This window comes from Ambystoma mexicanum, chromosome 4q, assembly GCF_040938575.1.
Source record: "Ambystoma mexicanum isolate Mex_15411 chromosome 4q, UKY_AmexF1_1, whole genome shotgun sequence".
NCBI classification, from domain to species: Eukaryota; Metazoa; Chordata; class Amphibia; order Caudata; family Ambystomatidae; genus Ambystoma; species Ambystoma mexicanum.
The window spans coordinates 1,147,209,325-1,147,497,682 of record NC_090928.1 but is presented as its reverse complement, the minus strand read 5'-3'; the positions used below and the strand labels follow the sequence as shown (position 1 = coordinate 1,147,497,682).

At 46.2% G+C, this 288,358-nt stretch overlaps 1 long non-coding RNA gene across 1 annotated transcript; it reads left to right on the top strand.

Moving 5' to 3' along the window:
• Nucleotides 1-85,991: 85,991 nt before the first annotated feature.
• LOC138467158 (uncharacterized) lies at nt 85,992-248,452 on the top strand. The gene is made up of 4 exons (XR_011268082.1): nt 85,992-86,113; nt 200,689-200,759; nt 239,283-239,373; nt 248,266-248,452. It is a non-coding gene; the product is annotated as an uncharacterized lncRNA (long non-coding RNA).
• Nucleotides 248,453-288,358: the final 39,906 nt, after the last annotated feature.

Here is a 288,358-nt window from a genome sequence, read left to right as displayed (position 1 = left end):
TCTTGATACCCTTTAGTTTGCTTGTCTGGAGCCCTCACCTAGGGGTAGATACCTTCCTGAAGTATACCCTTGACACTCTTCATTTTGTATTGACTGTGCGGGCTGAGCCCTCACCTTGCTTTTCTTGGTTAGTCTAAGCAGTGAAGGGTATCTTCCTGTAGTCCGGAAAAGACGGTATTCTAGTCGAGAATACCGTACCAGTAATGAAAAGAGTGAGAGCAGCGTTGTTGTAGTGGAAAACATTGCGCTACGTCTATCCTCAAGTGGGAGTAGATATCTTTGAAAAATTGACTGCCATGTGTTTTTTTGGATAAAGATGCTGTCTTTTGTGTAAGAGTGAGAAGCATAATTAAAGTAAATTGCTTAGTGTGGTTTTTGCTGTGAAAATGAGCAGGCTGAGTGATTGTGGGGGAAGACTAAGAAACCGGAAAGGGAAAAAAGGGGGGGTCTCTACAGTAGAAATTTTGGGTTACAGGTTTGGCTACTTTGTTATTTTTGGGGACATTATTTTGGGTAGATTGGGGTTTAGTATGGAGACTCCACCGAATCATGTATGTCAGGTACATCCTGGCTATAAGGTGAAGATTTTAAAGTATCATCAGGAATAGTTGTGGGAAACTAAGGGCACAATGCTCAATTTGTGGCCTACTGAGAGGACCTATGATAAGAGGATATTGGAAAACCTGCATACTTTTTTAGTTGTAAGGTACAGCGGTTCGAAGAGAGGTTAAATATCTCAGATCTATGGACGATGTATGAGAAAGGCAGGAAGTCCCATTATATTAAAGTCTCAGAGGAAGGGCCAAAAAAGGAGGGTGCATGAATTCCTTCTGCACTGCCCCCATATGGGTGCTATCCTTTGTTGCCTGCAGAAGGGTATACAGACCCTAAGTTTGAACCTGCATTTCCTCCAGTTGCCACTCCAGTGGTTGCGAAACGGACACAGGTAATGCCTGCATCAGTTACTATTCCTAGAAAATGGGATGTTGAGGAAAGTGGAAGGATAACTCCTTCAATGGTTAGGGCTGTAGAAGGGTTGAGAACAGAGAGTGGAAACGGAATAACTCCCCCAACTTGTAGGTTAAGGGACAGATTAAGGGTGGATGAATGAGAGCGAGTGAGGCCAGCAGCCAGAAGAGTAGATGAAGGTTTGAGAATGAGTGAGAAAGGGGAGATCATGCCTTTTACCGTCAGGATAGTGGATAGGCTGCGGATGGCGGTAGAGGCACAGGAGCAGAAAAAACTGGAAGACGCGATGAGGCAAGCGGAAGAAGAGGTAGTGCTATTACAACAGCAGAGAAGTGAAGAGCAGAAAGAAGTGAATAGACAGGCAGGATGTAGAGGAAGGAAGGTGGGGGCATAGACAAGTTCTTGTTAGCTTGGATGAATCAGTTATCAAAGAGGTCAATCTGGACCTGGATGACAGAAGTATTGCTACGGGAACAGGACTTGAGCAGGGAAATGGAGAATGGGGGCCTGCAGCTCACGGTAGTGCTGAATATGTTTCCATACCTGTAGAAGTATCAGAGGAAGTGATAACAGGAGTAGCAGAAGAAGGTGAATGGGAGTGGGATGTTGAGCAGGGAGAGCATGGTGTAGCAGCCCCACCTCCTGCTCGAGTAGCAGCGACAGAGAGTACTCACCATGGTACTTGCAACGCCATAGTAAGTAGTTGGAGAGATATGGGAGAAGCCCCAGTAAAGGTGGGTATAACTCAATTTCCATTGCTTTAGAAGGGACAGGGAAAGGCGTATTATGTCCCGTGGTCACACATGGACCGGAATAATTTGATGAAGACACTGCCTTCACTCACTGCAGCGGCAGGGATGTGGATTTATGAATTAGAGAAACACTCTCGCATTGAATTCCTCCGAATCAGCTTTCAGTTCCATCAAGGAAAAACCGTGGGCCCTGAAGCTCATAGCTTTTCAAAACAAGTATTTGCTCAATCTCCTAACAGCTATGTAGGGAGGGGTCCATCAGAAGACAGGGAGCACTTGCTGCACGTTAGTGACTCCTAATGATTTGAAGAATGGGATCCTGACTCAGACTGTTGCCACTTTCTACAAGCTTAGGGTGGTTATGCAGAATGAGGCACGAATCACAAATGACCCTTGGTTGGTCTCTCTTTTTTTAGATGTTGTCTTCTATGAGCCAAGCCATCAAAATGTTCATGCCTATTTTTGGCTTTTTGCTTATGATGTTTTGCTATTGTCAAAATCGCTTACGATGCTATTCTGCCCAGGTACTGAAAGCAGCTGCCATGATGACTGTGACCCTGTCTTGTGTCCCCCACCAAGTTGAGAAGATTGTGTGGAGCACCGGGTAGATTGCAGAAATGGTGGCGGGACGAGTTGAAGTTGTTCAACTGAGGAGTATGCCCATATTGGGACAAATGTGAGAGATGATTGTAGGGTTTTTCCCTGGAAGATGGGTTTAAAGAACAAGAGTTTGATTTATTAGTTAAAGTATTAACTAAAGGGGGAATGTTGGGGTGGTCAGGAAATGGCCCAATGACAAAGAGGGGGTTTGTGTTGAACACGCAATATTTGTGACTGGGGGAGCAGCAAAGTTGGAGCGATGTTGCAATTTTAAATCTAACATAGTTAATGAGAATGGGATATGTGTTGCTGTTAGTATTACTTTGTGTTTAAATTGATACATTTAAGATTTGCACGTGCACAGTAAGATAAATGTCAAAGGGCCTCATCAGGGGTTGTGCAGAGCGTAAAAAATGCAGCGGTAATGCTATTACTGCTGCAATCCCGAGTTTGGGCAGAAAGTGGGAAGTTTACCTGCAGCTTTTTACTGGAGGTAAAAACCTCCCCTTTCCGCACATTTCTGGCACTATTACCACCAGTGGAAATAGCGCAGAGAAGCCCCATAGAGTCCTATGGACTCTGAATAAATGGCCACTGCAACTTGTTATACAGCGCTAATTGCGCTGGACAGAGTCGTGGTAACGCTAATAGCATTGGCAGGTATCCCAGTGCATTTACCGCCTAGATACTGCCCAACTCGTGATGAAGCCAAAAATCACCAATGAAAAATAAATACATCTGGGTCTGGTGTGTCACAAAGCACCTTAGTATCTGGACAACCTGGAGCTTCATAATGCGGATGTGAGGAAGGAGATTTGTCACAAAGAACCCACTGTGAAGGAGACATGATAGTTATTAAACATACATTCATGGATATACATGTATGGAGAATTTACAATCTATATGCAATGTGTTCTTTTCATAAATTGGTTTAACTCTGCAGTCAGGGTTTGCGAGTGGAATTTTGAGTGGCTGGGAGAAACTGGTTTTGCAGGGTTTCGGAGACCAGAGAGGTAATGAGTAACTACGATCTTAGCAGACGGTCAGCCAACAGGCCGGCCTATTGTTTTTATGGCTTGGCAGTATCACGGAAGGAAGATGCAATCTGTTAAGTGCATGGGAGCTTGTTATTTACTGTTTAGAGGGATACAGCCATTTGCTTCTTGACCAGCAATAAACCTGGAGTGAAGACCACCTGAGGCTAGAGTTTACAAATATTCCATGTTTTTAAATGGTTTTGCCAGCATTTGACCAGAGGCCATGCGTGTTAAATTGGTAGTTGTTCAAATTAGGCTGTTCGAGATGCCAGCAAGTTGGCTATATGGCTATACCCAGTTCAAAGGGAACCTGTTTATTCATGCCCGCCTCATATTGTTTGAAGTACTTTTGCAAACCATGTGCAATTATATCCAGGGTTAAGAGGTCTCAGGCCAACTGGGATTTGTAATGACATATGTTTGTATGTGAATGTGTAACTGTATGATCATGTCATGAGCTGCCATGGTTAAATCCTAAAAAGGGTTGTATTAATCACATGAGCTCAAGATGGTGGTTTAGATAACTGCAACCAATGTGAATGAGGGAACTGGAGAAAGATTGGATTTCTTTGTATAGGTTTTAACCAATCGCATGTGGGGGCTGGTTCGTAATAAAATATATGACAGTGTTTAACTGTTGCAAAAATGTATATAATTTGTCAACGTGTGTTTCAGAGAGAGTCAGGTTAGTTTGACTCTACGGCGTCATCTAGCTCATCCTGGCTGATTGTCCAATAAACGTGCATTACTTACAAACGTGCACTCGCTTCTTAAGTGGTGGGCCTGATTTGGGTTAAGGTACTTAGAGGCCCATCTGCACACAACCAACCAGTAATGATTGGCTTAATAGCAAAATTCGACAGACGCTTTAAGTCTGACGTATCACCACTATTCCCTTCATTATTCAAAGAGGACATTGAACAACAATATATGCGGCGAGACCTTAATCTGGTGGCTGTAATTTCTAAACCAGTTAGAAACTCCACATGCTGTGCTAATTACAACCACATTTCTCTTTTCAATAAAGACATTAATATGTTTGCAAACGTTCTTGCATGCAGATTAGGGAAAGAAATCCATCCATGGTTCACAACGATCAGGAGGGATTCATTTGGGGAGATAAGCCAAAGATAATACGAGAGCTCTTCTACATGCTATTTTGAAAAGAGCATGCATGAAAACACACTATCTTTGAATTGTACTGTCATGCCAAAAAATAATTTGACAGGTAGAGTAGTTCTTATATCTTTGGGAAGATGGAAAGATTTGGTTTTGATCATGTTTTCATTTCAAAGGTTAAACTATTATACTGCACCCCGACGGCGATAATTATTAGCAATGGTTTCATTTCAGATCTGTTGCGTATTATTTCTGGTAATAGACAGGGCTGGCCTTCATCTCCTCTCATCGTCCTAATTGTGTTAGAACCATTACCTTTTAGTGATTCGACAAAACATCAATATATAGTGTTTCGACCGTGTCAGGAGAGGTTAAGGGATTATTATATGTAGATTATATTTTACTTACAGAGAAAATCAAGTGATGACCTTGGCATTTCTTAGATGGCCTAGAGCAAATCAATGTGAAACACATTTGCACATGATCATATCAAAGATGCTCCAAGCACCCCAGATGTTCTCTATGTTTAGGATTTGTGAAACAATTACAAGGAAGAAGGAGCACATGTGAGATGCACAGGATCCGTTGCTTCAGTGAAAATCTTTGTGAATCAGGACATTGTTATATGATTACAGAGAAACAATATAACCAGTAAGTATCTAATATATATTTATGGTTATGTGAAAGATTAATTCACATACTTTTAACAAAAAGAAAAAAAAGCATTGGAAAATGCGCTGCATGCTCCTGAAAATCATCAGCAAATATCGTCTGGCCTAGACCACTGCTAAACAACAGGCCCTCTAATTTGACAATTGATGAGCACTACTTAGACATCTAACATTTGATGTGAAAAAGTAATCTATGTACTTTAAAAATGAAAAAAGAAAGAAATCATTTGAAATTGTATTTCATGTACCTGAAAAACAGGAGTTTCACATACATTAGCAGGTTTTCTTTTTCTGTCAATACAATCAAATGTACCCTAAACAAGTAAGGATAATTCCGGAAGATGGACAGTTAAAAGACATCTTAATTCAGCATTAGCAGTTTTTAAAGTACAAGCTTAACTTTTTGGTGGTGAAAAAGACAATTGATTGTAATATGAAAATAAATGAGATTTGCAAAACTGTACTGTTAGGAAAGATTTCATATTAGAATGTAATTTTCTCTCCATGTGTCAACCCCCAAACTTTTTGCTGCTGTTTTACACCCTGATCTAACATTTGCCAGAGAAGCCCAGCCCTCAGCCGCACTCCTCTGGGCTTACGCTCACTTCTTATGGGGAAACATACATGCCCTTAAGACAGTCAGTACTGTGAGACTTTGTTTCCCTTCGTCCTTTCCTTATGTGCAACATGTAACAAGAGTGCAAGGTAACTTACTTTACCGCACCCTTGGGTCTCTAGTCATTTCCAAGGCCCTAGAAACTCTTGCTGGACTTTTTATGAACTGTGCAGATGTATCACGGACAGGACTGGTGGCAGCTATAGTTTTTCTTATGTTTCGAAACCTTTTTTGCCATATTATCCGCGCTTTCCGCGTTTGGCACAAATAGGTGGCCTGGCTCCAAAATGGCCATGTCACAAGGTTCTTTGTCCTGTCCTTTGGCCATCTTGCACCTTCACCTTCCCCAGGTCGAGCCGACCCGGGTCAGCCATTATTTGGTCATGCACTTTCCCGCGAAACCCAAAGCTATCGCGGGCTTCTGCATGCCTTGTGTATGTGCCTCCAGGATGTGGGCTGGGATGTCTGTTCCCAATACACATCCTGGGTGCCAGAGAGTCTGGAGTGTCCTGAATGCCTGTGACCACTGTGGTCCGTGATTGGTCCACGTATGGAGTGAGTGTTTGTGAGCAGATCTCCCACTGGGTCCTCTCCGTTTTGGCGCGAAGGAAACTTTGGATAAGAGGAGGCCGAAAACACCACTACCATGTCGATCTCCTGAGTTCACACGAACAAAGGATAAGGAAACAAGTATCCTGCAACATGAAGCCGAATCGAGGAACCACTGGTGACCCACTGGAAGGTTTGGCACCCTGAGCCTGCTGTCGTCCTGCGAGACCCCTCTGCATCTGATCATCCTAGAAGGTCTGCAAAGGCGCTTCGACCCATTTGAATAGTGGGACCAACTATTCTCTGCACCTTCATCAAACCCTGCAAGTAAGCCTCTTCGGAAGTGTCCCTGGGCCAATCAGTGGGCTGACCAGCTTACACAGGTCGTTTGCTCTGTCACCGCCGCGGTTTCGAAGAAGCCCTCGAAACTTGGTATACTGCTTGCTCTGTGTCCACAGCACCCTCACACCGAAATTCTTGGCATTCCCAGGTCTGAAGTGAGAGGAGTGCACCTGGACCGGAGTAAACACGGTTACTGTGTTGCCCTGCTGTGGCAATGACCTGTGCAAGTTCGCTGCACTTGTGACCCTCTTGACCCTGAAGCCTGCTACCGCAGAAACTACACAGTGTCGAGACGTCCTGATTGTTGCATTCGAACCTGCAGCGAAGTGAACTGAACTGGCGAAGTCTGGGTCTGCCTGCGTCGGGGACCGGTGAGTATTCCATACCCCAACCGGTGGCCCTTAGCGCAGGAGCCCATTTCTTTTCCACCGCTGTTGCGAAATAGCAACTCTATCCCGCACTCTCAACCTGCCTCTGCCCGCAAGTGGAGGTCCTGCTTGAATAGTGGGGACTTGTTCTTCATCGACCTTATCTGCCTTCCTGAGCTGCTACTGACCCTTGAAGTGACCCTATTTTGTCCAGTGGCACAAGCGTGTGCATGTACTATTGAGCATAAGGCTCCTCTCTTCATAGGGCTTGGACTGCATCTTAGTTAGGTGTATTCTTTATGTGGAACTGGGTCTACAGATTACTTGCACTGCCTGTTTTCCTCCCCATCTAGGTGGTCTACATTTTTTGTGCTTCTTAATCCGTTAGACCCCTCTGGTCTTGTATATATATCGTGTTGATTGTGATGTGTTGGTGTACTTTAGTATTGTTGTTATTCTTTGCTATGGTCTATATTACCAAGGCCTTCTAATAAATGTGTCTATATTTTTAATATAACACCTGTCTGGAGTAATTTGTGAGTGTCCTTGCTTTGTGTGCTCATTGAGGTCTTTCAGTCACCCTCACCCATCTTGAGACTTAGTCTTGACCGCCTGCCATAGCTACCCTGATTGGTCTGGCTTGTCCAGAGGTTACCCTGTTCCAAGAAAGTAGGTTGGCCTTCTGAACCTCTGCCCCTCCAGGTCAGAGTTCAGAAATCCCTCTTAACAAATCTACCTTTTCATTTATATTACTAGCTTTCTCTTGGCTTCTGCAAAGATTGGTACACACATCTTCTTTTCAGATCATCACTCTGATTTCAAAGAGAAAGATATGGACTTGTTAACGTGAATCTATCAGACAGAAAGCATTTTGAGATTTTACTATTCATGTACTTTGAATTCACAGCCCAGTACAAATGTTTTTACTGGACAAGATACCAATTATAGAATAGGGTGTGTCAAATCAAATGAATTAAAAGGAAAGATACATCTTTTACTGTCTCACGCAGAAATGTTAGAATCTGTTGCCCATAAAGTTGGGCATCTATCACAAGGGAGATATATGATATGATATGATATGATATGGCATTTATCAATATACAAACAATACATTTGACTATGTTTGGACCAAATGTATGAGGTTTTTGTAGAGGGCCTGGGGGACAATAGAAATATGCATTGTCTTCAGATTCACAGTCTACAATTCTACTAAGAGAATCAGAAGAGTTAATATGCATTTAGATCTGTTCATCATTGGCATAGGAAAGATAAGAGAGACTGAATTTCGACATGAGAGGCTAGATGTAGATATAAAAAATCAATGGAGACAATGAAGAATCCCAAGTTACCACACAAGAAACTGGGATGGGGTAAGAGAAATAAATTCCAATTTTAACCTTTTGAATATGATCAATTAGCAAGGTCCAGAACCACCACAGCCTCCTCTGCCACACCTTTGTGACTTTTTGACAGCCTGAATAACACATTTTTAAAGTTGACTGTGTCAAATGCTGCCTAGGAGAGAACAAAAAACTCCTTTATCAGTATATTTCAGTATATCGTTACAGACAGCCACGAGAACTGTTTCATTTCCTTGAGAGCAGACAAAATAAGACTGAAATGATCGAGGATTAAGAAGCTCCTCGACATGTTTTTGCAATTGCTGAGTCTCCACCATTTCCAAAATCTTAACTGCCCAAGAAAGTCCAGCAATTAGTCTATAGTTCTATAAAGCATTTTTACAGGGGTCGTAACAGTAGCAACTTTAAGGATCTTGGAGATGGTCAATCTAGAAACAGAGATTAACAAATGTTGTGATAAAGTCAGATAGAGCATGGGTCTGACCACGGGCAAGATCTGCTGGTACCAAATCGTAGTTCTGATTAGAGGTTTTCAGAGCCAGGAGTTGTAAATTAATCTAGTATGAAGATGTTAGAGAAAAATCAAAAATGGCTTTAGTGGTGGCTGGTTCTGTGTTAATAGACTTGGATTTTGGATTCAATTGTTTGATTTTCCTGGATTAGATTGATTTTATCCGCAAATAATTAGTTACATTAATTTGTCAACTCAATAGTTGACAAAAGCCTCGTTAGAACACAAGGAGGATTAAGGATATTTTTATTAGTATCGAAAAGTTATTTTGGTTTGTTAATAGCACTGTTGTTATGATTCTGAAGGTGTTATGTTTTTGCGGCACACATAGCCTTCTTAGAGGTCTGTAAATCAGTCTAATATAACAGAAAGGACAAAGCATCTCTGCTTTTATACCAAACATTTTATTTTCAGTGCTAATCTTGCTTCAAAATTCAAAGTGATGGAGAATGTCACATATTAGTTAATTTCCTAGCTTATCAGACCTTAAGAGGAGCAATAAGGTTACACGCTGGCTGTCTCTAGTCCATTCATATTGGAATAAAAATATTCTTCGCATTGGTTTTCTGGGTGGGTAGGCACTAAAGCAAAGTTACAAGCTGGCTCACTGATTTTATTTTTTTGGTTTTATGCAAGAGAGAACATTGACATGAGTCAGGGATTGGATGGGAGCATGTCTGATAGAGCTCAAAAGTAAAATGTTTACAGAAATGATCAGACCATGAAATCAGAATACTATTAAGGAACTCTCCATTAATATTCAGATAAAGACAGTGGCCTGAGTGGTGGGAAGGAGAAGAAACATGGAGAGCATATCATTTGCGTGAATTATCTGTGTTAGTTTTTCAGAGTCTGGATTATTGGGGACATCATGCCAAATGTTAAAGTCACCAAATAGAAGAAGTCAAGAGTAGCTAAGAGCTTTAGAAGCAAGGAAATCATTCAACTTATCCAGGAAGTTATGGGCAGGCCCAGGAGGACGGGCGCATAGAAAAGAACTAACTAGAGAGAGACACAGACTGAAGGTACAGCTTTGGGATGATAAATCCCAGTCCAGTGTCATCAAATTAGTTATGGACCATAAATATTTGTAAAAGACTGCAACTCACCTCCCCCACACCTGTGTTCACACCCTATACAGTCTGTACTGTGGAAGTTAATTATGAAGTGCCCTGGAGGTCCAGAAACTACAAGTGGCATGAGTGATATGTCATGTGTGAGCTGAGTTCACACTGCATTTAAAACACTGACCCAAAGCAATGTTTATTTTAAATGTGTATTATTATTACGGTATTTATTGAGCATCGACGTATATTTAGGAAGCAACTGAGCGGTTTACAAACTATATTGGCAAGGACATGGCAAGGAATGCAATTATACAACGGAGTGGGGAACTGCCAATAGGGGAAAGATTTTCAAGCAACAATCGGAGGAAAGAGTGGGGAGCAGATTTCCCAGTCCCAGGTAGGATGGGGAGTTGAGGGTGTGTGGGCCCAGGTGTTAGAAAGTAACAATTCCTTGAAGAAGAGGGTCTTGAGCGCCATCCTGAAATGTAGAAGTGAGGGGGTGAGCCTAGCGTTGACAGGGCAAAGGTTCCACAGTTTTGGGACATAGACCGAGAAGGCCTGTCTTCTACTTCTTTCCTTCTTACACTCATGGGCGTAATTTTAGGGGGGGCAAGGGTAATTGTCTCACTGAAGGATGCTATTAATGATCTCATGAATGATGATATATGTAATACCATCAGTGATGAGATCTCTAATGTCATCAGTGTGCTAATGGACTCAGCAGGGCTCAGAGTTAAAGTAGGGTAGCTTTCAAAAAGAGCCAAATGTCAGGGATTATGTTGCATTAAGCTGGAAACCTAACTGTACTTCAGCTATTGAACTCGTTTTAACATGGGGTTTTACCACAGGGAAAAATTGCATTTTTTCAGCCCACATAACCCAAAATTGTCAGCTTAAAGTTTGAGAATTATTTTGTAGAGAGCGAAATATTATGAACTAAAGCACCCACTCCTGGTGGATGATCGGCTGTATGAATACATGGAAAAAAGAATGAAAAAAACAAAGACGGAAATTCATTGATTTAACAATCTCGCCAACCTGGGTTTCATATCCCAGGTTAGCCTGCCAGTGATATCCTGTTTATTTTTTTACTTCAGCTGCCAAAAAATTAGTAAGATCACTTTTTTGGACATACGGTGGCCGCGAAAGCCGCTTCTTTCACAGGCTAATGCAGGTCACGAGTGTGAGTACCCAGAAAGTGGGCTGGAACTGTCTGATCCCAATCCACACTGCTGGTGCCAGGATGTCTGGTGTACACAAGAACATGAGAGCCCCAGTGGTCCCTGATTGGACCATTGCTGGTGTGCATGAGTGGGGCAGATCTTCTCATTGGATGACTGGGCACAAGCACCCACCAGACATTTAGATATGAGGAGTGGTCCTGAATGTAGACCAGCAGATCAGCAACAGGACCACATGTACCTGTAGATTTAGCGAATTATTCAGAAGAACCAAGCAGAACCAAGGACTATCCTGAGACCCGTGAAGAAAGTTGGCACCCTGAGCCACCTGTTGCCCCGGTATAGCTATGCTTTGCGCTCAATCTCAGGAGACCTGAGAAGGTGCTTTAAACCTTTGGAACAATGGGACTAATCACCCTCGATGGCTCCTAGTTGTCCTGGAAAATAGTCTTTTCGGAAGTGGAAGTGGACAGTCCAGCTTAAACCTTAGCCACTGTGCAAGAGTGTTGCTGTGTCGAGTTATGACGTGAAACTTGGGGGAATCCTAACTAGCACTATTTTAAGGAATAAGCACAGAGCACAAAGGGAGATACATGGATAAGCTCTGAATATTGGACATTCCTCATAGATTGAAGGATAAGAAAACATCTACGAAAGCCAACTGTTGGTCAATTAAAAGTGCACAAAGTCCTTATGAGATAGAGTGAGCAAGGATCTAGAGGTCAAGAGGAGCAAGTGCATCCAGCATAATTAAGTCAAATAGCAGAAAATAGAAATTCAAAATTGACAAATTCTTGGTCTGCGAACATATGATTTCAGAAAAGAGAACAAGGGATATTCATTAAGCCCCAGATGAAGATAGTGGGGTGTTACACTGACTTGAATGTTCCAGGCCAGTGAGCAGTCAACAAGGTCAACTACAAAAGGAAGACCTTGGCTTACGGTATACTGATAGGAGGTGATGGACTAATTGGGAAAATGGGGAGTAGTCTGACGGGAATCAAACACCTACATTTTGTTTTGCTTACATGCTGCTAAAAGAGTTGAAAGTCCTAGGTTGGAATAGTAGGCCAACCAATAAGTGTGTTTGAGGGACAATCTAACATACAATGATGCAACGACTAATGTCCTGACAGTTTGTCCATATAATCAGTACTGTTTGTCTGTAGAGGTAGTTCAAGGCATGCCCCACAGATAAGGCGTAGCCAATGATGCACTAATCCTTATATATTTTATAAGGTAGCTATGATCCCTTAACCAATCCTTCGCCTCGAAAGACATCATAGATGATGCATATAGTGGTATAAAGACCTCTGTTTAATCAAGCTGTGAGAGTATATGCATCAGTCTGATTTTAGTCAGGTCTCCCTACTTTGAATATAGTAATGTTTTGCAGTATTCTTTGAGTCTGTACGGCAATTTGGTCTGTGATCTTTATTTGTCATTCCATCTAGCACAAAAGATGCTTCAAAGTGCTAGAGAACAATAGGTCTGAATCGACCTGTAGATGAAGCCAAGTATCCGGAAGAGCCAAGCAGAACCATGGACTATCCTGAGATCAGTGAAGAAGGTTGGCACCCTGATGTTCTGGTAGAGCCCTGATTTATGCTGAATCTCAAAAGACCTGCAAAGGTGCTTCAAACCTTTGGAGTGATGGGACTAATCATTCTCAATGGCTTCTGGTTTCCCTGGAAAATAGGATGTTTGAAAGTGTTCCTGGGCCATCCAGCGGACTGTCCAGCTCAAACCGTGGCCACCATGCAGGAACAACATGTTGAGTTATGACGTGAGACTTGGGGGAATCCTAACTTGCACTGCAAAGCACCCTTACCACCAAATACCGTCATCCCAGCTGCTTTGCGCTGTAAGAGAGGAGGCTGCGTCAGGTCACGAGAGTTGGGTGCCCCTGTGTCACTGTGCGACAGTGACGGTCGCTGAAGGCATTTTCCCGTGTTCTTTCATGTGCCCTGAGACCAGCTGCATCAGTCCTTGCTTTCTTCTTCACCGAATCAAGAGTTACAGCTCCTGTTGTAAACCAGACCGTCATCTGCACCCACAGCACCTGTGCACTTTGAAGCCGATGGCAGGAAATCAAACCTCTGACGACCCTTTCCAGACCTACCAAAATGGGCCAAAACCAAAGCTAAGAGCGATGACGACTGATGTCACTTACCAGAGGCCCCTTGTTCAGCCATACGCTTTTAGGCATAGGGGATCCCTTGTGGTCCTCTCATTGGCTTGGGTTGCCTCTGCTTCCTAAAGACCGTAGAAAGTTTGGAATAGCTTTGTTCATCACATCAGATACACCCCGGACTCTTCAGAATTCTGTCCCTAACTTTTTTAGTTCTCGAAGAAGGTACTTTGGGTTTTTACGCATGGCTGAGCGCTTTTACGCATGCATCGAACATTGAGCACAAGGCTCCATTCGTCGTAGGGCTGGTCTTATAGAGTTAGGGTTTTTGCTTCTGAAGTTCGTCTATGCTTTGAATTGTATTTGCCCTTTCCTTTGCAGGTATTGGTGGAGTTATTCACTTGATCGCATTGACTGCAAGTGGTTCTTGTATATATGTTACATATTGTGCTGCTTATGTGGTACTTTGCTATTACATTTTGGTATGCTTCTGTCCAATGTTAATTCTTGGTGTTTCACTGTGGGTGCTCATCGAAGACCTCTAATCACGCTATCTCCTCCTCAGATTTAGCCTTGACTGTTCTCCAAGCTACTGTGAATTAGTCTGGCTATCTTCCCAGAAGTTTCACCTGTTTCACGGACACGGGCGGCCTCCTAAACATCTGTCCATCGGGCCAGACTTTAGAAATCCATTCTAACAATAATCTTGTTTCAAAATTGAAAGTGAGGGAGAATGCCAACCAATAGTTCATTTTCTAAGTTATCTGACCTGCAGAGGGGCAATAAGGTTACACACAGACTGAAGTCCATTTAAATTGGAAGAAGAATATTCATTGCATTGGTTTTCTGGGTGAATAGATACTAAAGCAGAGTTTGCTCAGTGATTTTAAGTTTTTGCTGTTATTCGAGAGAGAACATTGACATGAGTCAGGGATAGAATGGGAGCATGCCTGATCGAGCTCAAAAGTAAAATTCCTAGAGAAATGATCGGACCATGAAATGGGAATAATATTAAGGAATTCTCTATAAATATTCAGATAAAGACAGTGGCCTGAGTGGTGGGAAGGAGAAGAAACCACGCAGAGCATATCATATCCGTGAATTATCTGTGTTCGTTTTCCAGAGTGTGGATTATCGGGCACATCATGCCAGATGTTAAAGTCGCCAAGTAGAAGAAGTCAAGAGTAGGTAAGAGTTTTGGAGGCAAGGAGATCTTTAACTTATCTAGGTAGTTGTGGACAGGCCCAGGGAGAAGGTAGCATAGTATTATTTTAAAAGAAGAAACTGCACATAGATACAGGCTAAAGGTGCATAGCTGAGATGATAAATCCCATGCCAGTGTCACAAAATGAGTTATGGACCAAAAATACTTGTAAAAGATTGCAACTCACCTCCCCCAACCGTGTGTTCACACCCTAAACAGTCTATAATGCAGCAGTTAAGTAAGAAGTACCCTTAAGGTCTTTGGGACACCACTAAGAAAGCACAAGAGGCATGAGTGATATGTCATGTGTGAGCAGGGTTCAAACTGCACTTAAAACACTTACTTGAAAGTAATGTGGTTATAACCTATGAGGGATTGTTTCACTTGATCAAAGCTTACTGTATACAGAGCACTTGCTTCGCTGGCATACATGAGGAGTTGGACACATCCAATACAGATGTAGCACGAAGCTGTAGAAATGTCAGAATCCCGGAAAACACATTAACTTCACTGGGTATTATTGCCAGTATTTCAAGTGTTGGTAGACAGCGTAAATCCCTATTTCATGGGGTCCCATTGGACTACATGACGATTCTGACACTCCCCCATGTAGTCCAATGGGAGTCCACGAAATGGGCATTTACACCTTCTACCAACACTCGTAATCTGTGGGAATACAATTGGACCGAGTGCTGATAACGGTAATACAGTTTGCCGTTATTCAGGCGGATTTACTGCCAGAATACTGGCAAATTTATAATGAGCATAATTGAGTTGTATTCCGGTGACTGGCTCGTAGGGCCTTGCTCTGGTTTCACATTAATCTGGGTAACACCCTGGCGATAAGCTGGAGGTCATTCTGCCGCCTCACCGGCAAACTCGTGGATGGCTGGTGCGGTAACTTGGCAGTATACATTAATACTGGCACGTTATTACCGCACCGGCCGTGCTTTAATGAGGCTGAATGTCTAACTTTAACCCATGAGATAAGACTCTCAAAAGGAACAGCTAAAATTTAAGAGTAGTGTTCACATTTCCAAAGCTAAGGCAGCATCAAAAAAGTGAAGTAGCACATTTTCCAAAGACCACTGGAGTGTGGAGATTGGTTGTAACTTGCCCCATGAAAAGAAATCTCTGTGCCTGAGATTCCAGTTCGTTGAAGGGCCGGGGATGATAAAGGTGGTTGATAAAATAGTGGAGGTTAAGAAAGACCGTTTAGCTGTGAGAAGTTGCATTTTTGCATTTCAGGTTTTTGTACAGGGATGGAATTGAGCAAACGGCAAAGACATGGCTGTATTTCTCTTTTCTGAGCACTGGTTTTCATAACAGAATAGACACACATTTATATCTGCAGATGCCATATCTGCTTTAATGGTCGCTTGGAGACAGTATTCATTTTCTGGGATACTCATGGGGGCAGGTTTCAAAAACATTGCACTGGTGCATGTGTCATTTTAAATAAGATTATTATTATCATTATTGTTAGTAATATTATTAGGGTATTAGCCCTAGCGAATAAACATGCCCTTGTACAAAAACATACTCTGTGAATGCAGAGGCATTTTCCTTACTACAAATATGCAAAGTTATTACCACTAGCAGATAATTTGCTCTGATGCAAAAAAAAAGATAACGAAACATGTTTTTTGCCCTTAGAAATAATTTTGCACAGATACTGTGTAAAATTGAACTCGTGCACATTTTCGGTAATACTTTGACGGAGAAGTATATCATGTAAGAGATGATCCCAGGCAAGAATAGAATTATATAGGTAAATACGAAAGTGAATTTCCACAAGTAATGAGTGAGCCACACTCCAGGGAACAACTGTCCTGACTAGGAATGGGTTCAAATCCTGCGGGCAAAACGAAAATGGCGAAATTCTCCAACAATTACATTCCACAGACTGGGTGATTTTTTTTATTAATCCCTTTTCTGGCCAAAATTCTGTTTTTAATAGAAAAACGAAATTTTGGGCGTGAAAAGCCCCCATACTGCCATTTTTGAGTCCCCAGGAGAAATTGATTTATTGGGTGAAATGTGCCAGGAATCTAGCAATATTCCATCTGAAACGGAATTAACCATTTTCGCCCACCCATAGGCCTGAACATGTGAAAGGACTGTGGTGACGAGGTGACAGTATCCTGCAGAATTGAAGAGTCCTGAAAGGGGTCAGACGGTCAGATAAAAAGGAACGGCTAGCTGAGAAACCGGAGTGTCCCATTCCTTTCAGAGAGGAACCTGAACTGGATCTTGGGAATTTAGCCAAGTCAGAGTTACAGAGTGAGCAGAGGGGCCTATCATTACAGCCATCTGAACGATAGCCCTCAAATAACCCTCGAATAATTATTCCATTATTTGAGAACTGGCAGATCACAAGATCGTAAAGGTTGTGAGTAGGGCTGAAAACTTTGTTCAAAGAACATCGGGAGATTGGAGCTTAGGATGCAGGTGCAGCCTGCAGTTGAGAAGCCAAAAAAGAGATGCTAATATGCTACCTGCTACTTTGGGAGTAGACCGTGGGCCATAATGGAAGTGTCGTATTACAAACCCAATGTCTTGGGAGGATTGCTCAGGGGTAAGACGACGACGCAGAGCAACACAGATTCGAGGTTTGATCCCCAGATCTACACTTAGAAACCTCTGGGTATTAAGCGTGTTATAAATAGCAAATTATAATGATAAATTATAAAAAAATACTGCCCTCGTTTATTTAGTTGCAGATGCCCGGACATTCGACTTCTAAAAGGAAAACTTGGATGAGTGTAAAGCAAACAAAAGAGGTGATGCTGTAGCTCTGGGCAAATCCCCAGACCATCCTGTATCATCCTGCCAATCCATTACAGAAAGGGGGGGAATCATATGAAAATCAGGCCTGGTCCCACCCCAAAAGGGGCAGTCCAGCCTGAACTGTTTGGCAACATCTCTTCTGCACAAGACTACAAGTAGCTCCAGACACTTTTTGCCTCATTGGTCATCATAAATGAGGTGTCGCTTGGGTGGCCATGTCTAGGCCTCCCCTTCCCGTTAAGGGTGGCAGAAGCAAACACAAGAGGCAATTGCTGGAAGGTTTAGAAGTGCGTATTCACATCCTTTCTGAACAAAACCACAAGGAGCCCAGACATGTTTCATCCTCTAGGAGGAGTGTGTGACCTCAAAGTCCTATACCCAGAGTCAGAGATCCAGGCACAGAACTGGATAAGATGAAGTGAGAGGAAAGGGGCTCAAAGCATTAGGCCAAGGACCTCCAGCCATCCAGACACTGCTCCAGAACAGTACATCTGCCATCTCTAGCCAACTCTAAACTCCAAGAAAAATCCTCATTCACGTTATTTGACATTCCCTCTCAGACTAGTGCTTGCACACATTTCTGCTTTCTAAATGCACTCCCTCTTGCTCTCACAAACACACCGAGACACACACACACACACACACACACACACACACACACACACACACCGTTTCTCAATCCCATGTTATCATATGCTGGTAAAATAGTTTGGTGGGTTGAGCGCTCGCTGCGAGTCTGAATCCCAGAGGAAAGGTCTACTCAGCCGTTCATCCTTCCGAGGTTGACAAATGAGTACCATCTTTGGTCGGGTGATAATTTTATGTAAATCTGTTCAGCTTTGGTGAAAGCGATATAAATAACACATAATTTTCATAATTTGACACCATATTCCAGTGGCAACACACTTTCAAAGGATGATTCTCCCTGTTTCAAGCCCTGATTGCTGGAGCACCACCATGTTCCAGCCCTTCATGCTTTATGGAACAGCCCCACATAGTTATGTAATTGTGAAGCACAAGCCGTATCCCATTTTCCCAACTTGCATTATATTGATTGAGAGGAACCGAGGCAGCTTTGTGCTCGAGGCTCCCTGGGGAGGAAGCTTATCTGGCTGATTGCTGCATGACAATTCGTGTACTGTATATCCTTCTTTATGTCTTGTAATGAAATCCACTTGTGTGCGAGTTTCTAGTCATGTCATTCTCTTGCAGTTATTTGCGGATGCATAGCAGCGATCCTCATAGCAGTCTGCACAACATAGAATCAAGGCAAATGCTATAAACAAGATGGATTTGAACAGTAACACGTTTTCATAATGATGGTGTGCTATTAAAAAAGAATCAATATTAGGGCGCATACCGTGGCATACAGATAAGGCACTGATTATCAACAGCCTAATGAGCCGCATTTATGGGCCTGTTTAATAATGTTTATTTATGAGTTTGCTGAACGCTGGGCAACTGGGACACTGTGTTTTATGGACAATCCCTGTATTAAAACTAATTGGAGTTTGCGAACTAGAACATCATCCAATATTGAACAATCCAGCATTAAAAACACTTCATTTCTGCTATATAATTCGTATAGAAATGGAACTAATACTTTTTCAATAACTAGAAAACATGAGCATGGAAGAGTGAGTTTCCCAATTGATCAGGATTCTAAGCTAATGTTCAGCTTTTCAGCATAAACATATATTGAAGATACATTATTAAAACCTTGGTTTTGGTCCACTACAGCCCATTTCTCACCTCTTTACAACCTGTAATCCATCCACCCCATACTTCCCTGCAAATAGAGAACCAAGCATTAGAAAAGCCAACAGTTTGAATTTGATAGAGTTCCTTTAGTCTCACAGTGTCTCCCATGTTCAAGGCATACTGACCAGGAAGTTGGCCTGAATGGTGAAGGAGGAGCCTCATGTGAGAGGACGGGAGAGTAGTGTAGTTTGGTGCCATTTGGCCACTTTTGATGGCACCACTCAGAACGCTAATCCCTCTCACAACGTCTATGTTCATTATTGCGTTTCTGTCCTGTGTTAGGAACACACCCTGTGTGCAACCTTTGCGGGCTATTACGCGGCTGCTTACCATGCACCATAGAGAATTGGTCCCTATGCCAGAATCAGAGTCTGGAAGGACGGTCCCTCTAAGTTCCAGCACTCAGCATTGTATTCTGCCTCAAAGGAGATGAAGCGCAGGACGTGTCGGCTTAAGCAACATTCAGTCCTTTTCTTTAACGCATGTAGGATGATGACGTCTCAGTCACGGGCATACTGTTAAGCTCACCTGGTATCCACGGGGACGCCACCCAGCCCTGGTTGGATGATTTGCACTCTCAAACCCTCTCCCGGTCCCTTGGTAAGGCCTCTGGTTAAAGATGGGTCTGCAATATAGGAGAGTGGATTCAATACCAGATTGTCTTTATGTTTTCCCACCTCCCTTGGCCTCAACTCCTTCCACCCCCTTGGGCCCTCTCCTCACCTCAATATTTTAAAAGGTGGATTCTTCGTCCTGCTCCTCGTGGCAGGGGCGGGTGGATGTGGGGGGCGAGCAGAGACCAAGTTACTTCACTGGTGTAAGCCACCCTCCTGTGGGAATCCAGGCCTGCTGCCACTCCGTAGGTTTGCTGCTTTACAGTCTTTATATGCAGTTCTTATGTTCCTCTTAGTTCGAATAATAATGTCTTGTTTCTTTCCTTTTAGGTATGGAAAGGTATTTTGGTGTTGTCATGCAGTTTGAAGATGAGCATGGGCCGCAGTGTGCGCAATGCTGTCCGGTGAGCAATGCACGATGCACGGCGCTGTTTCGCCTTTTATATTGCTAACCTGTGTCTTTTCTCTCCTTGCAGGTTGCAATGTTCCTTGGCAAGCGCCATAATGTTCCAGCAATGGTACTGACCAGGAGATGACTACCCAGGTAAGAATTGTGTGGCTTTCTTCATTCGGGAGGAAATGTGAGTAAACGCTTACTAATGCTGTCTTTCTTTCTCCTCTTTCCAGGTTATGGTATTCCAGGATGCATGCAGTGTCGGATGATGGAGTTCGTACCTTCAGGTGAGTTGAACTGAAGTCGGCGATGGATTGAAGACAGTATACTGTTACAGGTAAATTTCTTAGTGTTCTTTCTCTCTCTGCAGGTCCTTGGTTTCAGGTAAGCTGGCCTCAAAGAACTGGACACGGTGAGCATTACGCTGCCCAAAGCAGGATAACGCAAAGCATGTTCTGCTATTTGGGTGTGGTTTAAATAGTCTCAGGTAAATTAGTCCAGGTAAAATAGTCCCCGGCCTGCCACACCCAAAGTACTCCAGGTAAAGTAGTCCCAGGCCTGCCACACCAAAAAAAGACTAGACCGCATAGCTCAGTTCCTTGTAACTGAGCTATGTGTGTGCCTCCATGTTGGCTGAACCCTCCAAGTTAAATAGTCCCAAGTAAATAGTCCCATTCCAATGTTGGTCTTCATGATGGTTATGAGCCTGGCGCCAAAGGTGCCAGGACTGACTCCAAGAGAGTCTTGGATGAGGTTTTAAGGCCTTTGACCTGGCCCTAACGGGAAGGCTGACTTGCCAGAGAGGGCCAGGGGCAAGGGTCATGACACATACAACAAAAAAGAGCATGAAGCATGAGCTCAGCATTCTCACAAATGGTTTGTCACCTGGGACTAATTAACATGTTGTCTTGTCTGAGTAGTTAGTAGTTTTAAGTTAGTAGAATGAGTGTTTAGGAATTTTGTTACAATCTTGAGGTTTTTGCTGAGCTTAGGGTGCTTTAGTAACATCCATGCAATGGATGGGTTCACAGAAAAACTCAACGGACGTTTGCTCAATTTCTCTGTGATCTTTTCACAAAAACAGGATTATATACTTAAAATACATCAGAGATGACGTTATACTATGTGACAAATAATGAAAAACCGACTAGGGATAGTTATAGGCTTAATGGGGTCATCTAAGTATAAATTACATAGGACCTAGGATTGTGATTGGCTGCCCACTGTCAGGTGGACAATATATACCTATCTCTAAAACATGACATCTTCAAAAACATTAAGTACACGGTTTCCAATTGGTCTTCAAACGATAATACACCCCTCTACAATTGGTTTGCACGCTTGTGCCATGTCTGGAACATTCGGTTCACTTAGCATCACGTAAACCCAGACCCAGGTGCAAGGTGGTGGGCCTGACTCTATCTCCCCATATAATTAGCCCAAAATCTCTCATCCCCCAAGCCTTCTGCCAGGAAGATTCTCTTTGATCTTGGCCTTGCAAACTATCCTTGTCTCTGCGAATATATGGGAGTGCGGGCACTCACTATCTTTGTTCTAGGAATCCCAAGTTCAACTCTATTTTCATCCTTGGCTCACGTGACAGGAGACCATGATTTGGTCCATTTTGCAGGTTTTAAATGATTTAAATGAATAAAACTTGGCACTCTTGGGGTTCATTCTCAGCACCTTAACAAGAGATGATTCATCCTTTGCACATTGACTCCTTTCAAGAATAGATAGCCAACCTTGGCTGCTTCAGTTTTGACTCCAAGCCAGACAGCCCCGCCATGCAGCTCCACAATTTCAGCTTATTCTTGCTGCAACAAAATTCTCCCTTACTTCTTCATGGGTCCTGGCTTACTAAAATGTATGATAACGATGTCCAGCTTCTATACAATGGCTACTCTGCCTGCATTCTATTCACTAGATATAGCCAGCTTCTGTGATGACTTAGTCTACCTTGCGTTTTAGTGTCCGTACAACTAATGAACGGTTGATTCTCTGCAGCCTTTCATGCACGTGTAATCTTCTTTTTCATATTTAAAAGTTCACTCGATCCTTTACTTCATCATTAGTTTCTATAAGATCCAATCATCATTTTCAACCAGTATCTTGGGACATCACACATACTTCTTGTGGCATCGCAAGCTTTTCTCTCTTTTCTCTTTTTCATATTCCTGCAGAGAGTTCCTCCCTCAGATTGTCGTCTCTTCGGGATACATTCGATAAGGTTGTCTCAATGAGTATCTTCTTTAGAACATACGCTGCAGTATTTGCACAACTGCTGGTGTCAAACATGACAAGATCTCAGACTTACAACATTTAAGAGGTAGGGGGAGGGATTTCCTGCAGAGGCATACAGCTGCTCCTCTATATTCCCCTCTCTGGTTGAGTCCTCCACCACCTCCTCAATTTGTTCCACATCCTGATATTTTCTCCTGAAGAAGTGTTTCTTTGGCGTCCATATCTTCAACACCCCCCTCAGGGTGCCGGCTGATTTAACATGTTCATCTACACTCCAGGTTATGTAGTTACATCGCCCCTTCAGAATTGCAATAGACCCATTGTCCCACATACTTTTTAATGATTCTTCGGATACCGAATCTTCATTCCTTCAGGTGCTATGATGCTGGCCTCTGTATATTTTCTGACAGCTTCATCAGTCAGCCCCTTGATTTTAGGTCCAGATTTGACATTGATCATGATCTTCATTCCTACCACCTTCTTTGCTGTTTTCTTGCATTGGGCAATCGCTATCCTGATTACACAGAATCCGAACATCACAATCACTAATATTACTCCAAGGATCTTGAATATATGTGCCAACCACTGTGGAATGCATGAGAACAGGGAGGCAAACCAACTGTCATCTTCAATGTTGTCTGTCTCATCTTCCATCTTGTTATGTAGGCCTGTCAACAACGTTATGGCCTCTGTCAAAGTCCCATTTTCTTCTTCATGAGAAGGTGTGAATGTGCAACATGATGGCCTGATTTTGGCACAAACTCTTCCTTCCATCGCTGAGATCGTATCAAGGACATATCTGTTCTGGAGGGTCATCAGTCATATGGCCCTCAGCTCTTCCTTGATAGCATTGTATCCTTTTATTGTAGCATTGATTGTCTGGTGAAGCTCCCATATGGTGATCTGCAGCCACTTGGCATTTGCTACTGTTTAAATCCCATGCATGAATATAGTCACAAATATTGTGGCAGTCTTACTGAACAACCTGTGTTCCTCAGGAATTGAATCATTTGCAGTTATTGATTTGGCTGAAAAATAGTTCTCTCTTCTTATCTGACAGAGAAGTTTGAGCAATCTTCTTTTTCTCAACTGGGCATCCACTTTTGGAAATTCACCAATGTTTAGGTCGCTTTGAGGAACCACTAATGCTTGAACATGGATAAGCACCAAAGAACATACTCCGCCCAATCCTTGGGCAACCTTATTTAAGACCTAGATCCACAAGCCTAATATCGGTCCATCAGAACGGCTGTCTCTTCTCCCATCCTAGGAACGTCAATTGTAGTTTGGCATTCTTTACTATATCCCATGTGATTCTTCCTGTGTATAGCAGAAGCACAGTGTTGCATTAACCAATGGGATTACAACTACTTCTACCCATGTCAGAAGTTAGGCGTGTTTAGTCCATGACTTTAAACACCCATCATTCACCCTATGCACTTCTTGTATATATTCTGTCTTCTGTAGGTGAGCTGCACAGGACATCATTCCTTCTTCCATTCCTTTCTTGGACTTCACTCATCCATAGATCAAAAATTGAGGTTGTTCGCAACATCCAGGTGATCCAGCTATTTCTGCAGCATCAGGGCAATTAATTCTCTTCATCTCTTCAATGGTGACCTCATCCTGTCCTGCAGCAGGATACACAAGCATCTTACTCTTCCATCCAGGTTCATTTTCTATTTGTAAGGTCTTGATGTAGTCATCCTGGTATGGAAACGACCATTTTGCTCTCCATTGCAAAGTTGCCCAGCCTCCTTGGAATTGTCCTCAAGTTGTACAGGTTGCAAGATGACTGAGGAACCTTGCATCATTCTCTGGAACCTCTCTGGCAATGAAAGTTTGTACTGTATTCATGGCATAGGGGATGAATGAGCAAACGTAGCAAGCTTTCTCCCCCACTCTTTCTCATGTGCTGGTACAGATGTTATTTCCCAAGTGTGCTGTGTTATCTAAATAGGTATGTATCCCTTCTCTATCTTCCTCTGTATCTCTCTTGTGTCTCCCAAAGTCTGTAAAGTCTGTATAGTAATCATGGAGTAAATCAAAAACAGTTTTCATAGTAGGGAGCACCATAGGGACTTCTTCAGCGGAAGTACTAACATGATAGAGTCTGTGAAAGATGAGGAACATAAAGACAAAGAGAACAATCATGCAAGCATATATTATGTATAAGAACATAAGCATCCACCTATCGCGCCATCCAACTACTCGTTGCACTTGTTCATTTTCTAGAACTGTGCCACTCTCTTCATTAATAATTTTTAATACAATCATCAAATCTCTATGTCTGTAACTGTAAAATCTGTTCAATTATAGCAATAAGGAGTCTTCTTATCGCTGGAACATTTTTAGGATCCTGCAAGAAAGTGTGAATATTAATGTCTCTTCTAACAAGAGCAGGGTAAGACTGAAGTATGAACACAAAGACACATAGCACAAGCTGATGAACGTCACTATGTTCAAGTGCCATATGTTTAATCACTTAAAACAAATATTCTCAACGAAATGAGTCTGGATACTGATCTTGTTTCCAATTTCTGATCAAGAACTGAATTTTAGGCATATCTACGGTGCATTACTTTCTGTTTCAATATGTATTTCTAAAAGTTCATTTCAAAATTCCTGGAATTCTCCACAAGACTTTTCACTCTCTGGTAAAATATCTATAAAGAGTGTCCATTGATTCCAGTCCAATATAAAATCTAATTAATCACTCGTTTTGTCATCCTTCTTCTTTGTCATCGATCGGGTCTGCACACGCTGAAATTCTTCTTCTTGTCTTGCTTCTGGATCGGCAATGGGGGGAGGGCAGGTCTTTCCTTTATAGATCTTCACATCGCCCATGTGTAGCCAAGCTCTTCTTTCTTGTATTCTAATCACAGAAGGGGACACTTCTTCAGTGATAAAAGAGCCATGAAAATGTGGCTCATGCCACTTTCTGGTAAACATTTTAATTAGGACTAGGTCCCCAACATATAACTTAGGTGATGGTAAAAGTTTACTTGGATTGGTTGTCGAATTATCTTCTTCTGTGTTCTTAGACCGACCCCCCCTGGTGCTTGACTTGATCTGAAATGAAAGAAATACTAGAGGTCTTACATGTCAAATAATCATGCATCTCATCACTTCTACTCCTAGACGGAGATGTAAGTGGCGTTCTCATTCCACACCCTGTAACTAGTTCATGTGGGTTGAGGTCGTGGTCTGATCCTGGCTGATTCCGAAGGGCAAATAAGGCTAGGGTTAGGCAATACAGCCATCCCATTTTCAAAGTCAATTTGATCTTGTGAATCCATTCTTTGAGGAGGCCATTAAGTCTCTCACATACTCTGTTCACTTTCGGGTGATAAGCAGAGGGAAACTTTATATTTAATAAAAGCCCTATCTGTTCAATAGTTCATTAAGAAAATGTGGCTCATTATCGGTTCTTAGCACCTTACACACCCTCCACCTCGGGAATACCTCATGCACTAAAAACTTTGCTGTGCAAGTGGCATCACGGTGTGTACACGGACTTGCTTTGATCCACCTATAAAAGGAACAAACCACCACTAATAGATACCTATATCCATTCCATACTAGCAATATATCAATGTTGTTGATATGTAAATGCTGAAACAGACCATTCGGTGAAGTTATTACTCCTCCAATTGTTCTCAGTGTCCCCAGCAGTAAAATGTTGACACACAATGCAGTTCTACATAAATAGTGCAACGTGTTCCAGTAGATTAGGAATAAACCAGTCTTCTGCAATTGTAGCAGCAAGACTTTGTCTAGTTACATGCGTGGGGTAATGCAGCTGTTCAAGTGCAAACTTCAATAAAGTTACTGGCATCACTGGTTTTCCAGTGCTATCCTGTCGCCATAATGCTTCCATGGGGGATAAAGAATACCCCCTTGATTCCGTAATTCTTGTTCTTCCTCTGGTGCGCTTCCTTGAATCTCTATTAATTGAGATATCGACAACTTATTGTTGTAACTACTTTTTCTTTAATACTCTCAGTGTCAAAACTCGACATTTCTGGGGAATATGCAACCCTTTTGGCTTCTTCATCTGCGGCTTCATTCCTGCAAGAGATCAAATCTTTTTGCTTAGTATGTGCTGTGCATTTAACGACCGCTATGACCACTGTGAGTTGTAGTGCCTTAGTGAGCCTATCCAGCCGATCCAATAAGGATGTGTGCTGCAGTGGAGTGCCACCTGCACAGAGGTAGCCCCTCCTTTTCCAATGGGTTAACCCTGCATATACGGTTGACGTCACATAGGCGGAGTCACTGTACACCATCACTTCCTGCCCTTCATGTTTCTCAAGAGCGACAATAAGCGCTACTAATGCTGCTGCTTGCGCTGAAAAATTAGACGGTAGACTTGCACTCGCTACTACTTAAAATTCTCCATTTAACCTTTGTCTTATCACTGCAGAACCTGAATGCCTTTCCCCACTAGTTTGATCAATTTTCAAAGAATCATCAATAAAGAGAATCTCCCCTTCTGCTAAGGCATTCTCTTTCAGACAGGGTATATCATCATAAAATTCAACATAATTAACACAGTCATGCTCATAATCGCCTTCTTCTACTGGCTCAGCTAAAAATGTGGCAGGGTTCACTATTTAACATTACCACATAAGCTGAAGCTATTTGGGAAATCAATGTACCCTTGGGTTTCTCTAAAATAGCAAATAGAGCATGCTCCATGAAGACGATCATAGAGCAGCCCATGACAATACTTGTAGACTTCTCAATCGTGAATGTGGCTGCTGCCAAAGATTGTTCGCAGGGGAAGTGTCCATAACTGGGTCTCAAATTCTACTATGATATGCCAAAGGTTTGTACCCCAATGTGGTTTTCTGTGTAAGCACTGCTGTCATGATTGACATAAGGGCCTGTAGTCCATAAGGCACTCGGCACCTTTTTTCCATGTCTTCCTGAAAAAATGCTGGTCTTTGCCACATTATGGCCATTCGCTCGGGGACTTCCCTTTTCTCTATTCTTATCCAGTATGTAATGCTCATGAAGAACACCACTTCATCATCTGTTTGATCCTCCCTGAACATGTTGTCATTGGTTATGTCAGTCAATCTATACCTTTCCTCATGAGCTATCAATGTTCTTCATGGTCTATCCTCATAGTCTATCCCTTCGAGCATTACCATTTTCTTTCGTAATATGGCTGCTTCCAATTGTATAGGAATAGTCTGTCCAACTTCCTAATCCATAGGTATTTTTGGTCTAAACAGAAATTCATCAGGTATTCTCACAATCTTTCCCGCCAGGCAGCCATGTCAATAAAATGCTCACTCCATATAGAAAAACCTCTGGATCTACCAGAACACCTCACAGAGCCACTTGCCCTTTGAACGCCAGTATAAACCCTCCCACATTTAAATAATGTATTCCTGGAGTGGAGCACATTATTCCTTGGTCAATAAATGAAATCATCATGTTAAGTTTCGTCATTAAATCTCTTCTCAAAATATTAGCCTGTGTCTGTTGTGAATATAACAAGGGAACAGACATGTCACATTCTTCCTATGACTGCACTTGTGGCGGATTCATTTGTACTTTTCCCTGCTGTGGTACCTATAGTACTCACAGCGCTTGTGTCTGATAATATGTGTGATCCTGGGCAAAGCCTTCTCTGGTCTGTGTACTATATGGTGGAGGATAAGCTGTCCCCCTCTTGAGAAATGTCCATGTTGCACATTCCCTTGGCTCCCACATACGCGCGCAATATGCCCTGTCATTCCATAATTCCAACATACTGGAGGAACCCTCCTATTAGTTTCTCCTTGGTTATATCCTCCCTGAGCATTCTGGTTCTCATTCTGTGTACCTTGAAACCCACCTTGATCATTTTGAAATCCGCCTCCTCTCCCTCTGTTACCCATACCTCTACCTCATTGTGTAAACCCATATGCACCTTGGTCCATCGGGTGCAGATTATTCACCTGCGATACACCCATTGCTTCCTTCATTCCCAATCCTTCTCAGCTTGTCATTACCGCCAATTCTATGGCAAATTCTGATTTTATTTTTCTGAACTAATTTGGCTTCCTCTATTTTCCTATTCTCATCTTTCCTCTTGTTTTTCTCTTGTAATAACTGACAATCGTGTATTTTTGTCAGCTGTATCTCAGCCCATGGCTTCACTTCCATCCCCACTTGTTTTTTTTCATCTGCCTCTGTACTGGCTCGGGCAAGCCCTGACATAAAATGTGGTAAAATATTGCCACTGTCTCTTCCCACGGCTCGACGGTTTCAAGCTGCCATTTTTCCTGAATATCCTCAATATAAGCAATGGGGTCTTCATCTTCCTTCATCTTACGTGTCTTAATTGCACCCATATCTGATGTGTCAGGAAACTGTACCCTGAGTGCCCTCCAAACATCTGCTCTACAATTATTAAACATTGCTCCATCATGCGCTGTGTTTTGTGCAGTCACACTTGAATATCCCGCTCTCCTCCATATGTCATCAGCCCTCTCCCCAATAATAGATGCCAGGAGACCTTTGATGTCCCGTATGGCCAGTGTATTTCCTCCTATCATTTTTTCTAATTCGTATATCCATTTCCCACCGCTGAAGTCAAGGATCTGCGTGAAATTACTGAGTTGAAAAATCCGATCACAAAAAAAAGCAAATTCTTTTTTTTTCTCCATTTTATCGCATATTTATATGTGGGGGGAGACCCGCCACAGCCCCCCACCTTACACCTATGCATTTTTATTAACTTTACCCCCCCACATATACATATGAGAATAAATGGAGGCCAGACTTTTGGTGGTAGGACTTTTCTACTTAGGTAATTTCGTCCTAACCCGAAGTGAGGGCTTTCATCTTAAGTTAACCTGGTCCATTTGTGGCAATGGAATATATTGCAGTCTTGCTCCACCTTTTTCTAACAAGGGAATTTGCGTAAACCCCTTCCCATAGTCGGATCCTACTATTAGTCCATCTATGTCAGGGATAATGATCCCTGTCCGTCTCCTTGTGGGTGATGACCTTAAGCTGCTCACATATGGTGATGACTCTCCCTTCTCACTATGTGATCGTCCTCTGGGACGCTCAGGATATGCTATGGGATCTGGTGTTCTATGTTTAGGCTGTTCCAGATCCAACCATTTCACTTCCTTATCCATTTGCAGACTTTCTTCAGGAGCACATGTGCTCCCTCATTCTGCCCCAAAACCTGACTTTCTTTCCTCGTCCAACATCTCTAGTCCCCAACTCGTGTGACTATCATCCCCTTCACCCTTATCCAGATTTGTCTGCTTAAAGACAATGCTCGATGTCCATCACTGAACAGGCTTCCCTCCTCACTTCGTGATTGAGTTTCATACTCGCTATTTCACCTTAACTGTTGATAGACCTTATCGTTCCTTTCCCCAATGCTTTCTGCATTAAATCTTTCTTCTTCTAATGCTACTCTAGATGCTGCAGGTATTACTTCCTTTATCGAAAGAATCTCTTCTGTTCTGGCCCATTGTATCTCTGGACTCAGCCCCATTTGTTCTTTACGAATGAGACTGGCGTCTAGACCTCACTGTCTCTTTTTCCATTCTAATTGTTCATCTACTTCCCCTTGTTTTCTAGTATCCCTTCCAATTCTTTCTTCCTCTTGCCTTTGTTCGTCTCCTCTCCTTACTCCTTCCCTTCTTTCCTCTTCTTCCCTTCATCTTTGTAATCTTTTGTCCCTTAATCTTTGTGCTTCTTCCTCCTCTTTCTTTCCTTTGCACCCCTTTCTTCTTTTGCTTTCTGTCTATTGTCATCCTTTCTTTGTTATTCTGCCCGTTCTTCTATTTTCTCTTGCTCCTCCTGATATATCTGCTCTCATTGCTCCCTGATTTTCCTTTTCTGCTCTTCTTATTTCTATCTCTTCTGTCATTCTTTATCTTTTCTTTCTTGTTAATCCTTATCTTCTCTTTGCCTAACTTCCTCAATACTTTTCCCATCTATCGTAAGTAGTATATGTCCACCCATCCATTCATTCGGCACGAGCGCTATCTCGTCAGCCTTATCCTTTTCCCCTTTCCATCTTTTAATCTCCTTGTCTATTTCTGTTCACAACTTTGACTGCTCACTCTTTTCTTCCTTGTCTTGTATGGTCTTATAGATTTCTTCCTTTTTCTTATTCGCCTCCAGACTATTGTCACTACTGTAGGCGTGAGGTTCATATATCAGATTACTATACCCTGTCGCTGTGTTCAGTTCCTTTAGAGGATACACTCCTCTTTCTTCTGTGGCAACACCCTTTGCTTCAGGGGGTAAGGAGAGCTGAGGGCTCAACTCCTTCCTTCTTATGCTGATTAAGCATCCACAAGTGGCAGGTCTTCTCTTTCCTCTTGATACATCTTCCAGAGCTCCAAAATTGCCAATCTTTTCTCTAATTTCTCCCCTATGTTCGCAGCATGCAAGTCTGTCGTCCCGGGAGGATAGCTCAGCAGCAACGTGCTCGCCTTGGAAGCAAGATGACACAAAGCAACAAAGGTTCGATCCCCGGGTCCGCGCTTAGAAACCTCTGGGTATTTAAGCACGTTATAAATAAGCAACTAAGACAAAAAAAACAATTGCGCAACTAAAAAAAAGATTCCTGCAACAGCGCCTCGATGCCCACGGGCTGTGTGAGCGCTTTAAAAATGCAAAATAAATAAACAAATAAATAAATGTGTTACAAAACTGCTTTTGACAATAATCCCCCTTGTGGCTTTGGCATGAACATTTTATCTGCTGTTCCTTTTACTCATTCTGCAAAGTACTGTTTGAGCTTGGGCATATGCTTTGGCAGTGTCTTGCATAGGTGCATGAGAGGAGTATCCACCATAATGACATGTCTCAATTGGCGATACTTACCAAATTGTTAAATAAACTTGATATCTTGGCTTAAATCACCACTTTTCAATGTTTTTTAAACAAAAAATATGAGCAAGCACCATCAATCACTGCTGAAGCCTCTAATTTTAGTAGCCTATCTGTTCTCTTGCTTGACGGATCTATTCTCTTGATTGGCGCCAATTATTTTGCTATGCTCAGTCTCTGTTGCTCCTCAACCTTTTCAATTTTTTTCACAATTTCTATTGCTCTTCGAAAACTTTACTTGACAAACAACATTCAGACTAGTCAAACATTACACATATGTAAGCACAGTGATCACCTTATCTCTTGCCATTACTCTATACCCAATACAGGGTTTGAGACATCATCTTATGTAATCCTGATTATGTATTTTATATCTCACCCTACCCCCACTGGAATTTGAGATGCCTCCTTTGGACTCCCTTGAGCCAGGGCTTCTAGGCACTACCTCTTTTTCACAATACTTCCTGTTACTCAAACATTATTACAATCCAATCCCCTTATTTACCATTCCTCTTAGTCTATTCACCATTTGTTAATCGACTCAAGGTCTTTGGTATTGCCTCCTCCTCCAATCCGACCACTTCGCCTTACATCCGCAGAGTGCCCGTGAAAACTGGGCAGGGATTCCATCAAAGAGGGACCTGCCCACCATCTCAGTTCTTCTTGCAAGTTTATTTCTATCGGCTGCTCTCCACAGGAAACCTGCAATCTTCCATCTAATGGTGTAGGATGCCTGATTGTCCGAAAATCTGGAGACAAACTGGTTTGGATCTTTAAACCACCTGTACCGCTACCATGTGAGCTTAGGAACCTTTAGTAATGTTCATGCAATAGATGGGTTCACATAATAACTCTGAGTCCAAATAACTGAACCAACTCAGGAAGATGGCAAAGTACTGCTTTATTATCAATTATCTAAAACAGGGAGTTACAACAGACATCAACGGACGCTCGCTCAATTTATCTCAGTGATCTTTTTACACAAACAAGAATATATACAAAAAATATATCACAGGTGACATCATACTATGTGGCAAATAATGAAAAACCTACTAGGGATTGTGATAGGCTTAAGGGAAACATCTAAGTATACATTGCATATGACCTTGGCTGCCCACTGTCAGGTTGACAATATATACCTATCTCTAAAACATGTCATCTTCAAAACCATTAAATACACAGTTTCCAATTGGTCTTAAAACTATAAGGTCATTAGTTATATGCCCCTCAACAATTGATTGGCAAGCTTGTACCATGTCTGGAACTTTCGGTTCACTTAGCAGCACGTAAGCCCAGACCCAGGTGCAAGGAGGTGGGCTTGACTCTATCTCCCCACCCAATTAGCCCAACATCTCTCATCATCCAAACCTTCTGCCATGAAGTTTGTCTTTGAACTTGGCCTTGCAAAGTATCCTTGTCTCTGGGAATACATGGGAGGACGGGCACTCACTATCGTGGCTCTAGGACTCCAAGTTCAACTCAACTTTCATCCTTGGATCACGTGACAGGAGACGATTTGGTCCGTTTTGCAGGTTTTGAATGTCTTAAATGAATACAACTTGGCACTCTTGGTGTTCTTTCTCTGCACCTTAACAAGAGATTATTCATCCTTTGCACGTTCACTCCTTTCAAGAACAGACAGCCTCGTCGTGCAGCTCCACGATTTCATCATGTTCTTGCTGCAACACAATTCTCCATTCCTTCTTCATGGGTCCTGGCTTACTAAAATTCATGATACTGATGTCCAGCGTCTATACATTGGCTGCTCGGCCTGCATTCTATTCACTACATATAGGTAGCTTCTATGATGACTTAGTCTACCTTGCGTTTCAGCGTCTGTACAGTTATTGAACGGTTGATTCTCTGCAGCTCTTCGTGCATGTGTAATCTTCTTTTTCATATTTAAAAGTTCACTCGATTCTTTACTTTTTCACTAGTTTCTATAAGATCCATACATCATTTTCAACCAGTATCTCGGGACGTCGCACATTGCTCTTGTGACATCACTAGCTTCTCTCTCTTTGCTCTTTTTCATAGTCCTTCAGGGAGTTCCTCCCCCAGATTGTCGTCTCTTTGGGGATAGATTTGATAAGGTTGTCTCAATGGATATCTTATTTCGAATATACACTACGGTAATGTCACAACTGCTGGTGTCAAACACAGCACGATCTCCGACTTCCAACATATAGGAGGTAGGTGGCGGGATTTCCTGCACATGCATGCAGCTGCTCCTCTACAATGCTGAGCATTAGGAATTATTGCTTTCATTATTGAATTCCAGTTCATCTGGGACCCTTCCAGGGAAGGGACCATCACCATGCAAGGATACTGAAAGAGAAGGTAAGACTAAGCAGAGCATTTATCCTGTCATGCCTCCCCAATTCAAGGATTCCCTGTGTCTCAATTTATTCTATGTTCCCCTTTCCCCACTACATCCCTAATATCCCATATTTGTATTTCTGTTAAGGAGGTGTGTCCAGTAGCACTTCCCCCAGGAAGAAAGGGTTCCACTGCGGTGTTACTTCAGCCAGAGGGGAATCTTTCTTCCTGGTTTCTGTAACACCATGTGTGATGCATAAAACCCTGATCCTGAAAAGATTTGCAGTTGCAACTTCATTGTGCCCTCTTTCACCCTCATGTTAGCATTGTGTTGGTCCCCTTTGTTGTGTGGGCATCTTCTGTTTCAGACTTGATTTTAAAGGAATTGTTTGTTCCTGCCCTTTCCCATCCTGCCATGGCCTTTCTGTCCCCAGGCATCATCTTGCAATCTGCCTTCCCTACTGAAAGAAATGCCATTGGCGCAGTTATGCAGTCTGACTGCATTTCTTTCATTTTTACTCTGTAAAATGATGCCAGTTTTTCTCTCTCCGCCAGGTGTCTGTTCAGTTAAGTATAAAAAATAAAGCTATGTCAGGTTTGACATAGTGGCTGGTAAGCAAATACAGTTATACTTTGCACAAAATAAATCTGATGTAATTATATTACCAACTGGTTTCCTGGTTTCAGAGCCTTTGTGTAGCATTGGCATGGCCTGAGGTTCACCCACAATGGGATGCTATTACCAACATTGAAGACTTCCTTTGTTCTTTACTGGAAAAGCTTTCCCAAAGGAGCAGAACATACATATAGGGATTAGAGTGGGAGTCAGTGATTCAATGGCAGCTTTACCACAACAATGGGGAATCACACAAGGGGGGTAATTACTGGAGTCTCTTTCTACAGACAGACATGAGAGGGGGAAATATAGCTTGGCAGAGGATCTGTCTCCAGAGAAATGGCCTCATCATCTTGGAAATGTTCCTGTGCCGCATCCTAACTTACTACAGACAAGGCACTCTGGGAGCGGACAACAAAAGGCAAAAGCTCTTCTTAAAGCAGTTGAGTAGGCCCTTAAAGAAGGCGTGAAATGTGCCAATTCACTGGGGCAAAATGTTCACATAAGAGGTTGAACCTCGACCACCTTAGTTGAACCATTGTTGGATTCAAGAAGAAGAAGGATTTCACTGGAAACTTATTGGAATATTGTAACAGATTCACATCTGGTATAGGTGTGGAAGCCCTGACCTTTTTATTTTTATTAAATAATCTCTTCATTAAATGGTGCAGGTAATTCTGTCTTGGAAAGATGGGTCTGCACGCCAGAAACCCGCTCCATAAAGCTCCAAGCCAAAAACGTATTGTACACATTTCCCCTGCTGCATCATCAGTGGCGAAGGAGAGGTCAAAGGTCACATGTGAATTCTGATGGCTGCTGGGGCACCATGCCCCTGCAGACAGAGGCTGAATTTAACATTTGCACCTCTGATCCAAAATATCGTAATTTCGGTCCTTTCAGTCTGGTGGCAGGGGTAAATGCGAACAATAAGCCATACCCGGTTAAAGTAGGGTGGCATGATTTAAAGTGCACACCATCACGAAAGCCACATCACATTGGTCTCATGCAGATGTCATCGCTGTAAAATCAGGTCAGTTTGGAAAGGCTATGTGGATTCATTGCTCACTTGCCTTGCCTGGATACTGTTTTCCTTTGATTCTCTCAGAAGATGGGTGACATCTCCACCCAAACCCAAGAGTTATCACCAGGAGATCTCCTGGGAACCCTGCTTCAATGAGGCATACACATAACAAAGGCCTGCTTCACACTACAGTGTTGCATAGCAAAGTGCCTTTAAAGCAGCAGGCTTTTAGAAGAGGGCAGAGTTAGAGTAGATATCTCTTCACTCCTTTTCCTGAAGAACTAGGCAGTCTGAGTTATTTTGCACCTTTCCTATGAACTGAGGAACTGTCGAGGACCTGCAGAGGAAGCTTGGTTTGGTCAACATTCAAAGAGGTGGAGAGGGCCCGTACCCCACTTTCTTTACTCCTGGCATACAGCCGGTACCTTCACCTGACACATTATTTTTGGAATCTTTTGAAGACGTGGCAACAGAAGAGGGAGAGATAAACTTGGGCCAGTCCTTGCAAACCAGTCCAGCATGCACCTCTCTGCACTACTGTCTCAATCATTGGATTGATCCTTTCTCTGACCCGTGCTAAATGTGGTCCTTTCCTTCTGGTTGGTTCTCTTGGGTCCCGGTGCAGTTTTGGTTTCAGAAAGAGGAGAGGAGACGGACTCGAGGCAAGTCTCCCAAGACAGTTAAGGGTGACCCTTCTTGCACCACCTTTTTTAAACTCCCACATTGTTTTACTTCTTGAGCTCTCCTACATCATATTCTGCTGTATTTCTGGGATTGATTGATTGAGCAAGTGTATTGATATGTATTAATGTATGTGCTTAATAGAACATGTTGCTCTTTTAATATTTTGAATATCCTTTTTGCACTTTGGCAATGTCAGACTTCAGACCCTTGGCATCTGGGCCAGTATCTCTACGAGACGATGGCCAAACGCAAAGCGTATAATCAGTTGGGGACTGATCCAAAGTTATGAGCAAAAAAGAAATCCAGAGTTAAAAAAAAAAGCAAACGGGTGGCAGATGGTGGCACCATTTTCTGGGGACATGGGGTGTGGTCGTTGGAGGGAAAATGGGGTTAACGGTACAAAGAAATTAGTAAATGGGTCAGGTACCCTGGAACTATTTTCAAAAAGGCTGTAAGGGTCTTGGAGGAAAAATGTATGTTGGCTAAAAATACAGGGGGTGGCAGCAGGATGTGATTGTGCCTTGACCAATTTACAAACAGCCACAAGTTCAAATGTAAATCTTACCCAATCACTTCACCTGAAGGAAACCCATTCTGAATATACCTTTGAGAGCCATCTTGCAATAATGGAAAACCATGTTCTAAATATACACGAGGTCCTATTTAGAATGGGAAATAAACTGGATACTCTTACAGGAATGCTAAATGGGCAACTAATTGGTGAAAGCTCAGATAAGTTAAATAAGTATATTAAGGGCTAACAGAACCACTGCCCTGACTCCCTGTATGTAAAAACAAATGACCAACTTGGCGCTGCTGGGGAAAATACTAAGAACATGTTTTTCGCAGATAATGGTTCATATGCCAGGGGACAAGGATCAGGAAGAAACAGCAAGTTGTGCATGGGTCATATGGGCAACAGACTCCTGGGGAGAACCTCCCGCCTTCCCAAATCCCAGAGATCATGAATGTTAACAATACAGTGACAGCCTCAGCTAGAGCTGAGCACTGGAAGAATGGGCTAAGAGGGCTCACCTCCCCAGGCTGCTCCTCTAGTGCTCACATTGACAAATATCCAGAAACTCAATCACTCATGTCTAGAAGATAATATTCCTCAAATGAATAGGGTACCCCCGTGTGTCTCAAATGTGTGGGGTGTAACCTTACACAGAGGGAGAGATCTCTTGATGGCAAAATGCTCTGCATGGGTTGGATGCAGTAAAAAGAGTATTCATGGAGGTTGTGTAACTATAACCTTAAATCACCTGACAAGGATAATACACATGCTGTGGTGGGGCTCACATGGCCCTATCAGTTTTCAGTCCCTGTGCTGAAAGTGCGGAAAGTGAGAGACAAACAGGAACTGATGAACACAGAGCTTAGGTACAGACTGGCGCTCGTGAGCTGGGAATTTGGGACCAGATCTCACCCATATCTTGCACTTTTCAACAGGTTCAACTGCCTGGGTGTTTGATTGACAAGCGGGCCATAGTAGGGAGGCTTTAATTTGCGCGGCTTTAAATGTACAAGATCTCGAAACCAAGGGCAAGGAGGGGGTTTGGAGGATGGATGGTGAATACCTGAAAGGAGAGTGCTACAAAAACATCTCCAAGGGGTTCAAGTGGGTTGCCAGGGTTGAAAGTTCTTGGTTTGAAACCTCACAAGCCTCAAAAGTAAATTGCAGGACAATTCCTGATGAGACTTCATCAAGGACCACCAGGTTGTCCTGTTTCAGGAACCCTGGGCGATTGAGCCCATCCACCTTCACGGTGCTCCCTTCTGCTCCATATGTTGGCGTAAGGGCAGGTGCGAATGGCCAATCTTCTGGGGGTCTGGCAGTTTATATTTCGGTTAACTTGGGTTGGGATATAGCTGCTGAGTCTGATGTAAATATCCTCTTGTGTTAACTGTTATAATAGTTCAATTGGAAGGGTTGGTTGATCTGCTTAACTCATTACAAACATGTATTTATGATGATTGTGAATGACACGGATGTGATTTTCCCGTTATGGCAGGCATTTCAATCTGAGACTAGGCAAAGGTGGGGACCTTCTGCCATATAATTAATGTCATACTCATTCTCATGAGGTGGTGGGGCTTGATCCATGGCTTTGAGATCCCTGGCAGGTGTGAGAGTGATCATAACCCATCCTTACTCATGTGAGCCTGGGGAGAGAGGGAGCTGATTGATTTATCTATGAATTTATTTATGTATGTTTATATTTTTAAAGCGCCTAAACCCAGGGTCATCAAGATGTTGTTGCAACCAGTTACACAGGGTAAAACAGATTAGGAAAAAACAAACACATTACATACAATTTAGGCAGTCACATTATACCATTACAGCCAGTTGGGTCAGGTGCAGCCAAGTCAAAGGTTTAGGTGAACAGCAGGGTTATGAGGGCTGTGTGGGAGGCCAAGAACAATTGCTCAGCGTATACGTTTTGATATTAGCTGCACCTATGTGCAACCTTTTCTAAAGGGTACACTTGGCAGGGTGCTGGGCCGGGGAGTCAACGTTGGGCTTGGGACACTGAACAAGGTGGAAGCTCTAAATAGAGGAGCCAGCATTAGTGCTTTTGCCTTCTTTGTTTTGCTAACTGTGGAAACAGGGCAACAAAGTGCTATGGGAGTAGCTGTTTCGCCGGAAATAAATCATGGCTATTGTCCAGCTGCAAGGCTAAAAAGAGAGCCCTTCTTGTAGCTCTCAAAGCAGCATGTCTGAATACCACCGAGAGTCGGCAGAGACATTGGGATTACAAAACCAAACTAGTCAAGAGAAGGGCATACATTGCTAGGGAGCACCAGGTTGCATTATGTGCAGCTTCTACTTCCCATGAAACTAATTCCTTTCAGAAGCTCTTAGCCAGGAATTTTAATGGCCTTGATATGGTTTTTCAGAAGTCCACGTGCCTGAGGAAGTTTGGTTCGAGCATTTCCACATTTTGCATAGTTCAAGTGGCAACATTGAGGAAGTAAGTCCTGATTTGGTGGGGATCTCTCAGTTGGATGATGGGAAATTCATTTGTTTTACAGTTAGGGAATTGGTATCTGTGATTGGGAGGCAGAAATCACTCAAAGCTCCTGGGATTGAGTGGGTACTAAATTACTTATTTTGTGTCAACATTGAAATGTGGATCCCTTTTTAGGCCTGAGTGTTTAACGCAATCATTCTCACTGACCAGATTCTAGAAAGCTGGAAAATTGTTATCATTGTACTAATCAATAAAAAGGAAACAAATCCCTAGAATTTTCCTAACGTCCAATCACTTTCTTGGATGGTACGTCCAAGCTTTTCACATGGATTCTATTGAAGAGATTGGTTGAATGAGATGGAACAAGACATCCTGTCAGACAATCAATTGGCCTTCAGGATGGGCATGGACACCATAATTAATGCTTAAATCTTTCCCTGACTTTGGCAAAATATGCCCCTCATTTAGGATCTTCTTCCTATGTGGCATTTATGGACATTCATCACGTAGAAAGGAGTGTCCTTTATATAATCCTTGATGAGATGAGAGTTCCGAAATACATGATTTGGATACGGAAGGCTTGCCATACTAACTCACAGATTCACGTCCGTTATAATAAAGGGTGTGAAATAATTGACTGCATCGAGGTGGGGAATGGGTCAGGCAGGGAGGCGTGCTTGCTTCCTTTTCAAATTCTATGTCAATTCCATCATCTTTTTGAGAATCATCAAGTGCCGATGTACCCCATTGTGGGGGAAGAGGTTTGCTTTTGTTAACCTATGAGGACAATGAGGTGCTTCTTGCTAGAACCCCAAAAATCCCTTCAGATACTGGTTGATAGTTAGGGCAGTTATTTGGCATACCGAGCACACAAGATAAAAGCAAAAAAATGTTATGTTCTCGAACACAAAATGGAGGTCCCTGCTAAAATCCCTAAATGATGACAGGCTTATGGTCTGTGAACATTTTGACTATCACAGGATCATAGCCAACCAATGACTTGGATAGAAGGACAATGTTGACAATAAAAGGATATAGATAACCCAATTCATTGGTGTCCTTTTTAGATTTGCAAAGACCATGAAACAACATTCAATGAACATATATTGAAAATCTATAAGGGTAAGGGAACGTGATGTATAGGCGCTTTTCAAATATCCAGTAAATAAATAAAAAATATAATAGCAGTAGGTACCTATGGCAGAAAGCTGTGGGGTTTTGAAAACCAAGAGACCCTACAGAGGGTGGACAATCTTTTGTCTCAGATGCCACTTAGGTGTCCCTCTCTCCACCTCAACTTATGTCACACACTTGGAAACTGGCTTAGCCTTCATTATAGATTCATTATCCCTGAAGCCGATTATACTGTGTCATGCTCTGTGGTTAAGTGGAGATGGGACACTAACCAAATTGTTAGTAAGGAACTTGCTATCCTTGGGGAAATGTCATAAAATATGATGGCTGGCATTCATTAAGAGATCATTGGGAAAATTCCCATGCCAGAATTCCCATTAGGCTGCTCAAATTGAAGTTTCTGATGCCCTGGGAAACAATAGAGAGGATGTTAATCTTCACAAAACCTCTGCTAGGCTGCATCTTCCTCTTCCCCCAGTAACGGGGCTGTCCAGATATCTCACTATGGTTACAAACATCGGATACTCCTGGCCAAGGCTCTGTTCAAAGCCTTCTCACGCGAAGCCACAACATGCAAATGGTCAGGTGATCACAAGATAGCCAATGATCGCTGTTTGTGTAGTGAGAGGGAAGCCTTGCTCCATTTGGCATTGTCCTGGCCCATGTCTAACAATGGTAGGAAATTATATTTACTGAGTTTCCTAAGGGCAAGTGGTTTACGGAGATAAAGACCTACCTAATCGCTGCTGTTGTCTCTCCCTGAAGTAAGGGTCACTTTTGCTTGCTATTTGAAAATAGCCCGACCACAAAGAACAAAACTACTGGAAATAGTTTTGCAGCATTAAGACATGTGCAATATAGGTATTTGCTTATATTGTTTTTGTAATTTTTGTTTCTATCGCTTTTTTTTGTTCTACTGATATTTTTACGACAATCCATATGAATTTACAATGTTTTTAGTTGTATAGTACATTTTATTTTGATATTTTTTTTTAATTATCTGTAATCTGAAATAAACTGAAACTGCAACACGATGCAAGAAGGCAAAGCTCAGTTGTCACAGCAACATGGATTGGACCTGTTGCAGCAGGATTGCTATGGTCCATCCTTTCAACTTTATGAAGAAGCGGTCTTCCACTCCTTCGTTGATTCATTTTGGATTTACCACAAGACAAAGGGAATTTGTTAGACCGTGTTGGTATCGTAGTGCATTGCAAATTCCTCTGCCAGAGGTGAAGACAAGTGTGTCCAAGTCAAAAGAAATATGTGTCCCTTAACCACCCCCAGGGAACGTTGGGGATGATGGCTGTTTAACAAAGGCCTGCCACTCTGCCAGTTGCACTGGAACCAGGCTCCTCAATGCAGTTGCCAGCCAAGAGCCCTGGACTCGAATTGAAGAGTGAAAAGGACTTGCCTTGTCCTAGATCCCTTGATCGGGACTCACAGCATCCTGATAAGCCAAAGCAGAAGGACTAAAGGTTTTACAGCTTTGAACCACCCTCAATTTAATTTGATCCTGTTTGAAGCCTTTGACTCGCAAAGGACCCAAGTTTGTGTCTTTGGCACTCTCAACAAACTTCGAACAACTGCTTGCGTTCTTCGAACTTGTTCGCTGCTACATTGCGCCAGCAGTACTCATCGCTGATTCGGCTTGAAGAATGGCTCGCCACTGCAAAAGCCTGTTAGCGGATTCAATTCAACACTACAGCTAAGTCAATGCCTAGTCTGGGATGCTGATGGAAACCCTTATTTATATATTTTCATGGCAAGTTATAATCTGGATGATGAACCCTTGTATAACACCCCTGAGAATCCCCCTGACCCCACTGAGCCAAGAAGTAGATTTGTTTTGCAAATTTAAAAGGTTTATTTGGTAAATTAAACAATGTATATCTATATCACACTTCTATAAATAAATTGATAATGGATAGTACACTTGTGAATATGAGCAGTAATCAGCAATAGATAATCCTACAGTAGCACAGTTCTTTACAATCAATGAGGAGTTAGTATAGGATGGATAAGGTAGCAAAAATACTTTTATGGTTTCAAGGGAAAAGCAATGAGGAATAAAATGCAGTACAGAAATACTTGATAAGATTTTAGCAAAAGATAAGATAATCACTTTTTCTCTCGCAATTCACCCCCCCTATATGCAATGCAAGGAGATGGAAGGAACACACACAGTCTTCAGGAATACAATCAAATACAGCACGGAATTCAGTTCCCCCCCCAGCAAGCTTAGACAACAGGTATGCTTTTTAAAACACAGGCCCAAAATGCTTTTAAATGTGATGGCAATGGATGGGAAAATGTGCTAACTGATTTTAATCCCCTCTAGAGATTCAGGGTGAGTGAGAGATGCTTGTTGGTATTAGTTCAGGCTCACTTTAGCAATGCTCTATGAGTTATTACCAGGTTGCAAACGGATTTTAACAAAGGAAAGAATGGAGCTGCTATTTTGACAAGTGGAGAAATTGAGCCAAAATCGCAAATCGCGGTAAATTTCGCGAGTGCGTAAATCGCGATTGCGGAAAAAGTATAGGGAGTAGGAAGTCGGTTCTAGGTTCGTTGGAAAGCCTAGCTTTAAAATGAAAGTTAACCCACGTTCCTTGGACAAACGGTTCGGAGATACAGACGATTTAATAAAGGTAGATTTTCGGATTTAAAGTAAAACTCAAAATGACAGGTGACAGTTTGCAGCTTTAGAATGACAGATGACAGCTCGCAGCTTTAGAATGACAGATGACAGGATTACTAGGAGGCAGTTCTACTTAGTTAAAATAGTTTGGATTAGATTATTTTAACTAAGAGATTGGTTCGGCACAGTTCTGCTAGGTACTCACAATATAAATTTGAAATAGGCCTCGTCACGGATCTGGTCAACACGTCCAGCGGCGGTTCTCTCTGCTTGGCGGGTCAATCAGGCACCGGTTCTGCTCACAGCGATCCGGATCTCTGGTTCTGCTCACAGTGGTCTGGGTCTGGTCTGCAGTTCTGGCAAAAGTTCTTGGCACAGAATTCAAACAGCTCGCCCGGCTGTGGAATAGTTTGCAGATGATTTTAAGAATGTTGAGGCCTGCTGAGAAGAGTTGTCAGTTTGTGGGTTTAGGCCCTTGCTTTAAGTTCTGAAGTAAAGTTCTGGTCTTTGGAGATTGATGGATGTGAAGTCTGGAGTCTCCCGGTAGAGCGTCCCGCAGAAAATGGAATTGAATCTCTCTACCTGTCCCAGCAGTCTCTTTTTATGTGTTTTAAAAAGTGGGTGGAGAGGCTAGCATCACTAAGCCTGCCCCTCTCTTGATTTGATAGGTCAATAGATTCTTTGGTCCCTGATTTGGGAAGGGATTTTGTGTCAGAGTGATGTCATTTTTATGACCTGCAGAAATGACACTCCCCTGGTCAATGTGCACACAAATCTATTCCTGATCCAAATACATATTTCCCAGGTACACAGTTGTTTGACATCACATACACACATCATATATTACTAAAGATAGTCCCTATCCTGACTCTGGCGTTTCTAGGAGCTTGCATTCAAAAATGGCAACTTATTTTCGATTTTAGTGGGTTTTGCAACATTGGTTTTTCATCAAAAATTATACAAAGGTACATTTCCCTTCCACATATATCCCAGTAACTTTCCATGTCCCTAGCTTAAATAAATTGTCTACAATATTCATAATTAGCGGGGTTTTGACCCAGAACATGGTACAAATTGGAGTTTGGACTCAAATCGTGAGAGCATTTTCCATACTAAGACTCTCACAGTTGTACATTCCTGTCATTTGATTACAATAAGTTATCACTGTTTCTAGAAATATATATTTGTTGCAATTCAACTCCCCAAAGTGTTTGGGTCCGCCTCCAGAAGTCTGGGTGGGTCAGTGATCACATGTCTCTCCTTGCTGGCAGAGGGCTGTTGACAGGAAACACTCAAAATTAACATACCCCATTCAACAGAAAGGGGCTATTGTCTCTCCCCTCCAGGCTGAAGGGGAACCCCCCTCTTTCACACTCAGAAGGGCCATGTGATATCCTGCCTCCTATGGTGAGTCTCTGGGGTATTAAGAGTTCTCAGCCTCTTGGCCTCTGGGAACAGCAGGTGGCTAAGATTTTCAATTAACCAACAGGCTTTGAAGTCCCTGCCCCTCTTGCAACTCCTAAATACAGTTTCCCTGTCAGAGTTTAGACCGCTAGCGCCGCCTTGGGGAATTTGTCGGTACTGCCTCCATTTTTGAGTTGTCTTGAATTACTGCATTTCAATAGAGTGGTCTTTTGCTTGATAGTATAGGACCCTTGCTTAACATTGTTTTGATGGCATCCTTACAGTAGAGTGGTGATGTGGAACCCCCCACAAGAAGGTTGTATCTTTGGAGTGGTCTCGTGCCAACTGCGCAGTTCTCCTATTCTGGCGTGAATGTGGGCGGCGATAGCTCAGCCCCACATCCACCCAGTCTATTGATTTAGTTTGTTCTGGGATAGAATAATGGGTGGCGACAGCTCATCCCCACACCTACCCAGTCTATTGATTCAACATGGGTCAAAACCCTTGACAAAACCCCTCCGCCCGACTACGCTTTGATTCAAGTCGAGGGGAAGTCGGGTGCAAAGGAGGTTTTGAGCCCTTGCGCTGGTATGTCCCCATTATCTTCTTCCAATTCTGTAGATGGCACAGTTCAGCATCTTTTCCTCCACCAGTTGGATCGATCGGTTCTCCTCGCCGGTCCTGATGGGAATATTGGGCGGTACCCCGGACCCCTCAGGTCTCTGCTCCTGGTCCACGGTCGTCCTCCTTAGTCAGTCTCCATGGTTTCCTCTCTCCTAGGATGATAAAGCAAAAGCGGCAATACACATTCCTAGACATTTTTCCACCACTATTAATGGTGTGGCGAACATGTACATTTTATACATCCGAATGCATTTTGCAGTCTGATTTTAAAAACAATATAAAACAGGGAACATTTACATTACGTTACTATATTTTTGATATGTGGAATATTTTAGAGTTTGAACTGACTTACTCTGGAGCGGCCCCCTCTGGTATTGCAGAGGACTCCTCCAGTTGCTGCAGCGTGTGCCTGGGGTGGCAACACTTTAGCTGATTTATATGTACCCACTTGTCTTCCCCTTCCGCCAAACTGCCTTTGGGGATGCGGATCTTGTATGCAACAAGGGAGATTTTGTCTATAATTTCAAAGGGTCCCTTCCAGGTAGGCAAAAATGTTCGCCGTTTGGCCTGGTTCCTTTGGAAATTGTATAGATAGACCCGGTCCCCCACAGTATATTCCTTCCTGGTGGTCTTCAGGTCGTAGTGGGTTTTCATGCTATCAGCTGATCTTTCTAGATTCCGCTGAGCATAGGCAAAAGCATGCTGAAGGTGTTTCCTTAAATTCTCCACATACTCGTGAGTTGTGGTGGCATATTTCAGTGTCTGCTCTTGGGTCCTGTAGAGCAGATGCTGGGGAAGCACCATCTTGCGTCCGGTCATCAACTCAAATGGTGACATTTTAGTTGCAGATGAAGGGGTAGATCTGATGGCCATTAGGACCAGAGGTAATCGGATAACCCAACTTGGCCCAGAATCCGCCACAAACTTTTTTAATATGCTCACAATGGTTCAGTTGTATCTCTCCACTGCTCCAGAAGAAGCTGGCCTGTAAGCAATGTGTAGCTTCCTTTTAACCCCCAGTATCTCCCACATCTTTGTCATTACTTCACTGGGGAAGTGGCTACCTCTGTCTGACTCAATACTTTGAGGTAGACCAAAACGAGAAAAGATGTGGTCAATCATCAGGGCAGCTGCTGTTTCTGCCTTGCAGTTTGGGGCTGGGAGACATTCCACCCACTTGGTAAACAAGCATGTAACGGTCAACATGTACTTGTTTCCTCTAGACGAGCAAATTACAGGGCCTACAAAGTTGATTTGCAAATCTGATCATGGCAGTGTCATCCCCCTCTTTTGGAGAGGCGCACGGTGTGTGAGGGATGATGGCTGAAATTGTGCACACACAAGACACCCCTTCAAGTATTGGTCGAGGTCTTGCCCCATGTGTGGCCAGTATGCAACCTCTCTTAAGATTTCCAGTGTTGTTTGAAACCCCCTATGATCGGCGGTGGCCGCATCATGGGCGTGACTTAACATCAGGCTTCGGAATGAGGTAAGAACCACCCACTGATCATGGCCAGCTTGGGATTTCCTTACCAACAAACCGTCTTGGATTCGGAACATCTTTGGACATTTCATCAACACTCTAAGGTCCTCCTTACCAATGTAATCGGTATCCGTCAGGGGAAAGTTCTCAGGGTCCTCAATGTGTTGGTAAAACTTACCAATTATTGGATCCCCCTTCTGAGCTGTAATTAAATCAGCATCAGGGGTCTCCTTACTCCATTGTGCAGTTGAAAGATCATTGTGAGCATTTGTCTGGGACCTAGTGATAGCAGTGACCTGGATTACCCCCAACAGGGACTCTATTTCTATTCGATCCCCGTGGATGGCCCCGGTTTTGTCCAGCTGATCCGCTAAGTCATTTCCAGTTTTGTCTGGTCCCTCTACTTTGGAATGACCCTTGATCTTTTTCCAGTAGATGGTCATCCCATTCGATGTGACCAGATCATCAATATTTTGGATTAACTTCCCATGTTTCAGGGGTTTGTTATTAGCACATAACATGCCTCTGGTTTTCCAGTTGACCAGGTGCTCCACGAACCCGTTCGTACATAATCCGAATCTGTGATTATGACCAGTTCGTGGAATTGATGCTGGACAGCAGTGAGGATGGCCTGATGCACAGCCATCAATTCTGCCACCTGATTACTTCGGGGACCAATTTTGTATCCAGCGGAGGGTTCTGGGGACTCATTCACCCATGCATTCCCTAAGCCGGCCACCAGTTCTTTCTCCCCGTTGTTGTCAACATGGTAAGAGCATCCATCCACATAGACAGTTGGCATTCCCTCACACTTGTCTTCTTCAAAGACTTTGTGTGGGGAATTAAAGTATGCCTCCATGTTGTCCTTGATTTTTAGACTTTCGTCCTCGAGACAGTTTTCTCTGGCACAATCATGCAAGTCAGCCAGACCTTGCGCGAGGGGACTCGTCTTGTTTTGGCCATATCTGACCTCCACAGGAAAGCCTTGCATTGACAGAATCCAGGAAGTAATTTGGGAATTACTCACATTTCCGGCCCGGATTCCGTCACTTTGGAGATATTGCAGAGGCTGGTGTGGAGTCTCCACTATGATGTGTTCCCCCTGGATAAACGGCGTTAATTCTTCAATGCCCACACCGTTGCCAGGAGTGCCTTCTCACAATCGTTGAATTTTTCCTCCACAGAGGATAAGGTTTTGCTCGCATAGGAGATGACTTTATTGACCTTGTCATGCTTTTGGTATAATACTGCCGTCAAGCACGTATTAGAGAACCCTGTCTCTAGGAAGAACTCCTTGTTTCTGACAGGGTAAGCTAGGCAAGGCGCTTGTGAGAGGGTTCTCTTGAGTTGTCTTACTGCCTCGGATTGTTCTGGACCCCATTCCCACTTGACCCCCCCCCTTCAAGAGATGAATCAGGGGTCTAGTGATCTCTGCCTAGCCTTCAATGAACTTTCTGCTGTAATTAGTCAGTCCAAGGAGGCTCCTTAGTTCCCGCAGAGTTGTGGGGTCTTTCAGTTTCTGGAGTGCTTCCACTTTCTTTTCTTGGGGACAGAGACCCTGAGGAGTAATCTCATGCCCTAAGAAATTAACACATGTTCTACACCACTGTGCTTTCTGAAAGGAAAGTTTTGCTCCGGCGGCCCTCAACTGCGTCAGAACATAACGGATCTCCGCTATGTGTTCCTCCACAGATGAACTTTTGATGAGGACATCATCTACATAAGCCAGGTTACCCCTCGCACCCAGGTCGGGCATGGCCTTATGTAAGAAAATGTTGAATTCATTGCTGGAGTTGAGGTATCCAAAGGGTGTCCGGGTCCAGGTGTACTGCTGGCCCCTGAAGGTAAAAGCCAGTTTGTATTGGTCCTCCCTACTGACAGGCACGGTCCAGTATCCATTGGTCAGGTCTATTGCAGTGAATACTTGTGACCCTTGAATCTGGGCCAGCCATTGGTTAATGTAGGGCAGAGGCCATCAGGAAGTATGGACCCGTTTGTTGAGCTCCCTAAGGTCGGCGCAGAGTCTCCACTGGCCGTTTGGCTTCAATATTCCCAGCACCACATTATTGAAAGTGCTGTGGACTGGACGGATTATTCCCCGGGACTCAAGGTTCTTAATTATTTCCGTAAGTGACTCCATGGATGCAAGAGGCAAACGATATTGCTTCACAAACACTGGAGTCATTCCAGGGTCTGTGGGAATTGTTGTGGTGTGGATGTCGGTGCGACCACAGTCACATGAGTCTACCGCAAAGAGATCTTGGAAATCCAAGAACACTTGTTTCAACTTTTGCTTCTGTTCCAGAGTCGCGCAGGCATCAGCCAGGTTGACTCTCTCTTCCACCATCTGCCTGAAGCCTGGAAAGACTTCTGGTTTTGCTATCTCAGCGGCCTCCTCCAGCTGGGTGGAGAAGTCCCTGGTCAGAGTGCTGATTTGGACTGGAGGCTTCAGGTGGGAAAGGCAGCCCTCATGGACATGGAAAATCACCCCATCCCTCCTGAAGTCAAAAGTCACATCTTCCTTACCATAAGGGCAAGAAGTGTACACCAGGAAGTTCCCCCCATGCTGGGTGAAAATCCTGTCTGGTGTTGTATTGTCATCACTGTCACTGTCAAAACAGTCCTTGGGGATCGGCCCTAACAGTTCATTTCCTAGATCAATGGAAAAATATCGGTCATCAACCGCCATTCCAATAATGGTGCCTGCGGCTAGAGTAATACTCTTTAAGTCGCTGTTATCCACCTCTATTGGAATGGTGTCATGTTCTATGTTGACTAATGGAGTTGGGTTTACCTCCAACCCTTGCTGTTGGAGAGAAGCATTTAGATGAATATAAGCATCAGGATTTTTCAATTTTTGTCCTCTTTTAACTTTCAGTTCCAGGGAGAATTGTCGGGTCCTTTCTGGGATGGTGACTTCCTCTTTAATCTGAATTTCAACTGCATAAGGTAGCAGTTGAGCTGACCTAAATGCTTTTTCTTGACCATCAAAGCCCATGGGATTATCCGCTAATCGGGACCAAGCTTTGAAGTTTATTAGGTCCAAACTAATGGCGAAGCGATTGAGAATGTCACTGCCTAAGTAAAAGGTGGCGTGACATCTCGCACGACCCAACAATTATGGACTATGCTCTTGTTGCCAATGGAGATTTTGAGCATACACCTGCTTGGCAGGAGATGTTTTGAATTGGGTGCTTCCAGGTCCATTTCCCATTTGTCTAACAGTTTGAATGTGGGAATGGCTGAATCTTTTGGGAGTTGGCGAAACATGGCTTCGCTAATGAAGCTCTTACTGTTGTTCACACACACTCGGGCGAGAACAGAGTCCTTCCCCTCATTTAACTGAACAGGGATGAACAACTGCTCTCCAATTTGCTGAATATCAGCCAGGCTCTGAGCTGATTTCACCTCTTTCTGGACTATAGGAGTGGGAGTGTCTGATTGTGGATTGGTAAAGAATTTCAGAGTGTTTCTTTCCAGTGTGGAATACCAGCTTAAACTGGAAGGAAGGTTGATTTTCAGAAATAGAGAGGACCCCCCATCACCTGTCTGTTGTCCTACTGCTATTACTGTCACGTCTGGAATTTGGTTGTTCTGGAAGTGAAATTCTACTTGGTCAGATTTTTGTTCAACCATGTGGCAGGTGCCGTTTAAACTAACATGGTTGACGCTCTGTTTTAATGTTATTGGTCGGCTAGTCTGGGTCCACAGGACCTTGTTTACGCAATCTATTAGGGGTGACAACCTTCTCAGGAGGTCATTCCCTAGTAAACAAGGGGTGCCCTCTGGAGTTACTACTATGACCGGGTGTTTCACCTTGTGTCGCCCAATTTTAATGTCCAAGTCTGCAGTCCCCTCAATGGGAATTTCCTTCCCGTCAAAGTTATGCAGTTGTCCAGGAAGAGAGGTGAGAGGAATTCGGTAATTCTCCCCCCTTCCTGCATTTAGTTCATCAAAGGCCCTTTTGGACAGAAGGGTAGCTTGGGATCCAGTGTCCACCAGTTCCAAAATTGTACCCTGCCCCTGTACTTGTACCGGGGCATAATATCTTCCCTCCTTCTCCTCAAGGGGGCACAGATAATGCACATTTTTGGACAACTGGTGGGCTAACTTTCTGGTTTGGACATTGCTAGCGAAGAGATTTGGGCAGAATTCTGTGGAGAACCTGGGGAATCTGAAAGAAAAAGTTGGCAACAGGAACTGGTTTCGGGTTCAGGGCCGCCCCCCCCTTTTTGGAGGCAGTCATCAGGATGGGTTTGACCCTTGGGATTTTGGTATTGTCGGTTCTGGGATGAGATGATGGGCGGTGGTAGCTCAGTCTCCACATCTCCCCAGTCTGAATTGGCATCCCTAGGGGAGCCATTTTTCCTTGGGAGGAGTTCCCCCATCTCTGAAGAAGAAGATCCTTTTCCCAGGATCTTCTGAGGATCCCTCTCCCTGAAATTGGAAGACCTGTACCTCCTCCACAAAGTGGGTCTGTTTGGGTCCTTTGTTTCTCCTACCCCCCCTCTGCTCCTTGGGAGGCAGGCTTCAGGGGCAGGAGATTTTGTTTCCGGTTCCTGGTCTTTACAGGGGCTGTTTACAAGTTGGGAAGGAAGCTTCCTCCAAGGCTTTACACCCCCCTTCCCCTTGTGCCTCCTCCCTGGGAACCGGTGGGTTATCGGGGTGCTGCCCCGTCATTGTTCTGGAGCACCTGGTCCAGAGTTTGGGGCATTCTGCAGTAGCATGCTCATCTGAGGGTTCTGTTGAGCCCTCAGTATGTGACCCAGATCTCGTGCCAAATTTTGGACCTGCCGCTCAAGTTGTGAAACCCGCTCAGGCTGATACGGGGCTCTATTTTCTCCCCTGGGCTGACCCCGGGAAGGGTAGCTATCCCTTCTCTGGTAATACCCCGGATTGGGAAGATTTGGGTACCCCTCCACCCTTGGCCTCCCCTCTCCCGGATTGGGTTGTCTGGGCTCAGGGAATTGGGGAAAGAAGGATGGATGATTTTGGGGCTGGAAATTGGGTGGATACCTTGGGAAAAAGTTCTGCCCCGGATTTGGTGAATTTCTGCCCTCCTGGGGGAAGTTAGGAGGGAAATTCCCTGGGTTAGGTTCTTGGCCGGATGCCCCGCCTTGGGCTTGAAGAGCCCACACATAACCCAGGATGGGTCGGTTTCCCTTGTAGCGGTGACTTACATAATCAGGGGAGCGAGGGACCACCTGTGGGACTACCTCGTTGACTCCCTGTCTTTGACTGGCCCGAGGGCCTTCTGGGCTGTGAATTATTTGGTGCAGGCAGGTTTTTAGGCCCTCCCATCTCCAAATCTAAAACGGGGGCAACCTTTACCTCCGCCACCTTGGCAGCAGCAGGGGTGCTGTTGGTTTTGGGGTTTTTCTGCGCATTACTTTTATTTTCTATGTGCTTCTGCACCTCATAGATCCGGGTAGCCTGTTCAATGACCCAGTCTAAAGATCTTTTCTCATGAAAATCTCTCACGAGCTGGGTCATTATGTATTTGAGTAAGGCATGGAAAAACGTGTTGATAAATTCTCTGCTATCCGTGCGCACCCTTCTGGTGGTCTGCGCAAAAGCACGCTTTAATTCTTGCACAAACTCTTGTGGGGCCTGATCCTCCCCACATTGCAAATTGTAGGCTGCCTTGCGAGCCTCTTGAAGATTTCTGTGCACAGAAAAATGTTTCAAGATGGCCGCCCTGTATGTGGAGCACCTTGAATGGTTTTGATCCTCCAGCCCTGCAAAGAAACTGGAGTATTCTGGTGAGAAGGTCCATTTGACGTACTGGATGCAGCTACTGCTGTCCTTCAAATTGAAGGTCTCCATCATTTGCTCATAGAGCTCCAAGTGTTCTCATACAGAATACTTGGCGTTCTTATGATAAGGCGTGATGACACTCCTTATTGTCTTTATTTGTTTCAATGGGTCCTTAAGCAAGGCCCTTTTTTGCCTTATTGGCCTTTTTGGTTCGGGTAACCCTGGTCCATTCATCCTCTGACTCAGAAGCACTGCTTCCAGAGGTGCCCGTCTGATCTTCCAGGTTTCCCGGATTCTGCGAGCCTGGGAATGGCTGGCAGAATGTGGGGATCTGGTCTCCTGTGTCCTGTAATGCTCAGAGGAGTCTTCAGATCCCTCCTTGCTGCCAGGATTTGATGGGTACCACCCCACTGACCTAACTGGGCAGAGGTTTTCAGTATGCCCTTAATGGGCCTACTCTCCTGGGGTTCCCCACTAAATTGCACTGTGCTTGGGTGCCCATACCCGGATGCCCGCCCATCCATTCCTGGGAGGTACTGGCCTATGAGCCCCATATTTCTAGCTGGATAGTAATCTGCCATCCCCGTGGCCCTGGGCTCATGTGCGCCAGGGGACATGGGGGTGGCAGAGTCCTGGGACTGGGAGAGATGAAGGCCTCTGGTACCAGGGCTCCTGAGGTTATGCTCAGGCGTTTCCCTTTCCCAGCGAACCTCGTCTCTATCAGCCCCTGCTCCCTGTTGCAATGCAAGAGCCTGCGCTTTCAGTTCCTCAGTTAAGGCCTTACTAGACTCTATCAGTCTCTCCTGCATGGCTATCTGTTGCTGGAGCCTATCATTGTGCTGACAGAGAGCCTCATTTTCTCTCTGTGCCTCCTGATTGGTCCTGGAGTACTGGGCCAGTCTCTGCTGCAGGAGGGTTACCTCCTCAGTCCCAACCCTACTAGCCTGCTCCTTTCTTGCCAGAGCCTCCTCCACCCTCCTGGTGTGATCTAGCATGCCCTGATGCTCTTTTTGGAGGTCACCCAGCCCCTGGAGGGCCAAGTGATTTTCTTCAATTTTTCTTTTTAAATGGCAGACTTCCTGGCCTAAGGAATCCCTTTCCTGACCAAGAGCCTGCATTTGTGATGCCAGGTCGTCCCTCTGCCTTTGAAAGGCCCCAGCTTTCTGGCGTTCTTCATCAAACTCTGCCTGGGTATCCAGGTCTTTCAAAATCAATTTATTGCTTTCCTCTTTCTCTCTGTCTAGTTGGATTTGCAGGGCGGCTACCTGCTCTGTGCATTCCCTGTTGAAATTGATCTGTTGCTCCAGCTTTTTCTGGCTCTACCTTTTTCAAACTGTCTTGGTGCTCCTTCTGCAAAGCCAGAATTCTGGTATCCTGGTCTGTCTTTTCCTGTTGCAGTATATCCATGTCCTCTTTTATTTTAATGATATACTGCCTACTATCATTTTCTGACTCCTGGCTCCTCTGCAGCCTCTGCTCAGAAGAGACCAGGTCAGATTGGGCCTTCTCTAACGCCATCTGTTGCCTATTTGCCAGATCTTGGCCTTCAGCACATTTATTCTGTATGGCTCCCATATATAGGTACAAATATGCCGCTATCCTGGCAATCTTATTATGTTCATCTTTGGCTATAGGGGCCATATATAGTTCACTCAGGGCCACATGTAGGGGACCCTGATCTCTCCACATATCTGACCCTGCTTCAGTGACCTGTTGCGCGATTGCCTGCAACTAGACCGTTTGGTCCTGATGAGTCCACTCACCTCTCACAAATAGCTTATGTAAGAAGTGCTCTCTGGCTATTTTGATGTCTACCAGTGTCGTCATTCTGGAATTTGAGTTCCTTCCTGACTTACAGAAGTTTGTATTTTATTTTTGCAAAACAGACCGTTTCCTTAGAGCGTTCCTTTGAGGAGTGCTTTACAGCATAACACAGCATAGTGATCCGACCAGATTTATGTCTCCTGTCAGTTAGCACACTGTATTAATCTGCAGAAGTGGTAAATCTAACCCAGAATATCCCGGCTCCGAGCCCCCACTGTGTAAGCAGATTCAATTCAACACTACAGCTAAGTCAATGCCTAGTCTGGGATGCTGATGGAAACCCTTATTTATATATTTTCATGGCAAGTCATAATCTGGATGATGAACCCTTGTATAACACCCCTCTCTGAGAATCCCCTTGACCCCACTGAGCCAAGAAGTAGATTTGTTTTGCAAATTTAAAAGGTTTATTTGGAAAATTAAACAATGTATATCTATGTCACACTTCTATAAATAAATTGATAATTTATTGTGAATATGAGCAGTAATCAGCAATAGGTAATCCTACAGTAGCACAGTTCTTTACAATCAATGAGGAGTTAGTATAGGATGGATAAGGTAGCAAAAATACTTTTATGGTTTCAAGGGAAAAGCAATGAGGAATAAAATGCAGAACAGAAATACTTGATATGATTTTAGCAAAAGATAAGATAATCACTTTTTCTCTGGCAATTCACCCCCCCCCCTATATGCAATGCAAGGAGATGGAAGGAACACACACAGTCTTCAGGAATACAATCAAATACAGCACGGAATTCAGTCCCCCCCCCCCAGCAAGCTTAGACAACAGGTATGCTTTTTAAAACACAGGCCCAAAATGCTTTTAAATGTGATGGCAACCAACGGATGGGAAAATGTGCTAACTGATTTTAATTCCCTCTAGAGATTCAGGGTGAGTGAGAGATGCTTGTTGGTATTAGTTCAGGCTCACTTTAGCAATGCTCTATGAGTTATTACCAGGTTGCAAACGGATTTTAACAAAGGAAAGAATGGAGCTGCTATTTTGACAAGTGGAGAAATTGAGCCAAAATCGCAAATCGCAGTAAATTTTGCGAGTGTGTAAATCGCGATTGCGGAAAAAGTATAGGGAGTCGGTCCTAGGTTCAGAATCACAGCTTTAAAATGAAAGTTAAACCACGTTCCTAGGACAAAAGGTTCCGGAGATACAGACGAATTAATAAAGGTAGATTTTCGGATTTAAAAGTAAAACTCAAAATGACAGGTGACATTTTGCAGCTTTAGAATGACAGATGACAGCTCGCAGCTTTAAAATGACAGATGACAGGATTACTAAGAGGCAGTTCTACTTAGGTTAAAATAGTTTGGATTAGATTATTTTAACTAAGAGATTGGTTCTGCACAGTTCTGCTAGGTACTCACAATATAAATTTGAAATAGGCCTCGTCACTGTCGGGGGGGAAATTCTGCCGGGGTCGGCCGGGCCGTCCGCAGACCTCCGGGCAGGGAGGCCCCAACTCCTCCCGTATATCCCAAAAAAGATAGAGTATGAGACACACGCAAGAAGCAAGGTGACTCTGCTGTTTATTAGACAAAACGGCAGGGATGGGTCAAGGAACGTACGCGTCCGTCCTGACACACACACAATCGTGGGGCTCGCAGGCCCTTTTTACCTTAGTATGACGCGCTACTTGCGTCATCTTACAAAGTTTAGTAAAAAACCTATTTCCACTCTGGATTGGTTATTCGAGTGGTGGGGTTAGTATAGCGCACATATAGAGAACGGTGTTAGTGGCTGAGGGTTAGTCAGGTGGTATACCTGGGCTGTCCCTTCAATTTGATACATGAAAATTGTTACATGAAGACCTCTGAGGATTGGTCAATGTTAATGGCGTCAGTGATAAGAGCCCCATGTTCTGATTGGTCTGCTCGCGAGCCTCCCAGTCTGGGACTATCGTTGTTCCCAGCTCGCGGTGCACCTGTAATTTGCAACAATGTTTTAATATGGGTAGGTGTAAACAATGTGAGGATTTATTCATATGTTGGGAGGTCGACTACTCCCACTGCTGCAGATGTCCAATGAGTCTTCTAATTGTATCTGCCTGTGTCTTCAAACGTGGGATTCAGGCATCTCCTTCCTCCTTGGCTTGGCATCTTGTCAGGTTTGGCTTTCTCACGTGAGGTGGGACCGTGTTTGAGGCAAAATTCAACATAATTAATATTGTTTTTCCTACTGTGTGCTTGGTTTATCTTGCAGGTGCGACCTTGGCGTTGGCTTGCAGCGTGCGAGATTGCAACATCGTGTCCTTGGCGGTGTGCTTTCGCCGGGCTCATTTTGCAGGGTCAGCAACCTAGTTCTTGCTCAATCAATGTTCATGGAAGCTTTCGTTTGCGGCCTACTTGGGCCTGGTGCATAGGTGGAACCGTTTGATGCAGAGCGCTTTAGGTTACGGTATCATATTGCTTTATCCTCAGTATCGTGTCCGTTATATTCTTCATTATAGTACATGGCTCTTAGAAGAAGCGCGAGCAAGCCTTTTTGGATAAGTTCATGATGCGTCTTGCGTTTCTGTATTTTGAGTGCCTATGTGGAAAATAATAAAGATGCACGTCCGTGAGTATGTCTGTCGCCTACGTCATAGCACTGAGTATATTCTTTGTGTGGATTGGTGTGGGAGTGTCCGGTGTGTATATTTGCACAGGTGTGCTGTCCGTGGCTAGGTCGTCCTGGCATCTCTAACGACATGTAAGTTTAGTCGAGTTGATCCGTGCCGCAGGTGTCGGCATGGACGGGGCGGGCTGCTGGGCAGGTAGATGGGCACATCCGTATGTTCCTGTACCAGGGTATTTGGTCGTCTGGTAGACAGGCAAACTCCTCTCGTGGCGGGTGTCTAGGCCGTGATCCTCTAGGCCAAGCGCGAGGGGGGAAGGGCGGGAGCCTGGTCTTCCATTCTCCCACTTCAGTCCCCCCTCTGGTCGACTTGTCGACCACAAACATATCCTTTTCTTTATCTCCTCTTACTCTCCATATTTTAGTTATTCCTCCCAAATGTCCATAGTGGTTAACATGGTCTTCAAATGACCAATACATATATTCACAGGTTCCTCCAGGAGTGCAGTATACCCATTTCCCTATGTAGCTCCTTGGGTTTCTTGGGTTTTCGAGCTTGACAGATGGTGGGTCCAGGTGGTTGGTGATGATCTGGTTGCGCAACTTCTCTCTCTCTTTTATGATTGTGCCTGTGTGTTGGCCGTCATCTGTTGGCATCAAGAGGTGTATACCAACCATTTCGATCATTTCGTCTGTGGTGCGTGCCTTCCGGGCTCTCCAAAATCTTATTATGATCAGTGTAGCTCCAGCCAAAATAGTACATCCAACTATAATCTTCAGTCCATCTGACAGCCAAGATGGCATCCATGACCATAATATTGAAAACCAACTCTCATCCTTTTTCACACCTTTACTTTCATCCATCATTTTTGAGTGCATCTGGGCCAATTGTGATACAGCTTCCGTGAGTGTACCATTGTCAGCATCGTTAGCAGGAATGAATGTGCAGCATGATTGTCCTATCTTTGCGCAAACTCCTCCTTCCATTGCTGTGAGGAGGTCCAGTACATATCTGTTCTGTAGTGCAACCATTCTTACTGCTCGCAATTCCTCTTTTATTGCGTTGAATCAATTCACTGTAGAGTTAATTGTCATCATTAGTTCCCACCTAGTTATCTGGAGCCATTTCGCGTTTGCGTAGGCCTGCAGTCCAGGATGTATTATTGAGGAGAAGAAAATAGCTGCTCTGCTGAATAGTCTGTGTTCCGGCGGAATTGAGGTCAGTGCTGTTTCCTACCTTCCCCTCAGGTAATTTCTTGTCAGAGGTTCTCCTTGTCTTTTCCTTCTGTTGAGGACAGTGTTGTTGCCGTTGCGTCTGTTCTCTGGCCCTTTCCGAGGCTGTGCAGATCTCTTCTTCCTTTTGTTCCCATCATCCATCTTGGGGAAATTTGCCATGTTTACATGCTTCTGGGGTACCACCAGTGATGGTACATTAACGTGTACTATAGTGCATACACCATTCCACAAAGGGGGCAGTGTTTGGTACGCCTTGTCTCCACAGGCCCAGTAATGGTCCATTACTACTGCTGTTCCTGCTCCCCCCTCAGGTAGCTCCATCACACTTCCACAGTTGGTATTGTATCCTGCATCCACCTCTCCCTTATGTTGGTAGCATACCTTAGGCGCAGTTAGCGGCAATATCGTTATTGGGTCTTCATCCTTCTCCATCCATGTGAGCATGGGTACGTACTTGATCCAAGTAATCCAACATCTATGGTTATGTCCATCAATAGTTGAAATGTTTTCTCTTGTTACCATGTTACTGCCAACCACTCCTATGTCCCATTTGATGTCCATGTACACCTTCCCTGTTATTATAATCAGTGGTCTTTCCCAACATCCGTTTTTACCAGGGACTTCAGTGGCGTACCAATCACATGGCAGGTACTGCAGTGTTACCTTCTTTGTTTCTCCTTTTTCAGGGCCACTTGTTATGTATTTGAATCCTTCAGCATGTAAACTGCTCTTGTGGTAACTCAAATAAGTCTTGAGGAAGTTGTTTTCATATGGGTATGTATCTCGTGTTTTCCACACCAGATGCACCACGGTCCCTTGAAATCTTCCTTTCGTCTGGAACAGTGCCAGGTATATTATACATCGTGCTATTTTTCCATCTATCTCCGTGGCAACAAATGTTCGAGAAGCGCTCATGGCATATGGGATCAATGAGCAAACGTAGCAGCTGTCTTCTGTTGTCTGCTTACCAATGTGGGTCATGTGTTGATACCATATGTTGTTTGAGATGTGTGCTGAATCTTCTACGTAGTTGTCAATGCCTTTATTATCTGAGTATGTGCTGCGTTTAACTCTATTTTCCTTGTGTGGGATTTTACTAGTACCACCTGACGTAACACCTGTTGCAGCTGGGGGTGGGGGTGTATTAGGTTTGGGAACAGCAATAATATTGGTAGCATAGCTGTACTGCCATACAGAGGCAGCCAAGAACCCGGTGATCATTACAATCCCTATCAATTTTATTACAAATGCTAATTTCACTGGCATTTTGCTCTTACCTTGCTGCAGTCCGGCAGCTTATTCTTGCGACGTTACAGTTGCCCGCCTGAACATTCTTAATATGCTCGTTATTTAAGGTTAGTTATTGTTATTAAGCTCTCCCTATCAAGTAGTCATTCAGTGCCCAGGCGAGGAGCTGTTCCCACGCCAATCTAAGCGATCTATCTCTCAGGGCAGGCAAGTATGGTTGGAGGTGGGGCATTGAATGTTCTATGGCCAAGAGGAATGCTGTGTAGTAGACACGTACCCTCCTTCTTTTCAGGTACGTTGGCCTTCTTACTTCATATACAAATTGGTGTGACAATTCTTCCAGGTAATTATCGTCTGAGGGTACCATCTACTCCTGGGCAGTGAATTGGTTAGTTATCTACTTTCTTAACAGTACAATAATACGCTGTACCTGCATGTGCGAGAGAAAAGAAAGAGAACATTCAGGTGTTTACATGTGTATAGGTGCAAAACAATGTCCTTCAGTTCAATTGTTACTACAGTGGGCAGGGGGTCAATGGGCAGAGGGTTTGGGGCTCAACTGGCGGAAGTCTCTTTACCCTTTGATTGTGTAACCATGGGGTGGGCGGTATGGGGATCACCCCTTTCTTTTCTAATAGTTGTCTCTGGGGGATCTGGGGGTGGCAGGGTATGGGGACACTTAGGCTGTTAGTCGTGGTAGAAGTCTCTTCCTCCGTTGGTGACGCTGTTGTTGTTCTTCCAGTGGCCCTGTCGGTGGCGCTAGGGCGGGTCTGGAGTTTGTAGATCTTTACGTCGTGTAGGTGGTTCCAAGCACGTTTGTCCTGTAGCTTTACTGCTCTCGTTGATACCTCCTCTACCAGATGGGGGCCAGTGAATCGTGGACTGTTCCACTTTCTGTTGAAATTGCGAAGTAGTACGTGGTCACCTTTAGCAACTTTACACAGTCCTTCCTTTTCTAATTCTTTATTCACGTCTTCTTGTTGATCGCTGTTAGACCCACCCCGCGTGTGCTCGAGCTGTTGAGACACAAACGCTACACTAGTAATCAAAGAAGACACATATTGGTACATTTCATCACCAAGAACACTCGCAGTACTCTCGTGGTCAGTAAATTCTCTTGATGTTGGCGTTAGGGGAAGGCGCATTTGACGTCCGGTAACCACCTCGTGAGGGTTGAGGTGGTGGTCGGACCCTGGTCTATTCCTTAGCTCAAATAGGGCTAATGGAAGGCAATATAACCAACTCTTCTTTGTTGTTTGCTGTATCTTTGCAATTGCCTCTTTTAATAGGCCATTCAGGCGTTCACATACACCGTTGGCCTGTGGGTGGTATGCACATGCAAACTTATGCTTGATGTTCAGCAAGGATGTGATGTGCTGGAACATTTCGTTTGCGAAATGTGGGCCATTGTCTGACCTCAGTACCTCGCACACTCCCCACCTGGGGAAGACCTCCCTCCCTAGGAATTTAGCTGCTCTAAATGCATCTGGGTGTGAATAGGGCCCTGCTTCAATCCACCTCGAGAATGGGCATACTACTACAAACATATACCTATTTCCTTGACATACGTTGATCATATCAACATAGTCAATATGGAGATGCCGGAAAGGTCCCTCTGGCCGGGGTATAGTACCTCTTATCACCTTCAGAGTATGACCGGCCGTAAACTGTTGACATGTGAGACAGTTGCTGATAAAATTTGACACATGAGAATTTAACTCGGGGCAGAACCAGTCTTCCCTAATTCGTGCTGCAATTACTTCCTTGCCTGTGTGGGCTGGGTAGTGCAGTTGGCTCAGGGCGGTGTTCAATAGTGCCAGTGGTATCACAATCTTTCCAGTGTCACCCTGGCGCCATAGTGCGTCGGTTGGTGACATTGCGCATCCTCTTTTTAGCCATATTTCTTTTTTGGCCATTGGTGCAGCCGCTTGTAGCTCCATGATCTGTGTGGCTGGGAGATGGGTGTACCCTTCTCTTATCAACATCTCCTTAGCCATTCCCCCCCCTCTCCCTCTCTGTGACTCTGGGGGATTCCATATCTCACCAAAGTATGCAGCATACTTCGCATGTGCATCTGCTGCTGCATTCCCTTTTGAGATGTGGTCTTCACCATTGGTGTGTGCGGTGCATTTGACCAAAGCTAATTCTTGGGGGTCATTTATTGCTTCAATTAGTTCAGCCAATAGGAGGGCATGTTGCACTGGAGTGCCATCAGCTCTCCTAAACCCTCTTCTTCTCCATTTCGACAGCCCTGAGTGGACAGTGGATGTAACATATGCGCTGTCGGAATATATGGTCACTCGTTTGTCAAAGCTTTCCTTCAACGCCAAGATCAGTGCAACTAATTCCGCTGCTTGAGCGGAGTAATGCTGTGGCAATTGTACACATTTCATGGCCACACACACCGGTACCTCCATCATTTTTACCACTGCTGCCCCAGTCCTCCTTACACCATCCCTTTGGTCGATAGTTGATGATCCATCAATGAACAAGAGCTCACCTCCCTCTAGTGCGTTTTCTTCAACCTTTCTAGTACATGAGTACATGTCAGTTATTTGCGTACAGTCGTGGGCATAATCTCCCTCCTCAAGTACTTCTGCTAGGAACCTTGCAGGGTTGACCGTGCTACGTCTAACAATTGATAGTTCAGCTCTGGATAAGATGATCTCATAACCTGATGCCCTTTGCGTGGTCAGGGTGGACTTAGGTTTATTCAATATGGCAAATAGTGCATGTTCCACAAACAGCGTAGTTGGGCACCCCATGGTGATTGCTGATGCTTTCTCTACCGCAAAAGCAGCTGCGGCGAGACCTTGTTCGCAAGGGAAATGACCTAGCATTACAGGATCTAAGTGGCCGCTGTGAAATGCTACTGGTTTGTAGCCCATGCTTGTTTTTTGGGCCAACACTGCTTTCATTACTGCTGAGTCGCAATGTGAAAATATAAAAAATTGTCGCTCATAGTCTGGGGATGCCAGTACCGGAGCAGTTGATATCGCATCTTTCAACTCATCAAAAGCCTCTTTCATTTCCATTGTCCACCCCAGCTTTTTCTCCCCTTTATTAGCTTCCTTTAACGCCTCAAGCAGGGGTCCTATGTATGAACTGTAATCAAATACCCATGCTCTACAGTAGTTGCACAGACCCAGGAACTGCTGCAGTTCCCTCACCGTTTGTGGCACTGGTGTGTTTGAAATGGCCTGTGCTCTTTGTGGTGCAATCTTTCTTCCATGTTGGGATATGAGCTGACCAATGTAAAGTACCTGTTCTTGACAGTACTGTAACTTTTCCATGTCTACCTTGTAACCCTTCTCAGCCAATATGGTCAACATCTTTAATGAGTCCTCTCTGCATGTTCGTTCGTTTGTACTGCAAATTATTATGTCATCGACATACTGCAACACTGTGCTTTCCACTTCAATGTTACCCAAATCCATCTGTATTACTCTGTTGAAAATTGAGGGTGATTCGCAATACCCTTGTGGCAATCTGGTGTGTTTCCACTTTGTGTTTCTGTAAGTGAAGCTAGTCAGATCCTGTGAGTCTGGGTGCAATGGTATTGAGAAGAATGCATTTTTAAGGTCGATCACTGTAAATCGTGATGCTTCTGCTGGAATGCCACACAATATTGTGGCCGGGTTTGCTGCTATGGGGTATTCTGCTTCTACTATGTTGTTCAAGGGCCTGAGATCCTGTATGAAGCGCCAAGAACCCCCTTTAGCCTTGCGCGCTGGGTATACAGCCGTGTTACATGGTGATTCTGAGGGGACCAATATGCCATTATTTATAAGGGCCGTTATGGTTTCATATATGCCCTCATCTGCCTCTTTTGATAGTGGGTACTGTTTCACTCTGGGGAGTATTGCACCTTTTTCAATTTTATCCTTACTCCCCCTATACTTTTTATGCACCCTACGTCATAGGGGCTTGTAGTCCACAATGATGTGGGTACCTTTGTCATATCTTCCTTAAAGAAGGGGACTGGGGTGCATGCGGGTGCCTCAAGTGCCATTGCAATTTTCTGTGCTACTTGTTTGTACGCCACTCTTAGCCATACTTCCACACTCATCATAAACACCATTTCACCTTCCTCCTTTTCTTCTGAGAACAGCTCCTCATCTGACACCTGGGTGAGTCTACATCCTTCTGCTAGTGCTATCACTGCCCTCCATGCCCTTCCTTCTCTGTCTTGGGCATGTACAGCAATGTAATCAGCTGTTGCTATAATGCTCTCAATGTCCACTGGAACCACCTTTCCTTCTGGTTCATTGACTGGTGTTTCTGGTCTGAACAGATAGGCTGCTGGGCTCCTCCATATTTTTCCCTCTATCCCTGGCATCCATGCAAATGCCATGTCTTTCCCGTACTGGAAGAGTTCGCCATCTACTGGCTCCGCCCAAATCGCTGTCTGTCCGCAGTATGCTTGCATAATCTGTCGTGCTGTGAGCATGTTAATCCCTGGGGTAGAGCAAATTATGCCGTCCTCAGTAAAGGAGATCGTCATATTCAACCTGTTCATTATGTCTCTCCCCAGTATATTTACTGGTGAGGCACTATAATATAGAAGTGGAACTGACAGGTCATAATCTCCTATAGATAAGGGAATGTTATCAGTAAAAGGATCCAACCCTTTAGCCCCAGAGAATCCTTGGGTGTTCATGGCTTCGCCTGACATCTTAAATTTATCTTCCCTTATGCAAGACCGGGTCGCCCCGGTGTCAACAAGGAATGATAATTTTTTGTCACCTATCTTTACCTCTATGCGTGGTTCCTCCGCACTATTAGGTGTTACTGACAGGATGGGACACACCAAGGCCGTCTGTGGGCTGTCCTATTGGGGTAGAACGATTGACCATTTCCTGTGTAAGGGTTGTGTCCCAGGACCGTCACCCTACCCAGTTGTGTTTGTTGTATTTGGGGTTGTTGTGTTATCGCTACCTGTTGTTGTGGCAGTGAATGTGTCTGTGGCTGTTGTTGTGTTATTAGTTGTTGCTGTCCATTTCCCTGTTGCGACGTCTGCTGTTGCTGCATGCCCTGCTGTTCCTGTGTGGGCCTTGGTTGTCCCTGTTCACTCCATGATGGTGTTCCTGGTCTTACTCTACACGTGCATGACATGTGCCCTAATAATCCACAACTCCAACACACCGGTGGTTCCCTACTCTGCCATGGAAAGCTCCCTGTGTTGTCCTGGTATGCTGGTTGCCCTGTGGGGTAGGAATTTCTAAGTCCTCCCCCCTGCTGTTGGGTATTATATCCGTATCCTCTCCCTCTCATAATTCCTCCTCTCCCCCTGTTGTAATTATAATACCCAGCTCCTGGCATTGGGTATCCTCCTCCCATGTTGGTCGTGTATGGTTGGAGTGGCGGCACCTGTTGTGTTATGGTCTGTGAAGGTGGTATTTGAGAGGGATCTTGTGCAGCCACTACTTGTGTGGGGTTTTGGGTCATTGTTGTAGGCGTAGTTATTAGTGCCCCTTCCATTGTGTATTTAGTGAGCTTTTTCTGTACTAGTTTAGCCTCTTCCATTTTCCTGTCCTCTTCCTTTTGTTTCATTTTTCCTTGCCATGTCCTGCAATGATGCACTATAGTCAGTTGTATTTCTGGCCATGCTTTTGCTTCCATTCCCACTAATTTCTTCAATTGTTTCTGAACACCTTCTGGGAGCCCTTGTAATAGTATATGATAAAATATTGCTGGTGTTTTATCCCATTGTTCTCTAGTTTCCATGCGCCACTTCTCTTGAATTTCCTGGATGTAATCAACAGGATCTTCGTTCTCACGCATCTTGCGTGAGGTAATTGCTCCTATGTCTGATGTGTCTGGGTACTGTACCCTCAGTGCCTGCCATAGTGCATGTCTGCAGTTTGCGAATGGTGCCCCATCATGCGATGTGTTTGCTATTGTTACCCCAGGGAATCCCGCTCTTTTCCAAATGTCATCTGCTGCATCCCCTAATATTGATATTAGAAGGCCCTTTACATCTCCCACTGCCAGTTTCTGTCCTGCGGTGTGTTTTTCCATTTCATATATCCATTTACCCGCACTTCCACTTAATGATGGGAGCCTGCACTTTATATTTTCTTTGTCTGTATGCTTCCAAGGGACGTACTGTGGTCTAACTCCTCCCCTCTCCAGAAGTGGCATTAAGTTATGTCTCGTTTTACCCTTTGTGTTCCATAAAATCAAGTCCTCACACCCTTCCTCTTCTTCCCTCTCTTCTACATCGTCAATTTCGGCTGTATTTCCCCTGCTCGTAACTCTTTCTTCTCCATCTTTTCCCCTTCTTCCATCATTTCCTGTATTTAATATGGGTATGTGTATTCGTCCTTCCTGCCTGCGTCTAGGGAGGTTTCTAAGCCGACATGCATAGGGTGTCAGTTCGTCTGTGAAGGGCGCACGTTTTATTGTGCATAACGAGCGTGAGGTGGTTGAGCATGTAGAGTGCGATGGGAGAGGGCGTGATGGGGACGGTGCGGCCTCATGTGTCTGTCTTTCCACTATTCCTTGCTCTTCCTCCTCACTTCTCTCCAGTTCATCCTTTCTCCTACGGATCCATGGTGAGTCTGTGTTGGTCCGGGTGATGTATAGTTTATCTAGGCTTTCCCTTTCACTGTTTCTTCCTTCCTTCCCCACTCCTTCCTCTTCTTCACTACAAAAGTCAGTCATAAACGGTAACCCCCACTCGGTCTTTTTCCCCTTGATTGTTACTGTTTTTAAGTCTATTAGGTCCAGTCCTCCTTTTTCTCCTTTATCAACCGCTCCCCCTTGCGCTGATGTTGTTGCTACCTCTGTGTCTCTATATACATCCCCCCACAGTTCACTCTCCCTTCTCCTATCTTCTCTTTCTCCTTCATTTCTCTCCTCCATCTCCCTACCATTTTCCTCCCTTTTCCTTTTTAATTCCTCCATTACTTCACTACTCACCTGTTCCAATATTCTTTCATCCTCTTTCTTCCTTTCCCATTTCACCCTTTCCCTTTCTAATATACTCTCTATCACCCTCCCTTCTTCGTATTTTTTAGTCGTTTCTGATAGTAATCTCCTCTTCCACATTGCCATTTCTTTTTCTTTCTCTTCTTCTTCCCTTTTCTTTTCTCGCAGCACTGCTCTTGATACCCTTTCTGCTGCTGCTTTTACCCGTTCAGCTTCTCTCTTTTGCTCCTCAGTTCGTTCCCCTATTTTTTCCAATTCGTTCTTACCTTCTTTTATTTTCCTCGCTCTCTCTCTTTCCTCCCTCTCGAGCTGTTTGATCAGTTCGTTCTGCTCATCCCTTAACTCTGCTAGTCGTTCCTCCAAAATCTCTTCCTTTTGCCGTAACAGCTCTTCCCCTCTCATTCCACTCTCCCTGGTATTATCCTCGTCTGTTTTCCTTACTACCTCCTTCTCTTCTCCTGTTAATGAACCTCGTAATTTTAATAATATCTGTGCAGCTACCCACTCATCATTTCCTATTTCCACAGTTTGTTCTTCTCCAGTCCTCCCCTCCCCTGCTGGCATTTTCCTATGAGCCACATATGGTGGAGGGCTGTACGTCGGATTCGAGTACCCCTCAGCCGCCCTTAACTGACCTCTTTCTATTTCTCCTAACTCCCTTAAAGGGTACAATCCCCCTCCCTCTGTTTTCACTCCCTTTGCTAGGGGTATATCGTTGCTCGGTTCCTTTTTTATCTCATTTGATTTATTATTCTTTTCTCCTCCCTCTTGTCCGTTCCCCGTGTTCTTTGGGTCTTCACTCCACTTTTTCCCATCCTCTCCTTCCTCCTTGATCTCTTTTTCTTCCGGTATTTCCCCCACAGTGAACATTCCATTTGGTCCTGTCGGGACCCCTGGAACATCCTCCATAAATTAAACACCTCCACGTGGTTTGCCAACTTCTTCCCTTTGTATGTATTATGCAGATGGTTTAGTAGTGAATGTTGGGCATATGGGTCGAAGCTACCATTAGGCGGCCACGGTGTTATCATTTTGTTGTCCGTCCCCTGGGTCCATTCTATGCTATACTTAATCAGTTTCTCCCTATGGGGTGACAGTGTGGTACATATGTGTTGTAGTGGGGTAGTGAGGGTGTTCCCCCACCCTCCCGATCCTGTCCCGTATGACATAGTAGCGCTCCACTTGTTACCCTTCCCCTATTTGGTAGCGGTTATCTCACTAGCAGTTTACAATATATAGCCTTATATCGTTACCTGGCCCCGTAAGTTTGGGGACTTGCGATAGTCCGCTAAGGAAAATTATTAAAATATAGTAATTACATTTATATATTTTCTTCTTTCTTTCATCCTTACACAACACCCTTACGGCCCCCTGCGGCCGAGGCGCACGTAGCCCCCTGCGGCTGCGTACCCCTTGTGACGTTCTTGTACAGTCGTCCTATTTTCACTTGCTCCTCCTCCTTTTTCTACACTTGCCGTGGCCGGCGTTCTTCGTGCGCCGCCACGTCCCCGTCTCGCCTTTCCTTGATTAATTCATTACCGTTTATCTCCGTTCCCACTCCTTTACCACAGTTCTCTTCCCCACCACTCTCAGAAGGAAAGATGCCTTGTGCTCGGGATATCCTATGAAAGCCCTATTGGTGACGTCACCGATCTCTTCGAGCTACTGGTAAGTTTTTCATATATTCTTTAAGTTCAAAATACACTTGCAATCTACCCCCGTTAACCTCACAGCTGTCTTCCTGTCACTCCTGGAACAAGGTAATCAATAATATAATCGGACTGCGCACGCTGCGTCGCCTCGCGTGTGATACGCCCCTCGACAGGAGGGCTTAACCAGCCAATTATCTTCCGTATTGGGCAACCGACTAGCTACCGCCTACAGGGAAACGTCATCTACCTTTCGAGTTTCTTGCTCGAACAATAGGGATCCTCATCTACTCATTGATCAATAAATGCCAAATCGTAGGAAACCACACACACACACCCTTACACGTAGTCGCGACCTAGGCCAATCGGTGTCTACGAGCGGCCGCACGTAATGTTTTCGTGCTCCGCCCCCCTCTCTCGCGTAACGTAGCCGACTGCTCTTGCATTCGTTCGGCTACCATTCATGTCTTTGCCAACACTAAATTGTCAAAACCTTCGCCGCGCACCTGTGCAACACCTCCCACCTCCCGTATTTAATTCCTCCCCCCTCCTTCACAATTTCACATTGCTTGTTGTGCGTGGCATGCTCACCAAGTTCTCTTGATGCGGGGCCGCTCGACTGTGTGCACCCCTCCAGGCGGCTCGCCACCTCCCCTCGTCTGGACCACGTCTGGACACTCGCCAACCGCGGGCGGGATACTTCTCAACCGGCTCCCGAAGGCCAATATCCGGATTGCGCTGTCCGGTCTTCTCGCAGTTCCGCGATGGTCCTGTAGTCCTCAGAAGGGGGCAACGGCGGAGGGGGCCGCGCAGCCGGGCCTCCTCGCAACAGTAGTACCTGGAAAAAAAGTAAAAATAAAAAAGCAGATCTTAAACAGATCTCAGCAGTGCCTCCAACTTGTCGGGGGGAAATTCTGCCGGGGTCGGCCGGGCCGTCCGCAGACCTCCGGGCAGGGAGGCCCCAACTCCTCCCGTATATCCCAAAAGAGATAGAGTATGAGACACACGCAAGAAGCAAGGTGACTCTGCTGTTTATTAGACAAAACTGCAGGGATGGGTCAAGGAACGTACGCGTCCGTCCTGACACACACACAATCGTGGGGCTCGCAGGCCCTTTTTACCTTAGTATGACGCGCTACTTGCGTCATCTTACAAAGTTTAGTAAAAAACCTATTTCCACTCTGGATTGGTTATTCGAGTGGTGGGGTTAGTATAGCGCACATATAGAGAACGGTGTTAGTGGCTGAGGGTTAGTCAGGTGGTATACCTGGGCTGTCCCTTCAATTTGATACATGAAAATTGTTACATGAAGACCTCTGAGGATTGGTCAATGTTAATGGCGTCAGTGATAAGAGCCCCATGTTCTGATTGGTCTGCTCGCGAGCCTCCCAGTCTGGGACTATCGTTGTTCCCAGCTCGCGGTGCACCTGTAATTTGCAACAATGTTTTAATATGGGTAGGTGTAAACAATGTGAGGATTTATTCATATGTTGGGAGGTCGACTACTCCCACTGCTGCAGATGTCCAATGAGTCTTCTAATTGTATCTGCCTGTGTCTTCAAACGTGGGATTCAGGCATCTCCTTCCTCCTTGGCATCTTGTCAGGTTTGGCTTTGTCACGTGAGGTGGGACCGTGTTTGAGGCAAAATTCAACATAATTAATATTGTTTTTCCTACTGTGTGCCTGGTTTATCTTGCAGGTGCGACCTTGGCGTTGGCTTGCAGCGTGCGAGATTGCAACATCGTGTCCTTGGCGGTGTGCTTTCGCCGGGCTCATTTTGCAGGGTCAGCAACCTAGTTCTTGCTCAATCAATGTTCATGGAAGCTTTTGTTTGCGGCCTGCTTGGGCCTGGTGCATAGGTGGAACCGTTTGATGCAGAGCGCTTTAGGTTACGGTATCATATTGCTTTATCCTCAGTATCGTGTCCGTTATATTCTTCATTACAGTACATGGCTCTTAGAAGAAGCGTGAGCAAGCCTTTTTGGATAAGTTCATGATGCGTCTTGCGTTTCTGTATTTTGAGTGCCTATGTGGAAAATAATAAAGATGCACGTCCGTGAGTATGTCTGTCGCCTACGTCATAGCACTGAGTATATTCTTGGTGTGGATTGGTGTGGGAGTGTCCGGTGTGTATATTTGCACAGGTGTGCTGACCGTGGCTAGGTCGTCCTGGCATCTCTAACGACATGTAAGTTTAGTCGAGTTGATCCGTGCCGCAGGTGTCGGCATGGACGGGGCGGGCTGCTGGGCAGGTAGATGGGCACATCCGTATGTTCCTGTACCAGGGTATTTGGTCGTCTGGTAGACAGGCAAACTCCTCTCGTGGCAGGTGTCTAGGCCATGATCCTCTAGGCCAAGCGCGAGGGGGGAAGGGCGGGAGCCTGGTCTTCCATTCTCCCACTTCATCACGGATCTGGTCAACACGTCCAGCGGCGGTTCTCTCTGCTCGGCGGGTCAATCAGGCACTGTTCTGCTCACAGCGATCCGGATCTCTGGTTCTGCTCACAGCGGTCTGGGTCTGGTCTGCGGTTCCGGCAAAAGTTCTTGGCACAGAATTCAAACAGCTCGCCCGGCTGTGGAATAGTTTGCAGATGATTTTAAGGATGCTGTGGCCTGCTGAGAAGAGTTCTCAGTTTGTGGGTTTAGGAACTTGCTTTAAGTTCTGAAGTAAAGATCTGGTCTTTGGAGATTGATGGATGTGAAGTCTGGAGTCTCCCGGCAGAGCGTCCCACAGAAAATGGAATTGAATCGCTCTACCTGTCCCAGCAGTCTCTTTTTATGTGTTTTAAAAAGTGGGTGGAGAGGCTAGCATCACTAAGCCTGCCCCTCTCTTGATTTGATAGGTCAATAGATTCTTTGGTCCCTGATTTGGGAAGGGATGGTGTGTCAGAGTGATGTCATTTTTATGACCTGCAGAAATGACACTCCCCTGGTCAATGTGCACACAAATCTATTCCTGATCCAAATACATATTTCCCAGGTACACAGTTGTTTGACATCACATACACACATCATATATTACTAAAGATAGTCCCTGTCCCGACTCTGGTGTTTCTAGGAGCTTGCATTCAATAATGGCAACTTATTTTCGATTTTAGTGGGTTTTGCAACATTGGTTTTTCATCAAAAATGATACAAAGGTACATTTCCCTTCCACATATATTCCAGTAACTTTCCATGTCTCTAGCTTAAATACATTGTCTACAATATTCATAATTAGCGGGGTTTTGCCCCAGAACATGGTACAAATTGGAGTTTGGGCTCAAATCGTGAGGGCATTTTCCATACTAAGACTCTCAAAGTTGTACATTCCTGTCATTTGGTTACAATAAGTTATCACTGTTTCTAGAAAATATATATTTGTTGCAATTCAACTCCCCAAAGTGTTTGGGTCCGCCTCCAGAAGTCTGGGTGGGTCAGTGATCACATGTCTCTCCTTGCTGGCAGAGGGCTGTTGACAAGAAACACTCAAAATTAACATACCCCATTCAACAGAAAGGGGCTATTGTCTCTCTCCTCCAGGCTGAAGGGGAAACCCCCTCCCTCTCACTCAGAAGGGCCATGTGATATCCTGCCTCCTGTGGTGCGTCTCTGGGGTGTTAAGAGTTCTCAGCCTCTTGGCCTCTGGGAACAGCAGGTGGCTAAGATTTTCAATTAACCAACAAGCTTTGAAGTCCCTGCCCCTCTTGCAACTCCTAAATACAGTTTCCCTGTCAGAGTTTAGACCGCTAGCGCCGCCTTGGGGAATTTGTCAGTACTGCATCCTTTTTTGAGTTGTCTTGAATTACTGCATTTCAATAGAGTGGTCTTTTGCTTGATAGTATAGGACCCTTGCTTAACATTGTTTTGATGGCATCCTTACAGTAGAGTGGTGATGTGGAACCCCCCACAAGAAGGTTGTATCTTTGGAGTGGTCTCGTGCCAACTGCGCAGTTCTCCTATTCTGGCGTGAATGTGGGCAGCGATAGCTCATCCCCACATCCACCCAGTCTATTGATTTAGTTTGTTCTGGGATAGAATAATGGGCGGCGACAGCTCATCCCCACACCTAACCAGTCTATTGATTCAACATGGGTCAAAACCCTTGACAAGCGTTTGAACCACCTCATATTCGAGCATTGTATCAATTCACCAGGACCATCACATTGACAGGACCCTCAACTCAAACTGCTGGAAGCATTGTGTCATGCACCGGCTCAACACAGCGGAACCCATTGTCTCGACCCAGCTTGATCATCAAATTGACCCTTGCGAACTCTTCGTACTACACCTTACTGACCTCCAATTGAAACAGGACTCAATGCCGATTCGTCATCTGGATCAATCCAATCTGCGCACTTTAACTAAGTACAACCCACAATGGCGTCAATGAGGAGCACAGTTTGATGCTGTTGACCACTGAGGAACAGAATAAAGATAGTTCATTGTCTATTGGTTTGTTTTAATTAGCGAATATATATTTCCAGAGAACTTTGGGCATTCTTTTATTTTGGTGTTTTTGCACTATTGCTATTTGCTATTTGGGTTTCTAGTGTTACCACATTTTCACACCTCTTAAGAGTATAATGTGCCCTCGGTCCATGTTGCAACAAGTGGCAAATACTGTATATCTCTTGGCTGTGCCTGTTTCACCATTATGGTTGGGCTGAATAGGCAGTTTAGCCACTATGCATTGCATCCCTGCACTTCTGCAGAGCAGTAGTTATTTTGCCACAAGTATCAGTCTGCCCAAAAGTTCCTGTCATTCGGATGAAGAAAATGATTTCCAAGCAATGAACACCCATTTCAGGGGAACATTTGGAGTGGCCTGCTGCTGGAACGCCTGTCTGCTGCTGAAACACTGGTACCCAGCACTCTGCCGATTGCGTGTGGCACGTCTTCAAGTGTTCTATGGCAAACTACCTGGTTGGGAAGGGCAGAAAAAAATGAACCTTTCCACTAAGATCCTGCACAGGGATTGCCTGCAATCTAGGATTTAAAAGAGCAGTCTTGGGCTCTATTTCCCTCTTCAATCTGCTCCCTAGCTGACTTGACTACCATCAAGCCATTTCTGAGCTGCTACAAGACCAAGACATTCTGCACTTTACGAAACACTTTGATATACGTTGAGCCATCGACCTTGCCTGCCTGTTCTCCAATGACTTTGTTCTGACCACCACAGTCAAACCGCACTGTGTTGTTGGTGCCAGTTGAACCAACGCATTCGGGAGACCCTTGAGTCATTGAGCTGTGAGGTTCTACACATCGCCAGTTTTTAAGCTTCCTTTGAGGCGCGAACCGATTGCTAATGTTTGCCATCCATAAAACCGACTCAACCAGCTCAACACTGACTCAACCCAACGGAAAGCGCCCAGAAGCTTGCTCGATGCTGTCGAGAGCCCAGAAGAAGATACGATGATATACCACAGTATATATACGGTCTCTCTGGCCGCACAGTATTTGCCACTGATCAAACTGACTCAACTGTATCGACACCGACTAGATGCCCGAATCTTTCTAATAAATATTTTTGGAATCACTGTAATTGCTACGTTTTTATTCCATCGTGTGAGCTCCTGTTCATTTCGCCTGATTTTCAATAATATCATCAGTGAGTGCCGCTGTTTAAACACTACTGTTCATAGTGATATCACTTCCTGACTGGTAAAACCCCATTTAAAATCTAAATAGATCCGTGCACCTGATGGACCTACTGAATTTTCATATGAATAGATCATGAAGAAGATATTTAACACAAACATTGGCAATAACACAAGAACACAACCCCACAGTAGTTCAGCATAAAAGTTACAATTGGCGCAGATGAAGAAGCAGCATTTCTCATACGTATTTTTTTTTAAATATGCTATATATGATGTTAATGGTTGGATGTGTCACTTTAAATGTTATCGACAAAATAGCTGCAGTTCATGTGACGATCATTTTGCATATTTTGTAATCAGCTGACTTGGTACAGGTCATGCACCTGGACCTGCTCCACACTTATGATCCTCCTCCCAACGTGTCACTCACTTCAAGTGTGAAGACTCTTTGACAGGAAAGCGTCCCCCGTTGACACACTATCACGGCAAGTTCTGGAACAGGTGCAGAGTACACTGGAGCCAAAGGCAGCGACTGCCCTATGTCCTCCTTACTAATGCGGGCAGAAGCCTCACGTTCCCCCTTCATCTGCTCAACTGTGTAACGTTCCCCCTTCATCTGCTCAACTGTGTATTCTAAAAGTATCGATTTCGCTGCGAAGCGAACCTCGCTGACCTTTAAACAACCATTGGTAGTGAAGTGGTATCGGGCAATATCAGCTCCCCTCCCCACCCAAGAGAGGTTAAAATCTTTGAAAGATGAGTGATGACTCCTGCTGAGACATACAACTGTAAAGGTAGCTGAACAAGTTATGTTACTGTTCCTTACAACATATGCGTTCAGAACACGCTGTAAATGATGTCTTCTGAAAATAGAGGTCATTATAAAAAATACATCATGTGAAAGAACTCTCCCAAGCCCTCAAGGGATCATGGGTCACGCCTCATCACTTCGCTGGATCACTTGGCCATGTTCCAAGGAGTTGTTCTTCCCCTGCTGTGGAAATTAAAGTTGACATCGATGGCCACTGGAACTGACTCTCCTCCTCCATCTAAGAGCTAAAGTGCTCCACTGCAGTGTGCAGCACTTAGTATAAACACTAGCTTAAACATGCATACATATATGTAACGTTACATTGTTTGAGCAACATTGAAGAATAAAGTGGGGCGGTGTTGAATTTTGATTTGTATTGTTTTATTTAAAAGTATGCTCCAGACTAATCAGTTTACACTTCAACCTGGTCTGTGAGAGTGTGCTAAGCAGAATACTTCCATGAAATAAATATACATATCCCACAGCTCATGGATACCCCTGCTTAGGACCTAGTGTTTGCTGTGCAGTCTCACTCTGCCCAGCATTCCTGGCTACAACACGGGTGCCGCATCTCGCTGGCACTGAATGTCATAGGCAAGAAACTGGCAGGCACCGGAGCAGGCAATGTCTGCCACACCTCTCCTTGGTACATGGTTTCTCTCTCCTCTCTGGAATTCTGGCAGGCAGGGTCCAATGTGCAGCTGCAATGTTACTCACTATACGGAGAGTAGTCAAGACAGGAGACCCGGGCTGTCGAAACTGGGAGTTTGTTTGAAGAGCTCGGGTTGGAGCCTCCACCCGAGCCTCCTGTCTACGAGGGAATGGAGCGCATTTGATGATATGTCTCTCCGCGGTGTAATGTACAGGCAGAGAGACCGATCACCCAAAAGGGCGGGGAGAATACACCGCCACGGACACAGCTGAAAGAAAAGACAAGTGGTCAGTAAGCAAAGACAACAGGGACGTTCATTAAGCATAAACAAACAAAGAAAGTACCTGAAACACTCTCCCCTGATATCAATGGAACACGCACTGGAACCTCCTGCAATTGCAGAAAGGAGATTATAGACTACCCTGACTATTAGAATAGGTCCAAAAAAGAAACAGTGTATGTCTTACCCTGGAGCAGTTTAGGGAGATTTGCTACTCCAAGATAGGACACAACGATGGTACAAAACAATAAACAGGAAGGTTAGCTGGGCCGCTAATCCTGGGCGTCACGAGGGGTGCACTAGGTAGGGGCAGATGCACTAACAGCAAGGCGTCCTTTTGTGCACTTATGGAGTTGGAGTGGAGCAGGTGGAAGTAATAGCAGCAAAGCGTTTCTTCGTAGAACCAAGAAGTGACAACGTCTAAACGGGAAAAAGTCCAATATAGAGTGCGCTAGATGGCAGTGTTGTGAGAATACCAATCAACTCAAAGTGATCAAAAAAGAGGCGTTTCAGAACACCCCAACAACAGGTATGCAGGCTTACCAAGAAGTGTACCTGAAGTGTTCAAGCTGCATATGGAGGACAGAACTCAGGCAGGCAGAAGACACAGTGAAGGCAGTCGTTTGTGAGGATATCTGGTCCGGTACACAGCAGAAGTAGAACACAATGCAAGGGAAAGAAGTCCTTTAAACAAATGAAGGTTTGGTACACGGGCGGGCGTAGAACATCAGGCAATCGGTGGCAAGGCAGTCCTTTGAACAGAAGAAGGTTTGGTACACGGGCGGGCGTGGCACACAGGTCAAGGGATGGAAAGGCAGTCCTTTAAAGAAATGTAGGTTTGGTTCACAAAAAAGCTTCAAAAGTAAAGCAGTGAAGACGGAACCTCATAGACAGCGGCTGTAACTAACAAACAGAAGCGTCTTTCCCAGGCTGCCTCAGATTATTTCAAATGAGGAGACAGAGCCGAGACTCACATGACCGTTACTGCGAAGGACTACAGACTGCGATCAAGCTTCATTGGAAATGCAGTCTGAAGCTGAACTGACAGTTGCTGCACTAGCCAGTCTCCACGGTAGTCGCCACTGTGACAGAAACGGTGCTGCATAATGCCGAAAACTACAGCGGAGCGCAATGGTCCTATCATAAGGCATTCTTGAAGGAATCCATCTGCCCTGGCGATGACACAGGATGGGTGGTGGACCAGGGTTGAGGTGTGACATGCAAAGCCAGGACAATCCCACTCCTTCGCCACCACCGATGAGCCTTAACATTTCTGGTCAAGGAGGCACTGAAGACCATATACTCAGTCAAACAACTTTATTCTGCCAGAAAAGGCCATCAAAGTACATCCTACAAATACAATTCTGAAAATAAAGATACAATTCTGATACGTAATTTCAAAAGACACAACAAAAAGGAGAAAAACAGAACAGTGCAAAACGGCCACTCCCTCTGTGGGAGTCCCTGAACAAGTCTTTGTGCCAATAGACAGGTCCCGCCAGCCCCTGGCCTCTGCCAATTCCCGTAGCGCCTCGGCCCCAAGGCCAAGCTGTTCATATGGCCTTACAACATTACTAATCCGATAAAGTATAAACCCCTTAGTTGGTACACTCATGAGTGGTGTCTAACACTTGGAATGTTCAACAGATTGTGGGAATCTATGAGAAGATTTGCCATTCATGCACTTTTCTGCCTTACACATTGCATTCTGGGACTTATAGCCTTATTTTCATATTGTGTAGGATTGCCAACTGCCATTGGGATAGAAGGATTGGCTTTTCTAATTTTTATTTAAACATAGCATGATGCAAGTAATTCTCTTTCCGAGAGGGTGGTCTGCTAAGCAGACCCCTTCTCCACACAGTCAATGCCAAAAACATGGAACACACTTGTGCCTGGCTGAATCAGTAACCAAATCTGCGGCCCCTGCTCTTCTGTGGCACAGAGCAGATTAAGGGCACAGGGGCTCTCTTAGCAGCTACAGTGACAACATACTCACTGCTGCGCAGGGGCTGCATTTAAGATATGCACCTCTCTTACAAAACCCCATAATTATGTGTGTACTGCTCTGGTGCCACAGTAAACTTTAAATTTAAGCCATACCTGAGTAGGGGCATGGTGAATGTTATTACAGCCACATCCAATTGATATAACACTTATGTTAACCCTATGAGCCCAGCTGAGCTGTGGAAAGTATATTTTTATTCCCCCCAGCCAGGTTGTCTTTGCTGCTACCAGCAAGACTATAGCCCTCCCAGTTAAATCTCTTTGTTCCTTTGTGAGAGCAGGTAACACCCTCCCCAGCCACTCCACAGGAAGATGTCTAGCGAACAGAAATAAAAGGGCACACTCATTCACAAAGGTATTAGCCTCACACAAGGATGCTGCATACCAAATGCGCATTTGATTCTATTGTGAAGGGAAGGGGGTAGAGTTGGTGTAGAGAGAGGAACCTCTTTACAATTGGAGTAAGGTTCCACCATCTTGTTTCTTTTTGCCTCTATCTTTCCTTCCAGTCTCCTCCACTTCCCGCAAAGCACTTTGGATGTGAAGTCAGAAGGCAATGTCCACTTGTTCCAAAGACAGGGATTGGGCCCTTGAAGCATGCTTGCTTCTGGCCAATCAACAGTAGACCTTTACCTTTAAAAGAACAGGACTCCCACTCCTCATATTCACTTTGGACCAAACACCTAAGTAAGAATCTATTGGGTCTCTGTTGGGAGAGTTGTCTTTCTAGACCCCTCCACAAATGTGGTGAAGATTGAGAGTCCAAGGTAGGGATGAGTTCTGTTCCCAACCCACTCCCAGGGAACATTTTGGAGTGACTCTTGCTGCTGGAACAAGACCTGCATCTCAGCCAGACCAACTGCTTCTCAGTACCTCATTGTGGTGAAGGATTTCTGACTGTGTGGTCCAGCCTCCATTGCCGGGGATCTGGGAATAAGGTCTTGTAGCATTCTGCTAGCTAAGACAGTCAGGTTCTCTGTTTTTCTTCACATTGAAATATTCATTCTAACTGCAGTCGAACTGGGTTCACTACATCTTGAACCCCAGGTCCTGCCTCAATGGAATCTTTGAACCACTGTGCTTGAAATTTCGAACCAGCCCATCACTGTTTCGGCCTGATCAACTGCTCATCGGCAGAACCAACTCGATCTGCTGGAGTGTTACTCATCGATTCAAACCAGGAGGTACTGAACAACTTACCCATATCAACCTTGAACTGCCGCTTCACCATGCCACACTACAGCGCAACAGGTTCAATAAGTTGAACCGTTGCCGACCCTCAACTTGGACCACTGGCGTGTCAAGCATTGATCCTTCCTAGCGGTTACCACGCATCTCGAACTGGCTCGCCCCCGAACAGATCCTGGTGAGCACTCTGCCTTGCAATGCCAAACACCATCCGCAAAGTCGTAGATGCCTCATTCAAAACAGCTTGACTCATCGTTTGCTGCTTGGGACAACATGATCCACCGTACCTGTACTGCGCACAATCCACTCAAAAGTTCTGCTCAGAGCCTGTTTTGTCACTGTTGAACCACCAAGAAGCTACTATGACTAACCCATAACTGCCTCAGGTCCATTTCGGGCCCTAGACAGTAATTAGGTTACATGTGCACCTTTCTCATCAAAGACATATCTTTTTAAAGGAGCCTTGTCATTATTTAATTGCCTTGCATCCCTGTATTCTGGCACAGAGTGCTACATTCTCTCTGTTCCTGCAAATTCTCTGTTCTTTCTATGGGGTGTGTTTTGTACAGTTTTTCTATTTAGTTTTCTTGCAGATGGTGTGTTTAATTGAACTATATATATTTTCATAGAACCCTGATTGGACATTTCCTTTATTTTGTACTGTTATACTTTTCTGTTTGGGTTGCTAGTGAATCACATTCACAACCCTCTTGAGAGTATAGTGTTCCCTCAGCCCAGGTACCCACAAAAGGCGAAGGCGGCATATCTCTTAACTGTGTCTGTTTTACATTTATGATTGGGATCACTGTTGGTTAATAGAAGTGTGAGGATGAGTAGGTAGATACTACTCACCCCTATATACCTGCAGAGCAGAATTCATTTCATCACACACATGTCATAGTCAGGACTGCATGCCCCAGAATGTAGTGGTTCACCATATCTTGTAGGTTTGGTAGACATGGGTTCTGTATGGTGGGCATATATAGAGCAGGTGTCCTAGATGGATCCACATCTCATATCTGAAAACACTGTTTGCCGTACACCCTGTAGTAGACACAGCTTAAACTTCCTGTGTACCAAATCATTCCAGGCCAAGAAAGGTTTAGGATTGAGGTGACGTTCCCCGCCTCGGCTGGACGATCAACGTAAGCGTATAGCCCTATTCAGTAGCCATAGTCTTTTGTTAATGTTGAAAGAAGAGAGTCATCACCCATTGCTTAACGTCACCTATCACTTAAAGTCACTCATTGGCTAAAGTTAATATCAGTTTTTCATAAAGTCATATGCACTTCTGGCATTGGTTGATATGGTACATGTTCTGTATTATAAACTCTGTACAATCTGGTGGCACTTCCAAGGCATAGTGGTTGCTAATAGGGTCACATAAAGCAAGGGGATCCCCTTCACTCCTTCCACAAGCACAGTAAGGTCCTTAGCTTAAATTTGCACTGCCACCAGTGACCGGCTGAAATGCCTCTAGAATTTACGTATTTTGGCCAGTCGTGTTTTTTCTATGGCAGAAGAAAATAAATGATGTAATGTGTATTGGTTTTTGCCAAAATGGCTTGACCCCCTTGCAGTGGCTTCCTTATGGGTATTCTTGTGTAGAGTGACCTCTCACTAACTGCAATGGCTTCAGCAGTAGGGGATAGGAAGGGATCTGCAGCTGATGCACTACCCATGGTATTAGTGGAACAATGGTGGTGGTACAGCAGCTGCAGAAGTAGTGGTGTTGTAGGTAGTAGCAGGGTTGGTGATTGCAGCATCACTGACAAATGCAGATACACCTGTTGGTAATACTTGTTCCTAACATGTATGCCATTTAGAGAGCAATCAGTCCATCCTACCGAGCCTTGAATGTTTGGTTTTCACTGCCTGTATCTGGACATCATGCCATGGTATGTGGCCACATTACATGCAGGCCAGAGTCCTGTAGCCACTTCCACTGTTTATTACCGAGGCTTTACATGTTGCAGGAGGATATAATAATAATATTAATATGGCTACGGTTTGGCAAGTCCAATGACACCTGAAGTGGGAGCCAAAGTATACGCTTCAAATGGGTTTACAACAATACTAGGATGATACTTCATCTGTGTCAGGATCTGAGGTCCACGTGGATTAGTATACCTCCATCCCCCAGTAACAGTCAGAGAAGACTTTAACCACTCACTGACCGGTAATTGGGGCCACAGGTGGCAGGAAAAGAAAACACTGGGTCCCGGATGGCTGCAAGGTACAAGTAGAAAGACTGTGTATTATAAAAAGACAAAAGACACCTACCCGTGGGGTTGACTGGTTACCAGTCTAAACCTAACTGTTCCCCCTGAAGGTGTTAAAATGTGGTAAAGAGGAGATGTGATACCTCTATGAAATCAGGGTCCACTGCGAAGTTGAAGAAACAGTGTGGTACTTGAACAAGAATTAATAAAAGTACTTGGTTCACTTGAGTCCAAAAAGATGCCAAGGCAGAAGGACATAGAAAAAACAATCCAGGTGAGCAAGTTCCAAAATTCACAGCAGTTCAGGTAAGCAGTCCAATTTTAGTCACCAAATCCAATGAGGGCAAATCCAAAGAATAATCCAGAGCCAGAAAACGAAGTCCAAGTCCAGAGATCAAGAGATAATGTATTTCAGAAAACAGGAGTCGCCAATTGCCGTATGCACAGCTGAGTAGCACCGAACAAATGAATCAGGCTACTTTTGTTCAATGGTTTCCTGGTCATGTGACCGTTATTTCCTGGTCACGTGATCGCCCTTCCCTATGGCCCTGTGTCACGTGACCAGTAGGCAAGTAGTGGGTATCACGTGAAGGGTCATGTGAGCGGCCGGGAATGGGCAGGACCTCATTGGGATCGTAACTGCCACGGTCGACTCCAATGCAATCGAGACCAAAGGCGCCAAGAGCACCACAACAAGCGGGAAGGAGCAAGTCGCCGGGCTGGGCTGGAGGCAGAAGGTAAGTGCGGTCCGCGTGCAGGTGCAGGTACAGATGACAAATGCAATCTGCGACGCTGCGGAACCGGACACCTCATGCTCAGCTGCCCCGTCGGCACATTAGGGAGTCAATGCATGACAGAGTCCCCCCCAAGGGCCCACATCCAAATGGACCTCGCTAGCAGGTTCCCAGGACCTTTCCTCCGGACCGCAACCCTTCCAATCAACCAGGTAGTAAAGGCGTCCCATGCAAACTCGTGACCCTAGGATACCACTGACCTCATATTCCATAGAGGAGCCTTTCAGCACAGGAGACAGTGGCAGTATAATTCGCATGGAGGCAGGGCAAGGCTTGAGGAGGGAGGTGTGGAACACTGGATGGATACGCCGGGCACTAGGTAGGGAGACTCAATAAATCACAGGATTGATGACTTTTGTCACCCGGTAAGAGCCAACAAAGCAAGGCAGTAGCTTCCGGCAACCCGGTACAGGTAGGTGTCTTGTGGAGAGCCATACTCTATCCCCTATGGTGTAGATGGGGGCTACTGCACGTTTTCTATCGGCCGCCTGTTGCATGGACTCCCTTAAATTGCCTAAGGTTTTTTTGTGAACAACTTTCAAGTTTCTCAAACACGTGGAGACTGCGGGTGAGTGTGTGGAGATAAGGTCTGAGAAGGGCAGGATGCAGGGGTGTTGACCATATAAAGAAAAGAAGAGGGAATGGCCTGTGGATGAATGTGGTGCGTTGTTGTAGGCAAATTCCGCTATGTGTAAGACTTGGTACCAAGAGTGTTGATACTGTAACGAAAGGCAACGTAGATATTGTTCCATAGTTTGATTGACCCGTTCGGTCTGCCCATCTGTCTCGTGGTGGTATGATGAGGAGTAGCGGGAATCTATACCTAGTAATTTTGTAAGGGATCGCCAAAAACGTGAGGTGAACTGAGAACCCCGATCAGACACCACAACGGAGGGTAGACCAAAGAGACAAAAAACATGACGGAAAAACAAGTCAGCTAAAACAGGGGCTGTAGGAATGCCGGAGCAAGGAACAAATCGTGCCAGCTTAGTAAATGAATCGACCACCACCGATATAGTATCGAACCCTCTCACCCTAGGCATGTCACTAACAAAATCCATAGTGATGGTGTGCCATGGTTTTGGTGGAAGCGGTAATGGCTGTAATAACCCCTGAGGTCGACACTTTCTGTTCTTGCATTGTGCACATACGGAACAAGAAGCCACATAAGACACAGTGTCTCTATGCATGGAGGGCCACCAGCACCAACGGCGGAGTAGAGCCACTGTTCGGGTTTGGCCGGGATGCCCGTTGATGACTGCATCATGGGACCATTCAAGAGCCAACGCTCGTGTGTCAGGTGTAGGCAGGTAGAGCTTATCCTGTATGAATGGTAGACCGTCATGCATGACTATCTCCCAATCCCGTAGTTGTTCAGGGTGCGTGGCAGCCCACTGACATATCAGGGACAATAGATCAGTGGAAGGGGTACATAAGCATATTATGTGTTTGCTCTCCAGCAGTGTTTCAGGAAATACCGGAAGGGATTCACCCCCAGGAATACGGGAAAGTGCCTCTGCTTTTCTATGTGCAATGCCTCGGCGATGCTTAATGACAAAATCATAAGCCAAAAAGAACAAGTGCTAGCGGACTAGTCTGCTGTTGCTGCACTTGAATGTAGCCAGGTCCTGGAGGTTGCAGTGATCTTTATACACAACAACCTGATGTTTGGCCCCGAGTAAGTGATGCCTCCAGACCTGGAAGGCATCTTTCACCACCATAAGTTCTTTTTCGGTTACGGTATAATGGTTCTCTGCCAAAGTGAATTTCCATGAATGGAAGGCCACCGGATGTAACAAACCAGTGGATGGGCATGCTTGAGACAACACTGCCCCTAACGTATATGACGAGGCATCTGCCTCCAGAACATAGGGGAGTTCAGGATTGGGGTGTTGTAATATTGCGGGAGTGGCAAAGGCCGTTTTAAAGGTACAAAAGCTTCCCGCTGCAGGGGTGTCCAACCAAACGGGATATGAGGACTCATGAGCTGAGTCAGTGGTGCAGCAATAGCTGAAAACCCGCAATGAATTGCCTATAAAAATTGGCGAAACAAAGAAAGGATTGTAACTCCTTGACATTTTTTGGGACAGGCCAATCGATGACGGCACGTACTTTAGTGGTGTTCATTGTTAGGCCTCCACGGGTGATGTGAAAACCTAGGGAGTCCACTTCTTGGGCATGAAACAGACATTTTTCCGGCTTGGTGTTGAGACTGTGAGAACGAAGACGATTCAAGACCTCCCTAACGTGAGTGACGTGTTCCTGTAGAGACTGTCAGAGCACCAGAATGTCATCTAAGTATACTACAACATAGGTATTGATAATTACATGAAATATCTTGTTCATGAACCTCTGAAAGGTTGCTGGCGCATTGCACAGTCCAAACGGCATTACTGTATATTCATAGAGGCCGTATCTAGTACAGAAGGCCGTTTTCCACTCGTCTCCCTTTCGAATGCGTATGAGGTTATATGCTCCCCTTAAGTCTAACTTGGTAAAGACCGTGGCATGTGTCAACCGGTCCAGTAAGGGCATGATGAGGGGAATCGGGTATCGGTTCTTGATAGTGATGTGGTTGAGCCAGCGGTAATCTATACACGGGCGGAGATTGCCTTCTTTCTTTGGTACAAAAAAGATAGGGCTGGCAGCGGGGGACTAGGATGGTCTGATGTGTCCCATCTGGAGAGAGTGTTGGAGATACTCCTTCAGGATCACCTCCTCCTGCGGGGATAGGGAGTCTATACGCCCAAATGGTATTGTGGCCCCCGGGACTAAATCGATGGGTCAATAATATGTGGCCGATGTGGGGGAAGATGTTCTGCTGAGCCCTTATCGAACACTTCCCTCATATTGTGGTATTCAGGTGGTACATAGGTAGTGACCAAACCCACCACATGTTCGGGGGTGTTAACTTCCATCTCTTGTGGTTCGTGTATGGACATTCCAGCCAGAGCCCCCAGGGCTTGGGTGGGTGTGATTGATACTTCCAGGGCTAAGAGACAATGGTCTTGGCAAAACAACAAATCAAAGACAACAGACCGCTGCACCCAATCGATAACGGGATTATGGGCATGTAACCACGGGATACCAAGGATAAGACCGTATTGGGGGGTGGTGATTAAATCGAAGGTGATGGACTCTTGGTGTTTGTCCTGTAGAAGCATGGTTAAGGGGGCTATTTGTTGTCTAAAGGGGCCAGACACTAGAGGAGACCCATCTACGGCTTGCACCGGTTCGGGGTATCTCTTGTTTTGTAAGGGTAAATTCAGGGAAGCAGCCAGGGATATGTCTACATAATTTCCGGTGGCCCCGGAGTCAACAACTAGATGTACCTGGTGTCCGTGGAAAACAAGGTTGCCTGTAGATACAAAGGTGTGGTGCGTTCAGGTAGTGAAGGGGGTACTGAAGGGTGTCCAGATAGGCTTGTGCTCGCCCCCTGTCCTAGGGACGAGCCTTCTGAAAACCTGCTGGTTTCAGTTTGAGTCTTCTGGGGCATTCCTGAACAAGGTGACCATTGATTCTGCAGTAAAAACAAGCATTGGCCTGTCTACGGCGTTCTCGCTCCGCTGATGTGATAGGACTGCGGATACCCCCAATCTGCACGGGTTCACTAGGTGATTCCATAGTTGCAGGGCCTGATGTACATAGGGGGGCTGTCTTTTTTGTCTCCATTTTTCGTTCGTTGTGTCTGGCATCGACCTGAATAGCTAGGTCTACTAAATTGGGATACTGGGTAAGCAACGCGGGAACCACCACCAGGGCATCTTTCATTTGATCTTTGAGACCTCTATAGAACACTACTGACTTCTTGTCCTTAGGCCAGGCAGTCTCTACAGAGAGCCGATTAAAGTGGGTTATATAATCAATTAACATGGTTTTCCCTGGTGTTAACTCAAGCAACTCTAAATCACAAGTTTGGGCCTTGTGACGTGTATCAAACACTCGGGTCATTTCGGCTACTAACCAATCAAAATTATACAGAACGGGACTATTGCCCTCCAACAATGGGTTTGCCCATGTGGCTGCAATGCTGCTCAAGTGGGACAGGGTGAAGGCAGCCTTTGTGGTAGAGTCAGGAAAAGCTTGTGGATGGCATAAAAAATGTAGCTTGCATTGATTAAAGAAGGTGCGGAATTTACGTGGATCTCCCGGAAATTTCTCTGGTGCTGCTAAAGGAAAAGGAGTGGGTACGTATACCGGGGCCAGAGCTAACGCTGCAGCAGGAGGATCTGGTTGAGCAGGGTCATCCCCAAACTCTTTGTCTGGGGGCAAGGCATGCCTTTCACTTTGTATGGCGTCTAAGCGTTGGTGGATTTCAGTTGTGGCGGCTGCCATGTCCGCCCTAAGGACTGTGATAGCTTGTACAAGAGCAGCCACCGGGTCCCCGGCGGAGGTATCCATAATCCAGTGGGTATGGCTTCTCAGTCTGTCAGGATCTGAGGTCCGTGTGGATTAGTATACATCTGTCCCCAAGTACCAGTCAGAGAAGATTTTAACCACTTGCTGACCGGTTATTGGGGCCACAGGTGGCAGGAACAGAAAACACTGGGTCCTGGATGGCTGCAAGGAAAACACAGGGTTAAGTATGCAAGGTACAATGACAAAGACTGTGTATTATAGAAAGACAAAAAGGCACCTACCCGTGAGGTTGACTGGTTACCACTCTAAACCTAACTGTTCCCCCTGAAGGTGTTAAGATGTGGTAAAGAGGAGATGTGATACCTCTATGAAATTAGGGTCCACCGTGAAGTTTAAGAAACAGCGTGGTACTTGAACAAGAATTAACACAAGTACTTGCTTCACTTGAGTCCAAAAAGATGCCAAGGCAGAAGGACATAGAAAAAACAATCCGGGTGAGCAAGTTCCGAAATTCACAGCAGTTCAGGTAAGCAGTCCAATTTTAGTCACCAAATCCAATGAGGGCAAATCCAAAGAATAATCCAGAGCCAGAAAATGAAGTCCAAGTCCAGAGTACAAGAGATAACGTAGTTCAGAACACAGGAGTCTCCAATCGCCGTATGCACAGCTGAGAAGCACCGAACGAATGAATAAGGCTCCTTTCATTCAATGGTTTCCTGGTCACGTGACCGTTATTTCCTGGTCACGTGATCGCCCTTCCCTACGGCCCTGTGTCACGTAACCGGTACGCAAGTATTGGGTATCACGTGAAGGGTCATGTGAGCTGCAGGGAATGAGCAAGACTTCACTGGCATCGTAACTGCCACGGTCGCCTCCAATGTAATCGAGGCCAAAGGCGCCAAGAGCGCCACAACAAGCGGGAAGGAGCAAGTCGCCGGGCAGGGCTGGAGGCAGAAGGTAAGCGCGGTCCGCGTGCAGGCACAGGTACAGATGACAAATGCAATCTGCACCGCCGCGGAACCGGACTCCCCGTGTTCAGCTGCCCCGTCAGCACATAAGGGAGTCAATGCATGACAATCTGCAAACAAAGTCGATCCTGGCAACTGAACTGACATGTGTGCTGGCTCCTGTCACTCCCCCACTCGCAGTACCAGTCTGGCCAGCCATACTGCTTGGGTGGCAGGAGGAAATTAGCAATTTACTATGAAATGGATTTTCCAAAATATCCATACAAAATCTCACACTCATCCGAATTACTGCTGCTGTAGTGGAACGGTGTCCAATTATCACCACAGCTGTTCCTATATATCAAATCCATGCTGTTAGTATTACCACCCTCATGGTGGTGAAACTGTAATCCCATGGTAATCTTCAGATTACCACTATTCATGACCAGTAATTTCCAGCAGTGGTATTTTTCCCTGAATACCATGTGAATGTGAAGGCTCGTACATAACTAACAAGAGGTGAATCAAAGAGACTACTACACTGAGCGAAGAACATACATGCCCCAAAATAAATCAAGTGTATGCAATGCCCTCACTGAGATTGTGGGACCAGGGTTTGCACATAGCAACTGCGTTGACCTCCTTCCACATGATAACCTATGGGGTAGTTGCTGCATGAGGCACTTAGTGGTACTTCATCATGCAGAAACTTGAACCATGATAGGAGGTGAAATACGTCATACATTTTACTCCATCTTTTATTTCAAGCCAAAAGTCGGAAGTAAATATTTTTAAAAAGCTGCATGAAGTAAAAAAAAAAAATGTTTTCCAAGGGGTGGGAACATAAGCACTGCCCTTCAAAACCGGAAAACATGCATTGTGCAGGGTGGCAACTAAGGGGAGTGAAGAGTGGGCATTTCTGATGGCCACCTTCTCACATCTTTGCAATAAAAAAGCAGACAAGGGTTCCAAATGATCCTTCTCTGCACTATAACACCTGCGTCTGTTACTGCTATTAAAGTTGCAAACATAGAACTATGTGGGATGCATTGCATCTCTGTAAACAGTAACAGTAATTGGACAGATGGGAGTGGCGGTACTCTCATTTAATATGTAGATGTTCTTCTGCACACGTTTTACCAGCACGCACAAACCTTTTGATTTGTTATTTGTGTAATGACAAACTAGCCCATAGGAATCAGGGTAGACAACATTAACAATAATCCAGCAACAAAGATAAACATAGATCCAAATACAATGCAACAACCAGCACAGCAACTATGAAACACATAGGATCGGCTTTAGAAATAAGAGAATGAGCTAAATAAAACAGTAGATAATAAAGAACATATCATACCATTAAAACAGGCAACCCAGATCAAGATAAGCAGGATGCTAGGTAGCAACTACAAATAACGACTACATGGAAGTAGTGTACTAATTCATAAACAGAAACACTAAACATCGACTATGAGTCTTCTTCTAGGTCAACAACAATGTTTAGGTTGGATGGCCTATTAGACAGCCTATTACATAGTGTTGTGTTCTGAGCTCGTGTACCGAGCTGGAGCCACGTTCTCTTAGGTACGTCTGGCGCATGTCAGGAGTCGTTTGGGGCAAGGCTCCTGAGCTGGGAGCATCTGCATCTTCCTTGATCTCTGCAGTCCTTTAATAAAGTACTTACCTCCAGCCCAGTGGTGGAGCTGCAGCAGAGCAGATTGTGAGCGGGGCGCAGTCCCTGTGTCGGGCGCTCCAGCTCCCGTTGCTCTTGGGCCCCTGCTGAGTTGGTTTCATTCCACAGCACCGGAGTGCTGCCTGCTCGTTGTCTGTCCGACCGGACAGCAGGAGGGGCAATGGAGCGGCCTGAATGGGTGGCTGCCGCTACTCTGCTGCTGCTTTGGAATATAGGACTCATATGCTTGCAGACATTCAGTCTCTCTTTGACTTTCTAATCAGGCTGCTGAGCCCGCAAGCATAGACAAAGCCAAGAGGATCTTGGCAAAGAGAGCAAACATTGCCAAAGCCCAGGTGATCCCATTTGGACGTGTCATTGGGTAAGCAGCCAACTCCTTATCCATTACTGTAACTGACAGGCATTGGCAAAGCAAAGGTATTTTGGCAAGGATACGTATGAACTCAGGCTTCCAGAGCAACATTTGGGGGAGGCCAGCCTCAATAACTGTAAAAGTCTTTACTGGTGGCCATGGCAGCTGCAGGAATTCCCCCTCTGCCAATTTTTCTCCTGTGAGCAACCAAGCCGCCTTGTTGCATACCTTGGCAGCAAAGGGGCGCAGTGTATATGATGGTTTGCCTGAGTTGTCGGTTGAAGGCTCGGGGGACATTGATACTTTCATGAAGACAGTAAGGATGCTCCAGGAGCATATCGACCATTTCGAGCTCAAGAAGAATGTTATCATTGAGAGGCATACGTTTTTTCAGAAACATCATGAGTCCCAGTAGCCTCTGAGACCTAGTTGGCTGTGCTGAGAACTCACAGCCACACCTGTGATGTTGGGATTCTAACTAACTTGCTCATTAGGTACCAGTAGGTACGGGGCACCAACAATCCCAAAGTGCAGGGGAAACCTTTAGCCAAAGATCTTTCTCGTGATCAAGCTGTAGAGATGACGAGAAGCATGGAACAGACGACGTACCATATGAAAAACATGTGTCAATCGGAGGCACATCTCTACTAGTTAGTTCTGTCCGGCAAGAAATGGCAACTGCATTGTGCGTGTAAGGAGGGGGCAGTGAGCATGGTGGAACCAATTTCACCACAACCTCTACAAGAGGTGAATGAAATGTACCAGTCCCAGGTGGCCAAAGGGAATGTCAGATGTGTTTGAAATCTCAGCTATTACTGGCAACAAGAAGGGGCCTGTGGATGAATTCTCTGTGAACGGGAAAGCCTTGTCGGTGAAAGTGACAGCGCCTCACTGTGGACCATTGTTTCAGGGACACCTTTGCAGGAGCTTTGGGGCGGTCCATTGTAGGTCTCTGGGCACACGACATCCAACCCTATGGTTATGGAGAAGTGGGATACAAATAAAGGAACTGCGTTTCAGAGCTTTATGCTGCTGTCAATGGGTCATCCTTGTTGGGCTTGGACAAGCAGGTGGCATTGGGTATTCGAACACAAGTGAATGCTATGGTGCCTGGGTCAATCGCTGAGGTGGCAAATAATTGGGCCACAAACTTTCTGGAGGTGTTCACGGTTGAGTGTGGAAGGCTGATGGACTTCACGCACCACATCAAAGTTAGGGTGTGTGTGACACATGTGATCCATGAGGTGAGACCAGTGCCTCATCATCTTAGAGCAAACTGGATGTGTTGTTGCAAAGAGACATCATTGAGAGAGTGGAAGGGACAGATTGGTTATCCCCCGGTAGTTGTTGTGACCAAGAGCAATGGCAACTTGAGGCTGTTGTCGACCGCAGGGAATTGAAGAAGAGCATTTTGGTTGAGCGACAGCTGTTACCTATTATTTTGGATGTGTTCCCTGTGCTGGGGGAGGCCAAGTTCTTCTCAGTTATATACCTTTCATCAGAATGCTGTTCGGCCTAGAATTAGTGGTGGTGGTGTTTCAGCGCATGATGGAGAAAGTGTTGGAGAATATGCGGAATGTGGTGGTGTCCCAGGATGATGTCTTGATTTTTGCGGACTCCGAGGGGGAGAATGAGGCTGTGTTAAGATCTGTCTTGGGAAGTCTGAGGGAAGCGGGGGTTGACTGTCCAATGAAAGAAGTGTAGTATTGGAGTGGACTGCGATGAATACTTTGGGCATCAGATTACTGCTTAAGGAATTAAACTAAGACTGATCTAATAGTGGCGATAAGTAGGGTTCCTTAACCTAAGGACATGAACCAGTTGAGGTCGTTTCTAGGGTTAGCAGAGTATTACTGCAAATTTGTTCGCAATTTTGCAGAAATCTCTGTTCCCCTAAGATCGCTGCTTAGAAAGGGTCGGAGGTATGACTGGTCGAGTCAATGTGGCAAGGCTTTTGAGAGAATCAAGAAAAATTTAGCAAGTGCTCCTACCCGTGGGAGATTTTGTTATAAGAATAGGATGTGCCTCACTGTGGATGTGAGTCTGTTGGGGCTAGGGCCGTTGTAGACACAGTATGATTCTGACAAAGAAGAGCATGTTGTGGCTTTTACTTCGAGGCCTCTAAGAGGTACAGAAGGAAATTACTCTGTGGTGGAGAGAGAGGCATTGGCCATGTTCAGGGCCATCCTTCATTTCAAGTTCTATCTTTGAGGCAGAGGTTTTGCTGTCAGGACCAATCATAAACCAATGGTGCAGATGTTGTCAGGAACAGGGTGGGGCAGCGGTTCACATAAGGTGTCAAAATGGCTCGTTGGAGTACAAGGTTATGAATTTCAGGTCAGCTATGTGCCTGGCAAGAGGAAACATAGCGGTGGGTTGTATGTCAAGGTTAGGACGGATAAGGGTGGGTACTGCTTGTATTTTAGTTGTTAGGTATTCACAGTTGTAGTGAATGAGATTATCAGAGCACTCCTTGAGACCTTGGCACGAGGTTACATTAACAAACAAAGAAAAACTAGAAATCAATCCAGTTCAAGGTGTGCTCATGTCTGGCTCTCCATTAGGCAGGAAAAATTCAGTAAAGACATATTCAGTTAAGTTATCATTCACAATCCATCAGAAATTCACACTAAAGGCCAAAACGTCCACTGTGTGGTGTTATCAATTATAATTATTTATTTGCTCATTTGTGATGTCATCTTTGATGTCCTGGGTGTTAGTTTTAGCAGTGCACAGTGGTGGTTCGAGTTATGGTTGCTTACTTATCATAACTGGCGATTATCAGGGGTTTTCCGGTTTTATTTGTAACCATAACGTCCCTTTAACAAAGGTTTTTCATTGAATTTCATAGGTTTTTATGAGTGTAACTTAACCATGACGTCCCCTTAACAACGTTTTTTCATTAATATTAATATTAGTATCATGTGTTGGACAATAAAATAGTCAACATACATATAAGTAAGGGTCAAAATCCGAAATTTGAATCCTACAGTAGAGGTTAGTCATTGCCAGAACCAATATTTGTACCCAAGTCGGAATGCTAATAAAATAAAGTTCAAAGTTACAATACATATAAATTTCAATAGCTTGACCTCAATGTTTGATTGTTTGATCTCATTTATGTCCCTTACTTATATGTCTGTTGACCGGATTCTCCCTGCCTGTTCAATTAACAAGTGCAGCATTGTGGTCAAGGTTAATGCAGAACCGTCTATATTCCCTACTTGATTGTTGCAGACTCCCCCATTAATGCCATTAAGCTAACCTGCTTAACAAGTCCTACCTTCTCCTGATCAAGGGTCATGGTTGCATTATACTTCATTGGGTCAGAGTCGGAATCAGGATCATCATCGGAGGTCACCATTCTCAAATCCACAAGTCGCTGCCTCTTCTGTGCACTCATCAGCAAAACCTCTGAAAGCCGACGCCCTCTAGAAATCGGAGGAGCAGACGGTGTGCTAGCTATAATAGGCTCAGGTATACCCTGCATAATTAACCCAGATTTATGCATTTCATAAGGAGGCTCCGCACCAGCCCTGTAATCACACACTGTAGACTTAGAAACACTTGAGGCTCAAGTACTGGGCATCCTAAAAGAAGGACTGCAGAAAGGATAGACCCCCAACTCTACAGAGGCACGCTCCAACGTTTTACAGGGCCTCTAGTCCACTTAAAAGTAAGGTGGGGCAATAAAGTCCAATTCATTATCAAAATGAATAGAGTAATAGTTAGGAAACCGCCAAACCCTTGAAGGCTAACGCAACAGGTCCAACCACAGACTGGTTTCAGCATAAACACGCCATATAGTTTGTCACATGCCACTTGTCTGAAAGCATTGCCTACATCCAGCAAGATGTTCAGTGCTCGATGTTCTCCAAGTCCGTAGCACCCAGCATGGTATTTTGATGCCAACAACAGCAGCCCAAGAAGTGAGGCCGAAGAGGGGAGCCAGTGGGCTCAAGGCCAGCCCCGTACCAGCAACTACAATGTTGAAGGAGGACCAGCCAGATCATACCACCACGAGGCACTGCCACCCAAAAGCACATCCCTCTCCCGGGACTTCTCATCAATCCCCCAACAGGGGCACAACCTCTCCCAGTACCTCTCCTCTACTCCCCCAGTGGGAACACCAAAAACAGGTAGCGGGAGGCAAACAAGACAGGTGGATGAGTAAGCAGCGAGCATGCACATGCAACATTTCCCTCAGTCACTTACTCAAACACACACAGACACGCTCTGTGTTGACTGAAATGATTATAATATAACTCTATTGTTATGCTTCTGTCATTCCATCTGTCCAGATGACGCGGGGTGTGGTCGGATTATGGAACAGTGGAATGTGTCTACTTGATGCCCCTGGGTCACTGTTGCCCTACTATATGCCCTTGAGAAGTACACTGCATTCCTGCTAAGAATGCCTTTGTTTGTTCAGAAACACACTGTGAATATAGATGGAACTGTTGTAAATCTCACGCTGGGGTCAATCCACGAGGAATGTAGCATAATAGGACAGTAGGAGTTCCTGCCAGAGCTCTGAATAAAGGTTTGGAATCCTGACCTCAATGTCCGTGGTAGTCTTTGCATGGAAGAGGGTGCGGGTGTGCTTCGGTCCGGTCCCCGAGGACAGAGTCTACCCGATCACAGACTCACTCACACATATGAACAGTCATTCCAATTCTCTTGTACACACACACTCTCGTTGCCCAACATCAAAAACACAGAACACTTGGCTTTCAATGCTGCAGTAATGATCTTGTCATGTTGAGTCTCCCTTCCAGTGCTATGGAGAAAGGATGCCAGCGGAGAGCAGCATGTCTGGAGATGAATTACCCACATTGGCATTTTGATGAAAACCGTCAATATTTGTTTTAAAACACAAACAATTGCTTTGCACCCTGTCTTTAAAATCATGGAATTGCACTTGCCAGATTCAGACCAGCATACCCTAGGCATTTATAACACGCCTATACACAGTGTTTCAAGGCACATTCTTTATCCAGGGACTAAGGAGTCCACCTTTATCTGCAGGTGAGGGTCAGAGCAGACCTAGGCTTGACTCTTCAGTCTCCAGGTGAGACCCTCAGCAGATGGTTGCCCCTGCTTGGATGAAGAGTGGTCGCTGTGTGGCTGGCTGAATCATGAACAGCAACTGCCATTGGACTCCTGCTCTGCTGCTCCTGACCATCCCACGCAACTGCCTCAATGTCCGACCTGCCGACAACCTAGGCTCTTAGCGTCCTTCTCTCTGACTCGTGGTCTGCCCATCTTTTCTCTCCAGGCCTGTAAAGCCAGCTTCATGGATATGATGGAAGGGTAGTTGTTATTCCAAATGCAGTTCCTTATGTGAATATGTACACTAAGAACATGTACCATAGTGATCTCTGAGAGGGATTTCACGCCTGTGCGCTCACCGTGCAGCTCATGAGCTTGCAGTATATTAGAGTAGCGTTTGATGAGTTCCCTCTTCAACCTTGTATATCATAGAACCTAAGCCTGCCGTGCATCACTGTATAGAAAACTTAAGAGCAAGTGAGAGGTTTAACATGAATGAAAAACTAGGTGAAATACAGGAATGGAGGGAACAATCAAGCATTCGTTCAAGAAATGAGGACAATCGATCAAGAAATGAGGACACAAAATGACCCTACTGGGGAGAGCAGCACTATTTAAAATGATGGCACTGCCTAGATTCCTGTACATACTCCAAAATGCCCCGTTACACATCCCCAGAAGGGAGTTTCACAGAATTGACAGAATCCTCCGGAAACTCCTTTGGAACAATGGACACCCGAGAATAGCGCTCCACACCCTGCAGCGTTCCAACTGACTGGGAGGCATAGGATTGCCACGTATACAGACGTACTATTGGGCGAGTCAGATGGCAGTAATAAATAACCTATTACGCGGCAATCCCTCGATACCTCACATTAAAGCCGACACCCTAGATGCAGCGAACATAACCCCACTAGAGTCCCCATACCGGAAAACTAATACCAACACTACCAAAACAATGGCTGCTCACCGGGCACTAATCTGGGCAGAGGCGCATAAACACATAAACTGGGAAGGGAAAACCACACCGGTTCAGCCACTGTGGGCAAATAAACATATCCCTGAGCTGGACAGGCTCCCGAAATTGCGGAATTGGATAGCTGCGGGAATAACAAAAGTGGGGGATGAGTTCAACCTCCCTGTCACTGACCAATACCGACATACGCAATTAAGTCATGCCCTACAGCGGCACCTGCCTGACCTGCGTGACATGGCAGACTACACCCCTATAGAGAGGAACCTGGTCCTAGATAGCATAGACACCAAAATCCCCTCGGTGATGTATAATGTTCTCACCTCATTTGCCACACAGGAGCTATCGAGTCTAAAGTCTAAGTGGGAAAGGGATGTGGGAGAGATACTGCCTGAAGACTGGATAACAATCCTAATGTACCCGAGAGAAACTGCCATTTCGGCCAGATTAAGCCTTGTCCAGCTCAAAATCCTGCATAGAATTTACTATCCAAGGGTCGCATTGTACCGGTGGGGTAAAACCGCAGACCTGAATTGCCTGCGCTGCCGCCAGGAAGAGGGCACCTTTTTCCACATCATATGGGACTGTCCTCACATCACGCTATACTGGCAATGCTGCTGCGACACACTTACTAAGGTACTGGGTCGGATCGTGCCCAGAGATCCGAAATTGATGTTGCTGGGTGTCGAGGACGAGGGTGAGATGTCTCGCACTGATAAGCTACTGTTTGCAACCACCATGGCACTGATCAAACGCAACATTGCCAAGCTGTGGGGATCGGGTGTAACCCCTGAGCATGCACAATGGATAGATGATGTAGATGCATGCATTGCGATGGAGGAAAGAGTATATGCGGCCAGAGGATGTCCTCGGAAAGCCGGGAAAATCTGGGAAAAGTGGGAGAACGCACAATAAGACTTTTGTACAACACAGGCCTGATCAAAGGGAGCGGGAGTGTCCCCCACACCCTTGTCTGTTACAATGGCATTGGGGGTTGCAGTGCTCTCCCCTGCTCAGTCAAATAAAGTAAACAAATAAACGGACCCTGCTTGCATCTGCCTAGGGCACCTTTCTTCAACTCACATCTGGGGGACTTTCAAACGACTACTCTCCAACTGGGTCCACTGGTGACTGGAATAAAGTTAGCCTGCTTTAGGAGATCAATCAATGTCCTTGAAATAAGTGGACTTTGCCTTCTAACATCACGCCCAAAGTGCTTTCTGCTAAAGGAAGTGGAGGAGATCAGGAATGTGACATGGAGGCAGAGAGAAACAAGATTGTGGGTCCTTCCTCCAGTTGGAAATAGCTCCCTCTGTCTACAATAGCCTTGCCCCTTCCCTTCTCAATAGGATCAAAGGCCTTTAGAAATGCAACATCTTGGTGTGTGGTCCATCCTTTTGTGAATGGATGCGCCCTTTGATTCCTGTTCCCAGGCCAGCTTGCTGTGGAGTGTAAGTCCCTGGGAAAGATTGTTATCGGACCTTACAAAGGAACAAAGATAGGCAATCCCCCAAGCCTCAGCCTCACACTACTACAAATCAAAAGTGATTCCAATCATAAAGGTGAAAGAGGCACAGTAAAGAGATATACTTTATTTATTGTAATTATTATTAATATGATGAGCTCATTTTCCACTTTACACATAGCAATACAAAAATAGTTCATATATACGCAATCAATTTCATCACAAGATTCACATATTGTATCTCATAAATTAGAATTTTCAAAAAGTCAATGTAAATGAGATATAATGCATCCCACCCTAAAATATATCTCACATCTTTACAATTCCTATCAACATTATCAACAAAACTTAACATGGTCCAAGTGATTATTCAGCAGTTTTATGATCTAATCGATGTTATCCGATTTTGAATCTGCATCTATATATAAGATAGTGCATTGTATAAGCTTTTATTCTGTGAATTTAGACAGTACTGCCCCCTCATATATACCATCATATTGGTTGACAAATTTCCCTAAAAATCTCATATATAATGTCCAATTTGCTTTACATTCTGTTAAAACATTCCTGGTGGTTTCCTTCATGTTAGGTAATTTGCACATCCGGCAGTATCTTTCTGCCTCCGGAATCTTCTTTTCAGGGCCTATTACTGTCAATACCAGGAGTCGTTTTATTCTTAAATTCTGCAAAAAACTGCACAGACTCTTTGCAGGTGACAGCATTAAATACCTTTGGGGGAACTTTAAATGTGTGTGTAACCGCCACAATTTCTTTATGACACTTTAATTTAAATATATGTGTATAATTGTTTGCCCAATCCCAACATTCAGACTTGTTAACAAAACTTATTTCTAAAACTTGATAGCCACGTTTCCAATCAGGCTTTCATTGTATTTCCTCAAAAAGATTCTCTACCAGAGCAATATATTTATCTTCTTTTGAGGATAGGCCCAATAATTTCAATAAGGGACATTTGGGTCTGGATTTTTATTTAATACAAAATAGTCATCTCCTCTTAGCCACCAATGCAGTTAATGATATCAGCCTCAGTTCCAATCTGAGCAACTCAATAGACACTGAGGGGTCAACTCCCAAAACCATCCTCCAAAACATTCCTTCTATGACTTTTAGCCATGTCAAATCTTGTATGGCCAAACCCTCCAATCCATATAACATTACAGTGCAAAAACACTGATTGTTCAAATAAATTATGCCTGCAATGCTATAAACAGATGTCTCCCCAGCATATTTAGCTGTCAAGCATGTTAAGACTAAAGCTTTCCGTTGCTTCATCTTAATAAACTCGTAATAGTCTCCCTTCAAAGTTCTTTCCACTGCCAAATATTTAGAATCATACACATAGGGGCTCATTACGGGGTTGCCGGTAAAACCCGCTGGTAGGTGGCGAGTTAACAGCAACCTGTAATACCCTTATCGCCACCTGATATCCACCTGCATATCACAATAGGTGGCAGTAATGGTAAGGACTCCATAGGACTCCATGGAAATGGGTTCACTTAAGCACCGGCACCGGCACTGTTGCTAACGGTGACAGCGCTTCACTGACAACCATACCGGTAGGGGCCTGAAAACCCAGAAGGTCAAGCCTGCCGGGGAATCCGTGGCCCATACCAGCAGTGTTGTAGTATGGCTGTCCGGAAAGGGTGCTGGTACGTTGCTATACTTATAATGAGGACCATAGTGTATAGTATTACCAGCAATAACAAGATTAGGCTTTTTTGTTTTCCTGCTATTGAAATGCATCATCTTGGTCTTCTCTAAGTTGATAACCAGCACATGTTTGTCTGCATACCTAAACATTTGTGAAATGCTCCTCTAAATGGCTTATTATGTGCCAACAAATATTAATAAGTCATCGGCATAGGATAGGCAGGTCACTTTCATTCCATTAAGACTCGGAGGACAATTATTAGTCCCAGTCAACATCTCAGGCAAATATGACAAATATATATATATATATATATATATATATATATATATATATATTAAATAGAAGGGGGTCTAGCATGCAACCTCCGTAACCCCCGTACTAGTGCTTATCTGTTAAGTGAAGGACCCCCTACTATCCAAACTAACTTGTATGCTAGTGTTCTCATGTGGCATCCATATTGCTCTCAGCAAACTATGTGGACATCGAAGATGTTCTACATTTTTCCATAACTGATCTCTATCCACCTTATCAAATGCAGCTTGGAAATCTACCCATACTGCATGGAGACATGGATTTACTTTCTTATTTGCACTACGTATTAGTTTGTCACAAATTATGAGTCACTCCTGATCCCAACTTAAACACTGTTTGGAAAATGTTAAGCACATTTATTGATTCCACCCATCTTTGTAATTCATCTAATACATGCCAAGATTTTACCCGTAGCATCAAGCATCGATAATAATCTAAAATTTGAGGGCTTGGTTCAGTTCTTTTCCTCTTTTATAGACAGCTACTAAGAGGGATTTCTTCCACGACTCTGATATTTCTCCCTCCTCACATACGTTTTGGTACACAATCTCCAGCAACGTTGCCCACTCTTCAGGGTTGCTTTTTAGAACTAAATGGGATAGCCCATTTGGTCCAGGTGCCCACAAATATTTTAAATTTGCCATCTTTTCCAAAATACCTTCCCTGTGCATTCTGATCTTAAAACTCTGCTTCACTTTTCTGTCCCTCCTATTTTCTGTTTTCTCATGATTAAAATGTAAACCAATGTAATCTGACCACTGCTGTAAATTCACAATGAGTTACTCTTCCATGGGTTTACAACCTCCCAATATTCTCTATATATATTTATAATTGCTGGAATTAATAACTGCCACCAGCCTCTGCAACCTTGCATTTTTATCAGATTGATGCCACCACTTGATCAATTTCCTGTGTCTATTCTTAGTTGTCCTTATTTCCCCTAGTCTATTGGGTGTCATTGGAGACACTGGGCCACATTACAAGTGAACCGGAAACAAGGGTGCTTGCAAGCTCACCGGCACCCTTGTTTCCGGACCGCGCCACTGAGTCTGCGTGCCGGGGCCGCTGTGCCCAACAGGTCTGACCCTTCCCGGCGCAGCGTCCCCAGCAGGCAGAGTCGCCATCGAAGCACCGGCACCGTCAGCAACAGTGACGGTGCTTCCATATCGCTATCCCTATGCAGCTTCAAAGACACTTTGGTGTGCAAACTCGGGCGTGAGACTAGCCTTTGTTATGCATGTGGCTCTTTGAAGTATGGTTTCCAGGAGATCTTGGGTTTGAGTGGAGGTGTTATCCTTGCTGCCAAAGTATCAAAGGAGAGCAAAGCATCCAATGTGTGCAACTTGCTAAAGTAGAGACACGAAGGCTAACCTGAATCCACAAAGCCTTCCTATAGCTGACCTTGGCTTACGAAGCTGACATCTGTATGATATCAAATATCGAGTGACTTTACTAAGAGTGGGCTCTTATCAGTCACCATGCCAAATCCAGGATTGGTTTGTTCTTAGATTTTACCCTGCCACCAAACTGATAGGCCCAAAATTATGATGTTTTAGTGCCGAGGTTCAGAAATTGAATTCAGTCCCTGTGTGCAGGGACATTGTGTCACAGCAGCTGTCAGGAAGGCACATGTGAACTCTGAACCTGCCCCATATGGTGGCCCCTCTCATATTCTCTATTCCAGTAACTGTATGGTTAGTCTTCCACAGTCAGGTATCACTGATCAACTACTCACCATAGCCATTGATCATCCTGGCAAATTAGCCGCATCCTACATGCCTGACACTCCCATTCCCCCCTCCCTGTAATTTCTGAATTCATCCTAAATTTTCAGTGGTGGCTTTTCTAAATGTGCCAAAGTTCGATAGCGTTTGTCCCTCTAATCACTAAATCCTACATGGAGGCCACATGGGAGGTAGGGGTCTCCTGCAACAACTTTAAAGCAACTCTTCCCTTCTCCAGTCTTATCACTAAGCCGTAGAACCTAGACATGAATTCAGGGTTATTTCAGTATCATAACCAGGTGCCTGGCTGAGTCTTCATACCTAAAATAACACACTGTCCCTGAAATCCATTGCACCAGAGCACTCCCATAACACATGTAGAAAAGTTGCATCAGACACTTCAAAGGCAGCCACGCCCAGGTTGTAGCTATTGTCACATCTGTATATGCATTGGGGGTGAGATATAATCTCACGGTGGACCTTCTAATGCCCTAATCAATATCTAGCATTTAACTAACCAAGCCACCTGGTTAGTTGGAGTGCATGATGTATTCGCTACTTTATTTGTTCTTGTTCCACCTCCACCTCCCATTGCTGCCAGAGTACATCAACTGACTCTAATTCACGGGGCACTATGTGCACGTAGATATTTGCGTCAACCTTACGATGGCCCACCACTGACAGCATGCATGGATGATAGGTGTATACACTGGCTCCAGTGGCGATCGTTCAAACCAGTTTCTGATTAGCTCCCTTACCTTCCCATATTTCAGTACCTCTAAGGCCATTGTCCCAGGCTCAACTAGCAGCTCACCCATCGTTTGGTATTTACCATCCATGTACAGGACCCCTACAGCTTCAATACTCTTCCATGTTGCAGATTTCTTACTCACCACTCCTGCTCTGCCCGAGATTGCTTCAAAGATACAGTACAAGCACTTAAATGGCCAAGAAAGCACCTTAAAATAATAAGAAATAAATGTTGCTTCTCGTTTCAGCTTAGGCCTGTCAGTACTACCTTTTTTTTCTAATTTCAGTGCAAGTGGGCTGACCATGTTGGAAATAGAAAAAGTACAACACTTGCCTCTCTGATCTGATTTCAGTGTGAGCGGGCTGGCCATGCTAGACATAGAAAAAGTACATAGAAAAAGTACAACACTTGCCTCTCTGATCTGATTTCAGTGTGAGCGGGCTGGCCATGCTAGACATAGAAAAAGTACAACATTTGCCTCTCTGATCTGATTTCAGTGTGAGCGGGCTGGCCATGCTAGACATAGAAAAAGTACAACACTTGCCTCTCTGATCTGATTTCAGTGTGAGCGGGCTGGCCATGCTAGACATAGAAAAAGTACAACACTTGCCTCTCTGATCTGATTTCAGTGTGAGCGGGCTGGCCATGCTAGACATAGAAAAAGTACAACACTTGCCTCTCTGATCTGCACGGGACTGCACCCAGTTAAAGGCACTGCCAGGTTTTTAAGATTCTTTTCTTCTGAAATGTCTGGGACAATTCACAGCCACTAGTTAATAAGGAGACATTTATGGTAGTATATTTAGTGAACTGCTGAATATTAGTACAGGTGTGTTGTCAACTATCTATAGGTTAACATTTATGGAAACTAACAAACAGTTTTTAAATGCATCTTTTTTTAAATCTGTTTTCAATATTCCCCTCAAATCACAAATTGCACTTTGTTGGTTTTGATTGCCAAACTGAACAGATTCTAGCGTCATTCTATATAAAACAAATGGAAAGTAGCCTGCAGCAGCGTGAGCATGAGACCACGTATCGAAGACGATGACAGTGTGATTTACGCCATCATTTTAAATTGGGCAGACTGGTAAATCAGGGCTTAAAAGTAAGACGTTACGCAGTGATGCAACCGAGATAGCGTGAGATCGTAAGACAATCTCTGCTGCGCTTACTCCTCACCTCGTCAGTGCTATTAATTTTATGACTGCATGATATTTTCATTCAAGTGTAAAACAAATGGATTCTATAGAATCCACCTCAGTTGTGCACCTGATCCAAAACCAGGGGGATTCCAGAGGAATCCATTAGTAAAACCAGCGTTTCAGCTGCTGTTTACTTGTTCACTAGACAGCGGAGAACATGAAAGAATAAACGCGAGTTTGCCACTTTTTACTTTTTCCCTTTGCCATCTGCCTCGTGAAGGATAGCAGTTATATGCAAGGGACCCAAGGGCATGCAACTGCTAACATTGCTTGTCTCCTGCATATCGTTTACTACAAAATGAGGCTGAGTGTGTTACAAGGAAAGCATGCAGACTACTCGACATAACGAGGAATTCCGTGACCTTTTACAGTAATTCAGATTGTGACTTCTTTCCTCTGTTTGGTCACTGAACACCTCAGGGACTTGCGTTAGCCTCATAACATGTCGTAGGGTTTGGTTTCTGTGATATATGATATATCTATATGTCCAACTCATACCCCTGCCTATCTGTGTGAATTAGCTGAGAGATTAAAGGAGCACTGCCAAAAGCCAGTTCCCATCCCCAGTGCTGACTGAACAATGTTTATACACCGTAAGATCATAAAAAATCATAACAAAGATGAAACTAAATAATGCACAAAGTTTGGCAGAGCTCGCGACGGAAATTATTGGCAGTTGTCGCCACCTGAAAGTGCTGAGGTGGTGTGGTGCGCTGAGAAACAGGATTATTTCCCAGACGTAATGTCCTCCATTTTATTCCTGTGTCATCATTATGGGAGCGTTGCGTCAGATCTGCATCTGCTTAGTGGCAGTCACTGGGCGCAAATAAAGCAAGCAGAGAGTAACTCTGCCCTTGTGGCGCTCGATTACAATAGAGCGCACACCAGCTGTTTATTGCGAGCAACACTGTATGCAAATTGAGGACGGAAATGGCAACTTTGCCCCTGTGACTTAACAAACTTTTCACTAAGGAAGGAGTAAGCAAGATTAGTGTAACATTGAACCAACTGTATTTAACCAATACGTGGGCTCGTATTCATGAACACACACCACTGTGTGCTTCCTGAACAAACTACAAACTGCCAAAGTTGATCCAACTGGACCTACCTCTGGGGACCTCCCTGCTGCATTGCAGGACTGAGAGCCTTGGTCTGACGGGTTCTAGGGACCTCCCTGCTGCATTGCAGGACTGAGAGCCTTAGTCTGACAGGTTCTAGGGACCTCCCTGCTACATTGCAGGACTGAGAGCCTTGGTATGACAGGTTCTAGGGACCTCCCTGCTGCATTGCAGGACTGACGGGTACTAGGGACCTCCCTGCTGCATTGCAGGACTGACGGGTACTAGGGACCTCCCTGCTGCATTGCAGGACCGAGAGCCGCGGTCAGACAGGTTCTAGGGACCTCCCTGCTGCATTGCAGGACGGAGTCCTCGGTCCGACAGGCACTAAGGACCTCCCTGCTGCATTGCAGGACTGAGAGCCTTGGTCCGACAGGTACTAGGGACCTCCCTGTTTCATTGCAGGACTGAGAGCCTTGGTATGACAGGTTCTAGGGACCTCCCTGCTGCATTGCAGGACTGACGGGTACTAGGGACCTCCCTGCTGCATTGCAGGACTGAGAGCCGCGGTCAGACAGGTTCTAGGGACCTCCCTGCTGCATTGCAGGATGGAGTCCTCGGTCCGACAGGTACTAAGGACCTCCCTGCTGCATTGCAGGACTGAGAGCCTCGGTGCGACAGGTACTAGGCACCTCCCTGCTGCATTTCAGGAACCTCCCTGCTGCATTGCATGACTGAGAGCCTCGGTCCAACAGGTACTAGGGACCTCCCTGCTGCATTGCAGGACAGAGAGCCTCGGTCCGACAGGTACTAGGACCTCCCTGCTGCATTGCAGGACAGAGAGCATCGGTCCGACAGGTACTAGGGACCTCCCTGCTGCATTGCATGACTGAGAGCCTCGGTCCAACAGGTACTAGGGACCTCCCTGCTGCATTGCAGACTGAGAGCCTCGGTCCGACAGGTACTAGGGACCTCCCTGCTGCATTGCAGGACTGAGAGCCTCGGTCCGACAGGTACTAGGGACCTCCCTGCTGCATTGCAGGACTGAGAGCCTCGGTCCGACAGGTACTTGCGATCTCCCTGCTGCATTGCAGGAACCTCCCTGCTGCATTGCATGACTGAGAGCCTCGGTCCGACGGGTACTAGGGACCTCCCTGCTGCATTGCAGACTGAGAGCCTCGGTCCGACAGGTACTAGGGACCTCCCTGCTGCATTGCAGGACTGATACCCTCGGTCTGACAGGTACTAGGGACCTCCCTGCTGCATTGCAGGACAGAGAGCCTTGGTCCGACAGGTTCAAAGTCTGACACGGTTCTGCTGCAGCCAGACAGCATTCCTGATTGTATAACTACCACAAATCTAAACGGGCCCCTATGTATTACCTTTATGTTTTTCATAATGTTTATTTTGAGCAGCACACACTGCATGCGGAGAGAACAGCCACCTGGAGCTTTTTCACAGGCATGTTTTGTAAAGTTCAAGGGCCTGATTCATGGAATTTTTAGCGTGGTGCAATCCTTTTGTACCGTGCAAAAAATTCCATGGATCAGGCCCCTAAAGCTTTGAAAACAATGTGGCATGGTTTGGCGGAGCCCTATTAGTCCCCCACACCTCTACAGCACAACAAACCGCACACACTTCACAACACCACAACAGTGAAACAAGCCATACATGGTGTGGGCCCTTGTCTACCTTCTCTCTGTGCACTTATGAGCCACCCTCAGCCTGCACTTATTTAATACTTGCACTTCTCCCCTCCCACACTGACTCTTATTGAGCTACCTGCACTTTCTCCACCCCCCCACCACCCGGCATTGCCCCCTCTGTCTCCACTGCACTTGCGCAATCTGAATGACACAAGGCCTAGTAAAATCGTTGTTTTGTCCTCCTTCTGTTTCCCCCTCCTTGTCTTGTCGCGCCTAGAAACACTTGTGTACAGGCGCGTTATAAATGACATATAATATCATATCATAACACCACATGGCGGCTATTAACCAAAAACACACCTACGCTCAGTGAAAGGTGTCATCGAACTAAAGGTGCAGCACATCACAGCTCTCTTGCTCTTTTTCCCCACTCACTCCTACTAACTTACTCGCCTCCCTCCTTGCTTTACAGATCTGTCACAGTGCCAAGAGACCAGGCAGGTGGCAACAGTGTACAATATAAGAACATTTAACATAACAACATAATATCAGGGGAGGACAGTGCTCTCCAGGACACCCGTCCACAGGCTAGTTTGCCTCAGGGATGGACATGTTTTCATCCCTGAATTAAATCTCAGGTTAGGGACAAAACGCTTGTTTTTAATCTTAATGGGTTTCTACTTGACACTGGTGTGTCTGTAATTCCAAACACAATGTTTGCTTTCAAACACATCACATAAAGGGAGGCACTGCTGGGCAGTGAGCTAACCAACACTCTGGTGGAGCATATCACCTATTTCTGCCCGGATTTTCAGGCAATATAATGCATGAGCACCCAGTACACAACTCTGACCTGATCTTTTCGCCAGGATACATCTCAATTATGAATATTTACCCGAATTACAGAGAGGCTATTTATTGTATTGCTTATAGCGCAAACCTAGATCACGCGCAGCGTATCACTTTACAACAGGAGGGTGCCAGAATTGGGCTTGACATCTTGTACAGTAGAGCAGTACTGTTGGCGAGGGAGAGAGGGATGTGTAACATCCAGCAGGTATTGCGCAAAGAGCCAAGTTTTGAGTGTTTTGTGGAACTGGCAGATGATGAGGGCATTTCAAGCCTCTGCTGGGATTGAGTTGCAGATTGTCGGGGCCTGACAGGAGAAGGACTGCTCACGAGTCTTCTCTTTTCAGGCTAGCTTTGGCGATCCAATTTGAGAACAAACACTACATCTATAGGTAATGTAAAGGAAACAGAATTTGCTTAACTTATTGAATTAAATTAACGTTTAGGAAAATAAAGGGAGAACACAAATTGGAGACATTTTGAAGGAAAAAGGTTGTTCCAAAAATGGAAAGAAAATGGTGCAAACGGGGAACCAATTAAGGAAACTACGTTCTGGGCAAACATGATGTAAATAGAGAAAGAAAAAAGTAGGAAAGAAGGAAAGGGAAACAAAACAGCAAAAAGTGAGTACTAAAAATGAAAGGTTTGTGTTAAAAAGGAAAATAGAACAAGAGAAGACTGCTTGAGGAAAAAAGGAATGATGGAAAAAGGGAGGAAAAGAAAGGAAACAAAAGAAGTAAAAAAGAATGAAAGAGAAAAAAATATACAAACAGAAAAGGGAACACAATTGTAGCTGAGAGAAAGGCAATTATAAAAAGTAACAATACGTTTCTCATACTGGGTCGGAGAGAGAGACTTCCACCAAGGAAGAAAACCATATTGTTGAGATGACGCTTACACCTATTTGGCGCTATAGGCTGTAGATAATATGCTGACAGTGAGCTAGAGCGCTGAAGACGGGCTGCCTCGCTTTAGGGGGCCAATGTATGGGAGACAAATCAGATTGGCCGCACCATTTCCCAATTGTGTGTCTCCACGTCTGAACATGTATGCATTCATGCAATGTTTAACAAAGAAAGTGGGGCGTAATCGGATGAAGAGTCTTTTTTTCACGCAATTTATCCTGAGGAGGAGACGAAAAGGAATGATTCAAGTGTCTGAGCACAAGCACATCCCGATGTTTAGTCCTAGGTGTGATAGACTTGCTCATTAATACATTATCTTGTGATCATAATGGAGGATGTTTCGTAAAGTAGTGAGCTAGAGGATACAAGGGCATCATTCCTCGCATGAAGCATACACTATTCACTCGATACCTACTTTTACACCTACCGTGCTGTGTCACCTAGTCAATCCTGTGACATTTGCAGACGAACCAGTGCAACCTGAGGACATTGTTCATTTATTTATTTATTTATAATTAACATTTATAAAGTGCACAGCAGCCCGTAGGCATCGTAGCACTGTTTCGAGACAACAAGCTTAGTTACATAGTACAATCTTGATTACACACAAGAAGTAAATTCTTAGTTACAGTATGCAAGAAACAGGAGTGATTCAGGGGGAGAGACAGGGGTGTAGAGACGAGCGGGGGAGGGGTGTTGAATGAAGTGGTTTTTAGAACTTTCCTGAACGCTGTGAGGGAGGAGACTCAGCTATAAGTGAGTTGGTGAGGGTGTTCCATAGTTTTGGAGCTTTATGTGGGAATTCCAACTGCTTTGAACATTTTGATAGAAGGGATGTGCAATTGGTTAGCATGGCAGGTTCTATTAGGGTGTGGGGAAGTGTCTCTTACAATGGTTTCGGATAGGTAGGGCGGAGCATCGAGTATTAGGCACTTGTGTGTAAGGGTAAGGGTTCATGATTGTGCCACGTACAAGGGAGAAGAGGAAGAGTGGGTGAATGTGAAAGAGGATGCCCTGGGGGGAGGTGAGGTGCTTTTTGTTGATAGGTCACTAATACATGAACCATATCTGGATAGGGAAGAGACAGAGGAGTTGGTATGTGGTCGGGTGGAGGAAGTGATAAATGCTGAGCTCATGTAAGCAGGTATATCAATCATGATTGCCAAACGGAGGGGTTTAAGGGTAACCTCAAGCAAAGCCTTTAGAGGTAAGTAACAAGGTTGATGGTTGCAGCAGAGTTAGAGAGACAAAGCTACTGATACATTGCCCCAAGAAAGGTCCTCTCATACATTTCAGGCTGGATGTTGCTTTGCTTATTGTTGGGTTTTCCAAACCCCTTATATTGGAGAGATTGCAATTTGCAATTGGACTCCAATCTAGATGGTAAATCAAAGATTGGGTTGAAAGTTACCAGACTTCATCGGAAGTTCAAAAGCCTAGTTCAGAAAAATGCCTTAAATGACACATTTATATCCTTGGGACCTAGACTTGACCTTTTGCTCACATCCCCACCATTTGCACATTGGGATTCAATACGTGTTTGTAAACTGAGACATAGTGTGTGGACTGGAGGGTGCAGATATAGATCCATTAGTGCTCTCTGATCAGCCGCCTATCTCCTTCACAATTGAAATAGGAGGGAAGAGTAAAGAGACCCTTTGACACATCTTTGAGGGCACAGATTATCCACTTAGTAAGAAGGCATAAGAGAGAGCTGGAAACAAGTCATGAGATCGCAAGGACATTACAGAATTCGAAAAGATGTACATTTTCAACGGTTAAAGAATGGTTTGGATGAGGTAATAAGATTACAATTTGACTTTAATTAGGCTCTTTCAAGGATATCACATACCGATCTAGTGTCTCTCTCTCTCTCGCTCTCTCGCTCTCTTTCTCTCTCTCTCTCGCTCGCTCTCTCTCTCTCTCTCTCTCTCTCGCTCTCTCTCTCTCTCTCCCTCTCTCTCGTTCCCTTTACCTATGGGACTTGGAATATGAGGGACGATGACGAGCAGCATTCTGAAGACACCAGAACACCACTCATGGCCATGCTCAACATGTTTGGTGTGAGGCAAGAATGTTTGCTTCATGGAAAGGTCTGCTTGAAATAGGAGGACCCAAGGCACCCATTGCACTACCTCAAACCTCACTCTAACGTGTGCAGGTGCTTTGCTCAGTGGGCAGCTGGGACTTTTGCACATCAAGGCTGCCGATGGCATTTGTCAGGGGGTGTATGATTGGTGCAGGGCCCAGAATCCCTGGTTGTTTCTTGAAGAGATCTAACAGTATCTCCCACAAGGCTGAAGCTCCTCTCATACATTACACACAGCCACAAGCATAGCATAGGTTTCCTCCCTCTCCCACCGGCCACTACACACCGGGTGTTGAGGCTCTGCCTGCCTGCATTATGCATTATACATGTATGCATTATGCAGATAGGTGGTGCATACACATGATGACCTGCAAGATTGCAATGTTATAGGCTGACCATTTCTCCCTCCATCCCACCTTTTTCTGCAGAATGAAGCACCCTTCTGGGTTAGCCACATTCTCCAGATTCTGTGGGGAGGGAGTCTGCCATCGAAGCGGGATCTGTAGCTAGCAGGCTTTTGTCCATGAACCCTCGGGACTACACAGCATCATTTTTACCTGAGGTCCTGGCATTTGTGAAGGTGATGGACTTTGTATAATGTACCAGTATCTGCATCAAAGTTACGTTAATCCCACTCCACCATGAGTGTCGAATATTTGTACAGTGCAGTTCATACCATACAATCTGAAACATCAATGGAACACATTCAGGGACATATATACTACATGCTAATTTAATCCTTCGGAAGATAGTGTACCCAAATGAAAATATGGGGCTCACAACCTCTACTACATGTCCATTTGGCACATCATGTGTACTTAGATGGTGAATTCACGCAGGGTTGGCACAATGATTGTGTGGTGTCTGGGATAAAGTGTCAGGTCATTCAAGGTCACCCTGATGCTTGGTCACCGTTGCAAGTCTGTATAAGAGCAGAACCGCTGAGGAAATATTGGGAAGAATATCTTCTCACTGGTGGCAGCCATCTTTAATAGGAATATGAAACTACAAACCCCGAGCTACCTTCACAGAATCTGAAACCTACTGGTCCATTAATGATGTATTCATTCTTGGACTATCCCTTCAAATGTGTATTTTTTATGACATGTGCATAAACGTCTGTGTTTTTCATAAATCATGAGTGTGCTCTGATAGGCAAAAAGGATAGTGGATGGCGTCCACATGCCACCATACCTGGTCAGTAGTGATGTGCACCCCCTCATCATTCTCTTTCACATTAATGCATAATATTGTGCACGAGACATTACATGAATCCAGTTGCTCTGTCTCTGCGTTCCAAACAGCAGCTATTACAGCCTGATCCTCTGCTGTGAGCTTTTAAGAAGTGAGGTGAGCTGCTTCCAGCTGTTGCTGCCTGCTCTCAGTAATGGAGGCCACCCTTCACTTTGCTCACTTCCCCAAGTAGTAGGTATGCATTTCCAAGCCATTTATTTCCAAGCATTTTCTCAATGCTAGACTCCAAATATGCAACTTGGATAATTTCATTATTTGAAACAATGTAGTGCTTATACTAGAAGAACTGTAAATAAGGTCATATTGGTGGCAGTGGTTGCTACATACATTTGGTGGTCCAGAAGAAAAAACATGGGAGTCAAATGAGCAGCACTGGGGAGGTTAGATGTATGTCAATTACAAACTCTATAGTACATTTGAGCGTTACGAGAGTTGGGACGTTCTCAATTTGTTTATGTTGTGGATGCTAGTGGTAGGGAACCAGTGGAGTGAAGGAATAAAAGCAGAAGACAATTGGGAATGGCCATGGGGACAGCAAGACTGTCTATCCCCTTCACAATTGAAATAGGAATGAAGAGCGAAGAGACCCTTTGAGACATCTTTGGGGACACAGATTATCAGCTTTGTAAGAAGGCATAAAAGGAGAGCTTGAAAAAAGTCATGAGATTGCAAAGGAATTATAGAATTGGACAAGTTGTACATTTTCAATGGTTAAAGAATGGTTTGGTTGAGGTAATAAGATTACAAGTTGACTTCAATTAAGCACTTGCTCTGTCAAGCAAATCAGATTCTGATCTGGTGTCTCTCTCTCTATTTCTCTCTCGCTCTCTCTCTCTCTTTCTCTTCTCTCTCTCTATCCACCCCTCTCTCTCGCTCTATCCCTCTCTCTCATTCCTTTTACCTCTGGGACCTGGAATAAGAGGGAAGATTAGACAAGGGGTATTCCAGAGACAACAAAACACCACTCATGGACATGTTCAACATGTTAAGTGGGAGGCAAGAACGTTTTCTTCACAGAAAGGTCTGTTTGAAATAGGAGGACCCAAGGCACCCAGTTCACTACCTCAAACCTCACTCTAACTTGTTCAGGTGCTGTGCTTAGATGGCAGCTGGGACCTTTGCCCATCAAGGCTGCAGATGGTGTTTGTAGGGGTGGTATCAGGTGATTGGTGCAGGGGCCAGAATCCCTGGTTGTTTCTGGAAGAGATCTACTACAGCGACTCGCACAAGTCTGAAACTCCTCTCATACATTACACACCAGGTGTTGAGGCAGCTCCTCATGCCCGCATTATGCAGGTAGGTGGTGCATACACATGATGGTGGTATTCTCAGACACAATACCTATTCTGTGTAGTCTCGTTCTATATTGCTGTGCATGCGCAGACCCATTGAAAACCTGCAAGATTGCAATGTTATATACTGACCATTTCTTCCTCCATCCCACCTTTTTTCTGCAGAATCAAGCACCCTTCAGGGTTTGCCACATTCTCCAGATTTTCGGGGGAGGGTGGCTGCCATAGAAGCTGTAGCTGGCAGGCTTTTGTGCTTGAACCCTCGGGACTACACAGCATCGACCCTGGTTGGCACAACATTAAGAAGTGTTTGACGCTCTCAAACTGCCAAGAACTGAGAAAGCTAATATTGCAAGGCCCCAACCCCCTTTGTCTAATTTTGGCACCCTAGAGACTGCTAGGCAACTCCTTTGAACGTTTTCCCAACAAAGGCATATACGTTTAATATGCAAATGATGTTTTGTTGGCTAGGATACCAAAATCCCTACAGTTGAACAAATATAACGCATATATGTCGCTCCGTGGCCTTAGATTCAATGTATCGAAATGCCACATTATGCCCAGTAAAAATAAGAGTTTATGGATATCTCAATGGCAGGAAAAGGGTTGTTTGTAATACACTAACAGAACATAGGCTGATAGTAGTGAGGCATAGGAATCAGAGTGTGATATGTACACACATTTGTGATCCTTGAGAAATTATTGCAACATTACTCACCCATGACGTTTCTACTTGTGTTGTTTTAACATATTGTATGTGTTTTATGTACTATGATCATTTTTATGATTGTTTTATGAAATGTATTGATTCTTAAATAATAACATTTGTGATAATTTATTCCACTTGATGTGGGAAGAGTGTTAGGTGACACCGAATAGAATATAGGACTTTCTTCTTGTATATAGAAATGATATGCTCACAGAGCAAGAAGTCTGTTTGATCCCTCCCTGTGATTTAGAACCGTTTTGAGAATAGAGAGGAAAAGGGTTAAGAACATATGATCGCTTTTATTACCTGGGGATAAGATTTAATGAGTGTCTAACATGGAAGGACACAATTGGGAAAAAAGGATTAAAGATGGGGCAGGTTATAGTCGGTCTCTTCAGCTTTGCAAGACACATGCAGCTATACTCGGTCAACCATATGCTGGCAATTTATAACAGCAAGGGAATTGCTGTTGCTGCTTATGGGAGCATGTTGTGGGTTTCTGGAATTCTGAAAAAACTACAAGGAGTTGAAAATAATTGTCTTGCTTAACTCCTTAGTGTCCACTAATCCACGTCATCCTATGTTATGCATTTGTAGACAGGCTCTATGTATCTCACTGACTCCCTATAGCCTATTTTGTTTTGCTACACTTTATGGTCTAGGGAGACTGGGGAATTGACCAACATATTAGTCATGAATCCATTATCAGATAATGATAATAGTCTGGCTATGGCAAATTAAGAAGACTTTGCAGAAAGTGTGTCAGGTGGCCTGCTTTGAGATGCCTGAAAATATTGCAAAAGTCACAATGGATGGCCGTAACTGAAATTCAGGACTGTATGGGTCCATACCAGAGAAGAAGCCGACCTGTCAAAGATTTCTGTTAGGACCTATTTACCTGTTTCAGCTTCGGTGGGAGTGGCAGACTAGTCACTAATTTGGTGCACCGGATTTTGCTAACCAAAGCATGATTCAAAGTTCTTCTACATGGAACCATAGTGAACTGGAAACTACATCACAGCAGATGTGATCTGATTTTGTGGTGAGGAGGAAACATTGTCTCTCTTTGTATTATTTTGTCTTGTATATAGAGATATAAACAGAAACTGTATTCGCCAAGTTTTTTGAGGGAAAGTCCTCTGCGGAGTCCAGTTCTCTTTTTGTTACTGTCTTTCTTAGACACTAAGGTTGCCTACGGTTTTGTTAGTTATTTCAGGGAGCCTAGAAAAGAAGATGCACCTTGTTAGAATTTGTCCTAATGCATAAAACAGATGTTTCAGATGGTCCAGACACTCTTTTAACCAGTTATAATAAAAACATATTGACTATGTTAGATAGACTTTCCCCCTTGAAAGCAAGAAATATCAGAGATGCCCCTAACCACAAGAAATGGTTCTCTCCTGCACTAGCGCAATTAAAAGCCAGTAAGAGGCAGACAGAACATGCTTGTTTGAAACATAAAACTCTCAGTAACAAGGCAGCATGGAAACTCAAAGAAAAATAGTATAAGGACAAGATCATTGAAGCAAAACATAGTTATTACAATGATCATATACATTAGGCAGGGAACCAACAAAAGAACTCTTTTAACTCTTCAGATCTTGGGAAAAACCTAGAGTTCTAAACCACACTATTAAAACCCACAAAGGATGACTGCACACATGTACAAAAAGCCTTTTCTGACAGACTTCTGTGTGTCCAAAATAGGATTAGGGATGAGTGGTTAGGCAGGAATCACTCTCAATAACCGTTAAATCTGGCGTCGAGCGAGAAAGTCAGGAGGGGGATTGCGCGATGACTAATGTGGGAAACCAGAGCCAGGGTTTATCCCCCGTTGGTTTTGGTTTCTCTATGATGTCCATTGTAGAAATTCATAACGTACTTAAAGTTATGCACCCGACAATCATGTTCAGGAGACCTCCTTCCATCAAAGATAATCTTGGAACACAAGGACATTTTTGTGCCACATTTGTGTAGATTTGTTAACACTTCTTTTAAATCTTGTATTATCCCGCAAGCAAATTTACGACCTATTACAAGTACATTTTTCTTTTTGAAACTGGTCAATAAGGTAGCAACTATACAACTACAATTTCACATATATCAGCGGTTGTCATTTTGCATAAAAAGCAGTCCGGCTTCCGATGCTTTCATGGCACCGAAAGCGCCTTATTGGATCTTCGGACCCAGCTGCTGTCCATGCTGGAGAAGAGTTGATTGGGGCTGATGGTTGTATTAGATTTATCGGAAACCTTTCATCTACTTGATCACAAGATCCTGCTCCGAGGAGGCGGTCAGATGGCTAAAATCATCATTTTTGGAGGACTGTAGATTCAGGGTCTATTTGCGGTGATACTGAATCTGAAGTAGAAATCCCTATATGTGGAGTCCCTCAGAGGGCATGTTTATTCCCCTTGCTTTTAAAGATATACATCATCCCTCTGTGTATGGAACTGGAAAAAGTAGGGCTCTTTTTCACCAATTACGCAGAAGACTTTGAGCTGTCCATGGAGATTAGCGGGAACTATACAGTGGACCAGGGAAAGTTAAACTATGTCTATCAGATCATAGAAAACTGGATGTCGAGCAACTGGTTATGCTTAAATGCAGCCAAGACAGAGCTAATGTTATATGGGTCACAACACGCTAGTAATAGGTTGCACCAGACCTTTTATAGCTTTGTGGTTGAGGGCAGTCGGATAGCAGTTACTCTGAAAGTGAAAACCCTTGGCATTCACATGGAGGCCAACCTGAACGCTGGTGCTCCTGTGGAAGCGATTGTAAAGAGCACCAATTATCACCTAAAAGTGCTAAGACAGGTCGCCCCCATGATCTCAAAAGATAACTGGGCTAAGTTAGCCAGGGCAGTGATACTGTCACGTTTGGACTATTGCACTGCCCTCCTGAGTGGTGCTAATAAAGAAGATATTCATACATTACAGAAGTTACAAAAAGCTGCAGTATGTATTTTGCAACAGATGGGTCGAAAAGAACCAACATCCACAGCCCGGAGGGAGCTGCATTGGCTACCTGCCTCTGCAAGGATTTTATTTAAACTGTTGACAGTATGTCACACATTTTTTGGGGGATCTGCACCTCAGTACCTTAAAGAAAGTGTGACCATCTATCACCCTTAAAGGGACCTCCGATCCACCAAGGCCTGCTACCTTAAAGTAGACTGTATAATAAGAGCTCGGGGAAATGGCTGTGCATTCCCAGTCCTGGCGGCACGGCCTGGAATGAGCTGCCGGAGGCACACCATAAGGAGGAGAACCATCTGGTCTTTAGGAAACTGCTGAAGACCAGACTGTTCAAGTAAAACATTTTGTGACACAGGTTGGCCCGCCAGTGGATCCCATTGTATGTGACATGGCCTAAACGCCCTAGGGCTTTGGCGCTATAGAAATATATTAACATAACATAACAATGTAATATTGTGAGAGCGCAATGGGGATTAATCAGTCATTGTCTTAATTATCTGTACAAGATATAGTGTTATAATATTAGATCTGCTTGTATTGTCGTATGCTTCACATGTTGCAATGTACCATGGTGCGATTTGCCTATTTTGTGTATTGTTGTCCATTATTTTTGCAAGGTTTATGGAGTTTGTTTAATCCAAAATAAACTGATTGGTAGATTATTATACTTTTAATAACAGTGTTGTAATTTATTTGCCTTACACCCCTGCTACATTACCCGGATTGTTTGCATAATCTTCATGTTGCCTATTCTGTGATTTTTCCATGGGTGGGGTTTTGTATCTTTGTTATGTAACATTGATTGAACATTCCTTTATTTCAGACTGTTGTACTTTTTGGGTTTTTATTGTTATCACATGCGCAACTCGTCCCACGTTACCACAAAGGGCGAAGAAGACGTATCTCTTATCTGTGCATGTTTCATCTTTATGATTGGGATCACTGTTGGTTTGTAGTAGTGCAAGGGCTGAGTAGAGAGTTTAGCCACTTCGAATCCTTCATTTCACCTTAAAACCTGTTCATAACTCATCTCAACCCTCTTCCTGTTCTTCCTCTCACAACCAGAACCCTGCTAATCTTGTTTATCTCATTATATTTACTTTCTCTCTACTTTCAGTATCCATTGGGTTATGAAACACTCTTTCCATCTATAGTAAATCACATGCTATTCTTGGCCATTTTTTCTGAATTTCTGAATTAATATCCACTTTCTTTGCATTATGGATACCTGGATCACATCCTCCAATACCTCCACTATTGCTTACTTTGTTCCTCTGTTGCTAACTTTCCTCATACCTCTCGCCAAGCATTTTGCTCCCATTTCTAAACCTCTACGCGGCCTTTCCTTATTATAATTTTTCTTTTATAATGCGCTTAATGCCCGGGAAGGTTTCTAAGCGCGAGCCAGAAATTCGAACCTGTGTTGCTATGGGTTTGTCTTGCTTCCAAGACAAACGCGTTGCCCCTGAGCTATCCTCCTAGCCTTCTTACTCATTATAGACCTCCTGTTCCTCTTTTCTACAAGGGTCTAAACTCACTTCGCTCTTTGCTGTTACCTAGCCCTCCCCTTCTTCTTGGTGATTTCAATCTTCATTTTAAATCCATTGACTTTTCTTCCCTGCTGCTCTCTCTTCTTCACAATTTTCAGCTGAGTCAAATATCTTCTCCCCTTCTCGTATCTCTCCTTCTCTTGAATTGATATTTTCATCGTTCTCATTCAATACTGTGGTTACTGCTTAACCTTTCTATTTATGTGATCACTTCCTACTTTCTTTGTTCCCAGTTCTACTTATTTCTCAGTCTTTCTTCATCCACTTTTTCTCTGCATAATCTGTGCTTCTTCAATTCCTCTCACTATCTCTCGGCCGGCATCATTACATTTAATACTCTCACACCTGATCATCAATACATTTAGTACTCTCAGACCTGATCATTTTGCATCAATCCTCCATAGGTACCTTTAATCCACTCTTGATTCACAGAATATTTTCTCCATTACGCATTCCTTCATAGTCTTCCTCACTTCTCACTCTTAGATCCTCACTTAATAAGGCTGAGCGTCACTGGATGAAATCTGTAGTATCTTGATCCCAGTTAATCTGTTGGGTACTTCCACTGGTTCATTTGTTTGCAGGGGACCAAACTCAAGTGTGGAAGGGTCTGTACATATATCTGTTTGAAGGAGAATGGTTACCCCTCCCTTAGTATAGGAGCAAGAGTAGATTGTTCACACCGTCTAAATTACACCACTGTATGCTGTTTCTAGTGCATCCAGCTAGAGAGAGAGTGACGACCCCAGGAGTCTTATGTCACTCATTTATTTGGGAAAATTCATATCAAGTGTACAAAACCAGTTGTAAAGATCGGCTAAAACCCAACCATAAAATAATCAACATTGAAAATATTTCAAAGACAAAAAATCATCCCACATCACTACTTAAAATTGAAATTGACACAGAAATGTGTGACTGGTGGTAAGTATACTGTGATTTGTGAATACTACTTCTTGGCATAGAGAGCACAGTACTCGAATGTGCAAAAACCTCTATTTGATGCAAGTCTATGTTGTGATTCTGTTTTTCAAGATATGTCTCTTAGGCACTGATTTCATAATGCTGCAATTCATAAAATACTGTGCTATTACTCAGTGTCTTTCCTTAATTCATAAGAGCACAAAGCAGAAGACCATAAAATTAGGCTTTCTTTTTCAAGTCGACACGTGTTTTGGCTCTTTGTTCGTGATACACTGTACCTGCTTGTTGACGGTGTTGATTTACAGAGCCATCTTCAGGACATATAGTTGCTTCTTATACAGGATTAGTCAGATGACAAACCCACCTTTAACATGACCTTGTAACTAGAGCAGTTAACATAGGGCTTTTTTGTGCGCTTGTTTCCACGTGTCCTCTGATTACAACACAACATCAGATACCTATGAGTACAGAAGATTTGAAAACTGTGCCTTGGCAGAACCATTGTAATTTTCCTAGCCCGCCAGAGAAATCTGTTTGGGAAATAAAAATTTAGTCGGAAGCAAGCTGTGGCTCTTACCAGATGAAATCGGGCCTATCCAAGCACTTTGACTGGGCACAAGCCTGACTGATGGTTCTGCCGAATGTAATTTCTAAATCCTAGGAGCCATCTATCGTGGATGATTTAAATTTTAGACAATATACCACATTGAGTGTATGATTCAATAGATGCAGAAGCTCTTAAATAACTCACTATGATAGTATTGTTCTCTAACTTCAAAAGCTTTTCATAGTCCAGCTCCCTTTTTGATATATTGGCAGGATATGACTAGCGCTCCAAGATTAAGGCACGATCCCAGTGTTTCCAATCTCCACACAAAGGAGGTGTAGTGCTGAGGTCCAAAGAGGTGCTGCTTTTTTGCTTAGGCTGTTACATGTACCATCCGGGCCTGTTGACCGAGAGGCATTTAATTTACCAATTATCTGTCATGATACCTGCCCCTCATGTCCCCAGCCCTCCAAGATGTCAGGCTGGAGCTAGGCCATGATCCCCTACATGGCCCTCAAGGGCCTCTCCATCCCTCCAAAGACCCACTTGGAGTCAGACTTGGAGCTTGTGGCACCAGACTCACTCACTCCCATAGGATAACATTGGGGATTGGACTTGTAGTGCATTGATGGGGACAAGATGGATGCCCTACATATTTCGGTTCCCAGAACTTCATGTGCAATCTAGTCTTTTGGGTGTGGTTCAGCCCAAGAGACACCTGGGATACCCAGAGACTATTTAAGCCACGCCCACGCTGAGAAACATGCTTTGTGTTTTCTGCACCTGCAGGGTGACACTCGCCATGTTCGGATCGGTCTCCAGTAGGCCTGCATCTTTCTTCTGCGCTCAGCTCCTACAAGAACAAGAACACCATTAGGAACAGCCTTACCTAGAGGCGCTTCTGCCCATCATTCATCGCTTCTTCTGTTCAGCGGGCATCTTCGGCGGTGTCATTCCCATCCCGGCACGCCGCTTCCTAAGGAAAAGGGAAAAGAACAGAAAAAAGGCATTAGTAAGCATTCAGCAAATCTTTGCTTATTTTTAAAGACTGTACGAGCTTCAAACGCTTACCTGAATCCCAGCCGCTCTGAGGGAACTCTGTCTCCGGAACTTCTCATCCATCTGCAAGAAGGAAAAGACACTCCAGGTTAGCGTGGAAACATCTAGAGGCGGCGCATACTGCGCGAACTCACCGCATTTCTTCTTCATAACCGGCATCCACGCTGAAAACGTTGCTGCACCTAAAAGACACAGTAAAAGAACTCAGTTCAATACAAATACGAAAGGATCACATCACGCATCGCGCTCTCACTCACCTTCAGCGCTACTCATCTCAGCAGCACGTCGCCATCCCCGGACGCCGGCCATCGTTTAAGGAAGAAAAGGAACGAATTTAGAGAACTGTTCAAAGGACTCATTATATTTACTTGTCAGACTCTTGCCAGTGAAGTAACTAGGCAGCAACGAGCCTGCATCAATCAAAGCGCCCCTGCGCTGAAAGCAGGATGGAGAGCACACTTTCCAAGAAAACACTGTGATCTGTGGATCAAAGGGAAGGGTTGGACCCTGGGGAAGAAGGGGTTCAAGCACACAGAGACAATAGGGAGTTAAACTCTACCAATCCTGTGTTTCAGGCCCAGTGTCCAGTCGAGTAGACTCCAGGGAAGGGTTCGAGGTTGTAAGAGGTCAGAACAGGCGGAGTGATGTCCCCGTGGATACCAGGTGAGCGTTACATTATCAGTGTAGTATCTTCGAATGAGACAGTACATTCCCATGCACATGTTGGAAATTCAATTGTCGCATCAGGAGGGGTCTGGCTATTGAGAGTAGTCTCAATGTGTTTTGCCCATACATTCTATGCTACATTTTGTTGGGGTAAGTCACGATTTGCAGCCCCTCTAATAACTGACCATATAACATTTGTGTTTCCATTGAGTGTTTGGTTTGCTAGTTGTTGCCATCTGACTCTTTTGCAAGTTATGCAGTAAGCTTTTAGCTATCTCTTGTATGACTCTTTTGCTTGTTTTATTAACTTGCTAATTTCACAATCCCTATTTGGATTAGTTGGGAGTTGTAGTTTATTAGCAATTCAGTCCCTAATTAATTTTTTGCCCTTTGTATGTTTTTATCAAAGCGTACCTTTTTAATGCCAGACAGTATCCAGCGCTCATGAGGACTTTTGACCACTCTACGTTGTCTTCTTGTTTCCTTTATCTCATTTATAAGTGTGGTAAAGTCTTCTATAACCCTTAACGTCGCATTTGGTTCATTCGTTTTTTGTTGGTTAATACATTTTGGCAATAGCAGCTTCCCCAGTGCTTCAGCTTTATGTATGTTTTTTTCAGGTTCCACTGTATGCAGTTCTGGTTTTTATTGGGGAAAATATCACCATTTTCATCATAGTTATTACTATAGATTCCAGATTGTTCTATGACCACGGCGACACACAGGGGCATGTGATCACTTTCTTCGTGTGGTATTGTGTCCATATCCACTAGAATTGACAAAGCATTTGTGCTTACAAATACATAATCGATCGTGGATGCACTTTTACCACTAATTCGCGTGAAAGCTCTGGTTGAGTCACTGCGACCAAATTGATATACACTCTGTACTTTTGCATAAGGGTATCAATAGGGGGCATAAAACCTATAAAGAAATGGGAACGAACACCAGTAACATGGATAATGAAGAGGAGACAGGAACTAAAAATGAGACTGTAAAAGCAGTAGAAATAATTAGTGAGATATCTCTTAAAACGAGTAGCAAGAAATCCACTAAATGTCGGAAGAAGAAACAACTAGCTCAAGCATTCATGTACAGTAATAAAAGGAAGATGCCTACGAATGTATGTGTAATGCCTGAGAGTAATGCAACCAAATAATGGGTAATGAAGAGCCTGTAATAGAGAATGCTTATTCAAAGATGACTGCAGGGGTGAAAAAACAGCAAATGCTATGCTTTACTGATGCCAATAACAAAATTGACAATCGGTTAAATAGTAAATGTCAATGCCCTAGCGTAGATAGTCCACTTGACGACATTGAATGTCTGTTTGTGAATGAACATGCTGAGATATTAAATGATAAGAATAGAGAAACCTCTGATAAAAATAACACCTTGAAATCTCCCCGTGACCGGCAAAATACATCTAAAGACATTCCCATCACTGATACTGAGAAAAAGGACAGAGAGACTTTTGAAGCCTTAGAACTGTAGCCTGTGTCCAATAAAGAGTACTCCCCCCGCGGATCCAGCGCTCATGAGGACTTTTGACCACTCTACGTTCACATTTTGATGAATTACATTGTTACCTGTCAAGGGGAAGGAGCGGGGGAGAAGGCACTGTTGAGTCAGTCGCAGCTGGTAGGTCAGACTGATCCATCGTGACACTGAAAGTGAGGCAGTATCGCCGTATCTCACTGAGTCCTGTTCATAGAGGGATGTGTTTTATGCCGGACGAGTCAGATTCACCAGGAGAGACGGGTGGGAGAAGCACTGCGCTGGAAATCACTGACTTCGGTGCACAATGCGACTCGCAGGCAGGGCGGGGGGATATGGAGAGGTAAGGATAGGGTGGGGGTAACATGGCTAACTGCTTATTGCTGAGACTATGTGTGGTAGCACACAACGGAATACAATAGAGACCGGGGCAGACTAAGAGTTGGAAGACTGTCTGGAGAAGTGAAGGAGCGAGGGACTAGACATTAGGTGTTTTACTTTTAATTTCGGGCACAACACACCGCAAAGCCGCCAACGTCGCTCAATGCTGCACTCGCTTTATCCACGCACGCGGATGCACGTGGCCAGTGATTTTCTAGTTTCTGTGTTGGGGGGCATGGCTTTGCTCACTGAGAGAGTAAAAAGGACAAATATAAGCACTAGTTAAGGGATATGTTCTATCACAATTATATTAGAGGCAATACTATGAATTGAGGTTCAAAGTCAGTAGTTGTCCATACCAATAGTCCAAAGGTAGCTTGTCAAAGAGTCTAGGGAGTTTGAAGTCCAATTCATCAGAAGCAGACAGCAACAGACATCGAACACGCCTCAATGGGGCACTCGCCATTTGAGTTGTGTAGAGGGAGAAAACCAAACTACAAATTGAGTCCTCCGTGGATGGGGCGAGCAAGATGGATGTGGGGGACAATCTGCATTGTCCACAAGGCCTTCTGGGGCCTGAGACCTTTATACCTGCAACTCTCTCTTCATGAATACCTTCCTACTCCAGCTCTTCACTCCTCCACCTCCAACTCCCTCAGGGTCAGTCGCTTCTCCAAGCAACGAGTTGGCAGTAGATCCCTTTCGTCGGGTGGGGCCTCCCTCTGGAACAGCTTCCCTGCCACTCTGAAACTTGAGGCGAACCATCTCCGGTTCTGGAAGCACCTCAAGGCATTCCTCTTTGCTTCCGCCTGCTCTCTTCCTCTACCCTGCTGATCTCTGTCTGTTCCTGCATTGAGCATCTGGCTACCTTCTGATTTCAGCCCAGATCCCTTGCCCTCCCTGCAGCGTACCCACACTGCCTCTGGGAATCCTTGCTTTTGGGCCTGTATCTGCAACACTACAGTCCTCTCACCTGTACTTATTTGACACCTGTTGTCTGCTCTTAAGTTATACACTTGCCACCTGATGGCAGCACTACCTTTTGTTGTTTTGATCCTGTGTTGTGCACTTTCCAGTGCTCCCCTGCCCCTTGCACTTTCCCCTTCCCTCTCCCCTGCACTTGTGCATTCTCAATGTCACTGGGCCTAGTAAGCTCATTGTTTTTGTCTTCTCTTGTACCCCCTCCCGCGTCTTGTCGCACCTTGAAACTCTTGTGTATGGGTGCAATGTATATAAAATATCATAGCATAGAGTGAGCTGCAGGTGACGCAGAGAGAGAAAAGCAAATGCAGAACAAAAGGAGGTGCGATGATAGGAAGTCGGTAAAAGACAATGAGAAAAAAGAAGGAGACTATGCCAGGATTAAACGGCCTGGTCCATTGAGGCAAGGTCCTATGAAGTGGTCCTCACCATGTGAGGTAGTAAAAGTTCTGCATAATTCAGTGAGAACAGATGATGGTAGATTTTGGAACATGAACAGAGTTGTGAAAAAAGTGACAAAAAAGAGGATGGTAACTGTGAATGAGCAAGTGGATGAGGAAAAGGATTTCACAAGTAACAATGGTCTGAGATGTGGTACAAATAGACCTCACATGTCGATTAGGAGGCCTGAGAGATTCAAACATTTTGTGTTGTATTAATGTTGTGTTAATAGGAGGGAGGTGTGTAGTATCGTTATCCCAGCCAGCACAGTGCCTATGATGTAATGTAGGGAATGTTGAGTAGTGAGGGATCTAGATTGGAAGGATGATGGATAGATAGAGAGCCTACTGAAATAAGGGACGCTGTGCTGCTGGTGGGACTTCAGATGATACTTGAAGAATAAACTAAAGTTTGTGAAGCCTGTCTGGCTCTTGTATACTTCAAAATCTCATTCGCTCTGTTTACTGTTTGGGTTGCTACTTTTATCACATTCACACCCCCCATAAACGCTACTTCTCTGCCATCACTGTCTCTCTTTCTCAACACCCCTGTTGTATTTTCCGGATACTTGGAAATTCAATTGTCGCATCAGGAGGGGTCTGGCTATTGAGAGTAGTCTGTATGTGTTTTGCCCATACATTTTATGCTACATTTTGTTGGGATAAACCACAATTTGCTGCCCCTGTAATAACTGCCCCTGTAAAAACTGCCATCATCTGCCCCAATATATGGTGCCTCTGACGTGATGCGACACAAAAATGGGCATTGGGTGAGATGCAGCATTACGTGTGCCTTTCTTTGCGGTTGTTTGTGCTGCAATTTGCGTCCCTTACTCCAGGCACATGTTTCTGTATCTCTTTGTGAACTGGTGGGAGCAATGAGATGTGCAGTGGCACCCACACATCTTTGCCCTATTGCACATCTCATTGCAATGCACCTTTTTTGGAGAATTTGCCCCACTGTTTAGTAAGGACCAGGAGTATTTTAGGAAAGTACTTCTGAATTTCACATCTTTCCATATAACATGTAAATGTAGGTTAGGAAAAGAGAAGCCAAAACCTCATTGCGAGTACACGTCATAACGTACTACTCTGAACCCTAGCACGCCATCACACAAGTAGGATGGAAATGAATGTGAACGACGGGACAGTCGTAAAGTACAACCGGTCGTAGGGGTACAGTATGACTGTTATACTTTACGCGCATAAATGCCTGGTTTTGTAACTGCGCACCACATCCTTTTTTGGGGAAAGGATATGCATCAAGTTGTAGTCCAGAAACATGGGTATTGTCTTGGATGAAAAACACATCTCTTCTGGGGTAATAGGTCATTGTAATCTTGCAACCATCACTAACCTCTGACACGGGACTAGCTGCACGCCTCAGGTTTGCTTCTTCCCAGGACATTAATTTGAGTGTCATTCATGCAGGCAATAATTGCAGATTTTACTAGGGTGCTTAGAAGCTAGGGGAATCCAGTTTGAAGTATGATATGAAAATATATAATAAAAGATTACATCTCCGCAGCCAGAAAACAAGTTCACTGGCTCCCAATCAGGGAAAGGATCATCTTTAAAACGATTGCCATCACGCACAAATGCCCGACTCACACTGCTGTGCAGTACCTGCACCAGAAAATACTCAATCAACAAGGCCTACAAGATCACACCACGCCTTCAAAAGCACCACTCCACGAGAAAAGAGAGCCAAAGGGGACTGAGTTTCACAACAATCGCCGCACACCACTGGAAAGCCCTCCCCGTAGGCCTCCGAGCACAAGAATCCTACGCAGCCTTTCAAAAAGACATAAAACCTGGCTCTTTAACGGAACTCATCTCCCCCACATATATCCCCCTAATCACTGAATGCAATTGGTCTGCAACAGCGCCCCGATGCCCTTGGGCTTAGGCGCTTTGCAAAAGTAATAAATAAATAAATAAATGAGTGTTATTAATATCATCCTCAATGCCCAAATCGATACAGTAGTGACATCAGTTTTCTGTCAGATGAAACAAATTGTCCAGCCTTGCATTCCCCATCTCAAACTACTCTTGGGGGTGTTCCTTGGTACATGGCAGGCGTTGTTTACTTCATTTGCACATCCGTGTACGTCGCCTTTTCACCCGGCCCTTTTGCGGTCTGCTGTGTAAATAGGGCCAATTTGGCGGCAGTAACTTGTGTACGTGACAGTGCACACATAACGGGTCCCGCCGCCAAATTACCCGCACTCGAAAAATAGCTCCTATGCAATCTGCAACAATGTAACCCCTCAATGTATTGTGTTGTAGTGCCAAGCAACTTTCTTGTTTGCAATATGTGCTACAAAAACACTTAAACGTAAGCCAAATTTGGAGGTTATTGCAGACTATTTTCCGACACAATAAATATGTTTAACACAGTGTACAGCAAAGGTTGAAATATTGTTTTTCGCTTTTTTCATGTCTTTGCTGTTTTTTTGTTGGTGAAAATCCAGGCATCAGATTCGATTCGATGCATCTTCGTTGTACGTCGTGATGTCAGGGGTGTCGTGCAACCTTTAAACACGAGACACTAACCTTTAGGGGAAGCGCCAAGCTCTGGCGTTTCATTTATTTCATTACACTTCCCGGCTCCCTCTGGCACCAGCCTCACAAGGTACTACATTCGCTCCATCACTAAGTCACGCCCAGGTTCCTTCAGAGAAACATTCTCAGTAGAAATCCTCTCTCATATTCCAGGACTGGCTATCGCCTAATAGGAAAACAAGCTAACATGATTGCACTTGGAATGAGTCCTGACTGACAACGTGAGGGGAATACGATGCCATGGGCTGCATTGGTACAGACAGAACTGGCTCATCCAGTTACCAGAAGCTTGGCGCCTTCCCTGGCCTTTCGAGCGTCAGGGATTGATTACTAGGGAGAGGCACAAGCAAACAAACACCCCTGTCTTTATTTTGGCACAAGCCGACATTAAACTCGTCTTGACGATGCGAGACACAAATCAACGGTGAACTTTCATTTTTTGGAGAAATGATATTGGACATGAATCTGAGCGAAGCCTTCTCTGCGTGGGTTCTGTTACGACGCAGATTGTTTCGAAAATGGCGGCATGACAATAAATGATAGGTTATTTATAATGCGCTTAATACCCAGAGGTTTCTAAACACGGACGCAGGGATCGAACCTGTGTTGCTGCGTGTTGTCTTGCTTCCGAGGCGAGCACGTTGCCACTGAGCTACCCTCCCAAGGCATGTGCTTTCCTGGAGGAAAGAGAGTGCTTTGGAATGAGCCTGACACAGCATATACATAGTGGTGATGATAAGCTTATTAAAGTAATAATAACACATTTAACATGATGTCATTCTATGCTAAGTTCCGCATAGTGCATAGCTATCACCACGCTGTGCTCATCGCCATATAGTACGGAGGGATGACCATAGGCCCTATGGCATAGGGCGTGCTCATAGTGGCACTAAGAAGTTCTCAAGCGCCTAGCATCCTGTCTGAAAAACGGTGGCGAAGCAGGACGTTTTTGAGATGCTTTCTAAAAATACCTTTTGGGTCTTGAGATTGTGTGAGATGCAAGGATGAGTTGTTTCATGTCTTTGCCTGGCTGGTCTTTCATACATGTTGGTAGAATGGTGGTGTCTGTGAGTGAATGGCGGCTCAGGAAAAGGTATCATTGATGATGCATGCATCAGTTGGGTCTTAGCTGTGTATGGCCGACGATGATCCCTGTGAGTTTGCTTTCTACAATGCAAGTAACTGGAGCGTGTAAGTATGTACACAGAAGATGCAGTTTCTAAACACACCCAGAACTGGATCACCTGTGCCTGGGTCTCCTTTCTACCTATATCTTACAGGTTACACAGGCAAGGAATTAACAGTCAATGCATATGAGAAGTGGATAAGGCACATACATACATGGTGTGCAGGCAGAAATGTACAGTTTACACAAACAGAAAAGCAAAACAGGGGTTTGCAGAAGGCCATGGGTATGTTGCACAAAGTGCAGAAGGATATACACAGGTGCAGATGCAAAATGCAGAAGGCTATATACAGGAGCAATGCGTAGTGGAAGTAGTGAACGGTCAGTTTTAGGTGGAAGACTTGTTATATTCAGGCAAAGGAGTCTATGTTGGTGCAAAAGTTTGGGGACAAATAGGGAGAGACTGAAGGCTGATTTGATTCCTCACCAGGGTATTGCATCCTTTTGCCAACACCAATTTTTCCGACGTGTGTTTTGCTGATGGAGTTTTGTCGAACCTTTCCATCAAAATTCCAGTAGGGTTCGGGGGGGGGTAAATAAAGGGTTGGGGTTAGGGAAATAAAAATAAAAAAATTAGGAGGTTGTGGGGGGGGGGCAACCCCCTAAAAAAAAATTGGAAATAAATGTTGATTGAAAACTCGCACGGCAAAACACCCATCGGAAAAAGGAGGGTCGGCAAAATAACATGGAACCCTAACCAGTAGGCAGTGCTGTGATCTCCAAGTGAATTACCTGAAATCCGTGGCCATAGGAGAAATCTTGAACCTCCCAGGAAGGTCATTGGCTTATAGAGCACCAAGGTTGGAATTCTAAAAGAGAGGCAACTGGATTGCTTTTTAGAGGAGGCAACAGCTGGCCTTGAGAAACTAAATTTAAGACCAATGAAAAATGTAAAGAGCATGCAACTGCCACCTTACCTCCACATTTTTGTATGTATGAATGTATATATGGCAGTTGAATGAATAGACCTAAATGGTAGGCAATGGAGCAATATCCACGGGGGATATGCCCAGGCAGTTACAAGCAAGGGTGCCGGAGTAGCAGAGCAGCTGCATTGGATAGAGGAGCAGAGGAGGATGGAGATCCAGAGGGGGGAAATTAGGTTTGAGGAGAGTGATCAATGATGGCTGAGATGTTCTTTGATGAGCAGGGTCTTCAGCGATTTACTGAAGAATGTGTGGGGGGGGGCTTGACTTTTCTGCTTTGAAATGACAGTGTGTGTAACCGGAAATTGTCTGTTTCCTTGATTTTTCCATCTTGTCATTTTCTCAAGCCTGGTGATGCTGTGGTTTATGTTGGCACAGTGGCCTCTACATATGGTGAATTTCTCAGCCTGGTAGAGTGTGATTTTGGCAATGACTGTCTTGAACCTGATGCTTGCTTTAAGGTGATGCAGGCTGTCTTGAAGGTGATGCAGGCTGTCTTGAAGGTGATGCAGGCTGTCTTGAACCTGATGCTTGCTTGAACTGCCTCTTTTTTGAGGTTACACAAGAAAGGGGAACGGATCAGTCTGGACCTCAGCAACAAAATGATTCTGGAAAAACACAAGCCTATGGAATCTCAAGCATGACATCTTGTGTCTACGCAGCCTGAAGCTGGAGGAGAACATGTAACATGGCACGCCTCTCGGCAAATATAATAAGCACCTGAGAAAAGGATTCCTTCTCCCAAGACTCAGAGAGGAAGGTGCTTGGGACACCAAGGAATGCATGCTATTATTTCTAAAGGATTGATTTTCAGACATTTAAGCAGCAGGAAGATTTTCGATATTCTTCTTGATGGAAAAGAGCCCAATAGCCAGAAAAACGTTGATGTCTGTGCAATAAATAGCCATTGTATCATGCCCCTTCTTCATCATTAACAGATAGTAGGGAAAATCAAGACAGGAAAAAAAAAGGTGCAAATCAGAGCCCACCACTGCATGGTCTCATGGTATCTTACCATGATGCACCTCTCTGTTTATTCTTTGGAGATGCAAAACATTTTGTTTTAATTTTAGTGGAGTCTACAACCTCATATCTCATCTACCACACTTCTATTTTTATTTACTCTAACAGAAAAAATGTGCTGTTATGTATGATATATGATATGACATGTCATTTATGACACGCCTGTACAAAAGTGTTTCTAGGCTTGACAAGACAAGGAAGGGAGGAGAGAAGGAGGACAAAACAAACAATCTTACTAGGACTTGTGTCATTCAGATCGTGCAAGTGTGGGGCAGGGGAGAAGTGCCAGGGAGCTGGGGAGAGGAGTGCAAAGGAACTCGTAAGTGCTGCCAGGGAGGTGGCACATAAGTGCAGAGAGTCAGAGGACTGTAGTGTTTCAGATACAGTCCCTAAGTGGTTTGGAGGTCTGGAGGAAGTGCAAGGGCAACTGATTGTGCAGGAGTCTGATCCCGTAAGTTCAGTGGGTGGCCAGGTAACAAGGATGCGCAGCAGGCAGAGACATCAGCATGAGAGAGAATGCAGAAGCAAAAAGAAAGGTCTTGAGTTTCTTCTGGAACCTTAGGTAGTCCGGCTCAAGTTTGAGAGAGGCAGGGAGGCCGTTCCAGAGGGAGGCCCCAGCCGAAGACAGAGATCTAACCCCCTCTGTCTGCCTGGAGAGGCGTCTGACCCTCAGAGAGTTGGAGGTGGATGAGCAGAGGGCTTGAGAAGGAAGATGCTTAGGAAGAAAAACTTGAATGTAGCCTGTTCCCCAGCCCAAGAAAGTCTTGTGGAAGATGCAGAGGGTGTTGAACTTGATCCTTGAAGCCACAGGGAGCATGTGGAGAGATTTCAAGGCTGGAGAGGTACAATCCCTATGAGCCCTGGGCTTGAGGCCAAGGACAAGTCTGGCAGTCCTGTTTTGGATTAGTTGGTTGATTCGGATCAACAGTAGGGACAGGAAGATTTTGAAAGAAGCTGTTGCAGTAGTCCAGCCTAGAGAGGACAGGGGCTCTGGAGAAAGAGAGCTTCTGGGGGAAAGTGAGAAAAAGAAGAATACCTCTGAGGAGGTGCAGCTGATAGTGTGACTTCTACATCAGAGATGTGAGGAGAGAAGGAGAGGGTGGAGTCGAAGATGACACCAACGTTCTTAGCCTCACTGGAAGGTGCAGGTAGAGGACCCAGGATGGGTGGCCACAGTGAGAGAGGGAAGGCAGGAGCAGGTTTCCCAATGATGCGGATCTCAGCCTTACTGGCATTAAGGCAGAGATTGTGGGAGGCACACCATTCCTGAATTGCAGACAGTCAGGTATGAGAGAAGGAGCAGAAGACGCTGAGGGGAGCCTGAAGGACAGCTGGGTGTCATCAGCATAACACTGAAAGTTAGAACAGAAATTAGAGATGCGGTGGGCCATAGGTGTCAGGTAGTGGTTAAAGAGCCAGGAAGATAAGTTAGACCTCTGGGGAACACCACAAGTAGAGAGAGAGATAGCGGAGAGGAAAGACCCAAGTTCGACCTGGCAGGGTCGATCTGTAAGAAAAGAGGTCAACCAGCTAGGGCCTGACCAGAGATACCCTGGTTACCATTTTGAAAGCAGAAGAAAGATCAAGGATAATGAGGACAGAAGGAATGTTAGAGTCTTGTTTAGAGAGCAAGTTTTCACAGGTGTTCAGGAGAGCAGTTTCCGTGCTTCTGGCTGCTCTGAAGCCAGACTGGTGGTCATGGAGACAATCAACAGATTCAGTGTGTAGATTAAGCTGGGAGATAGCCAGTTCTACCAGGAGTTTGCACAGGAAGAGAGTGATGGAGATTGGGCAATAGTTTGCCAGAGAGGAAGGATCGGCAGTGGCCTTCTTAAGGAGGGGGTGCTAAAAGGAGTGCTTAAGGGGGAGGGAAAGGTTCCTGTGGCAAAAGAGTGATTGCAGAAATCGGCCAAGGCTGGAGCAGGGGGGTCCTTAATGGTTCTGGAGGAGCAGGGGAGCACCTGCTTTGATGAGAGTTTCATAGTTCTGACTTGTCTAGAAACCTCGTTGGGAGTGAACAGGGAGAAGGAGGAGAAAGGAAGAGGAGAAACGGCCTGAGAGGGGCCTGGAATTACAGAGGAAGAGGAGGTAGAGGAAGAGGAGAGAGTGGACAGGATGTCCTGGTTTTGGTGGTGCAATGAGATGCTAGAGCAGTGCAAAGGTCCTGGGAGGGAACAGGAGAGGTGGAGAATGCAGCAGGATTGGCCAGCTCCTTGGAGATTTTGAAAATTGCGGGCGAGTTGTGAGAGCCCGCCGAGAAGTAGGCTTGGATTTAGGCTCTCTTCTTAGAAAGGAAAGAGAGTCTGTATTGCCTTTGGAGCAGGCGACAGACCGTTTTTTCAGAGGATGAGCCTGATACCCTCCACTTCCTCTAAGCCACCCTACACTTGCGCTTAAGGGTGGCGACGATGGAATCATACCAAGAGTGGCACTTGGATGCAGACATCAAACTGATCCTCATGACAGGGGCAAGGACATCCAGAGTGTTAGAGATTGAGAGATGGAGATTAGAAAGGACTGTGTCAGAGTATGAATCAGCCAGAGGTGTAGGAGAGAAAGTAGCAGCAAAAGCCTCCACTGACACACGCTTCATAGGCTGGATGACTGAGAAGGTGGGTGGCAGTGCTGGGGTCGGCTTAACCTGAGGGGCAAAGTGCGACATATGAGAGGAGAGAAGAAAGTGGTCAGTCCAAGAGAGAGGAGTGGTGAGAGGGTTGGAGAGGGGGAGGTCTGATGAGATCAGAACATCCAGGTGTGCCCTGCAGAGTGAATCAGGCCAGAGAAAAGAAAAGAAAGCGAGGGAAGGTTGCAGAGGTTGCGAAAGAGCCCCTAGGAAGGGCTAGAAGAATCCAAGTGGATTTTGAGGTCCCTGAGGAGAAGAAATTGAGGGGTAGAGGCAAGGAGGGAGGAGGAGAGGTCAGCCCACTTGGAGAGGAAGAGGGCGACCTGGCCAGGTGGCCTGTAGATGGTGGCCACAGTGAGAGAGATGCGAGGAGAGATAGAGAGCCTGTAGACCAGGCATTCAAAGGAGGATAAGGCCTGCATAGGAATTTCAGAAGCAAGGATCCATTTGACGAAGATCAGGGCTACTCCCCCCCCCAGGACAGTTGGTTCTTGGTTCAGAGAGGATACTGTAGCCACCAAGGAGGAGGGCGTAAATGAACCAAGTCTCGGTGAGACCAAGTACATCCAAATCATGCTCTTTGAGGAGGCAGCAAATGTCCGAGGAGTGTTTGACAGCAGAGCAAGAGTTAAGAGTAGCGGCATGGAGCAGATTGCCACCTTTGCAAGGCTTCCGTGGAGGAGTACAGGCATGGGATATTCCCTGCAGAAGTGTTAGAGGTGTCTGAGAATGGGCAGAGGAGGAAGGAGGAGATGGCAGAGTAGCCCAAGAGGAAGAAGAGGGTTCCAGAAAGGTGGTGGAGGAAGGAGAAGGCAGAGTGTCCAGAGAAGCACCCGAGGGTCTCAGAGAGGTGGAGGAGGAAGGAGGCAGTGGAGCAGCAAAAGAAGCAGCGTAGGGTGCCAGAGAGTGGGCGGAGGAAGGAGGTGGCAGAGTGGCCTAAGAAGCAGAGGAGGGTGCCGGAGAGGTGGCAGAGGAAGGAGGTGGCAGAGGAGTCAAAAAGGGGTAGGTAGGAGTAGCAGGAGAAGGAAGGAAGTTGATAAGATGCGGGAAACGTCTATTGAAAAGGGGGAGATTGCCCTGAGGGCCATGATATCCAAGACAGTGCCATTTAAGTACACATTAATGATGGTCTTGGAGGAGTAGAGGAGGCCAGGAGGTCCTCCATCATGTGCCACCATTAATGGGAGAGGAGAAAATGGAGAGAGAACGGAGACCATATGAGGGGGGTCCATTGGCCTGGAGAGGGAACGACAAAGAGGATGTCGGTGAGGGATTGTTTGGAGGTATCAACAATAGGGAGGCCTGGGCTGGAGATCAGGATGTCCCTTTTGAGCTCCTTCCTACCAGACTTAGTGAGAGGGATAGGATAGTTGATAGAATAGCAGTTAGAGAAGATAGGGGAGACAGAGAGCACCATAGATGGTGCAGGGCGGAGACTAAGGGGAGGGGGGAAATTCCAAAATGGTTTTCTTTGTGAGAAATGCGACATCTATGAGTGCTAAATAAAATATAACCAAACCAAAGATGATTAGATGTCATCTGGTGTCTGGGGTGGAGAAGGATTCAAACCACTGCGATCTGTATTCTTTGTGGATGTAATATTTGATATGGTCGAAAACAAGGTTAGATTCTGTTAGCATCATCAAGGTGGATTAAGATCAGTGTGATGATAGCATGAACCTAAAGTGTGAATGTTAATATGATAATATCATATGTTTATAAAGCATATCTCGTCAGATTCTTCCCATTTCAACACCCTGTAATGTTGCTATCATGAGCTAATTTCATAGGACTCAATTTACTGACCATGGAAGGATGAAGGGCTTGGTTAGATCTGTCAGCATGCTAGAACTGGTCAGAGGGGCAAAAGGGCAACACTCAATAGGCAAGCCTCCCTCGCCGGTGTGGACCACGTTTTGGGAAAAATGGGGACCACATTCCTGAGCTGATATGGGCACTTTAAAGACTGAGTGTCTCGTACAGATAGTTGTTTCAATCAGTGGCAGACACAGTGTGCATTATGAATTTATAATTCACCATTTCACACACTTTTCCCCAAAACTATGCACTGTGTTACTATTTTAATAATTTGTTGCTAAACATCTTTTCCGTATGGTCTGTTGGCCAGTTTTTTCTTTGCGCCCTATTGTTTGTCCCCCTCCTGCCCTTTATTTGGATTTATTTTATTTTTAAAAATTCAAAGACACCTACTTGGCCCACAGGCATCAGAGCACTGTACAATTAATACAAGTATACAAATATGATTTAACACAATATACAGAGAATAGACATACACATAATTCCTACTCTAAAACAACTTCCTAATCTTGCTTAAAAATGTAGATCACAACCTAAGAAGTAGTTTTACAGTAAAACACAAAAACTGTTTTTAAAATTCAGATAAAAGGCTATTTTCATCACCTCTAGACCCCTACAAATTCCTGTTCCATAACTAGGCATTAACAAATTTTCTAAATTTGAAAATGTCTTTGGTTAAACTTAATTCTTTGGCGAGGCATTCCATAGTTTATCCGCACCCTCTCAGAATGACCGGTTCATGAAAAATAACGTTGTTGAACCCTGTGTGCCAGGTTTTAAAATCCTGATTGCAGAACACAGATGTTTGAGGGAACTGGCTATATTTCTGAGGAATTGGAAAAATCATTTTAGTGCCTTGAGGTTGAGAACTGAACACAACCTTTGATGGGATTAACAAACTAGTTCTAATGAAATAGATATCCTAGACATTCTTAGTGGTTTTCTGAGAAAGCTGGAAGCCTTATCTTCTGATACAAGATCCACATGAACATGGAAGGGCAGCCACTGGCAGTACTCCTACTCATGCAGATTGAAGACTTAAGCATCTCTGCATAATTTTAACCTTTGTGTGGCAGCTCATACAAAGCGCCTATTGAATTGAATATAGTTTTCCATAAATCAGACTTGGCTCATTTGATTGTCATCTTGTCAAGCCATATGAAATATGAACCCGCTACATTTCACCTCCATTGGCTTTCAATGTTCCTTTAGTTAATTAATAGATTCATTTTTTCAGACGAATCACATGGAAATCAGGGTGCATTAGGAAGGGTGATAAAATTTGAATTTGTTGTATATTTGAAAATCGGCCCACCACCAATATCTGACTGCTCTACTCAATCATTCTATGCATCTGCCCCAGATGAGCCCCTGTCTCTTCTGTCCCCCTACTCAGTCCAGCATTCTATTCTACCCATGTACCCCATGTACCCTACCTTTACCCCCTTGTTTGTGCCCCCTAGGAACGGTGCTCTGTTGTTTCCCAGCTACATAAGTATGCCCTTTAATATTCCCATACAGATGTACATGCAAATGAGCAAATAATTGCATTGATGAATCATCTTTGATTTTAAACTTACTTGACATTAGTTCAGGTTGATTTAAGAAACATGAAGGTGGACTCCACTGGATCTAATATGAAATGTGTTGGCTTGTTCATGGAACCAATCATTATTTCTTGCAGCTTAGAGATTTAATCTTTGAACTATGGGTCTGAAATATGGCTCACCTTTAATAGACTGGAACAAGGTGAATGTGTAGATCTCTGATGTCCACTCCAAAAAATAAAGAGAATAAAGCAAGGAGATTGTTTTGCAAGGATAACAAAGTTGTATATAATATAAATGTCAGAAAAGAACTCTGCTACCCGAGAGCGCTCTGCCAAAAGATTACATGGGAAGCACATTAAAAAGGGCAAACGCATCATCAGTGACAACATTACATAGGGTAAAAAGTGACATTGTTGGTTGGTGGGATTATATGGCTCAGCCTGCTCCATAGGGGATCATAGGGGATGCCAGGCGCTAATTAGCTGCTGCTTCCCCGCCGATCTTGGTGCATGTGGGTCAGCTGGGCTCATCCTCACGGTGAAGATCGAGTGACACATTAGAAACATTGGATCTAATCTAAGCTAAACAACAGGAACAAGTAAGTCATTAGAAATGGCAAGCCCCTGAACATCATATGAAAGGGATGCTAAACAGAAAAGGACATAATATATAGGTATATTGACCCTCGCATTTAGGACTTTGTTAATACCGCAGTTCCCGCACTCAAGGTTCTCCTCTGGGTCTTGATCTACAGTCTACCTTCCCTGGTGCCTCATGATACGAAAAGACATGTGTTGCTATTAAAGAGATATACAACCATGCAGGCTGTAGATCTGTGGTGGGTAATCTGGAATGGTCAGGGTCAGAGGCCCGGAGACTCATTGATATGTGAAGAGATAGGGGGTCAGGGCGAAGGAGTGTGGGGGGCATCGGTCTGGTGGGGTCAGGAGTACACTAGCAGTTTAGTGGAGACAGATGGACACTGTTCTGGGGCCTGGTACTGTCTCACGCTCTTCTCAGTTCGCATTCTTAGAAACGATACTAGATATTTGCAACATTGAAAGGACAGGGAAAGGATGGACTTCCATGGGAACAAGGTCCTAATCCAAAGAGTGTTAGAGTGTCATCTAATTCTATGCACTATAGGGATCTTACACACCCCTGAAGGTGTGGGCTGCTCCTCCCTTAGCTTAAGATGGGTTTCATTTGCTCAGGGTGCAATGAGTTGGTGGGATAGGACCATTCCCTTCCCAACATTCCCCCCTTTCGTTACTTCTACAGTAACAAATATCCCCCCTGCATTTCTTCGCTCGTTAGCCCTTCTTTCAGCTTCCTCCCACGCAGGGTTTATAGGCATCCATGCTCAGCACACGCTTCTCAAACTTTCCCCACGGTGTGCATATTGTTCAGGGGAATATGTCATATATATGTACATCTCCCATCACCCGCCTGTTCTACCCATGCGTCTCTATTATTCTCTGGGTCTGGTGGGGTGCAATAGTTGTGTGCCATTAGGTATCCACCTCATCCCCAGGGTGGTGTATAGCGACCATACGATATTTGGGACCATCACTTTTTCATGTCTGTACTTCAGTATCATGATGTACCGTGTTATCATTTCTTTTTCCAATAGTCATAATCATCATTGCACTACTAGGTACTGCTTTTACACAGCATTGGAGACCCAACTGGCACACACAAAAAATCAGCAGGATGAATATGATAGGGATCAGCATCGGTATAGTTGTTCCAAGCCATGACGGCAACCAGACAAATGCCATGTTGACCCAGTCGTCTTCCAGTATTCCCGCTTCCTTTTTCATTTTGACTCCGAGCCCGTGTACTGCTGATCTCACGTGCGATAATGGCCCATTTTCAGCATCTGCAGAAGGTACAAACGTGCAACATGACCTGCTGATCTTTCTGCAAACCCCGCCCTCCATGGCCATGAGGAGGTCGAGGACATATCTGTTCTGCATTGTCATCAGACTGAGGGCTCTCAATTCCACCTTCATGACGTTAAACACTTCTTAGCATTCGCTCTTGTCTGGTCGCTGGGCACAAAGGATGCAAAAAATGTCTCTGGTGAGTTAAAAAGTATATATTAATTTGGTATCTGTGCAAGTAGATCAGATGATTCTTGGGACAGGTAGTTTGGGGATCGTTTTTTCCTGAACAGGTGACTGTTCCGCTCTTCTTCTGAGAGTATTTGGAGGATGGGGCGTGGTGCTGTGGGTAGTGTCTCTGTTGGTTTTGGTGCTGCTTGTCCATCTGCAGGCACGGCTCCCCCCATTATGTGCTCCTCGGGTACGACCAACAGTGCTGAGTGTAATGTTGCAAGCAAACAATTACCCCTCCATGATGACGGGAGGTGCAAGTACGCCTTTTTGCCACAGACCCAATAGTAGTCCATCAGCACTGCAGCTCCTATTCGAAAGTCTGGAATTATGATTGTTCTGTTGCAGTGTTTGTTGGAGCCCATAGGTACTTTTCCCTTGCCATAGAAGCACAGTTCATAATTTTCCTCTTGCTGTACCTTTACTGGTTTTTTGAGAGCGGTGACCCACATTAGCTTTGTGATATGCTCTGTCCATATTTGGTAGATGTTGTATTTGTGGTGTGGAACACGCAGGGTAGAATCACATATAAGAGTTTGAATAGAATGGCTAAGCCTGAAGATGCTTGCCTACTGTTTGATAAACACCAGAACACAAAAGTATGACAAAAAGGTTCAAAAGAACAAGTAGGATAAAAAACAAAGGAATAAAAAACAAATTTGAAACATGGCCCACAATATTCTATCACAGAAGAACACTTTGTATTTACTCACATACACAAGCCAAGGGAAGAAAGAATGAATCACAGAGCAGACACAAAGTAGACTATGAATTCAGACAATGTCATGGTCCTTTTAGATTGCAGAATTTTGAAATGCAATGTAGAATCATGATCCTAGCAGTTCACATGTTTCCATAAAGGAGAGTACAGAGCTACAGGAATACATTGATTAACCCGATATAACATTAATGAAATCAAAACAGACATCTCTGCAAACAGAATGAAGGGAACATTTCCATGCCTCTTACGCTCAGCATTCCAATGTCCACTAGGTAGAAATTGATAGCTGTAAAAGGTATTAGCAATTACACACATATGTGTGAAACACAATGTACATAATGAAATGCTCAAGAGGCAAAGTGCATGTGTGGGAAGATAGTTGAGCCCTTGTTAAAGGGAAAATAGGACCAGGATCCACAGAAATTAGAAAAAATGACCATTAGACAGGCACATATTGACACACAGGCATTCCTTGTGAGTTTTGCTGTAGCAGTAAAAACAGGTAGTATTGCTCTTGAGTGACCCCTAGAGGAAGCCTATGTGTTGCCAAGGAGTTTTCATGGCAGCGCTGATGCCAACACCAGTGTGAAACCTGCCGTCACTGTTTCTGGTACCAGCTTTGGCTGCCTGATCAATTCTTGCACTACACACCCAGCGTCAACCACCCTGCTGCTTTCCCAACTACACAGTTGCTAACCTACTCTAGCAGGCAGCTGTGGCATGCAGGCTGACATGTTTGAAGCAGCATGTGGGTATGGTCAGAGTGAGCAATGCCCGTTGTCTTACATCACCTAGATAAAGCTCAATTCATTCATGCAGCTGATGAGCAGAGCCTGCACCACTAACACCACAGTGTTAACCACATTCACCAGTTGCATGAAAAACCATGAGGCAGGATGGACTTTCAATAACAGCCGCAGGCTTTTCTCCCTCTCACAAACTCTGTGACATGGTGATTGTGAGAATTAAAGAATCAATTGCCAGTGACAATAAACAATGAAACATAACACCACACAATGAAACTGAAAAACATAAGTTGGGGTACTGGAAATAAGTTCTGAGGCTCAACCTCGGCAAGCACTGGCACAAGTTAAGCAATGAACATTGATATATGGATTTTTTTAAATCAGACTTTAAACCAGGCTACCAGATAGGCCCAGATTACATGAATAGAGCTGGTTCAATTCTATTGTTTTTGTTTACTTTTCATTTGTATTGGTATTTATTTCAGAAAACACATAAATATGTGTTTTGAACAAAAACACACTACATAGCACATAGAATGTCAGTATCAATCTATTTCTGGGTACTTTTCAATTCAGAGAAAAGAGCGGGTATGTAGGAACACAAACACCAACAGGTTTTAGTGTACATATTATAACAATCACGAACTAGAAACGGATAGCTGAGGGGAGAGAGGCACTGATTAATAGCTAGGGGAGGAACGAAGGTGAGCCCCCAATGCCATCCGGGGGTAGATGGTGTGGGACCCAGAGCAAAGCAGGAAGGCAGGAGGAGGGAGACTAGGTTTGGAAGGCCTGAAAACCAGCCTGGGGAGGAGTGTGGAGTGAAGGGTGTTGGAACTTAGTACCAATTAGGAGAGGTTGGTGGAGGAGATGTTGGTGCACCCACAACACTCCTGTGGTGGGATAAAGAAGAGGGCCAATCAGAACCAGCCACTAGAGGGAGTTAGGAACAAGGCAGTTTTTGTGTAGACCCCAGCCCAACTGATGCCGCAAGAGGGAGCAGCACTGTATCCTCTTGTCAGGGTTCCTGGAGTAGGATGAGGTGAGGGTGAGCCTAGGGAACAAGTCTACAGTCCTACTTCCTTAAATAGGCTGCCTGAATTGATATTGATATTTTATTTCTATCGCGCTCGTACACAAATGTTTCAGAGCGTGACAAGGCAAGGGAGTGGAACAGGGAAGAACAAAACAATGATCTTACTAGGCCCAGTGACATTGAGAACGTGCAGTGCATGGGAGAGGGATAAGAGAAAATTGCATGGAAGGAGGGAGAAGTGGAAAGTGCGGAGCAAAGGAGAAAGAGATAAATAATAATCAATAAATAAATAATAAAGGCAACAAACAGTGGTAGTGCAGCCAGCAATTAGCAAGTGCTGGGTTTAAGGCAGCATATGGGTTAAGTCTGATAAGTGCAGGAATAAAAAGGGGGGACTCTATGGGCACAGATACAGACCACAGTGCAAGGGGTGGCCCGGAGGCAGTGCGGGAGGGTGGCATGGTGAGTAGGTACCTGGACTCTATGGGATGTATTAACCCATTTATGCTCTGCCCTGCGGCATCACTGTGGCCGCAAAACCGCTATACACGCCAAAACCTATGGAAATCGCGCTTTGCAACACGAAAAATGGCTGCCAAATATACCATGGATGTTGTCAGGGGTGGAACGGAGACCTCACTGCTGAAACATGTCACTGGGCTTCACAACAAGTAAAAATAGAGACTGCATGAAAAGCAGTGGTTTGCTGAAAGGAATCCAGAATCGTGTTTACAAATCTTTTCCTTGGTTGCTGAAAATACAGAATGCCGGACCAAAACACCATCTAACATCCAATATTCTTTCTGGGTGTTACTAGTCACTTCATTCAAGAAATCATTATGAACATACAATATCATGAAAAGCGGAATTTGTCATCAAAACATAAACAGCAAATGTGCCTGCCTGTGAAATCTGTCAAAATCTGGGCGCAGTACCAGCGGCCGCCTGTGGACAGCTGTCAGTAGCTTGCATCAGAAGATATGGGGGCCGATTCATGGAACAAACGTGCGCCGAAAATCTACGCGCAAGCAGGCGCAAGCAGGCGCAAGCGGAAAAAAAGAGGCGCACGCGCACGCGTGCGAATCATGGAAGTCCCTGCGCGTGTGTTCCTCGGGATGTGCGCCAAACCCGTGCATGGCGCACACATCACAGCAACATCGCGAAAGGCGTGCGCGACGCGCACAGTGAAAGCGCACAACCGCAGCGCACATACCAGAAAGTGGGCGGGACATGGGGCGTAACGCGCGGAATGGGGAACAACACGCGAAAATAAGGGCGTAACTGGGGATGTACTGCAGGGAAGCAGACGGAACGCCCACACGCACTCGAACCACACGTATTCATGGAATCGAATAGGGCAAAGCCACGCACAGCCAAAGACACGCACAAGCTGAAACACGGCCGCCACACGAAGGCAGGCGGTAGAGTCCCAGCGCATCCAAAAAGTGGCGCGCGGGAAGTTAAATACGCGATTGAGCGGGTACGTGGATTTCAGGGGTGCGCGAGAAATTCTACACGCGATTGGCCTGGGTACGTGGATTTCAGGGGTGCACGAGAAATGCTACACGCGATCGGCCTGGGTACGTGTATTACAGGGGTGCGCGAGAAAACCTACACGCGATTGGCCTGGGTACGTGGATTTCAGGGGTGCGCGAGAAAATCTACATGCGATTGGCCTGGGTACGTGTATTACAGGGGTGCACGAGAAATGCTACACGCGATTGGCCTGGGTGCGTGTATTACAGGGGTGCGCGAGAAAATCTACACGCGATTGGCCTGGGTACGTGGATTTCAGGGGTGCGCGAGAAATTCTACACGCGATTGGCCTGGGTACGTGGATTTCAGGGGTGCACGAGAAATGCTACACGCGATTGGCCTGGGTACGTGTATTACAGGGGTGCGCGAGAAAATCTACACGCGATTGGCCTGGGTACGTGGATTTCAGGGGTGCGCGAGAAAATCTACACGCGATTGGCCTGGGTACGTGTATTACAGGGGTGCACGAGAAATGCTACACGCGATTGGCCTGGGTGCGTGTATTACAGGGGTGCGCGAGAAAATCTACACGCAATTGGCCTGGGTACGTGGATTTCAGGGGTGCGCGAGAAATTCTACACGCGATTGGCCTGGGTACGTGGATTTCAGGGGTGCACGAGAAATGCTACACGCGATTCGCCTGGGTACGTGTATTACAGGGGTGCGCGAGAAAATCTACACGCGATTGGCCTGGGTACGTGGATTTCAGGGGTGCGCGAGAAAATCTACACGCGATTGGCCTGGGTACGTGTATTACAGGGGTGCACGAGAAATGCTACACGCGATTGGCCTGGGTGCGTGTATTACAGGGGTGCGCGAGAAAATCTACACGCAATTGGCCTGGGTACGTGGATTTCAGGGGTGCGCGAGAAATGCTACACGCGATTGGCCTGGGTACGTGGATTTCAGGGGTGCACGAGAAATGCTACACGCGATTGGGCCTGTGCGAGTGGGGCAGTGTATTACGTGGGTGTGCGGGAAGTTGAAGAGGTGAATTGCCAGTGTGGGTCCTCCCAGGTCCCCCCTCTACCCCCTCCACGACCTCTGCAGGCAGCCCACACCACAGGGGACTACCCTGCACCCCTGGTCATGTCCCGCAGACAGCCCATCCACCATGGGCATGCCCCCCAGCCAAGCCACATGTCCCCTTGCACCCCCACCCCCCAGCACCGTGGGGCACCTGCCACCAGGCCCCCAACCATGTCCCACTCATGTCCCCTTGCACCCCCACCCCCCAGCAGGCCCCCACTCATGTCCCCTTGCAACCCCACCCCCCAGCACTGTGGGGCACCTGCCACCAGGCCCCCAACCATGTCCCACTCATGTCCCCTTGCACCCCCACCCCCCAGCAGGCCCCCACTCATGTCCCCTTGCACCCCCACCCCCCAGCAGGCCCCCACCCATGTCTCCCACCACCCCCACCACCCAGTCACCAGGGGCAGCCTCCACCAGGCCCCCACCCATGTCTCACACCACCCCCACCCCCCAGTCACCAGGGGCAGCCTCCACAATGCCCCCACCCATGTCTTACACCACCCCACCCCTCCAGTCACCAGGGGCAGCCTCCACAAGGCCCCCACCCATGTCTCCCACCACCCCCACCCCTCCAGTCACCAGGGGCAGCCTCCACAAGGCCCCCACCCATGTCTCACACCACCCCCACCCCCCAGTCACCAGGGGCAGCCTCCACAAGGCCCCCAACCATGTCTCACACCACCCCCACCCCCCAGTCACCAGGGGCAGCCTCCACAAGGCCCCCACTCATGTCCCCTTGCACCCCCACCCCCCAGCACCGTGGGGCACCTGCCAGCAGGCCCCCAACCATGTCCCACTCATGTCCCCTTGCCCCCCCAGTCACCAGGGGCAGCCTCCACCAGGCCCCCACCCATGTCTCCCACCACCCCCACCCCTCCAGTCACCAGGGGCAGCCTCCACAAGGCCCCCACCCATGTCTCCCACCACCCCCACCCCTCCAGTCACCAGGGGCAGCCTCCACCAGGCCCCAAACCATGTCCCACTCATGTCCCCTTGCACCCCCACCCCCCAGCAGGCCCCCACCCATGTCTCCCACCACCCCCACCACCCAGTCACCAGGGGCAGCCTCCACCAGGCCCCCACCCATGTCTCACACCACCCCCACCCCCCAGTCACCAGGGGCAGCCTCCACAAGGCCCCCACCCATGTCTCACACCACCCCACCCCTCCAGTCACCAGGGGCAGCCTCCACAAGGCCCCCACCCATGTCTCCCACCACCCCCACCCCTCCAGTCACCAGGGGCAGCCTCCACAAGGCCCCCACCCATGTCTCACACCACCCCCACCCCCCAGTCACCAGGGGCAGCCTCCACAAGGCCCCCACTCATGTCCCCTTGCACCCCCACCCCCCAGCACTGTGGGGCACCTGCCACCAGGCCCCCAACAATGTCCCACTCATGTCCCCTTGCACCCCCACCCCCCAGCACTGTGGGGCACCTGCCACCAGGCCCCCAACCATGTCCCCTTGCACCCCCACCCCCCAGCAGGCCCCCACTCATGTCCCCTTGCACCCCCACCCCCCAGCACTGTGGGGCACCTGCCACCAGGCCCCCAACCATGTCCCACTCATGTCCCCTTGCACCCCCACCCCCCAGCAGCCCCCCACTCATGTCCCCTTGCACCCCCACCCCCCAGCACTGTGGGGCACCTGCCACCAGGCCCCCAACCATGTCCCACTCATGTCCCCTTGCACCCCCACCCCCCAGCAGGCCCCCACTCATGTCCCCTTGCACCCCCACCCCCCAGCACAGTGGGGCACCTGCCACCAGGCCCCCAACCATGTCCCACTCATGTCCCCTTGCACCCCCACCCCCCAGCACTGTGGGGCACCTGCCAGCAGGCCCCCAACCATGTCCCACTCATGTCCCCTTGCACCCCCACCCCCCAGCAGGCCCCCATTCATGTCCCCCTGCCCCCGGGTCCTGACGAAACGCAATCATGGCAGTAATGGGCAGCATACCCAGCACAAACACCCAGGCAAGGATTGCATCCACCCACATAGTAGATGCAATTACATGATACAACCCCAATGGCAAGTATGTAAATGAACACATGTCCCTCACACACACATACACAATGGGTGCAAGTGAATGTCAAAACCCATATCATGACATGCATGAAACCAATGAGAAAATACCACAAATGTAAGTAATAAATATATGTATTAAAGATGAAAATGAAGTAAAGAAATAAAACACACAACAATGGGGATGACAAAACAAATGGTCCATGTCCGAGAATAAATAGAAAAAATAAAAAAAAAAAGGAATCCAAAAAATAATGTAGTCCAAAGCAAAATCATGGGGGGAAAAATAAGGAAAAACCATTGCCTCATGGTGAACACAAATATAAATCCAACAAATGTTTTCCAAACATCAAACTATGTACAAGAATATCCCAGGGTCCATGAGCCCAACACCATAAATTAAACCTACTACTACTAACTAATAATAAAAATATATACAGAAAAGTGGCCATTGTCCGAGCGGTCCAAAAAAAAACTTAAAAAATAAAGGAAACCTAACACTAACTAACTAAAGAACTATATACAATGGCAGCGGGCAAGTCCTGCGGCTCACTCTGTGATGTTGCCGGCCAGGGCATCCTCGAACTCCATGTCGATGTCCCGGAGGCGGGACTCTGTCCTGGCCCCGAGGTCTCGCAGGGACAACCCCGTGTCCACCACAAACTCCCTGCGAGCTTCCTCGAGGCACTCAGCCCGCCTCAACGCCCGACGCATGGAGAACTCCGCCCTGACCATGGTGAGCCGCTCCTCTTCCGCCCGCTGCCGCTCCGCACCTATCCGCTGGACCAACTGTTCCCACACGGAAGACACTGCCATCCCAGGGTTCCCCTGCCCTCCGGCCGATGCCTGCCCCTCTGATCTTGATGGCCCCGAACCATGATGCCTCCCACGTCGAGCCTGCTGCTGCCTCCGACGCCACTGCCTCTGCCAGCACGACGGCATCCAGGCTGATGGAATCCACCGATGCCGTCGTGCACGTGCCCTGCCAGATGATGCCGGCACATCCTCCATCTGCAGGGGGACAGTTGCTGGTGTGTCCACCCCTGCTGGACCTTCGACTCCCGACTGTGGCAGGGATGGGGTCCCCACCGAGCTGGCTGCGTTGGTCGGGGCAGGTCCACAGGGGGCCCTGGTGGCATCTGGGTCGGAAGACGGCATGGAGCACGACTGGCGCATAGCCTCCACAGAGGAGGAGAGGGTCGCCAGAAGGCCACACACATGTAGGAAACCCCCGACCATGGCGGCTCCCAAATGGTTCACGTACGCACGGTGCTCTTCGTGATGATGTGCATGCTCCTCCCGGGAAGCATGCACCTCATCACGAATGCCAGCCGTGCGCAATGCGACACCAATCAGGACCCTCTCCACACGGCCAGGGGTCCCCTCGTCCGCAGGTAGAGGAGTGTCAGATGACATGGACATCTCCCCTACCTGCGGACGGGCCTGGGATGGGACATCCCTGCTGGTGCATGGTGGTGCAGTCACAGTGTCAGGGACAGTGACATGCCCAGGCACCTCCACGGCGACCTGTGCTGCCTCCTGCCCCTGGCCCTGGACTGCACCACTTGCACCAGCGGGGATGCCCCCACCAGGCCCCATGTGTGGCTCAGTAGCGGCCTCCTCCCCCTCTGTGGAAACCACCAACCTGGATGTCTCCACGCCGTCTTCCGCCGGTGCAAGCCCCTGTGGGGGCTCACCCACCTCTTCCGCTGCAGCCGTGGCGGCATCCCCGCCGCTCTGCTCCACAGCGCCTTCTCCGCCCTCTTCTTCACTTGCCACTGTGTAGAGGGAGACATAGAACACAAGCATCAGGGTACTGTACAATGGTCCCCTAGACAGGAAGCAACAGCAGATGAGTGGCACTGTCATACATCACTTCCATCATGTCCCGCCACAACACATGGGTCAGTGCAGCCAAAACACATACAGTAACAGGCATGGCGCATGCCATGGACATTGGCATACATGACCAAGGGACTCATGATTCATACAATGTTGGTTTCAAACTCACATGCATCATGGATCTTGCCATCACATGCACACACCTCACCGTAGTTCCATCCATCTGGCCTCGTACACCACAGACGCAGTGGATACAAGGATGACTAGGCTGCATCAGTGAATCTGAACATTGTCACAGACATGTGTCATGCATCCATGGCAGTTACAAGTCACAGACACGTAGTTCAGACACACACACATAGGCACCATACGTGTACATGGGACCAGCACCCATCCCTCACCCCCACCCATGTCCAGGGACAGAGACTGCCATGCTTCCATGTGTCCATTCCGCACAGAGCCCCCCATGTTGCAATAGAACACATGCACCAACCATGTGGTTCACACATCACTGTACTGACATGCCTGACCATGATGTCCCTGCACACACACATACGTACATGGCCTATGTCACACATACAGGCAGGTATCAGACAACCAGCACACTGCAACATGCCCTGTCTCACACAGTAATGCTTGGCCACTTACCGGCCAACTCCAGATGGATCTGCCTCCGAAGGATCTGGGCGTGGAGCGCTGGGTCTACGCGTTCCAGGACCCTCATCTCGATGTCACTCAGGCGTGCCCGGCCCCCCTCCGCGAGGCGCCGGGCCTTATTGAGGGTCCTGGACCTCAAGTCCTCCCAGCGCCTCTTGATGTGCTTGATGTCACGGGTTGCCACCCCCTCCGCGTTGATGGCAACCACTACATCGTCCCAGATCCTCTCCCGTCCTTCCTTGTTGGCGCGTGGTCTTCCGAAGAGGGCATCATAATGCCCCAGGACATGCTCCACCAGGACACCAACTTCCTTCTCACTTAAGCTGGTGGCCCTCTGCCTCTCTGGCTGGGGGTCGCCACTGGTCTCAGATGGTGCTTGCCCCGACATGGCGACCCCCGAGGCAGGCGTGGGTGGGCAACTGGGTCCTGGGGCTGGGCTGTGGAGCGATGGTATCCCAGTCAGGAGTCTACTGTTCCAGCAGGGGTCGACACAGCAACTGGACCCCTGCAGATGGCTGATGTGCAGGCACCAAATGGCAGGGCACGGTGGCAGCAGGCAGGCAGGCAGCAGCAGATGGCACGTGGGAGGCTGCTCGGGGCACTGGGGGGCAGTGAATCGGCCTACTGGGCAGGAGCGTGGTCTTCCGTGTGTATTCGTGGCCAGCTTGATACGGAGTGATTTGGCACGTGAAAAATCTGCACGTCAGCGTGTAATTCGAGGAAATGCCCGTAGCGCGTAAGCGCGTCTGCACGCATACGCATTTTCATTGGACCAAAGGCCCTCAGCGCGTGAGCGCGTCTGTGACGTGTCGTGCGAGGGTGTATCCCTCATTGCACGTGATGACAGAACACACGTGGATTACAATCAATCGCGTGTGAAAGTTCACGCCACCCCGGAACACACGTACCCAGGCTAATCGCGTGTGGAAAACTGCACGTCCGCGTGTAATGCGCGTAATCGCGCGTGAAAAACTGCACGTCCGCGTGTAATGCGCGTAATCGCGCATGAAAAACTGCACGTCCGCATGTGACGTGACGCGCGCGTGCGTTTCCCTCAGCACGGGTTAAAGGTGAGCGGGCCCAGCAGTTCGCTGTACGTGCCTTCCGTGGAGACCGACGTGTGTTGCTGCTTCCAGTTGTTCCGCGCGCCATCTACTTCACAGCTCTCAAGGACGTATCTCTTCTTTTGGCGGGGGTATTGGCTACGCGTGTTTTTCTGCATCGCGCTAGTCAGACGGTGAGTCGCAAACGCTCCTTTTCCCACTGCGGGTGCCCCTGTGTATTGCACCCATTTTCGATGTCATCGTAGCCTGCGTGTCCCACGCGTACGCGTTATTCGTGTTACTGGGTGCCACCGCGTACTGCGGGAGGTCAAATCCACGCACGTAGGCTGCAGGGTTGCGTGCACGGTTTTACTGCAGTTTTGGGGTGCCTGAGCGTTGCGTGACCCGTCACCACATCACCGGGGTCACATACAGCCTTGCAGGTGCAGGGGGGCTGTTAACATCTTGCTTCCCACCCCCTTCATCCCAATTGCCCAGGACAATTGTGGTGTACACCTCCCATTGGCACCACTCCATCTGTGCCAGCACTATTACATCTGTGCCATGGTTGGGAGGCCACCAAAGGTGAGGGGCGCCTCAGCTGGGCGTACTCCTCGTGGCGGGCGTGGTCGGGGATGTGGCTGTGGTGACCAGGGAGTAGGGGGACTCCAGGGTGTCCAGGGCAGCCACAGAGGGGGAAGAGGCAGGGGTGCGCCACTTGAGCACAATGTTGTGCCATGTGTCGGTGCAGCCATGCCACCACCCCCTGTGGTTCCGGGGGATGCAGCTCCTGCATCTGGCACTGGCACCCGTATGACCCAGCAGTCCGTTCCATCGACTGCCACGGGCCCAAGGGTAGCGGTAGCTGCAGGTGCAGCTGTGGACACCGCCACCCAGGCTCAGGGTCTGCCAGCGCAGGCTGCGTTGGCACTTGAAGAGCCCTTGGTAGATCTCCAACAGGCCAGGGGGGAAACCATAGGGGCACGCCGGGCTGCTCAGACCAAGACACGTGTCCCTGGGGCAGTCATGTCATCTGCTGCCCCGAACAGCCGGGTGTTGGCAAGTGCAGGGGCAGATGCACCCAACAGCACCCCGGTTGTGAGTCTGCCAACCAGGACCGTTGCGGTCAATGACCCTGCCACAGCTGATGTTGCTGCGCAGGGTCCATTAGTGGGCACCCAGCTGCCACTGACACAAGTCAGGCCTTTGGTCATCCCTCCACCTGCCACTCCCTCGGCTCAATCCACCGAACCCAATGGCCATACTGGTCAGGGCGGCATTAGCCAGCCAGGGTCTGCGCCACAGTCCAAGAGGAGGAAGGTTGCACCTGCAGCACAGGCTGGGACCCCACACACAGCCACGACCTCCTGCACGTCGAGGAAGAAGCCTTTCTGTAAGCAGGAACTGGACTTCCTCGTGGACTACGTGCGGGGACACAGCCGTGACATGCTAGTGGGCGCCAATAGTCAGACTACGGCTGCCCAACGTGACACCCACTGGAAGCATGTTGCGGAACATGTCAGTTCATTCGGCCATGAGGTGCGCACAGCGCAGGAGTGCAAAAAGCGCTGGAATGACATCAAGCGCAGCACTAAGGCTAAGCGTGCCTCAAATTACAACTTGACTCTGGTGACTGGCGGTGGGCCTGCACCAGAGGAGGAAGAACTCACTCCGCATGAGGCTCTCGTTGCGGAGTTCATACCACCAGAATTGGTCGAAGGTGTGGGAGAGATGCTGGACTTTGATGCCCAGTCCAGTGAGTGTTGAAGCCTAGTTGTTGAGGACGTGTGTGTTTCACTTGTGGGATGTGTTGTGCATGATTGCTGCTACATGTGACGTGTACATGGTTCTGAGGTGTAAGTAATGCAATGCTACCGTCATGCATGTCTCCTCTGCCTGCATGCGGGACTCCATGTGGGCATGCTCCCTTGCCCCTCCTCCGCCACTCTGCACCCCAGTTCCACCTTTGCACTGGTCTGCTACATTCTTGCCAATGTGTAGTTTCTTGTTCATGTGTCCTGTGTAGATGCTAACTTCCAGCTTAGAAACTGCCAGACATATGCCGTGTGGTACAGCCTTAGTACTCGATGCAGGGTATCCCACTTGTACTGTGCATGGGTCAGATGTCCCGCAGGGACATGAGTGCCCATTCATGCTCCATGTGCATTGCACGCATGCCCCTATGTGTCCTTGACTGGATGAGCACTGTAATATGAGTCCTTGGTTACATACATTGCCTGCCATATTATCGGCCTCCCCATGTCAACTGTGGCTCAGTCCTGCGTTGCACACATGTTTAGGCAATGACAATCTGTGTGGCTCACAGGCCTCAGCCTGTTCAATGGCCAATGACTCTGTCCAACTCTTGTCGTGTCTTCTTCACACGTGGCTGGCCTCCGGATCTCCCATCATGTGTCCTGCCCACTGTCCCAGCATCATTAGCAGTGTTGTAATTTGATTCACATTAAGCTGTTGATGCCAGTCAACACTGCTTGTCAATACACAGGTGTATGGGCAGCCTTTTGATACCATGCTAGGCATCCCTGCTTTGGTACTGGGTTGGAGGGGTGCTTGGCTGCTAGACATGGTACACATTGAATACACAATGCACGTGATGTCTGAATTTGACATTGCACTGCCTTCACATTTCCTGGCACACACCATGGAGTGCTTGTACATGTAGGTAGTGAGTGGCGTACACATTTTCAGCACTGCATAGACCCACTTCCATGCAAACTGCCACCTTTCAACAGGTCTGATCACAGTGGCTATTCTAAGTAGACCCAGCATGCACGCCTGGTCATATGTTGTGTGTCACATGTCTGCCGGATGCCTTTGCTGTCGGTGTGTGTGTGTGTTGTGTGCTTCTGACATGTGTAGTGACCTTTTCCTCTCTATTTTTCAGGTGATGACGCAATGGATGCAGAGGATGGTGTTGTCACGCCAGACACAGGGTTGGTAAGACCACATCAACCCGGCACTAGTGGGGGTCGTGGGGTGGTAGGCCACGAAAACCCCCAAGTGCTGCAGTCCATCCTGTCTCTGGCTGCCTATGAGTCCAGCCTTGATGACGACTCTGACGTCCATGTTGAGTTGGATGACCATCAAGTCCATGTGTCAGGGGTGAGTGATTCTGATGTGGACACTCCTCTGTCTGCGACACCTGCACTGAGGCATCAGACAGTCTTGGTTCCTCCGCCCGTGGTGGATCGGGACGCAGGGTCACCCTCCACACCAGTCACTGATGTGCCTGGGACATCACGTCGACGGGGGCATGTAGTCGTGCAGCCGCAGGCGGTGCCAACACAGCGAGGACCTCCGGTCCTTGGGTCCCGCAGGGGTCAAGCCCGGCAACGCGGTCGCCGCGCGCAACCGCTGTATACTGAGTGGGAGCAAGACATGAGTGCCAATTCCGAACGGCAGGGGGCAGCAATGGAGAACATCGCTGAGAGCATGGAGCGTGTGGCCCGATCTGTGCTCCCCCCTGCTAGGCAGGTGCTTCTCCAGCAGCAGGCGGCACGGTCCACGGCCCGCTCGCTCAGGCTGGGCATGGCGGCCTCAGACAGGGCACGCCAGGCTGAAATGTCGTCTCTGCGTCAAGCAATTGCTGCTCACGCAGAGGCGCACATGGATGCCCTGAGGGAGGAGTGTCCTTATGATGTCCCAGAGGCAGCAGGCAGAGGAGAGGTTTGCACAGCTTGAGCGCACCATCTCGGCTGAGCTACAGGCTTGCCGGGAGGTGCAGCGGTTGTCCAGCCAGGCCTTGCAGGAGGAACTCCGTGTCACACGTGCTACCTTGCAAGAGGAAGCACGTGTATCACGGGAGGTTCTGCATGCAGACCTATGTAACATCGCCACACAGAACCAGGCTCACCTGTCCGGCAGACTTGCTGCCGATGAGGGGCAAGCTGCGGCTAGGCGTGGCCAGGCTACTGTGCCACGTCCTCCTTTCCAGGATGAGCCAGACTCGGACGACCATCTATCTCCCACATAGGTCGTGCTGTGCAGGCGTTGAGCCCATGGAGGTATTTTTTTTGGCTCAGCATCATCGCATGTGGATGTTGAGCAGCACCCTGTACCTCCCCCCTCCTGGGTGCCTCCCCTCCCCCCCGGGTCGTATGTGGCCATTTTTGATTTTTCGTTTAGTTTAGTTAGTTAAGTTTCTGTTTGATAGTTAGTTTAAATAGGTAATGTAGGTTTTCCATAGTTAGTGTAATTAGTTAATAGTTGAGTTAGTTTAAAATTTGTAGTCTATTGTGCTTTCATGTGACAGTGCGGTGCCTTGTGGTTTTTGAAGGCATCCACTGTCTGTTCCAGCTGGGCCCTTCATGGTTGTCTTGTGTATGTGTTTGCTGCTTGGGTTCCTTGACTCACATATGCCACTCCTGCCTCCCTTATCCATGGGCTCGCAAGGATGGTTCGGTGTTACAGAATTTTACACAAGGGCTTTGGACTGTCATATCTGTGGCATGTCTGGTGCTTTGTGACTTGTGTTGACACCCCTAGTGGGGATGATTTAGGTGTAATTGTCCACTGTTCAGCTTTTGCTAGATGGGGTGTGTCATGATTAATGTGGACATTGATTGCTATGCATTGTGTATTATGTCTCATTTCTTTCCTGTACACGTGCCTGTTGCAATTCATGCTGTAGATAGTGTTCCACACTTTGGAAGTCAAAGACGGACTGATGGTGTGATTTGTGATGTGACTCTCTGACATGGTCAAGTAATGAGATGCCTGATGAGACACACACAGATCACTTTCATGCATTAATCATTTGTTCCATGCACTTTCTGCAGGGGGATGAGGCACCAGAGCACCTTTGGCAGCAGACATGGCCCATTGGACGACGGAATTCCTGACCCGTTTGTTGGTGCCCACATGCACATGTGTGCACAAGCAGAGCCACAGTGATTGCAGACCCACATCCTAGAACTGCTGACATGTTCCAAGGAACTCCAGGCAAGGTGAGCATCACAGGGGGGCCACGACACAGCAAAGCTTGCACCAGGCGAGTTGCACATGCAGGCTTAGTCACAGCACTGAGGGTGAGCTTAGACGAATATTGGTGTTGAAGCACACAATGCAGCTCAGATGTGTTTGTGGACTGATGGCTGTTGATAGTAGGGTTGTCTGGGACACATGCAGGGGCAGTGGCACATACCCTGCGGTACACCAAGGTTCATTGAGGCACTTGTATCAACCATGTAGCCTTCAGAGACATGGAAAGGGGCAGCTCACAGGGACATACAGCAAGGGACATACTTGGGTGCAGTGCATGTCTATTCCACGTACTTCATGATAAATGCACTGCCAACTTTGTTTTGGTCATGGTGGTACGCAACTTGCTCTGTAGTCATGGCTTGCCATATGGGTCTGTCTGCTTACCCAGGGAACATTGCATGTTGTGTGAATTGTGACACATTGGTCTTCCATTTGCCACGCACCCACCAGCGCCTGACTCACTGCATTGACTGTGTATGACCCGTCACAGGGGTGATGTTATATATGGGTACGAAGCATCGAGCACTGATTGTCTGTTTGTAGAGTAGTTTGTTGCTATGGGGCATGTTTTGTGTTGTGTTTTCGTGTAATTGGCACATACAGGTTGTTGACTGTGTCTCTCTTTGCAGCATTGGAGTGCTCCTGTAACCGGCCCTGAGAGTGCGCAGGCAGGAGGCCAGCACTCAAAACCAGAGCTAAGTGTCTTGTTGTTTTCCTTACAAACTGCCCTGCATAGGCTTGCTGGGGATGGACTGATGCACGGATGTATGTGTGGTCCTATTTGGTATGTTTTTTTCCCTAATCACCCGTGATCCTATGCAATTATGAAACCTGTACCCTCTACCCGGTGTTCCTGCTTCCCGTGCCTATCCAAGCAACGTTCCCTGACCCTCTTTCCCCACTGGGGTTGCGGATGCCTGTGTAAGCCCCGAACTTGCAGGCGCCAAAACCCTAGAGGGGGTGGTTGGTTCGTACCACTCCTGAGCCTGGACTACAGAATGTCATGACAATGATGTCCAAGTTTGTTTGGATTGTGTATGTGTTCATGCAGGTTGTACATTTTTGTGCATTCCCTAGTTTCATGTGTCATTCCTCCTCCCCTCACCTGCCACTCATTCCAGTCATCCAGTGTGTCTACACCTGTCCCGACTGCATATCCCTGAACCTCATTCCCCACCATGATCTCAGGGGCCTGTGTGAGTTTGACCTTGCAGGCACCCGGGACATGGTGTGGATGGTTGTTTCATGAGACTCCCGCGCCTGTACAGGGGACCTGTGACAGTACACATCCATTCATTGTGCATCATCCTATGTCATGTACCACACATGTCTCACATCCTGTCGTGACATTGTTCTGCTGTGCTACCTTGGTTGTTGCATCATTGTGGTAGTACTTGGCGTTTGTGAGGTACTGCTACGTCAAGTCATCTACTGGAGGGTGTTTGGGTTCATTTTCATGCCTTGGATTTTGTGATTTTGTAAATGAGTGTGGAATCTGAGGGTTCAGGCATCTTTTTACACACAAGGTGGGAGATGGACACGAAGGGTAAAGGTGATCCTGTGGCCAGGTGGAAATGAGGGTTGGAGGCTCCATGACCCAGGTGCAGTTGTTCAGCGGGTCATGGTCATTTGCGCGGGAGGGGGGGGTTGTTGTTGATAGTTGCATTGCCCTGCAGTGTGATGGGAACTCTGACATTGTAATGTTGTTGTCCTATGTACATGTTGTGTTCTGCTGATCAATGCCTGTTCATGTGTTGTGTTTTCCTTTCAGGTCCGAGGGGATAGTTGTGGTTTGACATGCTGGGGTGTACACATGGTGGATGTTCACATGTGATGTGTAGGGAACACTGATGGTCACTTGAGTGCACATGCACATGTGGAGTGCATGTCCCTGCAGAACCACACACTTGCACTCGGATGCACTCCATGTACTCCCACCCTTGCATATCCACGTGTACACTGTTTGCCTTCTGGTGCCCACTGTGTCCCGGCAGCACATGTTCTGAGACCGATTATGGTTCCAGTACATGCCAAAAATTTGATGTTTGATGTAGTCTGTCACTTAGATGTGATGCTCAGGGTGTGCATCACACGCAATGGCTGTTCACTGTGCTGTGCGCTGAGCAGTGTGATGCAGGAGTGGGACACTGCATACATGAGCTGCAGTGTTGATTTTGCAATGCATAATGTGCATATGGACAGGCATTCATTGTGATGTTACGTCTACGACTGTTGCAATGCATTTGGAAACAACTTATTTTGGGTGGGACATTTTGTTGGTCTGTCATTTCATCTGATTCCGGGTCAGGCATCATTGTCCGATGCCACTGTACATTTAGGACATGGCAATGTGTACCTTATTGTTACTGCGTCAGTGTATGGGTATTGCTTGCCATGGCATGTTGATGTTTGGGAGGGTTTGAGTGACATGACAGTGATGGCCATGGCCTGTTTTGCAGGTGTGTGTGATGCACACCTTGCATGTCCAGGTCATCCGCTTCTCAGAGCAACTAGCTGGGGGTATGTTTCTCTCCGCAGCAGGGCCCTCCCCCTGGAACAGACTTCCTGGCTGACTTGAACTTGAGGGGAACCATCTCCAGTTCTGGAAGCACCTCAAGACCTTCCTCTTTGCTTCTGCTTACTCTCTGCCTCTCCCTTGCAGAATTCTTCACTGGAACTGCACAGGAGCTGCTACTGGGACACTCTCACCAACCTCGGTCCCTGGCCCAGCCACTGTCCACTTGCACTGCCACCCTGGCAACCCCTGCACTGCAGTACTGTCTCTCTATCCCTACAGCCCTCCCTTCCCAGCACTTGTCTGCACTTATCTTTGCAGTTGCCACCAGGCGACCTATGTATTATTCTTTTGGCCTACTTCCCCTGTACTGGACTCCCCCCCACCCTTCCCCTTGCACTTTTCCCTTCCCCCTACCCCTGCACTTGCACAATCTCAATGACACCTGGCCTAGTAGTACCGTTCTCTGTGTTCCCGTGTTCCCCCCCCCCTGCCTCATTGGGCCTTGGAATACTTGTGTATGGGCCATGTCATGTCACATGTCATATGTGTGCATTTTGGTTGCACAGGATAGCTTGTGTTTAAGTAGCTAGGGATGCAGACGATGTGGCACTTCCATGGCAACTATCTCAGGGTGGTAGGGTTGTGACAGTTGACTGTCACTTTGTCATCATCGATTGTCACCTGGTATGTGCCAGGCCTGTGTGCACTCCGCAGGGGTGGGAGTTTAGGTGAAAAATGTGGCCACAAGCTGGGTCCGGGCTTCCTCGCCACGTGCCCTGTCCCCTCCCATGGGCAGCGCCTGTGCCTGTGGTTGGGGATGTGGGGGCACCACCATGTCCACCGGGACGCCCTGCCGTGTTGCAACATTGTGCAGGACACATGCTGCCACAATGATCCTGCACACTACTGGTGGTGCATAGAGTAGTTGCCCACCAGAGCGGTCAAGGGAGCGGAAACGTGACTTGAGCACTCCGAATGTACGCTCCACTATGCCCCTGGTTGCAATATGGGCGGCGTTGTATCTTACCTGGGGTGGTGTGGTGGGGTTCCGGATTGGCGTCATCATGTGGTTGCTCAGAGGGTAGGCACTGTCCCCTGGGGAGGTGATAATAATTGAGATTATTAGGGTTGGGATATTTGTCTGTGTGTGACTTGCATGCATGTGCAAGGGCATTTGTACTGACCTAGGAGCCATGTGTCGCCATGCTGCCCAGCTTCCAGGGCCCGGCTCAGGGCGGACATTCTGCATATGAAACTGTCATAGGTGGAGCCAGGGTAGTTTGCATAGACAGAGGTGATGATTCCCTTTGCATCGCATACCACCTGTACATTGATGGAATGCCAGTGCTTGCGGTTTCGGTAGATGTGCTCAGTGGCCCTAGGTGGACGTAGGGCCACATGGGTGCAATCTATGGCACTGAGCACTTTGGGGAAGTGTGCCACCCTGAAAAAATCCAGGACAACGGCCTGCCTTTCTGCGGGTGTTCTGGGCATGTATATGTGCCTGCGGACTGAGGGGCGCGCTGTCATGATTGCCAGTGCCTGGTGTAGGCAGCGTGACTGCGTGGCCTGTGAGACCCCCCCCACTATGGCAGTGGTCCGCTGAAACGACCCAGTGGCCAAAAAATGCAAGACATTGAGCAGCTTCTCCAAGGGGCTCAATGCTTGGGAGCAAAGGGTGGGGGATGTGAGGTCATCTTCCCACTCCCTGACCAGGTCTAGGATGATATGGGGTGGAAACCTATACCTGCCGTAGACCTGGTCGTCAGGCATCCCAAAAAGGCTTGTCCGTGGTGCAAAAATGCGTGCCCTGGCTATTCTCCTCCTCCTGCGGTGTCCCACAATCAGTGCAGCAACAAATGGGGCATTCATCGTCGCTGTATATACGCGTTTGTTGTTTGCGCGCACTTTTATGCTGTGCGCGGGACGCCTCCGTGTGGGCGGACTCGTTGGTTTCCCGTATTCGGGTGTCATCGCGTGTGATCGGAGGGGAGCGAGCGTACACGCGATTGGCCTGGGTACGTGTGTTTCGGGGTGCGCGGGTAGTTCCACACGCCATTGGCCTGGGTACGTGTGTTCCGGGGTGCCGTGAACTTTCACACGCGATTGGCTGAAATCCACGTGTGTTCTGTCATCACGTGCAATGAGGGATACTCCCTCGCACGCCACGTCACAGACGCGCTGACGCGCTGAGGGCCTTTGGTCCAATGAAAATGCGTATGCGTGCAGACGCGCTTACGCGCTAAGGGTCTTTCCTAGAATTACATGCTGACGTGCAGATTTTTCACGTGCCAAATCACTCCGTATCAAGCTGGCCACGCGTAAGCACACGGAAGACCACGCTCCTGCCCAGAAGGCCGAACTACTGCCCCCCAGAGCCCCGAGCACGCTCCCACCTGCCATCTGCTGCTGCCTGACTGCCTGCTGCCCACGTGCCCTGCCATTTGCTGCCTGCACATCAGCCAGGGGTGCTGTTGCTGTGACCACCCCTGCTGGAACCAAAGACTCCCGACTGGGATTTCATCGCTCCACAGCCCAGCCCCAGGACCCAGTTGCCCACCCACTCCTGCCTCTGGGGTTGTCATGTCGGGGCAAACTCCATATGTGACCACTGACAACCCCCGGCCAGAGAGGCAGAGGGGCACCAGCTTCAGTGCCACCGAAGTTGGTGTCCTGGTGGAGCAAGTCCTGGGGCAGTATGATGCCCTCTTCGGAAGTTCCCGCGCCGACAAGGAAGGACGGACTCGGATCTGGACTGACATCGTGACTGCCATCAACGCGGAGGGGGTGGCAGTCCGCGACTTCCAACATGTCAAGAAGCGCTGGGAGGACTTCAGGTCCAGGACCCTGAACAAGGCCCGGCGCCTCTTGAAGGCAGCGGATGCCAAGGGGCGCCGGGGCCACTTGTCGGAAGAACAGATGGGGGTCCTGGAACACATATCTCCAGCGCTCCACGTCCAGGTCCTTGAGAGGCAGACCCGTCTGGAGTCGAGCGGTGAGTGTACATGCATCCTGATTGTGAGCAGTGCGTGTGGTGATTGTTCAGTAGTGTGCAGGTTGCACATCTGTTTGTATGGGGTCGAGTATGGGTGCGGGTGTACAGGTCCGTGGGGCTGACACATGCGAGGGCTGTAATGTGTGAGACATGGATGGTGCCTGTGTGTGTGGGCTTGCATGCCAAATGCAGTTGTGTGGGCACACAAGTTTGTATGAATGTGTATGTGAGTAGACATGTCCGTGATGTCACGCATGTATGTTGTTTTCAGCTGCATGTATCAGCGCTGTGTACATGTGCATGTGTGTGTATTTGACAAGGGTGCAACTGTGATGCAACATGGATGCATGTGACAGCGGTATGTGGAAGCCTGATGGGCAGATGTGACATGGATGCCCGTCTGAACAGTGCGACACTTGGCAGAGGTGTAGACATGCATGCAAGTGTGGTGGTGTGTGTACATGTGTGGTGCACTTCCTGTGTTGCATGTGATGTCTGGCTCACCTTTGGCTGCTCATGCTGTTGTATGTGTATGGATGGTGTTGGCAGTTGCGATATGGCTGTGGTATGGCTCGTGTGTGCGAGTTGTAATGTCATGTGTGTTGGGGATCGTGATGACATGTCTGAGGTTTGCCAATGCCACTCATGTACAACTGTCATGTGTGTATGTGTCCATTGTACATTGCCCTGATGCGTGTGTTTTGTTTCTCCCTGTCTGCAGCGTCAACTGATGAAGAGGGCGGAGAAGGTGCTGTGGAGCACAGCAGCGGGGATCCCACCGCCAGCCGGAGACGCAAGGCCCGGCTCCCCTCCCATGTTGTCATCTCGTCGGGGAGTGAGGAGTCCGGTGCCGCGTCCCAGGCCGCAGCTGCCGGGGGGAGGTCCAAGAGGCGGAGGTTGCAGTTGGACTCCTCGGCAGCAGAAGGGGCAGCTGGGACCCCACAGGGCCCAACGGGGGAAGATGGCACAGAGTCATCCAGGTTGGTGGGGGGTTTGGTGGAGGAGGAGGCCGTGCAAGCACCAGAGACGGGGTCTGGGGGTGGGGATTCCACTGGTGCTAGTGGTGCAGTGCAGGACCAGGGACAGGAGGCAGCACAGGCCGCCGCGGAGGTGCCTGTGTGCAATCCTGTCCCTGATCCTGTCCCTGCATCATCTTGCACCAGCAGGGATGCCTATGTCCAGACCAGTTTTCAGGCAGGGGATGAGCTGACGTCAACTGGCCTTCCTCTGCCTGCGGACGTGGCTATCCAGGCCCGGGTTGAGCCTGTCCTGGCTGGTGTGGCGTTGCGTCAACGGGCCATGCGAGGTGACCTGCAGTCTTTTCATGAAGAGACTGCACGTCATCTCGAATGGCTCATTGACCATGTCAGCCTGCTGGGACAGGTCACCCAGGCCGGATTCCTCCGTCTGATGGGGCTTGCCACGACCCCCTCCTCAGCTGGACCCCCTACGCGCCAGTCGTCCTCTGTGCCATCTTCCCACCCATCAGTCACCTGGGTGCCCTGTGGAGCTGCCTCTGACGGTGCTGCCAGGCTGGTGGAGGAGGCATCCCTGCCACAGTCGGGAGTCGGACGTCCAGCAGGGGTGGCCACGTCAACGACTGCACCCCAGCCGGCGGAGGATGTGCAGGCAGCAGGAGGCAGTGCAGGGGCAGAGGCACAGCAGCAGCAGCACCATGGTGGGAGCCATGAAGGCTCGGGGCCTTCGACATCGGAGGGGCAGGCATCGGCCGGAGGGCAGGAGGACCCAGGACAAAAAGTGTCTTCCATGTGGCAGCGGTTGGGCCACGCCATAGATGCGGAGCGGCAGCGGGTGGAAGAGGCACGGCTCTCAATGGTCAGGGCGGAGAACTCCATGCAGAGGGCCCTGAGGCGGGCCGAGTGCCTCGAGGCAATCCGCAGGGGTTTGGAGGTGGACACGTCGACGGCCCTGCGGACCCTCGGGGCCATGGAGGAGGACCGCCTCCGGGACATTGAGGAGGAGTTTGATGATGCCCTGGCCCGGCACATCCAGAAGTGAGCCGTGGAACTAGCCCGCTGCCCTTGTACATAGTTATGTAGGTAGTGTTAGGTTTCATTTTTGTTTTTGATTCATTTGGACCTTTTGGACATTGGCCACATTTTTGTATATATTTTTTTTATTAGTTAGTGTAGTTAGATAGGTTTCCTTTATTTTGTTGGGATAATGGACCCTGGCTTCTTGCATTGTACATAGTTGTAGACTTGTACATACTTTCTTTTTTAACATTCTCCATGGATCAATGGCTTTTATTTTTATTTCCCATTGGATTTTGTTTTGTGGACATTGACTTTGTACAACATTACTTTGGATTTCAATATATTTTTATTTTTTTTATTTTGAACGGACATGCTTCTTTTCATTTTTTCATTCACATTTCTGTTTCTTCATTTTTGATTATATTCATGTTTCCTTTAATACATTATTTTTTTGTTGAACTTCAATGTGTGGTATCTCATTGTTTTCATGCATTTCATGTTATGTGTTTTGAGATTCACTGACACCCATTGGGTGTATGTGAGGGACATGTGTTTGTTTCGGAACTTCCAATTGGTGTTCTGTGATGTGATTGCAAATTATGAGTGGGTGGATGCAATACTCGGGTGGGTGTTTTGCATTTGGGGGCTGACCATAGAGACCAGGGTTCTGGATTGTGATGACATGTTGGGTGGGGAACATGAGTTGGACATGGGTGGGGGCCTGGTGGAGGCTGCCGCTGCACTGCTGGGGGGTGGGGGTGCAAGGGGACATGAGTGGGACATGGTTGGGGGCCTGCTGGCAGGTGCCCCACAGTGCTGGGGGGTGGGGGTGCAGGGGGACATGAGTGGGGGCCTGCTGGGGGGTGGGGGTGCAAGGGGACATGAGTGGGACATGGTTGGGGGCCTGCTGGCAGGTGCCCCACAGTGCTGGGGGGTGGGGGTGCAAGGGGACATGAGTGGGACATGGTTGGGGGCCTGCTGGCAGGTGCCCCACAGTGCTGGGGGGTGGGGGTGCAAGGGGACATGAGTGGGACATGGTTGGGGGCCTGCTGGCAGGTGCCCCGCAGTGCTGGGGGTGGGGGTGCAAGGGGACATGAGTGGGACATGGTTGGGGGCCTGGTGGAGGCTGCCCCTGGTGACTGGGGGGGTGGGGGTGGTGGGAGACATGGGTGGGGGCCTGGTGGAGGCTGCCCCTGGTGACTGGGGGGGTGGGGGTGCTGGGAGACATGGGTGGGGGCCTGGTGGAGGCTGCCCCTGGTGACTGGAGGGGTGGGGGTGGTGTGAGACATGGGTGGGGGCCTGGTGGAGGCTGCCCCTGGTGACTGGAGGGGTGAGGGTGGTGGGAGACATGGGTGGGGGCCTGGTGGAGGCTGCCCCTGGTGACTGTGGGGGTGGGGGTGCTGGGAGACATGGGTGGGGGCCTGGTGGAGGCTGCCCCTGGTGACTGGAGGGGTGGGGGTGCTGGGAGACATGGGTGGGGGCCTGCTAGGGGGTGGGGGTGCAAGGGGACATGTGGCTTGGCTGGGGGGCATGCCCATGGTGGATGGGCTGCCTGCGGGACATGACCAGGGGTGCAGGGTATTCCACTGTGGTGTGGGCTGCCTGCAGAGGTCGTGGAGGGGGTAGAGGGGAGACCTGGGAGGACCCACACTGGCAATTCACCTCTTCAACTTCCCGCACACCCACGTAATACACTGCCCCACTCGCACAGGCCCAATCGCGTGTAGTATTTCTCGCGCACCCCTGAAATCCACGTACCCAGCCCAATCGCGTGTAGTATTTCTCGTGCACCCCTGAAATCCACGTACCCAGCCCAATCGCGTGTAGTATTTCTCGCGCACCCCTGAAATCCACGTACCCAGCCCAATCGCGTGTAGATTTTCTCGCGCACCCCTGAAATCCACGTACCCAGCCCAATCGCGTGTAGAATTTCTCGCGCACCCCTGAAATCCACGTACCCAGGCCAATCGCGTGTAGAATTTCTCGCGCACCCCTGAAATCCACGTACCCAGGCCAATCGCGTGTAGTATTTCTCGCGCACCCCTGAAATCCACGTACCCAGGCCAATCGCGTGTAGAATTTCTCGCGCACCCCTGAAATCCACGTACCCAGGCCAATCGCGTGTAGAATTTCTCGCGCACCCCTGAAATCCACGTACCCAGCCCAATCGCGTGTAGATTTTCTCGCGCACCCCTGAAATCCACGTACCCAGGCCAATCGCGTGTAGAATTTCTCGCGCACCCCTGAAATCCACGTACCCAGCCCAATCGCGTGTAGAATTTCTCGCGCACCCCTGAAATCCACGTACCCAGGCCAATCGCGTGTAGAATTTCTCGCGCACCCCTGAAATCCACGTACCCAGGCCAATCGCGTGTAGTATTTCTCGCGCACCCCTGAAATCCACGTACCCAGGCCAATCGCGTGTAGAATTTCTCGCGCACCCCTGAAATCCACGTACCCAGGCCAATCGCGTGTAGAATTTCTCGCGCACCCCTGTAATACACGTACCCAGGCCAATCGCGTGTAGAATTTCTCGCGCACCCCTGAAATCCACGTACCCAGGCCAATCGCGTGTAGAATTTCTCGCGCACCCCTGAAATCCACGTACCCAGCCCAATCGCGTGTAGAATTTCTCGCGCACCCCTGAAATCCACGTACCCAGGCCAATCGCGTGTAGAATTTCTCGCGCACCCCTGAAATCCACGTACCCAGGCCAATCGCGTGTAGTATTTCTCGCGCACCCCTGAAATCCACGTACCCAGGCCAATCGCGTGTAGAATTTCTCGCGCACCCCTGAAATCCACGTACCCAGGCCAATCGCGTGTAGAATTTCTCGCGCACCCCTGAAATCCACGTACCCAGCCCAATCGCGTGTAGATTTTCTCGCGCACCCCTGAAATCCACGTACCCAGGCCAATCGCGTGTAGAATTTCTCGCGCACCCCTGAAATCCACGTACCCAGCCCAATCGCGTGTAGAATTTCTCGCGCACCCCTGAAATCCACGTACCCAGGCCAATCGCGTGTAGAATTTCTCGCGCACCCCTGAAATCCACGTACCCAGGCCAATCGCGTGTAGTATTTCTCGCGCACCCCTGAAATCCACGTACCCAGGCCAATCGCGTGTAGAATTTCTCGCGCACCCCTGAAATCCACGTACCCAGGCCAATCGCGTGTAGAATTTCTCGCGCACCCCTGTAATACACGTACCCAGGCCAATCGCGTGTAGAATTTCTCGCGCACCCCTGAAATCCACGTACCCAGGCCAATCGCGTGTAGAATTTCTCGCGCACCCCTGAAATCCACGTACCCAGGCCAATCGCGTGTAGTATTTCTCGCGCACCCCTGAAATCCACGTACCCAGGCCAATCGCGTGTAGATTTTCTCGCGCACCCCTGTAATACACGTACCCAGGCCAATCGCGTGTAGAATTTCTCGCGCACCCCTGAAATACACGCTCCCCGCTCTGCGTTTGCTGCTGCCCTTTGCGCTGGATTGGGGATTTTGATGGCTTTTCCCTGCGCAAGGGGCGTTCTTGGGGGCGTAACTGACGCTGCTGCAGGGTCGCTGCGCCACTCTGCGCCACGGCTGGTTGTGGATGTTGGAATCCATGAATACGCTGTGCGCCTGAATGTGTTTCGGCGCACGCGGCTGGCGCAGACTACCGCACGCGCACACTGTGCGCCAGCCGCGTGCGCCACTTGTGCGCCGAATTCTATGAATTGGCCCCTTAAACTTGTGCAACTGAAATCAAATGTCTGAAAACTAAGTGACCTGTTATTAAGAGTAACCTAGGTTGTAACTATTCAAATCTCATGGTTTAGAAGCTGAAATAAGTGTTATAGCTGTTTGTTTGGAAATTAGAAAGTTTATATTAAACCAAGAACAAATTGCAACAAAATGACATTTGAATTTAAGCCTGACTCCAAGCTAAATCAGTATAACAACTTCCCCCCAAAAAGGCCAGGCCTATCTCTCCACCAGGAACTCACGCCCATGTGATGATTAAGGGGTGGGGGGAGGTCTTGGGCTGCAGCAGAAGAGGACAATGGTCTTCCTCTGGCTGAAAGGATATGCAGAGTGGGAAGAGTCATAAACAGGCTCTCCCAGAAGGAAGGGGATGGAGATTGCTTCTGTGCTGCCAGAAGGAGAAGGAGGCGGGGACAGACTTGTGAACCTAATTATTGGCTGCACATTTTAAGGGGCACGAGAACTCTGTGCTATGTTCTGGAAAGTAACAGTGGAAATTATGGTTTTACACCCAATGTAATTATGTCAAAAGCATGAAACTTCACACGCTTATGCCCCTATACAATGTGCACATTTTGTGGAAATTTGCTCCAAAATTGGATCATGTGTTCAAGCCAAAAAGGGTGGAATTCCGTCAAAAGCAGACTCAAGATCCTACAGCGACGGGGCTTGGAATAGTATCTGCTCCACAAAATATGTGATCTAGATATGTTATTGTTATAAAGGTTGCACAGTTGTAAATATGTATTGTACTACAAGTAGATTTTATGTTCAAAAGGCAAGGGGAGGATTCTCTGACTCATAAACCGACATCATCATGGTGACACCCTGTTTTCTCCTCCGATCAAGGGAGAGAGTAGACTCTAGCCAATAGCCTACTTAGGGGGTGTGCTTAGGATAAGCCAGCATACACACCCCCTTATCATATGCATAAATAGAGAAAGCTGGGGACTTAGAAAAACACACACAGATTCACCCACTATCCTGATCCTGGCGAAGCACCCTGAAGGAGAACCATCCATATTCCTTGTTCCAGACTCCAGAAACTTGGCAAGCAGAAAGGCCAATTCTATAGCTGAACCATTCTCAGCTTGGCCTGAAAATTCCAGAAACCAGAATGTACCCCATAAATCTAAGGGGATAAAAAGAAACAGCCGGTCTGTGCTGTAACTGCTTTCCTGCTAAAGAATTATTACCAATCCAGTTGTGCCGTGCTGTGCCGTGCTGTGACCAGATAGCTGTGACCAGAGCCTTTGCAGGCCCAGTCCGGTGTGCCCAGCAGCCTGTCCAGTCTGGTGTGCCCAGCAGAATTCCTGTCCAGAAATCTTGACGGACCAGAATTCCTGACGGTTCTGTTCAAAACATATATAGTGATTGTCCATAGTATAGGACTGTGTCACTAGCATATGTACTATCCATAGTCCAATCCCTATCCAAATCCATCCTATCTTGTCTTCAGAACCTGCATTGTTAGAAATCTTTTTGAATTGCCTGAACTCTCTATCTTGCCCCTACTATCATCTTTCCGTACTAGTATTGTTAAACATCTTTGCGCTCATAAATTTCATCTGAAGAAGGCAGGCTCCTCGGCAGGCAGTTACCTGGATCCAGTAGCGCCCTGGTCCAGTGGCTGTGCTTCCATGTGGTATTTGCTTATCATAGTTATCCCCTAGTGTAAAGAAATCATGTTTGTCTTTTGAAAGCGCACCCCTGTTTTCTCATTCTTGCACCTATCTCAGAAAAACGACCTCCACTAAAACGTCCATAACTTTCTCAATTTCAACTTCTGCTTGTAGCTAACATCTTAAGCTTTCCATAGAACCAAAAACCGCATCTCAAATCCATACAGTTTTCCCGCAATCGCGATTACCGTGCATGGAAAAGTTTGGCGCAAATTTTGTTTTAGGAAATTTCTATAATGTGTAAAACAGCTTTCAATTGCACCCGATCTCAGTTTTCAGTTTTCACATTGTTTCTTACTATCAAATCATTGTTAGAGTTTGTCTGCAACTATATAAAGCGGCTCCCATTAGAATTTAAACAATGTCAGTGATGTAAACCATATTTAGTGTTTTACCAATCCATTCTTAGATAACTTTAAAACCATTTTGACAGTTTGCCAATCCATTCTGTTTCTCTCTTTTGTTTGCTGGGGGGAAATTGGGATTGACATTTGCTTGAATTCTGCATTCCTGAAACCTGTTCGCTCTTCTCCTATTTCTCTACATTGCATATTGGGGGATTGAGGGGTACGCAGGGGGAAAGAGTAACCACGTTGCTATTTGATTTGAACACACACCCACAAAAGTATTATTGCTGTGCTGCATTGTTTTTGCTCATTATTACTCATTGTGATTAAATAGATTGCTTATTGTTACCTCACCCCATTGATGATTATTGTATTCCCATTAAACATAGTGTGATGATATTGTGAATACATAAATCAATATTTTATCTTTGCAAACCAGCCTGATTCCTGGTTCAGTGTGACCGGAGAGGGGGGGGTTTCCAAGAGAGAGGCGTGATATAAGTGGTACATCGTTCAGAATAAAAGAACTTTTAGACACAAATAAATGAGGGTTTTAGTTGTGCATTACCAGCTAGGCATTGATTTAGGTGAAGTGCCGGATTGAAATCACTTACAGCCCGGAGGACAGAGGGTGGCCAGGTGCATGGTGCCAAGAGAGAACAGGTCAGCAGGGAGTAGGGGGAGCAAAGGCAGAAGCAAAGAAGAAGGTCTTGAGGTCCAACATAGAGAGAACCAGAGCTTGGGAGACCATGAGCTTCTGGTGGAAGGAGAGGAAAGGCAGAGTACCTCTAAGGAGGTGCAGTTTGACTTTTTAGAGACATCAGAGATGTGGGCGGAGAAGGAAAGTGTGGAGTCAAAGATGACCCTGAGGTTCTTAGCCTCGCAGGTGAGGGTAAGAGGAGGACCAAGGGAGGCCGACCAGAGAGTGAGGGGAAAGGTTTGGTGAAGGTGTGCCGATGAGGAGGATCTCCAGCTTGCTGGCATTCAGACAAAGATCATTGGTGGCACACCAATCTTGAATGGCAGTTAGGCAATCAGAGATGATAGAGGGAGAGGAGGTGGCCGAGGGCAGCCTGAAAATTAGTTGTGTCATCAGCGTAGCAGTGGAAATTTGAGCAGAAAATGGCAATGCAATGGGCGAGAGTGCTGAATGAGGATACCCTTGCTGCATCATCAAGTGCTGGAGAAGGCCAATTCCATGAGCCTGAACTTACATTGTTCTGTGTTCATGTCCCATAGTCATTTGGTGGACAAGGCGGGGACAGTAGTGAATAATCAGTGTTCATCCAGGAAGCAGGCAGATGAAATGGTCTTTGTTTCTCAGTACAGTAAGGCAAGTATGCAGTAGAATCAGCCAGAAGATCTCCATTATATGATTGTCTTTTTGACCCTCTTCTTGTTCTTTGGAGGCCCTACCATGTGAAAGTCAGCTCTCAGGCCTCCGTGTTGTTGTCCGCGTGGGAAAGGGCCAGCAGGGAGGCACCAGTCAAATTAGGTTACCAGACAGATTAAATGGATCAGTCCCCTCTGTGCAGGTGGGTGGTCAGGGAATGCCCCATTAATCTTAATTGCAGCTCTTTTGTGGGTGTTTGAATCCAAGGTTTGAATTACATTAAGTGACAGTTCAGAGGCACTTTTTGCAGTGGGGTCGGATTATATATCTGCCCTGAAAAGTCCAAATGAAGACTTTGCCCCTATAGGAGGATCAGATACCTCTACACATGACGTATGTCTCTGAAAAGGAGGAGCTGCCACCTCGACAAGGGGTCGATAGTCCTCTGGACCCACCCATAGCCTTATTCTTGCAAGGTTGTATATTGAGTCCCACAATTGTGGGTAATAACAATGGAAATTAGTAATACTGTTACCAAGTGCACTGAAACTGGAACTCCCAGTATGCAGCACTATACAAAACACAAAATATTCGGTATGCCATTTTTGTGTTTTGCTGCAGTGATGCTAACTTCTAAGGAAATATGGCAAATGATAGCGGTAAATTGAACCTGCTGACATAAAAAAAACTTTGTGTAATATTCTTTTTTTAATTATTATTTAAATGTGTAGTTAATGTACACACATGCCCAATGTACATAAATAAACGATACAATGCAATTTAACACAATCATCTTCATTTGAGTTTATGCAATTCTGACTCCAGCCATTACATGCACCTGCCCGTGAGAGCAAACGTTTATAATTGCCTGGCAGTGGTGCAATTCATGTAATCTGTAACGCGAGGAGAGCAGTGTTAGACCCTAAACAATACTTTCCAGGCGATTTGATAAAAGGAGTGGTAGTTACAGGACAGGTGCTCAAGGCAGCCTGAGACCGAAAACAATTGCCATCATTTTAGCCCTGATGCAAGAGCTTTTTTTTTTTTTTTGGACCCATCTCACTCTTTAAATCAGGTCAATGTTTTTAATGTTGTCATATTTTTATGAGACCTACGAGATGTATCTATAAAACCGAAACGCACTCTTCAAACTCAGCCCTCTCTAATCACAGCAGCTACAGTAAAATATAAAGAAGAAATCTCGCATTTCTGTCCGCGGTAACCCCGGACACCATTTTTCACCTTCTAAGAATTCGCTGCTCGTTAACTGTCCTTTTTAAGAAACGTCCCAGGAGATAAAGATATAAAACGCGGACTTATTTTTCAAGGTGGCCGGGAGACAGTGGAATTTCACCGCTCTGTAAATGTCGCCAGCTCACTTTAGGGGGTGGGGGTGGGGAGCTCTAGGCAACAGGCTGGAAACGATCACCTGGGTATTGCCAGCCGTCCTTTACCAGAGCAGGCGGGTTGTGACGCAGTAGACAAATGGCAGGACCCTATTCTCTGCAAAGGGCTTCACTGAATGCTGAGGAAGCTGTATGGCCATTCGAATTGAGCTGCAGATAGAAGGAACAGAAAAACCATAGTGCAAGGCAAACTATCAAATCTTCTCACTGAGCATAGCATACGAAAATCCTCAGTTTTCTATTTTAAGGAAACAATACTCCACTCATACTTTGAGGGAGAAAGGGTATGCATTAGAAAATAGCGAAGATCTCATTTAAATAGACTGGGGTTTCATTACAAGGGTACATGTGGTCATTTGCAAACCAATACTCTTAACGTCAAGGCACTGCAGAACAAAATATAAAATGAAACACACACTAGCAAAGCCAGCATATCTTGCGTTGGTAATGTGGAGCGTTAAACAAGCACTGGCAAAGCCAATAGTTTTCGTGCTTACTGCTGTTCTTTGCATTTTGCATTTCTAGGCACCATGGTGCATGGAGAGTTTGAAATGAGAATATGATAAGGGGTGCAGGTGTGGAAGAGAATGAGAAGGGGAAAAGAGCAAGAGAGAAAGCCATTGAAAGAGGGTGCCATCAATGATAAGCATGGGGAAATATTGAGCGGGAAAGGGTGAGAATGAGAGGGAAAGAAATAAAGCAAGATTGTGAGAGGAAGAATGAGGGGAGTAGATAGGTGTAGGGTGGGTGGGGGAATATAAGCAGTCGGGTGGCAGAATAGAGGGGATCAGGTGGGTTGGGGCTGCAGAGAAAGGGGTGTAGTTTGTCTGGGTGGGGGTAAAGAGAGAGGGGATAACGTTGAATAGAGAGAGGGTGTAGGGTGGGTGGGAGTAGAGAGAGACACTGGGTGTGGGTTGGAGATAGAGAGCCTGGGGGTTGTGTGGGTGAGGTTAGAGAGAGTGGGTGTACAGTGGTTAGAAGTAGTGAGAGTGGTGGTAGGGTGGGTAGGAGTTGAGAAAGTAGGGTGCATGTGATACTGGTGCATAGGGTTAGAGAGGATAGGGTAGGGTGGGTTGGTGGGGTAAAGAGAGTGGGGTGGCTGAGGGTAGAAAGTGGGGTAGGTGAGGGTAGAGAGAGTTGGGTGAGGTGGGTGTCTGGGGGTAGAGAGAGTGGGAAATGGCTGGCTGGATGGGGGTAGATTGGTTCGGGCTGGGCTGGGGGTGGGAGTAGAGGGGGATTGGGGTGGGTTGCAGGTGTTAGAGAGAATGGGGATAGGGTGGGTGAGGGTGGAGAGAGTTGGGTTAGGGTGGCTGTGGACAGAGAAGGTGGGGTGCGGTAGCTGGGGGTAGAGAGGGGGTTGGTGGGTGGGGTTAGAGAGGGGGTTGGTGGGTGGGGTTAGAGAGAGGGTAGAGTGGGCAGGGGTAGAGAGAGTGGGCATTCTGTGGGTTGGTGGCTGTAGAGAGAATGGGGATAGGTTTGGAGGAAGGGGCAGAGAGAATGGAGAGAGGTGTGCACATGAAAACAGGGAGATAGACAGGTGGGTGGTACAGAGCAGAGTGACTCACAATGTCAGAAAGAGAAGAGGTGGGGTGGGTGGTAGTAGTTGGTTGGGGCAGAAAAAATGAAGAACAAAGCAGCCTCGAGAGGACTCATCAAATGTAGCCCAAAATACAACAAACAAAACCCAACCAGCACATGTATTGTGGGCGGGATGGGGTGGGTGGGGTTAGAGAGTTGGGCGTGGGGAGGGCAGGGGTGGCTAGAGAGGCAGCCTCTTGAGGACTGAAAAGCAGTTTTCTGACATGTAAAGTATCACAAAATAGCCCAGTTTGAGGCCAAATAATCCAATAGGGCAACCTTACAAATCACTGTGGGGCTGGGAAATGAAAAGCCCAGCGCCAGTCTTGTTTCTTACAAAGCTGGAATTTGGAGCACATATTGTTCGGGAACTCCACAATGGTTAGTTGGGTGGAGGAGTTCAGAAAAAAAGCCTTTAGTGAATCAGCATTTTCATGATGTGGCATTGCTGGTAGCAATGTCAACCAGATATTGTCTGTTCAGAACATCCTTTCCCTCTCTCTCTCTCCTACAGTAATCATAATAGTGATAATGGTTTCTGCAATTTTGTGGTGCCCTCTGCATTTGCCACAGCAGAGCCATTGCGCTGGGCAATGCTTGTTAGTGTAGATGTTCCATGGATGAGAATTCACAATGCTACCACTTCATAATTTCCCCCAGATTGGCAAGGTTAAGGATTGCACTGTGGGCATGTGTATTGTATTTGATCTCACCTGCACCTACAGTATTCTGTCATGCCTTAATGTCTTTACTCTAAAGTGTCTTCAGCACAACACACGGTCAATGCAATGTTGGCCTCAGTGCCCAGCACACCACTCATTTCAAGTACAAAATATGAGCGAAAAATGTTTGTTATATAATTAAGACCTCCTATAGTATAACGTCCACATTTATAGTTTGTTACATACAAAAACGGTCCCACATTACATTTTTCTACTTGTACTTCCATGAAAAACATATTTTAGCCAGTTGATGCCTGTGGAGGGACAATGACGGACATTGGTTATTGCACATCAAGTACATCTCCAATTTCACCTTAAAAACAAACGTCTGCTCTATTTATTGCGACTGACCTGAGTCACATCTCGGGCAGCCATTTATACAAAATCTGAGAGAAATCAAATCCTTTTTTAAAAGTTCAATTAAGATTTTTTGCACCACCACACTCCTCTCTAGGCATGATCTGCTGCTGAGAGATTCAAGAAAGAACCCGTCACTTCCACTGTTCTTTTCAGTATTTTTATTTTTAAAATGTTTCTAATAAATACTGACATGAAATTGGATAATTTAATTTCTCTATTTATGGGAACAAATCAATAAAAACGAAACAAAAGAAAAGCTTTTATTATAAAACCCAGTTTCAATCAGATTATTGTATCTTTTGAATTACATTTCCCTTCATTTCAAGATGCCACCCAAACAAATCCTACTTTCTTCATGTTGCAATGTTGACACGCGCAATGTCCACAGCATTAACGCTAATACCGCTCGGCCCAAATAATGTCCGGAAGTGTGCTAACGCCTGAAATCCTAGTCCAAATAGTGCTAACGCTGCCGGGAGACATCATTGTGCTGTAATAGCGCTCAGGAAATGGATTGCCACTGGAACGGGAAACACTGTGGTGGCCATTTTGGAAATCACAATCCATTACAAATAGGAGGCCCTGGCAGCCATCCAGAGCAACTGAACACAAGAAATGTCACAGGAGCATTCAAGGGGCAAGTCAGCCCAGGATCGGCTCTGTAAGCAGAAATGTACAGAGTCTGAGCTCATCGTCCTTGTGGCAGAGGTGTTAGGGCACTATGAGGATCTGTACGGGGCACACTATAAAAAAACGAACTCAAAGCGCAGCAACCACACCTGGGGTCCCACCAGCCAGAAGGTGTCTGCAGTTGGCTGTGTCCACAGGGATGGGGAAGACTGCAGTAAGCACTTCAATGGCCTCCGGGTCCGGGGCAATTTAGCCCAGACCCAGACAGACTGAATGGCAACCAGAGTCGGATCACCACCACCGCGGCTCATGCCGTGGGAGGAGCGCTGAAGAAGCATCATAGACATGGCAGAGATAGATGGAGTCGGAGGAGCGGACGCAGGTGCTGCCACCCAGGAGGCCAAAGGTGAGTCAACCCCCCCCCCCAAATATCAAATATAATGTGAACATCCCACCACACCATCCCCATGTGTGAATATCCATGAGCTGGGTATTGTGACCCGGTGCAGTGTGCGTGAGCCACCACAGGCACCCACATCAGCACCCATGTGCCAGTGCACCTGTGAGTCTGAGCTGTGGGAAGGGCATCCAAGGGACACATCCGAGTCCATGCAACACACAGCCATGGCATGGGCACAGCAGTGCACCATTGCCAGCTGGCCGTGTAAACCAGATGCTTGCCAGACAATAAATGCCTACGGCAACAATTTAGCCCTGGCATACCTCCACGGGAAGCCACATTCCCAAGTGTGCCACCCTCCTAAACCAGGCCCCATATATACCAACCCACTAGAAAAAGGCAAGCAGGCCAAGCCTGCGCATGAGTCCAACTGCCCCGTGCAACCCCCCTATAAGTACTGCAATGCATGCCAAAACATATGATAGAATGTGACCTGACGCCATCCCCTCTGTCCCCTATGGGCACGCAGGCATCAACTAAGGCATCCAGGGAGGATGAGGTAGCGGGTCTATCCTATCGAGCGCCCACCCATGCCTCCACCAGCACCCCACAAAGGGGCTGACAGGGTACACCAAGGTGGAAGACCCACCCCACCACTCCACACTGCAGCAGTGCCATGCCAACACCATGGGCACAACCCTCCAGGGCTACGCCAACTCCAAGGGCACAACCCTCCAGGGCCATGCCAACACAAATGGCCCAACCCACCATGGCCATGCCAGCACCAATGGCCCAACCCTCCAGGGCCTGCCAAGAGGAGGCTGTTGAAGCAGCCCCAATATCAACCACCCAGGAGGAGGGAGGGGCAAGCAGCGATGACCAGCAGGCCGCTGTGGCCCCCACTCCTGAAGACATAGATGTGCTGGAGACGTGCACACCTCCAGAGAGCCATGACCGTGGGGAGGCGCACAGCCCAATTCCACAGTGCCGGACATGCCACATCGTGCCTACACCCCAGTGGCTGAGGAGGACACACTCTCATATGCCTCATCATCAGGCAGCCCCACCAGGTAGGACTGCCCCCCCAGGTGGTACACCCCCCCAAGGCTGTACAGCCCCCACAGGCAGGACAGGCCCCCAGGCATTGCAGCCCCATCCTAACACCCCTACTGGTCCTGTGGCTGCTGTGATGATGCAACTGGACGTGATAGAGGCACGTCAGCTAAGAATTGAGGGTCTTGCCAGACAACAAAATAGACACATGAAGTCCATCAGCCGAGCCATCAGCAGTGCGATGAAGACCATTGTCAGGGACAATGCCCGCACAAGGATAGTGGTGGAGGCATGCACAGCATCCCTCACGGGGTTTGGGCAGAGGGAGCTATGCGAGGGGCTCTCTGCATTTGCAGAAAATATGAGGGAAACAAATAATCTCCTCTGGCAGCAAATCCAGATGCCTGCCTCCAACCCATCTACCTCCACCACCCTCACCAAGGAGTCCCAACAGGGAATCCCACAGCGGAAGTCACAGCGCCGGCTGCTACAGCGCTCGCTGAATCTGGTGCACATGGGAAGCGGGCACGTACCCAGTGAATGGACTGTGCACTGTCGGTCTGAGGGGCCATCACATGGACACATGGTTGGGTGGGTGCAGGGGGGACTGTGTGCTGGAGGGTTTGTGGTGGGTCAGGGGAGAGGGGACTGTGTGCTGGAGAGTTGGTGGTGGGTGGGGAGAGAGGACTGTGTGCTGGAGAGTTGGTGGTGGGTGGATGGTAGTGAGATGGGGTTAGGTTCACATACAATTAAGCCTGTTCAAATTTGAGAAAATGCAAGGACACTCATGATTGTGTACTAGTGCTCCTTATTCAAAATGTGCAGGTCGTGTTCTGAGTCTGGTCACTGTGCTAAAATTAAATTATCGATCAGTGCCTGTCGTGCCAGCCTCCCATCCCTCACCACATGGTCATAATCATCATCATCCCCTGGGGGTTGCCTGTCTGCATCGGGGGTAGGGGCTCATTCCTCCTGACACAAATGTTGTGCAGCATTGCGCATGTCAAGACTCTTTTCCAAACTTTGTCCGGGCATACATGAGGGCCCCTCACACCTAGAAACACTTGTGCCGCGCATAGACACACTTGTGTAAAGGAGAGTATACAATGCCATATGATATCATATCTTATCAGTGCAATATAGGCACCTGAATAGTGCCTTCAAAAGTCCAAAAGTACGTTTGTTGCAGATTTGTGTCTGGTGTGGGCATGGTTGCATGCTTGGTCATGCGGTGTTCTTGTATCACACACAGGGGTCATCAGCCAGATGAGCTGCAGTATCCTGAGTTACCTACATGGGATTGGATTACATCAGGCATTTGTACCATGCATGGGTCTGCAGAATCAGAATATTTAGCCATTAGCAATGTGTATGTGTGATGGGTGTCCATCCTTCCTATTTCATGCCATGTATCATTTGTCCTGTACATTCACCCTGTGTTGTTGAGTTGGCTGTCCTGTGGTGGCTGGCGGTTGACTGCAGATGGGATGGCTGTTGTGGCAAGGGTGGACACAGCACTGCAGGTAAGGGGTTGCATGGGCCACTTTTATTCATTATGAATAGGCATGTACTCACATTTTTGACTTTTCATAGGGTGAAGTAATATTCCCTTCAATAATGTGCAAGGGACACCAGGAGCATTGTGCCCGGGTTGCACCTGCACCGCTCCTTAGATTTGGTTGGGCCAGTGGTGCATGGAGTCCCACAGGCATTTCCCCGGGCGAGTGCACTGTAACCCCCATGCTCCATGCCAGCCCCATAAATGTTTTGCCATTGCTCTTAAAAGTAGGTAGCAGTGCGGTGTGGTCCTTCCCGTGCCTCCCCACTTCCTGGTCCTGGTAATCCCGCCTTCCCTGGGCCCTGATTGGCCCTTCCTTGGCCTTCCTTGGCCATAACTACCCTCCCAGGGAAGCCCTCTGCACGGCAGCCTTTGGCTTACGGGCCGCGAGGCAAAGTGCGACTCCTACATTGGCGGCTCCAGAAAGTGTCTGCAGGTATCCGCAGGGGAAGCCAATGAAACCAGCAATAAAAATACACCAACAAAAACTGTAAGTGTGCCATAGGTGGGGTGTAGAGCAATCACTCTACATTACCTTTCCATAACGTAGATTGCCGTAGACCTACACAATACATCCTCAGAGAGATTTCACCACTAGCCTAAATCTAATCATGGATGGACTGTAAATGTTGCCTTGCAATACATACTAACATACTTGCCAGTACTGACTAGTGTCACATCTGGAGAGAATGGTGAGGATTGGTCTGCATCACGCATGTTAACCATGTGCTACACTTAGATGGAATTCTCAACCTTAGCCTGCGTCTCATCTAGTTAGAAATGTGAATGTCAGCATGTGCCACACTTGAAATTCTCAACCTTAGCCTGCATCACATCTAGATAGAAATATGAATGTCAGCATGTGCCACACTTAGATGGAATTCTTAACATTAGTCTGCGTCGCATCTAGATAGAAATGTGAATGTTAGCTCGTGCCACACTTAGATGGAATTCTTAACTTTAGCCTGCGTTTCATCTAATAGAAATGTGACCGTTGGCATGCTCCACACTCAGATGGACTTCTTAACTTCAGCCATGTGCCGCATCTAGATAGAAACGTGAATTTCAACATGTGCCACACTTGGATGGAATTCTTAACTTTAGCTTGTGTCACATCTAGACAGGATTGTGAATGTTATCCTGTGCCACACAAAATGAAACTGTAAATGATGACAAGTGCCGCACTTGGATGGAATCGTGATCACTAGCCTGCCTCACATCTAGACAGAATATTGAAAATGAGCAGGTACCACACTCAGATGGAATTCTGAATGTTGGCAAGCATCTCGCCGAGACATAATTGCAAGAACATCATTTATATTTTGATGTGAATGTATCACTAGATGATGATGAATGTTCATTACACCAACAATTTAGTTATACAGTTGATACATGTTTTAATGCACCAATGGCATACTCTCTCTGCGATGCTGATGTACTCCTCGGTATTCATTTCGCACAGTACTTTAGAGAATGAGGAGTGAGGTCCTCTCACTTCAGGTTCCTATCTGGGGTCCTCGGTGGACTTATTGTTTGGTGATGGCATATCAATCTGCACTACAGCACATTCAAGGTGTATTCTGGTCATTGTGGTCTGGTGTGTTTTTGTGTTTGCAGCAGTCTGTGCCCATCACCATGTGTGGGCCCAGGTGTGATCGCCATGTGCCTGCGCCCTTGGATGCCCCCCGTAAATGATGCAGGTGCTGCAGAGGTGCTGACGGTGCCTCATATTGGCATGCAATGATTCCTGTGGCTATACCCCCCTTTTTTACCTGTGCTTAAACATGCATTTATAGCAGGGTTTGCACTCACCCACTATCCAGGTCCATTGTCCCCCGTGCCTCAGAATGTAGGCTGGCAGTGGGCTGCTGCATAGCACCATGGAGTCATGGGTGGATCCCGGGTAGCAGGCACAGCAGTGGTGTATGATAAGATAAGGGCCACAGGTCATCTGCACATTCATCAAGCTCTGGATTGGGTCCCCGAGTGGTAGGGTTAGTATATGTCCCCGATGGGAAGAAATGTTAGTGGATAAGGACGGGTCAGGTGGTACACTTGGGCTGTCCCTAACAGTTGTTACTTTAGAATTGTTACAGGGGGACCCTTGGTGATTGGCTAAGAGTACTGGCGTCAGTAATAAGCCTCCTGTATTCTGATTGGTTCTCCCGCGAGCCCCCAAGCCTGGGACCATCGTCGTTCCCAGCTCCCGGTGTACCTGTCATTAGCAACAATGTGCAACTATGTGTTTGTGCGGACAACGGACAGGTCTGCTCATGGGCTTGTGAGCGGGTCTTTCCCATCGCTGTAGGTGTCCATCTTGCTGCTTCGTTGTTGCAACCTGTGTCCCAAACGTGGGACCCTGGCAAATGTTTGTCTCGTGAGCTTGGCACCTTGTCAGTTTGGCCTGGTCACGTGTGGAGAGACCGTAGCTGGAGCAGAATTATGAGCATTAGTTTTTGTATTTCACCTCTGAGGGATTGGCACTTAAAGGTGTAACCTTGGCGCTGGGCTCGCGGCATGTGAGTTGCAACATTGTGGCCTTGGATGTGAGCTCTCGTTGGAGGCTCGTTCTGCATGTCAGCACTTGTACTCTTGTTGTTGAGAGGATTTTCATGGCGCAGCTCCTGTCTGGGACTCTTGCTTGCGGCCTACTCGGGCCTAGTTCATGGGTGGCGGTACATAATCCACAGTATGGAGGTCGCGGGGTGACAGAGTGTCACAAGCAGCATTACATATACATGGTGGTGTCGTCATAGGGATGGGTGGCGGGGAAAAGCTTCAACAAGATATACACAAGCTCTTCATGCGTCTTGCGTTTCTGCGGAGCTGTAGAAGGCCTATGTAAAAAATAACAACGATGCACGTCAGTGGGTGCGTCAGTCCCCTACGTCATAGCACTGAGTATGTTCTTCGTGTAGGTTGGTGTGTGAGTGACCAGTGTGCATGGTGGCACGTGTGTTCTTGTCTGTTGGCTATGTCGTCATGGCATCTCTAATGATGTGGATGCTTATGGCTGTTGTTCTAGTCGAGCTGGTCCATGTTGTCCTTTTATGTTTAGGTTTCTGAACCAGGGTATTTTGTCATCTGGTAGGTAAATGAACTCCTCTCGTGGGGGGAGTCTGGGTCGTGATCCCCTAGGCCATGGTCTGGATGAGATTGGGGGAAGGGTGTTATCCCATTCTCTTACTTCAAACTGTTGGCACGTTAGGCAATTGTTGATAAATGTTGCAACATGTGAATTTAGCTCAGGACAGAACCAGGCCTCCTTTATTCGTGCTGCAATCACTTCCTTCCCTGTTTGTGCTGGATGGTGTAGCTGAGCAAGGGCTGTTTTCAATAGTGCTAGGGGCATCACTACCTTTCCTGTATTACTCTGACACCACAATGCATCTGTGGGAGACATTGTGCATCCCCTTTTTACCCATAGCTCCTTTCTTGCCATAGGTGCTGCAGCCTGTAATTCCAGTATCTGCATTTCAGGGATGTGTGTATACCCATCCTTCATCAACATTTGTCTCACTCCCACCCTCCCCCTATCTTTTCCTTTTTCTGGGGGCGTCCAAATTTCTCCAAAATACGCAGCATGCTTAGCATGTGCGTCTGCTGTTTCATTACCTTTTGAGATAGGGTCATCTCCGTTGGTGTGGGCCTGACAGTTTACCAGGGCTATCTCTTTCGGGTCATCAATTACTTCAATTAGTTCTGCAAGTAGTAGGGCATGTTGTACTGGCATACCATCTGCTCTCCTGAACCCTCTCCTTTGCCATTTTATTAATCCTGAGTGGACTGTTGACGTGACGTATGCACTGTCGGAATATATTGTTACTCTTTTATTAAAGCTCTCTTTTAATGCCAAAATGTGGGCCACTAGCTCTGCGGCTTGTGCTGAGTAATGTTGTGGTAGTTGAACACACTTTACTGGCACACACAGTCTTCTGTCAACTTAACCACTGCTGCTCCTGTCCTTCTAACACCATCGCTTTTGTCGATCGTTGATGACCCATCAATGTACATTATTTCTCCCTCCGCTAGCGCATCTTCCTCAACTTTTCTTGTGTTGGAGTAAAGTTCAATGGCTTGTGTGCAGTCATGAGCATAGTCACCATCCTCAACTACCTCAGCTATGAATCTTGCTGGGTTTACATTGCTGCACCTTACAATCGTCAACTCTGGCCTGGAGAGAATAATTTCATAACCTGATGCTCTCTGGGTGGTCAGTGTGGATTTAGGCTTGTTCAAGATGGCAAAGAGGGCATTTTCCACAAATAGTGTGGTAGGGAACTCCATTGTTATCGATGAGGATTTTTCCACCGCAAAAGCTGCGGCGGCCAGGCTTTGTTCGCAAGGGAAGTGACCTAACATTACAGGGTCCAAGTGTCCACTGTAGAAAGCCACGGGCTTGTGTCCCATGCTTGTTTTCTGTGTCAGCACTACCTTCATTACTGCTGAGTCGCAATGTGAAAAAAATGAAGAATTGGTGTTCATAGTTTGGAGTGGATAGCACAGGTGCGGTAGATATGGCGTGTTTCAATTCATCAAACACCTCTTTCATTTCTCTTGTCCACCCCAACTTTTTGTCCCCCTTTTTGTGCTTCTCTGAGGGTTTTGAGCAGGGGTCCTATTTATGAACTGTAGTCAAAAACCCATGCCCTGCAGTAGTTGTATAGGCCCGGAAATTGTTGTAGTTCTCTCACTGTCTGTGGTTGTGGTGTGTTGGTTATGGCTTGTGCTCTTTGTGGTGCAATGTTCCTTCCATGCTGAGAGATAAGTTGGCCAATGTAGAGTACCTGTTCCTGACAGTACTGTAACTTTTCTTTGTCCACCTTGTACCTCTTCTCAGCTAACACTGTGAGCATCTTTACTGAGTCTTTTCTACATCTTTCTTCTGTGGTGCTGCAAATGATGATGTCATTAACGTATTGCAGCACCGTGCCCTCCATCTCAATGTTTCCCAATTACATCTGTATCACTCTGTTGAAGATGGATGGTGACTCACAGTACCCTTGAGGCAACCTTGTATGTTTCCATTTTGTGTTCCTGTATGTGAAGCTTGTCAAGTCTTGTGAATCTGGGTGCAGAGGTATCAAGAAAAATGTGTTTTTGAGGTCAATCACAGTAAACCATGATGCCTCTTCTGGTATTCCACATAGTATGGTTGCTGGGTTTGCTGCTATGGGGTACTCTGACTCTACAATGTAATTCAAGGGCCTAAGGTCCTGGATGAAACACCAAGACCCTCCTTTCGCTTTGCACACTGGGTACACAGCTGTGTTGCATGGTGATTCTGATGGTACTAATATGCCATTGTTTGTCAGGGCTACTATTGTTTCATATATGCCCTCATCTGCCTCTTTTGATAGTGGGTACTGTTTCACCCTCAGTAATATTTGCTCCCTTTTTCAGTTTTATTTTCACTCCTCCAATGCTCTTTATGCAGCCAACGACATATGGACTGGTGGTCCACAGGGATGCTGGTACTGCTGCCATGTCTTCCTCATAAAATGGTACTGGTGTAGAGGCAGGTGCCTCTAGTGCCACTGCCATTTTTAGTCCCACTTGCTTGTATATCACTCTTAACCAGATGTCAACACTCATCATAAACACCATCTCTCCTTCTCCTTTATTGTCTGAGAAGATCTCCTCATTAAATACCTGTGTGAGCCTGCACCCCTCAGCCAGTGCTCTTACTGCTCTCCAGGCCCTCCCCTCACTGTCTTGGGCATGTACTGCGATGTAATCTGCAGTTGCCATTATGCTCTCGATGCTCACTGAAATTATCTTCCCCTCTGGTTCACTTGCTGGGGTCTCCGATCTGAACAAGTATGCTGCTGGCCGCCTCCAAATCTTGCCCTCAATTCCAGGCATCCCTGCAAATGCCATGTCTGTTCCATATTGGAATAGCTCTCCATCTACAGTCTCAGCCCGAGCTCCTGTTTGGCCACAGTAAGCTTGCAGTATTTGTCGTGCTGTGAGCATGTTTATTCCTGGTGTGGAACAAATTATGCCGTTCTCCGTGAAGAAGATTGTCATATTAAATCTGCTCATTATGTCCCTCCCAAGTATGTTTACTGGTGACTGCTTCGAGTACAGAAGTGAAAGAGACATGTCATGATCTCCTATAGATAAGGAGATGTTATCAGTAAAGGGAACCAACCCTCCAGTCCCAGAGAATCCTTGAGTGTACATGGCTTCACCTAACAATTTAAACTTCCCTTCCATTATGCACAACCTAGTGGCCCCAGTGTCAACTAAGAAGGACATTTTTTTTGTCACCTATCGCCACCTGTATGCGTGGTTCGTCCACAGTGTTAGGTGTTACCGATAGGATGGGACACATCAAAGACATCTGTGGGCTGTCCTATTGTTGGTATAGTGACTGACCGCTCCCTGTGTAAGGGTTGTGGCCCAATATCGTCACCTTCCCCAGCTGTGTATGCTGTAGTTGTTCATTAGTTGTTGATACTGCATTGTCTTGTACTTGTGTGAGCTGTTGTACCGGTTGCACTTGATGGTGTAGTGTTTCTATCGTCTGTTGCTGTTGTGGTTTGTTTGTACCTGTTGCTGTGGTGGTGTGTATGTTTGTATCTGTTGTTGTGGTGGTGGGTGTTGTAGTGGCGCTTGTTGTTATGGTAGGCATTGTTGTATACCCTGTTGTTGTTGAACCAGTTGTTCTCCAGTGTGGTCTTGTTCCCCCCAGGCTGGTTGGGTAGGCCTCATCCTGCACGTGCGTGACCTGTGCCCTACCATCCCACAGATCCAACATATTGGTGGTTTTCTGGCCTGCCATGGGAAACCCCCCGCATTGTCTTGGTATCCTTGCTGTCCATTTTGGTAGTAGCCCCTGAACCCTCCTTGTTGTTGTGCCTGTTGGCCATAGCCCCTCCCTCTCATCATACCACTCTCCCCCTGTAGTTGTTAGAGTATCCATTTCCCATTTGCATGTATCCTCCTCCTGTGTATGCCGTGTATGGTAGGGGCGGGGGCATCTGCTGTGTTATTACTTGTGCTGGCTGTTGTAGTTGTGCTAACTGTTGTTGTGTTGTGTCTTGTGCACCCATGACCTGTGTGGGGGCGGGTGTTGTTATCAGTGCTTCTTCCATGGCATATTTGGATAACTTCTTTTGTACCAGTTTTGCCTCTTCGGCCTTCCTATCTTCCTCCTTTTGTTTCATCTTTTCCTGCCACAGCCTGCAGTGGTTTCCGGGAGCCCTTGTATTAGTATATGGTAGAAAATTGCTAGTGTTTTATCCCACGGTTCCCGCATTTCCAAGCGCCACTTCCCCTGAATCTCCTGGATGTAATCAACAGGATCCTAATTCTCACGCATCTTGCGTGACGTTATTGCTCCTATGTCTGACGTGTCTGGGTACTGAACCCTTAAAGCCTGCCACAGCGCATGTCTGCAATTTGCAAATGGCGCTCCATCATGTGACATGTCTGTTACTGTGACCCCTGTGAAGCCCGCCCTTTTCCAGATGTCACCTGCAGCATCCCCCAGAATTGATATTAAGAGCCCCTTCACGTCCCCCACTGCTAGTTTTTGTCCCGCCGTGTGTTTTTCCATCTCATATATCCACTTCCCTGCTCCTCCACTTAGCGATGGGAGTCTGCATTTAATATTCTCTTTATCGGCATGCTTCCAGGGGACATATTGTGGTCTGGCCCCTCCCCTTTCCAGAAGTGGCATTAGATTGTACCCCCTCATTTCCCCCGTGCCCGTGGGGTAATGTTGATGTATTCCTCCTCCTCCTCCTCTGTGTCAGGTAATTCTTCAATCATATCAATAGTACAGTGGTCTGTTTTTCCATCCCCTCAATCATTCCACCCTCTCCTGTTACCCTCTTCTCTTACCATGGGCGTACTCGCCCGTTCTTCCTGCCTGCATCCTGGGAGGTCTCTAAGTCTGTCGACATATGGGGTGTGTGCAGGGGTGGGTGTCAGTGGGCGTGGTGCTAGAGGTTGTGTTGTTAGAGTGCGTGGCGTTTGTACCAGTGTCAGTGGTACTAGTTGTGACGTCTACTTGCTACCTCCTTTACCTTCTCATTACCTTTCCTATCTTCCTCCCTTCTTTCACACGACCATGGTGACTCGTGGTTGGTGCGTGTGATGTACAGTTTCTCTAAACTTTCACCATTGCCATCTCCTCCGCTTTTCCCTAAACATTCTTCCTCCTCGCAACAAAATCCATCAGGAAAAGATAATCCCCAGTTCGTGCTTTTTCCACCCGCTGTCACCGTGTTTAGATCTATTAAGTCTGCTTCCTTGTGCTCTTTTCCTTTAACAGCTGCCCCTTGTGTTGACGTTGTGGCCACCTCCAAATCCTGGCATGTGTATGTTCTCACACCGTGCTCCACCCTTCTATCTCCATTCGCCTCTTCCTTTTTTCCTATTATTTCACCACCTATTTCCTCTCTTTTTCTTTTTAGTTCTTCCAACACCTCTGCACTTACCTTCGCTAATATCCTCTTTTCCTCTTCCCTCCTTTCCCATTTTGCCCGTTCCCTTTTTAATATGCTCTCTATTACTTTATCTTCTTCATATTTCCTGGCGCTTTCAGATAGTATTTTCTTTTTCCACAGCTCCATTTCCCTTTCTTTCTCTTCCTCCCTCCTTTTCATGTCTCGTTGCTCCGCTCATGACACCCTCTCTGCTATTGCCTTCATCGACTCTGCTTCCTTCTTCCTTTCTTCCATTTCTTCCTTCATCCTCTCCTGCTCATCCCTATTCTTGTTTCTCTCCTTCTTTCTTCCTCGTGTTTCTTGCTCGAACTGTCTAATCAGTGCACTTTGTGCGTCTCTTAATTCAGCCAACCTCTCCTCCAACATTTTTTCTTCTGCCTGTGACAGTTGACCTTCTCTTGTCTTACTCATCTCTGTCCCTGTCTGTGTGTCACCCATTTTATCCTTTGCCGTCCTTCTCACAGTGTCCTCTTCTTCCCCTGTAAGTGTCCCTCAGAGTTTTAGGAGCACCTGTGCTGCTACCCATTCGTCTGGTCCTATGGTTGCGATGTGTTCCCAACTTTCTTTCCCCCTCGTCGTTCCTGCCTGTGTGGAATTTAAGTTCATCGTGCTGGTCACCTCCTCCCCCCTCAGGTAGCTATCCATAAGGGCATATGGTGAAGGGCTGTATGCAGGGATGGAGTACACCTCGGCGGCCGTCAGCTGTTGTCTGTCGGCTTCTCTTAATTCCGTTACTGGGTACAACCCCCCATTCTTCCTTCTTCACTACCTTTGCCAGAGGCATATCGTCTGTCCCTTCCTTCTTTACCTTCTCTTCTGATACCTTACCCGATCCTTCCTTCTCCTTCTTCCTCCTGTCTGCGCATAAAGCGTTGCTGCTCGCCGTGCCCATGCTCTCTTCGCTGTCTTTCTCTTCCTTCACTCCCTTCATTTCCTCGCTCCTTTTCTCCTCTTTTGCCCCTTCCATAGTAAACATTCCCATTGCCCCTGGCCTAGCTCCTTTGAACATCTTCCATAAGTTGAACACTTCTATATGGTGAGCAAATTTCTTTCCCTTGTACGTGTTGTGTATATATGTCAATATTGAGTTTTGTGTGCATGAGTCAAAACTGCCGTTAGGAGGCCATGGTGTCAGTATTTTGTTGTCTGTTCCTTGTGTCCAGTCGATACTGTACTTTATAGTTTTCTCCTTGTATGGTGATAGTGACGTACAAATGTGTTGGAGGGGTATAGTTAAAGCGTTTCCCCTCACCCCAGACCCCGACCAGTAATATGTGGCCATGTTACAGCTTTGTTTCCACAATATCAACCTTCTTTACCTGGCCCCGTAAAACTGGGGACTTCCGACCGTCCGCTGAAAGGTAATACAATCGCAAAATATACAGGTCTTTCCCTTTACTGTTTGTCCCCCTTGATGTTACTAGTATGGCCCCCTACGGCCGTGGCACATGAAGCCCCCTGCGGCTGCGTGTCCTGTGTGGCGTGCTTTTACAGCCGCCCCAACTTTCCTTCTTCTTCAAACCTCTCCCTCCCCTTTTCCAAACCCCTTGCTGAGTGTGACCGGCGTTCTCCGTGCGCGGCCCTCTCACCTCTTCTATCCTGCCCTTCCCTTGTCCTATCCCCCGGCCACTCCTAGATCAACCCGAGATGGTCGCAGTGTCCTATACAAGCCCTACAGGTGACGTCACCAACTTCTGCAGACTAATGTCGGTGAGAGAATTTTCATGAGATCAGAACAAGCGCAATATGCTTAACATCCTCTTATTTTCTTTAACCCCACAGCTGTCTTCCAACAATACCAATAGTGGAGAATGCAACAATCAATTAACTCATTACAATCGGACTGCGCATGCTGTGTCGCCTCGCGTGTGATACGCCCCTTCTCCAGAGGAACTTAACCAGCCAATTGTCTTCCGTACTTGGGACCAAAACTAGCTACCTCCTGCAGGAAAACGTCATCTACCTAACGAGCTTCAACACTCAATCGGTAGGGATCCTCGTCTATTCATTGATCAAAACTTCAAGTCATAGGAAAGCAACACACCACCCTTTACAGGTGCCCGCGACCTGGACAAATCAGTGCCTTCGAACAACCGCACGTGGTACCTTTTGGCTCCACCCACCTTGCTCAGTGACACGGTAGAAGAAGGCCCTCGTGCCTGTCCCACTACCACTCACTTGTCTGTCAACACTTATTAATCAAATCTTTTGCAACACACTATAAAACACCTCCCGCCACCCTTACTACAATTCCTCCCCCCTCCCGCACAACATTACATTGCTTGTTGGGTGTGGCATACTCACCAAGTCCTCTTGAGGCGGGGCCGCTCGACTGCGTGCACCCCTCCACCTCCCCTCGTCTGGACCACATCTGGACACCCACCAACTGCGGGCGGGATACTTCTCAATCGGCTCCCGAGGGCCAATATCTGAATTGCGCTGTCCGGTCTTCTCGCAGTTCTGTGATGGTCCTGTAGTCCTCAAAAGGGTGCAACGGCAGAACGGGCCGTGCAGCCGGGTCGCCTCGCTGCAAGGGGCCTTGGACTTGAGCTACCAGTCCAATGGACATCAAACGATCTCAGCAGTGCCTCCAACTTGTCGGGGTAATTCTCCTGGGGCCGGCAGAGCCGTCCGTGGACCTCCGATCTGGGGAGGCTCCAACTCCTCCCGTGTCCCCAAAAGAAGTATGAGACACACACAAGAAGCAAGGCAAGTACTGCTGTTTATTATAATAACGGCAGGGATGGGTCTCGGTTTGTATGCATTCGATGAGACTCTCGTTGTTAGTGGGGCTCGCAGGCCCTTTTTACAGCAGCATGGCGCGCTACTCGCGTCACCTGGGAAAAATCGTCACAAAACCTATCGCCACTCTGGATTGGGTCCCCGAGTGGTAGGGTTAGTATATGTCCCCTATGGGAATAAATGTTAGTGGATAAGGACAGGTCAGGTGGTACACTTGGGCTGTCCCTAACAGTTGTTACTTTAGAATTATTACAGGGGGACCCTTGGTGATTGGCTAAGAGTACTGGCGTCAGTATTAAGCCCCCTGTATTCTGATTTGTTCTCCCGCGAGCCCCAGAGCCTGGGACCATCGTCGTTCCCAGCTCGCGGTGTACCTGTCATTAGCAACAATGTGCAACTATGTGTTTGTGTGGACAACCGACAGGTCTGCTCATGGGCTTGTGAGCGGGTCTTTCCCATCGCTGTAGGTGTCCATCTTGCCGCTTCGTTGTTGCAACCTGTGTCCCAAACATGGGACCCTGGCGACTTTCTGTCTTGTGAGCTTGGCACCTTGTCAGTTCGGCCTGGTCACGTGTGGAGAGACCGTAGCTGGAGCAGAATTATGAGCATTAGTTTTTTTATTTCACCTCTGAGGGCTTGGCACTTACAGGTGTAAAATTGTGGCCTTGGCTGTGTGCTCTCGTTGGAGGCTCGTTCTGCATGGTCAGCACTTGTACTCTTGTTGCTGAGAGGATTTTCATGGGGAGGCTCCTGTCTGGGACTCTTGCTTGCGGCTTACTCGGGCCTAGTTCATGGGTGGCGGTAAATAATCCATAGTATGGAGGTCGCGGGGCGACAGAGTGTCACAAGCAGCACTAGATGTACATGGTGGTGTCATCATAGGGATGGGTGGTGGGGGAAAGCGTCAGCAAGCATGTACTCGAGCTCTTCATGCATCTTGCGTTTCTGCGGAGCTGTAGAAAGCCTATTTAAAAAATAACAAATATGCACGTCAGTGGGTGTGTCAGTCCTCTACGTCATAGCACTGAGTATGTTCTTCGTGTAGGTTGGTGTGTGAGTGACCAGTGTGCATGGTGGCACGTGTGTTCTTGTCTGTTGGCTATGTCGTCATGGCATCTCTAATGATGTGGATACTTATGGCTGTTGTTCTATTCGAGCTGGTCCATGTTGCAGGCGTCGGCTTGAGCCTGTCGCGCTGGTGGGCACACTGCTCTTATGTTTAGGTTTCTGAACCAGGGTATTTTGTCATCTGGTAGGTAAATGAACTCCTCTCGTGGGGGGTGTCTGGGTCGTGATCCCCTAGGCCATGGTCTGGATGAGATTGGGGGAAGAGTGTTATCCCATTCTCCTACTTCAGTTACATTAAAAACAGACATAAAATGGCTGGACACGCATACATCACACATCGTGAATTTGAACACTGTGAGCTGTACGTCAAGGATGTATGACGTTTGCTGACATGCGCAGTCATGTCCAGGCATATCAGGCAGTTGAAAATGACATGGTCAGGGCAAGGTATTAAAATAATGTGCAGAAATATGTGTTGCATGCAGTTTCCACATGTACAAGGTGGCTCATTTCATGGTCCATGTGATGCATGTCATTTCCTGAGTAGCACCTCAAGACACACAGATGTGGACCCAGGATGTTTGGGACCCAGACACCTGACTGAATACACCACAGGAGAAAAATACATGCATACTCATGTATTCAACAATGGAGTGCATATGGAAAACACTGATATTGAGAAGCACACCCTCTGGCCTGCCCCCGTGCCACTCTGTGTCCAGTCCATGCTCTAATTGTAGACATAGCTGTAAAATGTTGGGCTACTTATGGTTGACGACCCATGCAACAAGCATATTCTTTAAATCCCCAGGGACAGGTACTGCGCATGGGGCATTGTAATTCTGAAGGCCAGAACAAGGCATCAGTTATCTGGCCAAATCTACATATTCTTTCAAGATAACAACTTGAGACACATTTCGTGATAGAAACTATGTACCTCATTACCATGTCATCAGTGGCAGCTGCTTATTAAGGGTGGGGGCGCTGCTTCCCATGCCTCCCAGCGTGTGGAGAAACACTGTCCATTAATTAATTAAAGTCAGGAGTCCACTATAGTGCACACAGTACATGTTGTGTCATTGATGCCACACACCTGCACACATCTGCAATCACCCACAACCTGCACTCGTATCATGCTGCACATCTGCCACTGAAATGCAGAATTCTTTGATTATTTATTTTTTGGTCTGGCTGTACACATTGTCCATCTCCTTGTGCACTCTCTGACAGCCTTCACCTCACCTAGCCACATGCCAGTTCTACTTGTGTCACTTGCATGGACTTAGCCACCACTGCCTAGCTACCTGACTACCTTCCTTCATTCCTTTCTACAAGCTACTATGCACACACACATTACATATGACTCAGTACAATCTGTGATGTCTTGGACTTGGGTCCTTAAAGGGCATTCACCTATAGCACCTTACTATGTCACATGTACTTGGTGTGGTCACAGTGTAGCTGGTGCTACATTATGCTGTCAGGTTGATGTGAAACTGAGTGTGACGTCCCAGGGAGTCCTGTGATGAACTACTGACCTGGATTCTGCAACAGTACTCCCAGTTGTTAAAATTGGAGGAGGATATGTGGCAGGTTTACTTCATGTTGGAGGCAGGCTGGTGTCGTTGAGGTAAGTTGCTAATCAACATTGGACTGGTAGGTGTGTCATCTGGCAGGGCCATCCGGGGGGTAATGGCAGAGCTCAAGGGGGTGAGGAGAGGTAGGTGTACTGGCAGAGGCTGCCTGGAGTAGTGTCAGAGGTGAGTGGGGGTGTTGGGTGGTGTCAGGACTTTAGATGGTGGCCTGGGTTAGTGCCAGAGGTGAGTGGGGGTGGTGAGTGGTGCAAGGATTTGAGGGAGCTGCCCGGGGTAGTGGCAGGGGCGAGTGGTGGTGGTTGTTGGTGTCAGGACCTGAGGGGACTGCCTGGGGTGGTGGCAGTGGTGAGTGGTGGATGGTGGGTGGTGCCAGGACTTGAAGGGGCTGCCTGGGGTTGTGGCAGAGGTCAAGGGGTATGGGGAGGGGGTGTACTGTCAGTTGGCTGCTTGGGGTAGTGCTGTAGGTGAGTGGGAGTGGTGGGTGGTGTCAGGACTTAAAGGGGCTGCCTAGGGTAGTGCCGGATGTCAGCAGGTGTGGGGTGGGAGGTGTACTGGCAGGGGGCTGCCAGGGGATAATGGCAGAGGCTAGTAGGGGTGGTGGGTGGTGTGAGGACTTGAGGGGGATGCCTGGGGTAGTGGTGGGGGTGAGTGGGGGTGGTGGGTGGTGTCAGGACTTGAGGGGGATGCCTGGGGTAGTGGTGGGGGTGAGTGGGGGTGGTCGGTAGTGTCAGCATATTAAGTGGCTGCCTGGGGGTTGTGGTGGAGGTCAGGGGATGTTGGAAGGGGAGTGGACTGTCTGGGGGCTGCCTGGGGTAGTGCCAGAGGTGAGTGGGGTGGTGGGTGGTGTCAGGACCTGAGGGTGCTGCCTAGGCTATTGGTGGAGGTGATTGGGGGTAGTGGGTGGTGTCAGGACTTGAGGGGGCTGCCGGGGTAGTGCCAGAGGTGAGTGGGGGTGGTGGGTGGTGTCAGGACCTGAGGTTGCTGCCTGGGGTTGTGCTGGAGGTGAGTGGGAGTGGTGGGTGTTGTCAGGACTTGAGGGGGCTTCCTGGGGTAGTGCCAGAAGTGAGTGGGAGTGGTGTGTAGTGTCAGAACTTGAGGTGGCTGCCTGGGGTTGTGCTGGAGGTGAGTTGGGGGGGTGATGTCAGGACTTGAGGGGGCTGCCTGTGGGTAGTTGCAGAGGTGAGTGGGGGTGGTGTCAGGACTTGAGGTGGCTGCCTGGGGTACTGCTGGAGATGAGTGGGGTTGGTGGGTGGTGTCAGGACTTGAGGTAGCTGCCTGGGGTAGTGCTGGAAGTGACTGAGGGTGGTGGGTGGTGTCAGGAATAGAAGAGGCTGCCTGGTGTAGTGCTGGAGGCCAGGGAGGTGTCGAGACGGAGGTGTACTTGCAGGGGGCTGCCTGGGGGTGGTGCTGGAGGTTAGTAGCGGTGGTGGGTAGTGTCAGGATTTGAAGGGACAGCCTGGGGGTAGTGGTGGAGGTGAGAGGGGCTGGTGGGTGGTGTCGGGACTTGAGTCGGCAGCTATGATGTAGGGGTATAGGCCAGCAGTTTGGGTACATTGAGAGTAGGGGTGACAGTTTGCAGTTTTGCTGGGCTGCAGCCTTGACATATGGGGGGACTGTGCTCAATTTTGCCAGAGTGCAGCCTTGCTAAGTTTACAATCCACAAGAACGCACCCCTGCAAATCATTCTGCATGGCTGAAATTTCTATTTAAAGCAATCGTAAAAAGTCTTGTTACTCTACACAAATACATATAAATAGATTCATTGTACATTCCATGTCTCAGTGTATTAATTAGTTACTAAAAATAGAGTTAAGCCATTAACAATCCCTCTCACTATTGTTTAAAATCAATGTAATTATTATCTTCCACAAGTTCATCAATATGATCACTAATGATAATTGTTTACCCTCTAGACAATAGACCCCAAAGCTATCTATTCCATATGTTTATAATAATGCACATATTTACCCAACAGCCATATTCTCTAATTCTTCAACATGCCACATTCTATTAGAAGATGTCTACATGTCTCATATGTATTGGGGTCTCCGCATGCTCTGCAGTAACGGGTGTTCAGATTTATTTTTAAGCACGGACCTGCAATGGCCAGGCACGGGAGCAGGCTGAATCGTCATTGCAAAAAAAAAATACGAATCCAAGGGCTAGGAATTTTTGCAGATCATTCTTCAGAAGATCTTTAATATGTGTATATTATATATTTTTTGGTGTGTGTTTATATTGAGTTAAATGTGAAATGTTATTGCACCTGTCCCTGTTATAGGCTTTTACCACCAATTGTTTTTTTATGTCACAAAATCCAGGTTCCAATCAACTCTCCATTCAATCAACTTCAGAAATAAATCAAAACTCTCTTCGAGTTTGTCTAACAGAGAGCATCTCTATTGGAACAATTCCCTACTGATAAATTCATATATGGCAATTTCTAACTGTTTAAAAATATTTACGTATAGTGTACAATGCCTGGCATTTAATATTGTGTTCAGAGTCATTAAGCCTAATTCTAGGTGTAAGATATATACAGGGACACATATAGGTAAACCTGTTGTGAAGTGCTTTGTTGTCAGAAGGTGAGATTTGGAAGGAAGGGAGATGTGTTGTATAGTTCTTGGGATGTATGCATGTGTTTGGTGATGTAAGAGAGAATGTTATGGTATGAGTGAGAGAATATTCTGTGGAAAGGTTCCGCAAACAGGAGTTAGAGAAATCTTTCCTGGGTGATGGGAGCCAGTGCTTTTCCTATAGGCTATCTTATGTAACTGATGTAACTGAATAATGCAATCGTACTGCAAGTTACCTGAAGAGCCTGGGGAACCTACTTTATTTCCAACCCAACATCTGTTATAGAATGTTCGTCTCTAATCCATCCAACCAATTAATATTGTAGTTACATTCAAACCCATGCAAAGGTACCCTTTCAAGCTATGTCCACTATTGATTTTCGTAAATTCTATGATGGTACCAAGTTTCTTCAACACTTTCAATTTGATACCCTCATACAGTTTCGCCTCTGCTTTTTTACACAATATGACGGCTGAGGTAAACATAATCTGTGACTCTCTCGATTCTGAAGTTATTAACTGTCCACTGCACTTGTAAAGGTTTTTTTCTCATTATTAGAACACATCATTTTAGTCTTGTTCAAGTTCATGATAAGACCATTAGCAGCTAAGTAATTTGCCACAACTGTTAAGGCTCGTTGTAGACTGATCAGCGTTCAAGTTCAATAGTATAATATTGTCAGCCCAAAGTTAAGGATTCACTTTTATTACTTTATTCGAGAGCCCATAGGGCCCAGAGCCCCCAAATTGTTTGTGTTTTATTAGTTCGTCTATATCATCTGTCTCTAGTGCGTTCATTTTACACGGTTCCGAGTACGCTTCGAATTTTTCATTTATTTCCTTATAATACCTTTTCCTGATATAATCCGTCCAACATGCTTCACCTATTACATGTGTTAATAGATTATTATCTGTTAAAGAATAACTATATACTAACGACCAACAAATGTTACGCTCACCGGATATCCCTGGGGTTGTCTGGAAGGCTCTGAGATCTGGAACCCTGGATGCGTAGTTGCCCAGTGCTGAATAATGAATCTGCAATTACAGAAGGGAGGATTTGTGATAACTGCCTCTAATCGGTGAATCTCCCACCTCCCTCTCGAGGCCAGGTTTTTTACTCAAAGGTGTAATAGTGATAGTGACATTTTTTATGGCATCAGGAACCTGATTGGAACAAAAGGAAGAGTTAACAAATCTAACAAGAAACGTGTTAAGGATTCTAATGGGGCGTCACACACCAGGACTCGTGCTACTGGCCTAGGATGTGTGCACAATTAAAACACTTTTACTTTATTTGCTAAGAATTCAGATTGCGATGGCACCAAACCCGTCTCACACACCCTTACACAAATACCTCGGGCCACAATGGACCATGAACCAGGCCGGTGGGTGGTAATACAATATTTGAATCACACACATTTAATATAGGGCAGCAATCACCAGGGTGGTGATAATTACATGGAAGAATGATGGAATACACTTATTTTGACTTTGTCATGTAAAATAAACACTACACACTTGAAAGAAAGCACAAATTAGCATTTGCGTGGATTTCAAATTGTATCACAGTTAATTATTCCCCTTGCAATACTCCCCCAAGCCCGTATGAATCAATCTTTGCATGGATGGAGAGATGTAGCGAGGAGACAGGTACACTATGCAACAATCGCAATTAAAATCTGACCTACCCCCACTGAATAGGATTTAGCTCCCTCAATAACTGAGGAAAACAGACCGCAAAATTACTAAATGGTTATTTCACATGCGCGGTTAAATGGAAAAGGCACGAATGAGTATAACAGTATCTGAGATGTAAAAACACTAGCAAACTACAAAGCAATGTCCTAACGACGGGCAGACAGTTCAGAAAATTGACTTGGGAAGGAAAAACACAGTGCAACCAAATTACACATGGAGGAGTTGCATTTTCTTATTTTCACAGATTTAAATGCCAAAACAGCTTGAAAACCAGGTTCAACAGACTGAATCGGAATGTGGTTTATATGCTAAGGGACAGATACACATCACAGGACTAATAAGAAAGTGAAAGGGTCACTCTAAATGAATGACAGGGGGAGATTCTTAATGGGAAAGGAAATAGGGTTAAAAATGAACGCAGTGGACAGGGAAAATCAGTTTGGAAAGGAAATGACAAGTTTTAATTAAACTATATTTTAGTGGCTAGAAAAGAGGAACCCCGGCCGCGACACAGGTTACCTTGCAAATGTAACCCCTTTATGCTGTGTGTCTCTTTAGATGGGAACTAATTAATTTATTCCAAAAATGACTAAGGACTTATGCAATGGGCTAAAAGGATAGGAAAGAATGGCGCTACCACAGGGAAATCAAGGAACACAATACAAAGAGGGTTCTGATAATTTAAACAGTTACTAGGTTACTAGTATACTTTCAGGATTACTTATAGGGTTGAACAAAGGCAAAGTATCAGAATGGGATATCCTATGTTTTGCTATGGGATGGGGTGATACTTACAATAAATCTTGAATTTGGAATTTTGCCCGCCAACCGGGTATCTGAACAGCGGGGCAAGGGTCTGGTCATGGACATTGGTGCATCAGCTGGATAAAGCAGGAAGCAGGGCAAGCAGGTAGCGCTGGATAATCCCAATGAGGATTCTGCCACCTTTCCCCTTTCACCCTGAATTAGTGGGATTTTTGTGGGGTTTGCTTCTGAAAGGTGGTTCTGCCTGCATAGGAGGGTCTGGATCAGCTATCCCTTTCCTGGCAGTGGAATCTGGAATCTTGCCGGGTGAGTATGAAATGTCTGGATCTCGGGATATGCTGAAGCTGGAAGTCAGGAGAGTCCATCAGGAGAGTCAATCCTTTGTCTCTCTGAGCAGCCACCTTTTATAAGGGGGATGACATCACAAGATTTACTATGGGGGCAGACCTTTGGCTTGGCATGCCTCTAACAACTGGATTGGTCAGGGGTAACTGTCACTGCCTTCCTGTCAGCTGGTTGGACTTCAGGGACATGACATCAGTTTTATTGTATGTGCTTTCAATGCCCATGGCCCTCCCACAGTCAGTTTTGCCAAAATCATTTATGATATAAATTGCACATTTTTACAGTTGTGGCTCTTTTGAAAATCACATAGGCAGATTCCATATTTTACACTGAACCTGTCATTCCAATTCCCAAGTTTGCACATTGTTGTTTTATCCTTCTAATAATCTTTTGCAATTTTTAGTGGGAACCACTTCACCTAAAATTCTACAATTGTATATACGTGTGCCTATTATCACAGAGCATGTTTGCATTACATTTCAAAGTTGCACCATGTATACTTTTCCCATGATTTACATGTTCCACCGTTTGCATCCCCTAATGCCACAAAATGTACATTTAAACTGTTAAACTTTTGCATTACTGCGTTTTCCGGTTACAGAAATAAAAGTCTTAACGTTTATTAAATAAGAACAGTCTTTTGCACCAAATGGGCCGGCTTTGTCTTCCAAATAAGGGCATTTTTCCCAACCCACAGCCAAATGTCAGGCTCTTGCCAGCCTGAGTCCAGCATTGCCATGAAGTTGTCTTTGAAGCTCTGCAGTTTGAGGTGAGGGGAGGTGCTACCAGAAAGTCACACCTTTTTGTCCTGGAAATCCTTTGTCCCAGGCTGGAGTACTGCCACATTGTCTGAAAAGAGTGCACGATCCTTTACCCTTGCCTATTCATATGCCTCGGGGGCTGGTCCACTTGAAGGGAGGTAGATCCTGTTCCCAGGAAGCAAGGTCCTTTGAAGCCAGGGCTGTAAAAAAACCTGTTCTGCTGGCACCACAGCAATTTTATTTGTTTATTTATGTTTCTTTCCTGAACCAGAAAGAAAATCTTTTTGGAACTAAATATCCTATATATGTTTTAAAACAAACCCCCATCACATTTCTATGTAAGGACAGGGCCTTAATTCAACAATTTACTTTTAAACAGACACATTCTTGCTTGCATAAAGCACCATTTTACGCATGGTTAATTTTCCTCAGCTGTCACTTTACAATGCAGCCATCCTCTCATCCATTTTCTGAACCTTTCCAAAGCCCCAGTCATGTTTCTAATGAACAGCCATCTGTTCAAATAAAAGGTAATTTGGAACTGACATGAGCTAGCAGAGAGAGAGAGAGGGCTTTTTGTAAAGAGTTTATCTGTGATATTTTGTTGCAATAGTAAAGCGTTTTTGCATAGGCTGAAGTGAAGTTCTTTGTTATTTCACAGATCTTGCCTGGCACAGCCTGTCATTCAATGAGAAATGTCCCCTTTCTGCTGGAGCACAACCGGAATATGGATGGATTTAGCTGGGTCTCACTGGATCAGAACTGTGTACTGTTCAACAGATGAAAAGAGCATTAGGGCACAGTCATTTTAAAAGGCAGAATATTTTCTTTTTCAGTGAAAAGTTTTGAACTGGCAGCATAGCAACGCTGCCTTTGACTTCTCTTCTCTGGCGCAAATGAAGAAAATATTGACAGCAATTCTTGGCGTGTTCTGTGTTTTACCTTGCCCCATGTGTGGCCGGTAAGAAATCGCAGCCATTATTTTGGTGACTGTAACATGTAGTTTTAATGCAAGGCGATAGTGCTCAACAGAGCCAGCGCAGCCATTCTGCTGGGGACTGCTGAGATGCGGTTTGGTGATGTAGGGGAGTTCTGCTGGGCAGATACATGTACCCTACAAACAGAGCAAAAGTCTCCTTGTGCACGAGGATAAGGTTGGGTGGAATTATGTTTTCTACACACAGGGATGGACGTATTGTAGACAGTAGACAAATGTCATAACCGACCCACAGGTGTGAGTGGTGGGGTGGCAGTCATTGCAAAATAAAATGCTTCCAGTTTTTTGAGGGCATGAGTACGTGCAAGGACTGTGAAGTTTTGCATTTGAAACTCCCTCCTCCCCCCGCAACTGTTTTAATCTCATCCTAGTTTATCGGCCACCCCACAACATGGTTTTTTAATGATGAGCTAGTAGTTTTGGTTAAAAACATTAATGGCCCTAATTGCTGTGCTTCGGTAGTTGGCGATCTAAATCACTGGCTGTATAATCCTAAAGATAAAGAGGCAATATCATTGGAAGAATCTCTCCTGGAACTAGGGTGTAAAATAGAAAATGACGAACCAGCCGCCATTTCAGGAAACATCTTAGACTGGGTGATGTCCAGAACCTTGAGGTTAAAATGACAAGTACAACCCCATGCATTTGGTCAGACCATTGCATTGTAGAATTTTCACTCTACTTTAAAGAAATTCCTAATAATTGCCTGAACCCGGTTTCTGCGGTTTATAACAGGAATTTCAAGAAGGTTAAGTCACACCATATAAAAAATTGCTTACAGGGAATTATGCCTTCCACCAAGAGCACTGATAACCCAGATAAGATTGTAGAAATATACAATGAATCTCATCAAGATGCTAGGCCAAGTAGCCCCCGTTGCAAGGAAAATAGTGAGAGAATAAAAATCACAATGAATGGTTTATGGAAAAAAACTGAAATGAAGCACCGAACAAGCATAGGTAAAACATCCATCAGTACCTAATAAGGAAAGATGGAAGATGCTAGAAGCAGAGTATAAGGTGAAGATTATTGCAACCAAAAAATATTTCTTTGAGAAGGAAATCGGAGGAGCGAAAAACAACACTAAAAAACTTGTTGAGATCATAAAATTGCTGGAGAAACCAAAGGCCTTATCCCAACCCTTTCATCCACCAGGAAAGAATTGTAATGACATGCAAATGGCCTTTGCGAATAAAATCAAGGCTGCCTGGGATAAAATAGAAAAATATTTGGTTAATAAATCATACAAATAGCTCATGGCTGGTGAAAACCAGGATAGGCCACGGGATACATTATGCTTTGCATTTAATCATGTGACCATATCTTAAATGGAGTCTTGCCTGTCCTTAATGCATCCCACCTCATGAAGTGAAAACGTTATCCTTGTGAAGGTTATACTAGAACATAGCAAGGAATTTGCCCCTTTTTTACCAGATTGGGCAACTCTTTGTTTGACCATGCCCAAGTTCCCGACAAAATTAAGGTTGTTATCATCTCGCCCTTAGTGAAGAAAGCAGGCTTGGACCAAAAGGAGGCAAAGAACCTAAGGCCCATCACTAATATCAATTTATTGCTGAAAATCCTTTTCAAAATGGCCACAAAACAATTCCATGGTTTTCTGGAGTAAGAGCATTTACTCCATCATAAACAATCAGGCTTCAGGGCACATTACAGCAGAGAGACGGCCCTGTTAGACCTACAAACACCTTAGAACTAGCAGATGAGCGAAATAATGGACTATGCGTCCTTCTCGACCTATCTGCTGCGTTTTGTTTGATCTGTTAGATCACAACCTCCTCGTAGATACGATTCGGAAGGTAGGAAGGAAGTGATAATCCCTTGTCATAAATTGGTTCAGATCCTTCTTATCCAATAGGCAATCCTCTTTCTCTTTTGATGGTGTCTCTGCTCAGTCAGCCACCATTTGGTGTGGAGTCCCGCAGGGGGCATTTGTCTCACAAACCCTATTTGTACATCAGACCACTGTGTGACCTGCTTGAGTCACTATGGGTTATGTTTCACGACGCTGATGACACACACCTGATTATGGAAATTGTTGGAGACTATGAGAAGGATAGCAAGAACTTGACTACCATTCTCGAAGTAATAGAGAACTGGATGACCGAGCATTGGCTATGCTTTAATGAAACTAAGACCAAAATGCTACTGTTTGGGAGTACTGGGCGAGAGCTCAGCTGGGTTATGAATACCGACAGTTTAGCATTAAAGATTCCGTCATTGCAGCGGCAGACAAAGTTATGACCCTTGGGGTATGCTTTAAAGCAGACATCAATACAGAGGCACAGACCACTTACACTGTAAAAACTACAACTACTATTTAAAATTGATAAGAAATATTAAACCACTCATCTCAGAAGAGAACTGTGCTTCAATTGGCAGAGCCATCATTTTATCGCATATTAACTACTGCAATTCCCCACTGACAGGGGCTAAGAAGAAATGTACCCAGCGGTTGCAAACTCTCGAAAATTATGCAGTTAGAATCATTAAGGGCATCCCAAGAAGGGAGCATTGCTCCACAGTGAGATCATCACTACACTCGCTGCCTATTGTGGCCTGGATCCACTTCAAAGCAGTCAATACTGTTCATAAGTGTGTTTATGGTCAGGCCCCAAACCTGCATGTTCCCTTACATCTCCAACCGGGCGCTAAGATCGGCCAATTTGAGAATAGTTAAATCGCTCAGATTCAGAAAGGCTGGAGAATTTGGTGAGATTTCCCGACTAGGGCAGCACAGATCTGGAATAGGCTTTCAAGCAAACTCTTTCTGGAAACAAATAGCAACATCTTCCGCGCCCAATTGAAAAAGTTACTGTTTAAAGGGGTTAACTAGCACCACCTAGCATCCTCCTGAGACTACCACATAAATGTTTAGTCCCGTCTAACAAATGTCCTCCGTGTCTATGTGCGCCCTGATGCCCGAGGGTTTCCCGGCACTATATAAGTAAATAAATAAATAAAATGGGGTTTTCATCATGCCGGAGAGAGTAATGGTGGAGAAAGAGAATTCTGTGTGTTGGTCTGTTGGTGCATGGTTATTGACCACGGGTGTGTAAGACAGATTTCTGTTTAGATTATGTCTGATCTTTGAGAGAGCCTTATCTACCTAAGCTTCAAAAGCTTGTTGAGTTTTAAGACATTCCCGAGCAGATGGGCAGAAAGTTATACCCGAGGTATCTGATTTTGCTGGGTTTTAATGATTTCAAAAAGCTTTTTTGGCTGGTTATTGGCATCCTCTATCCGTTTGTTGAAAAAATAGATTTTTTGCGTCGTGTATTGCAGTTTTGCACATTTTCTATAAATCTCTCCAATTTGCCTTGTTAATGGTTTGAAGCCATTTCCTTTCTGCGTTTCTTTTATTTTTCTTCATTACAGTGATTTCCTGAGTGTACCACTTTTGATGGTTGTTGTTGTGTCTTACTAATTTGGTTTTCATAGGAGCCCCCCTGTCCAACAATGTGCCTATGGAGTGATTGAAAGCTTCTACCAGGACTTTGGGAGGGTCTAATTCTGTGGTAGAGAGCATAATGTGGCTTAGGCATTACATCAGGTCCACAGCCGAGATTTTATTTAAATTGCAATTTGTTTTTAGTTTGGCTGTTTTTTTTTTCTTCAACACAAGGATTTGATTTTGTAGGAAGAGTTGGAAAACTATGGGGTAGTGGTCTGACCAGATACAGGGAGGGGTGCTTTCAATCTGTACAGCCAGATTCCACGCCAATATCCAGTCTAGGATGTTCCCTTTGACATGGGTTGGTGTGTTGTTGATGACATGATAGTCATTGCTGTTCAGGGCAGTTTTTAATGTAGCAGCTTTTTTTCGGTGTTGCTGTTGTACCACCGGTTGAAATCACCAGCTAATAGGGTGGAACAGTTTGGCCCATCTGACTCTTTTAAAATAAGGTAAAGTTCCTCGTTGAAATTTGGCGTGTCAGATGGAGGGCGATATACTACTACAAAGTTAAGAGGGCTTTGAGTAGTGGGAGTCATTTTTGCATGAAGAAGTTTGTCGCTTGAATAGACACATCGTGCTTGAAAAAATGTCAAGTGTTTGTTTGCAATAGTGGCTACCCTGCCCCCATGGCCCAGTGCTCGATTCTGACAGATGATGTCATAACCTTCTGGGATAGATAGCGCAATCAAAGGACTGCTTGTGTCTGTAGCCCAAGTCTCCGTAATGCACATCACATCCAGATCTAAGTCGAGGATGTGGTCATGCATGTTAATGGCATGCTTACAGAGTGATCCTGTGCTTACCAATGCACACTTCAATGGTGTGTTTGAGGGTGGAAAGATGTTGTGTAGCATAAGAGAGACAATCTATATATCAGGGGCCACATTTTTGGGAAAGCCCGGAGTCCGTGAGACATTGGTGTTTTTGTTCCTTATTTGGTAGTTGTGGCGCAACATTCTGAGGCTGCTGAGGGTTGAGGGGAATGTTTTCACATATGACCTCAGTGTCAGGGGGTTTTGTGTCTGTTGTTGTGAGCTTTACCACTGCATGTATAGGATGTGGGGCGACTTCACTGTCATGTACCACAGAGGCCGCATGAAGTTGTTCCAGTGGTGAGGGGATCTGGAGATCTAGTTTTACTCGTAGATATATGTCAACTAATGCCAATTGCCTCGTTTTTTGAGCGGTGAGCAGAGGCTATATATTGTCAAGGTATCCCATGGTTTGAAGAAAATGCAAAAGTGTTTGGAGTAAATGTGGTCTGTGAGATCTGGAGGGCATAATTAGGTAGTGAGATTCCCAATATAACATATATCCGCCGAAAATGGCTAAATGCTTACCGCCCAAAAGTTGTTCAGTGGGAGTAGATTGGAGGCTAGCGTCTTGCTGTCGTTGCTCAGCACGGACCGACGCAGACAGGGCTTCGTCAGAGTTGCGCCTGCTCACCCTATTAGAGCAATGCTTATACTTATACTTGTAATGTGGGGGTTCTGGGAAATGTTGTTTTCCAGCCCACCCTCTGTTCAGTGCCTAACACTGTATTTTTAGTTCTAAGTGCTGCTTCAAAAGCAAGGTCCTAGGCACTTGCATGCAACATAAAAAGGGTAAGTCAAGTCCACAGTATGGTTGCAATTCAGTTCCAACAAGTTTTTAAGTAGTATCATACAAAAGCATTCATGAGCGCTTTACACGCATCCAGCACACTCTGAGAAAAGAACAAATGGGCAGTGCAGGGTAAGAGCTACTCCAATGCCAATGTATTGAATCACCCATTACGTGGAGAGAGTGAAGTGGATGAATGGGGACATTTCAGACACATTTTCAGCTGATTGGTAAATTACTTTTTCAAAATGGGTATTTTTCATACTATGTGGCTCCATCCTCTTGATACAGTTACCTGCAAGTTTGCCGATAATATTTGAAAGCACATTTTATTCCCTGCCGTTACATATTTTTATGCCGCTACTGCAGTTATGAAACACCTTTCCTATTCTATGTTTTTTGGTTTCAGACAAAAAGATGTCTCTTTTGATGCATAATACAGTATTTGTTGTACACGTGTATTACACATAGAGAGTATTTAGTGTTAATCACAGTTTGTAGAAATTGTTATTTTATGAAATCGGTAAACATCCTGCCCTTGCTAATTGTAAAATGTGCATGATCCTACATTTGTTGATCTACCACAGGTTCCTTTTTTGTAAATTTGTCAAATGTATTATTTTAATACATTAATTCGTTGTTATTTTGTTATGCATTCTTATACATTTTGTGTTACCTATTTTGATAGATTTACCAAAGTATGTGTAGGTCTCAGTCCTGATTTGTGGAAGAAGGATCTTCAATATTGTATTGGCAAATGTAAGTATCTTTTCTGCTGTTGTGCGCAACAGAGAGGGGGATGGTTTCGGTTTGTGTGGTCTGTTAAAGGTTGCTCTCCATAGAATGACCAATCGAGATAGTTTGTGTGTGTCTGTTTTCACAAAAGGGACATGTTATCGGATGGCTGGCTTAAGTCTTTAGTATATGTGTGAAGAGGAAACCGTAATTATGATGCAACAATATGCAGACTTTGAAGTGAGCATGTGTTTTTTTTTAATTCCACTTTGTATTCATGAAATCCATCTGTGGTAATAACATCAATGGTGTATGAATGCACTTGTTGGTTACCTATATAAGTTTGATTTTCAATTACATGTGTACTATTTGCAGGACTTTGCATTATTGTTTACTGCATATGTGTATGTATGCTAATGTTTTGCTTTCGCAGATTACCCTTAGATCTGTCAACCCTCCACGGTAACATGCCTCTACAAAGTATTCATAATTTATTTAAACATTACAAGTTTTTAGTATCTCTTTTTTTCTTTCATTCCAATATATTTGAAAATCAATTTCTTAACTGTAACTATGATGTGAACCTGTGTGGTCAGTGTCTTTAATTCTCCACTTTGTGGGTCTCACTTCTATGTTTGGAAACAACATTTTCTTTTTCATTTTGGATGTTAGGGTCTTTCTTTTATTTTTGGTGGCCTTTACTTTTCTTTTTGGGCGTCTGCCGTTAAGGACACAGTGGTGTGCATGCCATAGTGTATTTGCACACACTGTGTATGTTTAAATATAGATACATATCTAAGGTTGACAAAAGGAATTTGCAATAACTCTGCAGAAGACACTACTTCAGCCTAGAACCAGGGTGTGCGCCGAAAATCTCAAAAATAAATGTTGGCAGTTTTGGATGCATGTGCTCAATAGTGCATTTTCCAGCCACTATTGGACAATAGGTTCATTCAGCAATGATTTTCAGCAAGTAATTGCTGATGAAACACATTTGGCAAGAGTGTTTATAACTGGGCAAACTTTCATTTATGGGCCCAAAGGTTAAAGAAGAAAACATGTTTGCATTTTTCGATGCACAGTTCAATGTAACCTTAACTCTATGAGACGATAAAAAATAAAAAAAATTGGTAATAAAAAATAAAAAAAATTGGTATGAATCTGTTTTCTCTAAGAGTTAACGCCATAATGAAACAGTAACAAAATAAAAATAAATTCAGTAAAAAATGAAATGGCAAAATATACAATGTCTTAGGAATGTGCAACAGCAAATCATTTCACAGTAAAGAAAGCAACAGCAGAACCTCTCAAGCCTTAAAGATGACTTGGGCGTAACTGGATCGGGAGTCCTAGTCCAAGCATGAAATGGCGGATGAATTGTGCACACTCTGTGATATGCTGAACTGGTGATAAGGGAAGCAAGTGTAGATGGTATTGGTTTTGGCAGAGAGCAAGAAGGCTTCTCGCAAACCTTTCACAACCATTTCTTGAGATGTTGTTGTGGGATGCCAACATGTCATCTTGTGGTCACTTTAAAGAGTTTAAACTCAGCCAGGCATTATGATAAAAGTTAAGGTACAATGCAGTTGCTCCGCAGGTACCGAGAGCACCAAAGCTACGATGAAGGTACAGTATCTTCGATCTGGTGGCAGCACCCTATCATCTGGTAAATGGGTTGCTAGATCGATATTAAGGTAAAGTATTACCATATGGCAGTTTCTCATTTGATAATAAAACCAACTATTTCTCTTGTCCCCTCATTGGCTGGGCAGATGAAAGGGAACAGCTGCTGAAAGTTCTTTCCTTTGGCCCAAACTGTAAAACATAGTCCAGATGCCCGCAGAACATTCTGTGTGCCACTAGTGAGAATCCTGGCACCTCTTGCCTAGAGGAGACACATACCGAGCTGATGTTTTGATATCTAGAGGATGGAGGGGGAGGAGTGTAGACAGTAGTGAGCAGGTCAGTGATGGAGAAATTAATAATTCTGCCATCTTGGAAAATATCCTGGTATCGCTTATTTCTGACCCCCACACGATTTCCTATAGACTTTCTGGCTATGGTGCAGCAATGATGCTTATTGGCTCCTTAATAGAATGCGTGTAGAAATAACCAATACCCTGTTGAGATGACACTATTTTAAAAGTGAGCACCCTTTTCCCTCAGCCACCCCTAAGGGACACGAGAGGTGACCTGCTGGACGAACTGACGCCTGCTGCTCCAGGAATACTAGCACACCGGAATCCCACTGACTCTGTTGTGTAAATCATCCTATAAGTACCTTTGAACCCCTTTCCTGGCTTGGAGGCACATAAGAGTGCCTTAGCTTGTGAAGAGAACTGATAAAAGGAGCTACAGTGTGTTCTAAGTCCAATTATGCTACTGCTCAGCATAACAACTTTTCATCAATGAAGAACCTGAACCTTTCGTGAACCCGCATATCCACCTGCTGACCCCTGATTTAAATGCCCGTTACATTACAAAACTGGCTGTCACCTTAAGATCACTGGACATATCTTCTACTTATCACTCTATATATAAATGGTAAAATGTATGTGTGTCTATTCACAATGTTCAGCATACTTCCCAACATGCTACACACCTGAAATGTGGCATGTGGGTAGGTTCCATGGTGTAGACAATGTAAAAAGTATAAACGATTAGCGGTCTGCAATGCTTACCCGTGCCATGTGTGGGTGTGTGTGTGTGTGTGTGTGTGTGTGTGTGTGTGTGTGTGTGTATATACATATATATATGCGCGCACAGGCATGCGTGTTGGAAATGTTGGGCATACTTCCCCGCATGCTACACACCTGAATTTTGGCATGTGGGTAGGTTCCATGGTGTAGACAATGTTACAAGTATACTATATATATTTTCATATTTGTTTTAAGCTGTCTGCGTGGTTCCATGCTACAAACCTGAAATATAGCCTGGTAGGTTCCATGGTGTACACAATGTAAAAACTACAAAATGTACATTTAGCTAATTTTTGCAGTCTGCAGCACTTGGATAATTGTGTGTCTGTGCGAAATGTTCAGCATACTTCCCAACATGCTACAAACCTGACATGTGGCATGTAGGTAGGTTCCATGGTGTAGACAATGTAAAAAGTATGAAATGTAAATTTTTCGGAATTTTATTTTTAAGCGGTCTGCAATGCTTACCCCCTGACATATGGCTCTTCTTGCCATAGTTCTGCTATAGCCTTTCGTAAACTTTAGCAGTTCATTGTCCTAAACATTCCACACTATCAGCATTCTAGCTGACATTAGCGGTACTCACTTTTCAAATCACGCGGCTTACACAAAATGGTGCTTTTGTAGTCATGCGAGTGACAGTCAACAGTGCATGCTTCTTCAATAGTGTCCGCAATGATGTTGTCCATCACATCGTGGCAAATCTCTCATGATAATTACATAAACTTAATTTTCCATGGAAGTTTATGGATGTATGCCATCTCAACAGTACAAAGCTTACATGCTTCAGCCGTACACGTATGGCACTTTAAGCATACCGGTTTCAGCCCTACACGTACCGCACTTATGTTGAGGTTGCTACTCCCACGGCTGTAGATAGGGACACCAATAATGTTGCTGTGCAATCTCAATGCTCCATCTCAAAGTACCTGGAATTGGGATTCATGCTTTTCTCATTGTCAGCTTTATGTGGCTTGTTCCAGAAACATAGACAATTCGTTCACACTAGCTCATACAGGAAAGACTAGCAACATTGTCTTCAAAGAAGGATTGGTTCAGGGATAATAGTATACCAATGACGGCAGTAGGCAAAGGGGTCTATCCAGTATCATTGAAACTCCCCATAACGCTCCATACAATACAATTCTGAAACATGGTAGTAGTTAGAAGGGCCTGCCAGGACAAATCAAACTCACCATAAGAAACGATGCGTGGTCATCTCCACGCATTGTTATTCTGGTAACGCAAACAACCATGCAGCACCACCATCCATATTTGCTAATTGAACAAACTTCAAACTACGACTGAAGGAGGAATTACCGTGCAATGCACGGGTGCACCTGCTAGTATAATATACGTTATCACTCCTAAGGACAGATGAATAAAAAATGTTCTATGCTCTTAGATGCAAAACTACAGTAAGGACATTGAAAATTTTCCAAAGGCAAAATAGCCAGACCATGTGAATCGGGATGGGATTAAAGCATCAATTAGGTGGTAATTTATAATATCTATTACAAATATTACGCGGCTTCACTGGGCAGCCATGTATGTATTAAACAAGACATTTAGAGAGCTGGAAACACAGGGCAGGTTGATTGCTTTGAGGCAAGTTTTAGGAAACTGCTGTCAGTGTCAGATCAACAACCAGTTCTAGGTAAGAAACAGGCTTCCACTGTTGAACCTGTTTAACAAACAAAGAGACTGAAGTAGTGAACCCACGTGCTTGATTCCCAATCCAAAGGCATTCTAGATACATTCACCCCCAGGCCTTTGATCTTGGGCCATAGAAACAAATGAGGTCCATCTTATTCTACATTACCAGAAAACATTTTCAAATGTGGCACAATCTTTTCAGTATTTTCACTTTTCTTTAAAGCTTGCCGCATATGTTTTTTCCTCCTGCTCTATAATACCCAGAGAGAGATCCTGGCCTCCACATGCTTTCATCAGTTACCTCTGCTTAAGTAATGTGTACATTTTATAGAATCCTCCTTCAACATTTATTAGCACCCTGTGAGGGGGGGTGCAGCCAATCAGAGGCTAGGAACACCGTCTGAAACTGACAATCTCAAGCCACATTCCAAGATAACTAATGGCTGGTTTACCCATCCGCCATCTTACCCCCACCCTCGGATCACTTTTCAAAACAAATTCCCCTGCCCGATTTAGCTGATTGTGGAGGTGGCGAGTGCAGCCGCCGCAGCTGCTGCCGCACCTTCTGCTCTGTTTTGGTTTGACTGCCATTGAAATTGAAGAGGGGCTCCGAACAGCGCCTGGCCTTCCCATTCCATGGCAGCCGTTTTTGAACAGTCGTTTTGTTCCATGAACGGGATGCCACGAGTTGACCCGTTCACGAAACAAATATACTTTAAATTAGCTCTGTCCCAGCTCAACAGCATTAAGCACCCAATCCAAGAGTTTGAATGGGTGGTAACAATCTAGGGCCCTCGTTAAATGCTCTTGCTTGGCTCAGACCTTTAACTCGGACCACTGGGCTGTTTCCACCTGTTCCAGCCCTTGAAATGTGTGCTTAACACCATATTCTGTCTGGTTCTTACTGTGCCACTGTTGTTCAGATGCATCCACGGATGACTCACATTGATTGATTGATTTATGACATCTATAAAGCACATCCCTACCCCACAGTGTCTTGGGCCGCTGGTTATGTAAGCACCCACAAGAACAAAAACCGTTTAAATGTGAGTCTAAATTCTTTTAAATAATTGACAAACAGATATCTTGGCAGAGTATAGCCTGTTGTTGCCACATGTTACTAAAGAACAGGCGAGGGAGTTATAACATTCTCCTTCAATCTGGTTTACGTTTGTGGCTGTGCCAGGTTGTGGTACAAGCTCAGGCAAAGTGCATAGAAGAGTCTGTTTTCCTTTGCACTACTTTTGGCCGGTATTGGGGTTCATCACAGGAACAGTGATGCTAGAGTGGATAAAGGTCATCGATACGTGTGTTTCCTACACAGATGGTAACATTGAGAAACTGGATGGAGACATTGTTGTAATCCAACATTGGCTGTGGCTGTTCACTCAAGATTACACTTCAGACACAGACTGCAGCAGGGTGGCACATCAGTCTCAGGATCTAAGCTGTAAAGACGAACCTGTGTGCCACCAGTGTAGGAGTGAAAGCACATTTAGTGATCCAAGAGCAGGTCCTTAGATATTAAAGAGATTTGTAGTAAAGGGGGTACCTGTGGGAACCCACTCTGACCTCCATCAAAGAAGTCTTTCAAAAATAGGTAGCAGAGCTCCTCTCCAGAAAGAACATTGCATGATAACCTGTTCTGAGATGAGAGTTTGAAGCACACGCTTTTTGCTCACTGTACCTTTCACAGATGGAAAATAATCATTTGCATATCAGTCTTTGTCCCGCCCACATGGGCAGTCCAGCACTGAAATGCTACGGCAATTCCTCTCTGAACAATAGTACCAACAAAGAAGATTGGAAATCTCCTAACCTAAATTTTTGCTTTGTTTGCGACAACAAATGTGCCATCATCTAAAGACAACCTACAAGGCTACTTTCAAAGCATGCACACACTGTGTGTCCCTGGAAACTCTGCCTATGTACTATTAACATCTTGCTTCCATAGTTTGAGGATGTGAACAACTTGGCCATATGACATATTTGACCACTGCTCTGTGGTCATGGATTGGCAGACTTCCACCAGAAGGCGGGAGGGAGCGCAAGGTTTGTCCTTGTTACAATATCATCTAAGGGACCAGCTCAATTTTGGTGACATGGCAAACCACATCCTAAATTGTACACGTTAATCGAAATCAAATAGAAATGTGTGCCAATCACACTAATTTCATAACAAGTGTTGAAGCATTCATACAGTTAAAAACGTCTACCATCACTGGCCATTGAAGTGGTGCTTGCCACTGGTGACATATGGAAAGTGTTTTGAGAATTAAAAAAATACTTGAATGAAAATGACCAACATGACAAAGTGATACAGGAAACAAAACAATGACAATCTCCCTTGGTTCAAACTATTAGTGATTTTTTCTAGGGATTTCCTAAATGTTACTTTCTTCGTTCATCGATTGATTCCCATGTGTGTTTTTACAAAGTCTATATTATAGACAGGTTGCTACTTTTCTATGGCTCAATTGTAGAACGGTTTGTCGACAAAGTGTGTTTCGGCATCTCTTTGAGCTACTGGTCATCTGTTATTTCCTTTGGTTTGTCAGCCTTAATCAGGACTTTCTAAATTGGGTGTCTCCCATAAATGTATTTCTATGCAGTAGCACCTATATGAAGATATAGATACAAAGAGTTCATGCCTCTCTACCGTAAATGAAAAAAACACTATTCAGAATGTATCTATTAGGCTGACTACTAGCCCCCTTAGGTTTCTACACACTTCAGATGTGTTATACACAATGTATGATCTCTTATTGTGTAGGGAACATGGAATACCTGTCTTTTCCTTATATTCCAGTGCATTTGCTGAATTAATTCAATGCTGTCGGAGGTCTCTTCATTTCCCATCTCATCATTATATTTGCTGGTGACAGTAAAAAACTACTGTAGAGAGATCTTTTGATGCATGATTTTGCCTCACTTATTTTGTTAATCTGTATACTGTCCCTTACCCACCCTAGGTATGATAAGTCTTCTCATATAAACTATGATGTCGACTGTTTCTTCTGATCCTTTCGTCACTCAACCTAAAATCAAAGGGCCATGATCACCTAACGTAGTATTTGGTTGCTTAGACACTTTGTCAGAGGAATTAATATGGCTTACGCTAACTAGTAGTGCATACCATGTGTGCAAGGGCTCCGTTCTTATAAAGCTTGTGTGTCTCTGGTACTTACAATAAGTGTGGTTCCATGTGGTTAGATGCACTGGGTACTTGAGCTGTATATACAGTATAACTTAGTGTCTACAAAGCACCTAACACAGGTGTCTTTGGGTCCAAAATGTATAACTCAAAATCTGAATGGCTGAATAATGGGACGAGGACAAGGCTCTACCGCAATATAGCTGACGTGTATAAGAAAGTGGCGATTTAATATTAATCCCAAAATTGGGGACCTCTATAGACATAATAACAAATCCCTCTTTGGTTCTATCTGGGCTAACTTAAAGAACTGGACGAGGCTCCCAATGTTTGGACTTTAGAGGACCTGAATCAGTGCATCCCGAAGTATGAGAAGCCAAGTATGTCACGTAAACTAATTACCACCCTACCCAACAGCAGCGCCAGTGGAGGACCCAATGGATTCAAATACTACACGGCCATGCAGCTGTGAAGATTCAAGGAGTAGAGAAAGAGGCCTTCAGAGAAGCAGTGCTGGGCCATGCATTGGTGGAACTTCATTTAACTCTTAAGAGACATGGCTTGTATTTGATATCTGGGATTGAGTGGTAATACAAAAGCCATCAACTCTGGGATTTAGGCATCCACTATCTCTCCCTACTTTCTAATATTTTTCTCATAATCCAGTTAATAAAATAATTGATAGTGCAAATACAAAATTACATGCTCTGGCCAATTATTATTTGAATTGGACTTTAACAGTGACTTTTTTATTCAACGCTTGGCACACTGCAAAGAATGATCTGTCAGTGGATGATTGCACAATGACTGTGACGTAATCTAACTGTCATAAATACCTGCTGACCATGTAGCAAGTAACAATTCTAGCTGCCCCATGGATTCAGATCTTAACCTGATTCTACAAATTTCTGCCACAGTCAAGAAAGGTGTTTTCCATGTTAAGACCTTGCGATGGACATGTCCTTACCCTTCATTCCCACACTGAGTCCATGCCTCCCTCTTGTACTCTAAGAATTATGTGGACAGTATATATCTGTTGTTTCATGAAGATTGGTTCTTCCATTAACAGTACCTGCTAACTCAGACCCTCCAGCTCACACCCCTGAAAAAAAAGACTGCATTTTTAAACAAAACAATAGTCACAATATTAATGGAAAGAGGGCAAAAGTTGGATCAGTCGACCAGAGGGGGGAGCGATGTGCCAGAGGGGGGCAATGTGCCAGAGGAGGGAGCGGTGGCTCAATGGCAGGAGCCAGAGGCCAGAAAGCATAGGGGGAGCAGAGAGCCTGAGCGGTATTGATGAGCCAGAAAACAGAACGGGAGCGGCGTGGCAGAAAGTAGAGTGGAAATTGTCAGGCAAGGGGGGAATGGTGGGGCAGTGTCACGATCCGCCGTCCCTGGAAACTATGGTGGAAATGGAAGAAGGGCTACTGAGTGGAAACTAATGCAGCGCTCTAGTTGTTTACAGCGCGTCATGTACATATACGCGTCACGCCTAAGCGACAATGCGTTGCAACCCTCCCTCTTTGGGTATACACGCTTGTTCTCCGTCCACTGTTCTGGTGGTTCCCGCTGCCTTCCCGCCTTCCTTGCTTTGTCTTCTCCGTACCTCCTTCCTCACTTTCTCCAAGTGGTTCGTTCTGTTCTACCGACCGCCATTCTACCCCTCCTCTGTGCTCCGCTTTCCTTCGGAGCGTTCTTCCACTCCGAGCCCTCTCAGAGTTTTTCCCCTTACTCTTACCTTGGGTTCCTACAACGCATCTGTTAACACACATTTGCATATCCTCTTCAACACCTTCTGGAAAGACTGGAAACGCCATTTTGTCTCACGGAAGCCGACTGTATTCAAGAACCGCAGTTTAACATTGTCCCAGGGTTTTTCAGCTTTGCTTTTCCCTGGTCGTGGGGCGGTCCCCCTGGAGGTCCCCATTGCCAGGCCAGCTGCTAGTAGGCAGGGTGGCCTCCGGCGGGGCTCTTCCTAAGACTCGTCCAAAAAAGCCGGAACACGCCTGGAGAAGCCGGAGGGAGATATCTTCAGAAGACTCATCCGAGGAATCACAGACAGGTGAGGAGGAAGGGGAATCTGGGTCGGAAGAATTGTTCTTGGATAGTTTACCCCACATTCCTGAGAGTTTGCAACACCAAAAGATGGCCAGTTTAGAACAATACCAAGAGCTTGTTAAAGCTATACAAGGTATTACAGTCGAACTACAGACTTTGAAAGCAGAGAACAATGCATTGAAGTCATACAATGCTGCATTAAGACAACAGTTCTTACGTAGGGAAGAAGATCGGGGAGATCTCCCACCGTTATCTTTACCATGCGGCAAATACGACGGGAATCCCAAAAGACTTAAAGAATTTCTGGACGCCTGTCAAATTTACTTCACTTTTCGCCCTAAGATGTTTGAATTAGACCGGGCCAAAGTCGGATTTGTTGTCTCAAACTTAACAGGTAATGCCCTGGCCTGGGCAACCCCGCTGGTCACTGATGCCGATCCAGCCCTCACTGTTTATGGAACTTTTATCCAACAGTTCCAGACCAGGTTCGAAAGACCAGAGATGTTGTTTACGTTTTATGAAAACCTCTTAGACACCAAACAAGGCACATCTAATGTTCAGATATACGTGACCAATTTCCAGAGGATAGCCCAGGAGACTGGATGGCCAGACTCTGCAAGACAGACTTTATTCAGAAGGGGTTTACAAGAGGAGATTAAGGTCATACTGTCAAGAATTACTAGACCCGCATCTTTTTTAAGGAACTGATATCCTTAGCTCTACAAATTGAATTCTGACTGTCGGAGCGCCGGGCAGAAAGAAGACGACCCAGGTTGCTTGCTCCTCACCTTTCTTCTCCCAGTGTGCAGACCACCTCAGAAAGGAATAAACCTTCAATGGAAGAACCCATGCAAATCGGGATTAACCGAGGACCCCTAATGGCTGCAGAGAGAAAACGGCGAAAGGACTTGAGCCTGTGCCTGTATTGCGGATCTGACAAGCATCTCCTGAGGGATTGTCCTGAGGTCCCTCCTAGGAGGTCGGAAAACGAACAACCACGTCCGTGAACAGGGACACGGAAGGGGGCTATCGGGCCAATCCCTGTGTTTCAAGAAACCCTATAGCGGAGGAAGTCTCTCACCAGCTCATGATCCTCAAGGTTGTATTAGAATGGAAGAACTGTAAAGTGGAATGCTTGGCCATGCTAGACTGTGGAGCAGCTGGCAATTTCATGGACGATGAATGGGCAACAAAGCACGCCATACCTAGAAGAAGTAAGCATCTACCAATACCTGTGGAAGGGATAGATGGCTCTCCCCTATCTTCGGGTCCCATCAAACAAGAGACTCATGAATTAATAGTTAGGATGAACACTCATCGAGAAAGAATTGCATTTGACTTGATAAGGGCGGCCCACTTCCCAGTAATCCTGGGAATCCCTTGCCTAAGGAGACACAATCCCGGTATTGACTGGAGCGCAAATACGCTGGAATTCCGCTCTGACCTCTGTTTACACACCTGTATATCTCAAGAGACTGAGCCGATTCAAGCTAATAACACAATGCCCATCAAGAGCGTGATTGGTATCCCGGAAGAATACCAGGAGTATTCAGATGTTTTTTCCGACATCCAACCCAAGCCTCTCTCACCTCACAGAACAGAAGACTGTAGAATTGAATTAAAACCAGAGGCAGAGGTTCCGTTCGGAAGAATGTTCCCATTGTCCCTACCAGAGAAAGACGCCCTGAGAGATTATCTAGCCACCAATCTACAGAATGGTCTCATCCGAGAATCGACCTCTTCTGCAGGGGCTTCTCTGTTCTTTATCCCCAAGAAGGGTACCATGGAGCTCAGGCCCTGTATCGACTATCGAGGTCTGAACAGTCAATCAGAGACCGCTACCCGATGCCTCTTATCAAGGACACTCTTGAGGCTGTGCAAGGAGCGAAATGGTTTACAAAATTGGATCTCAGGGGTGCTTATCATTTACTAAGGATACATAAAGGATACAAATGGAAGACGGCTTTTCGTACACCCCTGGGTCACTTTGAGTACAGGGTAATGCCTTTTGGCTTAGTTAATGCTCTGGCTCAATTCCAAAGGTTTATGGACAAGATTTTCTCTGATTTGTTGTTCAGCAAGGTGGTAGTGTATCTGGACGATATATTGGTCGTCTCAAAAACCCTTGAACAGCATTGTCTGGATGTAAAGGAAGTCTTGGAATGGCTAAGACATAATCATCTCTTCGCAAAACCTGAAAAGCGCCAGTTTGAAGCCTCTTCTGTTCCTTATCTGGGATTTATACTATCGGAAGACCAACTGGCTATGGATCCGAACAAGGTCAAGGCAATATCCCAGTGGCCCACTCCTGCTTCGGTCAAGGATGTTGAACGATTTTTAGGCTTAGCCAATTTTTACCGGAAATTCATCACAGGGTTTCCAACATTGTCCTTCCAATAACCGCCCTGTTAAAAAAGGGTGTAAAGTTCACATGGTCAATCGAAGCCGATCAAGCCTTCCATCATTTAAAAGAAGCTTTTACCACCGCTCCAATACTTAGCCAACCTGACCAGACACAACCTTTTATCATTGTCACTGACGCTTCGTATGGGGCCCTCGGAGCAGCTCTTTTACAGAAAAAGGAAGACCAGTTGGAACACCCAATTGCTTACTATTCAGAAACCCTCAATTCTAGTGAGAAGAATTACTCAGTGATCGAAAAAGGAACTCCTTGCCATTCGACAAGCTTGCGAGGAGTGGAGACATCTTCTGCAGGGAGCAAGATTTCCTTTTCAAGTCCCCACGGATCATAGAAACCTTAGCATCCTACAACAAATGGAATGCAGGAATTCCTGCCATGTCAGATGGGCATATTACTTTTCACAATTTGACTTCAAACTGACCTATCTACCAGGGAAGGAAAACCATTTAGCTGATGGTCTTTCTAGAAGTCATGGGGAAGCATCAGGAAAGTACTCAGGTCACGAATACTTACTGCAGGGTAAAACCTTTATCAACTCCATAAACACTTTCTTACAAGATGTTCTTGAAGCCCAGAAAGACCCATCCACCACCCTTATTCCTCTCTTGACTCAAAAAGGGAACCTTTGGTTTCGGGAGGAAAGATTGTATCTTCCAACTCAGGAGCTCAGGACCAAGGCTCTTACATGGTGCCATGATATACCTACCGCAGGCCACAAAGGTCAGTCTGGCACTCTGGAACTATTACGTCGACATTTCTGGTGGCCGAGAATGGCTAAAGATACCAAGGAGTACGTCTTCTCATGTCCCACCTGTGCAAGAAACAAATATAATACAGCAAAGCCCTTGGGACTTCTTCAACAAGACGGTCCTCCTTCGGGACCCTGGCAACACCTCTCGATGGATTTCATTGTAGAATTACCAGAATCGGCAGGATACACAGCAATCATGGTGGTAGTCGATTCCTTTAGCAAATTGGCTCATTTCACTCCTATGAGGGGCACTCCGTCAGCTTCGGAGACGGCCCTTGCCTTTCTCAGAGACATTGTGCGTCTACATGGAATTCCGTTTACCATAGTTTCTGACAGAGGTACCCAATTCACCTCGAAATTCTGGACTGCTCTTTGCAAACAACTTCAGATCCAAAGAGCTTTATCTTCAGGTTTCCATCCTGAGTCCAATGGACAAACGGAGCGTCTTAACGCTACTCTCGAGCAATACATAAGATGTTTTTGTCACCAAACACAGGATGATTGACATCAGCTATTACCGGTGGCTGAGTTTTCTTATAACAACACAGTACACTCAGCAATCGGAATGAGTCCATTCAAGCGTACCTATGGATACCATCCTCGTCACATCCCTTTTTCTACCATGCAACCCACTTTGTTACCTACCATCGATCAACTGCTGCACACACTCAGAGACACGCACAAGGAGGTTCAAGAGAATCTGTCGGACAGCCTCCAGAAGAACAAAAGATGGGCCGACAAGGGTAGAAGACCCAATCCTAAATGGAAAGTCGGTGATAAAGTGTGGTTGTCAACCAAGCATCTTCCAAGATGGGTCCATCCTGGGAAGTTTGCCCCAAGATTTATTGGTCCTTACTCAATTGAAAAATGTGTCAATCCAGTAGCCTTCAGGCTCTCTTTGCCATCTTCCTTACGAAAAGTCCACCCTGTATTTCACACATCCTTGCTCAAGGAATACAAATACGACCCATATAAAAGGCAACTGAGAAAGAAGACACCGACTCCAGAAGACACCCAGGAATATGAGGTCTCCCAAATATTGGACTCCAGGTACAAACAAGGCAGAGTCCAATACCTCATACTCTGGAAAAGGTATCCCTGGTCCGAAAGATCTTGGGAACCGGAAAGGAATGTGAAGGCTCCCAGGCTCCTACTTCAGTTTCATAGAAATCATCCAGGCAAACCAGGAGGGGTGCCCATAAGAAGGGGTCATACTGTCACGATCCGCCGTCCCTGGAAACTATGGTGGAAATGGAAGAAGGGCTACTGAGTGGAAACTAATGCAGCACTCTAGTTGTTTACGGCGCGTCACGTACATATACGCATCATGCCTAAGCGACAATGCGTTGCAACCCTCCTACTTTGGGTATACACGCTTGTTCTCCGTCCACTGTTCTGGTGGTTCCCGCTGCCTTCCCGCCTTCCTTCCTTTGTCTTCTCTGTACCTCCTTCCTCACTTTCTCCTAGCGGTTCATTCTGTTCTACCAACCGCCATTCTGCCCCTCCTCTGCGCTCCGCTTTCCTTCAGAGCGTTCTTCCACTCCGAGCCCTCTCAGAGTTTGGGAACTCGTAGTAGGGCGGTACGGGATTACCGGCAAAGGTGCCCTTACCGGTGCCGGTAATCCCCTACCGCCTACCGTGTAATGAGGCCCAATGTATCCACTTCCCATCTGAATACTCCTCCAGAGCAGTAGTCGTTTCATCACACCCACACTCAGTAAGCCTGTGCTGGATCAAGTTACGAAAATGGACATTAGACCTTCCTTTAAAAAAAAAGTTTAAGCCCTATTGGTTCTCCATTGTAAACTTATATGTTATGGAAAGCTATCTCAGTGCCTAGAAACCATAATGCAGCATTTGTGCACTGTATCAAAACGCAGTAACATAATATATTATGACACCAAACTTAAAGAGTTGCTCACCAACAAAGATATACAAAGCCTAGGAATAGCAGACCGGTAAAACACTCCCTTACAGTGAGAGAAGCAGGGAAAAGGGCAGTGCCAAATTGCCCCGCAATGACTCTTAATGAGGAGACATAGACGCATCTCCATAGCCTGTCTCACCGCACTTCCTCCTTGTCAATTCCCACTCAACGGGGAACAGAGGAGGACAATTGCTATGTTGCCCATCTCCCTAGAGAAACAACTGTTGACATGTTGGCCACAACCCAGCATGCCAGTACCTTATTTACTACTGCCATCGCAGTCCATTAATATGCTGCCATAAAGTGGGGGGCACAGGTCTCCGACTCCAAACCATGAACCTTATTATAAGGATACAGCTGTGAAATGAGATTGTAAGAAAGATGCTGATATTTGTTCCATATGTTGATGATCAACAATTGTAAAATACTACAATAAAATGGAGTGCTCAAGGGCACCCTTCCGTGCTCTCGACCCGTATGCACCTTCCACTCTGTAAAACCTGGAGATCTAACTGGATATGCTTTTCAAATCTGAAATCGAGCCAAGCACCTCCCACCCCAGCAAACCTATATGTATAACGAATAGACCTTCCCCCCAATAAAGAGATTCATAAAAGTATGTTATGCTTAAGGGCAGTCCCAGCAGCCTGGCCAATTGGCCCGTTCCCCTCTCTTCAATGGGATATAATCCAGCGTCCCTGTTATTTGGCCAGATGGACAACAACTTCGACTGAATTATAAGAAACGTTCATGATGGCACTACTATGCAAACAGTATTACATCAAAGCCTCTCAACAGTGCCACAGGATGAGGGGGCCTACTGGCCATATGCACACACCTCATTGCTGGGAAAAAAATATGCTGCTAGAGTCCAGTCTGCTTGAATGACTGCATCTTGGTACCAGACCAGAGACTTCAATCCGCATAACCTATAGAAAAAAAGGTGGGGGTGAACACTTCCACAGATGGCACAATAATCACTGTAACTCATAGAGACTGTTCAAGAGTGTTTCTTTTTTCTTTTCTTTTTGATGGCGCCTAGGGCTGTGTCTCTCTCTTTCCCATCTTTATGTGACCCTCTTCCTTGACTGAGGTATCTGTAACACCTTGTTAGTGCGTGTGAATGTTGACTCCTACTGTTAAACCCTCATCTTGTGCTGTGATGATGGCCCAAATGCTGGCTACCTAAACTCCCTCAGGGACTTCCTAGTTATCCCTACTCTATGCAAAAGTCAGTGCTCTAATTGGACATTGGGAAAGCGCCTTGAAATTACACAATTGGATTTACGTCAGTACTAACATGCCCATACTTACTTCCGCCCTTCTATGCTCTCTACTTTACCCCCCCTCTTGACTCCTCCAATTGATCTTCTAGCTTTTCGATGGTGCACTCCTCCTAGTTCACGACCCCACTCTTTGATGTTACTTGTCCTCCCTCCTCCGCACCACTACTCCTTCAGCCACCCTACTTTTTTTCTGTACAACACTACTACCACCTCCTACCCACTACTGCTCCTCCTCCACACTATTACTCCCACAATACTACTCCCTCCAACTCCTGCTGCCATTCCTCCCCCTAAACCACTACTCAACCACCCCCCTTCCACTTAGTGTCATCTGCTTCACCCCTTAGACTACTTTATCGACATGCTCGCTACTCAAACATGCACACTCAAAATGCAGAGCTATTTTCACTCCTAAGCACACCTGCTCCACAAATATTCTCCACACGCTGGCCTTCCTTCCATCCTTCTGCTCGACTCTTGGTCATCATCCATTTCAACCTTTGACCTCTCCCAGACAATCCCCACTTCCTGCTTCCTGTTCCCTGTTTATATTTCTCCTTCTCTACTAGGATTGGATATCTCTCCATGGCAAATCTGGCCCTGTCTTCCCCACCTGTGTGTGCCTCGGAAAGTCATAAGAAGGGAGATAAACCTCACACATTCTTCTGATGGGGGCACAGGAAGGGCAATGTTTAGGTTCATGTTCCGGGAACTAGGTTTGTGTCAACTCCCAATAAATCCATATGGGAGAGTGGATCTGTCTCTCCTATTGAGGCCTACATGTAGGGTTGTCTGCTCCGCTTGATAGCTCTATGACTTTCTATGTGCTGCCGAGTTGGGAAGTGAATTCTCATTCTCTTTTTGTGCAGCACCGGCATTTATGTTGTGCCCCGCCGCACAACATGATCCCCTTCACTGTTAGCTGGTATCTCAGTTCTCTCTGCTGCTTGTGGCTTTGGGTTTGCTGCTGGATATCTGAAATTAAGAGAAAGACACTGGCAAGTATCTGATCAAAAAGAGGCAAGGATGGAGATAGCAGTGGTCTGCAATACGACATGCTGGCACAAAGGGTGGTAGGAATGGGGGCCCTCTCTACTGCCACCACTGGCAGACTTAGGACTGGTACTGGGCTTCTCCACGGACCTCCCACCCTTAGCTGAGAGGGGATATCACCCTCTTTACAAGGTCACGGTACTGGTCTTGTCACAACACACAAAGTTAGAATGTTCCACATAGTGTATCATCCTGCCTAGGTCATAACTGTATGTTCGACACTGCTCACTTCTGCATTTTGTCAGGATAATTCTGAACCAGACAGCAATGGAGTGCCCAACAAAGCAAGATAGGCAATTGCATCCATCTTGAATTAGTTTGCAAGACCATCGCCAATTTAACCATGCCATTCATCTCTGCTTGTGTAATCAACTCCACAGGATGGCAAACTAATGTACACACGTTGTTGTGCCAGATTGTGAAGTGATCCTTTTTTTGAAGTCTGCATCAGGATATGCCACCATCAGCACAATCCTTGACTATAAACTTTAATGGGGACATTGGAATCACAAACAAGTAATTTAATCTCTCTATACCAGGCAAGTTGGTGGGGCGACCAGAAGGGCATCAGGCTTCAGAAGAACCATTGGGGTGTTACCAGGCCACCCTTACTTAAACAATATGGTTAGACATTGTTTCCCCTCCTCCAAGGGATCTTATCATCAACATAAACGGAAGAAAGGTAAACTGTGGCCTTATCTCTCTCAGTTAACAAGGGCTGCAAATGTTTAAGGCAGAACCCCTATTCATGCTTGAGTAGAATAGTGGCTGATCGGGTAGATCTCAAATGGTGTCCACAATGTGCCTGACATCCCTGGTATCACCCAATACCCCCTCCTTATCATTATTACTGACATGAAGCAATGCTGGAAGAATAGCCCTGGTCCTAGTGATATGCAGATATGACCCATTGTGGCAGTCCCTTATTAATCTAAGACCCATTAGTAACCGGTGGTCGACAATGAGATTGTAACATGCAATCTCATTGGTGCTCGCTGGTGCGTTACCCGACTGGGAATCCCTCTCCCCATTATGTTCCTTCCTGTCCCCTTTGTGGGGGTATGGCAGCCACTCAGCCAATGAAGAGGCTCAGAATGGGATAATCCCTGCTCCGATCCCTGCCAGGGATCAAGGTAAGTGTTTTCCCTCCCGTCGCATCCCCCAATCCAAAGAATCCCCTCCCAGCCCACTTTTGGTCCATTTCGGGAGCGGACGCGCTGGGACACTTCTATCCCCAGTGTGTTCGCTCCTGATCCGTGACTGGTCATCATTACAAGGAAGAAGGGACTACACGTAGTTCCTTCTGGCCTTTCCATGGCGGCCATTTTCTTTGTTTACATTTTCCCTATTTTTTGAATGGCCGCCATGGAAAGGGAGAGGGCTACTTGTAATCCCTTCTCCCTTTCCATGGCGGCCATTTTATTTGTTTATTTTTTTTCATTCATTTTGAATGGCCGCCATGGAAAGGGAAAACAGCCTCTGTTTCCCCCTCACTGGCAGCTATTTTTTTGACATGTTCTTGCTGTTCCGAAATGACGGAGCATTTCGGAACAGAAAAAAAATGCTCTCAGTACCCCGATCTTATGGGCCGGGGTACTAATAGCAATAGGCCCCGAGCAGGGGGGGGAGTATTACGACTTTAGGTAATGCCCTGGGGAATTTGTTAAAGCCCTCGCTTCACTCGGGCCTGTAACTATGGGCCCGGGGCATTACCTGAATTGGTAATGTCCTCTTTCTCGGGGCCTATTGCTTAATTAAATGCTACTGATGTAGCCACCCAAAACACAACAGTAAAGCACTGTAATGTTTTAGTGCATGTCAGCAGTCTTTCCACAGGACTGCACCATCTCCCATGGATGATATTCACTCATAAGTATCTTTATGCTATGTAATGCTTTTTGTGGCAGCCAACCTTTGTCAACCAACAGCATCATGTGTGCTGCTGCGGTGCACCAGTGTGTTGTTTTTTTTAAAAACAAATTACTTCAAGAATCTGAATTATTGATCGTGCACTTTCATGGAGGCTAAACCCAATGTTCAATATGTTAATATCATTCACTATTTTTGTATTCAAATGTTGTGTTTTGCTGTGTTATTTTATATAGCATGTAAATGCACCAAAAGGGCAGGTACATTTTTATGGACACCTTTGAATGTCTTAATATTCTTAATTCGGGTGTCTGGAAGCTGCTGCTCTCCAGATTTTCTGGCCTATGACTCCTGTTATCCCTCACCATTGGCTATGCTTGCTGGGGTCAATGTGAGTTGTACTCCAAAACATCAGGAGAGCCAAAGGTTGCAGACACTGTCTTAGATTATCCAATATCCTTGTTTTACAGCAGACTAGAACAGCATTGACAAAATGAGAGCATCATCATAAAGACTGGGTGTGTTGATCCACTTCCAGTGAAATACAGTCAGGTGTTAGAAAAGACCAAACACATCCTATATAATTCTCTAAGGATGTCTGTGCATCCGGGACTTGACATGTGCACAAATATCCTTACTCTGAAGCCTGGCTTCCCCTCCTATTTCTTCCTGTTCTCATTTTTTTGAGGGGGGAAGAAACATTTTCTAAAGATGGAATTGCAGAGGTCTCTGCCATTTTACCGTCATCTCATGTTCTGCAAGGGGCTGCACACTTTTTAATGTTAAGGTAAGTGTTGTGTAAAAGAAAGGGGCACCTAATGCCATATGTGCATAGTTATGCGAGCATGCAATCTTTTTTCATATTTGTAAGCATATAAATATCTGTGATCATTCTTAAGTCCGCAAAATGCTCTTTGATTTTATGCAAAGCAACCAGGAATCAAAATAATACAATAGGAGTATACCAGACAGTCCATCCTGGTGATAACTTTTCATAATAAAATAATCTATATGGTTATTCATTGTTTTGATCAAAGGTTTTGTTCAGTAAGACACATACATTATTATTATGACTAGACTATATAATGCAAGTGGTCATTACAAATGAACATTGTAAAATCTAAAAAGGGGTTGTTTGAAATGTTAGTACAATTGCATCATTTTAACTTTTTGAATAGCTTATTTTACAATAAAACACAGTGCTCCTTAGAGTTGTCTCTGTGTTTCCTCTGTTAGTGATGTCAGCAGAATCTAGGGTGGTCCTGGAAAATGTGCGCCTGATAAGGCAACTCTCTCCAATAGAAGCAGACAAAGAGTGAGCCAGAGTGAGAGAACACAGCGAGAGGGAGGAAGAGAACTCAGAGGCAGAGAGATAGATAAAAAGATAGACAAAAGATGAGAGAGCGAGCGAGAGCGAGAGCATGAGGGAAAGCTAGACCGACATATGATACGCCAGGAATATAGCTAGCATACAGATAATCTCCGCTCTCATTGTATTTAATTAATTCTATTGGAACCCCAGGACCTGCGGCCCTTTGAGACGAGGTAGCAATACTTAGAGATGGATGGGGATGTAGAACTTACTCAAACATCAATAATCAGACCGAATCAGGAAGTTGGCAAAAGGCTGCACTGTTTTATTAACAATTCTCTAAAACAGGGAGTTACAATGGACATCAACTGAAGATTTCTCTCAAAGCATCACATGAAAAAGCATTCTTATACTAAAAATGTGTCACTACTGATGTCATGCTATGTGGCAAACTAAGAAAACCTACTAGGGGATGTCATAGGCTTAAGTGTTGGTGTTGTGCCAAACAAGATAAGGATGAACTTGAAGTATATAGTAAAAGATCATAACAAGTAGTCTGTGGCCATCGTCATTAGACAGGACCATTAGGGAAACCAAACAGAAATTCAGTGAGGAATGAATCGGGGAACAGCTCCCTTTTCCAGTCGTCAAAAAGGAAGTCTAAATCGGGCATATTTCCTTTACTTCAGCACTTCCTAGGGTCCAATGTCAACAAGCTCCTGTGGCTCAAGAAGAGTAACTTTCTCACTTCCTGCTATAATATCTATAAGGAGTGTTTTTAGGAGAACGACAGTCCAAATGTACACTTGTATCTATCTACTGGATAGTGTTTGCGTCCTTCTTCCTCGTCATAAATTGAGTCTGCATGTGCTGAACTTCTTCTTCTTGACTTGCTTACCAATGAGGTGGGGGTGTTTACATCTCCCATTTGGAGCCAAGCTCATCTACCTTGGAATTTAACTGCTGAAGGAGTAATGTCTTCCACAATGTAAGGACCACTAAACGTGGTGAAGTGGGAGAATGGGAGAAAAGACTCCCCCCAATCTCCTCGCACCCCTGGCCTAGAGGATCGAGACCCAGACACCCGCCACGAGATGAATTTGCTTATCTACCAGACGACCAAATACCTTGGTACAGGAACATACGGATGTGCCCACCAGCCTGCCTGCCAGCCTGCCCTGCTCAAGCCGACACCTGCGGCATGGATGAACTCGACTAAGCCCTTCAACAATAAGGAAATACATCGTTAGAGATGCCATGACGACCTAGCCAAATGTCAAGACCACCCGTACAACCATGCACACTGGACACCCCCACACCAATCCACACGAAGAACATACTCAGTGCTATGACGTAGGTGACAGACACACCCACTAACGCGCATATTTATTATTTTTCACATAGGTTCTCCGAAATGCAGAAACGCAAGATGCACAAAGCACTCGTTTACATGCTTGCTGACGCTTCTCCCGACCCTTGCATTGCAATGAAAACACAACGAAGACATGATACTGCCTGTGAAGCAATGTGACTCCGCAACTTAAGTGCCGTGCATTAAACATCCCCACCTATGCGCCAGGCCCTAGTAGGCCGCAAGCAAGAGCCTCCATGAACACTGGGTGAGCAAGAGTACAATTGCTGACCCTGCAGAACGAGCCCAGCGAGAAATGATAGCCAAGGGAGCGATGTTGCAACTCGTATGCTACCAGCCGACGCCAAGGTCGCGCCTGTAAGCAAAGCCAGACACGCAGAGGCAAATACAACTTTAAATGTGCAGAATTCTGCCTCAGCCACGGTCTCTCCTCACGTGACCAAGCCAAACCTGACAGGGTGCCAGACCCACGAGGGAGAAGTCGCCTGGGTCCCATGTCTGGGACACAGGCTGCAACAATGAAATGACCCAATGGACACCTACAGCGATGGGAATGGTCTGCTCTCAGGCATATGAGCAAATCCACGCATTGTCTGCACGAACACATAGTTACATATTGTTGCAAATGACAGGTATACCGCGAGCTGGGAACAACGATGGTCCCAGGCTGGGGGGCTCGCGAGTGGACCAATCAGAACATGGGGCACTCATCACTGACGCCACTAACATCAGCCAATCATTAGGGGTCTTCGTGTAACAATTTTCAAGTATCTAATAGAAGGGACAACCCAAGTGTACCACCTGACTGACCCTTAACCACTAACAGCGTTCTCTGTACGTATGCTATACTAACCCTACCACTCGAGGAACCAATCCAGAGTGGCGATAGGTTTTTTGCTAACTTTCCCAGGTGACGCAAGTAGCGCGTCATACTGAGGCAAAAAGGGGCCTGCGAGCCCCACGAATTTCGAGAGTCTGGACGGACGCGTACGATCCTAGACCCATCCCTGCCGTTATTCAATAAACAGCAGAACCACCTTGCTTCTTGTGTGTGTCTCATACTCATTTTTGGGATACGCGGGAGGAGTTGGGGCCTCCCAGCCCGGAGGTCCGCGGAAGGCCCAGCTGACCCCGGGAAAAACTCCCCATAAAGTTGGAGGCACTGCTGAGATATGTTTAAGATCTACATTTTATTTTATTTTTCCGAGTACTCTCGTTGCGAGGAGGCCCGGCGGCGCGGCCCCCTCTGCCGCTGCCCCCTTTTTTGAGGACTACAGGACCATCGCGGAACTACGAGAAGACCGGACAGCACAATCCGGATATTGGCCCTCAGGAGCCGGTTGAGAAGTATCCCGCCCACGGTTGGCGAGTGTCCAGACGTGGTCCAGACGAGGGGAGGTGGCGAACCGCTTGGAGGGGTGCACGCGGTCGAGCGGCCCCGCATCAAGAGAACTTGGTGAGTATGCCACACCCAACAAGCAATGTGAAGTTGTGAGGGAGGGGGGAGGAATGGAATAAGGGAGGTGGGAGGTGTTACCAAGGTGCGCGGCGAAGATTTGATAAATTAGTGTTGACGGTGAAGTGAATGGTAGCTGGACAAGTGCAAGAGCAGTCCGCTACGCTACGAAGAAGAGTGGGCGGAGCACGAAAATATCACGTGCGGCCGCTCGTAGACACTGATTGGCCTAGGTCGCGACCACCTGTAAGGGTGTGTGTGTGTGTGTGTGTGTGTGTGTGTGTGTGTGTGTGTGTGTACGGTTTCCTACGAATTGGCGATTATTGATCAATGAGTAGATGAGGATCCCTATTGATCGAGCGGAGAAACTCGATAGATAGATGACGTTTTCCTGTAGGCGGTAGCTAACCGGTTGCCTAATACGGAAGATAATTGGCTAGTTAAGCCCTCCTGTTGAGGGGCGCATCACACGCGAGGCGACGCAGTGTGCGCAGTCTGATTATATTATTGGTTACCTTGTTCCAGGAGTGACAAGAGGACAGCTGTGGGGTTAACGGGGATAACTAGCAAAACTTATTTCGAACTTTCTGAAATGTGAAAAGAGCTTACCGTTTTGGAAGAGGTCGGTGACGTCACCTGTAGGGCTTTCATAGGATACCTCGAGCACACAGCATTGTTGAAGAAGTGGTGGGGAAGCGAATAGTGGTAAGGGAGTGGGCACGGAGGTAAACGGCAACGATTATATCGGGGCAAGGTGGAGAGGGGGACGTGACCGCGCACGGAGAACGCCGGCCACGACGAGTGAGGAAAGAGGAGGAGGGGTGAAGAAAAGTGGGACGGCTGTATAAGCACGTCACACAGGGCACGCAGCCGCAGGGGGCTATGTGCGCCTTGGCCGTAGGGGGCCATAACAGTGTTAGGTGAGAGAAACAAAGACAGAAAAGAATACATAATTGCAAATGTTATATTTGATTACTTTCTTTTAACGGACGATCGCAAGTCCCCAAAACTACGCAGCCAGGTAAAACATCTGAAATTGTGTAGAGTTCATAATTAGCCAGGTAACCACTACTATATCAAGGGAGGCTAACAACACAGTGCTACCATGTCATACGGGATAGGATCGGGAGGGTGGGGGAACACCCTCACTACCCCGCTACAGCATATATGTAAAACACTGTCACCCCATAGGGAGAAACTGATTAAATACAGCATAGAATGGACACAGGGGACGGACAACAAAATGACGACACCCTGGCCGCCTAACAGCAGTTTCGACCCATATGTCCAGCACTCACTATTGACCCATCTACATAACACATACAAGGGGAAGAAGTTGACGCACCATGTGGAGGTGTTTAATTTATGGAGGATGTTCCAAGGGTCCCGACCAGGACCAACCGGAATGTTCACTGTGGGGGAAACAAAGGAGAAGAAGAAGATTAAGGAGGAAGAAGAGAATGGGGAAAAAGAGAGTGAAAGCACACAGTCCACGGAGAAAGGACAAGAGGGAGGAGAAAAGCCTAGCAACATAAAGGAAACAGAAATAAAAAAGGAACAGGGCGACGACATTCCCTTAGCGAAAGTAGTGAAAAAGGAGGAAGGGGGGTTATATCCCATAACGGAACTACGAGAAGTAGTGAGACAACAATTAAGGGCGGCTGAGGGGTATTCGAACCCAGCATACAGCCCGCCACCATATACAGCTACAGGTGGCTAAACGGGGGGGGAGGCAACAAGTACGGTAGGGTCAACTTATACGAAGATGCCAGCAGGGAAGGGAAGACTAGCGAAGAACAAATTTCAGCCATAGGACACGACGAGTGGGTGGCTGCGCAGGTGTTATTAAAATTGCGAGGTTCATTAACAGGAGAAGAGAAGGAGGTAGTAAGAAAAATGAACAAGGATAATGAGAGTAAGAGCGAGATAAAAGGGGAAGGGGGAAAAGGAAGGAAGGGGAGCTGTTACGAGAAGAGGAGGAGATTTTGGAGGAACGATTAGCGGAGTTAAGGAATGAGCGAAACGCCCTGATCAAACAGCTTGAGAGGGAGGAAAGAGAGAGAAGAAGAGAAAGGAAAGAAAGTAAGAATGAGTTGGAAAAAATGAGGGAACGAACTGAAGAACGAAAGAGGGAAGCTGAAAGGGTGAAGGCAGCAGCAGAAAGAGTATCTCGAGCAGCACAGCGCGACAAGAAAAGGGAGGAAGAAGAGAAAGAAAGGAAATGGAAATATGGAAAAGGAAAATACTATCAGAAACCACAAAGAAATACGAAGAAGGGAGGGTGATAGAAAGCATATTAGAACGGGAAAGAGAGAGATGGGAAAGGAGGAGAGAGGAAGAAAGGATATTGGAAAAGATGAGTAGTGAAGTAATGGAGGAATTAAAAAAGAAAAGAGAGGAAATAGGTGGAGAAATAGTAGAGAAAAAAGAAGGGGAAAGAGGAGATAGGAGAGGGGAGAGTGCAACAAGGAAATATGTACGCAGGGACACAGAAGTAGCAACAACATCAGCGCAAAGGGGAGAAATTGGTAAAGAAGAAATGGGAGGAACGGATTTAATAGACTTAAAAACAGTGACGATTAGGGGGGAAAAGACAGATTGAGGGTTGTCGCTCCTGGATGATTTTTGCAGCGAGGAAGAAGAAGGAATGGGGAGAGAAGGAAGAAACCGGGAAAGGGAAAGCTTAGATAAATTGTACATCACCCGGACCAACAGGGAATCACCATGGGCCTGCAGAAGGAAGGAAGAACTGGGGGGAAGTGAGGAAGAAGAGCAAGGAATGGTGGGAAGGCACACACGTGCAGCTACACCCTCATCATCCCGTCCAACATGTTCCACCACCCCGCACTCATCCCGTCCAACATGTCCACCTACACCCGCACCCGCCCCTCACGAACACACACCCTACACTGGCAGGCTTAGAGACCTCCCTGGATGCAGGCAGGAAGAACGAACACACACGCCGACATCAAATAAAGGAAATGATAAACGGAGGGGAAGAGATGGAGGGGAAACAGCTATGAGTGGGGGAAATATGGACATAACAGACGATGTAGACGACACGGAAGAAGAGGAGGGGTATACGGACTCAACACCGCAACACCCGGGGGGTCAGATAGGACACAACCTAATGCCACTTTTGGAGAGAGGAGGGGTTAGACCACAATACGCCCCTTGGAAGCATGCAGACAAGGAAAATATAAAGTGTAGGCTCCCATCACTAAGTGGAGGAGCGGGGAAATGGATATATGAGATGGAAAAACACACTGCAGGACAGAAACTGGCAGTAGGAGACGTGAAGGGCCTACTAATATCAATATTAGGGGATGCAGCAGATGACATCTGGAAGAGAGCAGGCTTCCCCGGGGTCACAATAACAAACACATCACACAACGGGGCGCCATTTGCAAACTGCAGACAGGCATTATGGCAAGCACTAAGGGTACAATACCCAGACACCTCAGATATAGGAGCAATTACATCCCGCAAGATGCGTGAGAACGAAGATCCTGTTGATTATATCCAGGAAATTCAAGAGAAGTGGCGTATGGATACTAGAGAGCAGTGGGACAAGACACCAGCAATATTTTATCATATACTAATACAAGGGCTCCCAGAGGCAGTGCAGAAACAATTGAAGAAAGTAGTGGGGATTGAAGCAAAGGCTTGGCCGGAAATACAACTGACGATAGTACATCATTGTAGGACGTGGCAAGAAAAGATGAAACAAAAGGAAGAAGATAGGAAAGCTGAAGAGGCTAAATTAGTGTAGAAAAAACTGAGTAAGTACACGATGGAAGGTGCACTAATAACTACACCTACAACAATGACACCCAACCCCACGCAAGTAGTGGCCGCACAAGATCCCTCCCAAATACAATCACCACAAATTATAGCACAACAGCTGCCACCACCCCCACCATACACGGCTAATATGGGAGGAGGATACTCGACCTCAGGAGCGGGATATTATAATTACAACAGGGGAAGGGGAGGAATGATGAGAGGGAGGGGATATGGCTATAATGCACAACAACAAGGGGGAGGATTCAGAAGCTTCTACCCCACTGGGCAACCAGTATACCAGGACAATTCAGGAAGTTTCCCATGGCAGACCAGGGAACCACCTGTATGTTGGATTTGTGGATTGTTAGGCCACATGTCACGCACTTGTAGAATGAGACCCTCCACACCAGCGCGGGGGGAACAGGGACAACAAGGACCTACAAGAGAACAGCAGGGTTACCAACAACAGCAGGGACTGCCACAGGGCAGCACGCAGCAACAGTTAGTAACACAACAATAGCCACAGACATATTCACTACCGCAACAACAGGTAGCGATATCACAACAACACCGAGTGGAGCAGGTACAGCAGCCCACTCAAATACAGGACCATAAGGTAACCTCGACCAATACACAGCTACAGCAAACACAACTGGGAAGGGTGACTGTCCTGGGACACAACCCTTACACAGGAAGTGGTCAATCATTATACCCACAATAGGACATCCCACAGACGTCCTTGGTGTGTCCCATCCTGTCGGTAACACCTAATAGTGCGGAGGAACCATGCATTGAGGTAACGATAGGTGACAAAAAATTATCATTCCTTGTTGATACTGGGGCAACCCGGTCTTGCATAAGGGAAGGTAAATTTAAGATGTCAGGTGAGGCCATGAACACCCAAGGATTCTCTGGGGCTAGGGGGTTGGTTCCCTTTACTGATAACATCTCCTTATCAATAGGGGATTATGACATGTCCGTCCTGCTCCTGTATTCAAGGGAGTCGCCAGTAAACATACTTGGGAGAGATATAATGAGCAGGTTGAATATGACAATCTCCTTCACGGAGGACGGCATAATTTGTTCCACCCCAGGAATGAACATGCTCACTGCACGGCAAATTATGCAAGCATACTGTGGGCAGACAGTGACTCGGGCTGAGCCAGTAGATGGCGAACTCTTCCAGTACGGAACAGCATGGCATTCGCATGGATGCCAGGAATAGAAGGGAAGATCTGGAGGAGGCCAGCAGCCTATTTGTTCAGACCTGAGACACCAGCCAATGAACCAGAAGGAGAGGTGATTTCAGTGAGCATCGAGAGCATTATAGCGACTGCTGATTATATCGCAGTACAGGAAGGAAGAGCATGGAGGGCAGTGATAGCGCTGGCTGAGGGATGCAGACTCACCCAGGTGTCCGATGAGGAGCTCTTTTCAGAAGACAAGGAAGAGGGTGAAATGGTATTTATGATGAGTGTAGATATATGGCTAAGAGTGACCTACAAGCAAGTGGCACAGAAAATTGCCATGGCACTTGAAGCACCCGCATCTACCCCAGTTCCCTTTTACGAGGAAGATATGGCAAAAGTTCCAACATCACTGTGGACCACTAGTCCCTCTGACGTGGGCTGCATAAAGAGTATCGGGGGAGTAAGAATAAAACTGAAAAAGGGTGCAATACTCCCTAGAGGGAAGCAGTACCCACTATCAAAAGAGGCAGATGAGGGCATATACGAAACAATAACGGCCCTAATAAATAACGGCATACTGATACCATCAGAATCACCATGTAACACGGCCGTGTACCCAGTGCGCAAAGCTAAAGGAGGGTCTTGGCGTTTCATCCAGGACCTCAGGCCCTTGAACAACATTGTGGAAGCAGAATACCCCATAGCAGCAAAACCGGCCACAATATTATGTGGAATTCCAGCAGAGGCCTCAAAGTTTACAGTGATTGACTTCAAAAAAGCCTTTTTCTCAATACCCCTGCACCCAGATTCACAAGACCTGACAAGCTTCACGTACAGAAACACAAAATGGAAACACACCAGGTTACCACAAGGGTACTGCGAGTCACCCTCAATTTTCAACAGAGTAATACAGATGGACTTGGGAAATGTTGAATTGGAAAGTACGGTGCTGCAATATGTTGACGACATAATAATTTGCAGCACAAGCGAAAAAAGATGCAGGGAGGACTCATTGAAAATGCTGACAATATTGGCTGAAAAAGGTTACAAGGTAGACAAAGAAAAGTTACAGTACTGTCAGGAACAGGTATTATACATTGCTCAACTAATATCCCAACACGGCAGAAAGATTGCACCACAAAGGGCACAGGCTATATCAAACACGCCACTGCCACAAACAGTGAGAGAGCTGCAGCAGTTCCTGGGATTGTGCAACTACTGTAGAGCATGGGTTTTTGATTACAGCTCATACATAGGACCCCTACTTAAAGCATTGAGAGAAGCAAACAAAGGGGAGAAAAAATTGGGGTGGACAAGGGAAATGAAGGAAGCATTTGACGAGTTGAAAAACGCGATATCAACTGCTCCGGTACTGGCCACCCCAGATTATGAACGAAAGTTCCTTATCTTTTCACATTGCGATTCAGCAGTAATGAAAGCAGTGTTGGCTCAGAAAACAAGCATGGGATACAAGCCAATAGCGTTCTACAGCGGTCACTTGGACCCTGTTATGTTAGGTCATTTCCCTTGTGAACAAGGTCTTGCCGCAGCTGCCTTCGCGGTAGAGAAATCATCATCTATTACAATGGGGTGCCCAACCACACTAATCGTGGAGCATGCACTATTTGCAATATTAAACAAGCCTAAGTCCACACTAACCACGCAGAGGGCGTCAGGTTATGAGATCATCTTATCTAGACCAGAACTATCTATTGTTAGATGCAGTACAGTTAACCCTGCAAGGTTTATAGTGGAAGTTATTGAAGAAGGTGACTATGTTCATGACTGTACGCAGACTACTGAAATGTATTCATGTAGTAGAAAAGTTGAAGAGGATGCGCTCAATGGAGGAGAGCTCTTGTTCATTGATGGGTCATCAACAATAGACCAGAGTGATGGGATAAGGAGAACTGGGGCAGCAGTTGTAAAAATGACAGAAGAATTGGTGTGTGTCCCGGTGAAATGTGTACAGTTACCACAGCATTATTCGGCTCAAGCAGCAGAATTGGTTGCACTGATCTTGGCGTTGAAGGAAAGCTTTGACAAAAGAGTTACTATATATTCTGATAGCGCATATGTCACGTCACCTGTCCACTCGGGGTTGACAAAATGGCGGAGAAGGGGGTTTAGGAGAGCTGACGGCACTCCAGTGCAACATGCTCTCTTGTTAGCTGAATTAATTGAAGTAATCAATAATCCCCAAGAAATAGCTTTGGTCAAATGCCCCGCACACACTAATGGAGAAGATCATATCTCAAAAGGGAATGAAACAGCAGACGCACATGCCAAACATGCAGCGTATTTTGGTGAACTATGGAACCCCCCAGAGTCAGGGAGAGGGAGGGGGATAGCTAAACAGATGTTGATAAAAGAAGGGTACACCCATCTCCCAGCCACACAGATAATGGAATTACAGGCGGCAGCACCAATGGCAGAAAAGGAACTATGGGTAGAAAGAGGATGTACAATGTCGCCAACTGATGCACTATGGCGTCAGGGTAACACTGGAAAGATGGTCATGCCATTGGCACTATTGAACACCACCCTGGGCCAGCTCCATCACCCAGCTCATACAGGGAAGGAAGTTATTGCAGCACGAATCAGGGAAGACTGGTTCTGCCCCGAGTTAAATTCTCATGTAACAAATTTTATCAGTAATTGCCTTACATGCCAACAGTTTACGGCCGGTCACACGCTGCAAGTGATAAAAGGTACTATACCCCGGCCAGAGGGACCCTTCCTGCACATTCATATTGATTACGTTGATATGATCAATGTATGTCAAGGAAATAGGTATATGATTGTAGTGGTATGCCCATTCTCCAGGTGGATTGAGGCAGGACCCTGCTCACATGCAGATGCTTTCAGAGCAGCTAAATTTCTAGTGAGGGAGGTTTTCCCCAGGTGGGGAGTGTGTGAAGTACTGCGGTCAGATAACGGCCCGCACTTCGCTAATGAAATGTTTCAGCACATCACGTCTTTACTGGGCATTAAGCATAAATTTGCGTGTGCATATCACCCGCAGGCCCACGGTGTATGTGAACGCCTGAATGGCCTATTGAAAGAGGAAATAGCAAAGATACAGCAAACAACAAAGAAGAGTTGGTTGTATTGTCTTCCACTAGCTCTATTTGAGCTAAGGAATAGGCCAGGGTCTGACCACCACCTCACTCCTCACCAGGTGGTGACCGGACGTCAAATGCGCCTTCCTCTAACGCCTACATCAAGAGCATTCACAGATTATGAAAACACTGCAACTGTTCTTGGTGATGAAATGTACCAATATGTGTCTTCTTTGATTACTAGTGTAGCGTTTGTATCTCAACAGCTCGAGCGCACGCGGGGCGGGTCTAAGAGTTATCAACAAGAAGACGCCGACAAAGAATTGGAAAAGGAAGGACTCAGCAAAATTGCTAAAGGTGACCACGTGCTACTCCTCAACTTCAATAGAAAGTGGAACAGCCCACGCTTTACTGGTCTTCACTTGGTAGAGGAGGTATCTACGAGAGCGGTGAAGTTGCAGGACAAGCATGCTTGGAATCACCTTCACGACGTGAAGATCTACAAACTCCAGACCCGCCCTAGCGTTACCGACAGGGCCATTGGAAGAACAACGACAGCATCACCTACAGAGAAGGAGACGTCGACCACAGCTGACGACGTTAGTGTCACTACACCCTATCACCCCCCAGAGTCCCCAGAGACAAGTACTGAAATAAACACTGGACACTTGCCCACAACCCATCCCATGGTCACGAGATTGAAAAGTAAACAGACTTCCGCCAATTGAGCCCCAAACACCCTGCCCACTAAGGTCACCCCAGTTGAAGGACATTATTTTGCGCACATACACATGTAAACACTTGTATGTTTTCTCTTTTTCTTCTCTCGCACATGCAGGTACCATGTGTAATTGTATTGTTAAGAAAATAAGTAACTAACAGCGTACATTGACCAGGAGTAGATGCTACCCGCGGACGATAATTACCCTGAAGCCCTATCACACCAATTTGTATATCATATAAGAAGGCCAAAGTACCTAAAAAGAATGAGGGTACCTGTCTATTACACCACATTTATTTTGTCCATAGAACAATCAATGCCCCATCTTCACCAGCACTTACCTGCTCTAAGAGATAGATCACTTAGGTTGGCGTGGGAACAGCTCTTCGCCTGGGCACTGAACGACTACTTGATAGGGAGGGCTTAATAACAACAACTAACCATATTTACAAGCATATTGAGAATTTTCAGGCTGGCAACTTTAACCTCGCAAGAATAAGCTGCCGGACTGCAGGAAGGTAAGAACAAATGCCGGTGAGACTAGCTTTTGTAATAAAAATGATAGGAGTACTGGTCATCACTGGTCTATTGGCTGCCTCTGTATGGCAGAAAAGTTATGCTGTCAATATTATGGCTGCACCCAAACTTAACGTACCCCCTCCCACGGCTGCAACAGGTGTTACGTCAGGTGGTACTAGCAACCCTCCGCATAAGGGAAGTAGAGTTAAACGCAGCACGTACTCAGATAATAAGGGTATTGATAATTACATAACAGATTCAGCACACGTCTCGAACAACATGTGGTACCAGCACATGACCCAAATAGGTAAGCAGACAACAGAAGATAGCTGTTATGTCTGCTCATTGATCCCATACGCTATGAGCGCTTCTCGAACATTCGTTGCCACAGAAATAGAAGAGAAGACGGCACGATGTATAATATATCTGGCACTATTCCAAAAGAGAGGGCAATTTCAAGGAACGGTGGTGAGAATGGTGTGGAAAACGCGAGACACATATCCATACGAAAACAATTTCCTCAAGTCATATTTGAGTTATCCCAAGAGCTGTTTGCATGCTGAAGCGTTCAGGTACATGACAAGTGGCCCTGAAAAGGGAAAAACGAAGAAAGTAACACTACAATACCTACCATGTGATTGGTACGCCACTGAAGTTCCTGGCACACAAGGCTGTTGGGAAAGACCACTGGTAACAATAACAGGGAAGGTATACATGAACAATGAATGGGACATGGGTGTGGTCGGTAGCAACATGGTAACAAGAGAAAATATTACCACCATAAAGAAACACAATGACAGATGTTGGACGATATGGGGCAAGTACGTACCCATGCTGACATGGATGGAGAAGGATGAAGGCCCAATGAGCATACTACCGTTGACCGCACCCAAGTTATGCTACCAACATAGAGGAGATGTAGAGGTGGGATACAACACCAACTGTGCAAGCATGTTAGAGTTACCAGAGGGGGGTGCAGGAACAGCAGTGTTAATGGATCAGTACTGGGCCTGCGGAAATAAGGCATATCACACCCTGCCCCCGTTGTGGAATGGTATATGCACAATGGTACACATTAATGTAACATCACTAGTGGTACCCCAAAAACATGTGAACATGGCCAACTTCCCCAAAATGGATGAAGGGAACAAGAGGAAGAAGAGATCGGTACAACCACAGAGGGGTTCGGACAACGACAACAACAACAATAATGTCCTGAACAGGAAAAAGAGACAAGGAGAACCTCTGACAGGAAACTACCTGTGGGGAAGGTCGGAAACAGCACTCACTTCTATCCCACCAGAACACAGATTATTTAGCAGAGCCGCAATGTTCTTCTCGTCAATAATACACCCTGGACTACAAGCTTATGCAAACGCTAAATGGCTCCAGATAACCCGATGGGAGCTGATGATGACTATTAATTCAACGGTAAACGGAATCAATGCAATAAAAGAGGAACTACGAGCGGTGAGGATGGTAGCACTACAGAACAGATATGTATTGGATCTCCTTACAGCGATGGAGGGAGGAGTTTGCGCAAAGATAGGACAATCATGCTGCACATTTATTCCTGCTAACGATGCCGACAATGGTACACTCACCGAAGCAGTATCACAACTGGCCCAAATGCACTCCAAAATGATGGAAGAAAGTAAAGGAGTGAAGAAGGATGACAGCTGGTTTTCATTGTTATGGTCATGGATGCCATCATGGCTGTCGGACGGGCTGAAGATTATAGTTGGATGTATAATACTGGCTGGGGCTGCATTGATTATAATAAGGTTCTGGAAGGCCCGGAAGGCACGCACTACAGACGAAATGATCGAAATGGTTGGTATGCACCCCTTGATGCCAACTGATGATGACCAGCACACAGACACCATAATAAAGGAAAGAGAGAGACTGCGCAAACAGATCATCACCAACCACCTGGACCCACCATCCGTAAAGCTCGTAAACCCAAGAAACCCGAGGAGCTACATCGGGAGATGGGTATACTGCAAACCGGGAGGAAGTTGTGTATATATGTATTGGTCATTTGAGGACCATGTAAACCACTATGGACACCTGGGAGGAGTAACTAAAATATGGAGAGTAAGAGGAGATAAAGAAAAGGATTTGTTTGTGGTCGACAAGTCGACCAGAGGGGGGACTGAAGTGGGAGAATGGGAGAAAAGACTCCCCCCAATCTCCTCGCGCCCCTGGCCTAGAGGATCGAGACCCAGATACCCGCCACGAGATGAATTTGCTTATCTACCAGACGACCAAATACCTTGGTACAGGAACATACGGATGTGCCCACCAGCCTGCCCGTCAGCCTGCCCTGCTCAAGCCGACACCTGCGGCATGGATGAACTCGACTAAGCCCTTCAACAATAAGGAAATACATTGTTAGAGATGCCATGACGACCTAGCCAACTGTCAAGACCACCCGTACAACCATGCACACTGGACACCCCCACACCAATCCACACGAAGAACATACTCAGTGCTATGACGTAGGTGACGGACACACCCACTGACGCGCATCTTTATTATTTTTCACATAGGTTCTCCGAAATGCAGAAACGCAAGACGCACAAAGCACTCATTTACATGCTTGCTGACGCTTCTCCCGACCCTTGCATTGCAATGAAAACACAATGAAGACATGATACTGCCTGTGAAGCAATGTGACACTGCAACTTAAGTGCAGTGCATTAAACATCCCCACCTATGCGCCAGGCCCTAGTAGGCCGCAAGCAAGAGCCTCCATGAACACTGGGTGAGCAAGAGTACAATTGCTGACCCCGCAGAACGAGCCCAGCGAGAAATGATAGCCAAGGGAGCGATGTTGCAACTCGTATGCTACCAGCCGACGCCAAGGTCGCACCTGTAAGCAAAGCCAGACACGCAGAGGCAAATACAACTTTAAATGTGCAGAATTCTGCCTCAGCCACGGTCTCTCCTCACGTGACCAAGCCAAACCTGACAGGGTGCCAGACCCACGAGGGAGAAGTCGCCTGGGTCCCACGTCTGGGACACAGGCTGCAACAATGAAATGACCCAATGGACACCTACAGCAATGGGAATGGTCTGCTCTCAGGCATATGAGCAAATCCACGCATTGTCTGCACGAACACATAGTTACATATTGTTGCAAATGACAGGTACACCGCGAGCTGGTAACAACGATGGTCCCAGGCTGAGGGGCTCGCGAGTGGACCAATCAGAACATGGGGCACTCATCACTGACGCCACTAACATTAGCCAATCATTAGGGGTCTTCGTGTAACAATTTTCAAGTATCTAATAGAAGGGACAACCCAAGTGTACCACCTGACTGACCCTTAACCACTAACAACGTTCTCTATACGTATGCTATACTAACCCTACCACTCGAGGAACCAATCCAGAGTGGCGATAGGTTTTTTGCTTACTTTTCCAGGTGACGCAAGTAGCGCATCATACTGAGGCAAAAACGGGCCTGCGAGCCCCACGAATTTCGAGAGTCTGGACAGAGGTCTGCGGAAGGCCCAGCCGACCCCGGGAGAAACTCCCCGACAGTGGGCTCGTGCCACTTTCTAGTGAAATTCCTAATTAAAACAGAGTCTCCGGAAAAAAGTTTACGAACACATAACTTTTCAAGTCTGGTTGCTGTATTGTCTACATCTGTGACTTAAGACAGACACCCCTTCTGCTTGAGTTGATTTGAAATGACAGAGATTCTATTGGTCATACATGTTAAGTATGCATGTAACTAATTTCCTAGCAATTCTGCAGTTGTCTGGGCATCACTTCTATTCCACAATGGAGGAGTCAGAGGTGTTCTCATCCACCTCCCTGTAACTAGCTTGTGGGGCGTGAAGTGGTGGTCTGAACCGGGCTGATTTCTTAGTGCATATAATGCAAGGGGCAGGCAATGCAGTCACCCCCTTCTTCAGTGTCAATTTAACTTTTGCTATCCTTTCCATGAGAAGACGTTGAGTCTCTCACATATCACATATCCCATTCGCTTGCGGGGTATAAGCAGAAGAAAATGTATGTTTATTACTAAGAAATAGCTAATCTGTTTGAATACCTCATTTACAAAATGGGGTCAATTGTCAGATCTCAGCAGAAATACTTCCCATCTAGGAAATACTTCTCAAACTAAAAACTTTGCAGCACAAATGGCATCAAGATGTGTGCATGGACCAGCTTCAACCCATCTTGAGAAGGGGCACACTACAATTATCATATACCTGTATCCATGACATACTTGCAGCATGGCAACATAGTCAATATGTAAATACTGAAAAGGACCATTTGGTCGAGGCATCACTCCTCTGACTGTTCGCAGGGTGTGCCCAGCAGTAAACGTTTGACATAGGATGCAATTTACTACATGAAAAAAGCAACGTGCTCTAACGGGTTCAGTACAAATCAGTCCTCCGTGATAGATGCTGCAAGGCTCTCCCTAGTTACATGTGCAAGGTAGTGTAGCTGTTCTAACACCACCCTTAATAAGGCCACAAGCATCACCGGTTTACCATTGCTTTTTTGTCACCACAATGCATCAGAAGGGGATCCAGAAAAGCCCCTCTGTGTCTGCAGCTCTTTTTCGTCCTGTGGTGCCCCACCTTGAACTTCCATCAATTGCGTTCTTGACAAATGATTAAACCCTTCATCGATAACCATCATTGTAAGCATTTTCTCTTTCACATCAGGAGTATCAAAACTGTAAATGTCAGACGAATATGCAAACCTTTTGGCCTCTTCGTCTCCTGCTTGGTTTCTGTGTGAAATAAAATCAGTTACCTTAGTATGAGCTGTGCACTTAACTATTGCAATGGCTACTTGGAGTTGTAGTGCCTTGGTAAGCCTGTCCACTAATGTTGCGTGTTGCACTAGAGCGCTATCCGCTCAGAGGTAGCCTCTCCTTTTCCACTGTGCTAACCCTGCGTGCACAGTTGACTTCACGTAGGCAGAGTCACTGTACACCATCACTTCCTGCCCTGCATGATTCTGAGTGTGACAATAAGCGCCAACAGCTCTGCAACCTGTGCTGAAAAATGATACGGCAGCCTCGCACTTGCTACAACTTCAAATTCCAAGTTAGCTCTGTGCCTTACCACAGCTGATCCTGAATGCCTTTCTCCATCAGTATGATCGATTTTTGAAGGCCTGTCAATAAAGTGAACCTCCCCCGCTGGTAGAGCATTCTACTTTACCCTTGGGATCTCATCATAGAATTCCTCATAATTGGAGCAATCATGTACTTGCTCGTCCCCTGCCAATGGTTCGGCTACAAGCGTGGCAGGATTCACTATTTTACACCTGACTATTTTGATCGCTGGATTTGATATGACCACCTCATAAGCAGAGGCTCTTTGAGACATCAATGTACCCTTGGGGTTCTCCAAGGCAGCAAATAATACATGCTCAACAAATAAAGTCATGGAACACCCCATCACTATGCTTGTGGACTTCAGAATAGTGAATACGGCTGCTGCCAGCGATTGTTCACAAGGAAAGTGTCCTCTCATAACTGGGTCTAGAATCCAACTATAATATGCTAAGAGTTTGTGCCCTAGATTGCTTCTCTGCATGAGAAATGCTGTCATGACTGTTCCATTTGTGTATGAAAAGAGGAAGAACTCCTCAGAAAAATTGGGAATTCCTAAAACTGGAGCTGTGCAAATAGCTTTTTTAATTCATCAAACCCTTCCTCCATTTTCTCAGTCCATTCAATGTTTTTGTTATTCACCTGTGCTTTATTCAGAGCCTGCAAAAGGGGTCTTGTACTTATACTATAGTGAAATACCCATGCTCTGACATAATTACACAGTCCTAGAAACTGTTGCATTTGCTTTATCATGTGCAGTTTTGGTGTTTTCATAATTGCCTCAGCTCTTTCAGGTGTAACTTTCTTTCCTTCATGCAAAATTAACTGACCTATGTATATATCCTTTGTCTGCTGGAATAATCATTAAATTAATCGAGTCCCGTCTGCACTATTCTTCTGTTGTGCTATAGACTAAAATATAATCTACATACTGCAACACAATGCTTGGCAAATCAATATTGCTTAAGGCCATCTGCAGGACTCTATTAAAGATCGATGGAGACTCACAGTACCCTTGGGGCAAACGTGTGCTTTTCAGTTTAGTCTGATGGAACGTAAATGATGTAAGAATTTGGGAATCCTTGTGCAACGGGATTGAGAAAAATGCATTTTTCAAGTCAATCGCTGTGAAATAATGTGCCTATGCATAAAATCGTTGCAGGATTCGGAACTAGAGGACACTCTGCATCTACAATCTGGTTAATCGGCTTCATGTCCTGAATTAAATGCTACAAGATACTGCCTTGCTCAAGGTAAACTTGCTCCTGGTTTCAGCTTAATCTTAACTTCTCCCACCCCCTTCAACAGGCCTATGTCATGGTGTCCCGTAGTCCATAAAGAGGTTGGCATCTTTTCCATGTCTTCATCAACAAATGGGGGACGCTGCCGCACTATCACCATTTTCTGTGGGATTTCTCTTCTTTCTATCCTAATCCAATAATGCTCACCTCGAACACCACTTCATCGTCTGACGGATCGTCTTTAAACATATCCTCGTCAGTGACGTCAGTCAATCTATACCCTTCCACAATGCCAATTACCGTTCTCCATGGCCTGCCATCATCATTGGTTCCTTCGAGCATAGCCAGTTCCCCTCGTACTATGACTGCCTTTAATTCTAAGGGAATAATCTGTCCCCCCTCTTCATCCATAGGCACATGTGGCCTGAACACGAATTTGTCAGGTACCCTCATAATCTTACCCACTTAACCGGTTAACAATGTTAAAAAAATGTGTATCCCTTAGTGAAAACAGTTTCCTCGCCAAGTTATTTGTCCTGTAAAAGCCATGATAAATTTGCCCCTGTTTGAATAATGTATTCCTGGCGTGGAACACACTGTACCTTCATCAGTGAAGGAACTTGTCATATTTAGCTTCATCATTAAATCTCGGCCCAAAATATCACATTCTCCAATAGAGACTGGTAATTTCTCAGTAAAAGGAACTCTACTTGTATTTCCAGAGAACCCTTGATCATTCATGGCATTGCCTGATAGCAAAAATGTTCCCTCTCGTATACATGAGCGAGTTGACCCAGTGTCTACTAAAAACGAAAATGATTGCATCCTATGCTAACATCAACCCTCGGTTCCTCTTGAGGATGTGGCATCACCAATAGTGCTGAGCACATCAAGTCACCCTGTGAGCTATCCTATTGTGGGTACATGCTTATTCCTGTGCTTGTGAAATGACTCCCTCCCATGACAGTGACACCCCCTACTCTATGGGTCAATAACTGTCCTGTGTTTGCATTTTGCTGTATCTGTATAGGTGCGTGTTGTGACTGCCCTGTTGCAATGGCTGATACACTGTCTGATCTTGGTCAAACCCGTCCCTACTTTGTGGGATATATGCTGGAGGATAAGCTATCACCCCTCGCGGGAATTTCCCATTTTGCACATACCCTTGACTCCCACATATTCGTGCAATGTGCCCTGTCATTCCACTTGTCCACCAGACAGGAGGGAGTTTTCTAATCTGCCCTCCCTGCATGCTTTGATTATCATTCTGTACATTCTGAAAACCTCCTTGATTATTCTGGAAACCTCACCTTCTTCTGAAACCAGGTCTCCTGCCTCTCGGCATGAACCTATTCCCTCCTTCATCCGATTGCTATTAATTATTCGCCTGTGACATATCTGCTACTTGCTGCATCTCTGCCCCAGTGCGATTGTCATTACCGCTCCTTCTATAGCGTATTTTGACAATTTCTTCAGAACTAATTTAGCTTCCTCGAGGTTCCTAGCATCTTCCCTTTTTTTATTTTTCTCTTGCAACAATCATCAATGATGCGCAATGGTCAACTGTATTTCTGCCCATGGCTTTGCTTCCATTCACACTAGCTTCTTGAGCTGTCTCTGTACCTGTTCTGGCAGTCCCTGACACAAAATATGAAAGAATACAGGTATTGCTTTCCCCCAAAGACCACTGTTCCTGAAAATGTTGAATGTAAGCAAGCAGATCTTCGGCCTCTTTCATCTTATGTGCCATAATTGCACCATATCTGACACACCAGGATATTGTACTCTAAGCGCTTTCCTACAATTGCCTACTGCCCCCCTACAATTATTGAACTGCGCACCATCACGTGTTGTGTTGTGTGCTGTGACACTTGAGTATCCTGCTCTCCTCCACAAGTCATCTGCCCTTTCCCCAAGGATAGCTGCTTGAAGTCCTTTAATGGCTAAAGTATTTCCTCCTGTCATTTTTTTTCCAATTCATAAATCCATTCCCCGTGCCCGCCATTGAGCTGGGAAGTTTACATCTTAAATTGTCTTTATCCATCTGGGGCCAAGGGATATACTGCGGTCTGACTCCTCCTTTCTCTAGTAAAGGGAATCGCGAGATCCAAAATTCGCAATCGGCTCCCATCATCTGCCTATCAATAGCATGGACAATGGTTCCTGATTGCCTTCTACCTGGTAATAACCTCAGTCTACTCACATATGGCAGCGATTCCCCCCTCTTACTATGAGATCAGCCTTTAGGTCGCTCTGAGTACACCAGAGGCTTTGGCGTCTTTTCTTTAGGTTGGTCTAAGTCTTACTTCCTTATCTGTCTGGTAGCATCCCTCAGGACCGCATGCACTGAAACCCTCCTCCCCACGGAAGGTTTCCCTGTCTTCGTCTGACATATCTTGTCCCCAACTAGTAAGGCTGTCATCTTCTCATCTCTGTTTAGAGTCAGCCTGCCCAAAGACAAGGCTATGAGCTCGAGACTAAACAGGCTTCCCTCCTTACCTCATGGCTGGAAAATTTCAAATCGATCTTCTTTTCCCCTGTTCCTTGATTCACTTTTTGCTCTCATCTCCTGATAAGCTTTATCAATTCTGGCTCTGATATTGCCTATCTTGAAATTCTCCCCTAGGTCTACTCTAGAGGATCCTGGCATTGCTTCTTGCAACTGGAGAATCTCCTCTATGTTGCCCCATAATACTACTGGATTTGGTTCCATTAACTCTTTCTCAATCTAATCAATATCGCACGCCCTTTATCTTCTCTTTCATTCCATTTCCTCATCAAATTCCCTTAGTTTATTTGCTTCCCCTCTAACCCTTTCTTCTTCCTGTCTTTTTGTTTCCCTTCTTTCATTTGCCCTACGCAGCACTTGGTCTCTGCGTCTTTGCATTCTTTCATCTCTTAATTTCTGTTCTTCTCTCTTCTTTTCTAACCTGTCTCATTCTTTGATTGCTCTTTGTCTATTTTCATATCTTCTTTGCTCTTCTGCTCTTTCTTCCTTTCTTAGCTGTTCTTCCTGGTACATCTGCTCTCGTCTTTGTCTACTCTTTTCTTATTCTCATCTTCTTTCAATTGTTTCTCTTGTTCCCTGTCTTTTTTATCCTACTCATCTTGATCATACCCTTGCCACACTTCCTTGATGTTCTTCTCATCAAGTTTGAGCAAAATCTGTCCACTCATCCATTAATTTTGTATGATCGCTATATCGCCAGTTTTGTCTTTTTCTCCTTTCCATCTCTTAATTTCTCATTCTGTTTCTAGGGTCTCACTTGGTCGTTCACTTTTCTGCTTCTCCTGTTTGACTTTAGAGATAACTTCCTTTTCTGAAGTCCTTTCTGGACTCTCCTCGCTGCTATAAACAGGTGGTTCATGTATTGGATTACAATATCCTGTTGCTGCCTTTAGTTCCCTTAATGTACACAATCCTTTTGTACCATCACCATTTACTCCAGGCGCGGTAGGGGGAGCAGAAGTCTCAACACCCCCTCTTTACACTGGTTAAGCATCCAGTCCACAGGAGGCGGATTTTCCCGTTCCTCTTGGTACATCTTCCAAGGCTCTAAGCTAGCTAACCTTTTTTCCAATTTGTTTCCCATGTACGCAGCATGCAGGAATGTGGTCATGTGTTGCAAAACCACTTTGGACAATTATCTATCTTGTGGCCATGGCATAAACATTTTATCTGCCGTGCCGTTAACCCATTCTGCACTATATTGCTTAAGTTTGGGTGTGTGTTTTGGCAGTTGCCTACACAGGTGCATTAACGGAATAACATCCTCCATAGTGACAAGTCTTAATCGACTGTCGATACTTATTGTTATTTTACACAAAAAATATGTTTCAGAAAAACAATATGAGCGCACATCACTTGCCACCACTCCAAACCTCTATTTCACACTTTACTTCAATCTACCTATTCAGTCGGCACCGACAATGACTAAACAAATACACTTCTTTACTCTCAACCTCTTAACACATCCTATTATTTGTCGTTCTTCGACATATCATTCTTTTCTCTATAGATAAAACACATAAAATACACAAACAGACAGACTAGCTGGCCTCAACATGTATCCCTTCTCAGTGCTCATAGCTGCTATTCTTGCCCCTAAAAATACTCCGATAGGAGTGTACGTTTTCCCTTACAACCACCTTGTCTGTGTGTCGTCTATTTATCCACTTGGATTTTGATATAACTTCTACTAAAAACATTCCTTGAACGTAGGACTCTGGGCTTATCTGTGACGCTCCTCATCATATACCTTTATTTGATGCTCTTCGTCATTAACTAAATACCCAATCAACCCTCCATTACTTTCTTCCCATGATCACTTTCTCCAATTATTTATTTATTCAGTTTTTTGCCACCTTTCTCAATCTACTCACCATTCGCTTTTCAGCTCCTGACCCTCTGGACTGTCTCCTTCTCTACCAGCCACAGTCGTTTTTGGTCCGCTCAGCTCCTTGTGAAAACCAGGCAGATATTTCATGAAAGAGGAACCCGTCCCACATATCTCTATTATCTTGCAAGAACATCTCGGTCGGCCGCTATCCACAGGAAGCCTTGCGGTCCTCCAGCTAAATGGCAGAGGACGTCTGATATTCCGAGACCCTTAAAAGCCTATTTGGTCAACAGATCTTTAACCATACTCTGCTACCACATGAAACCCGGGACCAGAGGCCCTTTAAGACGAGGAAGCAATACTTAGAGATGGATGGGTACTCATACATCAATGATCAGACCGACTCAGGAAGTTGGCAAAACACTGTACTGTTTTATAAACAATTATCTAAAACACGGAGCGGCGTTACAGCGGACATCAACGAACATTCGCTAGATTTCTCTCAAACCATCACATGAAAAAATAGCATTGTTATACCAACAATTTGTCACTACTGATGTCATTCTAGGTGGCAAACTAAGAAACCCTAGTAGGGCATGTGATAGGATTAAAGTGAACATCTAGTTTTAAGTCCCATACTGACGGGAGTTGTGATTGAGTAACTAAGACCAGGTGGACTACTAAGCCCATCCCAGGTGCAAGTCATCTTATATGTCATACTTATACATGACACCATATTGGCTTAACAAACTATATGGCTCCTAAAAATGTGGTCCTCTATGATTGGTTTACACGCTTGTACCCTTCTGCAATATTCCACTTGATAGCAGCACGTAAGCTGGTTACCCCAGGTGCTGGGAGAGTCGGCCTGGTCATGTCTCCCCACCCAATTAGCTCTCATCCATCATCACTCCTGCGGTCTGCCATTCAATTAAGGCTTTGAACTCGGCCTTGTAGAGACTCACTGTGGACTCAAGGGAGAATGGCATGGTATTATCTTCTGGTTTTGTTGTAGCTCGACCCACAGTCTATTTCCATCTGACCATGTGACTGGAGACCACGTTTTTGAGCTTTTTGTTGCATAGAATACTATTAAATGATGAACTCTTGATACCTTCAGTGTTTTTCCATTATACCTCAAAACGAGTTTGCTTCTTTCTCGCATTCATGTAGCTTCTTGACAGCTAACCAAGCTCACGGTGGCCGCGACTCTTGATGCTGGGCCAGCCAGCCTTTCTTGAATTCTCCTTCACCATTCGCTGTTTTCAACTGCGCCACACTTTAAGCCCTTTCCATTCACAGGGTTCAAATTTGCTAAAGCGCGCGGTGGAACATCCAGATTCTATACATTCCTATGAATATACATTGGCGCATTGCCGCAATCTATTTACTACGTAGCCAGTCTCAGGATCTCTTCGTCTACTTGCGTTACAGCATCTGTACAATTGTAAAAGGACTTTGCATTTTCTTCAGTGTTTCTTCGCATGAGCAATCTTCATTTCGATCCCTAAATGTTGCGTTTCTTCGATACCTCATCCTAATATCCTATAGAATGTCTATAGTACTTCTTCATTTGTGTCTTTTCTAGGTGCGTCAGTTCTGCTTCATATGACGTCACCAGTCTCCTTTCCCATTCATTTTCACACTTCTTTCCAGAAGACCATTATTTCTTTGTGAATGCATATAGGGTTTTCTCAATGGATACCTTATCTCATGGATTTTTTTGTGGTATAGGCATCCTCACTGGTACTGCACATGTCGCAATTTCTGGTTCCCAACATATAGGCAACATGGGGGCGCAGCTTCTGGTAGTGGTATTTGGCTCTTCCAAATATTCTGTTAAATGTACCAGTTTTATTGGGGAGAATAAAAGCCAAGCTCTAATCATGAGTCGACATAGCAAACTCCTATTTTTGGAAATTGAAGCATAGCTCTAATCATGAGTCAAAATGACCTTGTGTTATTGAAGGTAAATGAGACCATGTCAAGGATTCCTCAGGAGTCAAAAAGACAGAGAAAATGTCCACGGGGTGGTTCCAACTTACTTATTGGCAGACAGGTGTAGGGGACGCACTAATACACGTTTTAACATAGTCTGTGGGCCTCATCACGAGTTAGGCTGTAGCCCTTAAATGCAGCGGTAATGCAGTCACCACCGCATTTATGGGCTTGCCCAAACACGAGTTGGGTGCTAAATGGGCTTTATTACCCCATGCTTTCTGCTGGAGGTGAAAATCCCATTTAGTGCCCTGTTCTGGTGCTATTACTGCCGGCCCTATTACCGCTGGTGTTAATAGCACCCTCCAGTCCCATTGGGTCCAATGGACCCAATGGGGAATGGGGATTTCCCGCCTTCCCACTTCTCATGATCCAACGCTAATAGGGCCAGACTGAGTAGCAGTAACACAATTTGCATGGGCGGTCTACTGCCGGGATACCGCCCAACTCGTGATGAGGCCCATCTCCTAAAAATACTTGACCAGCCTCTTACCTGTCTCCACCCCCAACTTACCTGAAACCAGGATCCCCTTGGAGTACATCTGAGGGAAGTGGACGTGGGATGAAAAGGTAAAGGTTGGGATTCGATTCCACCAAAACCCCTAAGGAAGACACACTGGATTATAATACCCTTTAACACACAAAATGAAAGGCAGACAAAGAAATGCTGGTGTACAGTTTCTTTATTTGGTACCCTGATTAGCTATTTCTTTTCTCCCTGCACACTAGCAGTTTTTTAAAGGTTTTGATTTAAAAAGGGGGACTCAAAAGACACTGTGGGCCTCGTCAAGAGTTGGGCGGTAGCCCTTAAATCCGACGGTAACAGTATTAGCGCCACCAATACCACTCCGCTGGATCACGACTGCAATCCAGCCTGTGCAATTACAGTGGGACGCTATTACGGCACCGGCTGTAATTGCGTCAACAACCAATCGCGCTATTACAGACCTATCACAAGTACAGCATCGGCGCTGCTAGCGCTTGAAAACCGGCGCTAATATCTCTGAAAATACCCCCTGCCAAATACTGGAGGTAATAAAAGAACACAGGTGAGAGTAACAAAGCCACAGGTGAAAACAATGCATGCAAGAGGCCTACAAAAGACCAACCCTGGCACCACACACCCTTCCCAACATCATGTTGCCATTACGAACAGGGAGGAGACAGCAAGGAAGCCACAGGTGCAGACAATGCACACAAGGGGCCTACAAAAGACCCACTCTGGCCCCACACACCCTTCCCAGCACCATGTTGCCATTTGGAGCAATGAGTCGTGATGTGGACCTCTACATGCTGCACCAGGAGCTACAGAGGTCTGACAACCAGCCCAGGCACAGGGAGAACAGGGGGGCAGTGGAAGTAGGAGACCAGCCCCAGCAAGGCGGCCAGCCATCCCCAGGGTCAGGCCAACACCCTGGGCCATAACTGATGGACAGTTGGTACAGGCTGGCCAGGGCTCCCATCACCTAGTTGCTGAACATAATCCAAGGTGACATAGGTAGCAGGATTGCCATCAGCACTGCCAATGTACACCAAATGTAGGGGGGCAGACCCACAGGAAGGCATGCATGCATGCCACCAGGAGCCACAGCCAGCACCATCAAAGCACCAGTTGCATATACGTTTGGCACACAAGGACACATGCATACGGCCATCACACCTGAACCCCCAAATAGTGATGGGCACACACTTGTCCAAACACCATAACACATGTGACCACAACAACCACAATGCACCTTGTCTGTGTTGCAGTGCAGCTTCACACCCTGACACACAAGAGCAACCTCACCCAGGGCACCCCAAAGGAATGCTAAGTCAGAGGAATGCAATACCCATCCACAGAACCACTGCCCAAGATCTGGATAAAACCCAAACATGAACATCCCTGAGGGAGTGACCCATGAATATGAAAATGTAGATGCATGTGTGACAATCTGACAGAAGCTCCAGGCACGGAAAACCCAAAGGAGGGTTGGTGGGGACAAGAGACAGAAAATAAAACAGTGCTGGATCATGAAAACGAAACACACCCATGCCCTGATATTCACGGCCGCGGCTGTACAAGTACAGACTTCATAAAAGCACCGGCTCAGGCAGCCGCGGGAAAAGATATGACTCATGTAAATAGTTTACACGTCAAAGGCAACATGTTCCCTCTGAAGTCAGCGCCGGCTCGGGCAGCCGAGGGAAAAACTTGTTTAAGCTGTTTTCAGATTAAGGGCAGCAAGTTCCTTTCGAAGTCAAATCGCAGTCATAATGACCGGAACAGAAAACCATACGAGCGTGTTAGTAAACAAAAGAATGCACCACAGAAAACTGTAGAAGACAGCATTATTGTATCACAGAACTTACCGTGTACTTTTACAATGAAAACCAGAATTCTCCACAAGGCACCAGTGCGGGCTCCATTATGGGGACCAGGATCCTCCAAGGAAGGGGGCGGGGCTTGGAGGGGCTTTTCAAGCTTTCGGGCGGGGAAGCATCCTGATTGGGTGGAATTGTCCAAGCCCCTATATAAGGGAGGAGATAAGGAAAAACTGACAGATTTGTTTCCTTTCTGTTGCAGAGGTCAGCAGAGGGTGGGGAAGCAGCCGAGAGGTTCCAGTGGGCATACGAAGACTAAACTATGGTTTTTTCCTTATACTCCAACCAAGCCTGCTGATAACGAATTTTGGACTCTAAATAGGGGTTCTTACCCAACTTAATTTTCTTTTGTTACCATTTTTGAAGTCAATAAAGACACATTTTTATTAACCTAACTCCTGCTCCTAGTGATCCCTTACATCAAGTTAGAAAAAGAACACTGGTGCCATGTAGCTAAAGGCCCACCATCCACTGACACACCCACAGCCAAATACAAATGGACACTGGCCATGAACAGACAGTCATGACGGGATCCTGATCCAGATCCTGACGTCATGGATGCACCACTGTGCCAATGAAACAGATGGCACGTTGCAAGTAGAAAGTTGGTGTGATGCAGGAAATGCATTGGAGGGACAGGTTCTCCCTGTCCTTGTCCTGTAGTCCTTTTTCATTTGTGTTCTGTATTGTTTTCTGCCCAGGAGTCTATATGGGACTACTGGCAGTGCAGCTCTTCCAGTTTTTGGTTTGGTGTACAGACCCATGGGATACCCTTATGGCACCCATGGGTGGGGGTGCAACCCTATGCCCCTAGTGAATGTTTTTGGGCACCTGTGTGTGGCCCACAGAGCAGGGTATGGGCTTGTGGCAGCTCCATGCTGAATTTGACAGATGCTCTGAGTATCCTCCATTTTGGGATACCCAAGCCCTGCCATTGGAATCAGTTGATTCCTGATCGGAAACAAGATGGCCCCTGTGGCCTCTTGCTTTCTATTGCCTGTTACCTTGTTTTCCCAAAGTCCTGGGAATCCCTGACTCTGTCCCTTCGCCCTGACTGGCTGTTCGGTGGAAGTTCCATGTATGGTGTTGTTGTGAAGTCCAGGCCAACCAGTGACTGTATGTTGTGGGTATACCCTGTGGGTGGGACCTGGGTGAATGGATTGTGATGAATACGCATTCTGTATTGTGGATGTCTAGTATCTGGTGTTTGACACAATGACTGAGACAGCTTTGCCCAAGCTGGTATGAATGCAGTGTGGAGTGTTAAATGGCTGGGTACTTGTCCCAATACACATACATTGTTGTGAGTGTCTGGAGAGAAGTGAATGGCCTGAATGTACTATGCACCTAATTGGATGCCTTCCTGCATGAATGCCCTTCTGACCGATTGGTTGCCTGAGTGTGACCCAGCAGACTGAATGGGAGATCAACTAGTATATCTGGGGGCCTCTGACTGCTAGAATTCGTGTTCAGAAGCTGAAGAGAAACTGTAGTTGAAACTGAAGCTTGACCTTGAAGCCCTGCTGGAAGAGAAGAATTGCTGTTGCCCTTCTTCATCAATCTGAAAGCTGCTGTGTCTCCAAGGACTGACCCAGAGAGGACCTGGTAAGTGGCCCTCTTCCCGAGCTACGAGGGACCATCATGCATCAGCTGATCTTTGCAAAAGCTCCCTGGTAGACCTACGACAGGCCGCCGACCAGAGATGGGGACTGCTGCGGAATCACAAAGAGAAGCGCCTGGGCTGTTGTCCGCCACCGTCGACGACCGCCATCGATTCACAGCGCGTGCTCGTCCACACCGCGGCCGGCCTTATCCCCCCGGAGAAAGCCAGGCCGTCGATGCGCTGAGGAGAATCCGCCGGTGTGCTTCCTGCCACCCAAAGACCTCAGAGACGCCGACGACTCGACGCCCTTGCTGGGCCACAGTTCTTCAAACTCTTTGCGATCCTGAACTATCGACATGCAGGACGTTTACGCTTCCCTGTCGATGTGCACCACTAGGAACGAAGCTGCCACTTCACCGACGTAGTTCACTGTGTTCAGCGCAGGGCGTTCGACGACCCGTGGCTCCTGCCATAAAGGGAGTGCACTCAAGAAGGGCTGTCGATTTTCTGATGAAGAACTCTACAACACCAGGTACTTTGGGGTTGCTGAACTATTGGAAATATTCTAGAACAATATATGGACTGGGCTTGTGATATATCTTTATTTTAAAGGTTGCCCAGGTGGGGGGATCATCACACAAAGCTGTGTCTAGTGGTAGGGGCCAGTATTCTGCCAGTTGTTCTAACCAACTGCTTTCCTCTTATATCTATTGTTGGTTTCCTTTACAAACTGATTTGTGTGACATTTAACCGGACAGTTGATGCACTTTTTAGTAATAGTGGTACCACGTAGAACTGTATATTTGCCATTGTAGATACTGAGTACAAAGTGAGTTATTGTGATATTGGACATAACCCTGAACATTAATTAAATAAAGACTGTGTTTTCAGTAATACAGTGTGTGGACATTCCTTTTTTTTAAAAAAAAGATTTTTATTTTGAAAACAATTAAACAATACAAACCAAACTTGCAGCATTATTTACAATAGACTCGTGAACATCAATTAACGCTCATTACTGCTCCCCAAACCCCTCCCTCAAGCGCTTATTTGCGTTTCTCGTTCTGTATCTGCTGCGTGTGGCTGGGTATCGCTTCCTTCCGAAGCTGCAGAATCCACTACTGTGCCAAACAGTCCTGTTATTAACATTCTCAAAGCCATCAGGTTACCCACATCTTCTTCCCCGCACTTGCTACATGCCTCCTGCCACACCACCGTTTCAGCCTCCGCCCATTTTTGCAAGTCCCGCCACCATACCTCTACCCGTGGCTTGTGGCATTGCTTCCAGCCCATTGCAATCCTTCTTTTAGCAAGCACATATGCCACATCCCTCAGTTTCCCAAGGTGTTTAGTATTCCGTGGTCTGGGAAACCCTCCCAACAGGCAGGCCCAGGCCGTATCTATGTTGAGCGTGACCCCTTTATCCGCTAGTTTCCGTGCCACTTCCCCCCAAAAAGCTTCAATCACTGGGCAAGACCAGAACATGTGTGTCATATCAGCATCTTCTTCATCGCATTTTGGGCATGCTTGTCTTCCTGCGTTTGCAAACTTAGATATTCTCTTCGGGGTCATATAGGCTCTATGCGTTATGTATAACTGTATCTGCTGCAATGTGTGTGGACATTCCTTTGTGGGGGCTTGGGGACTACACTGTACTTAAGAACCAGCCTGCATCACCTCCTGGGAAGCTAGGCCTTGAATGCTAGACCAGCGCTTCCCTATATAGAATCTTGGCTGGGGTCCTCTGTGCCTCTCCTCTGCCATATAGAGAGCAGAAGTACAGATACCCCCTCCAGTCTTTACAGTGGGCTACAAGGGACATGTCGCACATTGCAGAGCAAACACATGGCACTTGAATACACCATAATCCAAGAAGTGGTAACTTGACAGTACTTGTTGAGCATGAGTGTCCCACACAATTCCATACACATAAGACACCATCCACTGCTGCATGTCCAGGAATCCCAAGTGCCAGGAAATGTAACCTGCCACAGAATAGCCCACTTAATCACACAGGGTGTATGTATCAGTCAGATCATGCATGTCCTGAAAGATGATGGATGTATACTAATCGGGTAATCACATTGCATGTCCCTGTTGCACACAAAGATGACCACAGTGCACAGTGCATTGATGCTTAATACTTGCAAACCCAGGGAAGCAACCTAGGCCTTATGTACACATTTCATCCCATGCAGGTGATTCAGGATACTTGTACATGGCTGATGACCCCTGTGCGGAATCCACAAACCCTGCCGAGTTGGCATATAACAATGCCCACAGTTGTACCCACACATGTGTGGAAAGTACATTTGGTTTGTTGAAGGCATGGTTCCAATGCCTGGACTGTACTGGAGGGGCACAGATATATGCACCAAATAAAGTTGGAAAAATTGTACTCACATGTTCCATGCTGCACAACATCTGCTGCCATAGGAATCTTACATTACCCCCTGATGCTGGTGACGACGACCATGTGCCCGTTGCCGGGGCTAATGCACACAGGGAAGCGGTGAGGGAGAGTAGGTTGACCAGACAGGCATTGCTTGAGATTTCTTCCTGATTGGGTGGATGGACACATGTCGCGAAAGCACTTGTAGAACAAATTGCACTTCTACACAATCATGAATGTCCCTGCTTTCTGTCATGTTTGAACATCTCCCAACCAACTCCCAGCACACATACCACCCTGCCGCCACCAACTCCCCAGCACACATACCTCCTGCCCCACGAACACCCCAGCACACATACCACCCTCGCCCAACAAAGTGCATATCGGTCCATGTGCCCGGCCCTCAAGCCAACAGTGCTTTGTCCATCTAACAGGGACGTTGTCGCTTCCCACGTGCACTGCCTTCAGGTGAGCGCAGCTGTGAATGATGCAGTGACCTACGCCTGGTTGACCCCTGGAGGGATCCCTCTGTGGGGGTGGATGGCACTGATGCAGCCAGCTGCAGCTGCTGGTGGAGGAGGTTTTTTTCCTCATGCGTCTGTTCGGTAAGTGCTGATTGCATCTCACATTATTCGAGTACTCGCTGGCCAAACCCCATAAGTGCCACAGTGCATCCCTCTAAAACCTTCTCTGTTCAGGCATTGTTGCGCACCATGAGCCTCATTACACGGTAGGCGGTAACCATGGTGCTATTATCGCCATGGTTGCCGCCGGTATTTTACTGTGTCTGCCTTGGTGGTTGGCGGAATTACCGCCCTACTCCAAGGTGAGCGGGGGCGGTAATTCCCCATTCACCAAGGCACTTCCCCATTCCCATTTTTGCCCCCATAGGGCATAATGGGAATGGGGAAGGAGCTAATTACGGTACCGCAAATTGCGGTACCGTAATTAGCACCGAGGTCCCTTTGCGGCACCCTACTTTAACGGCTGGTAAAACCAGCCGTTAAGGTCGGGTCCCGCAAAGGGAACTCGTAGTAAGGCGGTAAGGGTTTACCGGTACCGGTGCCCTTACCGGTACCAGTAAACCTTTACCGCCTACCGTGTAATGAGGCCCCATGTTTTTTGCAGCCCCTCTAATTGCACTGCTAATGGCCTTGATGTGCCGGCTGTGTTCACTGGCCATGTCTACTATCCTCATCAGGCGTTCCTCCATCACATCCAGGCATGCCATGACTGCATTGGCCAGACCTGTTCCTGTATCCCGTGTGGGGTGCTGTGCCTGGCAGGTCTCTGCGGGGTGGTGGGGCTTCTGTTGCTCATGGTGCTGGGCTGTCTGGTGGGCCTGCCATGGAAGGATGGGTTGCTAGAAGTTGACCCATTTGAGGGTGTTTCCTCATCCGCCACTGGTGTGTGTGCACGGCGGCAGCGTTCACAGACAAGTGGCCTAAGGCTGGGAATCTCCAAATGCTTAGAGGTCCCTTCGGGTGAGTCTATTTGCTCCACTGGACTGTGTATTGGCATGATCAGAGGTGCAGCATGCTGCTCTTCAACGGAAGAGGCATCCTCATCTGGGGTGGTTGCACTCGTGGCAACGTCTACATCCTGTGAGCCCAGAGTGGCTTCGGATGGGCTTGGTGAGGCAGCCCTCAGGGCTTTTGGGCGCTGAGGTGGGAAGCCCTTGCAGGCTTGTGGGCGCCGAGGTGGGGACGGCCTTGCTGGATTGTGGGCGCTGAGGTGGTGAGGTGCTGGTGCGATGGGATGGGGTGGGTCCTCCACCTTGGAGTATCCTGCCGGGCCCTTTGTGGGGTGGTGGTGGTTGAGGCTGGGATGGGCCTGCCTCCGCCTCATCCACGTTAAACTCCAATGACACCTGCGTGCCTGTAGGGGACATAGGGTATGGCATGAGGACAGGACACCTCAAATTATTTTCATGCATTTAAAGGCTTACGGGGTTTGGGGGGTTGTTCAGGACAGTTTCTATCATGCTTGGCTCTGACCTGCTTAGTATTCATGCTGTTGGTATAACTAGGGCATACTATGTGGGGGGTGGGGGGCACTGTTTGGAAATGTTGTGCAGGCCTTTTCATGCACATGATGCAAATGCACAGCTGGCATACCACAGTCAGTGAGGGTGGGTTGGTACTACACACTCCCACCTGACGTTGCTGTGCCCCCGCCATGAATGTGTGTGTCATGGTGCTTGTATGTGTCCATTGTAACTGGGGGGTAGTCCTACCCTCTAGAATGTAAATCTTTGCAATAATTGAATGCAAGTTTGTTCAAAACCCTTGTGAAGACACATCTAAATGGGGCATTAGACATTTGTCCCATTGGAAATCTACTTGTGAAGACACATGAACATTCAGATGTATTTACACAGCTTTTTATTATTTAGCTGGTTGTTTAACTTTTTTTTAAAGCAATTAGTCATATAAACAGTTGTGCCCAAAGTGAGATACACAATCATGAAAATTTCAAGGCATTGTGACTGAGCATAAACATGTAAAACACAACTCATCAATCGGTGGGAGCACCATGAAAACAAATTCAATGGACACAGAGTCTTAATGAGTTTTCTGAAAGGGAGACCTTGGTTGAGGATCTCCTCTGCCCGGCAGGAGTATGACCTTGTGATAGGTCTACGTCTAAATGTTATGTTAGAAATATTGGTGCAGACATTAGTAACAGCCTAGGGAAGTGGGCATGGGTGTTGCGTCATTTCGGCTGAGATGATGGGAGTCTTCTTCTGGGGCCATGAAGGCAGGTCACTCTATGTAAAGGACAAGTAAAAGAATAAGAAATATGTTAAAAAAGCAGCTAGGTGCTTGAGAGGGTAAGAGGTAAATATATACACATGGTGACAGAGCCAGTGCAGTTCCAGAAACCAAAGTAACTCACCTAAAGCTGGGAGCACTACTTGCTCCAATATTATCCAATTGAGCCTGCCCGCTGAACCCAGACCCAGGATGGCACTTAAGAGGTCCAAAAACCTTAAAGATTTATTGACCAATGCCAGAACCAGCAAAAATACTGCACGCTCCACTTTATGGAATATGAGGGAGATTTGCAGAAAATATCCTTGCGGACCATGCCCCTCGTGCAGACAGACACGCAAAATCAACTCCTTCCCCATTGATGGCAAAGAGTGGCAACTGAAGCATTTTTCAAATTGTAAACCAGCTAATGTCATTTATGTGATCCAATGCCCCTGCGGCCGACGCTATATAGGGAAAACCTCCAGACCTATTCATAAACGTATAGGAGAACACAGATCCTGGATACGATGTAAAAACCTTACCGCTCCACTGGTTAGCCATTTCATTGAGTTCCAGCATGGTCCTGACTCTTTCAACTGGTGGGTTGGGTCAGGTCTAGCACACTGAATTTCAAAGAAGAGTGGTGGATGTTCAAACTTAAATCCACCACTAAAGGCCTCAATGAGGCACAAACAGGACAATGCAGCACTCAATATGCCTCCTAGGACTCCACCCAATTCCGCTGTGTGTCCTGTATTATCCATACCCACCCAGACCTGGAGGATTGCGCCTATGGGCTTCATGCAAGCCCGCCTTTCTCTGTCTGCACGCCACCAGACCCCGGGCAATGCACGGCATCTCCTTCCTCCTGGGTAGATTCATAGGGTACCTACTTCAATCAAGCAACCCATTTTACTACACCCATATGGGCTCTACCACTATAGTACCCTGCAGTCTCCCATTTATCTATACATAATTGGCTGCGCTCTAAGCACGTCTTGCCCCCAGCTGTCTAAACATTTGAGATTCCATGGGCAGCTTCAGGTACACCAATGGATTTTCATCTATCTATACTTTTACAGGTATGCCAATTTATTTTCAGCAACCTATGTACACTTGCAGCCATGTTTATTTAATTTCCAATATCTGTTGATGACTTTTGCTTATGCCAACGTTGTTTTGCCTGTTAGTGACTATTGTGTTACACACTTGCATCATTGCTGCTATAATTGTTTGCAAATAGTGGTAGCACACACAGTCTCATCCAAGCACTTCATTCATTTCTATGTTGACCCGTGTGCTGCCAGGCCTCATTGTTGTCCCAGGACTAATTCCAGACACTTACGTCAGGCATTGAAACATTCAGTTACATGGGTTAGTCACACAATGCTGCTCGGATCCTCCCAGGCTAGCCCCCAGTACATACAGCTCCTTGGGGCTCTTCCAGTCAACTCATACGAGCCGCCTGCTCTCTGGACGTACACTATACACGTGCGCATGAAACCGATGCAGGGACACTAAGCCCGGGTGCATGCACATGCGCTCTTTCTTCACTTAGACTGCACATTCGCAGCTCTTTGCCAGAGTCAGCACGGACTCCTACAGAGGACGCCAGCCTATACATCAAGCGCCTCTACTTAGCAGGTAATCTTGCTGCTCCTCCACCTACCGGCCTCTCTCCACATGGGGCATGGTTGGTTCCAAAAACCTTGTATATAGACCTTCCTAAAAACTTACCTGCCCTTCCATTTTTTTCATAGGGTGCGCCCGCTCCACTCCTCTCCTTCACTCAACCTGATTGACTCCCCTTGGGCTGCGCGCTCAATTTGCCCCCACTATCCGGGGCCCAGCATTGATTGTTGATTTCCTTTTGTTCAGGGATCTAGCCCCCAGAAACTTTTCATATATTCTGAGATGTTCTGGAGGACCCCTGCCCCCAGGGCAACCGTCCTACACCAGGCATTGTCTTCAATTCAGCCTGGAGTCTGCTTTGGGACTTCCACTTCACCACCCGCTATGCCGCAACTCTGTCCGAGCTAACAGTAAGTAGTGCTCCCAGCTTTAGGTGAGTTACTTTGGTTTCTGGACCTAACTGGCTGTGTCACCATGTGTATATATGTACCTCTTACCCTCTCAAGCACCTAGCTGCTTTTTAACACATTCTTTATTCTTTTACTTGTCCTTTACACAGAGTGACCTGACACTCATGGCCCCAGAAGAAGGCTCACATCATCTCAGCCGAAATGTCCGCAGCTGCCCTGCCCACTTCCCTGGCCTCTTACTATTGGCTGCACTGATATGTCTAACATAACATTTAGACGTAAACCTATAACAAGGTTATATTCCAGCTGGGCAGAGGAGATCCTCAACCAAGGTTTCCTTTTCAGAATACTCATTAAGACTCTGTGTCCATTGAATTTGTTTTCATGGTGCTCCCACCGATTGATGAGTTGTGTTTTACATGTTTATGCTCAATCACAATGCCTTGAAATGTTCATGTTTGTGTATCTCACTTTGGGCACAACTCTTTATATGACTAATTGCTTTCAAAAAAAGTTAAATAACCAGATACATAAAAAAAAGCTGTGTAAATACATCTGAATGTTCATGTGTCTTCACAAGTAGCTTGCCAATGTGACAAATGTCTAATGCCCCATTTAGATGTGTCTTCAAAAGGGTTTAGAACAAACTTGCATTCAATTATTGCAAAGATTTCAATTCTAGAGGGTAGGACTACCTTCCAGTTACAGTGTCTTCACTGCCCCTTTAGCCCTCCCCGTTCCAGGGCTATCCCTTTATGTCTACTTGTATGTGTCCATTGACTGCCCTACTCACAACTCTTGATCCCTGGGGTTGCCTAGGTGCACTGGTACAAGGGTGCTGTCGTGGGTGGCTGTGCTAGATCACATGCACTGCACCCACTGTGCCCGACTGTCGGTCATTCACACTGGGGATAGAGTGGTGATCTATTTACAATGCAATTTGCAAGGGGGGGGGCGACTCACCTCCAGCCTCCTGGGTGCGGGTGCCTACCTTCGCCCCTCCCACTCTATGGATGCCATATCGATGAAGGTGGTGCACTGCTCCTCCATTGGGGCCAGCTCCGGTGGTGGCGGTGACCCTCCACTGGTCGCTATGCTCTCACTCCTGTGCTGTGCCAGGAGGCCCCGGACACATACGCACAGGTCGTTGAAGCGCTTGCGGTAGTCCTCTCCATCCCTGGGGACACGGCCGGCTGGAGTGACCTTCTGGCTGATGTCTGCCCTAGTGTGGGTGCGTCGCTGTGAGCCTGTCTTTTTTTGTTATGGACGATACAGTTCGTCATGGTGCGAAATGACCAACTTCACCAGTATAGTGAGTTATGTGTCCAAGAACTTCGGTTTGCAACACTTTGTCCAGGGCAGACTTGCCCCTCACATGCTCAAAAGACATTTTTCGTAATTTTTTGGAGTGGATGGCTTCCAGCGGCTCTCATTATGGATGCTGATTTGTTTCTCGTTCCGCCGGTGACACATTTCCTGCGCCGCTATGATGCGGCGGTAACGCAATGTTCACTGATTTTTATCACGATTACCACTGAACGCTATTTGTGTTACCATCCAAGCCGTGTGGGCGTGTGTGCGCGTGCCTGCCAACTCGTGATGGGGTGTTGTTCGTGCCACAACTCACAGCATTAATGCAAATACCGTTCTGCGGTATATGCGCCCAGATACCACCAAACTTGTGATGAGTCCCTGTGTACTCTATCGCTAGACCTAAAGCAGCTGCGGTAATAAAAAAAGAATAGTCAATGTTAAAAATATAAAGGTTGTCAAGAGTTATAACAAATATATACAAAAGAGTAACTATACATTGAGCTGTAATTTATATATTTAAAACTTGGGTGACTGCCTGACTACGGCTGTCTCAAGGTTCTTCTGTGCTGCAGTTCTTTCTCATCCTCTGCTTCAGGATGTTTCTCAGGCAGGCAGGGAAGAAGCAGAGTGTGGGGGAGCCCCAAAGTCTCTGAAGGCTTGGCTGCTTATGCCAGGACCAGCCCAGCAAGCTAGCGGCAGCAAGGGGGAGTCCATTTATTATTAATCTGTCACGGCTGTGTATTCCAGGAACAACCTGGCATTGATTTCATTGTGGGGGGTCCCAAACAAACACTCCACACAGGCTGCATATGCCAAATGAAGCCTGGGGAGTCTTGGAGGCCCACTTTGGCCAGCTCACGCAGAACCCCCGTCCATCTCACAGGGAGTGCCATGTATGCCAGCTGTAGCCCGGGAGCTGGCCGTGAAGAAAGGCACTCCCTGCTTGAGCAGTGCCTGTCATCCGGGGCGGTGATGGTACACACCACAGAGGTAGCAGTGAATATGGATGCTCTGTTTAATGGCACGCCGCTTGTGCCAGGAACAACCATTTTTTTAAATGTTACTTTTGTGTAAAGGAACCCCTGCTCGGCTTCACGATTCAGAAGGTACTTATTTTGTTTTCGCAGCAAGGGTTATATATAGGCTGATTTCCAAAAGTGTTTTTCAATTGCAAAATTCCATTAAAAAACTATTTGTAAATCTGGTCCAGAGTGTTATTGCTGGGAATTGAGGCCAAGTTCTAATCTTGAGTCAACATCACCTAGTACTATTGCAGAGAACTGAAGCCAAGATTTGATCATGAGTTAAAATTACCTAAAGCACATTTAAAGTGGGATGCAAATCACACACAACGGAGACTGTACATGCGCACGTCCAATGTCCTCTCTGTGGGATTGTCACTGCTACGTCCAGGAAATAAATACAAAAAGGCACATAACAAAAAAACAGGCAGAGAGCGTGTTACTTACGTTCCATGTCACTTACCGCCCTAAGCAACGTGAGCCCCCAAACTTGATTGCAGAGAATTGAAGAGAAGCGGTCATCGCGAGTCCGCATGTCTCTCTGTGTTTGCTGACAATACATGGCCTATGATGATCCAATCAATTGTAAGAAACTCATATTCTGCTTCATCGCGCTTTGCTGTTTGCGACACTGCCCATGTCTCTTTTTCCTATTGCTCCTTGATGCTTTTATCTCGGCTGTTTGTATTGCTTTTATAGAATGTCCTCTTCCTGGAAAGCCTTTTGATGAGGCTTCCCTCTGCTTTTCAAAATTCAATTCTGCAGAACAATCTTCGAATCCCGAGTAAGTGTCCCTTTGGGACTGCTTTAAATGCCAGTGTGCAGTAGAAAGCGGATGCTTGCAGGCAGGCGATGCTCGCAGCCTCTTCCAGCCATGCGTTGCTATTCATGCTCTGGCTTGCATGAAGTCATGAAAATGAAATTAATATCTGATAAGTAATTAAAAGCTGTCGTTCACTTGACAGACGATCTGAACACTTAATCAATTTTCACTGATTTCTTTGGAAGAGCCTCATTACGACTCTGCCGGTAGCCCGCCGGTGCTTAAGTGAGAACGTGGTCAAGTAATTCACAGGCATTGGTTTGGGGCAATATTGCCTCACATTTTGGAAAGACTATGGGCCTCATTACGAGGAAGGCGGTAGAGGGTTAACGGCACCGGTAGAGCTGCCGGTGCCGTTAACCCTCTACCGCCTCATTACGAGGTCTGCTCGCGGGTCCCGCTAAGGAAGTCTGGTAAAACCCGGTGTCCTTAGCGGGACCCGCTAGCAGACCGGATGCTAACAACGGGCCCATCATTAACAGGCCCGTTGTTAGCATCCTTCCCATTCCCATTAAGCCCTATAGGGGCTCAAATGGGAATGGGGATGTACCGGGTCCGGGTTCCAGGAAAGGGAATTACCGGGCCCTTCATGGTCGGAATGGCCCGGTATTTCCCCATTCTAGGAACCCTGACCCGGCATGGCTACCTCCATACTCATAATGAGGCCCTATATTTTTAAGAGATGTGGCTCGCGACTGAGAGCAAATATCTAATACATACCTGATTTTACAAGAGAAGGTTAGGGCGGCCAATAACAAGGTCAGACGAATAGCAAAACTAGTGGGGCGATTAAATAAATCAGAAAGGGGAAATGGAGAAATCAAGGTGGGCCAGTAGAGAACATGGAAAGAATGACCAAGCAGGTACAGACTGGACAGAACAGGTCTAAGGCTAGTAGTAGGGAATCACATTCCATTGTATGGCAGCAATTCAAGGACAAGACACCACATCCAGTAAGAGACAAGAAGGCCCTAGTTACGGGCAATCATTCTATCGTGTGGCTCTGGATGGGGAACAGCTTAAGATCAGTCTTGCTACCAAATCATGTAGCGGTGAATATGCATTGCACAGTTTTAGGCGTTGTGCCTATCCTGCATATCTAACCGCATTCCCGAATGATCTGATAGTGCATGAATATCTTCACTTGAAGTGTAATTTGCTTAACACTCTGCACGTTCTGGGTTCCAGGATGTGCCTTGATAGTAATGCTAGAGGTTGCCATCTATGTGGGTAAGGGGTCCTGGAAACCGCTAAGCATCTGATGTTGTATTGCGTAAGCCGAGACTTGTTCTGCAGGAATACGCTGAGAGTGATTGGATACTCAGCCATCCCCCTGGATTTTGAGCTACTTTGGGCTACATACTTTCAGGGATATGATTTTGTAACTATGTATCACCTGACTAAAATGTGGCTTAGCATCAAATGCATGTTGGATGCACTGATCCATTAATACAATCCTCCTTAAATTAGGCAAATATGACATTGTTCATTTTCTGCTACGAAATGTTATGATTTTTAAACTGCATGTGTTAATAGAGGGATTATGAACATTTGTGTACAGCCTTTTTTCTTCTGATTGTGTGTTTTGGTTTTAACTGTGTATAACAAGCCCTAATTGGCTGGACTATACCTGGGACAATTGTTCTAAAAGAGGGCAGCAGTGTCATTAGGAGGCAACAGCTGCATAGTGGGACAACCTTTCCAGTAGTGGGCAAAAGCCCCAGTGAAGGATCAAAGTTGCAGTGGGGAGCAATGTTTACAGTAAGGGAGCCCAGTTCACCACTTAGATAGTTCTAATCAAAGGAAGATTCTGGATTTGCTGGAAAATACAGCTCTGCCAACAAAACACATCTTTTGGGAAAGGAGAAATTCCAGCAGCAACACTGAATAGAAAAACGAATTGTATCCAGCATGAGATTTGTGGAAAGCCTTGAACTTGGGAGGGGGGCCTTGCCTGGATCATTGAGGTCACAGTCAACCCCCCTAGAATGGTAAGCCCTACCTCCTTGTAGCCTTGCCAATTACCCCAGCTTCTCAAGCTCGTACTTTCCTTCTCCTTCACCTCTCTGACAGGCTATTTCAGTGTGATGGGAAGTGGTGGCAGGGAGTAGATGTAAGGTCGTCTGATTTGCTATCCACAGAACATCCAAGACGGTATGTCCCAGAGTAGCTTAGGTCCTGGTACGCCATATGTCACTGCCTAAAAGTGCCTGTGCCTTCATTGTTAGGCAGAAACATATGAAGTACCCTTTGGGAACACCACACACAATTAAGACTACAAGTGCAAGTACAAATTCACCTTTGGTACAAGCCTGTACTACACAGTAAAGTGGTAGCGATGGCTGAGCAGCCAGACTTATCTCAAGAGTAAAGTGTGCAGTATCAACAGTTACACAAAGCGCAGCAATTACTATGATTCAAACAAACACTTACTCAAGGTTTCTGAATAAAATAATATACATTTATGTACACATCAGTTGTAAAACAATTCACTAAATAAAGCAGCAGGAAAATCACACTCTTAATATACTACACAACATCCAATCAATTCTGGACAAGTTAGGCTCAAAATGAAGTGTGAGCAAAATGGCACTCCAGTAATTAAAAAGGGAGGGAAAGTCAAGGTTATACAAAATTAAGCAGCACCAACAAGTAAGTAGGCAGGGCAATCTATAAAAGGCTTGCTACAATGAGGCTTCAAATCAATAGGCCTGGGCCAATATTAATGGTTCAGAGTCTTTTCAGAAGATCACACGGTTCAGAGTAGTTTGCAGTTAAGTCTTTGCCAAGAGTTTGAAACGAAGTTGGTCGAAGGAAAAGTTATTTAAAAGAGTAGAGAAGGACAAGCCCTCGGATTGGCGAAAAATTTCAAACACTTTCACCACGGTCGGACGGAACGAACAACCAGGTTTGAACAGTACCTTAAATGAAGAAGAAGGCTGTAGCTGAGGCAGAAGTTCCTGCCAGATCCTGCAGGCTCATGGTTCCTGAAGCGACTGTCGGACTGACATGAAGAAGGAAGACTGGAGGGTACTGTACTGCCCAGGGAAGAAACCAGCAGCAGAGCAAAGCAACAAATAAAAGGTGCGCTCCTTAAAACCCCAAAAGGGTCCAGTCCTCCTGGCTATCCGGTTAACTGCAGCTGTGCATAGCAAATTTGACCAGGGGAGGGAGGCCTTGCTTGGTGTTTGGCAAACTGGTTGGTCCCACCAGCTCAACAGAAGAAGATTCCTTGCAGATCTTCTCTGTCGTCGAAGTTTGGAGATTCGGACCCGCAGCAAGGCTTCACCGGGAGGTTCAGTCGTGGTAGTGGTTCTCTACTTTCAGCTTCTCTTCGGTTCTTTTGATCCAGTGGTGACTCTGCCTTCCAAGTCCCAGAGACCTGCTTTTTATGCAGTGTTCCTCCATTCACACAGCTGGCTGTCAATCACACAGCAGGGTGGCTGTCCTGGCAGCACAGTCACCTAGACAATCAAACCACAGTGCAACTTGGGTTTCCAAGGGTACCCTGTGCAGGGGGCCTAAAACCCCTCCCTCACATCCTGTCCACCCAGACTCTCAAGCACCTAAGGAGTGCTTCTGTGCAGAAGCCCGTCAACGGACGGCTAGCAAAGGAACCAAACCTTGTTTGGTGCGCAGAGTAAAACACGAGAAAGACCTTTAAAAAAATGAAATGGTGAATAAACCCAGCCGGAACCAAACAAAAGTGAATGGGGTCCAGCGGATTAAAGTTTGAGGCTACTAATTGAGCCTAAAATAGTACCAAGGCTATTTTCATAGACCACAGTAGGAAAAATATGATAGATACCACTGCCACCAGCCAAATCTTAAAGAAAGGGGAACAAAATAATGTTCCATGAGAACCAGACATAAAGGGATAACTATTGACCCTTTCCAGTACTATATGTAAGATAGTTTGTACTGGGTCTGTGGATTTAAAAAGACTAATAAAGTCAATGGCAACTTTACATGTTCTGGGAGACAGTAGTCAGTTCCAGAAAATGGAGTTTAAATTGGGAAGTCTAAAAAAGACAACCCTGTGACACTGCACTGAAGGTGATGTGTGACATACATTAAAAAGATGATGCCTATGGAGTAGGTGAAGCTTCACAGTGCATGAACACAAAAAGGTTAAACACACAGCAAAACACATGTAACAGTGGGAAAAAAGGCTCACACTCTTACCAGGTGAAAAAAATAAATCCTAGAAATCCAGCAAAGCTGCTGAGGGACTCAGTAGGTAAGGAAAATTAGCCATTCTGAAGAATTCTCCCTAACACTCACCCCCCCCAGACTAAGGGACAGGAGGATTTAATTCACTCCTGCATTAATCTCTTCACTCTAGTCGGTTATAAGCATCCTAGAGAGACCATCAGCATTTTGGTGGTGACATCCTGACCTGTGCTCAATGCTGAAATCAAAACCTTGCAGGCAGATTGACCATTTTAGAGGTTTTGGGTTCTCCCCTTTCATTTGCATTAACCATCTCAAGGGTTGGTGGTCTGTCTGAATCACAAAAGTAGGTCCATACAAGTATGGTCTAAACTTCTTCAGAGTCCACACAATGGCAAAACACTCACACTCTATGGTTGCCCACCTTGTTAATGGTTCCTTCAGTTTCCTACTGATGAAGCAAATGGGGTGCTCACTACGTTTCTCATCCAGTTGACTAAGGACTGCACGAATACCTGTATTGGATGCATCTGTCTGCACAATGAAGGGTTGGTGGTAATTAGGAGCTCTTAGAATTGGCGCTTGACAAAGGGCTTTCTTCAGGTTTTCAAAGGCTTGAGTGCACTCCTCATTCCATCTAACCTTTTTAGGGAATTTTGGAGAGGAGACTACATTCAAAGGAGAAGCTATGGATCCATAGTTCTCAATGAAATTCCTGTAGTACCCATTGAGACCTAGGAAGGCTCTCACTTGGGTTTGAGTAGTAGGGGTGGCCCAGTTTTGTACAGCTTGTACTTTTCTATGCAATGGCCGTATTTCACCTCCTCCTACCTCATGACCAAGGTAGACCACTTTGCTCTGACCAATTTACTTGCCTTTATGGTCAGATGGGCCTGCTCAAGAGCCTGCAAGACATATCCTAAGGGATCCACATGTTCTTTCCAAGCAGGGCTGAACACTGAAATGTCATCCAAGTATGCCATGCAGAAGTCCTCCATCCCATTCAGAACTTGATTGACCATCCTTTGGAATGTCACAGGTGCATTATTTAATCCAAAAGGCATAACCTTAAACTGGTAGAGGCCTGCTGGGGTGAAAAATGTAGTTTTCTCCTTGGCATGGTCTGTCAGGGCTATTTGCCAATAATCTGACGTCAGATCAAATGTACTGAGGTACTTAGCTGCACCAAGTTATCCACCAGTTAATCTGTACTTGTAAAGGATGGGCATCAGTCTTAGTGACTGCATTTAGAGCTCTATAGTCCACACAGAATCTCAACTCCTTGGATCCTGCCTTTGGTACTAGAACAACTGGACTAGACCATGGACATGTAGATGGCTCTATAACCCCGAGATCAAGCATCTTGTTGACCTCTTCCTGTATGTGGGATCTTACATGTTCTGACATTCTGTAACCTCTGCTTTTCTGTAACCTCTGCTAAACAATCACCAGTGAGAATTTCATGCTGGCCCCAAGGGGTCAAGCCTGGTGAAAGTTAAAACAGGGAGGCAAACTGATTTAACAGAACCTGGCACTCCTCCTGTTGTTCAGATGTCAGATTAGAAGAGAGATTGACACCTTCTATGTTCTCATCCAAAGGTTGACCTCTGAGTAGGTCAGGTAGAGGTTCACACTCCTCCTCCTCTTGAGGTGAAGCTAGAAGCAAAGCTCCTACTTCTGGTCTCGAGACATATGCCTTCAAACGGTTGATGTGAATGACTCTGGGAGCCTCCTTACGTCTGCCTAAGTCCACCAGATAATTCACCTCTCTAAGTTTGCCCACAACTTTGAAGGGTCCTATCCATTTGTCCTGCAAGGCCCTCTGCCTTGTTGGCACCATAACTAGTACAAGCTGGTCTTGAGTAAACTCAACCATGCTGGCCTTCTGGTCATGCCAATCTTCGACCAGAGCCTGACCGGCTTTTAAGTTATCACTTGCTTCTGCCATCATGTGTGACATTCTCCTCCGGAGACCTATCACATAGTCAGTCACTCTAACTGGCTTGGGGGAAGGAGCACTCTCCTACCCCTCCTTAATCAGGACCAATGGACCTCTGACCGGATGGCCATAGAGAAGTTCAAAGGGACTGTAACCAACTCGCTCCTGAGGGACTTCACTATAAGCAAAGAGAAGGCAGGGCAGTAGAAGGTCCCACTTTCTTTTAAGGGGTTCCTCTAAAGCACCTACCATGTTCATCATAATACGATTAAACCTCTCTACCAGTCCATTTGTATGGGGATGGTAGGCTGTAGAGAACTTGTAAGTGACACCACAGTTTTTCCACATGGCTTGCATGTAGTGGGACATAAAATTGGATCCCCTGTCGGATATCACTTCCTTAGGAAACCCTACTCTGGTAAAAATACTAAGTAGAGCCTTAGCCACAGCCTGAGCCGTAACAGTCTTCATAGGTATTGCTTCAGGATACCCAGTAGCAAGGTCTACTACAACCAGGATAAACCTGTTTCCTGAAGACGTGGGAGGGTGAAGAGGACAAACAATGTTGATGCCCACCCTCTCAAAAGGGACTCCCACCACTGGGAGAGGAACCAAGGGTGCCACATTCTTGGCTCCACTCTTGCCAGAGGTTTGGCAAGTGTGACAGCTCCTACAGAATTTGTCAACTTCGGAATCCATTTTAGGCCAGTAGAAGTATAAGGAGAGCCTTTCCTTGGTCTTTTTGAAACTCAAATTACCAGCCAAAGCTATCTCATGGGCCAACTGTAGGAACTGAAGTCTGTTTTCTATGGGCACTACAAGTCTTTTGCAGTCCCCAGGGATAGACTCAGTCGGTTAACTGTAGAAGAGGCCATCTTCCCAGTGCAACCTATGCTTTCCAACTTCATGCCCATCAAGTTGAGAAGCTGCCTGTTGTCGAAGACCTTCAAGAGTAGGACACACTCTTTGTCCTCTGCTGAAGTCTGCCCTGTTGGGTTCACCTTCTGCCAGTAAAGACTGCAGCTCAGGATGGTCAACAGGATCCAGATCTCCAAAAAGAGTTATGTCTTCTTCCAGATCTGACTCTTCAGAAGCTGGTTCAACCACACAGGGTTTTACCTCGCGCTTTGCCTTAGCAGGTGGAGGAGTCATAGGTGTGACTTTGGACAATCTTGGAGATGTCCTTGTTGGTAGCACACGGGTGCTATCTGCTTTCTTCTTGGAGGTCTTGGGTTACCCTTTTGCCTCTTCCTTCCCTGAAATAGCACTGAGCAATTCCTGTGAACTGGGGGGTGATAGCTTTTTCTATCAATTCCCCTGGAGAGCCTCTCAAGGTCCTCTCCCTTGCAGGCCTAGTGAGCTCCTGTTTCCTTTTGCTGGTAGGCGTGGGGGTACTAGACACAACTCCAAGAGTGTTCAGATCATTACCCAACAGGACTCTCCCAGGCACTTCACTCTGCACACTAACAGGTATCTTAACAGTCATGTCATTGCACTGGATGAGAGGTGGTAACTGGGGAAGCATTTGTACAGGGCCTCCAGCTAACTTGATTAGGTGTTTGGGTGCCTTAGCAACATCCTCCACCTTGAAAAATGATTCACCAACCACAATTATACTGGCTTCTGTGTCTCTGATGGCAGGAGTCTCCTGGCCATTCACATGTAACGCTAACCTGATTCTCGCAGAGGCGCCGGTCTTGACTGGGCGACTACCGTATCTTCAAAGGTGATGTGTAGCACCCGGTTGGCTCTTTGGGCTGGACCTCTGTGCACTGTATGCCTGACTTCAAGAGTAAGATGTCTGCAGATAGAAAATATGGGATTAACGAACTGGGGTTATTGGGGTGTCCCTATCCCTTTCCTTTCTTGCTCTCCTGTAGACCCCCAAAGGTTAACGCTCTCACCTTAGGTAAGTGAATGCCGAGCTCTCCATCTGCCTCGGGGCAGGGTGCTGTAACCAGTTTCTTCACTGGATCGGTAGCGCAGGCCTCTTGACTTCAGAGGACGGCTGTCCGTCGTTTACTGCACGAACGGTAAGTTTCGAGTAATTCTATTGTCTTTAAAGTCTTTAGTAATGATGTCTCTTGTTTTGCAGGTTCCGGCGATGGCGGATGACGGGCTGAAGTGAGTTGAAGATGGAGTCCGTGTGATGAATAGAAGCGCCTGGAAGCACGTAAGTAAGCGCTTGTTGCCTGCTTCACGATGTGCTCTAACTGTCTTTTATTTTGCAGGTACGAGTTCGGAGCGGCTGCAGGGTGCCGGAATACCCACTGGGGTTGATGTGGAAAGGAGTAATGGCACGTGAGTATTAAAGTTCCCCAATGTCTTTAAACGCACCTTGTTTTGTCTTTCAGATGCAGGGTGCAGCGCCGAAGGCCTACGGAGCGTGCGAAGAGTTGGTAAGCTTTTGTCTTTCAGATGCCGGAATGCAGTGTGAAGACCTCCGGAGCACACGAAGAGTAGGTAAGCCTTTGTCTTTCAGATGCCGGAATGCTAACCTGTTCTTTCTTGTCTTTATAGGTGTTGCTGAAGACTGGATTCAGGATGGTAAGCCTTTTTCCTTAGGCCCAGGATCCGATGCAGAAGACACGATGAGCGTTCTGCTGCAGAGGATGCAGAATAACGCAAAGCAAGATTCATCCACCGGGTGTGGTTTAAATAGCCTCCTGTAGTGCTTAGGTGTCTCCTTCCACAGCCGCGCCTAGGTAAGAAAAGAGTTCCTGCTTTCCAGAAGAGTTCGTGTTCTGAATCTAGGGAGTGGCTCCTGCCCCACCCAACAGGAAAAGTAGTTCCAAACAGAAGAGGATCAGAGGCTCAGCTGGCAGGCAAGTAAGCAGCATGGTCTGCTGCAGGTAAGTCCACCCAAGCATTATGAGCCCGGCGCTTCCAGCGCTGGGACTGGGCATATTTATGAGCCTGGTGCCACTGGCGCCAGGACTGGGTCCAAAAGGTCCCAATTGGGACTGGTTGGCCCTCGGAACCTGGGTTATGGATCTGCTTCCAAGGGAGTTGGGAAAACCCTGACCTTTTGGAAGCAGAGATCATGACAGTACCCCCCCTCAAGGCCCCTCCCAAACCGGGCTTCTCCGGGGGTTTTGGCTTGTCAGGAAATGTTCGGTGAAATCTTTTGATTAGGCGAGGAGCGTGGACATATTCAGCAGGTTCCCAGGATCTCTCTTGGGGGCCGTAGCCTTTCCAGTCAATTAGGTAAAATAGTTTAGATTTGGAGATCTTGAAGTCCAGAATGCTTTTGACTTCAAACTCGAGTTCTCCATCAACTAGGATGGGTTTTGGAGATTTAGTTAGTCGGGTTTGAGGTTGCACGGGTTTTAATAGAGAGACGTGGAAGACCGGATGTATCTTCATGTGAGGGGGCAAGTACAACTTGACCGCTACTGGGTTTACTATGGTAGTGATGGAATAGGGACCAAGGTATCTTGGGTTGAATGTGCGTGGCCCTTTTAGAGGTAGATATTTGGTGGATAACCAGACTTGGTCCCCTACTTGATATTGAGGGGCTTCCTTCCGATGTTGATCTGCTCCTTTCTTGTATTGTTCTTTAGCCCTTTGAAGGTGAGAACAGCTTCCTTAAAGGCTTGGGTGATCGTAGAATGCAGGTAGTCTACTGCTGGTGTTTCAAGATCTTGGAGGGGATCCAACTCCGAGGTTCGAGGGTGACTGCCGTACAAAAGAAAAAACTGTGTTTTCCCAGTTCCCGAATGGACAGAGTTATTGTAGGCATATTTGGCTATCCAAAGGATGTCTTTCCAAGTTTTTTCAGTTTGTTGCAGCATGCAGCGTAAATACTGTTCCAGAGTTTGATTGGTCCTCTCGGTTTGTCCGTCGATCTGAGGGTGGTGACTGGTCGATAGTCTCACATCAATTTGAGCCGACCGACAGCAACTTTGCCAAAAATGAGAAATAAATTGACTACCTCGATCCGAAATTAGAACCGAAGGAAAACCGTGTAGTCGGACGATGTTTTCGAGAAATTCTCGGGCCAGAGTTGCTGCTGTTGGCAAGCCTTTGAGCGGAATGAAATGCGCCATCTTGGAGAATAAGTCCACGATTACTAGAATCGCATTGTATCCGGAGCATGGAGGTAGATCGGTGATGAAGTCCATAGAAAGCGTATGCCAAGGGCGAGGTGGGATGTCAATAGGGCGTAAGAGGCCTGCTGGTCTTTCCTTTTGACTCTTGTTTTGGGCGCATACTCCACAGGACATTATAAAGTCTCTGATATCTTTTTTCCAAGACGGCCACCAGAAGTAGCGCTTGATCTTTTCTGAGGTCTTGGCCATACCGGGATGACCTTCCATTAAAGAATCGTGATAACAGGAGATTACTTTTTTCTGTAAATCTGTGCTGGGTAGGTATAATCGTTCTTGGAAATACAATAAGTTGTCCTTTACTGCAAAGTCCTTTCCCTGCAGATGCCAATTCTGTATGTCTGCTGGAGTTACAAGTTGCCTGGCTTTATCCTTAACTTCCTCTATGGATTCTGTGGCGATTACACCCAGAATTCTTTGTTCGGGAATGATTGGTACAGGTTTAGGGTTAATCAAGTGTTCTTCCACTCCCATCCGAGAAAGGGCATCAGCTTTACCGTTCTTTGTACCAGGTCGATAGGTAATTATGAAGTCAAACTCGGCAAAGAATAATGCCCAACGGAGTTGTCTAGAGGATTGGGCTTTTGCGGTTTTCAAATATTGCAGGTTTCGGTGATCCGTAATCACAGTAACGGTGTGTCGGGCCCCCAGCAGATAATGCCGCCAAGCCTTAAAGGCAGACTTGATAGCCAGAAGTTCCTTGTCAGTAATCGTGTAATTGATTTCAGGAGGCGAGAATTTGCGGGACCAAAATGCCACGGGATGCAACTGATTGGTTACCGGGTCCTTTTGTGATAGAACTGCCCCCATGGCAAGGCTTGAAGCATCAGTTTCCACGATGTAGGGGAGTTCGGGGCGAGGGTGTTTTAAGATTGGTGCAGAGATAAATTTAGTCTTCAAATCCTGGAAAGCTTGTTCCGCCTCGGTAGACCATTCAAAACGTTTGTTTTTCTTTAACAAGGCAGTGATGGGCTGGACTATTCGAGAGAATTCGGGGATAAACCTGCGGTAAAAGTTAGCGAAGCCTAACATGCTTTGCACACCTTTTACGGAGGATGGTGATGGCCATTTGAGAACTGCATCGACCTTCTTTGAATCCATACGTACTCCGCCAGGTGATAATATGAATCCCAAGAATTCAACTTCAGTCACGTTGAAAACACATTTTTCCAACTTAGCGAAAAGTTTGTGTTGACGCAATCTTTCGAGGACCATTTTCACGTGTTTCCGATGTTCAGATTCCGATGAAGAATAAACGAGGATGTCGTCAATGTAAACAACAACACATACATCTATGAGCTCTCTGAGGACATCGTTCATAAAATATTGAAAGGCGGCCGGGGCATTGCAAAGTCCGAAGGGCATGACCTGATATTCAAATAGCCCATACTTGGTGCGGAAGGCAGTCTTCCATTCATCGCCCTCTTTTACTCGTACCAAGTGGTAAGCTCCTCTAAGATCCAGCTTTGTATATATGCATGCTTTTCTGACTTGGTCCAGGAGTTCAGGGATCAAAGGTAACGGATATCTATTCTTAACGGTGATCTGGTTCAGGGAGCGATAATCGATACAGGTTCTAAGGTCTCCTTCCTTTTTTGGAACGAAGAACAAAGCTGAAGAAGCAGGGGACTTGGAAGGACGAATAAACCCATTCGCCAGGTATTGATCCAGGTATTGTCGAAGGTGAAGGTTCTCAGGCTCGGTGAGGGCATAAATTCTACTACAAGGAGGAGTAGATCCAGGTATCAGGTCTATCTGGCAGTCATAAGACCTATGAGGAGGTAGAGTGTTAGCCTGATCCTTCCGGAAAACATCTTGGTATTCAAGGTATTCGGGAGGTAACTGGGGAGTCTCTGAAGAAATTGCTGCCAGTGCAACACCAGGTGGAGGGTGACAAGTAGAGACACATTCTGGAAACTGGACCGTTCTTGCTCGCCAATCGATCAGAGGATTGTGTTTCTCTAACCAAGGTATTCCTAGAATAATCTGAAACTGGGGGGCCTTGATCACATCGAACACGATCTTCTCATGGTGTCCATCTTGACTTACTAGCGTCACCTCTTGAGTGGTATGCGTTACTGGCCCAGAGGCTATCTCCGTACCATCCACTGTAGTAATGACGTCCTTTACAGCCTTGGGACAAAGAGTTAGATTCATCCTCAAAACCATTTCATGATCCACATAATTGCCGATGGCACCGCTGTCGACGTAAGCTTCAATTGCATGTAATCGATCCGGACTATCAGGGCTAATGAGGACCATAGGTATCACGAAATGCGAGGTCACGGAACTGGTTTTCACGCTCGGCAAGAGGACCTCTATTCTTGTCGGGCGAGGTCGTTTCCCTGCTCAGAGTTTGTAACTTTGGTAACTGCAGCTCCTACTGCCTTCTTGGCAGGTTTCACCGGACAGTCTCGAAGAAAGTGCCCTGAGTTTCCGCAATATAAGCATAATTGCAACTGTTTTCTCCTTTCCCGCTCCTTTTGTGTTAGAGGACCTTTCAGACCCCCTATTTGCATGGGTTCCCCGGAGTCTACTCCTTTGGAAGGAGTTGGCGGTTTGGAAAATACTCGAGCATCAAACTTGGAACGGTCGGCCTTCCTGTTCTGCAGTCTATGATCTATTTGAACGACCAAGTCTATATAATCCGAACAGTCTTGTGGGGGATTCACTACTTGGGCTAAAACGTCTTTGAGATCTCCACGTAGACCTCTGTAAAACAGCGTAATCCTTTTGTCCTCAGGCCATTGAGTTTCCACTATTAGTCTATTGAAAGATGCAATATAAGCCAAAAGGTCTTGATTACCCTGTCGCAACGAAAGAAGCTCATTGTCCAAGGCCTGCCCCTGTGAATGTCTTGCGAACAGTTTTTCCATACTAAGCTGAAAGGCTTGAAAATCATGGAGAACCGGATCATCTTGATTAACTAGAGGGATCGACCAGTCTGCCGCATTGCCACTAAGGTACGAAAGTACAAAAGCTACTTTAGCTTGATCAGTTGGAAAGGCTGCTGGCTGGCATAAGAAGTGCAACCGGCACTGATTGATAAATACTGCAAACCTCTTTGGGTCACCAGAAAATCGTTCGGGCGGAGCCAGAGGTACATTCCCAGGTAGGTTGATCTGCACTGGATTCATAGAGGATGTTGAAGGAAGATTTGCCCCTGATGCGGGTAACGGGGTTTGTCCGGCTTGTGACTGTAGCAATTGTCTAGCAAGACCGTCTGTTCTCTCCTTGGAAATAATTAGTTCCCTTCTTAGAGCATTCGTTTCCTGACGAGCTGCATGCACTTCTGCCCTTAGTTCCCCAAGTAACCGGGCTAGGTGGTCAGTATCCGAGGTTTCCATAGCGCCTGGGCGAGAGTTTTGCGGTAGGCTTTGCGTTCTGTAACGCTCACCTGATTCTCGCAGAGGCGCCGGTCTTGACTGGGCGACTACCGTATCTTCAAAGGTGATGTGTAGCACCCGGTTGGCTCTTTGGGCTGGACCTCTGTGCACTGTATGCCTGACTTCAAGAGTAAGATGTCTGCAGATAGAAAATATGGGATTAACGAACTGGGGTTATTGGGGTGTCCCTATCCCTTTCCTTTCTTGCTCTCCTGTAGACCCCCAAAGGTTAACGCTCTCACCTTAGGTAAGTGAATGCCGAGCTCTCCATCTGCCTCGGGGCAGGGTGCTGTAACCAGTTTCTTCACTGGATCGGTAGCGCAGGCCTCTTGACTTCAGAGGACTGCTGTCCGTCGTTTACTGCACGAACTGTAAGTTTCGAGTAATTCTATTGTCTTTAAAGTCTTTAGTAATGATGTCTCTTGTTTTGCAGGTTCCGGCGATGGCGGATGACGGGCTGAAGTGAGTTGAAGATGGAGTCCGTGTGATGAATAGAAGCGCCTGGAAGCACGTAAGTAAGCGCTTGTTGCCTGCTTCACGATGTGCTCTAACTGTCTTTTATTTTGCAGGTACGAGTTCGGAGCGGCTGCAGGGTGCCGGAATACCCACTGGGGTTGATGTGGAAAGGAGTAATGGCACGTGAGTATTAAAGTTCCCCAATGTCTTTAAACGCACCTTGTTTTGTCTTTCAGATGCAGGGTGCAGCGCCGAAGGCCTCCGGAGCGTGCGAAGAGTTGGTAAGCTTTTGTCTTTCAGATGCCGGAATGCAGTGTGAAGACCTCCGGAGCGCACGAAGAGTAGGTAAGCCTTTGTCTTTCAGATGCCGGAATGCTAACCTGTTCTTTCTTGTCTTTATAGGTGTTGCTGAAGACTGGATTCAGGATGGTAAGCCTTTTTCCTTAGGCCCAGGATCCGATGCAGAAGACACGATGAGCGTTCTGCTGCAGAGGATGCAGAATAACGCAAAGCAAGATTCATCCACCGGGTGTGGTTTAAATAGCCTCCTGTAGTGCTTAGGTGTCTCCTTCCACAGCCACGCCTAGGTAAGAAAAGAGTTCCTGCTTTCCAGAAGAGTTCCAGTGTTCTGAATCTAGGGAGTGGCTCCTGCCCCACCCAACAGGAAAAGTAGTTCCAAACAGAAGAGGATCAGAGGCTCAGCTGGCAGGCAAGTAAGCAGCATGGTCTGCTGCAGGTAAGTCCACCCAAGCATTATGAGCCCGGCGCTTCCAGCGCTGGGACTGGGCATATTTATGAGCCTGGTGCCACTGGCGCCAGGAATGGGTCCAAAAGGTCCCAATTGGGACTGGTTGGCCCTCGGAACCTGGGTTATGGATATGCTTCCAAGGGAGTTGGGAAAACCCTGACCTTTTGGAAGCAGAGATCATGACATCACAAGAACACTATCTTTATAATACTCGTTAGTATTATCTGGGATGGAATTATAGACATCTACATTTTCTGTTGTTCCCACAAACCCAGGGACACTAAAGAAACACTAGCTGAGACTCTCATGGGTTCATCAGCCAGTAGGTGAAAGTTTCCACTTGCCATAGGTACTTCTTCCTCGGGGGTGAAGGCTAAGGAGACAGTGTGGACACCTGAAGGTTTACCCTTACATCTGGGATCCCCTTACACATGGTCAGTTGACCCACAAACATAACATTTCCCAAATGTTTTGATGAATGGCAGCCTGTTCTGACCTCCATCTGGTTTGGGTCCAGATGGTACACTAGCCTGATTCGTTTTCCCTTGTGATTTACCCTTATGTTGCTGTTTGGTGCCCTCTTTTGGATTGGAGGTATTAGAATTCTCCTTGTTATCTTTCTTTGCCTGCTTTGCCTCATCCTTCTTCTGAGTTGCCCCAGAATCCTTGTGAGTAGCCCTGTTGGCAACCCACAAGTCAGCAGCCTTAGCTAACTTCTTTGGATCTATCTCCTTAGAATCAGCCAAGTGCTGTCTCAGCTCAGGAGAGCAGTCATCATAAATTGACTCCAAAATATCAAGATTTATCATACCTTTATAAATGTTTATTCTGTAACCCTTAACCCAACCATCTAAGTTTTTCATATATTCACATACCCAGGTAGCCCAAGGGGTACCATCATGCTTTTTGAGGGTCCTAAACCTCTTAAGGTACTGGGAAGGGGTCTGCCCAAATCTAGCAATTAAAGCTAGCCTCACACACTCATAATCCATCCTATCCACCTCCCCAACTCCATCACAACATCAGATGCAACAGTGGGTAGCCTAGGGAAGAACCAAGGAAGCAACTGATTCCCTGTAATGTCTTGAATCCCATAGTTATATTCAAACATTGCCAACCAATCCAAACTATCAAGCTTAGCCTCATAAATACCAACAATTTCTTTAGACATACGGGGTCTCTTAGGATTGGAAGACCTAGAAGACTCTGAGAGAGAAGCATTTTCAATAGACAACCTTTTCATTTCTAAGGCATGATTCAACTCCATTTCTCTGAGCTTAAGTTCTTGATGCTTTTGTTCAGTTTGAGCATTAATACGTTTGAATTCCAATTCAAGCCTCATCTTTTCTAGAGCAATGAATTCAGGACTGAGTGTAGGACCTGACAGGGTTCCAGTGGACAAAGGTTGAGGTTGCTGTGCAGGTAGAGGAGCACTAAGGCCTACATTTTGAGACACATCTGCCTCATCTAACTCTTCCATACTAACAGACACATTATCATCCTCATCATTTTCCACATTTGATGGAGGGTGAGATATTTCAGACCCACTCTCCAGACTTTGTTTCTCTAACAATCTTTCAATTAATTCTGACTTTTTGCCTTTAACAGAGAGATTTCTTTCTCTACAAAGATTTTTCAGATAATCCACAGTGTAACTAAGGAGGGTCTCCTGACTGTAGCTTTCCATATCAGACATGATTAAAATGTCTTTTTTAGTGATGTTTAGCCTTGTGGTTAGTTGATCGAAGGTAATAGCAGCACTCATCTTAGTGTAAATACTATACTTTATCCTCACCACTGTACACCAGTGTTAGGCAGAATCATATGCAGAACACCACACACAATTAAGACTACGGGCCTCATTACGACCCTATGTTTACACCATGGTGAATGGCGGATTTACTGCCCCATTCCAAGGTGAGTGGGGCGGTAAATCCCCATTTCCCCTTTACCCTTCCCCATTCCCATTTTTGCCCCATAGGGCATAATGGGAGTGGGGAAGGCGCTAATTACGCCACCGTAAATTACGGTGGCGTAATTAGCACCATGGTCCCTTAGCGCCATGGATTTTAACGCCTGCAAAAAGCAGGCGTTAAACTCACCATGGCGCAAAGGGACCTCGGAATCAGGCCTTAAGGGTCGGCGCCGTTTACGGCGCCGATAACCCCTTAACGCCTGACTCGTAATGAGGCCCTACAAGTGCAAGTACAAATTCACCTTTGGTACAAGCCTGTACTACACAGTAAAGTGGTAGCGATGGCTGAGCAGCCAGACTTATCTCAAGAGTAAAGTGAGCAGTATCAACAGTTACACAAAGGACAGCAATTACTATGGTTCAAACAAATACTGACTCACGTTTATGTACACATCAGTTGTAAAACAATTCACTAAATAAAGCAGCAGGAAAATCACATTCTTAATGTACTAGACAACACCCAATCAATTCTGGACAAGTTAGGCTCAAAATGAGGTGTGAGCAAAATGGCACTCCAGCAAATAAAAAGGGAGGGAAAGACAAGGTTATACAAAATTAAGCAGCACCAACAAGTAAGTAGGCAGGGCAATCTAGAAAAGGCTTGCTACAATGAGGATTCAAATCAATAGGCCTGTGCCAATGTTAATGGTTCAGAGTCTTTGCAGAGGATCACACAGTTCAGAGTAGTTCGCGGTTAAGTCTTTGCCAAGAGTTCAAAACGAAGTTGGTTGAAGGAAAAGTTATTTAAAAGAGTAGAGAACGACAAGCCCTTGGATTGGCGAAAGATTTCAAACACTTGCACTGCGGTCGGACGGAACGACCAACCAGGTTTGAACAGTACCTTAAATGAGGCTGCCCAGGGAAGAAACCAGCAGGAGAGCAAAGCAACAAATAAAAGGTGCGCTCCTTAAAATCCAAACAGGGTCCGGTCCTCCTGGCTATCCGGTTCACTGCAGCTGTGCACAACTAATTCGACCAGGGGAGGGAGGCCTTGCTTGTTGTTTGGCGAACTGGTTGGTCACACCAGCTCAACAGAAGAAGATTCCTTGCAGATCTTCTCTGTCGTCGAAGTTTGGAGATTCGGACCCGCAGCAAGGCTTCACCGGGAGGTTCAGTCGTGGTAGTGGTTCTCTACTTTCAGATTCTCTTCCGTTTTTTTGATCCAGTGGTGACTCTGCCTTCCAAGTCCCAGAGACCTGCTTTTTATGCAGTGTTCCTCCATTCACACAGCTGGCTGTCAATCACACAGCAGGGTGGCTGTCCTGGCAGGACAGTCACCTAGACAATCAAACCACAGTGCAACTTGGGTTTCCAAGGGTACCCTGTGCAGGGGGCCTAAAACCCCTCCCTCACATCCTGTCCACCCAGACTCTCAAGCACCTAAGGAGTGCTTCTGTGCAGAAGCCCGTCAACGGATGGCTAGCAAAGGAACCAAACCTGGTTTGGTGCGCAGAGTAAAAAACGAGAAAGACCTTTAAAAAAAGAAATGGTGAATAAACCCAGCCAGAACCAAATAAATGTAAATGGGGTCAAGCGGATTAAAGTTTGAGGCTACTAACTTAGCCTAAAACAGTACCAAGGCTATTTTCATAGACCGTGGTAGGAAAAATATGGTAGATACCACTGCCACCAGCCAGATCTAAAAGAAAGGGTAACAAAATAATGTTCCATGAGAACCAGACATAAAGGGATAACTATTGACCCTTTCCAGTACTCTATGTAAGATAGTTTGTACTGGTCTGTGGATTTAAAAAGACTAATAAAGTCAATGGCAACTTTACATGTTCTGGGAGACAGTAGTCAGTCCCAGCAAATGGAGTTTAAAGTGGGAAGTCTGAAAAAGACAACCCTGTGTCACTGCACTGAAGGTGCTGTGTGACACACAGTAAAAAGATGATGCCTATGGAATAGGTGAAGCTCCACAGTCCATGAACACAAAAAGGTTAAACACAGAGCAAACCACATGTAAGAGTGGGAAAAAAGGCTCACACTCTTACCAGGTGAAAACATTAAATCCTGGAAATTCAGCAAAGCTGCTGAGGGACTCAGTAGGTAAGGGAAATTAGCCATTCAGGAGAATTCTCCCTAGCATTCATCACTGCCCATCATCTCTGTGCAGGGTTCCGGAAAGTCTAAGGGATGATTTCCATGTATTCTCACTGATTTGGACCAGGCGGAAGGGGTCACAAACTCTATTTCATGAGGCTTGTCATACAGATTGTATAGCATTGTCCTGCAATTCATGCTGAGGCTGGGACCAGCAAGAATGAGAAACCATGGCCCTTCCTTAAGAGCTGAAGACCACCCCTCTCTTGCCAAACTCTATCACATTACAAGGATGCTTAATTGACACAATTCACAAAATGAGGGTTGGTAGGGATACAACACACAACAAAGTGAGGCATTGAATCTCAAGAACTCCCGTACCCCAAACCTATCAGAAGGGAGATGTGCAGTGTCCCAGAGGCATGAATCTGGAGAATGGAAGAGATGTGAAGCATACCCTAACCTGCCACTCTGTTCCCTGTATCAGGCAGGCACAGTTCCCAAGCATCTAGTAGAGGCAATGGTGCTGTGCGACCATTTATGGCACTAGGGCACTGTGATGAAATGGCTTCTGCCCTGCAGCTGTATGAGGATGAGCAGTGTATAAACCACCTGCTCAATACTCACACTTCTACAAAACAAGAGCAATCCCAATCATAAAGTTAAAACAGTCACAGTTCAGAGATATCTCTCCTTCACCTTTTGGGTTAACATGGACCGAGGGAAGGCTCTACTCTCAAGAGGGTTGTAAATGTAAAAACAGGAGCAACCCAAACAACAATAGTACACAAGTTCTAAATTGAACGAATTTCCTATTAAGATTCTATAAATGTATATAGGGATGTGGGAGCCCCTCTACTGAGAACGAATATGATATGCTATGATGTGATGTAGCATTTATAACGTGACTGTACACAAGTGTTTCTAGGCAGCGCAAGACATAGGGAGAACAAGACAAGCGATCCTAATAGGCCTTCTGTCATTCACATTGTGCAAGTGTGTCAACAAGAAGTATTTTGTATTTTGTTTATTTGTATAGCGCGCCTTGCCCAAGGGCATCTGGGCGCATATCTTAAGGTTACACAGACAGGAACATTTTACAGGCATAGAGTAGTAGGTAACAGTACAGTATGGTAAATTTACATAAGTATGTACAGACAAGATAAATATTACAAGGCAGTGTGTAGGTGGTCAGAATGCCATAGTGTAACAGAGTAACATACCGGTAATGTACAAAGGTGAGGTTGAAATAGTCAGCATACAATAGTGTTGCAAAATAATATACAAGGTGCTGTCGCAGTGATCAACATACAGTAATATTACAAGATTGACTACAAGAACTATACAAAGGTGCAGTCACGATACAAGGTCAGCCAGAGTGGGAGTGACGTGGTGTTTCGGATGACTTGAGCTGAGAGCCAAAGTTTGGTTTTATTCTTAAAGGACTGAAAGGAAGGCTCAGCTCTGATGGCGTTGGGCAGGGTATTCCATAATGTTGTGGCTAATACCGGGAAGCTTACCCCACCCGCTTTCTGGAGCTTGTATCTAGGAAGGGAAAGGCTTGGACTTGGGCGGCTCTCAAGCGTCGGGTAGCAGTGTGAGGGGTAAGTCGATTAGCCAGGTAGGGGGGGCCTGATTCGCCATGCACTTGTGTGAGTGCAAGCATTTTCAGGGAGATTCTTTGCGCAACAGGGAGCCATCATAGATTGCATCTGTGGTCAGAAATATTCTGGTTTCTGGGAATATTCAGGGCAGCTCTAATGGCATTATTCTGTATGTCTTGTAGTTTATTAAGATTGCTTTGGCTATTCCCTAAATACAAGGCACTGTAATAGTCAATCTTGCACATGACAAGGGTTCTGGCCAGAGTGGTGCTATTGGCCGTGGTCAAGAAAGGTCTGCATGCTGTGAAAAGTTTGCAGGCATATGCTGATGCTGAGCTGACAGCATTAGTTTGTCTAGACAAGGTTTTTGAGGAGTCAAGATAAATTCCTAAGGTTTTGGTATCCTTGGAGACCTTGATGGGACTGGCGTCAATGATAAATGACTTGAAGGAAGGGTCAAGTTTGCTAAGACGTTGATGGGATCCTAAAATGAGGAGTTCCGTCTTGTCATCATTGAGGCAAAGTTCATGTTGAGCCATTCATGCTTATACAACAGCATAAACATAATTCAGCGATTTAGTGTCCGCTTCATAGTCGCCCGTGAAAGGTATGAGTATCTGGGTGTTGTTTGCGTAATTGATGTATGTGACACCCAGATAGTCAAGGATATCGAAAAGGGGTTTGGTGAACACATTATAAAGTGTTGGTGTACATACGAACCTTGGGGAACCCCACAGTGAATGGGAGAAGGCTCTGCAGATGCTGATGGGGAGAATGCCCACATAGATCTGTTAACTAAAAAGGATCTAATCCAGGCGGTGGCAGAATCTGAAAAGTGGGCAGCTGATTTGAGGTGTTGACAAAGAGTTTGGTGGTTGACCAAATCAAAGGCTGCTGAGAGATCCAATAGAAGTAGCAAGGCTAGTTTCCCATTGTCTTTCATAACCCCAATCTGAGTTTTGAGGTCAATGAGGGCAGTTTCTGTCCCATGCCTCAGACGGAAACCAGATTGCCTAAGGCCAAGGAGTTTGTTGACTTCCAGGTAATCCTGGATCTGCAGGTAGGCAGCTCAGTCCAGTATTTTGAGAATGAGAGGAACCGTGCTGATTGGCCTGTAATTAGTTGGTATACTAGGATCCAGTGATGGTTTCTGAGCAGCGGGATGACCCAGGCGTCCTTTAAGTTATTTGGGACTATGCCTGATTTGAAGGATGAGTTTATAAAGGTGGTAATGAACGGGGCTGGGCATGAATCACCTTGGCAATTGGATGGTTTTAGCTTGTTGATGATACTTTCAACATCAGCGATGGTCAGTGGAGAGAAACTGAATGGTTTGTGAGTGAAGGTGGCCCGGGTGTTATAGCTCGAGGGAGGATTCGGTTGCTGGTCAAACTGCAGGGAGTTTTGCTTAGATTTGATTTTAACTTGGAGTGTGGCAATTTTGTCCAAGAGTGCTTTTTCTATGTTCGAGCACCATGTGCTGTCATTGGTACAAGAATCAAGTGGGGCTGCAGGAGATTCAAGTTCTTTCAGAATCTTGAACAGTTCTTTAGTGTTGGAATCCGCTTGCGCAATGCGCAAATTGTAAGTATCTTTTTTAGCTTGGATGATGGCCTCTTTACAGTATAATACAAAGGTGATCACAGTGAGCAATTATCATAGGAACATCATTTAGGCTAAACAAAGTTTAGAGGAGGCAGAAACTCAAGGTGATTGCTACAGGCAGAAAGCTACATTAGATTTGAGCGAAGAGCCAAGATTTGGTTTTCATTTTGAATGAATTGAATGAGGGCTCAGTCCTGATACTGGACGGAAGAGTGTTCCAAAGCTTAGTGGCCAGAACAGGGAAGCTCATGCCCCCGGTTTTTTGGAGTTTAAATCTTGGCAGAGATAAGCTGTGTGTCTGGGCAGTTCTTTGGGGTCGAGAGGAATTGTCTAGGGAGAGGCGGTTGGAAAAGTAGAGAGGGGCCTTATTTGTCAAGCATTTGTGGGTAAGGGCAAGTGTTTTCAGTGCAATTCTCTGTTTGAAAGGGAGCCAATGCAGGTTAGTCCTGATATCGGATATGTTTTGGTTTTTTAGAATATTTAACGCTGCTCTAATGGTGTTGTTCTGGGTAATTTGCAGTTTGTTGAGGTTGGCCTGGCTGGTCCCCAGATAGAGGGCACTGCAGTAGTCAATCTTAGACATGATGAGTGTTCTAGCTAGAGTGATGCTATTGGGGGTGGTCAGAAAAGGTCTGCAGGCTGCAATGAATTTGCAGGTATATGCCGACGCTGATCTGACAGCATTAGTTTGTCTTGTCAGGGACAGGGTGGAGTCAAGATAGATGCCCAAGGTTTTAGTATCCTTGGACACTTTAATGACATTGCCATCAATGATGAAGGACTGATACAAGAGGTCTAATTTATTCAGCTGTTGAGAGGAGCCCAAAATGAGGATCTCTGTCTTATTATCCTATTGGTATGGCAAGGGAGAGTAGAGTTCCGGAAGCTGCATGTAGCCAAGTCTCTGAAATGGCAAGGAAGTCAAGATCTTGAGTGGTGATGAGGTCTGCAATGTCCAACGCATGTGCGGGAAGTGACCGAGCATTGACCAAGGCGCCTCTGATCGTACTATCTTTGGGTGTGTTGGTTTGAAGGTCATGAGTGGATGCGGGTAGAAAGGTTGTAGTAGTAGGGTGTCTTGAACCAGATAGTGGAGATTTTGCAGTGGTGCAAGGCTTCTGTGTGTGGATGGCAACACGGGGGATCCTGGAGCCCAATATAGTGTTTCTTAGGGGTGGCGCGCATGGTTAATTGGGTGTGGGTTTCATGGCAAAGTGTTCTAGCCATACGGCAGGTGAGTTTAAATAAGGATTGATAGGTAGGTGTGTGGTGCTGGGCAGTGTGTTACTGGTGGGGTAACTTCCTAAGGTGTTATCTTGGATAGGGGGTGGCTGGTATGAAAGCCAGTTGCTGTTGGAGCTAATGGGTGGGTATAGCATCGTAGAGGTGGGAATTGCAAGGTGGCTCTGAGTAGGGCTGGTGTAGTGGGGTGAGGTGGTGATATAGGTGGGACTCCTAACTAATAGGGTTAGTAGTAAGATTAACCTCTGTGTGAGCTGTAATAAATTGGGCAAGGGCATATTGGGCTGCTGTTTGGTGAGAGCATGTAGGAGAAAAAAGGTCTGAGGTATTTGAGGTATGCAATAGTGAGCTGGGAGTTCTAGTCCCAGATAATATGGCCTAGTAGAGGCTGCTAAGTTAGATAGTGTTGTCAAGTAGCCGGCAGTGTGGTGGTGGTCAAGTATAGCAGAATTGTGCATGGAACAAGGCATATGGGCTAGCTGCAAATCGCAATGTGGGGGTGAGGTAAGGAGAATTAGATTGCTAATCAAGTATAAGTTAAGAAGTTGTGACGACATCAAGGTCAGTAGATTTACTGGCTCTGTAATATATGCAGCTGATAAAAGGTATCATCAAGGCTAGTTCAGCCAGCGATGGGCGTTACGTAGCTAAATATATTCAGTACACATTAGCATTCATAAGATGCGAGGCAGCAGGTGATGACTATCACCTGGGCTATACATTGCATTTCCAGCATTTCAAAGCAAATTCAAGGTAACCGATGAATACAACGTAACATCTAGAGTATTTCCGTGATCGTTCGTATGTGCCGTGGTGTGCAGATTCAGCTTGATTTGATACAGCTGAAGAGCGCAGGTCCTCAGGCACCCAGCTATCAGTTGAATTACCCATTAGTAAAATAATGTAGCTAGGATGGGAGCGGCACAACAGATGCAGAGAATATTGGTTTAACACCGCGATGCGAGCGAAGTGTTTTGATGCAGAAACTCAACTATCTTTGATTGGCCACGAAAGAGTGAGTGCCATGGAATGTTTTGATGCAGAAACTCCACTATCTTTGATTGGCCACGAAAGAGTGAGTGCCAATCGTACTATGGTATAGCAATAGCATAATTGGTTAGGTACAACAATGCAGCAAAGCAGCAGTTTACACGACAATGCACTCAAACAATTAGGCAAGATCATGCTTGTGCGTTCGATTAAGGTAAATACTACAAGTTATTAGGGCAACCAATTAAGAGGTTCGTTGCGCTTTTCACTGTGATATAGAGTGAAAAGTATGAGTAAGGTTTAAGCTGGCGTAACAGTGAAAATTACATATTTGTGTCCCGATTGACAGGGTAGCAGGACAGATATGCGAACGTTAATGGGGTCAAAGACTCCATATTGGTAAGGACAGGCGATAACATTAGCGTGCTGTGTCAAAAGAGCATTAGACATTTGTAAGCATTGCCTCCGGGGTGGTGCCGGGCTGACATATTAGGTGCTGAACATAACACTTGGCGTAAGGAATCCTTATTCAAGGTGGTAATAATTAGGAGCAGTGCTCGTGCAGCGAGAAGGGTGGTGGTGGTGCTCTGCGTAGGTTTTGCACTAGGTTCGAGTGCTCAGTTTGTTGCGGTCGTCGTTGGTGTCAGGATATGATGATCGGGCTGAGCCGGATAGGGTATAGGGGGCCCTAGTGTACGGCGCTCACCCATATACACGTAGTCACGATAATGTCTTGCGATAGGTTAGACTGTTATATTGTTCAATCAAATACTGGTGTGTGTGACATTAGAGCAGAAAAGAGCAGTATGCAAGCCACGAGTCATGTTTACAGTCAGTGGAATATCGCTCAGATGCAGTATAGTGTACTCATGGCTGTAAAGCGAGGATGATGGCATGGGGCAGGACGGGGAAGTGCAAGGGAGAGGATAAGGTGAAGTGCGATCAAGGCAGCATGGCTCTGAGTAAGTGCAACCAGGACAGCACAGGAGAGAGGTCTATTCCCCACTCTCTGCCTGGAGATGCATCTGATTCTCAGAGAACTGAAGGTAGTTGAGCAAAGGGCTCTTGAAAGAAGGTATTTTTGAAGAGAGAGTTGGATGTATATATGGCCCTGCACCCAGAAAGAGATTTCAGGGTGGAGAGATATGGTCCATGGGATTTAGGCCAAGGATTAGTCTTGCATCCCTGTTCTGAATTAGTTGCAGGGGACAAAGAGTCGAGGTAGGCAGATTGAGAAAGAGGCTGTTGCAGTAGTCCAGCCTGGAGAGAACCAGGGCTCTGGAGACAGAGCGCTTCTGGGGGAAGGTGAGAAAAGTTAGAATACCTCTGAGGAGATGCAGGTGGAAGTATGCCTTTTTGGCAATATCCATGATGTGAGGAGAGAAGGAGAGAGTGGAGTCGAAGATGACACCAAGGCTTTTTGCCTCACAGGAAGGCGAGGGTAGAGGACTCAAGGAGGGCAGCCAGAGTGAGAGAGGGAAAGTGAGAAGGATCTCCATCTTAATAGCACTAAGGCAGAGATTGTTGGAGGCGCACCAATTCTGAATCGTGGACAGACAGGAATGAGCGAGGGAGGAGAGGAGGCTGATGGAAGCCTGAAAGAGAGGTGAGTGTCATGCGCATAACACAGAAAATTAGAAGAGAAGATGGAGATACGGAGGGCCAAAGGGGCCAGATTGACTTTAAAGAGCTAGGGTGAGAGGATAAAGCCATGGGGAACACCAGATGTGGAAAGAGAGGTGGTGGAGAGAAAGGACCCAAGTTGTACCTGAGAGGACGGTCCAAGAAGAAGGAGGTCAGCCACACCCGGGCCTGATCCATGATGCCCAGGTTTACACAGAGCCAGTTGATCAGGGTGGTGTAACTGACCATGTTGAAAGCAGAGGAAAGGTCAGGGAGGGTGTGGAAAGAAGGGGAGCTGGAGTCAAGGTTAGAGATCAGATCTTCACAGGTGTTCAGGAGAGCAGGTTCCGTGCCTCTGGCTGCTCTGAAGCTTTTCTGGGAGTTTGCCCAGGAAAGGTGTGACAGAAATCAGGCGATAGTTTTCCAGACAAGTATCGGCAGAAGACTTTTTAAGGAGGGGGTGCAACAGGGAGTGTTTGAGGAGAGAGGGGAATGATCCAGTGGTGAAAGAGTGATTACAGAAATCAGCCAAAGCTGGAGCGAGGGTAGCAATGTGGTCTTCGACGATTACGAATAGCAGAGGAGCACCTGTTTGGACAACACTTTCATAGATCGGACTTGTCTAAATACATCATCAGGTGTTGTCAGAGAGAAGGAGGAAAAAGGAAGAGGCAGCCTGAGAGGTGGAGGGAGAGAAAGAGGAAAGCGAAGACAGGATGTCCTGAGTTTTAGAGGTGAAATGAGAGGCCAAGGCCATACATAGGGCCTCGGAGAGAACAGGAGCGGTGGAGACTGTAGTAGAATTGGCCAGCTCTTTGCAGATTTTAAAGAGTTTGGCTGCATTGTTAGAGGCTGCAGAGATCCAGGCTTAGATATTGACCCTCTTCTTGGAGAGGACAGAGAGTCTGTCTTGCCTTTGGAGCAGGCGGCAGACCAGTTTATCAGAGGTTGTGCCCGAAGCCCTCCACTTCCTCTCAGCCAGCCTGCACTTGCGGTTCAGGGTGGCGAGGTCAGAGACGTACCAAGGGTTGCACTTGCAGGTAGGCTACAGACGGATGCTCAAGACAGGGACAAGGCTGTCCAGAGTGTTGAAAATAGAATGATGCAGTTTTAGAGAGGGCTGTGTCAAAGTGCGAGTTAGCTGCAGGAGTAGGAGGAGCAGAGAAAGTAGAGGCAAAGGTGTCCACTGACACTCGCTTCATGGGCCGTATTACTGAGAAGGAAGGTGGGAGTGCTGGGGTAGGCTTTGCTTGAGGGTCAAGAAGTTTTAGGTGAAAGTAGAGCAGAAAGTGGTCAGTCCAAGAGAGAGGAGTGATGGGAGGGTTAGATAGGTGGATGTCAGAGGAGATAGGAACATCCAAGGTGTGTCCGGCAGGGTAGAATGGAAAGGGAGAGAGAGTTGCAAAGGTTGCAGAAGAGCCCAGAGGAGGTATTAGAAGCATTCAGGTGGATGTTGAGGTTGCAGAGGAGGAGGAGTTGAGAGGTTGAGGTTTTATTTTATTTTTTTCTGTATTTTGCATATTCTATTGTCTTGCAATTTCCCTTGTTCCCTTCCCCTTTGCCCTGTCAGCGCTTTGAAACACAACGTTCTTGATGTATAAACACCTTACAAATGCACAATAATTAAATAAATATATATATATAAATAAATAAAGGAGTGAAGGGGAGGGGTCATCAGCCCATTCTGAGAGGAAAAGGGTGACCTGGCCAGGTGGTCTGTATATGGTGGCCAGAGAGAGGTCAGGAGAGGTAGAGAGTCTGCAGACTAGGCATTGAAAGGAGGAATAGGCCTGCGTAGATATGACAGAAGCAGGGACCCACTCCAGAAAGATCAGGGCCACGTCACCTCTGGGCCGGTTGGTTCTGGGCTCAGAGAGGATCTTGTAGCCCTCAGGGAGGAGAGTGTCAAAACTTGTGACAGAGCTAGCCATGAGAGTGAGGACATCCAGATCTAGGTCTTCGAGGAGGTGGAATATGTCAGAGGGGTGTTTGACAGCAGAGCGAGAGTAGCTACGTGGAGCAAGTTGCCACATTTGAAAGACTTCAGGGGTGGGTTGCAAGAGTGAGGTACAACCAGCAGAGGCGGTAAAAAGACCTGAGAGGGGGCAGAAGTGGTAGACGGAAGTGGTATAGGGGCCAAGGAGGAGGGTGAAGGAAGTGGCAGAGGAGCCAGAGTGGTGTTAGGAGGAGTGGCTGGAGAAGGGAAGACATTTATAAGACACTGGAGATGCCTATCAAGAAGGACGAGATTGGGCTGAGATCCCTGGACCAAGACGGTACAATTTAGATAGACATTGATGATCAACTTGGAGGTTGGGAAGGAACCCAAGAGGACCTCCCACTGGGTTCCACCATTAATGTGAGAGGAAGAGAAAGGAGAGAGAGCAGAGACCATATGAGGGGTCCATAGGTCAGGAGAGAGAACAACAAAGAGGATGTCGGTGAGA